This window comes from Epinephelus fuscoguttatus, linkage group LG2 (genome assembly GCF_011397635.1).
Source record: "Epinephelus fuscoguttatus linkage group LG2, E.fuscoguttatus.final_Chr_v1".
Classification (NCBI taxonomy): domain Eukaryota; kingdom Metazoa; phylum Chordata; class Actinopteri; order Perciformes; family Serranidae; genus Epinephelus; species Epinephelus fuscoguttatus.
This window is the reverse complement of record NC_064753.1, coordinates 21,855,752-22,144,109: the sequence shown is the minus strand read 5'-3', so window position 1 is coordinate 22,144,109 and position 288,358 is coordinate 21,855,752. Positions and strand designations below refer to the sequence as shown.

At 40.5% G+C, this 288,358-nt stretch overlaps 10 protein-coding genes across 14 annotated transcripts; 9 read left to right on the top strand and 1 right to left on the bottom strand.

Annotated features, from left to right (window-relative positions):
* Window positions 1–12,336: 12,336 nt before the first annotated feature.
* Window positions 12,337–28,496, top strand: LOC125903068 (calretinin-like). The gene is made up of 11 exons (XM_049599703.1): window positions 12,337–12,539; window positions 20,551–20,627; window positions 21,191–21,280; window positions 21,457–21,537; window positions 22,737–22,793; window positions 23,997–24,074; window positions 24,701–24,756; window positions 24,861–24,900; window positions 25,638–25,691; window positions 27,723–27,794; window positions 27,946–28,496. The coding sequence occupies exons 1-11, from the start codon at window positions 12,446–12,448 to the stop codon at window positions 28,069–28,071; spliced, it is 825 nt and encodes a 274-aa protein (XP_049455660.1). The 5' UTR covers window positions 12,337–12,445; the 3' UTR covers window positions 28,072–28,496.
* Window positions 28,497–38,130: 9,634 nt separating this feature from the next.
* Window positions 38,131–48,063, top strand: got2b (glutamic-oxaloacetic transaminase 2b, mitochondrial). The gene is made up of 10 exons (XM_049599779.1): window positions 38,131–38,306; window positions 42,258–42,414; window positions 42,935–43,063; window positions 43,161–43,220; window positions 43,306–43,467; window positions 43,987–44,091; window positions 44,314–44,464; window positions 45,318–45,483; window positions 45,670–45,820; window positions 46,677–48,063. Exons 1-10 carry the CDS (start codon window positions 38,146–38,148, stop codon window positions 46,797–46,799), a joined length of 1,365 nt encoding a protein of 454 aa, XP_049455736.1. The 5' UTR covers window positions 38,131–38,145; the 3' UTR covers window positions 46,800–48,063.
* Window positions 48,064–49,962: 1,899 nt separating this feature from the next.
* On the top strand, window positions 49,963–63,552 carry slc38a7 (solute carrier family 38 member 7). Its single transcript, XM_049597385.1, has 12 exons — window positions 49,963–50,066; window positions 52,271–52,713; window positions 53,224–53,277; window positions 54,362–54,506; window positions 56,092–56,236; window positions 56,329–56,427; window positions 56,599–56,656; window positions 56,775–56,889; window positions 58,104–58,251; window positions 58,759–58,958; window positions 59,053–59,104; window positions 60,500–63,552. The coding sequence occupies exons 2-12, from the start codon at window positions 52,459–52,461 to the stop codon at window positions 60,600–60,602; spliced, it is 1,374 nt and encodes a 457-aa protein (XP_049453342.1). The 5' UTR covers window positions 49,963–50,066; window positions 52,271–52,458; the 3' UTR covers window positions 60,603–63,552.
* si:ch211-122f10.4 (cathepsin A-like) lies at window positions 63,516–69,235 on the bottom strand. Its single transcript, XM_049597373.1, has 11 exons — window positions 68,936–69,235; window positions 67,553–67,664; window positions 67,326–67,463; window positions 67,094–67,252; window positions 66,456–66,547; window positions 66,098–66,182; window positions 65,851–66,003; window positions 65,621–65,766; window positions 64,719–64,881; window positions 64,543–64,632; window positions 63,516–64,434 (listed from the first exon to the last, which is right to left on the bottom strand). The coding sequence occupies exons 1-11, from the start codon at window positions 69,103–69,105 to the stop codon at window positions 64,351–64,353; spliced, it is 1,392 nt and encodes a 463-aa protein (XP_049453330.1). The 5' UTR covers window positions 69,106–69,235; the 3' UTR covers window positions 63,516–64,350.
* Window positions 69,236–71,348: 2,113 nt separating this feature from the next.
* LOC125880083 (transcription factor E2F4-like) lies at window positions 71,349–76,971 on the top strand. 2 transcript variants are annotated; one of them, XM_049562352.1, is made up of 10 exons: window positions 71,349–71,582; window positions 72,038–72,200; window positions 72,842–72,951; window positions 73,060–73,215; window positions 73,390–73,433; window positions 73,587–73,651; window positions 73,749–74,052; window positions 76,429–76,476; window positions 76,590–76,634; window positions 76,739–76,971. In XM_049562352.1, exons 2-10 carry the CDS (start codon window positions 72,042–72,044, stop codon window positions 76,852–76,854), a joined length of 1,047 nt encoding a protein of 348 aa, XP_049418309.1. In that variant the 5' UTR covers window positions 71,349–71,582; window positions 72,038–72,041; the 3' UTR covers window positions 76,855–76,971. The 2 variants fall into 2 exon arrangements, with proteins under 2 accessions (XP_049418309.1, XP_049418298.1); XM_049562341.1 differs by having other exon boundaries at window positions 71,350–71,582; window positions 72,041–72,200.
* Window positions 76,972–79,132: 2,161 nt separating this feature from the next.
* LOC125903031 (dynein regulatory complex subunit 4-like) lies at window positions 79,133–84,133 on the top strand. The gene is made up of 11 exons (XM_049599625.1): window positions 79,133–79,287; window positions 79,669–79,764; window positions 81,398–81,595; window positions 81,759–81,959; window positions 82,081–82,135; window positions 82,220–82,425; window positions 82,807–82,962; window positions 83,122–83,202; window positions 83,353–83,562; window positions 83,651–83,716; window positions 83,825–84,133. Exons 1-11 carry the CDS (start codon window positions 79,285–79,287, stop codon window positions 83,912–83,914), a joined length of 1,362 nt encoding a protein of 453 aa, XP_049455582.1. The 5' UTR covers window positions 79,133–79,284; the 3' UTR covers window positions 83,915–84,133.
* A 2,662-nt stretch (window positions 84,134–86,795) lies between these two features.
* LOC125903313 (stereocilin) lies at window positions 86,796–108,189 on the top strand. Its single transcript, XM_049600173.1, has 28 exons — window positions 86,796–87,117; window positions 87,935–87,959; window positions 88,075–88,645; window positions 88,793–89,680; window positions 89,771–89,833; window positions 89,927–90,052; window positions 90,284–90,450; window positions 90,530–90,716; window positions 91,930–92,045; window positions 93,770–93,902; window positions 94,002–94,184; window positions 94,570–94,608; window positions 94,691–94,867; window positions 96,371–96,514; window positions 99,365–99,423; window positions 99,584–99,707; window positions 99,839–99,921; window positions 100,006–100,141; window positions 100,614–100,816; window positions 102,536–102,626; window positions 102,712–102,883; window positions 102,995–103,164; window positions 103,985–104,140; window positions 104,950–105,092; window positions 105,486–105,634; window positions 105,862–105,959; window positions 107,722–107,869; window positions 108,074–108,189. Exons 1-28 carry the CDS (start codon window positions 86,796–86,798, stop codon window positions 108,151–108,153), a joined length of 4,953 nt encoding a protein of 1,650 aa, XP_049456130.1. The 3' UTR covers window positions 108,154–108,189.
* Window positions 108,190–113,890: 5,701 nt separating this feature from the next.
* On the top strand, window positions 113,891–222,845 carry furina (furin (paired basic amino acid cleaving enzyme) a). Of its 4 annotated transcripts, none has more exons than XM_049592728.1 (16): window positions 113,891–114,068; window positions 122,904–123,228; window positions 167,090–167,188; window positions 177,935–178,030; window positions 180,644–180,772; window positions 181,037–181,113; window positions 191,975–192,063; window positions 200,794–200,966; window positions 202,199–202,411; window positions 206,418–206,518; window positions 208,604–208,707; window positions 208,958–209,075; window positions 214,088–214,267; window positions 214,354–214,478; window positions 216,405–216,527; window positions 217,683–222,845. In XM_049592728.1, exons 2-16 carry the CDS (start codon window positions 123,019–123,021, stop codon window positions 218,288–218,290), a joined length of 2,445 nt encoding a protein of 814 aa, XP_049448685.1. In that variant the 5' UTR covers window positions 113,891–114,068; window positions 122,904–123,018; the 3' UTR covers window positions 218,291–222,845. The 4 variants fall into 4 exon arrangements, with proteins under 4 accessions (XP_049448685.1, XP_049448691.1, XP_049448699.1 ...); XM_049592734.1 differs by lacking the exon at window positions 113,891–114,068 and adding an exon at window positions 114,299–114,624; XM_049592742.1 differs by lacking the exon at window positions 113,891–114,068 and adding an exon at window positions 117,914–117,983.
* Window positions 222,846–228,891: 6,046 nt separating this feature from the next.
* On the top strand, window positions 228,892–254,442 carry fes (FES proto-oncogene, tyrosine kinase). Its single transcript, XM_049560818.1, has 18 exons — window positions 228,892–229,226; window positions 230,443–230,616; window positions 231,853–231,949; window positions 232,110–232,293; window positions 235,591–235,728; window positions 235,821–235,940; window positions 236,118–236,240; window positions 239,054–239,249; window positions 240,861–240,941; window positions 241,848–242,057; window positions 242,406–242,528; window positions 244,031–244,084; window positions 247,110–247,228; window positions 247,320–247,414; window positions 247,643–247,766; window positions 252,547–252,704; window positions 252,840–252,962; window positions 254,129–254,442. Exons 1-18 carry the CDS (start codon window positions 229,002–229,004, stop codon window positions 254,269–254,271), a joined length of 2,487 nt encoding a protein of 828 aa, XP_049416775.1. The 5' UTR covers window positions 228,892–229,001; the 3' UTR covers window positions 254,272–254,442.
* Window positions 254,443–279,030: 24,588 nt separating this feature from the next.
* rhcga (Rh family, C glycoprotein a) lies at window positions 279,031–285,274 on the top strand. The gene is made up of 11 exons (XM_049600950.1): window positions 279,031–279,327; window positions 280,084–280,276; window positions 281,171–281,321; window positions 281,430–281,577; window positions 281,755–281,921; window positions 282,014–282,151; window positions 283,078–283,214; window positions 283,460–283,584; window positions 283,897–283,970; window positions 284,080–284,153; window positions 284,243–285,274. The coding sequence occupies exons 1-11, from the start codon at window positions 279,099–279,101 to the stop codon at window positions 284,274–284,276; spliced, it is 1,470 nt and encodes a 489-aa protein (XP_049456907.1). The 5' UTR covers window positions 279,031–279,098; the 3' UTR covers window positions 284,277–285,274.
* Window positions 285,275–288,358: the final 3,084 nt, after the last annotated feature.

The following is a 288,358-nucleotide window of genomic DNA, read 5'->3' as shown; positions in this document are numbered from 1 at the left end:
GCTCATAGATGAGGGATGATTCATCTAAAAACAGACAGAAGAAAAATCAATCTCTGAATTAGAAAAAGAGATATATGAGCCATGTCACATCTGGCTCGACACGCACAAACAACAATATTTTTACATTATGAACAGGGATATGAACAAATATGAGGGAAAAAAGCATATTTTAATTTGTGTTAACAGCCCTGGAGAGTGACTGGTGAAGTTACTGACATGGCTGAGGAGGCTTTTAAAATTTACTGCCCAAAGCAAAGCCTTCTGAGCTGTGGTTGTGATGAAGCTGAGCTATTTTCTGCAGTATTAGAGGGAATGTGAAATGGGAAAAGACTAAGAGGACCATAGATAAGAAAAAATAAAACTGTGAAGATGTAATCCAACCAAACTATGATGGGCTCACTTGAAATCCTCTCAAATAAGATAAAAGCATTCCTGCTTATAAACTGTGACTGCTGCAGATAATGTTTGAAGTGATAAATATGTATATTCTTATATTAATCCTCGAGACCATACAGAAAGAGAATACGCAGTCTGAAAATCTGTGGGAGGGAAGAATTAATTAATCCAACTTTCATTCAGAGTTGGGGCGTTTTGGTTTTACATGAGGTTGTAGACACAGCTTAGGTGTCTGTAGGGAAAAATTAAAAACTCGTTGGGGGAGAAAAGATGGATTTGGGCTTGCAAATCTTTCATTGTGGCAGGTGTTTTCCACTCATAAACAACAACAACCAATTAACCTCTGACACCCAGCCAGAATTGAAGTGTCAATCCTTGTCGATTCTTGGAAATATTGCCGTTTAGTTCCTGTTCTAATGGCTGGTTTTATGGATTGATTATGTAAATCATGCTGGATGGTCTCTGATTTATTGCCAAAGCACAATGGTCTTTGTGGTTGTCTTCTTAAAATGCTAATCAGTTTAACTCTCCTCTCTGGTGCTCCTGCTTTTCTGACAATCGGCTGTACAGAGAGGAACCAGCAGGAAATGCAGGTCATGAAAAACAACTTCTACTGTACATGAGCTTTATGTCTGCCTTCAGATCGCAAGATGTATTTACACTAAATGTAAAGGGGATTTACAGTGTGTGCTGAGCATCTGAACATTTTCTGGGTTGAATTATCACATTACATCAACAATGTCACTACATGGCACCTCAGAACGAATCATCCAATTTGAACAGATTTCAGAAGGTTGCTTACAGTGACATTTTATAAGCATAACAGATTTAAGAACAAAGCGGAGAGTCACAAAGAACTAATGAACATTGTGGCTGCATATGTGATGCAGGAAATGTTGCTGGTCTCCATGACTGACTCTGTCTTTCAAAATGATTCTTAGGAAAATACTGGTTACAGGCAACGGAAAACCCAGTTGAAAAAAAAATACAAGCTGTCTGGCCTTAGCTGCACTTCATTCATTCATCTTCTAACCGCTTCATCATCTTGAGGGTCGTGGGTGGGCTGGAGCCTATCCCAGCTGACATCGGGCGAGAGGCAGGGTACACCCTGGACAGGTCGCCAGTCTATCGCAGGGCTGACACATAGAGACAAACAACCATTCACACTCACATTCACACCTACAGACAATTTAGAGTTATCAATTAAACTAATCTTTGGACGTGCAACATGCAAACTCCGCACAGAAGGGCTCCCACACCCGGGATCGAACCTGCAACCCTCTTGCTGTGAGGCGACAGTGCTAACCACCACACCACCATGCCGCCTTCTTTGCTGCACTTACTGGAGATTATCTGACAGTCACACAGAGCCGTACATGAGAAGGCTGTATTATGGGGAGAAAGGACATAATGTTGACCAAGTCTGTCTGGTGAAACGGTGAGGTAATCTTACAGGTAGTGTAATGAATTACTGTTGCCATGGAGTAATAAGTAAAGTTATAAGAATACTTTTGAAAAGAGTAACAAATAATGAGTAATAAATGACATTTTTGAGTAACCAGACACTGGAGATATATGATCAGTTATCAGGGACACATAATTAAAACTGTGAACATTTTTCTCTCTAATTTTTGTGATTACATACGACACAACCAGTGCTCAAACAGACAGCATCGCTCCATCATCACTAAAAAAGAAGCAAACAAAGACAAAAACTAAACAATGTACCTCATACAGCACAGGGGCAAATAGTCACACAAAGAGAAATTTCATATAGTTCTAACAATATTCCAAACTTGCTCCCTTCAAAGTTGGGTTAAAGAGGAAAAAAAATAAAAATAACATTTATTTTTCATTTTATAGGGACCAAGAACCAGTCAGAGGACCATGAGAAATCAGAAAATTTGATCAGAAATAAATACAGCACTGAATTGTCTTAGAAACCACTGGACGTGACTTCCAGGCTCATGTGCAGTTCTCTGTGCCCTGATACAGGTGGTGATATTACATGAAACTAAGCAACGGACAAGACATTGAAAATCATTTTGTACAGAAAAATTGTCTTGCATGGATATAGTACAACACATTTTGTGAGTGCTTGAGCGAGTGTGGCCAATCATATACTGGGTGGATGGTGCCACCCTGTGCTACCCCTTTAGAGACACCCCTGCTCAAGGTTCCTGTCAATGTTACAGTCAAATGTTATGAATTCTGTGTTGTTATAGGCTACTTTTCTCTCTTGTAAGTTACAAAATGTAATGATATGATAGGATACCATATTACTGATGAATAATCATCACCAAATACCGTCTAAAACACTCACATTAACATCCACTGGTATCGGTTCTTTTTATGAATAAATGCTTATTGTGACCTGTTTTGCACCTGCAGGAGCTCAGGTAAAAGACAGAAGATTTATAATGTGACTGGGTGTGCTGATAATGATGATCATCATTATCAGCAGAGCAGTGTGAGGTTTTAGTTGTCCTGACAGATTATCATACTGTGCTTTAATCCTGTGCCTTTGCAGACTTTCAAGGACTGCGTGATGAAAAGCTGCTGTTTGAAAACAAACTCAAGTCTGCTGATGCAGCTTGGAGCAAAGACTTTCAGTGCAGGTTCTGGACCCCTGATATTATTCAGAGATGACCTGAGTGACCTGATGATGAAGGCTGTGGAAACTAACTCAGCGCTGCGGGTCAAACTCAACCTCCTGCATGAGAACAAATGCAAATACTGTTTAATCAAAGCAACATGATGCAAATGTTAGCTCGTGACACAGACAAATGTCTCACACAGAGTTCACTTAAGGTTAATTTATTACTGTGATATTGTGGATTGGATATTGAAAACATACTTCAAATTGAATTATATGCCATCTCTTTGTCTTAATTACACTAATATATATACACTGCACACAAGCACACACTCTTAGGAAGATTAAACATATTAAAGGAAGCTATGGAAAAATGTACAGAGGCAACATTTCAGGTCTGAGACCTGAAATAACTCTGAGATGTCATTTTTCAGATCAACTCTCAGCTGACAGTGCGTGTGAGTCGGCATATTTCGTTGTAAAATCAGAAATGTTAATCTGGTGTGGCTAAAACCTGCCTGGCCTCCATTCAGAGCCAACAGATTGCACTTTGAGCTCATTGTGTCATATTCTGTCCAAAATAAAAACACGACGGAGCCAAAGCTTTAAATGTGCAGCTGCCAAAAACAGTGTGTGAAGCTGCTGAGAATCTGTTGGGTCACGCATGTTCTCCAACAGTTTGGCAGCTAGATTATGTCCCATATGGCCTGCATTGGTTTTTTGTTTAATTTGATTAATTTGTTTCAACACTTGTAATCACAGGGACTGATTTCTGATTTTCTCCCCTACAGGATCACAGTCAGTGGCTGATAGATAAGCTCTTTGCCAGCGTTGTTTACTACACACTGTCTCTCTCCCTTTGCTTGAAGGCACATCAATAGACCTCTGTTCACTGCTGGATTGAATTGACTCTATAAAAGGAATTGCTAGATAGAGGTGGGAGCAGAGGGCACAAATCAGGCCTCAGGGACAACTTGTTGTTGGTATTCAATATGCACACACACACACACACACACACACACACACACACACACACGCATCTGAAGATATGTTTGCTCAGTCGGTATACTGCACTTTTAAATGTGCATGTGGGAGTGCTTGTTGCACTTCAGTGCATTTGTTTATGGAGTCCTGTCAACACACCGTGATTCATCACAGCACTGAGCTCCCATAGACATTGTTTCCCTTCATGTGTGTGATCCATGTTTGTCTGCACAGATTCATTTTTCTTCTCTGAAAAACACCGATGATGTAGAGCGGTGAATGCAGGGCGGGGGAGGGGACGGCTTGAGCCTCTACTCTGTGTTTGTGTGTGGGGCCAAATATTTGTTTTATAACACCGTGAAACGCATCGTCCATATTATCTGATGCAGGCTGAGTCTGATCAAAAGTTGAATTTCGTAGTGGTTGTAAAGGGCTCTTTACTGCAGGACAGACAACTGTGCAACCCAGTGCTAGAGGGCAGTAATACAGGTTGTGAGAAGGGACATATGACATTCAAAACATCAAAATAAAACCCATGAGTGTCAGAGAATCACAATTTATTAAAGTAAGGTTAACTTAAATAACCAGTGGAGTGTGTATGTCAGCAAAGTCAGTATTGAAAGCCATGCATGGATGTGAAGGTGCAAAACAAAAGCAAGTATGCCAGGTGGATTTCTGTTGTAGGAGGGGAGAGAGCAGGTCGCCTGGAAGGCCCAGGTGAGCTTCATTAAGGTAATGACCCTCCCATATCAGCCAACTGCAGACAGTGACCTTTGTCACAGTAAGAAAAGCTCAGATGTAAATAATGATGTTAATGATGGCTGAATTCCATTTAGCTGCTTTGATTTCAGCTTCCTGGTTTTGTGTGTGCTGCCTCACTGTCACTCTCACTTAAACAGAGCCATCGCTATCAGTAACACTTGTGCTTCTGAGTCAAAATGTCTGCTGTGAAAAGGGTCTGCCCTGTTTACTTGTGATATAACTGGTGGATTCAAAGCATTTAAAGGAAAATTCTATATTTTGAGTATCATGTTACATGGAGGACTCTTTTTTGGCAAAGCACAGTAACTTCCTGGACTGTTGTCATCACCATTAGAGGCCGTTTACACGTTGCCGGCTATTTTCATAAACGGACATTTCACCGTCTCCGTTTTCAAAAAGATCTTCGTTTACACTTACCCGTGTATATATACACAAGAGCATGCCAAACCTGTAGGTGGCAGTGTAACGAGAAGCTCAAGCCTTCCATGTATCCATTGTCACCATAGCAACATAGGTCGCACTTTTGACACAGGCGCAAGTTCCGGCGCATATTGTGACGTCGGCTGCCTATAACTCCGTTTATCTCCGTTTATCTCAGTTTACATGCAAACGCGCAACCGGAGCTTTCCAAAATCTCCACTCTGGCCAGAGTTTTTAGAAAGACTCATTTTCAGAGGAGAAATCTCTATTTGCGTGTAAATGAAGGGCACAAACAAAGGAAGATGTCTCCGTTTATCAAAATCACTGTGTACGTGTAAACGGCCTCTTAGGCTGCCAGAAAAGTCTACCATAGACTGCAATACAAAACCCTAATTAAACTTAAACATACAGCTTGGTTTAGGCCGATATAACAGACAAGATATAACATTAAAGCCATTTTCCCACTGCCCAAAATATCCACCAACACGTGCTTACATCTGGCTTTTGAATTGTATTTAATGGCAGAGGTTATAATTGGCATTCACACCCAGGACAAATGACTCTGCAGTAGTCACGGACATAGTCAAGGGTACAAATGACCCCGGCCCAAAGTCAAGGGGGGCCCATGAATAGAGTTATGGTTAACCCTTTAATGGTATCAAGTACAACAATTTACTTACTAACTAAAATCACTGACAATACCATGATTAAAACACATTTCAATGTGCCATCTGATACTAACTGGGTATGACTGGAAAAGTGAGAGTTGACAGCCATATACAGTACTCTTTACACTTTTTCAGGTCTGCACACAATTTGACCGATATTTAATTAAAGTAGCCTCAACACTGAATGAATAGGCCTAATGAAAGAAAAATATTTGTTCACTTCTGATTTGATTTTATGATTTAATATCTTGCAGTAATTTCCTCAATCAATGTTTGAGTTTACTTTTCTCTAATAATTTGTTGAAGGGCATTTTTTTGGCCTTGGACACATGTGACTACTTCTGCTTTTCAAAATTGTAGGTGTGTGCACCTGCAGGAGCTCAGGCAAAAGACAGAAGATTTATAATGTGACTGGGGGGATGATCATTTCTATCAGCAGAGCAGTGTGAGATTTTAGTTGTCCTGACAGATTATCATACCGTGCTTTAATCCTGTGCCTTTGCAGACTTTCAAGGTGTTAACACTAGATAAAAATACAGATAGATACAAAATACATGTGGAAATATGATTAATTGGATTATATATCGCAGGATGTATAAAATGGTTTTAGGGGTGCTTTAAGTTGGATTTTGTTACCGTCAGACTAGCCGTTTCCGTCTGCTTCCAATCTTCATGCTAGGTTAAGCTAATTAGCTGCTAATTAGTGGCTTCAGATTTAACAGATATGGGAGCGGTATCAATCTTCTCATTCACCTCTCTGTAAGAAAGTGTATTCCCAAAGTGTCAAACTGATGTTGGGAATAACACAGCAGTGCCCTGTCATTTCTGACTGACTTTAAATTGTATTACCTGAATATGCATTCCCATAATTTTTTTCTTGTTGTAGAAACATAAAGTTGTTGCTTCACAGCCTTACTGTTGCATCATGAGGACAAATAATCACTTCTGTCTCATGTGACATGATTACCCGCAGTGGGGTTGTTTTTGCAGTTGAGAGATGTACTCTCGGGAGGTCCGGTATCTTAATGGTTCCCCAGGGAGGGGAGGGAAAACACATCGTTCTGCATGTATACAGAGAGATGCCATTCTCTCTTAAACACACAGTTTTATCATGTGAAACTATCTGCCTCATGTGTGAAATACCATGTGGAGATGCTTGTGTCACACTGCGTGGGTTCAGCTCCTATCTCAGCAAGAGGCCCCAGTGTGATGGAAGTGTTTGCCGCTATCACTGTATGTTATTTTCTACATATTTGTTGCCTGTAAATGGCATGCAGTAAATGATGACGCAGTGTTTCTCTTTGCAAGGTGTTTATCTGTTCTAGTTTTCTGCAGGGAAATAATCACAACACAATCTGCCAACTAGACTGAAAATTGACTCTGCTTTATCTGTTTCCAGCCTTTGGCAACTCCAACAGTTTCTATCTCTGACAGTCACACTATAGTTACTCAGTCCACGTTGCGCAGCCGATACAAATGGCTGATTACTGCGATGAGGCACCCTGTCACTCTAATTTACACAAACTGTACACTCCCACTCTGACTTCTGCTCAACCGTATTAACGCCGGAGCAAATGTCTCTGGCAGTCAAACCCAGAGAGCCTAATCTAATCTACATGCACACTTCCACACAAATAATCCCACACTGTGATAGTCATTCCTACCAACAGTATGCACATTTGGTATTTATTGTTCCTCTGAGCGCGTAATTATGCAGGTTTAGATGTTTGTTTTCTCAGTGGCATCGCATCAGTGAGGAAGACTCTGGTGTAATTCATATTCATCCCACATCTGAATGGCTGCATGATGAGGGATAAGTCTGTTGGAGGTTTGATAGTAAAGAAGTGAAAGTTCAGGTTTGGAGATGCCCTGCTCATCAGAGAGCACAATAACATGCCCGTCCTGAGTGGCTGTGGAGCTAATGATGACAAACGGGTGAGACAAACAGCCATATGGGTAACTGCACTGTTTTCCACTGAGGCCTGATTGCACAACCTCCTGGCCATTCAGAAGAATGATTGTCCGCTGAATTGCATATGCTTTTATGTGCTTTAATATGTCCTGGTGATGTATGTGGTGAATACCATTTGTAGGCTTGCTGTTAATGCAATACTCAGCATGCAGTTATCCTGCATGCTAGATGCCTACAGTCATCTGTGGCCGTGCAGGACTAAACCAACACAGATGGTTCCCACCTTATGAAGTTCACTTGGCCTCCCACTCACTGGGTCTGGGTCAGTGTTACTCCAGCGTAGTGGAATTAACACAGCACTGTGTTTGATGGAAAACAACATCACGGTCATGGCTTATCCCTCTGCACCACTTAGCACTGCTGCTTCAGCTCCAGCTGTCCTGTAGCTGCAACACAACTGCCAAAATAAATGTTGGCATCATATGTTTCTGCAAAACATGGATATATAACATTTGTATGTTTCATATGATACCTGCATTTGTTGCTATGAACACAGCTGGACATGTCCCATACTCTTGTTAAAATAAACACCTGCTTTTATTGTTCCAAATATAGCTGGACCAGTCTGTTCTCACTCCCAGCTCTTCAAATACTGCTGCTTTTTCAATGATTTCAGTGCAGATACCAACATACAGAGGCACCAATCCCAGTGGTATGATACGCATGGCAGCTATTTCTGATGCCTCCAGCAAGTACTGTAGTATAAACAGCAAGAAAGTCCACATAGGGAGGGAAGGGAGGGGAGGTGGATGGGTTAGACACTGGACTTTCAACTCAAGAGCCTGCCATTCATTTCCTGAGTCAATGGAAATCAATGGAATCATTTTAACAACAACAATGTACAGTGCTAGTATGTGTAGCACGCTACACTAGTGACATATGTCACATGACGTGACATAACGTGAGTGAGAACCATATTTATTTTAAGCTAAAACATTAAGTTATTTCTAAATGTGAACACACAAAAAATAAACTTAAAATTAAGTGTTTTACATATGTGGTACTTTATTTTGAAAAAGACTGAATGCATGTAACAAGCAGAAACTGTACATTTCCTGTGAAAGCAGAAATGTATTTTTAAAAGACACAACGTATGTAACAAGCGTCAAGTGAGACGCCATCAGTGAATATCCAAAACAAACCTACCCAGTACATCTTATTTTGGTGTTTGGGGTCCACTAACAAAGCAGCAGTATCTGACAAACTGAGATGAGAATTGGTTGGCTGGGCATGACCCAAACTGCAGCTTTTATGGCTGTGAACACGGTTGGAAATGTCTTGAAATCTCTTTGTGAACACCTGCTTTGTTGGTCCCAAACAGTCGTCTGCTGCTGTCTGCTGCTTGGCAGCCATTTCACTGAGGTGTAACACTGTCGACCATCCTCTCCTCCTCAGGATGAAAAGAACTCAGCTTATATAAATGTATTCTGTATGTCATGTGTATGAAGCGTACATGTCACATGTCTGCAGGTGGCAGAAACACACAGTGTCAACATCTTATTCTGGCGACTGGGCTGCTGTATCACCCAGTGTCAGGGTAATTATCAAGCTTCCTGTTTCCAGATATCTTAGCTGATTAGACCGCTGCTCAGGTTGAATGTGGGCAAAACTATGCTGGGATATACGTGAGGTCACCAGATTCATAGAAATTTTTAGAATGACAATGGTGTACTTGGTCTCATCATTACAGGTGCAACAATGCTATCAGTAGCCTATCAATACTTTAGAAGGATAAATAAATAATAGCATGTTTTCCTCTCTTCTCTATAAACTCTTGTGTTTTCTGTTCTCTCCTGACCATGTCAGGTGTGGTTAATTTGTCCGGTGGGTCATCTCTTTGGTTTGCGTGCTGTTGGTTGATCAGCTATCAGAATGAGGCAGAAAGAGATTCAACCATGACTGCATGCTGGAGGTAACTCAGGGCACGCAAACATCAGCGAGGGGCTCACCAGGCAGCTGCTGTCTGGCCACACACACACACACTGGAGACAGTGGTGAGGTAGTGAATGTTTAAGACATTAATTTTGTGAGATATAATTCTCACTTAGTGAAATGCATCAGTGTGTGGGACTTTGCATCATCAGTGTTTCTTGCTGTGCTCTTATTAATCAGCAGCTGACTTTTAAGCACTGTGGTTGAGCAGAGGTGAGCAGGAGGTTACATTTGTGCAAGGAAGGCAGCTGTATTATTTAGAAGACACTAATGTTTAATGATATGTTTTAGCCTCCACATTTTTCAAACGTCTTATCATATAAACCTCACAACGCAACAAACAATATAGAACTTAACCTTTGGCAATGGCTTGCCTTACTCTGGCTTCTCGAAAGGTTAAAATCTGTGTTGAGTTCTTTAAAAAAAAAAGTTACTTCTTTAGGATTAATGTCAGTGTCTATGAGAAAAGGAAAAGCAGGCTCATCCTCGGAGGCTTTATGACAAAACAGCTTTAGTTTTTAGAGACACTGAAAACACAAAGTCATTACAAAATGGATGCCAGACTATAGAACTACAACCTTAATATTCACACACAAAAACCCCAATTATATTAACTATTTACGCTTTGATTGTACCTTGGGATACTTAATGGAAAATGTCTAGAGAGTGTAGGTGAAATGGCTTTCATTGATTGAGGCAGGACAGATGTGGTGAAACAGCAGCAGACAGTGGAGGTTATAATCATCCATAACAAAAACCATTAACCCACAGCTTCAACCTGCAGTAACTAACTTGTCCATCTTTTTTTAATGAGAAGAAAGTAAGTGTTCATTTAGTGTAATTTGCCACAAGAACAAGCACCACTAAGTCTGCACTCTGACAATAGGTTATAATTGTATTCTTTTTTAAATTATCCCTTCCTTTTATGCGTAAACCCAAACAGGATTTGTGTCGCTTGATCCTGCATAATTCTGCATAACACCAAAGATGCTACGGTGTCATTGCATTTCAGAAAATTAAATCAAAGTGAACTGAAAAGCCTCTTAAACACCTGCTGCCTGCGACATTTTCTCATCCTGCTTTCTCTTTCCATGTTAATTATCAACATTAAGCCAGTTTAATCTAAATTTCATATAATATTTTTAATACAGCACTAACAGGATTGTATAGTTAGTCATAATCTGCAATCTATGAAATGTACAATTGGCATGCAAAGCCAACACCCCATCAGCTGCCTCCTCTAAATTCTGTGTGGATACCTGCACATATGAGAGTGCATGTTCATATCCACGTGACACTTTTCCATTTGAAAGGTGATCAGAGCTCCATTAACATCTTTGTCCCTTATCCATCATTGTCGCTCTCATATCCCTCACACCTCTCCATTATGCAGCCCATCACTTCACCTCCAACACTTTCAGCAGAGAGCGCTCGGAACTCTGCAAACAAACCCTATAAATTATCTAATTATTATTCATACAGTTTAGGCTTTACGATAGAAGTTCCTATAAATATCTTCCCCCTCCCCCTTCCATTGCTTCCACACACACACACACACACACACACACACACACACACACACACATACAGTAGTTGCACATATGCACTTATCCTATACACACACACACATACACACACTTATTATCTACGCTCTCCAACTCTCTGTGTGTTTGTTTTCTCTTGTTTCTCTCTGATCAGCAGCACACAGCTCTGCAGGGAGGAGATAAAGTGTCTTCTTCTTCTTCTTCTGCATCCGCTCCATCTGAGCCCCCTCCCCCCACCACAGCACCCATCCTTCAAACCAGCTTGTGGGGACCAAATCAGAGAGGAGAGATGCACCACAGTAGGAGGGGAAGATGAGAAAAAGATTGGAGGAGTGTATGGCTCATCCTGCAGAATGAGCATAAGGCGTGCTAGTGATTTAGTAGCCATACAACAGTCACTGCTGCTGCTGCTGCTGCTGCTGCTGCTGCTGGGATTTACGCCAAGTGTGGGTTCGATTGGCCAAGGAGACTGAGTGCCCCTCCGACCTCCACAGGCCAGGAAGAATGATGGGGGGTGTGAAAAGTTGGGAGTAAAAGCTGAGAATGGAGGGAGGGTGTAGTTTCATCTGTGACATCTGATAGGTAAAATCAAAATTCAGCAGACAGTGATGGAGGTAATGTGGCCCTCACTGAAGCATGAGATGCACACCACTGCACATTTGTATTGTTTTGCGTTCTCCTGAGGTGTAGTGGCCCTTGGGGTGCGATATTTAATCTATTCAGGCTTTACTTGATGAGAGCTTTTGTATTATTGGAAGAGACAGGGATGACATAGAGCCTACAAGATCCAATGGAGCCAGCAGGGCGCCCCGCTGTGGGATAAATTGCTTGATGTGATTCTGTCCTCATGAGAGCAGCAGGATTGGATGATGTATAATGATGCTGCTATCAAACCAGCAGCATGGACAGCAGTTAATGGTAACTCATATGCAAAGCCCAGGAGAGCCTTCCTCCTCCTCCTCCTCCTGCTGCTCCTGTAATTGGTCTCCTGCCTGCAGGCTCTCTTCACGCAGAATGCGCCCCCGTGTGGCGGGCAGGAGAAGCGCGGACGCCACGGGGGGTTTAAAAGCCTCAGCTGAGGAGGAGCTGCCCACAGTGCCGAGGAGCTCTACGTCGGGAAAAGTTTACCTCAACTACAACACTCAACCAAAAGGAGGGAGAAACTGCAGAGATGGCAACTCAAGCACAGAAGCCGCCCCAACTGCACCTGGCTGAGATCACCGCGACGCAGTTTATCGACATCTGGAAACACTTTGACGCAGACGGTCAGTGCGCGCGAGTCTCCGCCGGTCTGATGACTGTGCCCTTAATTGAATGATCAATTAGTATTTATTAGACGCTAAATACATTATTGTCAGAGGGGTGTGTTGTTAGAAATTCAGGTTTTTATTAATTGTGTCGCAATAATTTTGTTTCCAGTGAGTTAAATTCTTCTTCAGTGATATTTTGATTAATAAACCAGTGAAGCGCTTTTTGAAAACTAGAATAATATTAACTTCTATGAGAAAAAAAAAATTTGGAAATGAATACGACATAAACAGGACTTTTTTCAGTGTCAATTTTTCAAATTCACTTCATTTTAAAACATGTATAGCCTTGGTGCGTCTGCTAGAATCCGCTCCGTTATGACTGTTTAATGGCATCACTGTAACATCCTGTAACATAATTTATGTTGTGAGTTCATTTTCTGTGATTTAAATGTATCATATCTGCGGTGGTTTTAGACTCTGATGAGAGAAATAAAATCTGTCAGAGTGAAGTTACAGAGAGGAGGATGGAGGAGAGAGGGAGAGGAGGAGAGAGTTGCAAGAGCAGGAGAATAGGAGGGTGAAGGAGAGATGGGAGAGGGAAGGATGAAAGGATGCAAAGGAGGGAGGACAAGGGGGGGGTGAACAGGTGAAGAGAGGAGAGGATGAAGAGTGTTTTACTTTACGGAGTTTGTTGGGAGGAGCTTCTGAATCTGGGAGCTCACTGGGAATGAAGTGGAGGTGTTTGTGTGTGTGTGTGTGTGTGTGTGTGTGTGTGTGCGCGCGCGCGTGTGTATTAAGAGAGAGGGATAGAGTCACATTGCAATTTTTACTCAAATAAAAGTAACTATAATATAAAATGAAATCAAAATATTAAAAGTACTTATCATTCAGGTAGAAGGTGCCTGTGATTGTCATGATGGATTGCTGTTTCTGATGCAGCTATTTAATGTTGTAGATGGTTAAGATGGAGCTGAATTGGACTATTTTTCATGCTGTCATGTAGATAGATCTGCAACAATTAGAGCTAAAAACAAGTTGATTAATCAGTTGTTGATCAGCTACTTTGTTAATTGATTGATTGTTCCCCACATGTCACATTAGTCATTTTAAGTAAAAACATCCCCAAACTTCAGTTTTTCTCAAATATTTGCTGTTTTTCAGGCTTTTATGATATTAAACTAAATATCTTCTGGTTTTTATTTGTTGATCACACAACAGAAACAATTTTAACATGACTGCATTAAACATGTCATGGAAATCATGATAAAAACACTTTTTTGTCACTGTTTTCTACAGTTGCAAATGCAAAATAATGAACAGAGTAATCAATAGTGAAATTAGCCCTGATAATAATGCACCATATTTTATAAATTGATTATTTGTAAAAGCTTGATCTGCTGAGTACCTTGGGCTGTCAATTTAGTATAGTGAAGTAAAAAGAACATAAAAATTGTTGTATATTATATTATTACACACTCGTTTGGACTCAAGGTGTTTCTCAAGGTCAAGGATCCTTCTTTGACTTTGAAAACACCTTGAGTCTCAGGTCTGAATGTTTTGGTTGGTAAATTTCCCATCACCCAAACTGCAGTGAAGCATTGTCTCTGTGTCACTCTGAGCCACTCTAGCTTTGGTGATTTTCATGTTGCAAATTGAAGGATTATATTGTGAAGCCATTCACAAGAAGCTCTGACCTCTATTGTTAAACCCTTTACACACCCTGTCCGATAAACTCACACTTTGTTTTCATCAATCAGATGAGCCTGACAGCACTAGAGTATAACTTTCACAATGTGTCCTGTTTCCTATCAAGAGATTTGTACTTTGACCCTAAACATCCAAACCTTAACTGTGACCCCACTGGTTATAGATTGGAGGATCATCATATGAATTATTTTTGTGACAGTTGCAATGGTTTTGAAAGCTGCTGATAAGCAATGTCTTCCTGCATGGGCATTTTGGAAGACAAGATGAAAAATATTTTGTTTAAAGGAACAGTGTATAAGATTTAGGGGAATTTAGTGGCTTCTGGTGGTGAGGATTGCAGATTTAATGCTGAAACTTCTCCTGGTTAGAATTCCTTTAGTGTTCATTGTTCAGGAGATTTTTACCAGGAGTTGAACTATCTGGAAAGGGCCCTTCCTCTCCAAAAAAAAAAAAGAACAGGTGATTTAAACCAGTAAAAATGCTTAATAAAGCAGTTTCATCTTGCAAATCCGTTTGACATGTGGCAGACGGCCCACTTACCCAGCACCTGGTGGTGTGTGCTCACCTTTTTTCTCGATAAGATCCAGACCTTCAGGAGGTTTCTACTGGGAGCTGAATTATGTGCAGAGGTATCTTCCTCTCCAAAACAAATGCATGTGGTGATTTAAACCAGTAAAAACAAAGTTTCATGTAAAAAAATCAATGTTGCTCTGACACTCTCATTGGAGAGCGGCTGCTAAATATGGTGGCTGACGCAAAAAATTTGGAAACATGAAAACATAAAAACACGAAAAAACACGAAAATGTGAATGGGCCCATCTAGAGCCAGTGTTTGATTTGTCTCTTCTGGGCTACAGTAGAAACATGGTGGTTCAACATGGTGATAGACTCCATAGACAAAGACCCGCTCCCTATAAACGTCTAATTCTAAGGTAGCGATTATTACAATTATTATTTTCAGGTGATATTCCCTTTTTTCCAATATTTCCCTCTAAATCCTGAACACTGGATCTATAAATTGAGGACAGTTTGAATACCATTTAAGGGGCCACAGATTTTCAAAGACAATTTATCGTAAAATTTGTACTATTATAAATCAATTACAGGTGTGTCATGGTATGTAGTGAAAGAAAAAGCAGGTAGTCTGATTAATAGCCATGAACCAGAGCTTCTCCAACCTGGACAAGTGCTGTGGCTTCTTTGTAAACCATCGTCTTCAAGCAGCTCCACTGGAGAATTTCAGGGGTTAAATGTTCTGCTTAAGGGCACCACACTCTTGTTAATGAGGGTGAAGAAACCATAGCTAATTACCTCCCCAAGGAAAGCTCAAACCTTCTTCCGAAGTTTGACAACATGCCATCTTCTTATAAATAAATCAGTCATCTGGAGAAAATTGATCGAGGGCAATAGAGGCTCAAAACTTATCACAGGAAAAGTCTCAGGCTATTTAGTAGGATGTGTTGGCATTGGCTTCTGGCCTGGCTAAGATATCATCACGGCAGCAACAGGTTGTTTTCCTGACCACAGCTGCAGCACATCAGTGACTGACTGACTGTGGCTTCTGTTGGCTACAGGGAACATGAGGACAACAAACAAACAAACAAACAACTGGGGATCTCAGCCATATGAAGGATGGATGTGTGCACTGATATTCCAGCAGTCTCAAAACTCATGTGGGCTTTTCTGTCCATTTAGTGAGTAGGAATGTGTTTTGCTTGATGCTTTTAGCTGTTTTCAGTCATAATGAGTTAGGCAGCTGGATTGTTTCTGATGTGCCACTGAGCAATCTGCAGTTGAGCTGTGTTTGACAATGTTTTGGGTAGTAGAGAGCTGCATCTGCTCAGTATGCAGTGTGCAGTGGTGCGCTCCATGTGGCAGCTGAGATTTGTTTCTCAACTAAACTCTGGCAGTGAGCCCCGATGAACTGAGGACACAGTTACTTATGCGGGCTATTACAGGTCACAGGATTTGAGGACACTCAGACTTCATCATAGATTAATTGTTCCTTGCTTTCCCCACCTGACATATGCTGTATTTAATCACTACTTGTGTTTTACATTAAAATTCATTCAGATTAGAAATCTAGAACCCTTCTTGCATGTATTTTATAACACTTGATCTGCCTAAACCCTGCGCTGCAGACACAGCTGTAAAGGGCCAGTTAACATCTGATGGATGCAGAAAACTACTGAGTCACTAGTCACAAGCATGGACTGTACAAATAATGGATGTAGCTACTGTGACATCACGCACTGGTTTGTAGACTCCCGTTTTGAGCATCTAGTTGGGCATTTCAGTTGGCATCTTGGACTTTTTGGAGCCAGAGGTGACCACATTTGGACGAGACGGTGGAGCTGTGGAGGAGCAAGAGTTGAATCTGACTCAGAGGCCGTGGTGACGCCTCACAGACTGCCTGTCACTCAAGCAGCCCTGCCCTTAAATATACACAACTTTAAGCTTTAATAAAATATAAAAGGGTGAGTCATACAACAAATCACCCCATGATTTGTCATGGATGTTGAAATCAGCCAAAGAAACCCAAACTGATTTTTACACTAGGCTGTAAACATGTTTATTGCTGCTGTAAAGTTGGACATTTAAACATGGGGGTCCATGATGATTGACTCACTTCTTGAGCAAGTCTCAAGTGGCCGTTCAAAGAACTGCAGTGTTTGGCACTTCTGTGTTGGCTTCATTTTTCAGTCTTCGGATGCTGCTGCTTGGTCACAAAGTAGGGAACAATATTTCTTTGGAAGTTTGTGCGCAAATTTGTAAAAAATAATTGTTAAATATTTTTATTGGATTTAATAGTCATGTCCTCTAATTAATGTCTCTAATAAATACTGCAGACACTACCACATACAATCACTTGATCGAGACCATCAGAGAGGCACTATGGATGGCAATATTGGTAGGTCGTTCCACCATTTTGGTCCAAACTGAAATATTTCAACAGCCATTGGACTTACATGACATTTTGTACAGATATAATGATCCCCAGATGATGCATCTATTGATTTCAGTGATCCCCTGACTTTTCCTCTCGGTTCACATTTGTGGTTCTGAGTAAAATATTGCCGACTAGATGGATTGCCATGAAACTTTGGTACAAAGATTCATATCCTGTTCGGGATGTGTTTTGTTTGGTGATCCTCTAATTTTGATGCAGTGCCACCATCAGGTCAACATCTTTATTTGTCCATTTGTCTGGATTATAGCCAAATACCTGCCAACTAATGACATTCCCATCCGCCCCAGCTGTACCTTGTGTTTAGTACTTATTAGCAGATGCTAACATGCTGAACTAAAATGGTGAGCATGAAAAACATTGTACCCGCTCAACATCAGTATGTTAGCATCAGGGGTGGGTAGTGGCATGTTACAAGTAACACACATACTTTTCATGTTCCTTTTTGAAAAACTGTACATCTGCTCGTTTGCTCAAGTATATGTTCAAGCCACTAGTCTACTTTTTACTTCGCTATCAAGAGGGGGTAGGTACGCAAAGGGCACCTCTACTGCAAACCAGACAGCCCATATGGCCAAAGTTGACCACCTGCCTGGCTTAAAGCATCGTGGACTTCATTTCTTATTTTCTTAAAGATATTTTTAAACTACAGTAGTCTAGCAGGTCAAGAAATACACCCTGCTAAAGTTACAATGACAAACTACTAATTTATTGACTTCTCTTCATACCCTGTGGGATTAAGGCTGCAATGAGATTACTTTATCTCATTTTGTCCTTGTCAACATGCTGCTCCTCCCTCCATGACAGCTGCATCTTGTCCAGTAGAGACACCAACTAGCAGAGTCATTTCTAGCTTTTTGGGGGTCCCATGCAAAATCTTGTTTTGTCCCTCTATAAATCATGAATATACACCAAATCTTTATTCCATATGCATATGAGACCAAATGGTACATTTTACACATAACAAACTTATATTAGTTTGACTTTGCTGCATTGTTAACAGCAAAATCTAAATAAAGTGTTGCTGGCCCCTGTCAAAAAAAGACACTTCTCCGCTTACCAGTGCCAGGCGCTGTCAAAAGATATTTGCAATGTGGTCTGATAACTTTTTTGGGGGAAATCCTGCATTGAAGTTGCACATTCAGTTTGTGAAGTTGCAGTTAGCTAGCTAATTTAACTATATTAATTTTTCATGTGCAATGTTAATCTCTGATGTTATGATGGGGAGAGGGGTGGGAGATCATTTATTTCTCAACTGTAAAGGCTATCCTTATTTGTTTAAACAGTCGACCTGCTCATCTAAGCAAACTATTTTTATTATTTTGTTCTGGCCTGCAAAGAAAGTAACTTGTACTTTGAGGGATTGATTAAAAAGGTACTTTTTAACTTTTACTTGAGTAGGTTTTTCACAGGGTAATTTTCTCTCTTACCTGCGTCATTTTTTATCGGAGTGATTTGACTTTTACTTGAGTATAGATTTTCAGTACTCTGCTCACCACTGGTTAGCATATCGATCGAGATGACATTTTTGATTGCCAAAACAGCAAACGACGAATAAGTGCCACAGGAATGACGTAACATAATTAACGCAAGGTTTAGAAACAGAAACATGGTTCACTCAAAGTTCATACAGTCCTGTGCACCAGTCTCTTGGGGAAAGTCCTAGGGGAACGTTCAGTGTTTTGTGACCCATCCACCACCCCAACCTCTCTCCGAATGGGGACTGCTTCCTCTTTACTCAAGCATTGGTCACATGATTGCAGCCTTCCTCAATACGGGGGTTATACACAAATTACTGGCTCACGACTAGATGGGATATGTACAAATTTGATGCATTACGTTTCGTAGGAAAGGCTCAAACAGTGCATGAGAACAGCCTGTATAGAAACTGGTTGGTTGAAACCAGCAAAACTAGCAATGTAGCGGTAAAGTGATTTAATATCGCAGATCTGGATATGATCATTTTATTGGTGGAATTTCTTGCTGATGATTTCACATCTTTGGTGCACAATGTGATTGTTTGGTTAACGAGTGGCAACCCAGCCACCAGTCTGAATGCCTCCTGATATTAAGACATTATCATCAGTTTAAGTTTGAATAATATAAGCAAAGTGAAACTACACAGACCATGAATGTCACCTTTAGTGTGCTGTGCCAGCCTGCTTTGTATTACCACCCCCAATGTTTTGGGTCTCAGCAGTGATTTGTTTATACACTATCTTGAACAGCAGCTCGACCAAAGCACAGATGGTGACATGGAGCACCTATCAAATACCGTGTGCAAATGAATCTGGGCGTGGAGACGAGAGGAGGGGGGTGGGAATGATCAGAAAGGAAAAGAGATGAGAGGATAAGAGATTAAGAGATGAAGAGGGAGGGAGGGCAGGGGGAATCTCTGCATTTTATTCTGTACATCTGTGTTTTATTCCGAATTGAAGTAACAATTTTATCAATGTCTATTTTTGTACGATAAAAGGCACGAACCCTGCAATCCCTGCTGGGATTTTAGACAGATGGGACTCATTCTTATGATTAAAAAGAGAGCGCTGAATGTCCTATATGTTACCCTCTGACTTGCAGAGAAACCAGTGGGGTAAATTATTGTATTAAAATCATCCCGGTCATGTGACTGCCATAAGACTTACAAATCCAGACAAAGGGACAGAATGCCCCAATAAGCATCAATCTGACTCCACACTTCCACCCTCTTAGGCAAGAAAACTCATTATACTGCTTACACTCCAGCTACAATGGACTCTTGTGGGTTGTTTTTCTTTTCCCTGCTGAATCACATTACTGATTCTCCACACTCCAGAAAGCCCAATTTGGCACGAGATATATGAACAAGAAAAGAGAAAATTCTCTAGACACGAGCTTGTTTTTGTGTGGCGTGACTTCAGTTCATCAAAATGAGTTTTCAATTAAAAGTCTTCAGCTGTGTAGAGATGATGTCATTATCTTATATCCTGGTGTTGTCAAGCTTTAGGTTTCACTCAAGACAACTTGTCGACTTGTGCACTGAATCCAGGGCTAAACCAACCAAATACTATAAGTAATACTCACACTGATTTAAGTGCAGCTGTAAGCATGTATACGTTCTGTATATAGTCCCAGTAAGCACTTTACATTTTGCTGCTTACTTGGATCGAATCACAGACGGCTTGAGACCGGACTAGCACTTGAGGGTTGGCGACTGTTCCAAAATTTAAGGACCCCTGTTGACCTTTAATCTTTCATCCACATCCACAGTCTTTAATCAAACTTTTAAACAGTCAACAAAGCTTAAGACGACTTAAAAGCTTCATAACATCATTTGTGCCAAACTAATTTAGTTCCTCTGGTGCTCCGCAGGAAACGGCTACATCGAAGGGAAGGAGCTGGAGAACTTCTTCAAAGAGCTGGAGACTGCGAGACGAGGAGCAGGCGTGGTGAGTGCAGCGTGCACGAATACTTCAATTAAACCAGAGCAGACATGAATGAATATAAGTTTAGTTTTGCTTTATTTTCCAACCAAATTGTTCAGTCCACCTTCAATCCAGCATTTGACAACATACAATATATTAATCACTTTAACTTGAGACCATCTTGCAATTAGGGTTGCAGGTGTATACTGTGAAACTGTTTACTATGACATGACGTCAGTTATCATACGGTGCACATTTGCTTATCTATGGTATTGAAAAAAATGCAACTGAACAGAGAATCTCACCTACGACATGACACACACACACACAGACTCACAAGGTGAAAACAATACCAGCTGTTGCAACATTGTCACTGCTGGTAATTAACAATGTTACCTCATTACATTCATTGAAAACATCTGGGTGAAATTCCCTATCATATGAAACTTTGTTGCTGATTTAGTGGTAATATCAATGTAATGTCTAAGGGACAGATTTGACCTGAGTAGCATGTTTCTCTTAAATATATGTTTGAAATAAAGACCGCCTTATAAGTCATTTTGTGCTATGATCTGATGTGTTTACAGGATCCTACACATACTGCATTCAAAGAAAAAATGAAGGAGTTTATGGCCAACTTTGACAAGAACTCTGATGGGCGGATTGAGATGTCAGAGGTGAGAACTAACTGAAAACAGCTGCTTTTGGGGCCTCCTGTAGTGCTCTAATGGTTAAGACACACACAGCATCTCTGGTTTAACTCCAGTTTGTTGCATGTCCATCCTCCTTCCTTCTGTATCTTCACTGTCAGTCTAGACAATAAAATTTTGTCTCTTTGTCATCCACTCTGTAGTTGGCTCAGCTTCTGCCCACAGAGGAAAACTTCCTGCTCTGTTTCAGAGAGTTTGTGGGATCCAGCGCCGAGTTTATGGCTGTAAGTCTGCATATTTGTATCTGTCTACCTCAACATATTTATGCCTTGTGTCATGCTATGAATACTTATTATGTAACTCCATATATTGGATCAGCTCTGCCAAGCTCTCACACTCATCAAAACTGATTCAATGTAATGATGGCAAAGAATTTGGATTATACAGTGGACAGCCCTAAAGGCGATTGTTAGCCTTCTTCTCTCTCTCTGTTTCTGATGGAAAACGCTGCTCACTGACAAACTGCTTAACTTTACTGAGCTGTGAAATTTCCCTACAAACGCTTCCAGTCAGCAGCACCGTCACAGCACATCCTGTGGGACACATGTTCAACTGCCCCGCCATGCCTTTTGTTTCCCTGCTTCTTGTAGAAACAGTCCAGTAAGGGTGTACATTTTTACAGCCTTGATTATGTGGCATTGAAACCCTGACAAAAATGTTAGAAATCATACTGGAGACTGTGTTGCATTTTAGATGGTCCGAGTTATCCCTGACAGCATAAAGCTTAATTAAATCATCTTCACAGTTCTGTGAATTCACAGTTCTTACATAAATTAGCATTGTCGGTGTGACAGTTATTACCACACCAAACATGAACTCCAGTCTTAAACAGGTCTCTGATCACTCTAAATCAAAGATAGTAGGACAACCTCGAAACAGATTTTTTTTTCTACGCAGTTATTTTGATGCCTTGTCAGCAAGTACACAACATCATACCTGACCCACACTTCTTCTGCATATGCTGCAATAATTAGAGAGAAAACATCAAGGCGAGGCATCGAACATCTGGTCCACTGTGATTGAAAATAACCCACACACACACACACACACACACACACACACTTTGTGTACTCGGGCTGGGGCTGAGTAGAGTTTTCAGTGGTGTGATGTTCAGGCCACTCTGTGTGTTGAAGCTATTCTCAGACAGAACATACATTATGAATGGAGCACAGCTTTCTGCGGGGGAAAGGCAGTGAGTGCTAGAGGGGTTTAGGTATCCATCTTTTCTAAGGGCTTTGACAAAGTCTGTATTTATGCAGTGCCAGATGACACCCTTGTACCTCTGCCATGTCTCTTTATTTTTGTCTGTAAATCCGTGAATCAGATAATATATAAAGAAAGTGTATATATTTTTTCTTTAATGGTCATTGTAGCACAAATGCTTTCTGAAAGCTACTGTAACATCATCGCTCTTCTCCTGCAGGCTTGGCGGAGGTATGACACCGACCGCAGTGGATACATTGAGTCCAATGAGCTGAAGGTAAAACACAGTATGCCTAACTCTGATTAATGTAGAATTGTTTAAGGTACATACTTATGATAGCTACAGCTGTTCTGACAGCAGGACAGTCAGATGTTTAGAGTTGTAACGTCAAAACAAAACGAAAAAAAGGTAGATAAGTAGTTAATACATGTATGTGCATATTTCTTCTTTGTAATTAGTGTAAACCTTGGGTCCTCAAAAGAGGGTCCTCAGAGTGACTACAGGGAAGCCGCGAATTAATGTTTAATAATTTAGGTTTTAATTTTTTGATTTTAAAAACAAATTGAAATATGTCTGCAAATACACATTGAATTCCACATATTTTTAGCAAAGATAAACTGGCTTATTCATAAAATGAATAAATAAATGAACCAACATTTAAATTACAGTACACAACATTGATGAAAGGCTAACTTTTACCCACGAATCCACATGCAGTCATGTGAGCTAGCAAATGCTGAATCAATGTGTGGCAACCATCCATAACACAAGGTGAGCTAGTTAGTAACATTTACATACTATTGAAACATATTGGCCAATTACCTGTATTATTATGTTGAATACAAACTTGTAGTCCAAACACATATGACCACAAAAAATTTAAAAAGCACAAAAAAAAGACAGACAGGTGAAATGTGGGGTCCACAGCAGCACCATGCCTCTTCCTTTCTTCAAGTGTATTCATGTGAAACAAAATGCAGAAGGTGAGGCTAATGCACCTAGCCGTGCTACAACTGCTACTGACTTAGTAGCTTCAGGCAAGTACAAACAAGGGAAGACCCAAAAAGATTCAGAGAATTATCTTAAATGCAACTCAGTTTATACAATGTATGTAGTAGGGGGTCCCTGCTGCGTTCATCTTTGAGATAAGGGGTCCTTGGACTGAGAAAGATGACCTCTGTTGAAAACAAACCAGACCTTGGTTGACATTATGTTTAGCTTCTGTGCCATGCTAGAGGTATAATTGGTGCTAATGTCTCTACTGAGGGAGCTACTGTAATTCTGCACATGTATATCATGCTCTCTGTGAAAAACAAAACCACATAGCACCTTCAAAAAATCACTAGCACACAGCACTATGCTTGCTTTCACGTCCTGAGGCCTGTACATAGACATCAGCACCGTTCATATTCACCTGGAAACTACCATTTAGAAATGCATTATATCATCTGATCACTGGTAGTTTCTGTCTCTCTTCAGGGTTTCCTGTCAGACCTCCTCAAAAAGGCCAACAGAAACTACGATGACAAGAAGCTCAATGAGTACACACAGACAATTGTGAGTATTTTTAGGCAAAGATTGCGTTTATTTGCTGCTTCTGCAAACTCAACGTTACAACTGCAAGACTCAGGTCTTTAAAGGTCAGAAGCTTATCAGACTATTCACTGTAGAAAATCTAAAAAAAAATTCTATTCCTACATGTTTACATAAATGATAGAGTGATGGCCACACTAGTACTGACCAAAAACACCCACTTATTTTTTAGACCTAATGTCATTTAAAAAAAACCCCATTGTATTACATTTACACTATACTATGCCTGTTAACTGTGGCATCAACACAAAAGCAATTACCATGAAGCATTTCTTTCCATTTCACATCTACGCCCACATGTTCATAATGTAGCATTTGGCTGTTTCATTTCTGCATAATGTAACTGAAATAACATTGCCAAAGGCTTTCATTTTAATATACTGAACATCGATGTTTGGGTTCACCCTCCAGCTTAATGTAATGCTGAAACATCACTTTTCACTCAGCCATCTGTGGTCTAAACACGCTCACCTGCTGCCTTCTAAACACTCCTGAGTGTTTAACATGTAAATGTGTGTGCAGGAGTGTACAGAAGGTGTTTTAAGACCTCCTGTTTGCTTCCTCTGATGAATTCTCTCCTCTCTGTGCAGCTGAGGATGTTTGATCTTAATGGCGATGGTAAGCTGGGTCTCTCTGAGATGGCGAGGTGAGTGTGTCTCCTCTTTTCTGTGTTCTAGATGGTAATTTATAAACTTCTCTTAAAGGATGCCAACAAGATGAAGCCTTGTTGTGCTTGTTGTTTCAATGCAGGCTCTTGCCGGTCCAGGAAAACTTCCTGCTGAAGTTTGAGGTATGATTGGACTCACAGTGTTTTTAAATAAACAGCCATAACTGCTATAGCAGCTGAAGTCCTGTCGCTCTAACATAGTGCTGTCAGACAACACTGCAGTCAGTGCAGTTCAACCTTATTGGATTCACTACAAGAGGATTATTTGTAATCATGAATTGACATATGGGACATTATACATGTTTACTTAGGGTAAGTCTCATAAGTCTCCATAAGTCTAGGAATTAGATATTACGGTATATAACATTTATTTTAAAACATGATAGGCTCCTGTTATGTGTTTGGAAACAGTTTTTATCTTTGACTGAATCAATTAGATGATTAATAAACAATGATAATTCAAATCTAGAGCTTTTATTTTCATGTTAAGTAAAAACATGTTGTTGCACAGTTCCATTTATATTCTTAGTTTGAAGACATATTTTAGAGAATACATTTTGATGCTTCAAAGTTCAAAATTTGTAGCACAGGGACAATACGTATCTACCGTAAACAAATCTCCCACTTGTATTTTGTCATGTATGTTCCCGTACATACGTACATGGTAGGTTGCGAGAGCAGATCAACAGTTCCTTTCTGACAGAGGATTAGTCTGATCAGGATTAACTCAACTCTAGTCCCAGTTATCATAATCTGCATGGATTAATATCAGTTCTGTATCTGGTGGGGCTTTTACCGCTCTCTAGAAATACCCTGCAGTTTCTAACAATTTCCTTGCTCCCTCTCTCCATCTCACACAGGGCATCAGACTCACAGTGAAAGAATTTGACTCCCTCTTTACCTTCTATGATAAGGTGAAAACATGTTTGTCTGTGTGTTTTGTACACTGTGTTATGTCATATGCACTGTGTGTGTGTGTGTGTGTGTGTGTGTGTGTGTGTGTGTGTGTGTGTGTGTGTGTGTGTGTTTGTTGTCAGACGGTCCAATATATATTTCCATGTTTTCTTTGAGGCTGTATAGGACTGATTACACACTTCATCTTATATATGGTCTTTAAATTGATTGTATTTTTCCACTTAATGACACTTCCCCTCACAAGTCTCCTTTTATTTAATAAATGCTCTGCTGTTCGCAGTGCTAGCAGCATGGCTTCAGGGCTGACCATGTCAGTTGATCCACCACTTTAATCCAACCAACCAACCGTCCATCCATTTGATGAATTGTTATGAAACATTCATGAGACATTCATGGTGCCCAGAGGATGAATCCAAAGACTTTGGAGATCTCCTGACTTTTCCTTGGACATTTCTGATCTTTAGTGAAATGACTCAACTACTATTGGAAGGACTGCCGAAATATTTGGTCCACACATTCATGTCACCCTCAGGATTACATGAAATGACTTTGGTGATCCCCTGACTTTTTATCTAGTGCCATTAATGGGTCGAAATTGTAATCTATCCAGCAAAATCAATATAATTCCCATTAGCCTGTTAGTATGCTAACATGCTAAATCAAGATGATAGAAAAGGTAAGCCAAGGTTCAGCCTCATGGTGTGTGTCCATGGAGGTGTTTTTACATGCAAAGTGTTGCGCTACCTCCCAGTATTGGACGCTTAATGGGGGTGCCACTTAATACACAGGCTGTCTGCTCCAGGATTTCAAACAGGACCAACATGACGGCAAGTTTGGTAACTTTCTCTCATATTATTAAATTAGTTCATGGAATGTGTTTATGAAAACATTTGAGGAAAGAAATGAGCAGTGGGTGGGTAGAGTACTGAAAATCTGCACTCAAGTAAAATAAAAACACAATTACCATTTCAGAGACCTCCTTAAAGTTTCTGGTTAATAAATTACTGGAAGTACAAGTTACTTTCCAGTAATGTTTTTTTTAATGAAGTAGCAGCTTAGCCAATCAAACAAATAAAGATATACAACTGAGATATGAACAACCTCCCACTCTCTCTCCATCTCTCCCTCTTCCCCCCTCTCTTATTTATCATAACATCAAAGATTGATGTCACACATAAAAAATTAACATAGCTTATGTGATAGCCAACTACATTTCACCTGCATTATGTCACTGCAGTAGGCTGTGATAGAAGAGGAGACATCTCAGTGTTTTTCGGGAGGTACCACAGGCACCTTTTCATGTAACTGTTGTCTATTTTAGACTTTGGTATGAATGTGTGGTCCGATTTGGCCAGAGATTGACCCAGGGCTGCCTCTTGTTCTTGGTTTTGCTCTGTCATCATCGCATTGTGGTTAAAAGACAGGCAGTGCATCTCTTTCTTCCAGGCAGCTGTAAACTACAGTGGCATCTGCAGTAGGGGTTGTACTCTTGCTTCCCCCCTACACTCAATCCCTGCATTTAAAGTTGTAACAAAGGTAAAAATGGCAAATACAGTGACATAAAAAGTAGATTACTGTCTTAAAAATATACTCCAGTAAAGGACAGTTTAAAAAAGGAAGATAAAAAATTCTCCTCCCTTAAAAATATGAATGTGAGTTACTTGTATTGCATTACTTCCCACCCCTGGAAAGAAGCTATGCAGTTGGTTCATTTGTCTTCAATTCAGATTGACAACAGTTAGTTTTTCAGGAGTTTCTAGAGGCGGTGAGTTGTGCAGGACGTTCTTGATTTGCACGAAGTAGCCTAGATTCAATTTTATGCAAATGTGGAGTGGACACCCAGTCTCTCAAAACACAGCACTGCCAGGATGCACTGTGGCTGCTCACATAGACAATGAATGGGAAGTGTTGAAATGTCAAATCATGCGAACACGTACCATCAGAGACCTAGTGCGACTGTACACTCTTATTCTTCTTTTTACATGAAATACTTTTATAATTCAGACCTCTTGTGTTGTCTCTTCCACCAGGATGGTAATGGCTACATTGACGAGCAGGAGCTGGATGCCTTGCTGAAGGACCTCTGTGACAAGAACAAAATGGTAATGAATAGTTAGCCCATTGATTGATCAGTTCAGGTTACTTTTCTACTTGCCAAATATAGAGCTGAGATGAGACGGCTGCTGGAGATGCCTCTGCACTGTACTGTACGTTTATCCATAAACCACTTTGTGCCGGTGTCATTTCTGGCAGGATGTGGACCCTGTGGACTCAAAAGGACTGATGGGGTACAAGAAGAGCATCATGGCTCTGTCTGACGGAGGGAAACTGTACCGCACTGAGCTGGAGATCGTCCTCTGCCGGGACTCCACGCTGTGAGCTCCCCGCTATCCTCCCCTTCCACTGCCTCCTCCTTCCTACCTCCTGATGTAACCTGGTGCATGTGTGACCCTTAACCTCGCTACACCACTTAAAGTGAAAACAAAAGTGCTCCTGAGAGCACAAAGTATACCGCTGGCCCAGCTATTTCAGCTTTGTACCCCTCTGAGATTTTTGTCTTTTTTTGAGCTTAAAATGCAGTTCCATAGTGAGATAGCCATAGCAACAACTACAGGAATATATTGTGCTTTTATTTGACTTCCTGTTTTTAATATACATTTTTTACATCAACCCCATATCTATATGTTCCTCACCTGATGATTTAAAATGAATACTTCTGTTCTGTAGCATCTGTTCATTTATTTTATTTCTATTTAATTTAATCTTATTTAATGAGGCTTGTACTGTTCTATCAAAGATGTTACTGAGAGAATGAATAAATATAACATGACAACTCTTGTCCCAGTTATTCACTTGCATTAAATAATCACATTTTTGAGACAATGTTCAGTTACACCTCAGCTATCAGGGGGATGGTTTTAACTGCGCCATCCCCTCGATGGTGACGGGTTTGTTTGGTCTTCTCTCACAGCGAAGAAAATAATTTTCCCCCACTCGGAGAGTTGCGTGGTTCCGGTGAAGATTACAGCTTGAGTACAGATGCCCAGAGCAAGAGTGTTTTCTCCAGAGTGCTCCACCTTCACTTTCTAATCTCCTGGTAACAGAAAGTGTGATGTAGAAAAAGCTTGTCCTGCTCCATTTTTCATAGAGAGAAGCCTCCGAAGCCTCTGTGGCACTTTGAGATGAAGCAAGCAGAGTGGGACAAGCTGAGGGATCGGGGACAACAACAAGAAATGCAGCAGGATGATTGTCTCGCTATTTTTACGTTTATACAAATCTGCTGCAACATGGCACGAGAAAAGCAAAGATTTGCACTTTTAAATAATTGAAATATGTTTTTTCTTATCCAAATGTGTGTGTTTGACCCTCCTCACCAGACAAAACATATTCTCGGATATAGAATTGATTTCATTTGCCTCTATGATATCTGAATGACACCATTTTATTGTAGATTATATTTGGATTTTTAAACAATCAGTTGTTTTTAAAAGATGCTTTCCAAGTTTACTCACAAATTTTGCCATTTCTATTTCTGTCTAAACGGAGTCAACACACCCCCATCCTTCAGCATCATGGAACATTCTACCTTCCATCAATTAATAATCAGCTCTTTCATCTTTAATTAAACTCACTATCTTTAAAGCACAACCCTTCACACACCACCATCACTGCAACCCCTCCCACACACACACAGAAACAATACAGTGTTCACCTCCATCAGCAAATGTTCACTGTTATACACATGTGGGCATACAAATACACACACACACACACACACACACACACACACACACACACAGAAACACAGAAGGACACAGTGAAACTCTGTTAACTGCTGACAGCGAGGAAAAAAGAGAGTTACATCCGCTCTGATTCCTTCACACACATCAGTCCCACTCAGTGAGAGCAATGAGACAAGCAACGGAAACAGACAGATGAGAGACACTCTGTTATTTACCCTCCATACAGCTGCACACAAACACACACACACACACACACACACACACACACACACACACGCTTGTTATAAATCTAGGGAAATACATTATGCTGATTTCCCAAGTGTTCCAACTTTGTGCACCAGATATACTGGATTGTGTACCTTCATTTATACATGCAAAAGGCAAACTATACAGACATCAGAACAGTCCCTCAATCTGCTGTTAAATTCAGAGATAACAAGCAATTCTTTTCCATATGCTCAAAAGATGCCACAATGCTAGATATTCGTCGTCATCTTCATCCCCTATTCAGCACTGTGTGTTCTATAGTTAGATTACTCTTATGTAGACCTTGTTTGACGGAAGTTTTATACATTACAGTAACAGTGATCATGCTGAAGCTTTTAGTCACTGCAGTGTTTTCTTATATATGAATGTTGTTTCCGAGATGTTTGTTGCCCTAGAAAATCTGTGCAAATATTAGTGATATTTTTAGATCTCAGTCTAATTGTGTGTCTCTTATGACAGACACTGGGGACAATGTTTTCTTTTTTCCTTTTTTTAACTATAGAAACCGCAGAAATCATAATGCGGCATTCGTCTTGAACATTCAAATAAAATGCAAATCCAGTTTTTATGAGAGATTCCAGTTTCTAGTTGCATAGCACCATATAAACATATGGGGTCACAATAATATGACAGTACAACCTATAGTTAATAATTAATAATTTGTTAACCTGTGAGTAAAACAACATTTTTATGATGTTTTCTTTTCATCTTGGTGGCCCTGAGTTGTATTCCAACTTGGATGTTAAAAATTCAAACGTTGTTACAGGCGTTGTCCACGCTCACAGGTCTAAATCTGGCTGACAAGACCTCTGTTCAGATTGAGGTTAGTGGACTAATGCTGGGAATTACATTTGCCTTTGTGATTTATTTCCTGCCCTCTGAGGCACAACAAAGGTTATGGTCCAGTGAGTAAGACTTAGGGGGATTTAGTGATATCTTGTGGTGAGAATTGCAGGTTGCAACCATCTTAAACTTCTCCTGGTTAGAATTCTTTCAGTGTTCATTGTTCAGGGGGGTTAAACAGGAGCCAAATTATCTACAGAGGTCTCTTCCTCTCCAAAATGAACTGAACCAGTGATTTTGAACCAGTAAAAAAGCAATTTCACGTGTGTTTTTTACATGGCTGACGCCATAGCCGAAACCTGAATAGCCCTGTCTAGGGCCAGTGTTTGGTTTGTCCATTCTGGGCTACTGTAGGAACATGGCAGTGAAACATGGCAATCTTCACAGACGACCTGCCCCCTATGTAGATATAAACGGCTCATTCTAAGGTAATGAAAACAAACGATAGTGATTATATACCAAAAAAACAAACAAACAAAAAAAAAACAACAACATCATATTATATTCAATTTCTGCCAATATATCCTCTTAAATCCTACATACTGGACCTTTAATAAAAGAGGGACATTTCACTTTGGCTTTTTAATAAAGATATTTTGACATATCATATATATACACAGGAGTTCAGGGTCCTGGTGCTGCAGTCAAATGGTCCAAAAAATTACATTATATGTCTTTTCCTAAACACTTCTCCTTGATCTCGATGGAAAACGTCATGAGGTCAAGGAAAGATATGACGGAGAATTCGTAAGGACTTTGGAGAAGACAACTGCGGTGCTGAGAGAATTCAGCTGCACTTGCACTAATTATGCCACTGCTGATGTTATCAATGTGGGTCTGATGTGATGAAACTGCAATGTTCCAAAGATAAACTACTAAAAGCATGTCGTCATTGTCTAGGTTTTCATACATGGTTTCTATACACATTATTTTCTGTTTTCTTTTAAAACCTGATGATTTTATGATTTGTCTGATTTGCTCTGTGAAGCACTCTCTAAGTTGGAGCTTTAAAAAGTGCTCTTTAAGTAAAGATTATATTATTATTCTGCCCTGTGTGTTCTGACCATAAGGTTTTATGTATTCATAAACATGGATAACCCAGTGAAAAATATGACTTCATTACTGAGGTTAAATTAAAATTTAAAAAGGATTACGGGCTATCACTAACAAAAGTGAAACGAAACAGTTGTCACATTGAGAATTCACCTTCCTTGATTGACATGTATCTTAATAAGTATGAATGTACGGAAATAACTGTTAACTTTATGCATAATGTTGCATATCATTTGCCCCCATTTTCTCTCCAGTTGATATTTGAGGAGACAGTGATGAAGCAGGGCCTTAAAATCACTACTGACCCAAACCATATCCTTCATAAGGAGTGTGATTTAATGCCTTCAGGCAGAAGGTACAGGTTACCAAACTATAAGAACAGATCTAAATTTTCACAAGACCCACTATCAATCAAACCACTAAACAGTAGGAGATGAAGAGTGTGTGTATGAGGGTGTTGGTGTGAGGGGAGGGGTTGTACAATATGTTGGTGTAGGGCATCTGCAGTTACTATATGTAGGGCATTTATGCAATAATTTTGTAGAGGACCTTTGTGGAATCACTTCAGGTAGGTGTGCAACATGTGCCTCTAGGGCAGGGGTGTCAAACACACAAGATTATTGTGACAATGTTTTGTCAAAGGATGAACGTTTACAGACTTAATTCTTTACACAAAAAGGGAAAATATTGGAGCTGATGGTACTTACAGGTTATTGTGTGATGGTTTTGTTGGTCTGGCCCATCTGAGATCAAACTGGGCTGTATGTGGCCCATTAACTAAAATGAGTTTGACGCTCCTGCTCCAGGGCATCGTGTAATACTCTTGGGGTGTATGGATCTGGGGGTGATACTGTATGTTAACTGTAATTTGATTGTACATGTGTGTGGCTGTGTTGCCTGTGTTCTCTCAGATGTCCAAGACAAATTTCTCCTAAGGGAGACAATGAAGGCTAATCTTAATCTTAGATAAAATTGCATGACTGAACATGTGTGAGAGCTGCTGCTGAAAACAAAGTGAACAAGATGACATGAACCACAGTGACTGTTTTCGGATGCATATTAATATTCCCCTATTATTCTGAATATGACAATATTCTGAATTTGATGTGAATCATGTAAACAGTATATTCTGTTTAGATATTTTGAACTTTGACCTTTTCTGAATTTAACATTTCCGATTAAGACGTGTGGAATATGCTGCTATCATTTGGGTTTTAATAGCATTCTTTGGATATGTGTCCAGCACATTCAGAATATGCATCTCAACTCCTCCTCTTGCCTGTTTAAGGTCAGTGTTAAGAACAGAACAGGGAGGCTGTGTTCGCATGGGCAAACAAATTGGTGGACAACTTTGAAAAAATCCTGTTTTGATGCATAGACGCAAAATGTCACAAGCTGCTTAGTGGCTCCACTTTTTTTTTCATATTTTGACATGATAAACGACATGTTAGAGCATGTTAATGCACAGCTGCATGTAAATACAAGTATTAGTGGAATAATCATTTTCAGTAGCCATGTAAACAGCTTAGTGGGAAAATTGTCTTTTTGTGCAAATAAAAAAGGCAAAAACCAGAACATTTTGTGCATGTAAACGTGTCAGTGAGGGACAGCAAAGACGACACTGTTGTAAAACAGAATCCAGCATATGCCCACACTGTCAAATGTTATTACTGTAAGTGATATATGAAATAACATGTTTTGTCACACAACCTATTAACCCATAACTGTCACATGAGTGGGTGGAAAAAATAACATTTACATAATGTACTGTGTGTTTGAAAATAGGAAATCATCACATAAACAGAAGGCTGAATAAGGGGTTGTATTTTTTCACAAGGCGCAGTAACAGTAACAGTGAGAACACACTCTGGCACACATATACTGTACAATGGGTATTAAAGAAGCCTGTTCACCCCTTTGTTAAGCTGTGAGACGTCACTCAGCATTACAGTCAGTAACACTTTGCTCTTATCAGTTTTTAGTCTTTTCCTGCTGCGCTTTCATTTTAATGCTTCTCTCAGCTCTGCTCTGTTTGCTCCTCAGCCTCCTCTTGCTCTTGTTATCATGCTGTCATTGGTTTCTTCTTTCCACAGAGTAGTTTAAGGACAAATGTAGAATGAATGAGACACAATACAGCTACAACCTATAGCCGACTATTAAGGACACAAAGGTGGAAACACAGCACGTTGCTCAACATGTTACTGAGTAAACAATACAAAAAGGTACATTTCATTTCATCTCTACTTCACAAACAATTGTTTTTGAACAAAGCATGTGTGAATGTGAGCTCCCTCTGACACGATGGGTTTGTTAGAAACACCCATATCTCCTCCACACACTGGCAGTCCTACATACAAGCCAAATGTGTGTCCTGCTCTGTCACTCTGTTGGGGTGCCAGTGAGTCCGAGTCTGTCTTGTTGCAAGGAAATGTTTCATGGACTTCCAGGCTCTGATGTTATTCCAGGTCGCTGTTCCCTCCACACAAACTGAGTGACAGTCAGGTTGCTGTTCTTGTAAACTAGTATAACTCTGAAAGTAAAAACATGCCCGACATCTTCACAAAAAAGTCCAGTAGGATTTAGGGAGATATATTAGCAGAAATTGAATTTAATGTAATAAGTATGTTTTCTTTAGTGTATAATCACCTGGAAATAAGAATCATTGTGGGGTTTTTTTTTACCTTAGAATGAGCTGTTTATATTAAGATAGAGAGCAGGACCTCACCTACAAAGATACTACCATGTTTGTACAGTAGCCCAGAATGGACAAACCAAATACTGGCTCTAGATAGGGCCACTCATGTTTCCTCATTGGCCACATGGCTTCCAACCCTTGCAAAATGAGAGCATCGGAAAAACACAGATGTTTTTAACATGAAACTGCTTTATTCAGTGTGTTTACTGGTTTAAATCACAGTGTCAATTTCTTTTGGAGAGGAAGAGACCTCTGTGGATAATTCAGCTCCCAGTTGAAACCTTCTGAACAATGAACACTAAAGGAATTCAAACCAGGAAATGTTTCAGCTGGCTGCAATCTGCAATCCTCACCACTAGATGTCACTAAATACCCCTAAATCTTACATACTGGACCTTTAATGCAGTGGGAGCCCCTTAACATCAGGCGAGGCACACTTACACATTACACGAAGTGATTATGATTCGGATTATGATTAATGGCAGTGAGTGAGTGAGTGAGTGTGTGTGTGTGTGTGTGTGTGTGTGTGTGTGTGTGTGTGTGTGTGTGTTTTATGATTGTAATCTGAGTGTGTCACAAATCCTCATTCTTCATCTAATATGTTAACTAAAAAGACAGAATTACTACACAAGAAGCAACAAGAGCTGGTGAGCTATGTGGCGTAAAATGTAGAGAAAGTCTCCATCTGGTGGTAAGGTGGAGGTACCAGTGCTCCAGCAAACAGGAACAGCAAACAGGTAATGGTGATAGTTTGTGACAGTCTGACATCTTAGTCAAAACACTTCTTCAGCAGGTACAATTTAGCATTTGATTTTCCTTGTCTTGTAATGGCAACACATACTCAAATATTAACATGTGGCATACATGCAGGTGGACTGTCAACGTGGCATTAATGCAAATGAACTAGAAAAGTCTCCATGATGAACCAGGCAAAGGCTACAGACAGATGAACACACAGGGACCTGTTAAAAAGCAGCTGCTGTTCAGAGGATGATGTATTGTGATGTCTATGGTGTAACACTGCCCTCAAGTGGAGAATTATAGTAACTGCAGAATGCTGCTGCCTGGGACAGGCATCATTTCTGCAACTGAGCAGACAATAAAAAAGTAGCTATCATCACCACCATAAATGTTATGTTTTTCAGGAGCAGGTACGTCACCTGTAAAGCAGACATGCTGGTAACCTTTTGTCATATTATCATTTAAAAGATCACCATCAGATTTGAAACTTAAATGGATGCATGTCAGCTTCATTGGACTTTTTTGTTTGTCCAATTTAGAGAGATTTAGTCCGATGGTCACTTGTGACAGTTCTTGCAGCACTTGCTCATACTGTATGTTTAGCTAAAAACAAGGCCCCATCTGTCGGCTGACAATTTTACCATTAAAGGGATAGTTTGGCTGTTTTGCTGTGGGGATGTATAGGGCAGTTATCCATAGTCATTGTATTACATACAGTAGATGTCTGGCGCCATGCCCCCACTTTTGAGAAGCTGACACGGAAGCTAAGCAATACTGCTGTGGACAGGGGGAACTGAAAACATATTTAGCAACTTAAAAAAATCCCACTTAAGAAAATCTATAGCCTAACAATTTTAATATACACTATATTTGGATTATTTTTTACTGCTTTAACTTTCCACCAGACAGCCTGTTCCACAGAGAAACCTTTAACAGCTTTAATTCATCACATCTATGATCTCGTCAAAGCCACCAGACTCCATTGAAAAAAAGAGTAATTTTGGCTTGCTGAATACAGGAGCTGCTGGAATCAGTCAGTGTTATTGTGTGACTTTGGTGAATCCGAACTAACCCTTTTAAATACCAAAGTCACACAATAACATAAACAAAATAACTGTTCCTGTTAACAGTGGACCAGCAGCTCCTGTGTTCACTGATGTTAAATCACTCCAAAGAGACTGATATAATGGCTTCATTTCTCCACTATAAAATCCTGTCTGGTGGTTAGATACAGCAGTGAAAATATTCTAAACATAGCGTACTCTTAAACTGATATTGATTTTTTAGGTGGCGAAACATGTTTTGCTGCTGGCCCTGTCTACAGCAGTAAATTGCTTAGCTCCTGCCTGCCTCTCCAAACTGGGTCCATGAATTACGTCTACTGTAATATACTGACTTTAGATAAGGATCTCATACAAGGGGTTTATCCTGAACTGCCACACTGAGGTGTAGTCTTACTATCTACCACTATCTTTAAAGGGGCACTAAACCCTATATTAGATTTCACATATAAATACTGTAAAACATGTTGGAATGCAATATCTTGTTGACCAAACAGTGGTTCCTACGAATTGCTGTTTAGTACCTTCTCCAATGAATAACTGATGAAAAACACACTTGGCAGCCTGGATCCACATCTTAGAGACCATGATACCTCTATACCTCAATGGATAATTTGACTTTGGACCATTTCTGTTGTGGTGTGCTTCCTCGATCTTCTGATATTCACGGCAGGTTCTTTTTACATGTTTACTCAGAGGATAATAGTGACAAGTTTCAGGTCCTTTTACTTGAATTTAAAATGTTGCATGTGAGATTAAGTGGATAGGTCAGATGTTTGGAAGAGGGGTTGTATCCATAGTCATGGTATTACGTACAGTACATGTCAGTCAGCATGCTCCCAATTTAGAGAGCAGACAGGAGTTCAACATGGAGGCTAAGGAATCAATTGTAGTGGAGGGGTCAGCAACAAAACATATTTTAACCACTTAAAAAAGTCCTACCAAAAAAATTGTCAAATGAGTTTAAGTGTACACTGTATTTTGAATATTTTTACTGCTCTACCTTGTTGTCAGACAAGGTAGAGCAGATTTCCAAATGAAGCTGTTATATATAGCTGCTGGCAGGCTACCACTGCCTCCAACAGTTATTTTGTTTGTGTTGTTGTGTGACTTTGGTGTTACAAAGGGTGAGTTCAGATTCACCAAAGTCACAAAATAACACAAACCAACTGACTGAAGCAGTGATAGATCAGCAACTCCCATGTTTAGCAAGATAAAATTACTGTTTTGTGAATGACTTTGACAAGAGCATAGCAGGGAACTTAAAGGAAAGGTAAAATGACGAAAATATTCTCAATATCCTCCTGAGACCTGAACTTTTGTTTGGTATACTTTTTGGTATAATGTCTCCTAGCTATTTGGGATCAGTAGGACCCGATAAGTATAAAAACTAAATATTGTAAACAATAATATAGTCCTGATGTCCTCAAACGACACGATAATAAAGTCCTAATGTCTTCAAAAAAGTACTTCCTAATTAACAGTGTCTTTGCTTGTTACTGTTGCTAAAATTGGTCAAATTTGTGGCCATATCAAACTAGTTTCAAGTTTCAACCAGAACATGTGATCAGGTTTTGGACCTTGTCCACTTTTGTGTCGGGATCAGTTGCAGACTTTCTTGGAAGAGATGGCTGCCATCTTGTTTTTACATGGATTAGTGTAATGAGGTTTTACATCCCTTCAATGTAAACAGGAATAAATTATAAAAATTATTCGAGACTTTTTTGTGTTGATACGCACCCAGAACGTTGTCCTTTCTTACTTCAGGACCTTCTATGATATAATTGTACATATTTATTTATGAAATATTCTATGACATTTTTTATGTTATCCAACTAAGCCTTGCACGTTGGAAATGTCTTGGACATTTTGTTGTATTTCTACTGTAGGTTATTTTCTCCTGTGTGACTTTTATCCTGGCCTCTCCCTCCTCTGCTGCCCCCTCCACACCACACCAGTGAGGATTACTGGTCAGACTATCATCTCAGCTCTGCTCCATGTGTCTCCACTGTACTGATCGTTGGCCCCTCTGACGTCAGCACGTCGTCAAATGGTAGCGTCGTGGTCGTGCCTGCCCTTCACATCCGTCCACATCCTACAAGGCTCTGCTCCCAAGCACAGCACCACGATGGCCCTGCTCAAGTCAAACAAGGTGATCTACTGTCTGGGGAACATTTCCCCGTCCCTGGGAGTGCTGTCCACCCGCAACAGGTAAACAACAAGAATAGCCTACCCTTAAAGCTAACGACTGTAAAGACATTTACATACTATTGTCTTGATCCAAGTTAGCAGCTAGCCTTCATGTAGTTACAACTGACGTTATACTGAGCAGCAAAGCATCCGTTATTTTAATGTTAACGTTAACAGTTCTGTCAGTCATCACCGTGACGCTTCACTGCTCTGTGATTACTTTAGCCTCACCTGGTGGCTAGCTAACAGGGGTCAAATGATTCCAATAGGCCCCTGATGTTAGCTTCTGTGGCTAGAGCTAACGTTAACAGTTAGCATTAATGCTCATATGCAGGTAACCGCTACAGACTCCTGTTTTATGACTTGATAACCTCACAGGTCAGCACCTGTTGTGCTAGACTTTCTCTCCCATTAACACTGACTTGACCTCAGAGGGTAACTCGGCGCTGCTATCAGTGAAGCTTGCTAACGTTACTGATGAAAGTCACGTTGGTGTGTCAGCGGCAGTTGTTAGCTGTTAGAAGTCCAGTGTGTAGGTGAGATTAACAACGCCAGAGAGGTTTAAATAGTTTAAATTAGTTATAGTAACATGTCTTATAAATTGGCTTGTATTTTCTTTATTTTTGTTTCAAAGGAAACTTTGTAAATGATTTACACGATCGCGAAGGCTTCAGCTGTCAAATCCCTCGCACAGTTTGAGCTTAGCGACTTGTCGTAGTTGAAGAAGTCGTGCCAGCTGATTGGCTGTCCAGGTCCGCCTGTGATCGCTGATTGGCTTTCCTGTCCCGCCTTTGATCGCTGATTGGCTAATATCTAACGGTGAAGCTCATTTTGTCAGTGATGTCCTTTCAGGGTCTGCTTGGAGGGCAAAGCCGTTTAGATCTACCGCAGCGCTTTTGTATAAATAAAATAGTTCACATGCAGCCTCCATAAATATAGACATTGTCTTCAGGCGTCGTGTCCTTGTCTTTTTTCAGCCTCTTCTTCTTTCTCCGCAGGTGTAACTGTGGGTTTCGTTTTGCTAGCTGGTGCTATCATATTCCTGTCCGTGTGGGTGTATTTCAGAGTTTCCGTTTGTCACATCGTGCCAGCTCATGTTCATGCACATTGGTCTGGTTTCAGAGAATAATGAACTGACAATAGGGTTTCCCCCCACACCACTTGCAACCAGACGTTTTTGTTTTTTGTCAGACAGTAGTATCAAGAGCAGTTGGTGGTGCAGGAACACCCGTGTAAACTCAGTAATCCTGCACCACTTAGTAAAATAAGCCTTTGGTCTATTGATCACTGATAAGTTGTCAGTCACTGGGATGTTTATATAAACTCTGATGTTCAGCTGTTCAAAGGTTCCCTGTGTGGTTCTCAGAATGATAATGCTGGAACCCATGATGCCCTTTTGTTTGTGTTGAAAATAAAACTACACAAGTAGTAAAATAATGGCAGCCGCTATTGTTTCCAAAAATGCACATCATTTTGTCGCCTCATTAATGTTCTCATATGTACCCATAAACATTACATTACTGTCTTTATTAAATCTACTCACAGTTTGCTGCTTACTATATTACACTATGCAGTGAAAAGAGGACATCTTATGAATGTTAGATTCAAGAAGTATGAAGCATAGTAGAACAGCATTTACAACACAACTGCACCACAAACTACAAAATGCAACAAAAAGTAATACCTCTGAGACACAGTGTAAACATTATAAGCTTCACCAAGGCAGTTTTCATTCAGGGTGTTACTGTCCAATTGTGTTGTGTCCTGCCTGTAGTACCAGGGACTCAGGATCACCACACCCCATTGTATTTGAATTAATAGTTGCGAGGCCTGACTAAGCAGCACCTACCTTATTTAACCCCATTCAGTTCACACTCCTTTATTTTTTATGCAGTGCAGTAGTGTGATCTATTTTATCTTATTGGCAAGGCTTTGGAGATGATTGCCCTTTGCAAAGTGTTCAGGCCTAAATTTAGCTGCACAGTTTAGAGGCTTCACAAAGTAGATGAAACCTGAGACAATGTGAGCAGCAGTGCAGTAACAGTTGTAACAGGCAACAACCCTCATGTTTCAAGAAGACGTGTGACATAATATATTTAATTTCATAATCTAAAGAACAAAAGGTTCCAATACTAAGATGAGTATTAAATCGGTAAGAATCCGAGATGACACAGTAGCCAGATATCCAGTAGCAAAGCAGCCAATAATGCACTGATTTAATCAGATCTTCATCACACAAAAGGTATTTATTGATCTGCTAAAGATCACTTTGGTTGATTACCTTTTTACTTCAATCTGCATTTCATACTGTTAACTCTTGTAATGAAATCTTTGAGCTGTAGTTACTATGTACTTGTATGCATTTCTTTCATCTTATCTGCCCCCACATTGGAATTGTGCAATCCACTATCACTGATTATAGACCTTCATTCTGAGTGATTGTTGCATACTATTTGTTTATTTGACAGGGACAATGCACAGCTTCTTGGCTGTATCAGAGTAAGCTATAAACTCATTTACATCTGTACTCATTTCCCTGTGCAGGAAGCAGAAAATAACATCTCTGTTACTATAACAAGTAGAAATGTTTGCAGAGATAATCACTGCATTCATCTTTGCTTTGTTGGCATGTGTAAACGTCAGAGATATCTTAAGTAGATTTCACCTGTGATTGTATTTTCAATGCAGAATGCACATTAAGCACAGATGACTCAGCTTGTGTTTGCAACACTACCACTACGTATATGATGATATTCCTTCTATCACGTTTTGGATATTTTTGCCCGATCTGCCTGTCTTTCCACTTCCACAAATTTCATTTGATCTAGAAACTCTGTTTTAAGATTTTTTTAAAAATTTTTATGATGGATAGATGCTTTATAGAGATGGAGGGATGAAGGGCCTGTGATCCTGTTCAGGTTTTCTCGTTGGACATGACACCTACACAGGTGTGTGTGGACATTCAGCTAGACACATTTAAAAAAAACAGTCATTACAATTTAAATTGGAGTGGTCATTGTTTGTTTCAGAGCTTGATGTGTGTAGGCATACTTTCATGCATTTTATTAGGGTGTGTTGTATGTAATATGTCTGAAGTGTATCTAATACACTGACACAGCCTGCACTACTGTCATGTGCACAATGAGCTGTAGACTGTCAGTCTGAGGTCAAGAAGTCAGAGGGCATGTGCTTTTTACATTTGATAGGCAACTTGCATTTGCTGTTTTTAATGTAGGTTTACTTTCTTGTTTGCCTTTACCAAAAAAATAAAAGTCTTCAGTATGTGACCTAATGATTAATCAGTCAGGAGTATTTTGTCACACTAGACTAATATGAACAAATCAATAAAAATACAAAGACGTGAACAAGCGGTAGGCCAAATAAATTAAAGTTTTTTTAAAAGGATTGTAAATATTGCCAAAAGCATAAAGAAAGATATCAAAAATAGCCAATAAAATTAGCACGCTTGTTTGTAACATTTTCTGAAATGATACGCATGTTTATCACACTGTAGAGAACCTTGCTGGGTGGTGGGAATGGTCACTTGGTGAACAAGGGAGTTTGTGTTTGTGTTTTAGATCCGTATTAACTGTTACTCCTGTTTTTGGACTCTGGACCCTCTGAATGGATTATGTTTGTTTCATGAAACCTGTGCCCACTGAGCATGTGTCGTTCATGTGTCTCTACGTCAGTGTGGTATCCACAGGTCACATGAGGAGTTAAGCTCGGGCATTAGGCCCGCAGCATGTTACATGAACAAGGCTAATATGTCCATTACATTAGTGTGACCAGTGTCACGTAAGGCCATGGAAACTTAGGAAGCAGCTCATTTCCTGACCTTGTAAGGGTGCACTCGTGTTTTGATTTATGAGGTAAATTCAGAGCAGCAGTGCACACAGATGAACTCTTGTGTCCCTTCAGTGTTTTTCAGCACATCCACATCAATATTCATCTAATGTGGTATCTTTGCAGCTCATGGTGGGGTGGAGTGCAGATGGGTCCCCCCGATCCCATCCTGGGGGTGACTGAAGCCTTCAAGAGGGACACCAACCCCAAGAAGATGAACCTGGGAGTGGGAGCCTACAGGGATGACCAGGGCAAACCCTTTGTGCTCAGCTGTGTCCGCAAGGTATAACTGTCACCAATCCCTACAGTGAATGCACTAATGCTACGTTTTCCTCATTTTACACACATCTACAGTGATTTTATTTTCCACATGCAATACCAAGGTTACCATTCACTTAAGTTAGGAAATCTGTTATATCATTGAGTTTTAAAGTCTCATAATAATGAACTCAAAGAGAGCCACAGTACTCCTATTTAGGGACTTGCATGGTTTACATTTTCATCAGCTGCTTGAAGGGTTAAAGGTTGTTACTGGTCAGGGTTGCTTTGTCATCTGAGCTCAGCCTCTGAACCCCCTTGGGAACATCACTTCTGAACATTTTAGCATTCAGTGTATTTTGGGGCAAAACACACGTTAATCATTAGAATTTTTGCCTTGCCACAGTGAGAAGGTGTGCATGTGTTTGATTAGTGTCTCAACAAAATGTTAAGTAAATCATAGATGTTTAATGTGCAAATATCAGCCAAGAAAATCACAGTAGTTTTTGTTTAACACCTTTTGGTTTTCACACTATCCTTTCTAGGCAGAGGCTATGATTGCAGCCAAACAGCTGGATAAGGAGTACCTGCCCATTGGCGGTTTGGGGGAGTTTTCCAAGGCCTGCGCCCAGCTTGCTCTCGGTGCTGAAAATGAGGTCTTGAAGAGCGGCAGGGTAAGTTGGGGTGTAAACTACTGCAAACTAAATGAAATTAAAATTGGTTGAACAGTTTGAAGTCAAAATCACTGCAGCAGTTCTCTTCTCCCAACAGAGCATCACTGTCCAGACCATCTCTGGAACTGGATCTCTGCGCATTGGAGCCAACTTTTTGGTGAGTTCCCCTTGTAGTCGTCACTTAGCACAAACATAAATTTCAGTCACACTGGTTATCTGACCATATCTTTACTATGTCACAGTCTCGATTCCATGGAGGTCCTCGTGACGTGTACCTGCCCAAACCCTCCTGGGGAAACCACACACCCATCTTCAGAGATGCTGGCATGCAGCTCAAAGCATACAGATACTACGAGCCAGCCACCTGTGGCTTTGACTTTAAGGGAGCTCTTGATGACATTTCGGTAAGACAGTAATGATGAACTAGCTGAGGGGGCGTCGAGGGATATTTGTGATAGCATGGCCCTTAGGGAAAATATTTTTTGTTGAATAAGTCCATTTTTGCATCTTTTTTATGTACTCTTAAATCTTAAGCTCATTCAAGACACAGTCGCAGAGTAGTTTGTTTTTGTAGAATTGTGGTTGATTTTAAGTTTTAATTAGCAACAGAGGTGTTGACCATTACAATTGACGACACCCGTTCTGTGGTTTATTTTTCATTTGTGTATTATTACTTCAACTGTATTTATGTTATCACCACCAGGAAGAACTTTGTGCCTCCATTTTTGTTTATAATCAAAATATTAAGAGAGGCGACTGCTGATATTGAAAGGCTAGTAACTTCAGAGTTAATTCGATTTTGGTTAGAGTCAGTAATGTAATCAGTTGTGTGTCTGGCAGCCGGTGCTGTGGTGAGAACATTTTCAACTAAGAGAGTTTGTGCTGTAAGTTTACAAACCAAAACCTTTTTGTGTGTGTCACAGAAAATCCCAGAGCACAGTGTGATCATGTTGCACGCTTGTGCCCACAACCCCACTGGTGTCGACCCCAGACCTGAGCAGTGGAAGGAGATTTCTGATATTGTGAAGGCGAGTGTTCATCATCTCTGTAAAGCTCTGTAAAATGTTTACAATGACATTTTGATGAAATATCAGTACACACATTCATTTATCTCAAAATCAGGAAATCTTTGACAGTTCAAAAGCCACAGCTGATAAGCACTGTAACTGATCCTGCTCTTATCACTTGAAGTATTATTAACAGGTTGTCTGTGTGCGTGTCCTCTCCCCCTTTGTTTTTCACCTTTATAGAAAAAAAAGCTGCTCGTGTTCTTTGACATGGCTTATCAGGGCTTTGCAAGTGGAGACATCGATCGTGATGCCTGGGCTGTTCGCTACTTCATTGAGCAGGGCCACAACATCCTGCTGTCCCAGTCCTTCGCCAAGAACATGGGGCTCTATGGTCAGTCAGAATTCACTACAAAGTCTTCTTGAATAAATATTAATTAAAATCACATGGCAGATAACAGCACTGACATGAGATAGAACATGTTATTAAAATTTCATCATGTAAAAAATAGAAATATTACTGGTAAGTTTAACTAGTGCTGAATAGAGTCTGCTAAAATCTGGGTATATGTCATAATACAAAGAATCTGTTGAAATAAGAGGTGATTAAATTATTCATATGCTCTACTGTACATTGATTCATGGAAGCCAGGATGACCGAGGACAGGTCTGAATGTGACATAGTAACCGATAATGTGAACTGTAGCTTGAGTTTTACCACCGCCTAGTGGTGAAAGGTAGTTAGTGAAACAAATATGTATCCAGACTTTCACAGCACTGAATATGATTACATTATAATGTCAGACAAATTAGTTAATTTACACATTCTCTAAAGCAGTCATCAAGTAAATAGTCATTTAAGAGTAGGTGTTTTTGCTCAGAGTGGTTTCTTCACCAAAGCAATGTCTCAAAATGCGAACACAGTGATGCGTCATATTATTAAGATGCACTGACAGTGAGATCTCATTCAGATGAAAAATTCTGTTTTGAGAACTGAAATCTGACTAAAGCGAATAATAAAAGTTATATGTTTCACATTTTACAAAGACACGTTCTTGATATTTACATATACTATAGAGACGTATTGAGTCCTTCATCATTATATTGTTCTTTAAGTTTGAGTTAAGCCTTCATACAACTGAGACTGAAGGGGTTAAATTGTCAGTTCAGCAGATTAACACAACTTTCCTGTTTCATAGAGATGACCCAGTCAGACTAACAATCAATGTGCATGTTGGTATTCACAGGTGAGCGTGTGGGAGGCTTCACTGTGGTGTGTACCGACGCAGAAGAGGCAAAGAGGGTGGAGTCTCAGCTTAAAATCCTCATCAGACCCATTTACTCCAACCCACCAATGAACGGCGCCAGAATTGCAGCAACCATCCTCAACACACCAGATCTGCGCACACTGTGGTATGTATATATTCTGTAGTTGCATGTATGCACACATGTTGCCTGAACTGAATGTTTAGTTTGGACATTTGTAAAAACATTTCAGGTTTAAGTCTCCAAGTCTCTCTTTCATGTTCACCAAACTGTTTAAGATTGATTCCAAAATCCATTTATTGTTCTGTCCGACCCGGCTGTCATTCGTCCCAGGCTGGAGGAGGTCCATGGTATGGCTAACCGCATCATTAAGATGAGAGAAATGCTGGTGTCTGGTCTGAAAAAGGAGGGCTCCACCCACAACTGGCAGCATGTCATCGATCAGATTGGGATGTTCTGCTTCACAGGCCTCAAACCCGATCAGGTACACATACACAGTTTGCCTTTGATAGTTGACAGTAGAAAACAACAGACAAAAAATACGTATAATGAATAATGACTGTTGATCAAAGCAACAACAAACTGTGTGCAAGAATCACATTACTTTCTTTAATTAGTATTTGATAAGTGCATGGCATCAGATATTTAGGAACCAGTCAACACTTCTCTTCTCACAGGTTATTTACCGCATGCCCTGAAAACTGCAGTTATTAGGTCACTCTTAAAAGACTTTTATATGAATTACAGGCCCCTATAAAACATCATGTTTTTAAGTGAAATAATTGAAGAAACTGTTTTTGGTCCAAAAAATTGTTACGTTTTCCAGTCAGGATTTCAATGACACCACAGCACAGAGACTGCTCTTGTTAAGGTCTTTAGTGACACCCCCTTAAACACTGACAGTAAAAAAGTTTCAGTCTTGGCATTATTAGAACTCATTTGACATGATCGACCATAACATATTACTAGACAGACTGGAAAACTGGATGTTAAACTGGTTTTAATCCAATATGATAGACAGGACCTACCTTTTGAACTACCATCTGAATGTACGAAAATGATGGCGTTCCCCAAGGCTCAATTTTTGAGCCTTATCTGTTTAACCTCTACATGCTCCCACCAGCCCAGATTATGAAAAACAACAAAATATCTTACCTTAATTATGCAAAAGAACTTATGACTTAGCAGGATTTAGAAGAACATGTTCATGCTTTCATCTTCAGTGGGCTCAACGACCATAACGGCGTCTTTATGGGTCTCTTCACGAGATACGAGAGAGAACAAAGCTTAGTGGGAATGTTTGTTCTTAAATTCTGAGATGTGATTTATCTTTCCTGCAGGTTGAGCGCCTGACAAAGGAGTTTTCAGTGTACATGACCAAGGATGGCAGAATTTCCATGGCAGGCGTGACCTCTGGGAACGTTGGCTACCTGGCACACGGGATCCATGCAGTCACCAAGTAGAGTTTGTCCTGCTGGGAGAGCTACGAAATCAAAGCAGCAGTGTTCAAGAGGAGCTTTATGCATCACCTGTTTTCTGTCTCCTCCATTCCACCTGTTAGAAAAGAGTTCAGAGTTTAGTTAGACAGTTTCTTGATTGGATTTCATCATGAATTCAGCTTGGAACAGTTGCTGCTGTCAAACGGTTTAGTTTCTGGTTACCTTTTTTTTTGTTTTACATTTCACTAAACAGACTCCCCTGCCAAATTCTAAGACATGTTTTTCCGCACTACTGATGGATCATCTTTCCTTATTTATTATATGGAATCAACTGTTGGCTGTGCATTAGTGTTCTCATAAATGTGTGCTGTGGGCCCACTCACTCACAGGAACCAGCATCGGGGTAATGTTAGGCTGTGCATTAGTTTCTCAGACAAATGGAGATCATTGTTGCGATGTGAAAGCCTCTAGAAAATGTGAGTTTTTTTTGTTTTTGTTTTTTTTTTCCCCTTAATTTTTAATGACGAAGTCGTAGCACTTTATAAGTTGTAAGGCACTGTTTGAGTTTCAATATTAGGTCGGCATCCTGTTTTTATTTTTAATCAGGTAATCAGTTCACTATCATGCTAATCTGTTGCCGTTAATCTAACCTAATCAATCATCATTTCATTATTATATCTGTTTGGAGTGTGCCTAGCTATCTCCCTTGTATTCAGTACTTTTCCAGTGGAAATTTATGAATCCTTTTTTTGGTTTTAATAGTTGGTGGCTTTGTTTCAGTCTTCTTTTTAACCCCTGATATAAACAAGTACACAAGCCAAACAATTATTCTCAGCAAAGAGAAGTGGTCAATACTTTGTATTACACTATACAATACTTCTGATTCAACAGTGGAGATGTCTTTCCCCCCATATTCCATCACAGGCCCAAAGTCCATCCCCTCATTCTTTAAATTTTATTTCAGTCATGAATTCTGTATTTGTTACAAGTACAGATGTGTGGTTGACATAGATGTATGATGTACGTGATCGGGGTGAACATGAATATATATATATGCACATGCTGCTCATTCACTCAGATGGTCATTCACATCCTGGTTTGCTGTATGTGTACAGTGTATGAATCTATTCATCATCAAAATGGCATTTAGAAATGTGGGGTCTTTCCCCCAGTCTGCTCATACGTCTGAAGTCTCTGGCACTTCGCCTCCATGTTTTGCATTCTGTCATGAAATAATGGATCATTGGACATATACCTTATTGAACAAACATTAAATCATCATACATGAGTGATCTTTTCTGTTGTGTTCTTTAAATAGTTTTTTCCCTCCTGAAGTGATCAGTTAACATTAATCTTTAACAACAGTTCACCCATCTTTCCATGCTTATTGATGCTGTGTGATGGTTTCATATACATGTATTACAGTTATATCACAGTGGGTATACATGAAGATATAAAGATCATCCTAAGTAAACACTTTCTGTATAACGATTCATTTTTTAAATAGATAATTGTGTTCACCTGTTTGTCACTGACAAGAGGTGTTGGCGAGAACATGTAATGTTTACAGTGCATCTGGTCTATGGAGGCAAATAAGAGAAAAAGTATTTGGATTTTAACACCTAAATACCTAATACTGAAAATCAAACACTGCTGAATCCAGAGACTTGAAACATTTTACTTTAAACACATGTATATTGTTCTCATTTCACCTCTTTGAAAGTTCTTGATTTGCAATTTTGAGAGATGGATTTGAATGCTTTGTCTTTCAATGGTCACAAATTCAGATCAAAAAATTAAAACTTCAGAATTAAAAATAAAGTATTGATATTGCTCAATTTCAATTGATCAAATTCAGATCTAAAAATTCAAGTTTAAAATTTTCAAATAGCAACATCCAGGCTACCCAGCCTACCCTGTTGTGGGCAGCCCAGATGTTGCTATTTTAAATTATTCATCTTGAGTTTGTGGATGTGATTTGACCATTTGAAATTGTGCAACCAAATCTTTTTTTTTTTTTTTTTTTTTTGTTAATATTTGAATCTGAAGATTTGAACATTGCTTGGTTTAAAATTGGTTTAAAATCCAAATCCTCATGTCTTTTATTAGCCTCCATACTGGACCTGCTGCATGACTGGATTAACCCACTGATATTAAGGGTCCCCAGGGCAATAATGAGGTGTGGGCCCTTAAATATTGACATGGGTCCCCTTCACAAAACAGGGTTGAAAAATAACATTTAACGTATTGCATTAAATGTTAAAACCTTACAACGTCATATCCATATATTTTCAAGATAGATAGATAGATACTTTATCAATCCCAAGGGAAATTAAGGCACCCAGTAGCTTTTTACACAACACATACAAAAACACAGATACACATATGGATGGAGAAAATAGATAAAAAGAAAAATCTATAAAGAAAACATAAGAATAGAAAACAGCAGTGAAATGAAAGTCTAGTCCCAGGACTACAACAGAGAGCTGTTGCTACAGTAGATATGCTTATGATGGTGCTGCAAATTTGATGTTGACAGAGCAGGTATTGCAGTGTAAGGTGATTAAAATGTAAGAGCAGTAATGAATACTTTGCTATAGATGATATGAATAAATATGAAGATAAATATATGTACAAATAACAGTGCAGATACAGATTTATTTTAGAATGTGCTTAAAAGATAAAAAATTAAAGACTGTATTAAATAAGGAATGTTGGAAAATATAAAGTATAAAAAGCACAGAAGGTGAAATATGTAATGGTAGCAGAAGATGGATAGTTAATTAAACATAAATACAAATAAGGTGTAAATATCTCAATGCAAATTGTGCAAAGTTAACATAACCAATAGTCAGTGACGGCCCAGCAAAAAATATTACCAAATATAATTTTGTTTATGTCATCATCTGACACATTTCTTTTAATGAATAAGTCATTTTTTTCAATCATGTTTTTGTAAATTTCAGATATTATTCTGTTGTTAAAATGGCATTACATTTGTTTAGAATTCGAAATTCAAAGTTCAGGACTTGAGACTCGAGTGCAAAGACTTGAGACTAACCTGTGTGACTACTTTAACAATGACTCTGTCACACCTGTCCTATTTGCCCCTGCTAAATTGAGGCGGAGTCGTATGAACACAGGAAACTACAATACCCACAATTCCAAACATCAAGAGGAAGACCCAGAATTCCAGTCACGTGACGAAGTGTCACATGCTCCTCTGCACTCTATGGGCTGCCAAAACACAGACGGGCTCAGTCATATCCTGGAGGCTGATAACCACTGAAGGTACTGTTCCTCTCTGTCGGCATTTTATCTTCCTCACAGCGTTAAACAGCGACGAAATACAGCGTCTTTAAACGATGTGTAGAAATTTAATTGTCCGGTTCGTTTGGTAAAAAAATTAGCTTGTTTGTATTGTGTATTCAGCTATGTGTAACGTTTGCTAGCTAGCTATTGTGTGACAGAGTAACAAAGGGGTTGACTGCGTTCACAAATGTTATTGTTGCGTTTATGAAAAGAAAAGGAATAATCTAATCACATTAAAAGGTGTGGTGTTTAACCTGTAACGTTATCTGGTGCCGGTGTGGCAGCTGAGGGTGTGTTTGTGTGAGGTAACGTTCAGCTAGCAGTGAATTAAACTGAGGTCAGCTGGACAGTGTCAGCACCCTGGTCCCAGTAAGGTTGGTTTGACTTCTACTTCTGTGGTCTCTGTAGACATTGTTTAAGCTTATTGGTTATTTAATGAGAGTTTCACATGACATGCTTTAAGTATCTGCCAAATTATCTTTATTGTTTGAGTTATATGTCTGTTTCCCATCTCATTGTTGGTGTTAACATTACATGATCTTGTTATAGCATATGCCACTAAATACAGTGACTTAAGAGAAGTGTCACTGTCTTTGAAACTAACTAACTAAATAAGTAGATAAAATCTAATTACCTCTATCTAGTTTGGCTTTTATACGAGGCTCAAGCCTCTTGTGTTTTATTCCTAAGACCACATGCATATCAGTATTAATGGCAGCCAGCATTAAAGGGACATTGTCTGGTCTTTACAGGTCCCTTATGCGCTGTAATCAGATTATTAAATTGAAGTGAGAGTCTGACTTTAAAGTGTCTATTATGTCTTTCTTTGTGTGAAGATATGCATTCCTCAAACTGTTAAATTGGTTATCAGGTCACCCACTATGATCCTGACTACGCTCTTCCTTGTTTGTTATCAGTAGATAAGATGGAAACTATTTAGGAAATGGCTCATCAAAACTTTGCATTGTTGGCCCCCCGGGAACCTTTTGACATACTCAAAAAGGCCATGTGGGTCAATAGTAATGTAGGCTTCATGTCAACCAAGAGTTTGAAGGGATAGTTCAGATCTTTTAAAGTGTGTTTATAAGGGGTACTTATCCATAGACCCTATATTACATTACATACAGCATATGTCAGCCGGGATGCCCCCAGTTTGGAGAAGCAGGCTGGAGTCCAACATGGAAGCTACGCCATCTGCTATTGTGGAGGGTCCAGCAGTAACGTGTATTTCAGCCAAAAATGTGCCACCTAAAATAGTTTAAGTTTACACTATATATTGAATATTGTCAGTGCTTAACCTGGCTGTCAGACAGTGATTTCCAACTGGAAAATGATATGGTTATATTGCTTTCTTCAAAGCTAGAGTCCATTTTGTTTGTGTTATTGTGTGACTTTGGTGATTTAAAGGGTTTGTTCAGATTCACCAAAGTCACACAATAACACAAACTAACTAACTGATCGAAGCAGCGGTAGACCAACAGCTAACATTACCATGTACAGTGAGCTGAGCAGAGTCTGGTGGCTTTGACGAGAGCAAAGATGGGGACTGAAGGTGTTAACCTCTTCCCCAGTGGAATGGGTTGTCTGATGAAAAGGTAAAGTGGTGAAAATACTGTCCGTATAGCGTACACTTAAATTCGTATTGATGTTTTTAGATGGGACTTTTTTTTAAATTTCTTTTGTTGCTGCCCACCATCCACAGCAGTACATCGCTTAGTTTCTGTGTCAGATTCCAGCTTACTTCTCAAAACTGGAAGCGTTCCGACTGACATCTACTGTATGTGATTCACTGATGGTTAGTACCGCATACAACCCCACTTCAAAAGATCCAATCTATCTCTTTAACAGCCATCTGTTGCACAATGGAGACAAAAATGTCTAACCTACCTCGACTTTTGACATTATATTTAGGTTAATTGTTAAGTAAGAATTACAGTTCAGTCACCAGTGATAAGAAAAAGAATTTGCTTGGGAACTACAGTTTCTTCCATGAATACAGAGAATAGGTACTGTGCTGAGAAGGACTCCTGTGCTTGACATTTGTTCATGATAGCCGGATCCAAACACTGAGAGCTACTTAACATTCATTTACTCTGTATGGTGATATGATATCAGCACTGTGCATGCCCAAGTTTTATTTACCAATGCAAGTGTTTCTAAATGCAAGCAATATTTCATTACAGATAACTGAATGGCTCCACCATCAAACTGACACGGGTGATAACTTTGAGAAACATCAGCTGCCTCCTGACTGGGACTTAAGAGACTGGACATTTCTGATCAGCATAGATCAGACTGGGATCCAGAGAGGTGGAGACTAATTTTCTGGGGAGCGTGCGGCTTGGCAGGCCGAGCTACAGCCTGTTGACTAATGGCAATTAACACTGATGTCGAGGACTGGGGCGCAGTTGGGAGTAATGACTCCGGGGAAAGGGCGTGGCTCTTGCAGAGCCCCAGCGTGGATTCTGTCCGGCATCTTGAGACAGACACAGATAGGAGCGGGGGGGTGTCGTCTTGGGCAGCGGTCTTCATTGTAGTGAACGCAGCACTGGGAGCTGGTCTGCTCAATTTCCCTGCAGCCTTCAGTATGGCAGGAGGAGTGACTGCAGGAGTTATGCTTCAAATGGTGAGGAGATCCCAGTGAGGCAATAAATACTGTATGTCCCTTTTACAGGCCCTTGACCCACTGTATGGAGCATGTCCGCAAACATTTGGTGTAATATGAGGAATTGGGCAGCAACCCACAATTCTGTTGATTAATGAGTGTGCAAAATGTCAGCAACAAATGTTTATCACACGTTAGAGGCCAAAGGAATGTCTTAAAATTATTCACTATGACTACCACCATATACCTGCATTAAACATAACAGGGAGAAGTGTTTGACATTAAGAGAAGCTGAAAGGAAAAAATGTGTTTCACTTCATTATTGACTAAAACTACTGTGGGATTATCTGTATTAAAGTTTCAGACAGAACCTGGCTTCAACATGTCTGCACACTACTTGACACAGAATTCTAAAGCTGACTACTGCTGACAGTATGAGTGTATTTCTGCATTCTTGTGACCAACATAAAAATGCCTATAGATGATATTGTCGGGAACTCTAACGTGATGCTTCCTGTTTCTTTGTTTCAGTTTATGCTGATCTTCATAATCAGTGGACTGGTGATCCTGGGCTACTGCTCCCAGGTACGTGTCACTACAGGACTGTCAGATTCTGCCCTCCTCAAAGTCTTTATTCCCATCACTCACAGCTCCACTTGTTTCTCTTTCATTTTTTCCAACATGTTCTCCAGCCCTCTAAATCTGACTACATTTCTTTCACACCAGTATTTTTTTTCTTCAGCAGCCTTGTGTAATAACTTTGTTCTGTGGTCATATTTTTGAGCAAATGAAGTGCATTGCACAACAGTCCAAGACTTTCGTTTCCGGATGGCTCAGATTTGTGCTAACATTTTAAAACACAGTGACAGAAGAGTCCACGTTTGAGTTATTTCAGTCGTTCTGACTGAGAAACGTGCAGAATATTGCTTTAATGTATGAAAAATCAGCCACATTCTGCTGCAGGGTGAATTTTGTGTTAAAGCATGAGGTACCACGAGAGTCTGTGTAGCTGACTGACTACACTCAATGGCCTTGAAGTAAAACCACCCCTTACTCAATAATCATGCCTTAAACTGAGGATGAATACAGTTAGCAGTGAGGCTTCTGCTGCAGGTTTACTTGGTGAGTTCAGAACACCTGTTTAGACGCTGCTGAATTGATTCTGAATAGCTTGAAAAATGGCAGTAATGGATCAGTGTGTTCAGCTGGTGTACAAAAAAGTCAGTTGTCCCTGCTGGAAAATGTGAAATTGACTTAGTACAAATATACATGTAACATTTATCCTTTGTCTGATACCTTATATGGACTTTTGCTTTAATCTCCATTCATGCTGTGTTAAAACTGCATTAAAAGCAGAGCTTGCCAAATTTAAAACCATGTGTTATAGCAGCAGCAGATTATTTTTTTTTACACTTGTCAGCAAAGAAAAGCAGAATGAACCTACTGTGGGCAGATGATTGACACAGTGTCAGAATTCGTCATGATGCTGGTGGTGTTTTAACATTGTGGCAGAATGTTTTATTGACTCAGCATTAGGGCTGAATGATACGTGGAAACGATGATGGTGTTTAACACACTGCACAGTGACTAAATAACTAGACCACTGTTCCAACACATTCCCTGCTGAATCCATATGTCTAGCCATTAATGATCTGTCTGGTTTCTTCAGGTCAGTAATGAAAGCACCTATCAGGAGGTTGTGCGGGCCACCTGTGGGAAAGTGACAGGAGTCCTATGTGAAGTGGCCATTGCTGTGTACACCTTTGGCACTTGTATTGCGTTCTTTATTGTCATTGGAGACCAGCTGGATCGCTGTAAGTATATTCACACTGATAAAGTGACTCACCCACCAAGCTGCTCTGTTTCTGTCCCATTTTATGAGATTGGTTAGACAATATTTAATCTTAGTTTTTATTTTTCTTAAAATGATCAGTGTGTATCACTCCCCCTATCTTACCATAAATTTGGAAAGAAAACTCAGTTTTTCTCTTATGGCTCCATGTTGGATGAAGAGTCCAAAGCTGAGAAAATTCTTTGATGAAGTAAACAGAGGCCGTCTTTAATAACAGCAAAACTATAGCAAAACATCAGTTTAGAAACTCTCACACAACTTGTGCAGTATAATCCATTTCTCATTTATCCAGTCGTATGCTCAGTACTTCCCAAACGCATGCATTTTTGCTAAACCTTACTGTTTAAAACACGAGTGGCGTGCCTGGACATGTGTATGTTTGAGGTCTGCACGGGGCAGAGTTCAAACACAGCACTTGCTCAGGTGCTTGTTAGTTTTGCTGCTGTCAAACCTGGACCCCTATCACTTTAATTTATCAAGAATTTTCTCTATTTTTGGATTCTTCATTCACTGTGGAGCCATGCAAGGAAAAAAAGTCTTCTTCACGATTTCAAGACGACATGTAGTGAGAAATTGATATAAGGTTCCTGCAGATCCTTAAAAAGTCCCAAAGGGCACCAAATTCATTAATGTAAAAAGAATTAATTAATTGATATTAAAATGTCCTATATCAATCCATCAAAGTCTTAAAATGCTCAGACATGGGAAGTACAATTTTATGAATCCTTTTTATCTGACATTGCTTTGTGAAATCTCAGTGATTGGCTGCATGTATTTTTTTAATCAGTTTGTTTTTTTATGGAATGCCTCTTGCATTAACGTCATACAGATCGGTATAGTTGAACCAACAACCCTCAAATTTTGTTTTTGGGCTGGATGCTCAGAGCATATGGGCCACTGTCTGTTAGCTACCTGGCACCATACCGCAGACGACATGGAGAAGTGCACCTTCAATGAAAATTGGCTATTTTACTGGCCTTAACCTGTAGCAACCCTGAATATACAAATGATCACTTTGTAGTCAAAGCATTCCTTTAGGTACATGTAATCGTCATAGTCATTGATCAGTCACCCCAGTTACAAGGACTTTGTCATTTTTGTCCCACATTAAGCTGTGACCTGTGTGTTGGAACAAAGGAAGACGTCTACTCGTATGTTGATGACCTTTATTTGTGCCATCACTGAAGGGCAAAGAGCACCAAGGATGACACCACTCAGCCTTTTCGTTCAGTAGATGTGATCCTCATGTGACTCACTCTTACATTTCCTTATGCTGAGATGCTGACAGTGTAGAAATCCTACTCCAGCCTGTCTCTGAAAGTAGTCTACGACCTTCCACCTCCTTTGGTCCTGATAATTAAGGAATTGAGTAGTTGTGACTTTAATTATCTACACTGCTAAATCTTTTCCATGTGTCCACTAGTTTGGAGATCATTTCCACTGTGGCACTTTCCACTTTAACCCAGCGTACTTTATACTGCCTCCTTCTGTCTGTCTGTCTGTCTGTCCTCGTAAACGTCTTATGTAATTCCTGTTTTTTGTTACAGTGATGGATGCAGTGAATGTTGACACAGCTGATCCAGTCAGTGGCAATTGGTACACTGACCGCAAGTTTACCATCTGTGTTACTGCATTCCTGATTATTCTTCCTCTCTCCATCCCCAAAGAGATTGGCTTTCAGAAGTATGCGAGGTACAAAACTTTCACTCAGCTTATTTTCTCACTGAAGATTAAAAACACTTTTCTTTGCACAATGATCAGGTCTGAGTTGTTTTTCATTGTAGCGCACTGAGTGTGATGGGAACCTGGTATGTGACCATCGTGGTCATCATAAAGTACATCTGGCCAAGTAAAAATATGACTCCGGGCCACATTCCTGATGGGTGAGCTCTGCACACACTTCATTATGCTACTCTTACCCTATGCAGCCAACAGCTCTTTCAGAACGTTTCAGTAATTATTTTAGCACTGTCCACCCACTCATTCATGCAGAAGCATCTGCATCCTCGTCGTCATGCTTTGCTTGAGTTGCTAAATTGTTGTGTTTGTTACAGTTCTGCTTCCTGGACTGCAGTTTTCAATGCAATGCCCACCATTTGCTTTGGTTTCCAGGTATCTCTTCATTTGGTATCATTTGAGATCATAAAACTATATGCCTTTCTTGCAAACAGAAATTGATATAAATGCATTATTTTTGTCTCATCTTCTTTCTCCTGACGTCTCTCTGCAGTGCCACGTCAGCTGTGTGCCGGTGTTCAACAGCATGCGCAGAAAAGAGATTAAACCTTGGGGAATTGTGGTCACTTTTAGCATGATCATCTGCCTCTTCGTCTACACAGGGACAGGTATTGTCAAGCTGTGCACTTATTACTCATTAACCAGACCCAAGAGGAGTGTGCAGATTTTGTTGCAGTTTTCAGCTGTGATAGCCGTGGCCGGAGGCATTATGTTTTCGGGTTGTCCATCCATCTATTTCATTCTTGTGAACGTGATATCGTAAGAACACCTAGAGGGAATTTCTTCAAATTTTGAGAAACTCAAACTCACCGTGACCTCACATAACATGTTTTTGGCCGTAACTTGAGAATGTATGCACTAATTCTTCATACGAATGTTGAACAGGATATAATGATGAAGAGGCGACATTTTATTATTCAAAAGGTCAAAGGTCAGCTTCACTGTGACATCATCATGTTCTGCAAAAACACTTTTCTGGCCATTGTTCAATGCCATATCTCAGGAACAGAAGGGGAGACATTTGGTCAGATACTGAATTGGTTACACTAATCTTGGGTGTCCACCTTGAAAGTCTGCTGATTGTATAGATCTTCTGTGCTGCCAAGGGGACAGTGGGTGTGAAGCATCCATGTTTTCACAGACATTGATCCAAACTGTAAGTGCAGCTTTACTTGGATCACAGAGGCATAAAACTGTGAGGTGTTAATTCCTCATTGTAAATCTGAATTCTCCAGGTGTAAATTCTGTGTGGGCCCCTATTACTTTGAAAACAGTCATTGTAAACCGTCTATATTAGTGAAATATCTGTTTCAAAATCCCCACGTTATAACAGGCTCGAGATCATGTACTGTAGCCATTTAGATTGTTGTCTCGTCCCGTGGATCAGATATGAAGTTGTTCCTGATCTTTAACATGTCACCGGTCGGACTGTTTCAGAGTATTTACACGTCAGCTTAGATTATGCTGACAGCACAAGACACCTACTGTGGCACTGTTATGAGTCAGATGGCTCGACTTGCTGTCAATACTTTAAAGTATTTCACTGCTGGAAAGATGGTGTTTTCATAAAACTGGGCTGTCTATGTAGTAGAAAGGCGAAAATACTTTTGAAATCGGTGCTACGTGACCAGAGGAAAGAGGAAAAGGCTGAGGCATTTGCTTTTGCTCTTGTAGCTGGGAGATAAACAGGGAAAGCAGGGTGCTGGCAAGATGGAAGGAAATTTACCACAGATCATTTACACACACTACCCACATTGTTATGATACAAAGCTGTTTGAAAATTGGCAAACTATCCCTTTAAATGCTTGTTGTGATTCATCAGGTGTCTGTGGCTTCCTGACATTTGGCTCCAATGTCAGTCAGGATGTGTTGATGTCGTACCCTCCGGATGATATTGCTGTGGCCATCGCGAGAGCTTTTATTGTCATCTGTGTCATCACCTCCTACCCCATCTTACACTTCTGTGGCAGGTAAGATCCAGTGAAAATATGCATGCTTTATTTCCACGCTTCTGGTCTCACTGTTCTTAGGATTTTTTTCATTGCACACACCTAAAAGACTGTTGTGTAATCAATATTTCCACTTCTACTGAAGGTATGTGTAGCTACAGCCTCACGTTACCTTATGCCTACCATACATTAGAGGACATTGCAAAGGCTCTGAAAATACTTTAAAAAGACTAAAGTCTGACACCCTCTCATATCTAAATTTAGTCACAGACTAAAAGATTTTTCAAATATGTGAGATCTTGCATTGTCACTATTTGCAAGACTACAACTAGATGCCTTTTGAGGTTATTTCAGCATACACTGAGATAAACAGATTTAATAAAGAGCACTGGTATTGGATCAGCCCTGTAAGTACTACAACATGGGATCAGTGCATCCCCAGTGTGTGTAACAAAAACAGCTGTACTGATTTTACAGTTGACGTGGCATTTCCTCACTGCACTCTGGTGTAATCATGTGACCTTCCAGGGCAGTCATAGAAGGACTTTGGCTGCGTTTTCAAGGCGAGCAAGTGGAGGTGTGTGTGCGCCGTGAGCAGAGGAGGAGAATCCTGCAGACACTGGTGTGGTTTACTGTCACCCTTGTCCTCGCCCTCTTCATCCCAGATATTGGTCGGGTGATCTCGCTGATCGGAGGACTGGCAGCCTGCTTTATCTTTGTCTTCCCAGGTAACACTTCCCTCACAGTTTGCAAGGTTTCAGATTTCTGCATATGTCTAATGTCGCACTGAACTGTCTGTCCAATGTCTCTTTAACTTGACAGGTTTGTGTTTGATGCAAGCCAAGCTGTCAGAGACAGATAGCCGAACTGCAAGGTGAGATGCTGCTTACTCCCAGTGTGGGGGAGGAGTTAACTACATGTAGTTCAGTTACTAGTTAAACCACGATTAGCAGTAGTTGGGTGGCAGTTTAACTTCATTGAAGTCTGAGTAGCTTTTTCAATTCTTTTCTACTGTGAGTCGTGTAGTTTGTTTAGTTAAGTTAATTACAAACTACATATTTATAGTATTCTCATGAAGTTTTTTGCCATACAGTATGATACAATGCTACAGCTTTTTGGTCACAGTTGTCATTTCATGACAATCAGCTGCCACGTAACTAAAGTTGATTGAATACTATGCATTCCCCTAAAGGTTTAGCATTTTGCCTGATTCCACTCCAACTATTCCTCCCTATCCTCTCCATAAAACACATCCTTGGGCAGCTGAGGGGAGGATTGACCTGTCCTGGTCCCTAAATCAAACACACCGACACTTTGCTCACTTCTTTGTCAGTTCAGTTGCACCTTTATGTAACAATATGAGATTTCATTACATCGTGATTATTTCCCATGATGTAGTTGAACTACTTTTCCAATCTAGTCTGACTTTAGCAAGCTAAAAAAATTTGGGAGTAGTTACAATGTAGATTAACCACCTTTCATTGGCAAGTAGCTGATATTTTGGTAAACTTTGGTTTTCATGTAGCTTCCCCGATGCTGCTTATTTCTGGATGTCTTTCAGTTTCTTCTAAACTGATTAGATTGTAGTGCACAGCAGAGCAACAAGGCCATTAGCTGTAACCCCACAAGAGGCCTTAGAGTGTGAAGTTTGCGCTCTTTTTAACTGGAGTGGTCCTTGAGTGCTGCATTGTGGCTGCCCCTTTGCTACTATACAGTAAGGAGGGGTCAAACACAGAGGATAACTTCTTCACAGGGATTAATGGAGATGCATTATCACACTTCGGCCATTTGGGTGCTGAAAAACCATCAAAACAAGCTACCACAATATCACCAGCTTATGGAGTTGTCATGGTTCATGTTTATCCAAACAACTGACTGTAAGACATTCAGCAGACAAATTAACGTAGCTCTCGTAGAGCTGCAATGATAAATCGATTGATTAGAAAATGAATCTGCAACTATTTTGATATTAAATCAATTGTTTGAAGCATTTCTTGGGCAAAATGCCTAATGTTCTCTGGCTCCAGTTTTATAACAGCGTAAACTGTATATTGTTGAGTTTTGGTTAGTTGTTGGAATAATCAGCAGATTAATTAATAATGAAAATGTTAGTTACTGCCCTAAAAGAAACGTAAACACTTGAATCTGCACAGTTGGGTGTTGTTTTTTGTAATTTTGGCTCTATTACTGAAAATATGTTTCATGCAGATTAAAGTAAACTTATGTCCTTGATGAGAAAGTTTCTTTAACGTCGGTCTCTCTGTTACAGCTGGCATGGATTGGTGATCTTCGGTGTTGTCATGGTTACGATTGGAGCTTTCATCTTTGGTCTCACCACGTCCAACTCCATCTATAAAGACATTGTCAGCTAAAAGGAACAGATTTATCAGTGGTGTTTAAGACAGGGGGGGGGGGGGCGTAGTCCTGTGCTGCTATACTGAACTATGATGGAATGATGGAGAAGCATCTCATGACACTCATTTTACAAAATCAACTCCGGCATGTCACACCCCTGCCCCATACTGAGTTAAAGCTCCACAGCTCTGTACTCAGTCAGGTAGTAGTCAGAGCCACCCCGCAATGCCAAATGACTTCAGACACTTTGCCTTTTATTTAATGTACAGTTTAATTTGCACGTTTTTACGATGGTTTTAACTTGCAGTGAAAACCGTTTGACGGTTCAGGGGCACCGAGGGGCCTCCCCCGTCTCTGGACCCGGTATGGGTGACACATTCCTGTCCTGTTTACAAGAGCCAAAGGACTTTGTATAAAAAGGTCTACGATCAAATTGATTTTAATAATGAAATTGTACCAATTTGTGTATTTTAACTTGCATGTCAAAGTAAATGATTCTTATTGAAAAAGACATACAGTGGTTTCCAGGTCTCATCCAGGTCCAGACTATGTTGCCACTGCTGATAGTTTGACCACAAATTAATAATTCAGTCTCAAATGGAATATTCAAGTGAGTGATACAATTGCACGCAAAATCATTAATGAGTGTTGGACAGTTCAAATCTTACTGATTTGTTAACTTTCAGTCAGTACCTCCTAAACTAGCTGGACAAAGTGAGCTGTTCAACTGTTTGGGCAATCAACGCTAGCTGTATTTATGGTTGCAATGATATCAGTATTTTAATGGTACAATAACTGTCTCAGAAAATATCAATCTCATGGAATCACTGTATATGGTATTATCATTATAATCAGTTATGACCCCTTAAAGGAATAAAATCACAGGGGGTTGTTTTGGTTGAAAAACACTTATAACACTTTATTATAGTTAAAATTCAAACCTTTTTTAATGGAAGTCTGAAAAATGTCTGACAGGCAGTTGAGGAGGAAAGGAGATGTTCACCACAGTTTAGATACTCTGTGTGACAGCCATCAGTTTTCATATCATGGTATACGGTAAACCAGTTAACCGCTGCAACCCTAATCGGACTTATGAGGGGTTTTTTTAATATATTTTCTAAAGTTAACAGTATGATGATAATTTTTAATTGGCTTTGGGGTGAAATTATATTTTTTGTGCTGTTGCTGTACAAAGTTACATTCATTTAAGTCTGAAGGCCGTTAAAAAGGTTAGTCAGTTAAATGTGCAGAACAGTTAATGGGTTAAAAGGCAGCATTGTGCCTCCCCAAACACTGCACAGACCTGCAGAGTGTCCAAGCAGAGCAGCACCTCCACAGTGAGGATATGAAAACTCAAACTCCTCCAAGAGTGCTGGTTCCTCACAGAGTGTGTTTCAAAATGATACTGTCTTTATGAATGTATGAAAAGAACGGACATAACAAACTACACAGAATTCAGTTTGCACATAATTTCCTGAAAACAGCTGGACTTGTTAATGAGGCTACAGACAGCTTCACTGTCAGTGAGGACAAGCCAACCAGTCAAACTGTGTGAAGTTTTATTTACTTGAATCACAACACTGCAGACTTTGTTTTGTATGAGAGGTTAGACATAATTTCTCTTTTACAACCTAAAACTAAAGTGTGAGCTTTTGTTTTATATGCCCCAATGTTCAAGACCTGCTCTATTCAACACTAATTTAAGATGTTTATAATACATGACAGTTAAGTTGCATTAAAGGTATACTATGCAGGATTGTCTGTCACTGCTTGTGAACATGCTCGCCTGTGAAAGTGAAAGTGAAAGTAAAAGCCAACCCCAGATTCACGCTCGTTTGGCATTCATCTCCCTATGTTTTGCTTTTTGCCTGCTGCTTCCAGTCTGGCACCTGGTTGCTACCATTTTATAAAGTCCCAACCTCACCTGAGCGCTGTGGGGTAACAAGCCCATAAACACCCTGAACACAGAAAAGTAAAATACAGGCAGAGGGCAGACACTCTGCAGAAAAATACATGCCACACACTTCTAATGGTTCACAAGTGATGAGCGAGAGGGATTGTTTCTATACACTGTTTTTCAGAAAATCCTGCATAGTGTATCTTTAAATAATTTCATTACACGTAATTATTTTTTCATCCGGGCTTCAGACGCAGCTGATGTACATTTAAAATAAGGAATGTGTTCAGAGGTTACAATGAAGTGGTAATCAAGACCTATCCGAGTGGATTTAATTCCTGGTTTTACATTTATTTAATTAAACTGTATCACAGCTAATAATCTTGGGTATTTAAGCATGCTTTGATAATTCAAGTGACTCCTGACAGCTTTTTAATTTTTTTATGAAACCAAGCAATATACAGGTGTTTTATTTGTGGACATGAAGGACAGTAAAGGTAAAAGGGATTTTTTTTTTTTTTTTTTTTTACTCTGCTCATGGAAGATCAATTACATTGTGTTAGTCATACTGTTGGACTGGATATATTTACAGTATACTTTAAGGAAGGGAAAGAAACCACAGTCATAACAGGAATGCTGTCTGTGGCCATTACGAAACTGGTTATTTTGTTAATGTCTTGAAAACATTGTTGCAATACAAATTGTTTTTTTGGTGTTTGTGTTGAAGCATTTGTGTCAAATGTTTATTTTTTTTCTTATCTTTTTGGTGCTACAGACAAGAGTTAATGTGGTCATGAGTGAATGTCAGGTGCATTTATGGTTTCTGTCACTGATTTACTGTGTTTTCAGGCTGAGGATGTACAAGGCATTTGTTAATCAGAAATCGTGTGTCCCTGTTGTCTCGTACAGAAAGCTGACTTGCACACATGAAGTTCATGGCAAGTTTTATTGAAAGTAACAGAGCACTCTGTGATGCTCCAATAACTTAACTACAATCAAGGAATGTGAATAAATCTGACAATCCATGTGTCACTGGCTGTTTAAAACATTTAATAAAGAGACAAACGCAAGCGAAGTTGCAGTTTTGATCGAGACAGTTTGAGCATCAATTAAGATTAGAACAATCACCATGTATTACACACATACAATGAAAATACCAAGACTCAGCTTTACATCAGTGCCACAGGAAAAAGCTTCCATTGATCATATTAAGTGCAGTCTTAAGTATCTGGAGAAGGACAGCGTCTGTTGGCTTTTTATTTTGCACATTAAATATGAAATGAAACTGAGGTCAAAGTTTCAACTTTATGAAGGGGTTTCACTTCTTCTTGGGGTGAACAGTGAAGGATTTGTGCCTTGTTTTATACACATGTAGTTCCCCAGTTTCAGGACAATGCAGTAGCACAAACAAGACGACAAGGCCACCAAAACTTTAAGGCTAAACAGAAAGTCATTAACAGGCCACATCACTCAGAACCTCAATCTAACTGAGCAGGGGCTTTTTACTTAGTGAAAACCAGACTTAAGGCACATGTTGCACATTTAAGAGTCCAATTACTTATGGTCCTTTAAAATGAAGATACTGTATAAAAAGGGTTCCTACATATAAGCCCAATATAGATGCCAACATCCTCAAACGTTGTACTTCAATTGTTCAATTTCAAATCTGATCTAAAGCCAACAACAAATAGTATGTCTCTCTCCAAACACTCAGATTTCACTGAAGGTCATTCATTAACAAAACAGAGGATAAGAATAAGTTCCCTCACAGTCCTTTTACCTCCAAACTCATCTTCCCTGAGAAAAAAATGTATCATCTAACAAGTGATGAGTGCAGGTATATCCCATACAGCAGTCTCCATCATGGCTCAGTATGAGCCATTTGTTAGGAAAGACTGGAACATGTGGAAAGCTGGACCCGGAGCCCACTGAGGAACCATGTGACCTGCACCCTGAAACACAGAGGACAGTGGTATTTCACTGCAATGCAATCATATCTCACACGTGAAAAGGGGCAACCAAGATTCTAATTAGACTCTAAACATCAAGCTGGTGGTTACCTTGACTGTCAGGAAAGTGATGTTTCCAAACTGTTGGTAGAAACCAGCAATCTGGTCATCATAAAGCCAGGTCTTGTACCTAGTGGTTGCCTGAGAAAAACAAGAGGTGCGTCTGGTTGTAGTTTGAGGGGAGGAAAAATGTGTGTTTTTATTATTCCCAAAATGAAAGTTCTTACCTTTATGCCGAGGTCTTCCACAAACCACTGGTCTCCCAGGAAGTTGCAGGCCATGTCAGTGTCTCCATTGTAGACGAGTGCCCTCAGGCCCAGAGAGAGCAGCTTTAGATACACTTCCTTCACTGTTGGGTACAGGTTGGTGTACTGCTCCCCAACGACATCACTACAATGTAATTAAAAAAAAACAAACAAACAAAAAAAAACAAAACAAGAATTTATTATAATCATTACCAACATGCCCCTGACGTCCTACCTAACCCACACAGAAAAGAGGGAAAAGGCTTCAGATATGAATTACCATCACTCTAATTTCAAAATTTCAAGGTCCAGTGTGTAAGATTTAGGGGCATTAGTGGTGTCAAGCAGTGTGGATTGCAGATTGCAAACAGCTCCAACTTCTCCCGGTTAGATTTCCCCCAGCGTTGATTGTTGATCGGGAGCTGAGTTATCTGCTGAGGTCTCCTCCTCTCCAAAACAAAAACAGACCAGCTGATTGCAACCAGCTACGGTGGCTAAAACATGAAGGTCCAGTGCAGTGTGTAGGGCCACCGAATGGCTCCTCTGCGGCAAGAGCGTCAGAAGAACACGAAGCTGCTTTACTTCATGTCTCTACTGGTTTAAATCAACTTGTATGTCTGTTTTAACAAAAGAGGAGACCCCTGCAGATAATTTGGCTCCTGCTTAAAAGCCTTCTGAACAATGAACACTGAGGGAATTCTAATTTAGGAGAAGTTTCCGTTTGGGTTAAAATGTGCAATCTTCACTTCTACACACTACTAGATTTCCCAAAATCTTAATGGGGACCAAGACTTTCAATAAGGAGCTAGTGATACACTGGAATCACAGCTCCCTTCTGATAAAATTCACGGTGGCATCACATTCATTATTTAGCTGTTACACACCTGCAGATGTCCCAGGGTGGCAGTGTATCTGGAATGTGTAAAGCTTTCCTCACGTCACCTCTGTTCAGCCAGTTCGTCTGAGCTGTACTGTTGATGCAGGGAGGCACTTCACCCAGAGACACAGAGGAAGGTGTTCCATCTGAAACCTTTATTTAAGATTTTTATCATTAAAGCTACGACACATTAAGAAGAATTTGAAGCACAGGCACATGGGCAAACAAAACACTCACCTCGTGGATGTGAGAGTGTTTTCTGTACTTCCTAAACAGGTGAGTCATGGTCCTCTCGTAGCTTCTGTAGGACCTTCTGCCACCCTCACAATCCAAGTAAAGAGCATATTCATTGAGTCCGCTGTTATACACAATGCCAAAGGCCACCATCACCTGAAGGGAGACAAGGACAAAGTCAAATCTAAACGCGTCATCCAGTAGTACCAAACATGCCCAGCTGAATATTGAAGAAACAGTGCACACATACCAGAGTTGTGCACATGTCTGAACTGGAGTTGTAGAAGTTGCAGGTTCCCTTGTCACAGCAATTTATGTTCAGGTCACGCCACAAACTGCACATAAAACATCGTGTTAAGTGACAACCACTGCATCAGCTGCATTTGAGTGATTTATAACCTCTGTTTGTAGCTAGGCACCGTCCCTATATTACCTGTTACACTGAATTCTCCGGCAGAATTAAAAACGTTTGTGTGTCATTTCATACTGAAGGTTATATGTGTATCATTGCTGACTGAACCAGGGTAACACTAACATCTGATGACACTGCTTTTTGACCATATTCCCTCAAAGTAAACAAACTTCCTCTACAGCAAAGTGGCACTTACTCTTCTCCAAAGAGTCCGTGGTAGTAACCAAAGTAGATCAAAGACTGGTCATTGAGAGCGAAGCTGCTGAGGCCATTTCCCACTGCAAAGCCCTGAAAAGAAACACATGTTCAAGATAAATACTACAAGTTAAAATTTCATTTCTGTTTAACTGCAAATGTCTTTTCTGTGTTTCACAAAATAGCATCTCTTCCTTTATGAAACTGCATTCTGCTGGTGGTGGTGCTGTTACTGAGCAGCTGATGGTGCTGATGAGCTAAACGTCTGAGGCTGAAGGGAAGTTTGCATCAGTGGTGTAACAAGTAGTCAGATCTATTACTTAAGAGTTGCAACAACAGTGTAGAAATACTGTTACAAGTAAAAGGTAAACAAACATTCAAGTACAAAAAGCATTAAAATACTTGATGCACCAAAAGTGTGTTCATAATACAGAAAAAAACCTAATCTAAATAATCTGGAATCTATCTGGTTAAATGATCAGATAAATGTAGTGGAGTAAAAAAGTACAATATTTTCCTCTGAAACATAGAAAGTACAAAGTTTCAGAAAATTTAAATATTCTAATAAAGTACCTAAAAATTGTATGTACTTAAATATACTTGGTTGCCTTCCCCCACTGGGTGCATGAAACATCTCACCTTGAAGTTGATTTTGGCAGTTCCAGTAGCCACGCGCAGGCTGAGTGTTGGTGCATAAATTCCACCGTAACTTTCGCCAAAGATGAAGAACTCATTCTGAGTGAAGTTTGGGAACTTGGTGAAGAAACTCTGCAGGGCTTTGTAATTATCATCAGCGACCTAAGAGAAGAACACATGAAACGGAAAGCCCTTCTTCACATTTCACAGTGAGCCTGTCAGTCACTGAACTCACCTGGTCATCATCGGTGGCGTACTTCTGGTCATCAGAGTAGGAATATCCCACTCCTGCAGGAGATTCCAGGTACAGCACATTGGCGATCTTGTTCCAGCTGAAATTGTTCTCATACAGTGTGGCCCCATTATCATTTACCTGAAAAGGTGAAAAAGGAAAAATGCCTATTCATGGTCACATGTTACTCAGTGAACAGGTGTAGTTGTGCACAAACTTAGCTTGCTCACATGAAATGGTCCATTCTCTGACAGGAAACCATCCAGTGAACTGCAGCCTGGGCCTCCATTCAGCCAGAGCACCAGAGGGTCTTTGACCGGGTCCCTCTGAGAAGTCACAAACCTGCAGGAGATCAGGACCAGGGTTAAATGACACTGACAGGTCATACACCTGGTGGGGTCTAAATGTCTAAGACCACTAGCTAAGAAAACTTAAATCAATTTCAGAATATTGTCTTTATGAACTGTCTCTGCTTTCGTTTTCTCACTCTTCTTCAGAGTCCATGAAAGTCACTACTCTTGGTCTTCTAGTAGTTGTTGCAAAGCTTTGAGGTGTGTATCCTGCTGCAGTATAAATCCTTCCCCACACAGATGCAAACCAAAGGTGTCTCTGATTGATGCAGTGGTACTCCTCCTCAGTCAGGGTGTAGTCAGTTCTGTGCTTGTGTCCAACTCTAGAGTAGGCAAAACACCCCCAGACTTAAATATTCTCGCCACCATGTTTTAGCGTTGGTTTGATACACTGCGGTATCATTCTCTCTCTTGTGTCCTTACATACACCCCTCTGTTACTGCCATACATTTCAAACTTGGATTCAGCAGTAAATAGGAGTTTCTGGCCCACCCCAAATGTTTGGCCTTGTTTCCCCTCCTGAGAAGTGGTCCAGAATCTGCTACTCATCCTGCGAGACAACCAGATGTCCTTTTTTTTTGGACAGTACTGTCGCAGTTAGGTGTCTCAAGGTTTCTTTTGGTGTTCCTGATTGTACTTTGGATACAATTAAACCCTGTAAGCAAAACATTTTAGAGCTCTGTGTACTGCCCCCTTAGACATCTTTAGTCTTACCATTATTTGACACTGTAAATGCCAGTCTCTGCTTTGGATATCAAGTTGACTTCTGATGCCTTGTTTCCAATATCACAATGCTATTTGGTGAGGAATGACCTGCTGAAAACTTGAGGCACAGCCATATTTTTAACAGTTGAATACTGGCTGCATTGAATTATTTAACAAGCCTCAGATGAGTGGCTCTAACCTACCTGGGTACCATTTGAACACATGCTCCAAAGGAGGGGTTACAATTCAAGGAAATCTGACCTTTTATGAAGTTATGAAGTTTATCAATGCAAAAAAAAAATGCTTAAATGTCACTGCTGATCTAGAAATGTTGCAGGACCATTTTACATGTGTGTTACATGTGCTTGTAAGTGTTTCCGAACCCTAAAACTTTATGATTATTTCAAAGTTGCCGTGAAAATAGATTTTCAATGTGGTCTCAGACTTCTGGACCACACTGTGCCTCCACACCTGACAAAGTTAGGCTGAATTTGGGTGGAGCATTTAGGTGAGGCTTGTTGAGAAGCTGCAGAAAGCCAGTCGTTGACTGTTTCTTACCAATAATGTAGAAACTCCCCGGGCCGTGCCTGGAGGTATCCCGACCACTGTCGATAGTTGGGTTTGAACGCCATGCCTGGCAGGTGAGTGACCTCATCAGGAGCGTACTGAGCCCGCGAGCCGAGCTGAAACACAGCCAGCAAACACAGCAGCAAGCCCCCAGCCGACATCACTGAACCGCACTGACTTCTTATGACAGAGATAACTTCACGCGACACGACACAACAGAGACAAGTTACACCAACTTCGTCAACGGCTGTTCCGCATGAAGACAGACCCGCACGTCATATGACTACTGCCCCGGGCCACGTGACCAGCGCGTGACTCTACACGGAAGTCCTCAACCACAAAACACAAGCAGGTGTGAATTGTAATCAGTTTATCACATTTTTAAAAAAGAAAATGAAAACATTTTTATATGACAAAGATATTACACTAAAGCAACACAGAATAAAAAGCAAAGACAGTGACAAAGACATTTTATATTATTTGTTTTTATTACAAGGGCAGTGTTTCTCCATTTACATTATATTTTCCCTTGAGAATAATTACTTTTTCCATCAAAGATATAACCCATTTGTTTAAAGGTTATTCATGTAATACAGATGGCATCACTTTCCAAAACTGTTGAACCCCTAAAATCTGAAACATGGATTGATATATATATATATATATATATATATATATATATATATATATATATATACATATATACATATATAAAGGTTCAGGTTACCTGGAAGAACTCAGAAAAAAATCTTTAGAACAAACCTCAGGGAGCAAAACAGAAACTGAAAGAGAAAGATAGAAATACATTGGGTGAGTGCCACTCCCATCCCTCAGAGAAATTTCATACATGGTGTTTATTAATTTCCCAGTGTAATGTACATTTTAGATATTTTGTGAGTATTTAGTCTTTAGGAAGTTAAAAAATACATTCTCTACAAATTAAACATGTACCAGGCCTTGGCCGGTTGGCCCTATCACCTGGGGATTGCCATTGCAGAAATTCTGACTTGTTGCCGGTGTTTCTAATAACATTAACCATGGCTCTGTCATGTTCAATCAGCCCAGTAAGCTTTTACTTACTGGGTAAGTAAAAGCTTTTAACTACTGTGACATGTCAACATGTCTTTTGTAAAAAATAGAAAAAAAAAAGAAAAAAGGGGCCAATTTTCCAAGTAGGTGAGAGACTTTGTGAAAACCAGTGTTGTTATCAAGAAATACCTTAACCTGTTTATGTTTAGTTTAAGTTTATTTATAGAGTATACAGGGCATTACAGACAAAGGCAATTCAATGTTCGCACTTAACAGAAAATACAGGAAAAAAATACTGTAACACAAATGAAAAGAAATTTTGAAATAATTAATAATCATTAATTTCAGGGGTTTTTTTTTTAAAAAAAAAAAAAAACAAATCAGCCTGAAAAAATGTTTGTTCTTCAGAATAAAATCTATTGAGGAGTTTAGGAGGAGGCTCCTTGATTAACAACTGCACAATGCAGATAACTCCCTCATGGCAAGACCACCAGCCACGGGCTCCAAAACAGCCCTGCTTCACATGGTTTTGTTCATTTCATGAAAGGAACAGTGAGTAAAATTTAGGGGGATTTAGTGGCATCTAGCAGTGAAGATTGCAGATTGCAACCAGCCAAAACTTCTCCCGGTTATTATCCACAGAGGTCTCTCCCACTCCAAAAAACAGACACAGGGATTTAAACTGGTAAAAACACCGAATAAAGCACTTTCATGTTACAAATCATGTATTTCAGATGCAATTTGGCATGTCACTGCGGGCGGCTACACCAACACATGGTAATGTGTGGTCACCTTTTTTCTCAGATAACATAAGATCCAGATGTTCAGGAGGTTTTCACAGGAAGCCAAATTATCCACAATGTTTTTTTCCTCTCCAAAACAACCCGGTGATTTAAACCGCTAGAAACATGGAATAAAGCAGTTTTAAAGGGGGCTGCAAAAATGAAAATGGCCAGATTTAGAGCCGGTGTTTGATTTGTTGGTTCTGGGCTACTGTGCAACTTGGCAAACAAGTACCTGCTCCCAATGAAGACATAAATAGCTCATTCTATGGGACTAAAAACACAAAGAGTATACACTAAAGAAACATACTTATTTTATTATATTTCATTTCTGCCAATGTATCCCCCTAAAGCTCACACACTGAACCATAAATTGCATGTTTATTGAACAATGTTATTGAACTAGTTTTAAAGTTCAATGTAGATGGAATACATGTTTTTTTTTTTTTAATCAAGAAAGAAAGGAAAAACATTCCGATAATATCTCTTTAAAAGTGCCCTTTAAACTTTTGGTATCACTTTAACAAGAAAGGGTTTTATTGTGGTCGTGCCAAATTGGACTTTTATTTTGAAGGCAGGCACACACAGCTACCGGAAAAAATACGCGCCCCTTACTCCACTACAGTGGGGGTGGGCTATGAGCGAAGTTGGGGCGCTGCTATAAACATTCGGCTCTAGATTTAGAATAAACTGTGGATAAATGTTTCTGCTCGCCAAAACTTATATCTCGAGTTAAAATATCGTTGGTTGTCGTCGTCTGAACTGCAAACGTTAGCTTAGTATCGTCGGTAGCGACTGTTTGTACCGTTGTTCCCGAAAACACCAAGGTAAAAACACTTTATCTCGTCTTCTCTCTTCTCTCCCTCTCGTTTTCTTAAGTTATGTGGACAGCATGTTTGTTTGTATTAGCGTCCCGTCGAAAATCTAAAAGTTATTAACAAGTGAAAGGAAAAATAACTAACTACACACGGATGAGAATATACACGTTTTAGTGTTTCCGGAAGAAACCTTTCAAAATAATTTTGCGCTATAGAGAAACGAACAGTGGTATACGAAGAGACGCAAACTACATGACAAAGTTTGAATTCCCCAAAGTGTGCCTTTCACAATATCTAATTAACTCCACATTAACCTACAAACGAGGGCTCATAGGGAAACCCTGACAAGATTTTATTTCGAAGTAAAGGTGTTTCCGGTTGTGTGGAGCGGGCTCTGTGCAGCTGATTCAAATGGCACAGCTCAGGGACGCTCCCGAGTTCATTTGTTTTCCTCTCACGTCCAGCAGAATGGATCCTGAAGGTAGCCCACACAGTGCAGATGAAGAGACTGCCACCCCAGACCAGATCCCCAAATACCAGAGGAGTATGAGGAGCCTTCATATGCTCGCCACGAAGTTTCTGGTCTTGTTACAAGAAGCTGATGGCGGTGTGCTGGACCTCAAAGACGTGAGTGACCTGACACCAGTATAACAAACATTGATCCCATCACTGGAGATGTTTCATCATATTGGAATATTTAATAAGATGACACTTTAATATTTCTTTTAAACTGTTGAATGTAATATAGCTGTTCTGGTCCAGGAGTGCACACACATACCCAATGAATGTATTTACTAGGAATCATAAAACAGAAAATATATACACATACAGTCAAACCTACAGAATACCTTCCAAATAATGGTTAAATGTAACTTAAAATTTTTATGTTTTGCCAATGCCCACAGTGCACACTGAGGAATAATATTACCCATGTTACCCAATTTAACAAGCACCAACCAGGGGGAGTTTCAAAATTACCACAGAGACCTGAAAGAGATAAAAATGAACAGCAGAGGGACATAAAATAATGATTTTTCTGAAGCAGCTGAAAAGTGAAAGTAATAAGCTGACAATTGACAAATACCACAAACAACCCCACTTAGAAAACTTGAGCTATCCCTTTAGTATTGTCTGGAAGTGATGTCTGAGTGTTCTGGTACAGTTGGCTGAGACACCCAGATCATAGACTCTGTGGACATTTATGAAACAAAACCCCATAGGATGAGGATGAGGAGGCTCAATGGGCTTCTTTTTTTGTGTTTTTTCAGGCTGTCAAGCTCCTGGCTGTCGCACAGAAAAGGCGAATCTATGACATCACAAATGTGCTGGAGGGCGTTGGTCTCATTGTGAAAATCTCCAAGAGCGTTGTGAAGTGGAAGTAAGTTTCCAACCCTGCTTTGTGTGTACACATTTCAATATGCATGTGTGTCAGGAGTGTGGTACAAAATATGTTTTACAATATAATGCATATCTTTTTCTAAATAAGGGGTGCGGTGCCAGGAGAAACTGCACACATGTTAACCAACAGAGTGATGGAGTTGAGGGCTGAGCTGAAAGACTTGGAGCAGAAGGAGTGTATGTTGGACCAGCAGAGATTCTGGGTAGAACAGAGCATCAGGAACACAAGGGAGGACTGTAGTGAATATCCTTTTTACAAAGCCACAGCAAAGTGCGCAGAAATATACTGTATGTGCTTGTTGGAAATGTTTCACTCTTCCTGCTTTAACAGTGAAATGTAAACTGAAAATGAGATGTCAGACATTATTTTAAGCAGATTAAATGTGGTATTTCAAGTTGAACCTTAACTCACATTAACTCTGACCTATGTGAATCATGATGACATCTGCAACTGCTTCAGTGGTAAGTTACAGTTATTCTGCACTTTCTGTTACAGCATAGTTGGTTCAATATAAAAGCAAAAAGAACCACAAGCATTTATTTTTACTTTTAATATATAAAGAACAGACTACATTATTGTCATCTGAAAGAATTTTCACTCTCTTCTCCCTCCAGGCCATACTCTCTTGGCAGTACGAGCACCGCCTGGCACACAGCTAGATGTTCCCATTCCCAAAGCTGTAAGTTCTGCATCACTGGAACCCACTGCCGTTTTTCTTTTCTGCTTTCATTAATTCAGATGGGATGATTTTGTGTGTGAATACATCTTTCTTTCAGGTTCAGGACAGCCCAGCAAAGTACCAGATCCATCTAAAAAGTATTAATGGACCGATTGATGTCGTACTTCTTAACAAACTCTCTGTCAGCTCTGTTCCTGTCGTACTGCCTGTCCCACCGCCTGAAGAACTTTTACGGAACGCCAAACCAGTCATACCCACTTTAGATGAGACGGGAAGCAGTATCGCACCTTGTCAGGTTTCAGCTGATCCCGGACATGGCACCAAATCTACAATGTCGGCCATGGAGGACATGCAGCACCTTCAGTCATCGTCATTAAAAAACAGACCAGATTCATCTAAATGTGAGTGTTTTAGTTTGAACGCTTTCTGAAGTGTGTTTTTGTTGAAATAGAATCCTAAATTCAGTTTTAGCTTGATACTCAACCCCTTGACAGATTGATTTTAAAAATGGGAAATTAATATGAAGTTTAAAATAATTTGTTTAAGACATTTATCAGGTGTACTACTTGACCAAGGTTATTGTAGTTGACTAAAACTAAACTAAAATTAGGTGTAAAGAAACATTTAAGTTAACTGACGTAAAAATAGCTAGACTTAAGTAAAAAATGAAAACCTGCTGAAACAATACTGTGTACTTACGAAACTGAACTAAAATAATATACAGGAAATCTTGTAGGTTTTAGACTTTGGCTGGTACATTTACACAGGGTATTAACATGCGTCCATGGTGATCGGATCACAAGTGGACAGCTCAAAGTACAGGTGTAAATGTACCAAATGAGTCGTCAGTGTGTTTTGAGATCCTGTCGCTCAGAGCACATTCAGAGGTGGTCTGGGCAGCATGTGGCCAAATTCTGTGTGTGTACACTAATGTGTCCTTAGCCACAGTGAAGGACTGCCTACTCAGCTCACGTCTTTGCTTATCTGACACCCAACTGGAAAAGAAAACTTTCATTAATGCAGTTGCACCGATGAAGAGTTGAAGCACTGTCTCTGGTGCCACTCCTCTTGCGGTGAATGGTCAGTTCACTGTCTGCCTGGTTAATGTGAGTTCACAAAGCAGCAGCTGTTAACTGGTCTTAACAAACTCACACCAACATTGAATCTGCTCAACTTTGTCGTTAAACCCGTTAATAACAGTTAAGCCCAGTTCAGACCAAAGATTTGCAACATGACGAGTTGAAACATGCAACTACTTGCAATGCGCCATTCTGTAATGTTCTAAAAACCTGCCGGTTCACACCAATGCAACTAGAAAACTAGACGGAGTATCATCTCTATGCAACAACTCTCTGTACCTCTGTTTTGATTTCCAGTTTTTCAGGATTATTTTGTGGCTGAATATAATTTGTAGCTAAAACCAGTCGCTGGCGATTTGACCAGCGGCGTTGCAGTTGACACCATTGGTCAGTTTGAGTCGAGCTCAGACAACCAGTTTACACCGCTGCAACTTTTCTCTGAAATGTTCTAAACCAGTTTCGTCTCATCCTGAATCTTTGGTCTGAACTTGGCTTTAGGCAACATTGGTCATGTGATATTAAAAGTTAGCCCTGTCACTGCGTGCGTGCGTGCGTACGTGTGGCCAAGGGGTAGTCTTAACAACTGTCCCCAGCATGGAGCACATGCTCCCACAGCAGTTGTCTCCTGGTAGTGCTTATCTCATGTTAAACTGACAGAGAGCAAGGCAGGGAGGGGCTGCAAATCAATACGCCACAAGCAGCTCTATAATTTAATATGATTTAATTTATTCATTTTAAATAATAAAGGCTTTAAATGTGTGTGCATAACATGACTAACCTCCCATTGGTTAAAACAACACATTTGATCTTTGCAAATAGAAATGATTCACATGTTTATTTGCAAACAGAGCAGAGAAGTGAGATCACAAGTGGTCATACATGTGGAGACACACTCCAGAGCCAGTTTGCACAGACTGATTTAGAATGGTCCACTTCTGCTTGGCTCATACAAGATGCATAATAATAGAGAATTGGAAATGAAGTCATTATATTCTGGGTGGTAGCATCCATACTTTAGGACACGCTTCTTCAACAGAAACAAAAAACAAGAACAGAAAGTGACAAAGCAGCGTTCTGAGTAACTTATTAATAACTTGCAGAGATGTGCAATAATCTAATTTCAACCTTCTCTTCCCCTCTCTGTCTCTCTGTGTCCCTCACACAGCAAGCAGCTTTATTGTCAGTGCTGCTGCGCTCAGGCTTACCATTATTTGGCTTTTGACCAGGAAAATATGTCAAAGTCTGCCATATTTAAATCTCTCTAGTCATGTCCCACAATGCTTTGTGTTGCTCACTACCACTCTTGTCAAGATCCTGTTCTCTAAACAAGGCAGAAACAGGGTCTTTGTTAATGTGGTCAAATTTGTAAACGCAAGCATCAGGAGGCACCGTTGCATACGTTTGAGACGTGGATGTCTGTGTTACTTTGAGTCAGTTGACTACTGGTAAACTGGCTTTTTAATATCTCTTTTACTTCTTATCTGAGCTCTGTGGAAGAGATAACACAAAAGTCAGGCTCTTCCTTCACTGACTGATAACAGTTTATCGTTAATATACCGCAGTGGTTTCTGCGGTGTCTTTCCTTGTCTTCAGTTTCTTTCTTGCATGCTTACACAATAATATGTTCATGCCTCCTGCATGTTTCTCTCAGTGCTGCAGGCTTTTACATTGACATTTAAAAATCTATTTTCCCCCCAGCACAAGCTTTATCAAAACAACTGCAGGAGCTAATACGCCCAACCAAAGGTAGAGCCTGTGTTGTTTTTGTGTCTCTGAATTATTTATGTTCATTAAATTCTTGTCAGTTTATTTGAATGTATACAAATGTATGATTAATTATGTGTTACCTCATGTTGTAGAAATGATAAGTGCAGATCGAATCAGAGAGCTTATTGCCTCTGAAGGTAAGTGAACTTTATTTTATGACTTCATATTAATTATGTTTATATCTGTCATAAATTATTTGTAGTATGTTTGTATTAATCACGCCTTCACCTTTACTCTACAGTTTTTTCTCCGCTCGTCCGTCTGTCTCCACCCCCATCGGAACATGAATATGCCTACAATCTGGACGACAGTGAAGGCCTCTGTGACCTCTTTGATGTCCCAATGGTCAATGTTTGACCGTGACCTCCTGCATTAAGGACTTCAAAAGTAAATATTTTACTCCAGAAATGTACATAGTTGTCTGTTTTTAAATAGGTATTTGATTGCAACAGATAATAAACAAATGATTTTGAATACCACGTCCATCTCATTCATATACTGGGGAGCAAATATTCTTAAAACAACCTGTAATGGGGAAAACTTGTCCTAACAATGCTAACAAGGCAAACAATGTGTTGCTACTGCCAAGAACATTTCTCATCCACGGCTATCACGGGAGTCTGGATCATCTCCAAGGTCTTCATCTTTACCCCTGGACACCCTGAGCCTCCTTGCATAAAGCATGCCAAGTGGGAAGGACTGATGCTTCTCAAACCATGACAGTGGACAAATCATACATTCATTTATGTCTTAATACATTTTCACCACTGCCTTGCAATATAATAAAAAAGATGCATCATGATTCATTTCAACATTTCAGACAATCCATCCGGTATGTGCTGAGATATTTCAGTCAGGACCATCTTTGGAGCCAGCTAAAAAAAACAACCTCTTGTACATGTGTATTCTAGATGGTGTGAGGTACCCAAATACAGAACAATAAGGTGAAATGAAATTCATACATCACATAGTACATGTGAATTTTGCAGTGTAAGTTAATTGCTGCAGATGAAAATCAATGAAATGTGAAAAGGTTTTACAATCCTCCAGGAATAATGAAGTAAAACTTTATGTGTCATCTATGTATTTTGGGAAACCTCTACATTAAGTCATTGTATTTCTGTTTGGGTATTTAATTCATGTCTGAAATATATTGTTTCTCTGTACACAAGTCTTTGAACCTACAGTCTATGCCCATCAAAGCGCCTTTTCCTGATGTCATCTGTCTTTGTAGCTCCTAACAAAACAAGCCATTTATAATAGTGTAGCACAGATGATGATTTATTCATTTTATCAGAAGCAATAATCTATACCCTATAAATCAGGGTATCACAGCCATAGATATTTAGGTGACACAACATTACTAATAGCCCAGGGTGCTGGCACTGTACACATACAACCAGTGGGTGTTTGTCTCGTACAAAAACAAAAGTTACATTGATTTAAAAATTAAATTTAACGTCATTTTAGTGAATTGGTTGCTCAAAGCTGGTTAAATGTACATGTGGAATAGGAGGAATCAGAAGCATTGATCAGCAAAATGTACTTAAAACATAATGGAAAAGTACTTGTTCTGCAAAGAATATTATAAATGGTTTATAATACACCATAATAGTTGTCTGCAGCCATAAGACCATTTAAAAATGTTTATTATTGGACAGTATTAGCCGGCAACTCAAAGGTTTTCTATGAAGAAATACATTATTACAACTGTGTCTCATTCTTATCTTTTTATACACCAGCTTCCACTTACAGGTGCCGACCACAGTCTGTTGTGCCCCCAGGAAGAGTTGTAGTTGTTGACAGAAATTAGTGAACATTTACGACTGCTTACAACTACATTTTAATATGTTATAAACCTTAAAGGGGAACAACACCATTTTCAAAATTCATATGTGTTACTCCTATGGTCCAAGACAGTCCAAAAATATAAGTAAACATTAACAACTCTCTCCCAAATCCACAAACTAGAGTGCTAAAACTCAGCTTTGTTTTGTCACAGGGTATTAAGTGTGGAGCTGCTCTGTAGACAATCAATTGGTAAAGATGTTCTAGATGACACTGAGAGCACCCAGGGGAGTGTTCTGAGTAGATGGGTACATTTTCTGTTTCAGAACTGTGAACATTACAATAGAATAAAGCTCATCTGGGTATAGAAAAGAAAGCAAAATTTTGATGGGTTTATAAAATCAGGCTCCCAGTTATTTTCTCTGGTGAAGCTCCAGACTTTATACCCAATGACATCACATGTTTAAGACTTATTTCTCTGGTTTTTGGTTTTCATGTTAACAAATATTGATTGAACTTTTCTAAGCTATGGAAATAACATACCGGGATTCTTAATTTGGGTGGTGTTCCCCTTTAAAGTGTGACCTGAAAACCAATATACCTGACAAATAAATATAGTGTCGTAAAATGTATAATAATACATACACAGTAATATTGCTGTATTCTACGGCTCTGAGACTACTCTGCCTTACTCTGCCTCTGATTGGCTTAGCCTGATATTCCCAGCGTAAATCTAACCAATCAAGCCTCTGAAGGCATGAGTACTAGCCAATCAGAGAGAGATAAGGGCGGGTCAAGTCTTTGCCATCCCAGGTAAAAAAAAAAAAATCGTTCACATTGTAAAGACCGCGTGCTTGTGTCACTATGACAACGCTTGTTTGAGACTGTTGACTTGAGACAGAGTTCAACACTGAGTGTGCTAACTGCTGTGCTAACGCTAGCTCCTCAAAACGGTTGAAACATTGCCTGTCTTTCCGTGTTGCCTGCACAGTGAATACGATGGTGAGCAAAGCTTTATTTGAATCAGACCATTACATCCATGAGCCGACTACAATAAATAGCTAACGTTAGTTGTTAGCTAGCTATTAGCTTAACGTTAGCTAATAGCTTAGGTAGTTATTTAGAAGCTAACAGTTGGTTGGTGTACGAATTTGGTGTTTTAAGTTTGACAACTCGTCTCCTCAGTTTGTGCGTCTCGTGTTTTATCATTATCGTCTCCAGTTTGGGATCAATAAAGTACTATCTATCTATCTATCTATTACATTTATGAGAGGTACAGACAAATAATAGCTGCTTCCTCACAATAATGACGTTAAAGAAAAATGCTAGGTTGCTAGAATGAAGTAGTTTTAACTTGTTTCTACTATGTTGACTTTTGTACAGCCACCCAAAAAGAAAGACTCAAGTAAAAAGCCTGCAAAGGCAAGGACACCAGTACTGATAGATGGCCGCACCAAGGAGGAGATGTCCAAGGAGCAGGTCAGAGCTGAAGTGTGGTGTGTCTTTGGAAGTGTGGAGTGATGCTTGGGTGTTTCATGTCAGACTCAGGAGGAAAGAAAAGTTTCCTGCTCAATGATCTGTACATTAATGGGCTTCAGTAAACACCAGGTAACTGGAAAATCCCAAAGGAAAAGTTTAAACAGAAGTGGTTAAAATCAATGCAGCAGAGGCAGAGATATCCTAACTTTAACTTCCTAATATGTGTAAACAGTAGTAATAATAATAATAAGTCTAATAATGGTGGTAATAATAATAATAATAATAATAATAATAACAATGCATCTAAGTTAAAAGGCCAGTGTGAAGGATTTATGGGGATATATTTGCAGAAATGGAATTAATATAAAAATATGAAAAGTTTTCTAGTGTATAGTCCTCTGCAGATAAGAATTGTTGTGTTCTCCTTAACTTAGAAGGAACTGTTTATATCTACATAGGGAGTGGGTCTTTGTTTATGGAGATAACCATGTTGCACCATCACGTTTCTACAGTAGCCCAGAACAGTCGAACCAAACACCACCTCCAGATAGGGCCATTTGTAATGTTAAACTTCTTTATTCCATGTTTCTAGCGGTTTAAATCGTTTTGGAGAGGAAGAAACCATTGTGAATAATTCAGCCTCAGGTGAAAACCTCCTGAACGTTGGGATCTTATGTTATCTGAGAAAAAAGGTGACCACACATTAGCGTGTGCTGGTGTAGCCACCCGCAGTGACATGCCAAATTGCGTTGGAAATACATGATTTTTAACATGAAACTGCCTTATTCAGAGTTTTTACTGGTTTAAATCACTGGGTTTGATTGTTTTGGAAAGGAAAAGACCTCTGCAGATGATTTGGCTCACTGTAAAGTCCTCCTGAATGTCTGGATCAGAAAAAGGTAATCACATATTAAGGAGTTAGCACACAATAGCATGTTGTGGGCGAGCTGCCCGTCTCTCAGACATTGAAGATACTCTGGTTTGTGCTGGAACTGCTTTATTCAGTGTTATTGTGGTTCTAATCACCTTGTCCATTTGTTCTGGAGAGGATGTGACCACTTTGGATAATTCAGCTCCTGATAAAAACCTTCTGAGCATGGAACACTGAAGGAATTCTGGTCGGTAGAAGTTTTTAGCTGGTTGCAATCTGCATTTCACTGCTAGATGCCACCAAATCCCCTTAAATTTTGCACACTTCACTTATAAAAGGCACCTTTCAAAACACCCAAGATTACTCTAAATACAACCACATGCCAACAAGTTAAAAAAACGGCAACACACTGGATACTGCCTGACTGTCTAATCTTTCCCTCTCTACCTGCTAAAATGCCTGTCAAGCCCAACCTCCCCAGTTTTTAATGAAGCCCTTTTCTTATAAATTGGTGTTCTTTAAACCCATGCTCAAATAGCCCTGAAGACATAATCAGGGCTATTTTCTCAGACTTTCCTCCAGAGCCACAGAAGACATTATGATTTCACAGGCTGAGTGGTGCCCCCTGTGAACATTAAATAGGACTTTGACATGGACAATGATTAGAGTGCCCCGTTAGGATAAATGAGGCAGTAAGGTTTATTGTCGTCGACATTGTCTGGCTCAGATATGCCCACACAAAAATTCAATTTTGTATTTCAGATGGAAGAGCACATTGTGCGTCTTCGAGAGGAGCTGGACAGAGAGAGGGAGGAGAGAAACTACTTTCAGCTGGAGAGGGACAAGATCCACACCTTTTGGGAGATTACAGACAGAGAACTAGAGAATTTTAAAGCTGAACTGAAAAAAGTTGAAAAGGACATAGAAGAGGATGAGGAGCGCCACCAAGTAGAAATCAAGGTAACTTTACATATATACATATATATATGTATATGTATATATACAGATGTTTGTTTGTTTTTCACGGATACTAGCAGTAATTTGTCATTTGTTAAGCAGAGATTATCCATGGACAGATATGGCAGAATGAACGTTATATTGTACATTGTCTTTTCCTCACTAGGTGTATAAGCAGAAGATGAAGCACCTCCTATGTGAACACCACAACATGATCTCTGAGTTGAAAGCAGATGGTTTAGTCTCCACTCAGGTGGTACAGAAAGAACAAGAACAATTAGAAACTGAGCTTCATAAGGACATGAGGGCCATTGTGGTCAACACGGAGAAGCTCGACATTGAAGACCTCATCAAGGAGCATGAACTGGTTTGTAGTATTTTAATTCTACACTTAAAGATCTGTGTATTTAATGTTTTGCTTTGCTATGATAATTTCCAACAAGTAAATGTCAATGCTACAAACATCAGTTTGGTTGTTATCTCTACAGAAACATAATGAAGAAATTATTAAAAGAAGGAACAGCTTTGAGAAGCAGCTTGCAGGTAAAAAAAAATCTGAGTTGAATTTAACACCCAGTAATGTCAGAAACTAAATCGGGCCCATGATTTGTGTCACTATTTGAGTAGAAACTAAGGCCAAGTATCAGAAGAAGATGGAGTTGGTGCAGCAAGAGCTGGACATTCAGAGGAAAAATGGGATCAAGGAGTTTGAGCTACGTTGGAACAGCCACAACAACAATCTTATAGAAGAGCACAACAAAGCTCTCAGTGATCTCAGGGAACAATCTGTTAATCACATGCAACAGCATTTGGATAAGAACGATTCAAACAGGGTAAAAGTACACACATTCAACATTCTTCTTAGGTTGACACCAAAAAAATTTCAGATATTTTTAGGCCTGCAACTCGTAATTCATTTCATCATTGAAGAGCCTGTTAATTATTTTTTCATGTAATTTATACAGTGTTTAGTCTAAAATGTGGGGAAAATGGTAATGTTTTTGAATTGCATGTTTTGATTTATAATCAATTTGTTATTCTATTCAAAATAATATGATGTATAGAAAAGTCTTTGATAATTTTTGTAATTTCCATCAATGCCCCAAAATTGTTGACAGTTATTTTTCTGTCATTTTATTAATTGTTGCAACAGTAGTTCTGATCCGGATATGTGTTTTTTTATCTCATGGCATGTTTTCATTGTCTTTTCTTAGAAACAAATTGAAGAGATAAAGAAAATAACAGAGGAGAAAGAAAACAAGCGGGCTCGTGCTTTGCAGGATAATGAAAGTCTCGAAGAGCATCTCAGGAAAGTCCAGAAGGAAAGCGCTGATATTGAGAAAAGATTGAGATTCTACAGACCTGAAAAGGTATTTTTTTTTAACTGAGTTTACTGTTGCAACTTTGTGCACTTATATTTGTTGCTACCTCTGCCTTGATTGGTGCCTTGCATAGTGTGTGTCTTCGTAACTGACATGTAGCATACTGTATATCAGCACAAGGTCATTTTGTGACACTGTTCTTGACAGTATGACAAAGAAAGCGCCAAACAAAAGAAGGTTGATGTTTTGAAACGGGATTGTGAGGACCTGGAGCAGAAATTCAGAAAGGTAAAAGCTTGCACTGTGTCACGTTGCTCAAATGTTAGCTTGATTTCATGTACACCTTGGATGTGAGCCAGATGCGTCGTGTACTTGTCGGCATTTATGTCAATGGTTTAGCATTTGCCTTTCATATGTGTGCGTGTACATGTCACACAGGTTCAGCAGGAGAGGGACGAGCTGTACGAGACGTTCACAGAGAATATTCAAAAGGTGCAGCATAAAGCAGGTGTGAAGAGCACACAGCTGGAAGGGAAGGTGAAAGGCCTGACAGACCTTCTGGAGAAGAGGCAGGCTCAACTCTCCTCGGTGCTTTCTGCCTCCAACATGGAGCAGACTGCCTTTGATGGGGTCACTCACAAAATTGAGGTGAATTCTCTTTAAAGTAGTGTGTATTTTACACATGTTGCCGTGCTGTTTGTACAAGGTCATAAGAGAAACTTGTTTTTGCTTGTAGGAAAAACTTGACTCCAGTAATAACACCATCAGGAACCTGCAGTATAAAAAAGCTCTAATTTCGCAGGTTGGTAATTTTTTTTATTTCCTGAAAATACTGTCATGTATTTATCTAACTAATTATGATGTTCATTAATTGTTTGTCATAATATTCATACTTGTGTGTATGTGGCAGGCCCAGAAGGATTTGCTGCTGTTCTATGAAGCAAAGCAAAGGGCTCTTGGTGTCCCCGTGGAGGAACTATGTGTAAAGAAAGCGCTTTGAGAACAGTCTCGCTGGGAAAAGGACTTGGATCTTGGGATTTTTACCCAAAACAAAGGTTCCCCTCAGATTTAATGGATAAACCAATTCAGTTGCTGAGAAACTGTGTTATTTAAACATGGATGCTACTATTTATAAAACATGCCTAATGTGAATTATTGTATTGGAGAGTGATGTGTGTTGTGCTTTTTTCTATTAAAAAATTTAAAAATAAAGGTTTTGTGCAAGTAAAATAAAGTCTTAAGCTCTGATTTCATTAAATTATGGCAAAGACCAACTGATAATTTGAGGTATTAAACATTTTATATTTCCATTGAGAGATAGTGGTGAAAAGTTGGACTCAAACCAACTATTAAAATCTCAACAGCTAGTTTCACCAGCTGATTTCTGCCATACCCGAGTTTCCAGCAGAGAGAGGAGGAACGTATGGTGTGGATCCAGTTTCTCATTGAATATTCCTGTGGTGAATCGAGCCCTGCTGCACTGAGTGATCGCTGTTCCCTGCGGTATCAATAATACAGGAGGAAGTTATTGTCCCTGTGCAGGCCACAGTATCATACAGCTCGAGCAAGTGGAGGGAGGGGGTGGTCCTTTCACTCAGTCCTCTTGGGTTTCAGGGCCTGCAGACAGTGGTCTGACTCAGGGGAGCCGGCTGCCGTGCCCTTGCACAGGGCTCAATTGTAAGTCTGCCTGGCCGAGGGATAAATGTGTCTAAACACTGACAGCCTGCACAGTCTCTGCTGGGCCGGCCCCGTCAGTAAGACTACACCCCCAACAAACCCAGAGTCACAAGATGAGTCCCAGCTGAGAGACGGCTCAATGGGGAATCAGTCAGTGGGAGACATGGGACAGTTAGAGAGAATGGGATAGATAACCTGGGTGTGATTAACATGATCCAGATTTTCACCTTGTTTGAGCACCTAGCTGAGTGTTGTGACCTTCCTGTATGATGGCCCAAAATACTGGGAACACATAAAGGAATATATTGTACACCCAAATACAGGAGGTGACCTTAAAGACTGAGAGACAACTTATTTTAAGGGATTATGTACACCCAAACTTAATCACGCTGCTCTCTCCTCATATCCTGCACACTGTCATAGAAAACAGCTGACCAACATGCTGTAGCACAGCAAGATATCTCATGAAATATGAAGCCAGGTATCAAACCTAAACCCCAGAGACAGAAAAGCAAGTGCCTCAAACAGCTAGAAGCAAAGAGAGAGATAGAGGACGCAGGTGGGAGGGGTGCAGGAGGAGTAAGTGAAAGGTAGAGAAAGGCAGAGTGATGGTGAAACAGAGAGTGCCACCCAGAAAGAGGTCAGCTCTGAGTGTGCTGACACCGCTGACTAAGAGATGCTAGTAAAAGCCTGAAAAGGATACCTAAAGCAATGAATGGACTGTAACTGCTGGTGAGTTCTAGATTTCTTTTTATCCATTGTTTCACTTTTGTGAGTGACCACTGACCTTTCATATGCTTTTAATAGGAACAGACGTATTCTCTGCTACACACGTAAAACTGTGATCTCTTTAAGAACTGTGTATTTAACTTCATAACTTTGGTCACTCTTTTCAGCATTGCATACGGACCTACCTTTGTAGTCTCTTAGTTTTTTATAGGTTAACTACATTACTGATGCTTGTTTTAGCAACCGAGCAGTGAGAGTGATAAGGTGATGCGGTGGCCAGCCATTAAGGTTTAATATCCCCTCTCCATTGAGATACTTTACTCCTTGAGTCTGACCCATCGCTGAAATAAGAAAGGAACACAGCATCTGTTTAAACACAGGATTTTGTGGAATCAATAGGAGCCTGACAGCCTGAAGAGAAAGATGTGACACCACCGTGTCACTGTGCATGCTGCCATGAGATGAAGATGGCAGAGAAAGGGCCAGGGATGGCCACTCTTATATTCACTAGCATCATAGTTTGTGCTGTTTTAATGGGACAAGGATCCCCTGAGAAGACAGGTGAGTGCACCACCAGAATATGCCCCTAAATTAAATATTTTATTACTACATGTGTTCATAACATAATTCCAGCTCAAGCTGTCTCTGATGGGACTCTTCCAGGAGGCAGTAAAGAGGACCAGAGAGATGCCATTCTTAGGGAGATCATTTCTAAGTGGAGTGCAGGAAGTAGTTGGAATCCTCAGAAAGCTTCTCCAGAAACAAACAAGGACCAGTCTATGCACCCTTGGGTGAGGAATATCATGGGGAGCCTAAAAACACTAGGTCTGCTCCCCAGCAAGAACCTGCCGTCATTGAACAAGCCAATTGACAGGCACCGTCTCTCTGGCTTCCTCTACAACATCTCTATGTACCTCCAAGAGATGGGTGCGGAGCTGGAGGAGGCACCGGCAGAGCCAGATGAGGAGCAGCTCTGGGAGAAGGTGCTACATTACTTTCTCCAGTCTGAAGGGAGTGCTGCAATGAACCAGTGGAATGGCCGGGTGCCACCCCGACCCAGCGTCAGAGTGCAGGACTGGTTTTTGTCCCTGAGGGGCAGCCCTCACTGGGACTGGCTTCTGGGGCTGCTGCAGAGTCTGATCAGTCTATCAGAGCGTCAGCCCCATAGGCCCCTCTTAACTTTCTTATCTCAGAACTGGAGGACAGTGAGTGCTGTGTTTGAAGCTGCACTTCAGGCTTTGCTCAGTGGGACCTATGGTCAGGCCAGTGCAGGCCTGCAGGGCTTCATCTGTGCTCTAAAGGGTCGTAGTGACTGCGCCTTCAGTGTAAGTTGGCTTCAGCAGCTGCTGCGTTTCCTAGAAACACGCAACTGGAAGCCTGTGGTCAGTTTACACCCAGCAGGGGAAGGTGCTGAACACAGTAGGAGCTCGAATGCATTTGGACGTCTAAAGCCATTCAGCTTGCCTCCTGAGGCCATGAGGCAGGATGGGTTGTCTAGGAATGCGTCTCTGGAGGATGCGATGGCCGCAGAGGATGATCCAGACTCCATGCAGAGTTTCCTTCTGCAGGCGTTATCGCGTTCAGGTGGAGGAGAGCGAGGTGGTCACATGGCACAGAAAAATCTAGCTCTGGTGCAGAGTTTGGACGGGCTGAGGAGGGGTCTCCTGCACAGAGTGGGTAGTTCTGTCTACGGTAACCTGAGGAAGAAAGTGTCACGAGTTACCATGGCGCTGCTTGATGATGTCAGCAGCCTGGTGGATGTGCCACAGCCCAACACTCGGAGCCGGTGCTCAGTTGGTGAGTATGTAGAGCAGATCGACTGGGGCTGTTTGCACAATCATAATAGATATGTATATTAAATATGTATAGATATTGAATGAATGTATGTAACATGGAAAATATGATCACTTTTATTTGTATTTATTTATTTACTTTTTATTTTTTGTGAAATGCTTTGGCAGAACATATCTTTGTTCATGCCAATAAAGCTATTTGAATTGATAAGAACTACATTAGACAATAAGCTGAGTTACAAACTTGGCTCATCCCACGGAAAAACAGGTGTCATTCAGTGTTGCACGCAGTCATACACACAATCTGATTATTGAGAAAGAGGATCCTCCAGCTTTAGTTCACCTGTCAGATGCTGCTTTATGTAGATATACTCTCACATTCAGATGCCTTGCTTCAGAGGATAAACCTGTGAATAGCAAGCATACTACAAGTGTGTATATATAATAGGTAAAGAAGTAAATCATGCATTCTTCAGCTTGTATTTAGTGATATTCACAGAGTAAAACCCTTTTTAAAAGCCTGAGCTGCATCAATTTGGCCCTGGTTTCACCTGTAGGATACAGCAGAGACAGTGACAGTGACTGACACTGCTTTAAAATCTTTATAATCATCCTGGCTGGTGAAAGCATCTCTTGTTAGCCCAGCTAATCTCTTTATCCTCTCACTGATGTCGGTAACATTATATCTTGGGCATTGTTAGCTCAGCTGCACCGTTGCATCAGACATGGTTGTGAACTGCAGGGGCTCCCAGTTGCTTTTTTCCACCACTTGTTCATTTTGATTTCCTGGTAATATTTGCTTTTCTTTTGTCTTTCTGAAGGTGACCTGAGACAACTGATCTTATGGTGAGATATGTTAGGAATATGGCTCAATATGTCAATGCAGTCTGCATATTTGATAGTACATTAGCAGCAAAAGCAGACTGACATTTCTACCTTTGTTCTGTCCCCGTATATGTAGGGGGATAAGACATAATGTGACATGGAACACTCAGGCTTTGGGTGTTAGCTCCCAGGGTCTCCCAAGTTCGCTACCATTCCTGTCCTGCCCCTCCACCGAAGCAGATGAACTAAGATCAAGACTAAAATCAGGCCACTCATCTCCAAAAACAGGCCCCTCTACACAAACAATCTCCAAACAAAAACGCCTTCATGACCAACGCTCCCAGCTCAACCAGCCACAATCAGGGAGAATGAGCGAGAGCAACAACCAGCAGAGAGAGATGGAGTTCTCCAGCTCTATAGAAATCCTGGAGGCTGTGTGTAATGAAACCATCCCAGGCTTGACAGGCGTCTCCAACTTCACCGTGTTTCTCTACTGTAAACTGTTTGAGGGGGAAAACGGGTCAGTTAATCCTGCAGAGGCCCAGCTGGGGCTTGACCTGCATGCCACGTGCTCTGATGCAGCTTGGTACCTGTCTGCTGCTGAGGATGACTTCCTTTGGGTTCATGTCTGCAGTGAGTACTTTGCACATGAATTCAACAACACCGTGTGTGCCAACTCCTCTTTCTGGCTGCAGAGAGCACATCAGGTAATGGGTCGATTTCTGTTGAGTATTTTGAGAACTTTTTGCTTAGTATTTGTGGCATGGCAAGGCATATTAAGGACCTGCACGGATACCATCATATTTAAGTTTCTTCTACTTCATTTTAATTTATTCTGCCTTTATCATTTGCAGGCTGCAGGGGCAAAGGACTACCATTTTTTTAACCTGACGAATATAGATGACCTGTGTGTGCAGCTGACAGGTGAGACAGTAGAAAGTCCGGTACTTGATGAGAACTGTCTAGCCCAGTTAGGCAGCAGATTGCTCAGTGCCCAGGCTTTCCGACACTGCTTCCTTCCCAACAACTCCGCCCTGATCTCAGCTCTGTGCGGCAGAGAGTCCCCTGACTCACACCAGTCTTTGCCAGAGGGCAGCTGGGCCGCAGCGTACTGCTCAAAAATACACAACTTCTCCCATGTTGAAACCACTGAGGAGACTTGCCAGTATACTACGTGGGCTGTGCATCATTTCACCAACTTTTCTCTCCTGGAGCTCTGCGGGCAGACACATGGATTGAGGGAGTACATTTGTCTAAATGCCACTCTCTACAATCGGCTGTTAAGGTCAATACCCCAGCTTGCTGATATCTGTGATGACCTGCAGGCAGAACTGGAGAGCAGGAAGTGCCTCCTGCAGAGGTTTTTTGACATGCTCCCAGCGCCGTATGAGTTTGACACTTCGCAGCTGTGTGTGGATCCGGCTCCACTGCTGGTGGAAGCTCTACACAAGCTGAGTGTGTGTGAGGTGGAGGGAGGGGAGCGTGAAGGGTTTTTAGTGATGCTGGGATACGTGTTGCGAGTCCTGGACTTCATGGTGGGCCTCTCTTCGGGTCTGGAAGAGGGGGAGAGAGAGGCGAGACAAGGTTTGGGTCAAGCCATCCTCCTCTCCAGTCTCCTTGACAACACCTCCTGGGCCAAACTGCAGCCAGAGGCCTCCATGAGCGTCCTTCACACTGTCGGAGTCTTCCTCCGCAGGGAGCAAAACACCACTCTCAAAGAGGACCTTCTTAGCTGCTTCAGCGTAAGATAGCTGACTGACACACTTGCACGCAAACACATTCACCCACACACAGAGCAGAGAGTGAGTGACTTGTTTTTGCTTTCACATCAGCCTGTCCTGTGGGACCTCATTCAACGGGATGACAACTCATCTGCTCTGAGGTTTCTGCTGCAGGTACAGGCCTGTGCAGCTGCATTCACAGTTTAACTTTCATGAGAGATCAGCTCACTGAGCTTTATATTTAGGTGATGCACTTTATCTCACCAGGAGTACCTCCAGATGCCAAGAGACAGCATCCGCACTCTGGTGATGTCTGCTGAAAAAGATGCTGTTAAGAGATTTCTCTCCCATATGCATCAAAGTTGGGACCAGCTACAAGTTGAAACTGACCAGGTGTGTTCTCCAACTCCTAACAACACACTGAGTATATCATTATTGACAGTTTTTATTAAGCTAATTGTGCAGTTAAAATCCCTCATCCATCTGTTGACTACAGTTCTACTCTGTTGCGCTCTGTTGTGCTGTATCTATTTTTTTAATCCGTATCACAACCCATGCATAGTTAAAGAGGGCCAAATTGAATGCACATCAATTTCTATGCTGCTTTTTTGTTTTCTTTGTCAGGCATCTCAAAAAGAGTTGCAGGCCATGGAAACAATGACCGCTGCTTTCATCCATAAGTTCCCCCGAGTGACCCCAGAGCTGTTCGTAGACCTGTCTCAGTTCATTCCCTTCATGTCTGTCTCTGACATTATGAGCTTCCCAGCCTCCCTGATAGTCAACGACAGTGTGTGAGTCACTGACACAAGAGACAGTTCTGATATAGTATCTTAATGTCCTGATGGTAACAGCTTCTGTTTTGCTCTTTAGGTTGACAGCCATTCGTGACCACAGCTCAGGGATGAAGTCACTGCAGAAAAAGGCCTTTGTAAAAAGACTCCTGCAGTCGAGTGTGGTGGGTGATGTCCCTACGTGGCCACCATACTTTCTCAGTTCCATCCTTCCACTTCTGCCTTACCTCCCAGTCAGTCATTTTCAGCAGCTGACATCACAGCAGGTTAGAGACCCTTTCACTAATTAAAAAAAATCTCTACAAAACTGTTGTATCTCTTTCACAGATGACCTTGTGTGGTCGTCACTGCCACCAATGTGTGACTGTGACATGTAGTGTGAAAGTGCTTTGAGTGTCAAAAGACTAGAAAGGTGCTATATCAGTGTAAGTACATTTACTATAATGCTATCTGACACCAAATATAAGTTCTGTAAAATATTTTGGCTGCATTTTGATGACTGTATAGTTTTTTGCCCTGAGAAATTTCCCCATTTTTGCCCCCCTTAAAAAAACTGCTTGGGCAGGAAGCCATTTTTAGGGTCCAATATCTTAAGTAAAATAACCCCTAGAGCCATGAAACTTGATGTGGGACACAGACAAAACAGTGTGTCATAGATCCAAATCATTTAAAGCAACACGTAGATGTTATATTTATCATAACTGGCCCTTGAAAATGGGGGAAAAGGGTATTAAGGCCCCAGGCAGCAACCTAAAGTATGCACATATGGACATTTAAATACTTCCAGCTAAAATACAGTATTTTATTGATGTTATACCAAAGTTCAGGGGCTGTAACATAAACAGAATGTGATATATGGCAAGTATGACAAGTAAAAGTTGCCTTTTTGAGATACCAAAGTGGCAATGTGGACATATTCCTAGGAACCATGAAAATTTGTGTGAAAAACGGATTTATATGTGGTTATTTTGTCTGTGAAGTTACAAGTCCCTTTCATGTTGTCGTCATGTTTCGATTAATCAAAATACAAGGCTTACTATGCCCAAATGACTGAAAACATTCCCAGGGGCAAAAAGCTATACAATTCTCAAAATTACATTTTTACAGAACTTATTTGTCTCAGATAGCATACACATAAGGTTTGAACAAAACCTAAAACGTAAACACAAACCTCTATCTGATTTGACACGTGATCCAGAGCCATACATTGGAGCTCTTACACAATGTATGTAGAGAAAAAAAGAGAGAACCTAAATAAATCAGAAACACTTCAACACAGGTCACAAAGACCACAGCATATATATATTTTAAAAAAATGAATTGTATGCTATGCTCTTCATCGTCATCAGGTCTCAGCACAGCTACACCCTTATGAGAGATTTTGGAGAATTGCTCTTGACCATCATCAGACACCAGATGATCACCTCACCTCGTTAAATCTTCAGCCTTCTTCAACATTTTATCTGTTGTCTCCTTTAGCTGACTCCTCTAGCAGAGTTGCTAGGCAACGGCAGCCTGGATGGTGTAAGGGGGCGCCATGTGCTCCGGACCCTCTTCAGCAAGAGGAAGAATCTGACTAGTGATAACATACTGAGGTGGGACCCACATACTTGATCTTTATGTGTGTTTTTCTATCTTTATAATCACTTACTCCATTATGTTTCCACGGAGATGGTTCATTTACAGAGCATCAGTCCTGTGCTCGGTGTTGCTCTGTGTTTGGCCATGGTACTGCATTAAAAGTTTGATCATCTGAGGACATACTTGACGTACTGGATGTGTTGCTGTTGACAAGACTCCAGAGATTATTTCTTGGCATCAATGAGCATGACTAATTGTACTGATAAGTTCAGTTATAGTTTGTTTAGGTATTGATGTGTGGTGCTGTATCAGGTATGGAAAAGCACATCAGTTCTCTCTCCTCATTTCCTGTCTGTCTCTATTATGTTGCTATAGGGGAGAGCAGGGTGAGCTGAGCCTGTTTTTACTTGAGGTATCTTTAAAGTGTAGGTATGACAGTAACGTCTCCAATTAAAATATGTACATAATATTTCAGGACATGGTGCATCTCTTGGAATAATCACTTTGAATCTGAAATAAATGATTTTCAAAATACGACTTTCCAAAAAAGAGCTCTCTTGGCTCAACTTGCCCCTGATGAGGGGTAAGTTGATCCTAGGGAGAGGATAAGTTGAGCCACATGGGCATAAATCTTATACCTTGTTCTTTTTACTTCGCCCAGTTGTGCCAAACACATGTATTGCTTTAAAGTCATCTTGTCGACATTGTCACCTGAAATATGGACTTCCCATTCAGTACTCTCTGACTGCTATGTCCAAATCCACAAGAGGAGTCTAAGCCCTGTCTGTCTTCTTTTTAAAGAAACATGGCACAATGCTTTTTGATCTAAAATTCAAAATGTCACATGTTTTTTTGTGATCAAATGTAAGAATGCAATGTAGAATTATGGTAAACCAATACTTAAGTAATAGTCATAGGTAGGCCACTGTCGTCAAATACCACCGGACACACAGAGGCAAACCTTTTTCTGCAGTACGAGACACATCAGGTGCATCAGTTTTTGAGGCAACAGGCAACAACCCAAGTCATCTAATACCACCGGATTGTTAGTGGACGTCGGCGTCAGATACGGATGCAGAGAGGAACATGTACATATACATGTCATGAGCAGAGACCTCAATCTCCTGTGAAAACAGCAAAGACACAGTGCATGTGACAAGCATCAATTGACCTGCCGTCCGTGAATGTCCAAAACAGACACAGACGGGTTTCTAGCGTGTCATATTTTGATCTGTACATCAGCTGTCAAAGCAGCAGTATTTGACGAGTTGGGATGTATCATGTTGACGTTTTAAACCACCTCCGCCATCTAAACAAACTTGTATCATCTAGCAGTTTAGAGCTCACATCAGGCTGACAGTACAACCTTATATTGTAACACCCTAAAGCAATAACACACGTGAGATTTTTCCAACATGTCTGTAAATGTTCAAACACAAGAATCATTATTCCTTGAACATAAAAAAAAATCACTTTGAATGATAAAAACAGCTTTTTGAACTTTGAACATGTTCTCACCACTCATTCCATGGGTCCCTCTCCATCACAGGGTGAGTAAAATGGATGAGTCTTAAATAATTTGTGGTCACATGACCAGTTTTTTCTATGATTGCCTAGAGACAAGGGGTGGCTCAACTTCCCCACAGGCTCAAATCACCCTGCTCTCCCCTACAATAAAGGCAAAAATGCCGAAAAATAAATTTTTAAAACACGAGTGGCAGCTAATATCCTTTTGCAGGTTAGGAGTCCTCACATGTTACCTGGATCCAGTGGACCTGGGTTCATTTCTTCAGGACTCAGCTGTGTCCTCGGCTCTCTGGCAACAGCTGGCTCAGTGCATGTCCAAGGGGTTCATTAGTGCCAGCGGCAGGGTAAGCAGCATTTGTTCTCTAGTCCACTACAGAAAATCTGCTTTAAACCACTGACATCCTCAATGTCTGACTAACTGTCTTTAACGGTTTCATGGACAGCTGTCCTCCTGGTTGATACCAGCCGTTGAGAGCCTGAATGTCAGCAACATCACTCCCACACAGATGTCTGCCCTCAGCGGTCTTCTGCCTCAGCTAGGAGCTTCCTTCTTGCTGTCGTTCTCCTCACAACAACTCCTGGAAATCCTCTCACAGCCAGGATTACACAGATACTCCCCTGCACAGGTCAGCAGGAAATTGTTCTTCTTTCCACATGTGACTTCTTGTCATTCTTATCTTGGGCAAAGTTAATACATGTTCTCCACAATTTTGCAGTATTAGATATTATGTAGTTAACTGTAAAAGTTAAGTTTGATTAAAAGAAACGTCATTAGTTTTTTCCTCCAAGATGCTGCATTGAACCATGAAGCATCACCCCTTTTTACTAAAAAGAAAAGCTAACCTTGACACTGTGTGGATTTTTGTAATAACTGTACATAAAATAAATTAGCTACAAAATTTCTAGAGAAATCAAGAGGATACACTTTGATGAAATATGTGACCTTTACCCAAAAAACATATATTATATATATAACATATATTTTTAGTAATTTTTCAATACTTTCCTCAGGCTTTTCAAATGTTATCCAAGATTTCAGAGGACGCCACTGTAAGTAGACATTTTCAAAAATAGCTTTTGCTGAATTTACGCCAACTGCACTTTCATCACTGTGCTTCTTTCTCCCTGCCAGCTCACCATGGAAAAACTGTGCAGACTGAAGCCGTTACTTGCCGGTCTCTCCCCTGCTGTGCTCTCAGACCTCCAGTGGCCTGAGATTGGTGAAGCTGCCCACTGCCAGTGCTGGAGGACATTGCTAACTGAGCTTAAGCCCGGCCATAGAGCCATGCTATACAATGCAGTGCAGGAGGTGATGGTGCTATTATCTGTTTTCAGTACAACACTTATCACTTCTCTCATCTTTTCATTCCTCCTTATAACTAGCTGTGGCTCGCATTGTTCTCGCATAATGTGTTGATTGACGCAGTGGCGGTGGACAGGTTCATTTTTTACTCTTACAGATAAAACCTCTGGGAAAATATCACATTTGGTAAAACCAAAAAACTGAGTTACTTTAGTGCTGCTAATCCAGGCACTATGAGTTTCTATTATAGCAAGTGCTCATTTCACATGCAGAAACCTGCTTTGTGTTGCCTTTACAGGGAAATTTTGCCACCTTTTATGCTAATATCTAAACAGTGTTGATGGTAAAATACTCAGTGTGTGCTATATTGACTGAGAAAGCCAAGTTCTCTTGCCAGGATGCATTGCGTCCAAGCTTCTGACTCCCATAGCTTCTAGCCTGCTAACCCATAGATTTTACTTTGTTGGCAAAATCATAGTGTAGCTGAGGTTATTAAGTTGGGCATATACTTCTGCAAACATGGAGGCTGCATAGTCTAAACTAGCATGAGCCAAGACGTTAATTATTTTTCACATTGTCCATGTCAGTGCATGACTGCTTCAGTCCTTCATGATAAAAGCCTAATTTAAATTACAGTATTTTGCTAAGAGGTAATAAAAATAGACTATAATATTGTTAGGTGATAAAAATACTCACTTAACTGTTATCTGTCCTCTTGGCCCTGCTGGTTGTTTTTTCCAGTGCATCTTCAGGATCCTGAAGAAGTTCTCCAGCACACCTTTGTCCAAGTGAGGAGTAAAACTTTAATGCATAGTAAAGCTCACACAGGCTCTCACACTCAGCGGCTCATGCTGGTTGGCGACAGCATCCAACAAAAACTCCCCCGCTGAAATTTATTGCAGCAGGATGATTCAGTTTCTGTTGGCATCTGAAGGCATTTTGAGAAAAGGCACCACCAGTCGGTGTTTGTTCTCAGCAGCTCAGGTTCGGGAGGGTCCCCATCATCCATATCCTCTTGTAGCCGTAGCCTCGGTTTCTCTCCGCTGCATTTTTTCAACCGTGTACTCTGGCTCAAATGAATAGGGTTGAATATTGAAGTCAGCCAAACACTGTAAAATGTATCCTCATCAGTAACATCGTCACAATTAACTTATCTTTTTGGATGCCATTTTTGCTGTTGAATACAGCTAGTTTGCAATACAAGCGAAGAAAACAAGTATGTTTATGAATGGAATCTAGAGCACGGCCCCAGCTACCCAGAGTGAAAACCCGCCTGTAGTTTTTCCTGCATCCAACTATGTCACTGACATGTAAAATGACCGCTCTGGATGCAGACAAAATGACAGATTTTGCAGCTGTGAACTCAGCACACTGAGAAATTTATGACTTAAATTGACTTTATTTACTATCACCACTGACTAGACATCCACATAAAAGGTGGCAAATTTACCCTTTAAGAGCTTCAAGGTTTAGATTTACTATGTTTTTGTTGTTGCTGTGTGTCAGCAGGCTCTACACTTGCAGAACATCACTCAGCAGGTAAACTGTCTATTACCATTCATCCCCTTGAGGAAGCTGACGGAAACCTTAGATGGGGAAACAATCCTGAGAAATATCAGCCTGTACAGAGACATACGCTGGTCGCCACAGCAGGTGCACATTTTATTTTAACCTACCTTTGTGTGCTGTTTAACAATGCATTGATATGACAACAATAGGTTTGCAGTTCTCTGACTAAAGAAGAAAATGTTACCAGCTTCGGTCTTTGGTCCCATTAATCTGCAACTCATTGGATATGCTTCACATGAGCCTTTCAGGATATTAATACTCCACACGCATCAGCTGCCATCAAGCTAATTAGTTTGGATGTAGTACAATGGTGTGGAGGAGTGTAGCATAAATTAATAATGGCTACCTTAAAGGGATTTTGTCACAGCCAAGAGTGTATTTCACCTCCTGCTCTCAGCCTAACAAGACCTGAGTCAAATCAACAAAGATTGCCCTTTTCAGTTGGTAGCTGCACTGAAACCTTTTGTGGCACAGAATACCAAACCTAAAATATTGTACTTAAATCACCCTAAAGTTGTTTCAATACCCCGTGTTAGTTGTGTGATTTAAACATTCAACTCAGTCCAACTCCCAACTTATCAAATACCAACACTTGGTCAGTCAACCTCAGCATCAGACACCAGCGCACCAAGGCACTTTTAGAAACAGTATGAGACACAACGGGTGAGAGCATTTTTTGACACTTAGGGCAACAAAGGTAGTATAAAGAGTAACAAAGTCCTCATCGGGCAGGTGGGAGAGGAGGTGGATGAATCAAACAAACTCTGGACCTTCACTAGGAAGACCGCTGTTTGTGTCCCGTGTAAGACAAAAAGTCAGTGGAGTCGGGGCGTCGGTGGCTTAGTGGTAGAGCAGGCGCCCTACGTACAAGGCTGTTGCCGCAGCAGCCTGGGTTCGACTCCAGCCTGTGGCCCTTTGCTGCATGTCACTCCCTCTCTCTCTCCCCCTTTCACACTTGTCTGTCCTATCAAATAAAGGCTAAAAATGCCCAAAAAAGTATCTTAAAAAAAAAAAAAAAGTCAGTGGAGTCACGGGCGGATTATGAAACAATGGGCCCTTAGACACTGATATGCAAAGGGCCCTACCACATCTCCTACACTGGAGCAAGACACACAGGTGGTTGTAGTGGTTTTACATCCTTTTATAGTCATATTTTGTGCAGTTCTTTTGCATCTTTTTGTGTCTCTTTGGGGTGATTTTGAGTCTTCTTCTGGTTGGCACATGTTAATTTGAGTGACATTTTGCAAGGCCCATTCAGTAATCCATCCATGAATGGAGTTATGTACAACATAGTGTGCTAGTATGTGTAGCATGCTATGCTGCTGACGTTACATTACGTTAGTAACAAACGTACTCATTGTAAACCATACCATGGTGTATATTTCTAAATCTTACCATGTACTTTTGTTGCCTAAACCTAAGAAAGTAAACCTAAAAGGTTTTTTTTCCTACCTTCTAAGTTGTTTTTTTTGATAGACTACATGCATTTAAGGAGCAGGAACTGTACATTTCTAGTGAAAATGGAAGTTTATTTTTGACAAGACACGATGCATGTAACGAGCGTCCAAAACTGACGCTGGAGTGTACCTAGGGCGTCATAGTTTGATGCCGAGGGCAGCTGACTAAAAGATGATATTTGACGAGTTGTGAGTGAAAATGTGTTGAAATATTAATAAAATCCTTATATAGTCAGTTTGAGAAATATTTTGTGAGATTGGAGTGTCATGTGTGATGTATAATTTTAAGCAACATGCCTGTGCTGTTCCTCAAATCAATCATGCAGACAGTTATCACTTTAAGTGAATTTGGGTTTGACCTAAAACAGATGCCACTGTACACATATACAATATAATATGTGGTACAGTCATGTCAGTGTTGTACCACCGATGTTGCATTCCAGATCCAGTCTGGGGATTTTTCAGTGTGTAAGGAAGGTGAACTGCTTTTTGAGAAAACTTAAAGTTTTAATGTTCATTACACACTTAAGTATAACACAGTTGGATTAAACAAACTATGTAAGAGTATGCAAGTCGGTCTGATGCTCAACTCCTGTTTTATCTACCTATACAATTCTGAGATGTTTTGTGTACAGTACTTCATTCTTGGTCTGAGAGTGGCACAAAAGGGAAGCTTCGAAATGGAAAGAGTTGATCCTCTGGGAAACTGTAATGTTTTGGCCAAATGCTGGCATTAAAGGAGGAGTGAAGGGATCATCCAAAATATGAGTGGACAACAGGATCCATCATCTGTGATATCTAGGATCCCAAATATAAGGAGTATCAACTTTCACAGAAATTTGACCGTAACGTGATTTTTCACCCATCTTTTAAGCATCACCCATGTTTGAGCCACAGTAGTGATGTTCTGGTTTCTTAACACAGATGGTATCAAATATTTTGAACAGTTGTATCCCAAATCATAAACTATCTTCAAAGTGACAAGTGCAAACATGACAACTGTACATGTTTGTTTAGACATATAAGAATTCTGTGGTTACAACAGCTTGAATACTAAAATCTGTTACTAAAAAATAAAAATGTACAATTACAGAAATGTATTTGAAAATCCAGCACCACCCAATCAAAAGAAAAGAACAAGAAGGCCTTCACCACTGGGTCTCATGAATCCATGTTCAGTGCCAATGATATTAATGGTGCCACAAGTATCAAAACATCCTCTGAAACTTCTCTCACACAGCGTAGCCAAATTTTTTTCGTAGTATGTTCACTATATTTTAATACTCACATACTTTTGTCAAAATATACCAAAGTATGAGTGTGAGAAAACAAACTTGTCAAAAGAGGCTTAGATATGTAAAAATAAATAAATAAATAAATAAATAAATATACTGGAAAGTAGTAACCTTTGATTAAAATGTCATTTGTTTTAAAGTATGCAGTCAAAATGCTGAGACTTTTTTTTTTGTCTCTACAGGCTCAGCTTTTGTTCAAAATGATCCACAAATTTAAAAACATTACCAGCAACACGGTAAGGTAAGTTGGATTTATTGCTCCAGAGCATTCAGATCTATAATTTCAATCATTAAGTAATTTTACCTGCAAACTGAACTAAAGACTCAGAACCTGCAGTCATTTCCAGGTGAAATACTCACTCAATAAACAATTTAAATAACGACCCCTCTCTTGCTTGTAGGGATCTGGGTCATATTGCTGGTGGAATGAGTTGTGACTTCCTGAGGCTTTGGAGCAACGATACAGATTTTGCAGAGCTGCTCCAGTTTGTTAGTGAGCTGCCTGGAGGCATGAGACCTGCTCTGGTGAGGAACACATGCTCAAACCTTCCTGATACCCTTAACCCTTCTGATATGCAGCCATGATTCATTTGTTTGTTGTTGTGATTCTGTAGCAAATTCTAACAAGTTCAGATGTGTTTTGGCTGTGTTACCAGCGAAAATGTATCGTAGACGAACTGAGGAAACAACCGGAATTCGACCTCAGTGCTTTGAGCTCTGGGTTTGCTGCAACTTTACCGTAAGTATCTTGTTATTAAAGGTCATTATTTCTCTGTTTATCCAAAGATAACTACATTTATACCTCTGCTCTGGTCTTTTCCAGTGTGACAATGATAGAGGGCTTCTCTAATGCCTCCTTCAGAGCCATTCTGAGCCACATTCAGGCACACTTTGCTGAGTTCCTCAGACTGCCACATTACAAGCAGACAAATTTGGCAGAGAAAGCCGTAACTGAGCTGGTAAAATACCAACATGACCAATACAAATGCTGTGTTTATTGCATATCAGGAGTTGACACATTGCTGTATGTATTATGTAGAAAAGTGTGACTAGAAACCAACTGCTGTGTGTAATTAAGAAACATCTTTCAGTGAAAATAGAAATCATAAATTAACCTCAGGGTGATTAAGATGATAAAAACCCTGAGCATCAGAGCACACTGGAACTTAGATTTGCTATTTCTGGTTAAATTAAATCAGGGCCTGCATCAGTGATGGTGACTCATGTATTTGATTTGTATTATCACATTAATGGGGCAGAAAGAGCAAACTCTATTTGTTGGTTCAGGCTTCTCAAGTGAGCACACAAGAAAAACAGATAAAGATAGGGATTCAGAACATAACCTGCTCAGCTGCTTTTCACTCCAGTGAATCCATATTAATGTGAAATCCCTATAATCCAGGCCCACTGACTGTCTGTGGTGCTCTGCAGGGCTCCTCTCAGAGTGATGGGGAGATTGATGGCACCACTCTAGATGTCCTGGGGCCTTTACTGCCTTTCTTGGACCGGGACAGTTTGGCTCTGGTGGACAGAGGAGCTCTGGCTCTGCGGCTGGAGGAGATGAGAAGTTTCTGCCTTCCTAAAGAGGCTCTGAGAGATATTAGTGCCCTGCTCACTCAGAAAGACCTATTTGGGTAAAAAGAAACACATTTACTGTAGAAAACATGACATATCCTGGATATGACACCTGGATCAATACTATGTTGAGAGCTTAATTTAAATAGTTATTTAAAAAAGGAATTTATTGGCTGCACACATATAACCAAAAACAGTTGGGAATTTGCAAAGCATTTAAAATGTTATATATATATATATATATATATATATATATATATGTATATGTATATATTTGTAAAAAAAAATACATAAAGCAGGACATTTTAATAACAACTATATGACATGTATCTTTCAAAAATATTTTGACAAGTACTTTAATTCAATAAAACAGGAAACTTCACGCTATAGTTATGACACCTAAAAAAAGGATGTAAAGACTTTGATTTCTTAATAATGCCAATAACTATATTTCTCAGCTACACACATACAACCAAAAAGACCAGACAAAAGTAATGATTCCGTATCAAAAAATTAAATGCTTCTTCCTGTGTTTAATCATCAGCCAGTCTATAATGGATTAACAGAGTGCTGCAGGGATTATATTTGTGTAGGGTTAGGGTTAGACTGGATTTTTCCACATGATTTTGAATAACTGTAGAAAGTGGGAAACAAAAGTTTATGATACTTATGATTTGTTCAGCAACAGAATCTCCACAAATGAACATTGCTTTTATCATTTTTGAAGCGTGAATGCAATCCCCAGAGCTAAAAAGCTAATGTTAGGCTATAAACAAACTACACCACAGTCGCATGACTTAATGTCCCCACCACATCGAGGCTGTAAAGCTGTGCTCGGCATGATGACGTTCTGTATTCTCATTTAGCCACTTGTTAGCAACCGCCTTTTTTGAGATACATAACAGCCTCTAAATTCATGTGTGGTATTTACCGACGTATTTTATGTGGTTGAACAAAATGGAAAAAATCACTTCAGCTTGTGTCAGCGACAGACCTTATTTCAGGCATCTTAAACTGTTCACTAATCCACTGACTTTGAGACAAGGGAATTGTAGGTGCTAAAGTCATTTCCATTATTAGGGCTCATTCCTGTGTAGCACTGTGTGCCTGACAACAAAGGTTGATTTGGGCATGGCGCTTGAATGCCTGGAAATGTTCTAAACTCTAAACTCATGTCTCTAACAACACTAAGCGTCTACAGGTAGCGACTCTGTGAGGCTGAACAGTGGAGCTTTGAGCTAAATGCTAACACGAGTATGTTAACATGCTCACAATGACAGTGCTAACTTGCTAATGTTTGCCATGTTCACTGTCTCAGTTTGGTGTGTAAGCATGCTAACATTTACTAACTAGCAGTCAACTCAAAGTCTGGCTGAGGCTGCTGGGAATGTGTTTAGTTTTGTAGGCATTTGGTCAAAAACCAGATGGACAAATTTATATTTCAATCCAATGATGGTGCTAGATGAAAATTTAAAAGATACCAACTTTATTAAAGTTCATCCTGAAGGGAACATGAAGATCTGTGTCAGATTTTATGGCAATCCACCCCACAGATGTTGAGATATTTCAGTCTGGACCAAAGTGATGGACAACTCGATACTGCTTCTCGTATAAGTAAATGATTTATAAGTTGTTTTAAAAAGACAGCCTCAACACCTGTTAGTGCAGAGTGGTAGAATAGGCTGTGGTCTGAATTCATAAAATGCCTGAAAGCAAAACATGCAAGCAGTAAGACATAAAGCAGCAATGATGGTAAGATGTGTGTGCTTGTTTGCCAGGGAGCCATCTAAATGGCAGGTTGGGGATGTGGAACATTTGGGCAGGCTGGTGTTTTCTCTGTCAACAAAGCAGATAAACTCCATCCCACTGGTAAGCACCCAGATGCATTTACCTAAGGAAATATTTGATTTCATTGCACTTGACAAGCCTAATAATACGTGTTTCCCCTGTGCAGACAGTGTTGAATAAAGACACAGTGGAGCAGGTCCTGGTGGGTCAAAGTCACTGGGAAGACAGCATGGTGGGTGGAGTCTGTGTTACTCAGTGTATGGACCAGCATCGCCAGAGACAGCAGACTCAGAGTCTCATTCGAGGGATTGTCAAAGCACGGAGCAGGCGAGCAAAAGGTTCAGTAAATGCTTCCTATAACTCACAGAGCCATGGTGATACTGTGTCTAACGCTGCGTTAGTTTATATTCATATCAGTGTGCTGAATTCACTGGCATCTCTCCGAGCAGTGCCAGTTCCAAGCTGTGCAGACATCAGAGGGACGTTCCCTTCAGCTTGGACCTCCACTCAGCTCAGCCGTATGTCACCAGAGGATCTGAAACAGTGTTTAGAAGTTTTTGCTCAGGACGCTTCAATGAGCTCAGAGCAGCGCCGGGCACTGTGGGTGAAACTAAGACAGGTCAGTAAAACTGTGAAAAGCCACGGGAAGTTTAGAGTTTGTCTCAGATCATTATCTCACTCAGAGTCTGGCTTGTAGTGCAGCAGTACTGTCCAACTCCCAGTTAGGATCTTGTTCCCATCAGGCATATCTAAACATCAGAGCACAGTTCTTGGTAAAAATGCATCATCCCCAAAAATGTAAGAAAAAGAATTGATTTGTGGTGCCTGAGAATTACTCTTTTTTTTTGTGGCAGACAGCAGCGGAGTATGGTAGTTAGTTCATGCTATTATGACAGGCCCTTGAGCCTGATTCTAAACTAGCAACTGTATATTGTATCGTCTTGTATCATCGTATTGTATCAACATACATATCACCCAGCAATCATAATTGCAAATTTGTATATGACAAAAATACCAAAATAAATTAAAAAAATGATGCATTTCACTGAATATTTTTATAGTTTATTTAAAGTTTTTATAGTTTATGTAGAATAAACATAATTTTGTTAAAGATTGCAACTAACTTTTACGGAGATGGGTTCACCTTTCTGAGGGCATATATAGCAGATGTCACCATTTTTATTTTAATATGAGCTCTTCTTTGAACACATGCATATATCTGAGGTGGCAATCTGAATCACTTGTAAGGGCCAGTTCTCTGTCTAACACATTGTTGACAGCGTGCTCTCTCTACAAGCCCCCCTATATTTATATATAGTCTATTTACGCCCCTGGCAGGCAGTCACATCCTTGCTGATACTCTCTAACCCTGACAGAGAAGGACAGCTGAGTAAAACGTATAGTGTTTTAACATCAACATAATTCTTCATTCAATCCAGTCCTTCAGTCCGGTGAGAGAGCTGAGAGCAGATCAGTTGCTGGCTCTGGGCCCAGTGGTGACTGAGATGGGAGAACGAGAGCTGCACGACGCCACTCTCACTGATCTGGGTGTGTTGGCACATCTGGGGACACTGACAGACTGGAGCCCTAAAAAGGTTTTGAATTTTTCATTTTGATGTAAGACTTAAAGTAAATGAAAGGATCTCCTCCTGAAGACTTTAAACATACCCATTAGTGTGTATTTAAAGGAATACTTCACCACAAGATGATGATTTGTATATCAGTTACTCACCCTGCCTTACCTTGAAGTTGTGAAGAAAACCTTGTTTTTCTGGCATACCTCCACAGCGAACGAAAAATCCCAAAACAGAGAAAACACTTGATGAATCAAAGTAAAAGAGGTCCAAGTCAAAGTCCGATGAAAATCTCATTTATCCAGTCGTATACTCAGTACTTCCCAACCACATGCATTTTCTCTAAAACCTTGCTATTTAAAAGACTTCTGCATCAACAGTCTTACCCATGGACAAGTAGCATGCCGGGTAAGCGCCTGCGTTTGAAGTCTGCTCAATGGAGTGTATGAGCAGAGTTTAAAGGCATGCGCTTTCCCAGGTGCATTACTCATATGCAGAAGTGTTTTTGACATTAAGGTTTTAGTGAAAATGCATGTGTTTGCAAAGTACTGAGCATACGACATGTATTATACTGCACAAGTTTTGTGAGTGTTTGTAAACAGATGTTTGGGTTCAGTTTTGCTGTTGTTAAACACGGTCCCCAATGACTTTAATTCATCAAGAGTTTTCTCCATTTTTGGATTCTTCCTTCACCGTGGAGGCCTGAGAGAAAAAACAAGTTTTCTTCACAAATTCACCATAACACAGGGCGAGTAATTAATATACATCTGATCATCTCATGGATGGAGTATTCCTTTAATGTCTCAATTATTTATTTATTTTTTTCCCAGATGAGAGCAGTAATTTTAGGAGTGATGCGGAAACGCAAACTGAAAGTGGAGCAGTTATCAGCTGTTGATCTGGCAACCTTTGGCCATCTGATGTGTGGTCTGTATCCCTCAGAGATGAAAAAACTGGACCCCTACAACCTCAGGTCAGTCAAAAAACCTAACGTATAAACTTCCTCCATCGCCATCAAAATAATTTTGACATATATAGAATATAGGTAAATGACATCAAAACAAAGACAAGCATCCACAAAGATGGGCATATACAGTCCAAATGGTTTGACGAATATTGCTAATTTGTATACAAGGTAGTACTTACATTATATGCTGACATAACAGTACTTAGCAGCAGTGGAAACAGAGCCTTAACAGAATTACTTGCTTTAGGTTTCAGAGAGTAAATACTTTCACATCCACCTGCTAACAGATGCTAACTAACAGGAGGCTGGTGCACATTTCCTAGCAGCACAACCCTCATAAAACATACTGCATACTCCTGGGGGAGGATAAGGTCCTAAATCTTTTTCCTCACACTGCAGTATGGCTGTCCTGTTCCTGCGGGAGACATCCCTTCCATGCACGGAGCAGCAGATAGAGGCGTTGACAGGCCTTTTGTCCAGACCTGAGGCCTTTGGTCAAGTCAGTGCTTGGGGACCAGAAGTTTTCACTGAAATTGGGACACTGGCAGGTACAGTAGAACATAACATCCCCGGGAGTATAAACTTTTTGTGATCACTTTTTTCCAAAGAGTGAGTAGGGTGGGAGGAGGAAACGGCAGGTCTTGGATGGATAGGTACAATTAAAAACACCCTGAGGGCATAAAACCTTTATACTTCCTGCCTTATACTTACTACCTTTATACTGATATAGGGAACATTAATTATCTGACTCAACAGTGTTTGTGTCTCTGTCCAGTGGGCCTGGAGGACATGGTGCTGTCAGCTCTGGTACAGGAACAAGTGGAGGGAATCACCCCTGAAGCCATCGCACTGATGTCACCAAAAAAGATGGCAGTGAGTTTCACCCATATCTTTAGGGCTAACCTAAAGAACAATGTTTAGCCTCAGAGGTACATCCGTAGAAAAATAATCTCATTGTATTTCCTAGGGGTACAACTATGGACCGTTTCAGTGCTATTCTGTTGCTAGGGCAACAGCTTCTGTCCCTGTTTACTTCCTGTCAGCTACCAAGGAAAGAATAAAAGAAGGAACAGTGACAGTGTTGGAGAAGTCAGACTTTAGTGTCAGTTCTATTGGAGTCAATGGGACAGGCACTGCAAATCACACTTAAACCGTCATATCTTTGTTGTTTCATCTTTAACTGAAAAATCCTTTAACCAGATGTCGTCATGACTGTTACGTCTTTTCTGTTTTCTTTGTCAGCCCCTGCATTAACAAACACTCCAACAGGAAATACAAAGAAACCCATTTAGAGTCTCTAAGAAGCACCAATGACAAATGTGGCAAATTTGTTTGAATTTGAGTTATATTACTTTCACTTCTACAACAATTATAGTCTCATTAGATGTAAAAGAAAGTCATCATTAGGCCTTCTTCATGAACAGCAATCTGACATGATACAGTAGAAAAGGCACAGGTGTAACAAATAATGACATTAATGTCAGTTGAATTCCAATTAGCTGCCTCAGTTTCAGGGTTCTGGTACTGTGCATGCTGGCTGACTGTCACACTGTCATGACTCACTGGGACACTTGAACAGAACAGAGCCATTGTAGATGTTATAATTAAAACCTGGGCTTTGTTTTTAGCATGACATGTCAAATTTTTTTGCTGTGAAAAAAGATGTAGCAATTGTGAACAGATGTTTTATTTCATTTTTTTTATCGTAAAATGAGCTGCTTTCATCAACTTTGTGGTTTTCTGAAAATGATAGTTTTCTTTTTCAAACAGGAAATTCGTAGATGAGGCAACCAAATTTCATATATTTTTCCTCACAATAAGTGCTATATATGTATATACAAATGTGTGTGTGTATATATATATATATATATATACATATATACTTTTTAGATACTTTTTTTTGTCAGACATGTTTTAGAAATTTTTGTTAATTTTTTAGGACATTTAAGAAAATAAATTGTCTTTGTCATGAAATGGCACACACAGTTATATTTCTCCTTTACCTGTAGTGCTATTTATCAATCTAGATTGTTATGGTGTGAGTTGCAGAGTGTTGGCAATATGGAGATGTCTGCCTTCCCTCAAATGTAATGGAGGCAGCAGCACCAAAAATATTTGAAAACCTAAACAGTGACACCTCTTTCCAGAAATTATGACCGATTACTCAAGATAATCCACAGACTATGTTGTGAGCAGTTTGATGTAGGAACTATTTTCTTTCTATCAAACCACACCTGCCAGTAATATCACCGCGCAGAAGGAAGCGTGTATCTACTGCTAGTTCACTTAGCACCACTGAGCTAGCTAACAGTACAGCTCGGCTACGGAGGACGCAATTAATATTTACAGCTCACACTGTAACAGGCACAAGCATCTCGTCCATGAATAGATGCATGTGTCCTTCCTCAGAGTGATACAGTTTATATAAATACGTATATACTGTCTGAATGGCTATATGTCATACCAATGTAAAGAAACCATAGTATGGTATATTTTATGGTACATCTGTTCAATAATCATAAGAAAAATAAATATATATGTCAGGGCGACAAAATACATGCAGAGTGCGTCCTCTCATATGACAAGGTGTGCTGTAGCAGTTAGTCAGTATTTATGTTGGGTGTGTGACTGACAGGTGGTGTTCAGTGCAGTTCAGATGTCGTGGCTGAGCGCGGAGCAGGCGTGGGCGGTCACCGAGGAGCAGTGGGCAGAGCTGGACTCCGAGCAGAGGCACGCTGTCGGACTTGCTCGCTATGAAGGAGACGTCCTACTGGAGCAGAGAGGTGTGTCTTGATAAAAAATGATGGTGATAAAATGTCCTTTTAACAGCCTCCTTAATAATGAGGCCATTACAGCTATTTTATCCCAGGAAGACTTTGTGAGTGCATATACTTTTATTATGGTAATACTTGTTTTCACTAACCAATATGATTTTTATGTTGTGTTTTTACGGAGATGATAAATGCACTGTTTCTCTGCTCCCACAGGGAGAAACTCGGCTCCAGCGGCAGACAGCTTCACCGTACGCTCACTGGCTTTGTGCGTCTTGTTGTGGCAACTCATGTAACATGCTGGAGCGAATGTATTTGTCCCTTGACCTCCCTTGGTATCATCATATTTGTACTTCAAATAAATATTTTGAACTGTTCTGTTTCCTTTGTGCATTGGTCCTTTAATTCAAAATTGCTCTTGATTTGCACTCTGCCGCATGTTTCACTTTTATGTGAGATATCAGCTAGACAAAATGTAGATAAGTGTATTTATATATAACGTTTTGTTGGAAAAATCAAAGGACACAGTGTGATGATTAATGTTTATTTAACAGAGAAAAGGGCTTTTCAGACTTCACAGGATGTGTGATTAAGCAAACACACTTGAGATTATATTTTATTTAATTAAATAGAATTAAAATAGCTTGAATTATTTCCCTTAAACATCAGACACTGGTGTTTATAAAAGACCTTTGAAATCCTTTCCCCGTTTATTTATAACGTCTGTTGACACACTAACCTGCCTACCATCAGGCCCTGTGGCCTCTGTGGGACCTTCTTCCATCTATGAGGACCTAGTTTACTAATTTCATTCCAGAAATGCTGAAGCTTTGATTTATGAATCTTTTCAAAGTACAATACCTGCACTTTCTACTAACATCATTTACACCACCTGACTGTTTGATCAAATCAAAGACTCTTTAAACTTTTATAGATTATATGTGTTATATTCAAGTGAATAATACTGAGATAATGTGTGTTTTTTACTTGTTGGCATAAAAGATGCAACAGTAAGTGGTCAGACTCACTTATTAGTGAGAAAGCTGCAGAGAGGAAAAAAGCCAAATACCAGCAACTTGTCCAAGACTGCCGGGATAAGGGGTGGACACCATGGCTGATGACGGTGGAAGTTGGATGTCGAGGATTCCCAGCTCAATCTGTGTGGAATCTAGTGACCAAGGTTGGACTGAGAAGCCACTTGAGGAAAGCAGCCGTTTGTAGGCTGGGAGAAGCGTCAGAGAGAGCCTCCTGTTGGCTCTGGCACAAGAGAGAGGACACAAGCTGGAAACCGGGAGGAGAGGGGCAGTGACCTGGCCAATCACTGCTGACCCGCCAACTGGAGGGTGTTGTGGTTAAGGGTCGAAACACCCAGAGAAGGTTGGGGACCACCTGATGACCTTTCCTCCAGGCCAAGGCTTCACCCATTAGAAATGGGTGTATGTTAGCATCGTAGATGTATTATACAACTGAACAATTGACTGGCCTGCTGTATCTGTAAATCTGAGGATCCACTAATCCCTCCAAATACTGCTGCATGCAGGTATTTTTCATTTCTCAAGCATGGCACTGCATCCCAGATGAGAGTAAATTGCAAAAACTATAGTCATCCTGTGTGATGGTAATACTGAAGTGGTAAACTACAGAGTGAAACTTTTAAGCTCCCAGGATTTTTGATGTTCGGAGCAATACAGCAAATTATCGCTGACCTGGCTGTTCAGTAGAAGCACAAGTCAAGTTACAACGTCAAGGCAGCGAGGAAACTGTTTGTTATATTCAAGTGTATTTATATGTTTTAATAATTCAGAAAACTACTTGAACAGTTAAAGAGAATTTAAATGCACCCACTTACAGGATGCTGACAAACTTTGGTCTAAACCCCTTTTCTATCATTGAGTAAACTGACAACCACTGGCTGAGTGATATATTTGATGGATATTTCACATTATATTCAATCCATAACAATAACAGCACATAACAACCGATAAACTGTACAATTCATCTCAATAATGAACACAATAACTGCAAGAAATTTGCATAAAATGAGCCATTAAATCAGTTTGGAGCAAATTACGTCCTGTTAATATTTCATCAGAGGGGTTTTCCTGATATTTTTAGGATTTTCTTACCTCTTTGGTTGTTTTAACTGTTTTCACTCTTTCAGACACCGGACGTGGCTGTTCAGCAGAGACTGAAGGCTCTGTATATAACTTGTGTTCAGGTCTCAACTGCGGCCTTATCATGTGAGATGTTTGTAAGTTAAAATTTCTTAAACTTTAAAAGCAAATACGCAACAGTGGTGCAGTGGTTGGCATTGTCGCCAAGGGCTGTGCGTACATCCAAAGACCGTATTAGGTACCAGGTGCAGGACAAACAGGTGAAATCAATCTCTGGGTACTCCGGCTTCCTCCAACTGTCCAAAAACATGCAGGTTAACTGGTGACTCTAAATTGGCTGTAGGTGTGAATGTGAGTGTGAATGGTTGTTAGTCTCTATGTGTCAGCCCTGTGATAAGTTGGCGACCTGTCCAGGGTGTACCCTGCCTCTCACCTAGTGTCAGCTGGGATAGGCTCCAGGCCCCCCGTGACCCCTAACAGGATAAGCGGTGATGGAAAATGAATGAATGAATGAGTTCAATGAGTCATTGAACTATAGTTATCTTTACTGTTGATCAATATTTACTGTTGTTGTCCATCTAACAAGCATTCAAATAATGTTTCCAAGAAGTTGAATTTTTTGCAATACAGTTTCTCATCATAGACACCAGGATAAGCGGTTACGGGAAATAAATGAATGAATAAATTTATTTTAGTTTTCTTCACAGGAATAAATGAAATGCTGGGACACATATGTCTATTGTATGTTTTTGAAAAGTTCTCTTCAAGAAGGCCTTGCAACCCCCTATGAGGCTCTGGCAACCCTAGGTGGGGGTGGGGACCCCCAGGTTGGGAACCAGGGGTTTATATTATACTGTAGCTCAAGGTTTCTAAATGAGATCTAGAGACTACAGGTGGATTCAGCTTAATATAGGAGGATGTAGAAGGAAAGAGGCCAGAATTTCAACCAGGCAAAGCAAGCTGCTGCCCCGAGGCATCACACCCCAAGGGGCTCCAAGAGCCTCAGGCCAACTGCATGTCAATTGTTTTTTTCTTTTGTTTATTTAATTCATTGCACATTTGTTAAAGAATCTAACCCTCTAAAGTACAATATCAACAAAGGCAGGAGTGTAGTGTATTTTGTGGCCGTGTGAATATGTAGTTCATTCATTCATCTTCTAACCGCTTCATCCTCTTGAGGGTCGCGGGGGGGCTGGAGCCTATCCCAGCTGACATCAGGCAAGAGGCAGGGTACACCCTGGACAGGTCGCCAGACTATCTCAGGGCTGACACATAGAGACAGACAACCATTCACGCTCACATTCACACCTATGGACAATTTAGAGTTATCAATTAACCTAGTCCCCAATCTGCATGTCTTTGGACTGTGGGAGGAAGCCGGAGTGCCCGGAGAGAACCCACGCTGACACGGGGAGAACATGCAAACTCCGCACAGAAGGGTTCCCACGCCCAGGATCGAACCAGCAACCCTCTTGCTGTGAGGCGAGAGTGCTAACCACCACACCACCGTGCTGCCCCAATATGTAGTGTTGATCATAATTGTATCATTTTAGTAGGTATTGTGCTCACATGGTGCATATTTCTTCATTTATTTTGTTTTTATTTTTACTGTTTACTTTTCTAACTTTATGCCCTTACATTGTTTGGGCCAGTAGAGAGATCATAGAGAAGGGGAGTTAGCTTCAGTCAAATTATCACAAACTCTCTGACACACAGGAAACCTGGGACCAGATAGTGTTATTCCAGTGTAGGAGTAGGCCACTGGATGGGTCAGGGTAAATAAATGATGAAGCTGCCGTTTATAGTCTGCATTGTGCTCGGTGATAACTTGGAGGTGACAGGGCACACACACACACTGCACAGTGGGCGGCATGAATGTCTGGAGGTTAGTAGGTGTCCAGCAGCTAATTTTGCCTGGGGGCCTCCAAACAGGCTATTCTGACCTTAGGAAAGATGTTCATTTATTGTGTGTGTGTGTAGCAGCAACAACAACAATGCTCTCAGTGATGATGGCACTTCTTGGCATTACACCAGGCATGGTTTAAATGGCAGAACACCCCAGGTGAAAACTTTGTTTTTTCCTGCACTGATCAATTTTTGAGATTTGGGGCTATTTTGCTTCCATGACGTGTTTCTCTCAGGCTAGTGGGGAGAAAAGGTCAAAAATACACATTTGGGTGTTTATTTTAGGTCTGATTTCTGTTCTGGAAATGCATGCAAAAAGCACAGACTCAATAAGATAATGCATCATTTGCATATTTAAACATGAAATTTCAGAAAACTTGTAATATAGAAATAATTTTCTCAATGCAAGTAATCAACTGGGGAAGTTTCATGGTGATATTAGTTTAAATTTTTACCCTAGTGTCTTATTTTTTGTCTAAAAATGCATAGAATTTTACATTTGACATCTCACAATGAGTTGCTCTCATACTCTGAGACTCTCAACTTCAGTAGCACTTCCATAGTATCTATAACTTTCCAGTTTAATGCCTATCTATATTCTGAAGGTTTTGCACAAAGGGGTTCATTCATTTGTCATTCCTAGTCTGATTTATGAAACATTTTATTCCTGAAAACATGGCGAAAATGGATTTTTTATGGCTGTTGACAGTAGTTTCTGATTTATGGAGTAATAAAAAGAGATATCCAAAACCCCGTCTGTAAGAACATTTGACTCTGATATGACAAAAATGTGAAACAAGAATTTTGATCCAGGCTTTATCCAATATACAGATTCTTGTTCTAGAAATATACAAAAATCAGCATACATTTAATTAGATGAATATGTATACTGAGATAGATGCATTCGGAAAAAACGATAACTTGAAAGAATTTGCACATTTGTTTTATGTGTACTGGTAGTAGTTAGTTAGTTAGTAGTGGTTTATTTTGAACATGTAAGTAGCAAATAAACAAAATAATCATACAGTGATTGACAGACATACTAAAGGAAGCATTAAAACTGAAAACAACATATAATGATTTGATTTACATGTCCTAAAAGGAGTGGGAGGAAGTACAACCTTATTTATTTCCACCCCTTCTCCATAAATTAACAATACTCAATTATGTAGCTCCCCATCAGTATAAAGCTGTACAATAATTAATTCTCCTAGACCTATTGTAATATATTAAAATAATTACCAATTATATTTGTCTTACAACGAGATATAAATAATTACAAAAATAAAAATTCATATATATACCTAAGTCAAAAAGTAATCTCATCTTTATATCCTTATCCAAACATGACATATATGTTATGCTTTGTCAAACCATGTATGTACACACAAACTATGAGTATACATGTTATCCTATGGATATATTTAATATTTTAGTATATGTATTATAGTGTATTCTTACACTGTGTATTCTACAGATATTTTATAGATATATATCTTATCCTATATAGAGTATGCTATGGTTTTCTTTATACATTTTCTATTGATCGATATTTGTCTCTCTAGTGCGGTATGCGTATTACTGTGTGTTTACTGCTTTTAATTTTAGTCTGCTGCTGCAACAAAATAATTTTTCCAATTCGGGATCAATAAAGTACATCTATCTATCTATCTATCTATCTATCTATCTATCTATCTATCTATCTATCTATCTATCTAGATAATGCCTTACTTGCATATTCAAACATACAATAAAAAACTTTTAATATAAAAACTTTTTTTTGTTAGTAATAAACGGGGGGAGTTTCATGGTTGTACATATGGTTTTAAGTGTTACTCTGTTCACTCTGAGGTGTCTCCATCCATCTCAGTGAATAGCTTGTGTGGCAGCTGTCAGCCTCACTATGAGGATCAGGGTGCAATTCCGCTGTGGACCAGCAGGTGGGGGTGTCGCAGCGCTGCTGGCTGCTAAGTAGGTGTTGCTCTAACGTCTCTACTTCGTCCACGGCCGTGACGTATTTCCTGGGGCTTGTACGGACCACTCAGCGGTACACCAGAGGGGTATCATGACTATTTATAACCAGCAATTCTCTCTTATCAATTTTTCAGTCGCTTCACCGATCCGTCGTCGGTTCTAACACCGCGGTGAGAGCCAACAACCCGCCGGGTCGAGCAGGATGTAAAAGGAAGCTGGTAAGTTGAGCGGATTGTAAGTTTCCTGTGGGCTCGCGCTGGTATTTTTTACTTGTTTGGGCTGCGTGCTCGGCGAGTTTGCCTCTGGTACCACCGGGACCCTGACACCGGACAGCGCAGGACGGCATGTTGTCTTATTGATCCCGGTTGCTGTCAGTTTGTGTGTGTGTCGGCTCGCGAAGGGGGGGATCTCTCTCTCACACACACACACACATATACACTCACGCCGAGGTGACGTCGACTGCGCTGCGTCCGGTTTTCTGTGGTTGTTCCTGCGAAGAAAAAAAAACGTGTTGTTCTTGTTCCACACTGCTCGGTCGGTAGTAAAATGTGAGGTCGGATGTTCGTCAGGGGTGGATGAGAGAGGAGAGGAAAAGGGGAGGCACCTGTGAGAAGGAGCAGGTCAGCCTACCGCGGTGTCAAGTTTACGTTAATCACGGCGCGGTACAGTTTCAGACATATTTGTCAAGCGGAGGAGTCATCATCCGATCAGCTCCAGCCGCCGCTCTGAGCCAAATTATGACTACGTGTTGTTGTCACGGACTTCACGCGTGAGGTGAGTCAACCGACTGCAAGCCTACCGCGTTACTCTTATCAGCTGATGCATTTAAACCTCTTAACTTGAGCTCAGAGACATTACAGTGTTTGGCGTTACAGGCCAGGGCGAAAGAAGTTTTCCTCCTTCCTCAACTGTTAATGCAGTTAATCTGCTCCCCAACAACAGTCTCCTTTTAAAGCTCACTATGTGCTCTCTAGAGCTCTAACGAAACTTTTACTTTACTTTTAGCGTTATGCTCTGACATATCAGCCATAATGGAAGCTACAGACTCCGTCGGGACTGAACTTTGACATTAGGACTAATCAATGCAAAACACAGCTGATGTTGTTGGGTAAGACGGGGCTGCCGTGTTGTGGTGTTGTGTACTGTGATCTGATGAAACATAACCTGCACTGATATAAATACTAACGTTATTTTCACATGTGTAACTAATCTTCAGCTTTATTTAGTGTCACTACTGTAGAAATAAGTGTTCTTCTTTATGTAAGCTGACCTCCATGTGCTGTTTGTGCAACACTGTCCACTGAGGCAATACTGAGCTGCCCATCAGTATGGATCAGCTCTAAAACAAGGTTGTGCAGCCCTTTGCATGCAGTTGCATGTGCCAAATGACACTAAGGCACCTCAAACACACAATGCACATTGTTCTGACATGCCAGGCAGCTGCTTCTACAGTGTGTTGAGATGTTGCAGTGGTGTCTTGAAGTTGCTTGTCTTACTTTACATGCATCTCAGTGAAATGCATTCTTGGGAAAACTCTGGAGTTAACTGTATGTGTTTGTATTATGCATTACTGCTGGCCATTTCTGCAGGAGGTCTAGAAAAGTAGATAGACAATGTAAATAAATGTACCAGAAACAAAGAACAGGCAACAGAGGCTTCTTTCTTTTTCTTTTGGTTCGCAAGTACATTAATTAGGCTTGCTGAACTCAACCCATTAAACCTCAAATGGGTTTTACAATGCAAACTCCCATCATAAGAATAAGACTTACTCACAGAATGATCGCAAACCACCTTCAGTACTTTGTGAACAGCTACACTGTGTGATGATGGCATGTTCGGACATGGTTTACACTGAAACTAAGCAGCAGGTATACATTTTCATTAAATAAAAAGAAATGGTGAAATGTTACACCATCGGAGACAGAGGTAGAAATCTGCTCCTGTTATTAAAGCCTTCAGGAGGGGAAATAATGTGGCGAAGGAGGTGTTAGTTGAAACACAAAGGTGTTTTGCTGCTTCTCAACAACATCCAGAATAATGGCAAGATCTGGTTTTATACAGTCCTTATTCTCCAGAGGTGTCCATTTTCACCATTGTGCTCCTGTGTATGATCTCATCAGTGCCACTTTTTGGTCAATATTTCAAATTACAACACATTGAATCTGATTCAGTAGCAGTTTCTATGAAAGTGCTTAAATGGAAATGTTAAAATATCAAGACTCCTGCTCTCTGTGTGTCATCCAGAGGCTTCATTTAATGTCCACAAAGAGCCTTATGCAGATAACATTGTTTGTGTTCCTGTTTGCACAAAGCTTGTATATTACATGTCAACACTCTTTAAGAAAACATTAAAGTATAAATCTTTATTTGTTCCCTCAAGTTCAACATCTAAAATACTCACAGCAGTGTAGAGGACAGAATCCAAAGCTAAAGTCACTCACTCTCACTGTTCCAAATATCGTCCAGGCTACTTTCTAATTTCAGTCTGTGCACTGAGCAAACATGTCGATTGTGTGAGAATACCAGGCGACATGGTTAAGATTCAAAACGTTCTCTTTAAAGGTCCAGTGTGTAGGTTTTAGGAGCATTTATTGGCAGAAATTTTATATAATATTAAAATCTATGTTTTTATTAGTGCATAATCACCTGAAACTAAAAATTGATGTGTTTTCGTTACCTTAGAAAGAGCCGTTGATAGCTACATACAGAGTGGGTCCTCACCCACAGGTCTGCTATGTTAGTCTACAGTAGCCCTGAAAGGACAAACCAAACACTGGGCCCTTTGTGTTTTTGTGTTAGCCACTGTAGTGCCAGTACACGCTTGGCACAGGAGAAGTTTTAATTATGCAACCTCTCCGCTAGATGCTGCTAAACCCTACACACTAGACCTTTAAGACCCTGATGTATACCTGTAGAAAAAGTGCTCTTGTTGTGATACAAATTTATAAGATGTTATTTATTTAAACACAGATTCAGATGCAATCTTAAGCACAATTTTGAGGGCAAACAAGGCAAACATGAAAAACCGAATCTGGAAACAAGAAGACCAAACTATCAAAAGCATTCTTTGTGATCTCAGTGTTGTATTGCTGCTGGTAATTACACCAAAGACTCTACTTTGTAAGATAGAACCTTTGTGAAGTGTTAGCCCAAATACACTCCTGTGATTTCCTCTAAAAAAGGTTTTTGTAATTAAAGGTAGTGATAATGGAATACTGCCACGTAGTGTAACACTGAACCAGAGGAATTAAGGCGTTTGCAGATCGGAGTAGTCTGCTGCCTGTGTAACACGTACTCACTATGTACAGGTGATGATGTTGGTGCTGTAGTGGAAAACCCAGTTTTATACTGGCGATCTGCCATGAGCATTCCCTTTGCTTAACACGATTTAGAAACTGAGGTTCACAAATATTTTGCACGATTCAGCTGCAAATGCAGTGTGATTCTGAGTCTTGTTAATGACATATTGAATTAACCAAATATTGTCATTATTATTGCTGTCAATTCATCAGTTTGCCACTCACACACAGCTCATTTCCAAATTCTCTGTGGGCTATCTGAGCCTTCCTACGCTGAGATACTGTTTTCATGTGTGTCACAATGAGGGAAGCGGCAGTAATTACAAGATATTTGAGTGTGAGAAGAGGGTCATATGGGTTAAACGCATTTGAGTTCATTTTTATCTCATTAAAATGTAAATAATAAACTGATGAGGTGTAAACTGTTTCCTTTTTAAAGCGTTCTGATGAGTTCGGTAATGAGGCTGGTATTATCCTTTTGGGTTTAATGATACTTGGCTAATTATAATTTGGTGTAGTGTTATTTTTTTCTGTTATAACCTCTGTTATCACAGTCTAGCATATGGTATCATTTACTGTGGTACCACTAAAGACCACTCACAGCGTGACGGTCAGCTTCTCCTTTGTCCCTCGCGAACAGTAAAGTAGCTGGGCATTGTTGCGTCAGGCATGTGGTTTACCCGCTGACGTTACAGAAACTGAGTGGTTGAGCGCCCAGATGAGGTCACAGGTGTCTGTGCTTAAATGTCAGCATGTGTCTGGAAATCAAACAGAGGTCTGAAAACATTGACACTCTGTGTACCTGTTGCATCAAAGGACAAAGGACAAAGTTGAGTGAGTCATGCCACCAGAATTATCTCCCGCTTTCCTTATTTTTCTTGTTAGCTTATTTTAATCATATGCTATATTTTGAAATGTTGATTAATTTAAATCCAATAAATACCTAAGCAAATGTTGGCTTTAATAACCAGGAAGTACTTTTTGTTTGTCTTCAATTTCAGTAGGAACCGAGCAGATGATACAAAATGTCAACATGTAATTAATCTTGGGTGTGGATCCTTGCTACTTAGGCTAATTTAGGCTGATTTGTGTGTGTTTATGTGTTTAAATAGGCTTAACTGAGCAGGAAGGAAGAATTAAATAGGTGGTGGCGGAGGGATTTGGGTGCTACTGAAGGTTGGCACATTAAAAACAGTTCTACTTTGAGAGACACTTACGGCGCCCAATTTGTTCTGCGTGGTGTGATACACATGGTGCTTGTTTTATATATAGTAGTCTCTGTTTTGCACTTAGCTGTTATCCAGATATTTATGAAATGGAACATCTCCTGTTGAAATGCCTGGCACGGATTAGCAGCTTGTTGTACTGACTCAACAGCCAGACTGGCCTGTAAACTATCTTGCTGTCTTAACCCTGTAGACATTTACTTGTTACTGGCTGTTAAAGTAAGCTGGCCGTCAAGTGTTTCAGCAGTTTAAAATCATGTCTTTTTCACTTTACAGCTCCTAATATATCTCTCAGCTCCACACATGTGTCAGCTCCCTGCAGAGGGATTTAAATATTGATCTGAATTGCCACTGAACCAACAGGGCTTCTTTTATAATACAAATCTGAGGGTTTTCTCAGATAAACATGTATAGATGAGAGAAATATAATACCGGCACAATAAATGTAATTAAAACAAGTGAGAGAGGATTTATAGGAGCTGTATTTGTTTTGATATCGATGCAAAAGAAGACGTGTTATCATCTAGGGAGCTCCTAAAAAACTCCCGAGGAACCAGCCAGATGGGAAAATCAGCCACCAAAGGGATTTTTACAGCAGCAAGAGTAATTCTTCCGTTAAAGCCATTTATACCAAATTAATGAATCATCTGTGACTGAACTGTTGCTTTTTCAGTACACTTGAATTAATGAACATTTTTATCAAAGCAGTGTCAAAAATGCTGGTTTTTAACCACATTAGTTGTTAATTAATTGTAAATGTACAAAGAAGAGTAACCCCTCTCCAACAAATAAAGCATCTATCTGAAGTTGTACATGTAGTTTAAATACTTGTAAATTGTCACTGCGCAGTCATGGTGGCCCAAAGAGTTTATGATAATTATATTATTACAATATTTAAAGAAATTCTGGAAAAAAAAATACCATCAGTCAGATTAATTTTGTTTATTATGTATTTGTCTCTTCTGGCAAATTAATTTTATTTAAAATACGAGCGTAGGGAGGTGGAGAGAGAAAGTATGTAACCAGAACTATACAAAAGAATACATAATATAAAGAGCAATTACATTTAATGGTTAGTGAAAAGACAACCAGATGGTGTTGGGAAACATAGACAAAGCAAGAACAGAAAGGAACCAAAATGATTGAAGATGCACTGATTATTTACATGATATTTACATTATGCGTATTATTAATTAGACATTAATGTTTTCTTTTTAAATATCACGGTTATCGTCAATACTGGTATATTATGCCTTCCCTGCTGTTAGGGATACACCGATTTACTGGGTGCACATCGATATCAGCCAATATTTGCCTTGTTGACTGCCTTTGGCCTATTGGCAACCAAGATGACTTACACCACTGACAATGGCAGATGTTTTTCAGTTGTGCCAAAGCAGGATTTGAGACAAATGGTGTCCCGTCATCCCAGAGACAACAGAAAACACGTTTGAGATGAACAGGGCTCTTCTCCGGGATGCTGTTGAGATGAAGAGACGCAGTAAACTCACTATTGACCCATCAGGGGATGCATCTGTTATTTCTCCGATATATTGCGAACAGCAAATCCATGTTGAAATCGGCAGAAGGAGAGCTTGTTAACGTTAGCTGTTAGCAGCTGGTAGCTGCTGCTGTTGAACTACTAATCGCTGAGGTACATTATGATGTGTTTTAAGCTCTGTTTAGTAGAAATGATTATATGGCAAGGTAAATTATAGTGTTGTCGTGATGTGTTCAGATGTAATCTTGTCGGAGAAATTTGCAACATAAAGTAGATATCAGAGAGGGAGTTATGATGTAAATGTAATAAAAAGCCCTTTGAAGCAGTAATAAAAAGTGTTTTTCATGTGAAAGAAGGTTGAATTAAATGTTTTATAAATGTGTATAATTGAATTTGTGCTCATTCAGAGATAGTGTAATGAAGTGAATAGCTTTAAAACAGGTCAGCTGTCTTTTCAAAATGTAGATTTCTATGTTTCTCTGGCTCTAAAGAGGTAATAAGTAACAGCAAATATAAAATTAACAAACAAACAAAACAAATTGTCAATTGTTATTTTAAACAATGGTATCGGCCCAGAATTTCACAATATGTGCATCCCTACCTACCATAAATGTGTAATGAAATCAAACAAATCTGCTTATATATGTTATACAGGAACATTTAACAAAGTATAATATGATTTCGAAGTGGCCTTATGGTAACTGTATATAGCTGAGAGAAAAACAGAAGCGCATATGAAAAGGTTCATGAATGTATTGGGGTCCAAGTGAATAAATTTGGTCCAATTATAAAATGCATGCAAAATTAATAATCAAGTTATAATGATGAATGTCCCAGCTACCTCTAAACACATCATTCTGGCTTCACAACAAACTGTTCAGGGCAAATTTAAGGCACTTGTTAGTTCATATGAAGTGTGGTATAATGGCACAGTGAGTTAGATTTATGTATTCTGTTTATCAGATGGCCAACACAGGAGAGGGATTGATTTATAGGAGGCTTTAACACTTGCAAATAGACAACACACCCTGAACCACAGTGGATTTGAATGAGGAGAACAAATGTGGCTGCATACAGTAGGAAACACAGAATAGGAGCTCTGTATTCAGTGCGGCCCAGTCAGCTCAGGGGTTACAATAGAGTTAGCACTTTGGATAATGATCTCAACAGACTGAAGGAGCAGCTGACCCTTCTGGCTTGAAACAACAGCTTAGAGGCAAAACTGTATCTGCAACATTACACCATGAGCTCTGGCTACTGTAGCTATACTGTCATATGATATATAGCTTTGTCTTATTCAAGATTGTTTTTTTTTTTTTTTTTTTTAAAGATGTTTTTGTTTTTTTAATGTCTTAGTGATAACATATGAGTCAGCACACTACAATGAAATACCCACACTCGGATCAGTGTGTTGTGGGCTGTAGTCAAGCATTTTTCTCTGACACTTAAAATGTGTATGTTCTCTCCTTGGCCGCAGCCACTGTCGGCTGCCTCAGGTATTTAAACTCCACCCTCGAGTGGCTACTTCACCTCATAGTGAGACCAACTGTGCTGTGATCCCTCAGCATCCAGGGCGTAGCCTGGCTTTTCCAACCACACTCCTCCACCTCTGCTGGCATCCCAGCACACCTAAGCATTTTCCTTTCGTAAGCTTCATCTACCGTATCCTCCCACGGGAGTGTAAATGCCCAAATTTGCTGCTGTGAGCCTGACCACAACATCAGGCCTGGCCTTGGCGTCCCGCTCACTACTTCCTGTGGGATTATCAAATGCCTGTACTTAGCTGGGCTGCAGGACGTCTGGCCCAAACTGCTGTTGGGGTGGCTGCTCTTCCTTGTGAACAAACAGATTCATATATTATTTAATGTGTTTAGTCTTTGTTCGACCTATCTGCATTCAGTTACAGCACATTTTAGAATTTGAAAACTTTCACATCAGGTTTTTTCCTCTGTTCCTGTTTCTGATCCTTATTCCTTGAGCCCTAAAGGAACTATAAAAGAAGAACAAAACCAGGGCTCCATAGTAACCTTTGCCACGTTGCCATTGGCAACCATGTTGAAAAATTGGTCTTTGATTGACACTGATGGCAGCCACTTTTGAACATGAAGAATAGACCTAATAGGTGATAAATAGGTGGGGGCTGCAAGAGCTGGGGCACCCGTTGACAGACTGATAAACACCGCCATTTACAAGATTCATGCTGCCAAACAGAAGGTCCTTCTAAAACTTTTTAAGACTACATATTATCCTCTGATACATCCTGTAACTTCTTGAGTGATCCTGATTTTTCAGACATGCAGGAGGTAAATGATGTTAGCAAACCGGGACACTGTGTTTGTGAAGTTAACTTAGTAAACAACATGATGTTTGTTTCTGGGATGCTTGTTGTCAGCTGTCAGATTGCAGAACAACTGGCTGAGCTATTGTTAACCTGACGGCGCTGTCATCTCCTACAGAGACAGCATCACACCAACTCAGATAAACAAACAGTTTTTAAGTTGGTTTTTTTTAAAGTTGGGCTGAAATTAAATGTACTGCAAAGTGCAGTGTGATATTTCTTGTACTTTAACAAACTGTTCTGTTTAATTTGATATGTCTCGTAGTGTTGTCAAAAAAACACAGCTGGAGTGCCCCTATAGCTCCGTTTAAAAAAAAAAAAAAAAAAATTAAGAGTTGATCTCAAAGTCTCTGGCTGAATCTCTCAATGTAGTTTGCCTTTATAACATTCTTTTTGGTCACCCTTCCATTTAAAGCTGATGTATAACTTCATATCCTCGTAATTACTCAAAATATAAGGTGACTAAAAATGGTAGCTATATTTTTTTGTTTCAGCAGCCAACAAATGATGCATGGTTGCCAGCCTGGAAACCACTTTTGAAAGTTAGTGTTGAGCCCTGAAAACCTCAAATTTAGACCAAGTGTTTTTCTTTAGCCAGTTGTGAATAGTCTCTAGGTTATACAGTCTTCACAAGGCTTTCTGAACTTTGCAGATGTGTAAACTTGCATTGTTTTCTTCTTTCATGTCAGGTGAGCTGTGACTGCCCCCCTTCTTTGTCTCTCCATACACCTGCATGTACCGTGGGCAGCCCCGGCCTGAAGGAGAGGCGCTGTGCTCAGAGACCGTGCTGCACTAGGAGAACCCATGGCTTCTGGCCCTCCAGGTCCCTCTGTAGGCCGCAGGCTCAGGCTGCTGGAGTTGCTACTCGGGCCTCTGTTGGTCCTGCTGGTTTCTGGGCTGGAACCGGCACTGGGTGAGAAGGTCTACACCAACACATGGGCTGTCCACATACCTGGAGGTCCCGAGGAAGCTGATCAAATTGCCTATAAACATGGGTTCATTAACCACGGACATGTGAGTAATAAGCTGCATTTTTACCTGCATTTTGCAGTGGTGTAATGTTTAGATATAATGAGAAAGTCAAATAACTGAAGCATTTCTGACCGCGGGTAATACAGGGGCCATATGTGAAAAGAAAACCCACCACATTTCAACTTGGCAAATATAGGATGAATCAGCCTCCTGAAAGGTTGCACAGAAGCAAGTTAGCTTGCTGCTGTTACACACAGTGGGCCCTCGCCGTTTGTCTTATATCTGACTTGTTCATTTAGGTGTTATTATATCCCATCAATGTCCAGATGTGAGTTATTTATGATTATTCATTTTAATTTTTAAGTACATTTTATTGGGTATTTGTGTTGGCTTAGCTGTCAGAGAGCATAGTACAGTAGGAGTATGTCCTCGCTTTTTCCCACTGTGTATTGTTGCTTTCCATTTTTACATCCAAAGACAAAACACTAGACTCTTGAAAAAGTATTAATAATTCCAGATCTTATTTCTCTGATTAATCAGTTTCAGTGTATGCCAGCATTTAACCTACTGTGTGACTGCAGTGTGTGATGTGACCACCTGGTACTTAACATCGTGTCACAGTCATAAAAAGGATCTTTTACTTTTACATTCAGTTGTGTATATATTGTTTTGTGGCAGTGGTGTTTGCACTGATCAAACATACAACAATGGATTTTTTTTCCCATCCTTGTTGTATGGTTATAAACCAGCTATTACAATAGTCTAAAGCTCTGAGAAAAAATGCAGATCTAAGAGCTAATATCATTTTTACATTTCTGATTTTTCACTTCCATACTGCCAACTTTAATTGTGTAAAATAAATAAAAATGATACTAAAAATAATACTCAGTTTGAATCGTAGTTGAACCCTCACCAGAATGTTGGGGGCACCACAAACCTCACCATAGTGAAACATCTCCCTAAGCAACAAATTTCACACCATCGTCTCCGTCGCCTTTGTGATTGTCGTGTCTTTGTGTGTCACCGTCACTAGCATGGTGATCCTGATTCGACCTAACAGACTCGCTACTTTCTTAGTTATGTCATCCAGATCAGATTCAGAATGTTGATCAAAACATGAATTAACAGAGTCTGAGTCCATCAGCAACTCCAAGGCTAACATAACTGTATATCTGTTTGTGGGCACAGGGATTGTTTTCTAGGTAGCTGGTGTGCGATTCACTTTCTGCAGCATCTTTGGCACCAGTGTTACTTTTGCGTGAACTCTGTCCTTGTCTTTATGGTTGACGGCGGAACTTCCTGTTGGCTTGTTTTTGAATTCGGAACTGCTATACTATTTGACAAGAGCTGTAACAGCGCCCCCTGTCTGATAACAGTGCAGAAAGGATTGCTGGAACATGTCGTTAATGATGGGAAAGTGTTCTGTCATAAATGATGGAAAATCTTGCCAGTGACGGGGGTAGTGTTCAGCCATTGAGTATGAGTAATGGGAAAAAAACTGAACAGTATGTATTGTAAGATTAGAACTTGAGGAACTGTGCCCCCACTTCTTGTGTGAGTAAGAATTCTGACATGAATGGACGGAAACATTAGTGGACGTCTGTCAAAAAAACTATTTCCTTGCACATTTATGCTGAAATTTGCATATAAAAGCCGAAAAGAAACAGATGAAAATGCCAGCTTTGTGTGAAGCGGTGGATAGAGAGACATGGCCAACGGGGACTGTAATGTAAACACGGCAGAGAGAGCGGTTGAGGCAAGTCAACTTTGGATGAGTGAGGTGAACTGTAGTTGAGCCGTGGGTGTGCGCTAAAACTGGGACGACCTGGACTTAAAAAAAATCACCTTCTCCCTCAAGGCACAGCACCTTATTTCTCTGTTTAGAAATTGTACAGTTCAGGCATATTTCAACTAATCTTAAACAAACTGACAGCGACTGGATCAAAACGATTGAAATTCCAGAGCACCACACACTGTGTGATTTCATCTCCTGACTGACAAGACTTGGACTGATCTTACATAAGTTTCAATCAGTTGCTGCTTCCATCTTGAAAAAGATTTCAATTATTAAAATCTTATAAAGCCCATAGCTTTTCAGGCACATGAGGTGCGGGAGAGATGTACAGATAAATATTTCCTGTGTGTTTCAGTATTGCGTTCCTCTTTTTCTCACTGCCTTTTTGACCTCAATGCAAATTCCTTATCAAGTTATCATGTAACATCATCACTTCCTCTCTTAAAAGTCGGTGAAGCTGTGGTAAAGGATTGTTGTGGGTAAGTGTGCGACAGTAACTTACATTGATTGGAAGAGATTTTTTGGGTTTTTGCTTTTTATAATAACATTTTTGGCAATGCATATCTGTTGTGTTGCTGAATATACTTACTTTTTACTTACTGGGAAGAAAAGCAAAACTGTAACTCTACTGCTGATTTTTCCTTCAACCACAAACTCTTGAGAGTAACTTCTAAAAGGGAAACCACCCAAATTCAGAATTTCAGTATGTTATTTCCATGGCGTGGGAAAGTTTAACCAATATTTGTGAACATGAGTTACTCTCTCTCAAAACCAGAAACCTGAGAAGAAAGTCTCAAACTTGTGATGTGTAAAGTCTGAAGCTGCTCCATTGACAGTAAATGGGATCCTGATTTTGTGGACCCACAGAATGTTTTTCTTTTTTATACCCAAATGAGCTTTATTTTATTTTAGTGTTCTCAGCTCTGAAACAGAAAATGTAGCCATATACTCAGAACATTCCCCTGGGCGCTCTCAGTGTCATCTATAACATCTTTCCCAATTCTTTGTCAGTGGAGCAGCTCCAGACTTTACACCCTGTGACATCACACATTTGAGTTTTGGCACTCTACCTTTTGTATATGGAAGAGAGTGGTTCATGTTTACTACTATTTTTGGACTGTCTTAGACCATAAGAATAACATATGAATGAATGAATTCTGAAAATGTGCGTAGCTCCTCTTTAAAGTCTTTAAACCTAAGCACCTATTTTGTATTTTCTGATGATTCATGATCAGTGACTCCAAACATCATTTTATTTTCAGCAAGTGACATCTGTTCCTCCCTGCTTGTTTGTAGAGGAAATGCATTGAAGTCATAAAGCTGTAATTTGCAGATTGCACAGTGTACCTTTTAGACTTTCAGACATAATCACAGTAGGTGTGACACTGCACTGCATGAGGTTTATGTACAAAGTGTAAAGTAAGAAAGTGGGTCCTTAAAGACAGCAACAAGTAGCTCACCACGCACATGTTTGATTTCCATAGCCTCAGCACTTTTCCAGGGAACTGTGTTCCTCTTTGCACCATATGGTCTTATTGGTCATGACCAGGAATGTTATTTGTGCTGTGATTCACAGCATGCAGACTAATGAGTAATCCTACACACTTAAATCCTTAAACTATGTATTGCCCACAGACAGCGAGGACTCCAGACAAAGCAATTACACCCATGTACTTACAAAACTGCGCTCCTGAAACGAGGAGTTGTGCATTTTGGCTGCGCTCAGCAACTTGCTTTAAAACCCATTTTATGATATTTTGAGGCAAGGAAAATGGACTGTTGTGTTTGACCCGAGCTAGCTTGATGAGTAAGTCTTGACACAGCGTTTAAGATGGAAAAATGGCAGAGCAGGGGGCCTGTCTCACGAAGCAGGCTTAATAGAGTTAGCTGGATAAATGCTGAGTAAAGCCTTGAGCTCTCTCAAATGTGAAACATGGAATGAAGTAAAAACAGATGTTCCAGGTTTTTACTCAATTCTTCTTATTAAACCTGCTTCACAAGCTGGATTCTTGGGCTGGTGTACATACTTGTGCTGGTTAAAATAACCCCCGTTACGACCCACCACATCGCCAAGGAGCCTGACCTGACCCGGCATGTGTCCTGTAGAAATAACCACAGAAACCATCCTGTGCTTCTAAGGCATCCAATCACTACCTATCTGTTAATGTGCATGTGTTAGGCTGCTGGTGCCAAATGAAAAAGTCAGTTTGAAGTATCAAACAGAAATTCATGAGACAGATACCTATTCGTTGTTACAGTGAAGAACCACTTTGTGCATGTGCAAGTTATGCCTCAGCTTAACGAGGCTCCGGAAGTGTTGAAATCAAAAGTAGAATGATAAATGAAAGAAGCACATCAGTTTAGATACCTTATAACATTGTTATAACCGTTAGTTGATTAATTGATAAGTTGCTTGACAGATGACTAATTTGCAACAACTTCCCTAATCGATTCATCAATTTGAGTCTTTTCTCTGGTTCCAGCTTTTCAAATGTGAATGTTGTGTGGTTTCTATATTCCTCTACAATTATGAAACAAACATGTTTTGATTTTGGACTGTTGTTGGAACAAAAAAAGACATTTAGAAGGAAAACTGATAAGCATTTTCCACCATTTCCCGACATTGTATTAGAGATCAGTATCGATTTTACCAGTTAATTGGCATTGGTAGGGTGTTTTACAAACTATTGTTTTCAGTGGGACTTGGCTCAGATAGTGCTCAGTGGCTCAGAGCCTCCACTAGTCATGCAGGGACATACATCATTGACCAGAGCTGAGGAGGGGATGGTTGTGTTGAGTGGAGCAAAAAGGAGCTGATCAGTGAGTGCAGCTCCAGAGAAAGCAAGTTCCCTCTGCTGTGCAAGTGAGTCTAAGAGCTTTGTTCTTCATTTTAGGGCTGCACAGTTAATTGAAATATTATGGAAATCTCAGTATGTCTGTATTTTATATATTTTTTGTGTGAATATTAAATGTAAAATAGACATTTGCCACTAAAATTGTGACTCATAATGCAATTGCAGTATGTAAAAATAGTGCAATATGATTATTTATTTATTTATTGCATATCATGCAGCCCCACTCCATTTTAAGCTGTATTTACATGAATTTCATGGCTAGACTGCAACAGTGGTACCAAGTAAGAGCATGAGTTTAAGTTAATGAGTCTGTGACTAGCCCTTTTTACACAGAGATCACTTTATAAGGCTGTTACAAAGTCCCTTATTTATCCCTTCTTTGCATTTTTGCACAGACCCAAACGTCAGTGGCATCATCCAGCGCGATTCCAGAATCTCACTGCGTTCCCATTTTGCAGACGTTTACAGCCACTGTGCTTCTTCTTTGAGTTAGCTGCTACCCGCGACCAGCTGCTTTTTAAATTTGTCCCCTCACTTCGTGATTGTACCATATACACAGAATGACGAGGCGGCACAACAGTGCAACATTGCTGCCTTGAACAGGCTGTGAAAAAGAGGCTACTGAATGAATGCCACCACTTCCTTTTTCAAAGTAAAAGCCCTAATTTCAAAGTTAAAGCCCTTTAGGATTTCATACACAGTTGAGCCATGTACTAGGTTTTGACCTAGTCTCATTTTTTTATGTTTCATGCAGAAAGAATTTTGATTTTTTTGAAAATACAGAATTACTCCACTCTAAAGCACCTTGTTTCAAATTACATTTAATTTTTTCAGCCCTGTCAAGTATCGGTCACAATATACTTAAAAATAGCTGAAATACAGGTTTTGCATGGAGGCTCCATACATGAAGTTGCGGTAATATTATTGTGTACCTGAGAATCTCAGGTTGAATTGGGGGAAAATAATAGCTCAAAAAATAGAAATTACTCCCACCTAGATTTTTTGTGGTAAGTTTGATGTTCAGTTGCAGTTTTATTTACTTGGGTATTAATTGTTTTGAGTCAGATGTTTAGTTCAACAGTTCTCCAGTTTCTAATATAGTCAAAGATTGTTTATTTCCAACACTTGCAAATTTTTTTCTGTAGGGGGCTGGGTAGTGTGATATCGACTGATTAATTGGCTGTCAGCTCCTGTTTGATACTGTACTCTACTCCACTGTCAGTTGATCTCTACATTGTATAGACCAAACAATTGATTGTTTGATAAAATAATGGACTAGTGTTGTCACGATACCAAAATCTTTGTTTCGGTACTGATACCAATATGAATTTCAATACTTTTCAATACTCTTTGGTACTTTCCCTAAGGAAAAGTCCATTTGGAAACAAACCTTTAGAACAATAAATAGTAGAGGTGTAACGATACCAAAAAAATCATGGTTCAGTAAGTACCTCGGTACGGACGTCATGGTTTGGTAGCTCAAATGTTCCACCAAGTTTGTGTTGTCTCATGTTGTCTCTCTTTGCGAGGCAGACTTTCTCTTGTCTTTTTTCACATGCGCCAGCTGCGAATGTTGATACAGGTGTTGTCATACACACCACTTGCGCAATATGTGCTCCAATAGGAACAAGGAAGGTGTTTGTGTGCATAAATGAATTAAATAAATTAATAAATTGAATCAATTTAAAAAGTACTGGTATTTTCCAAATGCAGTATAGTACCGTTTGGAATACTCTAGTACCGCAGTACTATTTTAGTACCGGTATACCATGCAACACTATAATGGACAGACTACCCATCAATGAAATGAATGAAAGTTGTCATTTGCTCCCTTACAAAATTGACTGCTTTAGACAGTGGCTTCAGGAGACTGTCTGTTGGACATTGAGCATGGGAACCAGCCACATGACATCGACATGATAAATGCTCAGAACAAATGACATGGAACAGTCACATCTGTTAAGCCCTCGGCATGTTATTAATGCATTCTCTTTGCTCATTAACTTTGAAAGGTGGGGTATAACCACGAGTGATGAGTGAAATAAAGACGCTCCTACATTCTGCGCCGCTCTGACTGCATTCCAGTACGTCACTGCTCATTGATTAAAATGAAGCCATTACTTTAGAATTGGGAACAAACAAATCTGTTAAGCTTTTTATTTTGCCTTCAGCTGAGGGAGGAATGAGGGCTGCGTTGTGAGCTATGTGTGGCCAGGCATGGTGAGTCTGAGCTCTGTGTCTGACTCTGCGAGTGTGTGCAGGTGTTGGAATTAGGCAGCAGAGCTCAAGGGGAGGATCAAAGACTGCAGCTGGGCAGGTTTTACAGCTCTGATGATGGTTATTTTTATTTCGCCTTCACTCGTCATCCCACTCACACTATGGCACCCCTATACCCTAAACATGTCAGTTTGTTGCTCCATGTTGTCATGAAGGTGTGGATACATTTTGTGAACACAATAATTAACTCTTAAAATGTACTCATCATGTGCTGCACATGTTAGATACATCATACTTTTTTCCCTTGATTTTCTTACTGATGATGAGATAATACAGATTTTCTTTAATGTAACATAACTTCTTCAGTGCTTTGAATTATGGATGCAGGGTATATGCACATCATCTTTATCTGCAGATAAAGGCTTTTAAATGAAATATCAGCGTTGGTCTGAAGTTAAGATTTCTGCCAGTATGACAGGCTGGTAAGATGACCCTTTAATTATCCAACTTATTAGTCAAAATAGGTCTAATGTGCCCTCGTTGTGGCTGTTGTCAGACAGAGAGAGCATCATCCAAGCCTGATAAAGTAGGATTCATTTCACTGTTTTTTTGTTGAAATAAGTTGCATAAAAAAAAAATCTGCCATGTTTTACATTTAACCTGAGCTAAAGCAGTTTTCTTATTTTTGCCCAGTAAATGTGTACCTTTTGGAAAGCACTGTATTTTATGCCGGCATCTGCCTGTGGGCCATCACAAAAAGAGCAGGCATAATAATATGCTAATTCCACTACAGGAGACACTTGATGTTCCCTTCAACTAGGTGAAAAAATATAGGTGCATATATCAGCATCTGTAATCAGCCAAAACAAGTTGGACAATGTCAGCATAACCGATATCAGCAAAAATCCAATTTTGTGCATCCCTACTTAATACTGCTGAATTCATTTTACTGCTGTGTGATGTGTCTTTATCTGCTTGAATTATAAATTTGGCCTACAGCTAATGATTAATTTTTACTTTTGATCAGTCGTTTGGTTTATAAAATGTCAGAAAATTATGATAAATGCCTGTCAGTCAACCACAACAATCCGAAACCCGAAGATAACAATTAATCTATAATTTTAAGACAATGAAAAGCAGTAAATCCTCACATTTTTACTTGGAAATAAACCCCCAAAAAGTTGACAGTAGTTTACGATTAATGTTAATATCAACTGACTGATCGTTGCAGCTCAAACTTTTCACAAATCCATGAATTAATTTGTTTAAAGAGTACTGGATTAACTAATTTTCTCCCTTGATAATCACATTAAAGGAGCAGTGTGTAGGATTTTGCCGCAGCTACCATTGAGGTAGTACACTGCAACAAACTAAAAACCCCTCTGCTCATCCCTACCTACAGTGGCCGTCAGGTAAGGTAAAGGTGTAAAAGGCCCTCTCTAGAGCCAGTGCTTGGTTTGTCCATTCTGGGCCACTGTAGAAACATGATGGTGTAACATGGTGAGCTCTGTGGATCCTTTGTGGATATGAAGTGCTCATTCTAACCCAACATGTCTTGATTTCAGGTGATTATAACCTAATGAAAATGTGAATATCATATTTAATTTCTGCCAATAGAGCCCCCTAAATCCTACTCACTGCTCCTTTAAGTATAATTACCTCCGCCAAGGAGGTTATGTTTTCGCCGGCGTGGTTCTGTTTGTCTGTTTGTTTGTCTGCAAAATAACTCAAAAATTCAGGAAAGGTGGATAATAGGACAAGGAACAGATGATAAAATTTTGGTGGTGATCGGTTGAAGCAAAGTGGATAAAATAATAAATAAAGTCTATCGTCTGACAGCCTCAGCAGCAATTCCAATTTCTAAAGACGGTGAAAATAGCGCCACCTGGTGGCCGGAAAACATGTCTGGTTCTACTTGCTAAATATTATTGTAATTCTAAAGTTGAAATTAATGTTTTGTGTTGGAAAAAAAGAAAGTGAAAAAGACAAAAAAACATTATATTCTGTGTTGGTACAAAATAAAAACGAAATAGATACACCACAGTGTCTCCATGGTGAACGCATATATAACCTGATAATGATAGTGATGCAAATAACATAATTGTGATGCAGTCTGCAACATCTGATGCAGAGGGAGAGGGAATATCACCTACTTGGCGGAGGGCTGCACTCTCTGAGTGCTTTTCTAGTTATATAAGGTTATTTTGGTAGCAGATGTGGAGCTCATCCATAAATACATAAAGATAACTTGTCAAGTGCGACCCATTATTGCCAACCCAGATCCGAAGGCTTTGCCACATCAAGCCAACAGTTGTCCAGCGGTTGCTGTAGGGCTGTCTGGGGCTGCCTGTTGTCTTTAGTTATCACAGTGTGGCTCTAGTTGGCGCTCAGGATGTTTTCCTACATGCAATTAGAAAACTAGTTATGTTCAACCATTAAGTGTGGTTTCTCCTCGTTTTACTGCTGCTGCCACTAGTAGCAGAAGTAGTGCCTGTTAAGTGTTTTTACGGTTTAATCTCACTCACTGTGGCTTGTAAATGATTGGCTGGATTAGTTTCTTTGTCATTTTTCCATAATGTTTTCAAGATGAGGAACACAGACAACTGGACAGTCATCTGGCCGTCTTGGCAGATGCTGGTTCCTTGTGGTTGGTTTGATGTGTCGGGGCCAAAAGTCAGTGCTTCTTTCTTTTTCTGTCACTACTAATCAATCAAGACCAGCTAGCCAATGTGACAGTGGAGCTGGTCGTTTCTCAGTGAGGAAACTTTAAGGCAACGTTGTCTGACAGCAGCAAATCTTGTAAAACCCTTGATGCACTCAGTGCACCGCACTGTCTCAGCTGAGGTACACTTCCTCTTTGCAGTATCTTTTACTTAGCTTTCATATGGCTTTAAGATTCCTTCCTTTCTTTCCCTTCACAATAGATGAGGCCAGCAAGGGGTATTAATATAAATGTACCTGAAATGAACCAGGCTATCAGTTTTTTTAAGTAAAAGGTTGCCGTGACCAAGTGGTGTGCAAATGGATTACACCTCTCACTTTGACTTCACTTATACATTATAGGGCCATTTTAGAACAAGGGGAATAATTAAAACTAAGTTAAAGTAATAAAATTAAGAAACGGCTGACTCACACTGTGGTAAATGGGCATTAACTGCCAGCTTGCATCTCCGGATGGTTATTTTACATTTTAAAGACCTTTTCTTGCCCACATCATCAGGCTTGCACTGCAGTTTTTCAGGGGGAACTCACATTTTTGTGCTACTCGTGGTTCAATTGCACCTCCATTATGCCAGTATTTAAATAAAAAGTGAAATGGGATTGGAGGGACTGCTATTGGTAGTAAGAAGTGATTTGATAAGGAGGACTGACACAAGTTAAGTAAATCTTAAGAATCATTACAGCGCAATCTAAAATGGATCAAACAGGATCAAAGGTTTAATTTGAAAATATATCAATTGTGTTCACTGCTGCAACAAAAGCGGCCCATTTTTATTTGATCTATTTAGCCTGACTGCTGGTTAAACTGCTAGATAGCTTTCTTTTTTTATTTTTTAGGTCAGTCATGTGTTCTCTTACATTGTGTCTCTGTCTGTGGCCTCAGGCTTTCACCATCTCGTCCATCTTGTATGCAGCTCATGAAAGTTCTCTTACAGACGATGAGGCACAGTGTCTCAATATTTAACTCGCTCTTTGCAGTGTTGCATGACTGCTTTCTGGGCCTACCTTGTGTTGAGCAATTGACAACCTTTACATCAATCTCGTTCTTAAAGAAACCCTGTTACATCACTGTCATTGTCAAGAAGTGAGGCTGCAGAGTCATGATTACTTTTAACTTCATTGGTTAAAGGAATACGCCTGCAAAATGACCAGTTGTAGATCAATTACTCCTTGAATTTGTGAAGGAAATGTAGTTTTTCCAGAACACCTCTCCAGTGACCAAAGAATCCAAAAAATTCATTCATGAACAGCAAAACTCATGCAGTATAAGCAAGTCTTATTTATCCAGTTGTATGCTGAGTACATCCCAAACACATGCGTTTTCTTGAGAACAGTGCAACCACCAGTGCGCTCAGGGCATGCTACTCGTAGGCGGAAGGGTTCGTTTTGTGACCTTTTAGTGAAAATGCGTGTGTTGGGGAGCACTGAGCATCCCGCTTGATAAATGTGAATTGGATTATCCTGCACTAGCTGTGTGAGAGCTTTTAAACAGATGTTTTGATATAGTTTTGCTGTAATCGCGGTCCCTATTTAGATGTATTTATAAAGAATGTTCACTTTTTTTGGATTCTCCATTCACTGTGGAGGCGGGAGAGAAAAACAAAATTTTCTTCATGACACGCAGTGAGTAACTGACATACGAATGATCATTTTGCAGGTGAAGTATTTCTTAAACAAGATAAAGGTAAGTCTACCTACACAGAGCTTGTGTCCCAAGGATGTGTTATATAAGAAGTGTCAGTGTCGGCACCATTTCCGAGGAAGTCTTTTTGTTCCTGCTCCCTCCTCCTGGAGTATGAAAGACAGTATTGATACTCATTCATGAAAATACAAAAATGTTGCAAGATAAACCGCACGCTATGTTTAGAGGATGCAAAATGAATGTCTGATTTTCCTCACAACCTGTCTTTGATTTTTTCACAAGAAGCAGAGGTGGAAGAAAAAAAAGGTGATTAAATAAACAAGTCATCTAGTCCCGCCTCACTTCAAAGTAATGTGTCGCTCTTCTTAGAAGCGTGCCACTTCCCTTCTTGTGAGCAGTGGTTTCTGCTTAGTGGATAAAACCATCTGTGTTCATATTTGGAGGCCAAGTGCCTTCATAGCTCGTTCTGCTGGTCCACCCCAGGGCTTTGCATGTGAGGGAGGATTGTGTTTGGCATACTGTGCCCTCACTGTACTCCGTGGCACCATCTTGACCTATTTCTGCTATCTAATGGGCAGATTTCTTTTTCTCCTGTCTGAAGTGGTTAGACCCCTTTTTTGTGAAGATTATTAATATTCTGTTCAGCAGAAGATTAAAGAAGGCACAAAAGAGATTGATATTATCTGAAGTTGTGATGAAGTACATGAAATGACACTTTCCTATCTGTAGCTCATGACACAGCACTGCACTTAGCTGCTGTAAGAACGTTACTTTAATCTAGTCCACAACAAAAAGAAAAGTAGTTAAAAAGATACGGAGGAGGGATGAACTTTTAATCTTCTTCTTTAACATTTGGTTGGGTTTCCCTCATACTTTCTTTTACAGGCTAATTTAAATGAAAACTTCTTCCGCATAGGGCCTTGCTAAATCGGATATTACTGTATCTTTTACCACATACCTTAATGTTGACATATTTTGCACCAGCTTTTGGTGCTTTCAGTTCATATTTATCCGCGAGAAACATATGAGAGGTAATTCTCTCCGAAATGTTAATCAAGTAGAAAGATTCACCCTTCATTTCCTGTGGTTAACACACTCAGTACACCACGGCACCGCCGCTCAAAGTTCATAAAACACATTTTAGTCGAACATTACTGAATTATCCAAAATCCAGGACAATAATGCATGGTAGTATCATTTGCCTTGCCCTACTTTTTCACTTTTAAGTAGCTGATCTGCTCACACAAAGGAAGCAAAAAATGTCCAGATGTATGTTCAGATCAATGTCTAACTTAGCTTAAACTAACTATACTAAGATGAGGCACAGTGACAGCAATTCATTACATTTGCATGCAGACTAATACTCCACTATTATTCCAAATATGATTCTTAATTTGAAATGGGTCATGTAAACAGCATATTCCATGTAGATATTCAGAATTAGGCCTTTTTCTGAATATAGCATTTTTTGATTAAGACATGTGGGACAGGCTGGTATTATTTGTGTCTTAATAGCAGTATTTTGGGCACACATACAGCCCTTAAGGAATATGCGTTTCAATTTAGGTTGGGATTATAAGTGGAATATTCATTTTCTTCAGCCATGTAGGAATATTGTCTTTTGCAGAAAGGGGTAAAAACCAGAATACTTTGTGCTTGTAAATGTAGTGATTGTCTCTTATGTAGTAAACAAAATCACACCAGACATCATTTTTCACTTCTTTATGTCACACTTTGCTCAATATTTGCTGTAACATAATTACAGAATTCATACCCCATGGACATGAGTAATATCTATATTTATGTATTAATGTTGTCAGCACTGAACAGTCCAAATTGTATTTGCACGTTTAAATAACATGGTTCTTATGTAGTTTGCAGAACAGGGTGGAGGCACGTTTTGTTGACTTACAACAATTCATCCTTGTCGATTCAGGAAAGTGGTTGATGGCTTGTTTGAAAGTGTTGACGCAGGAAGCAATCACTTTAATCTATGTTCTCTCTACTTTGTTATGAAGTTGTTGCCCATTATCTCACCTGCAAAAATTGGTAATTGCTGGAGGTCTCACCCCGTCTCTCCCTCTGTCAGTCAGCATACTTTGGAGATATAATTGTGTAAACTGGAACACCTCAATTTAGAGGCTGTGCTAAACTGTTGGTCCTGCTCCGCCTGATAAGGGCTAAATTATTTCTCACCCATCTCTCAGCTCAAACTTCCACCGCAAAGTACAACTAGAGTGAATTGGAAAACACCAGAAATGAGAGGCTGAAGGTATGTAGTCCATAATTGGACTCTGGAGAAGTGAAGCAATTAACTGCGGGGAAATAGGGGGGTTGAAGAAATTTGCTGGAAAATCTTCTGACAGGATATGATTGGCCCAAAGATGATGGGAGAAGAAGCTGCCTGCTGAGTGCTGAAATGAGCTGCTCTGCATGATTTGTGCAATCCCACGCAGGTGTTTCCTCTTTCTTGTGCTGCATTGCCACCAAGTCATCTGCCAGGAGCGAGACTCCCCAACACCTTCATAAAGCCTTTTCAGGAGATCTTTGCTTCTCCACCGAACTTAAACTCCCAAACGGGATTCTAGCACGTGTTTCATCTGACTTTGTAGCAAAGTCTGAAATGAACTTTAGAAAATGTCACAAAATCTGTGACTTATTTGTGTTATTGCAGCAGCTGCATTGACATGATGAATAAGAAAATGCAACAGAAATGCAGCCGTGTCAGTGAACACGCCCACATGAAAAATGGAAATCGCCTTTGAGAAATTAATTAATATTGAGAGGGTTATTACTCACTTATGTCAGCTAATATTTGCATTTACTGTATGCTCTGAAGGTGATAAAAAAAAATACTTTTTTATATTGATATTCTAATGTAAACAATGATGTAATAATGTAAACACAAAAGGAGCCATAAACTGGGGAAGCACAGCCCATTTAATATATCTGGGAGATGTGGTGGACAGATAATTTAAAGTCAGCCTGTGGAGCAAACATCACTAAATCATAATGAATAAGACTAATGCCTTTTCATCGCTCTATGACAAACACTTCCTCTATTGACAAAAGAACACCCATAGCGAGCCTAAGAACATTTTTGCAATATTAATACATTTATGCAGATTCTGCCCCCTGCCCATATATGATTTATAGCTTATATCACACTGACTTGGACAGAAGCCAGCTATAGAAACGGCATCACTGTTTCTATTCATCCATGATCTGTTACTATACCCTGAGGGCCTTTCCAGGGTCCTTGAGTCAAACACGTGGCTCAGACACACCAGCCATATAGATTGCCACCTTTAAATATTTTATTATGCTTAAGCATGTTTTGTAAGCTGGTTTACTTGTGCAATATCTTCATTAATCTTTAACGCACCCCTCTGTGCACTGTGGCTCTGGCCTACTTTAGCCAATGAGAGCTGATGGCTCTAACGGAGTGTGCAGCCCTATAGAGCCGGCGTAGCATGTCCCTTTGGAGATGGTGCCGCTTTGAAGTGCAGGAACGATAACGCTGCAAACATAGTTCACAGTCAGAGTAGTTGGATGTGGGCCCTCGTTTTGGTGCGGACCCATTAAGAGGCTGGGCTTTTCATCCAGAGGGAGATCGTTTCTCATCTCGGTACGGTTGATCAGCAGCAGAGTGGTGCATCTCTAAAGCGTCTTTGGTCCGGCTGCCTTTGGTCCTTGTGTTGCTGTCAATGAGAGAGCCTCCCTCTATTCGACGCGCTGGCCTCTCTCTCACTAAGCAGACCCAGATCTAACTTCATCTCAGTGAAAGCTGCTCTTCTTTGGAAGTTAATGAACTGCAGAGATTGACTTATCCTGTTTGCTCTGCCAGAGACTTCTGTGTGGAGAGGAAGGACTTTGGTGCCCATATACCCAAAATTAAATTCTGAGCCATTTCCACCGCAAAACAATGTTACTGATACAGTCTATGTAAAACTGTTATTTTTAATCATTTAATATGTTAAGTAACTGAATTGTGAAACTACCCTTTACAGAAACATCCACATTCATTTATCTTTACAGTATTTATGGATCATGTCAACAAAACTGTTGTTTAATCAGTCAGCAGGCACACATGTTGTGTTCTCTTACCCTGAAGTTTCATAATGCAGCTTCTAGAGGAAATCTTTGTAAATGGTTTAGGTAGAGAAAAAGATGACATTGCATTTCAGAAATTCAATAATTACTCAAGGTGAACCTGATTTTCTCGTACATTATATAACACACTGCAGTATTTACAAAGCAGATGTTGCTGTAGAGACATCTACAGGAGACTTGGGCCATGATTGTGATACATGACCAACCTCTTTGTTTCTGAAGCAGTTCATAGATTAGCCACAGTTTCCAGAGAGCAGATCTACAATAGGACAATGGATCTGGTCCTGAACAACATGTATGCCACACTACAAGATGAGTGCATGAATATATATCAGCAGTGGCAAGCTTCTTAATAACAACAGCTAAAAACGACATCAAGACAGAGAAATAAGTACCGAGCAGTGAACATCAGTCTGTCTGTCGTTATTCATCAGTCGTAGCTTCATGGAGTCATGGAACAAAATAGAATCACACCCACGCACTTCTCACTGCTGCAAAACAAGTTGGGCAACCAGAGAATTGTCTTTGGCTTATTTGATCCACCTTTAACCGAGTTATTGTGCATAGAGGGTGTTACGACAATGTGGGGATAAAGCTAATAGACTGATCTTAATTATGTCCAAGTGCGAAGCTTTTTTAAAGTTAATTTGTGTCCCTGAACCCTCCAGATGTTACGATAAAGCGGATGTCTGGCCACTCCTTAAGGTTTTTTATTAAGCAACATTTTCAGGCAGCAGACATTTATAGTCTGCAGTTACTGAATGTGTAGACATGTCTGTGGAACAAACTATTTTTCACTCCCAAAAGTTAGGAAAACAATCTGTGATGCAAATAGCCTGTAACGACTCTTAGTAAAAGAGATTTGTTCTCTCACCTCTGGTTGTCAGCACTTTAATTACAGCTCAACCACTGATAGCATTCTGTTACCCTGTATGTGTTTATCTTTTTAGATTAGCTTATTAATCAAAAGAGCACTGCATCAGGTCAAACCGGTAATTGTTATCTTGTTAAAAACCTGCCCCACAGTGATAGCACTAAAGGCCGACATCCTGAGAAGACAAAGGCAGTGCATGAATCAGTGTTTCTGGAGACGTAGCCTGGGGATGACATAAATGTCTGGCTTCACTCGTTCCCCTTGAAAAAACATCACTCTGAAGACAAAGATGGAAAAGAAATAACAAACTGGTCAGCAGGAGGCCATCCCCAGCCTAGAGCAAAGCAGTGAACACCCATATTGCCAGGGGTCCTGGGAACTGCAGCAGCAAAGGCCCAGCAGCACTCAGTCATTACTCTGCTCTCCCACAGAGGAGCGATGGGGGCTGGGATGGAGCAGAACCACACACAGGTCACAGGGGCTATAACAAGAGCCAGATGTGCTGAAGGGACGTAAAAAAAAAATAAAAAAATACATGGACGCGCACCTCTCTCTGGCTTTTAAATATGAGCACATTCACATGTGCGCACACCCACACAAACACACAGAGAAGGTTGAGGTATTTGAAGAATGTCAGCACTGAAATGGAAAGAACTACTTTCTGTTACGTTCATATGAGATAATAATAGTGGTTGGAATAATAGCAGTAGGCTGCAATCGTTGATCATCACTCTTTTCTGCCATTTCTCTAACAAAAAATAACAGGAAATCAAAAGCCTTCACGTAAACACTTCAACCAAACAAACAGCCTCTTGTGGCTAAACTGTCTACTTGTTAAATGCATTATGGATTATGCCTGTTGTGAAGCTTACGTGCTCACACCTGCAGGGGAGGTGTGCTCTGCTGAGCAAGATGTCCCGATTGGTGGCAAACAAGTAGAGCTGAACTGACAGAAAAATAATCGATTAATTGCGTCAGTTGTTTTATATAAGCAAAAATAGTGAAAAAAATGCTGTTGCAGCCTCTCAGATTTGAGGGTTTGCTGTTTTTCTTTTTTCACTGTGAACATAATGTCTTCGGGTTTTTAACTAACAAAGCACATTTATAGATCCCACTTTGACTCTGGGAAGTTTTTCACTACGTTTCTTTACATTTTATAGACTCAATGTTTAGCTGACTTAACTATGAAGTGAATAAGGAAAATAATAACTAGTTGACTAATTCATGAAGTAATTAAAGTAGCATGCAAAGCAGGGCCAATCATTTCAAATGGGCACTGTAGGTGCATGTGTTCCATGTGCTAACATTAGTTCAGTAAAGTTTATATGTAAGCGACAAGTACAGAGAAACATTGACGGCTGCAGTAGCAGTGTCCCATGTACTGTACACGTGTTAAAAGCCAAAGCTAATTTTCAGTATCAGTCTCCTGATGGCCATTGATCGTCCAAGTGATCATTGAAAGTCTAAAATCAATGCAAGCTATTGTTAGGCTTATGTGAAGTTGAGGGTTATGAGTTGGACCCATATTTATGAAGATATGAAATAATAACACGAAGATAGTAAACTATTTATTTCCTCCCACATTGTCAGCGTCACGCCTTCCCTTTTATCTTTCACATTATACTGTAAGCCCTTTACATGTACACTGCATTACTGCTTACCAGAAGCGAACTTGACTGGTGATGACTGGTTCAATATATTAGAACAATTTTGCCTAAGATTTCTCTCTGGTCTTTTCTGTAAGTTTATATTCCAAGCAATACCTTATTATCACAATGAAAAGTACCGAAACAAATATATAGCCTATGTGACAAAATGGCAGTTTATTGTTTTCGCTGGTAAAAATGTGAAAAAAAAATTTCGGACACTGCCTATGCAGTGATGACTGAACGTCGTCATTTATTCGATGAATCTGTTTCCAGTGTACTTCGTCATGTTCACCTTATATTGATACACCAACTTTTCCACCTCCCCAAAGTGTGAAAACTTTTTATTGCAATGTTTTGAGTTTTAAAATTATAATAAAATAAAAAAAGGGGTAAGGGAACACACCTCATGTTACTTTTTATTTTGATAGAGATTTTTAGGGCATGATCTCTCTCTAAGGCAGTTTATTTTTCCTGGGTTTTGCTTGCCAAATCTGTGTTTATACTTCTTAATAATATTTTTTAATTGTCACCGTGAGGTTATTGCAGCAACTATTAAGTTCATCATATTTTAATAGGTTATGTCTTTCCAGTTAATTTGCTGAAACTCTGATTGAAATTGTGCCCAGTTGTGTTTTGGAGTGCATTTTATTGTCACTGAATTTCTGGCATGGGTTGAGAATTTTTTTTGGGGTTAATTTATGAGCAAATAAAGTCAAGTTATGATCAGATAGACCTGTGATTAAATTAGATGTTTTAATTACGCTACATGGATTTCAGCCACAGCATGCCTTTGTTCCATAGTTTAAGCTCCTACTTTCTTTGCAAGTACTTGTTTGTTACCTAAAACTAAAAACAACTACCCCCTTCATTTCCCTCAGGATTAATAAAGTATCTGTCAGTCTTTCTAAAGATTATGCATTATATGTCACAATAAATTAAGATAATGATTTAATCAGAACTATCAGATTCAAGATTTCTTAACAAGAGGTATTAAATATATAATTATAATATAGTATATATGAGTATAAGCTAGCTGAGTCTAGTGTGCCAACTATATCTTCACATTAAGCGCTATTAAAAGCAATGTCTGCATGTTCTGGTGGTCTATGCATATTAATGAACTGCAACGCTCCTGGTTTAGTTCTGTACAGGGAGCTTTGTAGCATGTCCAACTCTCTCCTCTGTTTCCTATCATTTTGCTTTACTTAACTACTGAAAAAGGCAAAATGCCAAATAGAAAGCCAGGAAAAGCACATAAAAATACCTGTTAAATTATCTGTATTGGACTAAATACCAAATAAAGAGTTTACGATTTCTAATGTCCTCAGTTAAGATACCATAGAGTACCCTAAAGAAACTAAAACCAAAATAAGTTTAAACTTATGAGGAAGAGGTCGTGAATTTGGTCCCAGGACTAATGTTATAACTCTGGCTGAGGAAATGAACACATCACCTAATGGAAAGGAAGCCAATTCACAGGGTCGTTAAACAATGCTCTTACCCATCTGCTCCAGTGGCCACGAGATAAGACTGTGGTTATGCTGGGCAGCTTCCAGGTGTGAATGTGTCATTGTTGCTCGAAACCAGGATGTTTGCCAAAGACATTTAAACAGGATTTATATAGGTTGGTCCTTCACGGTCTCTCATTAAATTTAATACGAAGCACCTCAGCTCTAACACATATTCCTCAGTTCAGTGGCTGAACAGAGAAAGTTAAAGTTGTTGGCAGTCGGAGCGAGCCGCATTGTTCAGCACTGTGTTAGAGGTAACTGATCTGTCTGTGGAAACAGTTGGTTTTGGCTTGTATCTCATGTCACGGAGCACGTAACGAGGACAGGATGCTCCTGTCTTTAACCGGACCTGCGCGACCCAGCCTCTTTCCTCATGTTGTCCACACACTCGCGGACACGCATACACAAGCTGACCCGAGGGGCGGAGCGGTCGTTTGTGGTGCAGTTTAAAGAGGGGTAAAGGCTTAGATCTGATAAGCCTTTTTACAATGAAAACAATGAGGTGAACGTTCTTAAAGCCTGTAACTAGTCTAATGGAGAATGCAGTGTGGGAGGAATGCAGCATTTGGGTGGAGCTTTTTTCCCTCTTTGTAACAGGAGTCCTGCTAAGTTGTAACAGATCTGCAGTTTTTGAGCTGTTTGGTTGTGCTGCAGTGTAGCAGAGATGCTGGATTTAGATTTCAGATCAGGTGTCCTTATCACTTATAGAGGTAGTTTAGCTACACATGACTGGCGGGGTTGGAAAAACAGGTTTCTATGCAAGAGGATTCTGCTTCTGCGTTGCTGGAGGATCTAACTTTAAATAGTTTATGATAATTATACTGTTTCCCTGTTGTGATGTACGTGATGTCGTCCACAGTGTACAGACACAAGCACAGTACGTTTTGTGTGCCTGCAAGTACACTTTCTTCTTTGCGGCAATACTAAATTAGAATCTGAGGAACGTCTTGTTTCTCTCATCAGTTGTGTCTTTCTCTTTTTTAGCCTGGGTGACCTCGAGATGTCGATACAGTTGCTTTTATTCACATGCCTTGAAAGAAATCTTGTCAAAATATTGTTTGGCACAAAGTGTCTGATAAGAATATCAAGCAAACAAACAAACACTTCTCTCTCTTCCTCTCTCACTCTCTCTCTTGCACCTTTTAAATTCATTTTTCGGAGCTTTTCAGCTCTTCCAATCACGCACCAGGCTGTTTCCTCCTCGCAGCGCTGCACTCTGAGTAGGTGCTTATTTGTTTTTGAATGTTTCCAGTAATGTTTTGGTAACCTGCCAACTTGGCAGAAATGATTCCTAAATGCGCTAGAGGTATTTTTCCTTTGTCATTCCTTTGAAAAAGAAGTGTTTGTTCTTCCAGGATGTTACATCATCTGTTTTATTGATGTGAAAGTCAGGTCTCTCTGTGTTCTTCAGTTTCCACGGAAGTCCTTAAAGTTGGGTAGATTGAGCTCGACAGAAGAGTGACACTCCAAAAAAACAGACAATTCTTTCTAGGTCATCTTTCCATGTTGCAAAGGAAGAGGAATTTACCAAGTCTGTGTACAGTATCAGTTGTTGGTGTGTGTGCGTTCGAGTGTTCATGAATATTTTATTGCTGATGTAAGCTATGCATCAATGAGTTACAGTTTTCCCCCCACCTCATCAGATGTTTGTGAAATTGAATCCCTGGTGCCTGCTATTGAAGACAGAGCTCATCTTCTTTATTGTGTGTGATGATTTTGCTGACTGAAGCCATACTGATTGAATTGGATGCCGTATGCAGTCGGTTTTTAACTGAGGGGGTTCTTGTCACAAGCTTGTTGGATTGGGAATGATGCAATATACAAACCTGTTTTTTTGTTTTTGTTTTTTTTGCTGCTCGGAGCAACGCTGCACAAGATCATTTGTCACCTAGGTTTAAACCAATATTAAAATAAGGATGTTTTTTATGATACTGATTTATATATGCATTAATGGCAAATGTACTGAATCCAAACTAAAACTGCTTGTTGTGTCAGGCCAGCAGACCAAAAACCAAAGGCATTCAGGACATAGTGATGTGAAATGGGAAGCGCATGTCAGCATATTGCCTATAAAAGTCCAGTGTGCAGGATAAAGGGGGGTAAATTGGCATAAATGGAATACAATATAATAAATATGTCTTATTTGATGTATAATCACCTGAAAATTAGAATTCTAGTGTTCTTCTCCTCTCAGAATGAGCTGTTTATAGCTACATAGGGAGCAGGTCCTTGTCTACAGAGATTACCATATTGCACTGCTGTATTTCTACAAGAGCCCAGATTTAATGAACCAAACACTGGCTCTAAATAAGGCCATTCGCGTTTCGTGTTGGCCACTGTAGGTAGCAGCTCCTTCGTGACAAACAGTGTCTGAAAAACACCCATTATTCAGTATAAAACTGCTTTATTTTATGTTTGTGCCTGTTTAAATCACCTAGTCCTTTTGTTGTAGGAAGAGACCTCTGCAGATAATTCGGCTCCTGGTAAAAATCTCCTGAACAATAAAACCTGAAGATATTCTAGTTGGGAGACATTTCAATCTGCCATCTTCACCGCTAGATGCCACTAAATCCCTCTAAATCACACACACCAGACCTTTAAATAAATGACTAGCACTATAAATCGATAAGCAATAGGTCTCTTAATGCCTGTACATCTCCTCCATTTGTTTTATTGATCATGGAAGGTGTTCTTACTGAGCACACATGCATGTTTACAACAGAGTGCCCTTTTCCATTACATTCATATACATTCATCTGAATATTCATACCCATTGTTAGAAAATGCGGCTTTATTGCCCTGCATTTAAATTGCAACAGAGTCCATAAATCATGATGCAAATATAAATGTTATTATGCACATGGAGTGCACTAGAGCCGATGTTGAAATTGGCTCAGGAGGGAACTGGGCTCTCACAAACCTGAAATGTCCAGATTGCTGCCATATTTACCACAATATACAGGAAACCAACTGCGCAGGAAACACTGAAGAGGCTGTTTTTGTGAGGAGTGTCCATCTGTTTGGATGTGTTTCTCTGGAGGCTGCTTCAGCTCGGGGAATGTTACCAATGTTTTGGACAGGACACTGTGGTGGCTATAGTTGGTGAGCCTCAGTGACTTGCTCTCATTCCCAGGGCACAAGTCCAGATGTACTCTGCTGTGGCACAGCGGAGATACTTCAGCTCCCAGGTTTCCCTGAGAGTCTGGTGCTGCCATTCCTTGACTTTCCAATACACAAAGTAAAACTAGGAGAACTGCAATTATGGTGCGCTGGAAAGAAGCCGAGTCCTGTGCGGTGTTAAGCTCCGAGGGAGCTTTCCCAACAAGTGGGTTCATGTGTTTAGTCCACAGAAAACAGTCAACCTCCCACTGCTTTCCAGACCTATAATACTAGCTGTTCATGAAAGAATCTCTCTCTCCCCTCTCTACACACACAACACAGCCTGGAACCTTTTATTATCCTTATTTTGGTACCAGGTCAGCTTGTTCATCTATTTTGGGACTGTTCCTCATTTTTTTTCCATCTTACAGTAACTCTCAGAGACTGGTATTACTTGTTACTCTAGGTTCCAGGAAACATGCGTTGCTTTATGCAGAGTCACAATGACACACTGAGAGAGAAATGATGGGCAACCACAAACCAACGTGTGTCTTACAGTGCCTTTGTTTGATCCACTTTAGTAATTTTACAGTATGAAATATATTTATACCAAAATGGATTAATGTAGAAATAATTAGAATTCATTATTAATATCTATCTAATGTGCAAGCTGAAAAAGTCTGACTACTATAGCTTAAAATCAGATGGATCCATCCAGGCCATCCCATGAATAACACATTGAAGATTTTTTGAGAGTCTTCATAGGACCGAATATCGTCAGACTCTAGGAAATGGTTGCGGCCAGCCTTCCTGTCATTGTCCCAGCTACCATGCAGCAGCAGCAGCAGCAGTGTGGTTTGGGCAGCCAGAATGCTGAATCCAGCAGTTGTGGCAGTCAGCTGGACACAGTCTGTGTGTTCAGAGCTTCAGATTGGACTCTTCAACAGAAAGGAATGTTCCCATCTGTGGACCAGTGCGACCTGAAATGCCACCACAGAGCACACACACGAACTTAACGGGAAACAGGGTGCACAAAGAGGACAAAGAACAGGACACAAGATTGTGTCAACATCAAGAAGATTCAAGTGAACGATGTGCCAGTGTATTGGGTAAACAGCTGGGTTGAATAAACCTGTTTGGTTTTTTTTGGTATTCACAGTCATGCGTTTTGAGCCAACATGGAAAGGCGTAGTATTTTTACCCTCCCTTTTTTATTGTAGATACATCCCTGCATGTGTCATTATGAACAGTGGTGGCGTGTAACCAAGTGTATTTACTCCAGTACTGTATTGAAGTACAAACACACATTATATTCATCTGGCAGCTGTAGTTAATTACTTTATATTTTACTTTACAAATTAAGATTTATAGATATGTTTGGAATTTTTTGATGCCACCACAACTCTGAATTTACAACAGTTATAATGGTGTAAATTGTCATACCCTAACAGGTGCATTAAAACTAACACAAGAGTGAGAAAGCTGTTACTTCATCACAGTTTGTACACGCCCACGCAGACTTGAGAAGAGATCTAATCGGGAGACATAAATGAAAACAGCTGTGTGGGTGGACCATGGGTGTGGAGGGGGTTTAACGGGAGTCCTGCTATAAATGCCTACTGCGTGGGTTTTGATTCAGAGTTCACTGTCAGATTTCATCCGTTGTCATCACGGCATGGCTAGACGCATGTACTGTTGGTGATCAGCCTTTTGTGTTTTAATTACATTCCACACAGTAACTGAGTTTACATTTGGCTATTTACTTTGTGATGTAGAACGTGTGGATAACTGTATCGCCTTGTCTCATTACCAGGTCCACAGGAAATCTGTGCCCGCAGAATTCCAAACAACCATTCACGCTCACATTCACACTGTTTACATTTGTTTATTTAAATGTGTGCAGCAAAATATAGAATGATCTGAAGTGGTGTATTTTTATATGATGTCATGATGGTATTGCACAGTGGAAGCAGCGGAGTTTCGGGACTTTGATTTGAGGTTTATCTGTACATCTCTGTATTGCGTTGATGCTGTGACAATCTAAACTCCCTGTGGGAAAAATAAAGTATCCACAGGATGAAATGATGGCGCTGTAAGGTCACTGCCAGTACCCAGTCATTGTGTTATGCTCGGCTCTGTTGTTTTCACTCTCGCCTGCTGCGAGTGAGATTGAGGAGGAGGTAGGGATGTGGAATGGCTCGATGTCTGTGCTCAGACGACTTGTAGCACATCCCGTTTCATTGAGGACCCATTCAGCAAGACAGTTGTGTCTGCTATCCTTTACCAGTGTCCCATTTAGATCTGTGCCAAACACACTAGAGACTTCTCTCATTATGTTGTTGTGAGTTGTTTTGTCCTTTCAAGGTGTGTTTGACATGATATCTAACAGCCAGACTGTTGTCACTGAAGAAAAGACCATGAGCACAGAGGATGGATTAAGTTACAAGAAGTTTACTGCACTTCCCAGTCGAGAGTGTGGACATTTCGGAGACAACAACATCCAAACAGTGCTGTATATCCAAAGTGCAGGGGCTGATGAAACCACTGGGAAAATGAACATCTGTGCATTTTAATTGATCGAATCAGGTCAAGCACAGAGCCGCTCCCAAACTGTAAAAAGTCATTATCTGTGCTCACTTTTATGAGAACTTCAGTCTCTCTAAAACAGCTGGCTCCAAAGATTGTTGGACTGAAATATACCCCAACAAGACATTCACTCAAAATAGCTCAGCTCAGAGGTACAAAGTTTGCACGCATCTTGCGAGGGCCTGTGGTCTGACATTGAAGTTAGTCAATTGAGCGAGATGCATACTGCGGTCATAATCGCTTTTGGTAATTCATCTTGCACGCACAGCTCTCTCTGCACTCATGATATGTTACATAAACTGTATTAATATAGGGCTTGAATATAATGCTTTTGTGCTAGGTTCACATATAATATGCAAGGCAACAAACTGCTTAATGTCTCTTCACCTTCCACTGTCTGGAGCGTGTGTCTGATTGATATTATTTTTATGCTGGACCCAGCGCAGCTTTATTTGACAGGGAGCTGAAATAAAGGCAGCCATGTCATATGAGTTTAATGTTCCTTGACAAGGCAGTGACTGCTTTTCATTCTCATAATGTAGAAGAGGGCAGAGTTGTTTTGCTCCGCGCTGCTGTCTACTATGAATAATTCTGTGTCGTAACTGCATTCAACATATCTTCCCCCGATTGCTGAATTATTTGGTTGGAGGAGCTCATTTGTTCATACTGCCTAGGGAATGGAAATTATGAATAATTTTGTTGGTCGACATTCACCCACATAAATGAACACATCAATTTCAGATAAGGAGGAACAAAGCGTTACGGCGTGTACGGCAGCAGCTGGACCCAGTTTGCGTGCGACTTCTGTGTTGATTTGCTTTCATAAGATTAGAGAATGATAGGGGAAATAAACCATGATGACCCATTGAAAGCCCAATCCAATTTCTCTGAAATGGACTCAGTGCTTTCAGCTAATTTCGGTTCCACTTAATTGCTGTTGACAGTATTTTCACTCAGCTTCATTGTAAGTAAAAGAGTACCATACTGATTAACGTTAGCTCATTATTCTCAGGGCATTACCTGCATTACCACGCAGCCTTGATTCAAGCTGCAAGGACAAACTGCACCTTATGTTTCATTAACTCATCTGTTTCACTGCTGCACCCATTTTGCAGATAGCAACTTGAAGGTGCCCCGTGGAGGTTTTTTGTAAACAAAGTTTGCCAAGTTTTTTTTCTGTTTCACATTGTGTTTCTCACAACAGTGCATTGCGTGTGTACCCTTGAGGTCTAACAAATGTGACGAGTGATTTTTTTTTTCCCCCAATTAAGTGTCCTATATCGTTTACATCTGTGTTTACATGTAGACAGTCTTCTTCTTACCTGCCTTTGCATGCACGTTGCCATGTTTGTTGGTTCATTACAGCACCTATCGATAAGCTAAATAGTATTAAATGATTGGCAGGACTCTATATTGTGTTACCCACGTGCATGTGCATCCTCAACACTTTCTCATTCTCAACTCGTCAAATATGGCAGCTTGGTCAGGGTCCCTATGCTTTAAACTATGACGCTCTAGATACCCCTCTAGTGTCAATTTCCACTTGATACATGCATAGTGCCTTAAATAAACTTTAGTGTTCACAGGAAACATGTCACCAAAACTGTTTTAGGTTTAGGCAACAAAACTGCTTAGTTAGGTTGATACACAAATTTCACGTGACAAATGTGTTGCAAATGTATGGTGACACATCTGTCAAGTGACATTAACTACGTAAGGTAGTTTAGAAAAACCCAAAAAACAACTCAACCTTTCACACAGGACAGGAACAGCAGCCTCCTGGTTGAAAGTCTTGTGTTTGTTTGACCCTTCCCTTCCACCACTCCTCTGTCCTTCCCACCCTACTTGGACTTTCTCGCTCTGTATAGTACTTTATTGCCGTGAATGGGTTTATAATTGGAGTTAGTTGACAGCCTGATATGTCTCATACAGACGCTAGAGAGAGACTTCTGCATTAGAATTAGATGCCGACAGCCACTGACCAGGCTTCTGTATTTGATGCTGTGGGAATGAGAACAGGCAAGCATTCCCATGTACGTGTGTGAGAGTAAAGAAAACCGGGACCCACACGTACATTTACATTTTGTATGCAGCTGTGATTATTATCCGTCCTTTAAATGTCAGGGCGTCAAAGAGAGATTCTATAAATTCCAGGCAACCATTACATGCCACATCAGACCTGGGTATGACATGCTTTGCCTGCGATAACAACTTTAAAGATGACTGAGATATTCAGGGAAATGATCCTTTACTTACAGGATGTCCTTTGGTTTCTTTCAACAGATACATATCGAAAGTGCTTTCAGAAATGGTCTGTGGCTGTTTCATGGTGCTGTTCACAGTTGTGATGCAGTTCATTTATGGGAAACTTTGATGTGTGCGCAGAGCTTAAAAAGTGTAATCTCTACCAGGTAGCTGGGAAATGGGTGTGCCCGTAATGTGCGTTTATGCACTGCTGATGATCCGGCTCATTGGGCTGATGACATTGTGTAGACTACCCTCCCCTCAACAAAGGGCAAGGACAGGTTTTAGGAAGTATTGTTGAAAAATATATAAATTTCATAACCTTTTTTTGTGTGTTGGCGTATTTCAGTACTTTTCTGTGTGAGCAGTCAACAGGATCAATTTTTGGCGACATCAATTTCTCGCTTATTTCTGCACATTTATCTGTGAAATTGATGTTGGAACAGATTTGTGCAGGAGGAGGAGAAAAGGTCTGTGTGTGTCTGTGTGTGTAGTGGCCTAAAAGGCACCAGGTACTCATTATTGGATCAAATTCACCATTAAGTCTGGGGAAGAAGCAGCAAAAGGATTTTGTCCAAATTAAGAGCTTTGCGATAACATTATAGAAGCAGAAAGCTCCAGCTTGTAGTCTGTCCTCAAGCAAGACAATAGCAGCACAGATAAGTGGTGACTGATGAGGCAGCCGGTCATTCAGCCAGGATGACGTGCTTTACAATTTTTCCATAATAACCAAGTTGAGGTGCGCTATGCATACCATACCAGATCAGCTATGTCTGGTTGGTGTCATGTTTTGAAAAGGCTTGTGGCGCTGTAAAAGAATACAGGACAGAGAATAATTTGTTTTTCCTTCCTGAAGATAATCTCCTGCACGAATCACCCATTTTATTTTTGCTAGTTTAAAAAAACAGCCCGTAAAATCCTTGTCTTTTTTGTGTGAACCAAATACTTTATCACAATCTCTTACCCTCCTGGCCCTCCTACAACATACCGCATTGTCAAAACTGAACCTTAACTGATCTCCGTGGAAACAGCGGTAACAAACAGTCTTGGAGGGCTTCCCCTCTTCCATCTGTGCGGTGGATCTTGTTTTGTGATCCGTCTTTCTTTCACCCCACTTCACCTTCAGTGCGAGAGGAGGAGTACAATGAGTTGGAGGCTTTTTGTAGAGTGAGGGGGATCACAGACTGTAATGTGTGCAGCCTCGGGCGTTGGCAACAGTAGGATGAGGCTGTGGCTCAATTTCATGTGAGCGGTGTGCAGCAGGGACATGTTGGAGTAACCAAACCAGCAATGATAAGAAAAATACAGTATTTCTACAGCATAAAGTTGACATATGCACACTATCTTTGTCAGTTTGATCTATCTCTTTCCTTTTACCCAACAAAAATGCCAAATACTCTAAAATCTCAACTACAACAAAAATGGAAGAACTTTTTTTTTTTTCATTAAAAGGAAATGGCCTTCACCTACCAATATGAGACCACTATGTCCTCTTCACAATTTTCTCAAAGTCACTCTTAAAATGCTGCTGCTGTGGACCTTTGAGAGACCTTCATGACAGTCCATTAAATCGAAGTGCAGAAGGGTTGGCTACCTGTGGTGGGTGCGGAGACAAAAGTGCCCAGTCCTCGGTGGAGGGAGAAGACAGTGATGGAAATGTTTTAGATGGAGAGTTGTTAGGAAATTAAGAGAGTGCAGCTTCTTTAATGGCCCCTGTGGCCCTTCATTGAGGTCGGAAGAGCCTGTTTGGTATTTCTGTCCAGTAGCAGTGCCCTGTCAGTGCTCTATAGGAGCAAAGAGGGGAGATAAAATTAGACACCAGAGTTAAATCTTATTAGCTCCTGTCCCACTGGCAATCACCTTTTGCACCGTCTTCATTGTGTGTGTGTGTGTGTGTGTGTGTGTGTGTGTGTGTGTGTGTGTGTGTGTGTGTGTGTGTGTGTGTGTGTCTGTGTGTGTGTGTGTGTGTGTGTGTGTGTGTGTGCGTGCGTGCTAGAGTAAGAGAGAGAGGAAAGGTGGGGATAAACGCAACAGGTTATTAATGAGATGTTATATTTGAAAAGAAGCCTCTCACAGTTACAGTACATGTGCCCTCGCACTCTTTGCATTAACAGCCCAAGTGCTCTTACCTCAGCTTAAACGCACTGTTAACTTTATAGAAAAAGCTCCAGATTCGACTGTCAAACTCATCGTCAAGGACTTTACCTCTGTGTATATCTCCTAAACTGAAACCTCTTAAGTGATCAATTTTTAAAGCGAAACATAGAAATCAGGTGATGCGACTGAAAAATTTCAGCCTAATCATCTAATTCAGTGCTGTAATCTGCGGCTCTGCTTGCACTTCGAGATTCACCGATGTATTAATATCACTGCTCATGCTTATTCATCAGTGCACATTAATTCTGTCCAGCCCAGGATTTTATGCAGCGTGCTTTCATGTCTACTTATATAATGGCGTTTATTCCAGCGCTCCTGGCAGGGGGCCCTGGGGGCTGAGAAGCAGTTAAAATGCCAATGAATTCATGGTAAATCTTTTCTGTCTTTCCCATCACTGTCGCTCTGTACTTACCAAAAGCAAAAACAACTTTGAGGCAAATCCATCCCGTGGATATATTGTGTGCCATATATAAGTGATGTTCTTTGATGTTCCTTTGATTCGTGTCACATTCTTTGATTCCCTTTGATTTTTTTTGTTTTCATTTGAGCATTATCATCTTCCACTAGTCAAAGTGATTTTCTACAGTTGCTACATGCATACTCACAAACAACAGTTTAAGGGAGGAAATTAAACATGTTTACATGCATTGCATTTAACAGTATGTTGATTTAATTGTTTAAAGTTTACTCTTTGCAAATGGTCGCGCTCTGAAACCTCAAAGAAATAATTTGATATTTTGGGTAGTTTTAAGTTTTTATAAGTTAAACAAACACTTTATTAGATATGAACAGATCCAGTCTTTAGGCTAAGCTAACTGCTAACATGCAGACAAGGTGTAAATGTGTTTCCCAAAATGTTGATCAACCTGTTAAAAGAATCATTGGGTTGTTATTGTATTGGGCACATAGCTTGGCACCAGCAGGATGTTGGTTGTGTAAACTGGGATTTCTTTAAACCCCCAGTTTGTTAAAGGTGTGGACTGGGAATTTTTTGAAAGCAGAATCATGCCAAAAGTGGGTAATAATTAAATCAGCACACTGTGAAAACAAAAACAAACCAGGAGTGCAAAATGCCTCCCCGCTATCCCCACTTTAAAAGAGTAGATTTTTGCCTTTTAAACTAGGTGTTGGTCATTTTTACTGTACTGTTTAATACAGATTCAAAGCCCAGATTAGATTTAGTATTCCCTTATGGCGTCAAAAGCAATCATACAGTTTCCACTCTCAGTGATAGAACTGCCTCCCTCGTGATAAAAACCTGCTTCCTCCCTGTCCCTCTCCAATTTCCTCCATCTTAGTTTAGCTGTCTCTCCTTTACACACACAGACACACACACACAGACACAGACACACAGACACACACACACACACACACACACACGCATACACACACAAACTGGGGTAACTAGCAATGGATGCAGTTGAATTCCTCCACTAATGAGGATGAGCTCATCAAGGCATCTGCATGAGAGTCGACGACGTGTTTGGAGAGATTATCTCTTCACCGTTCATATGACTCTAATAGGGCGACCTTTGATTTCCAGCAGACTGGTCATGAAAAATTGTTTGTTTCCAGCTCCTGCAGATTTATCAGACAAGTGCGATTAGAGATTCTGTGACACTGATTACACAGCAGACCACTGGACCATTTACTTCTCATTTTATATTTATGGTAACACTTTATATAAGGTACACATACTCACCATTATCTATTTTGCTCATTAGCTTGCACATCAGAAGCATATTGGTTCTTTATTTTTCATTATAAAGCACCTTTTAATGTCTTATTCCGCATGACCATATCCTACAACTACAAGACTATTTAACTTAGCGTTTTCCCTCAATAACCTCATAATTACTGCTTGTTAGTAAAAAGTAAGGAAGCTGTTAAACATGAATTACGATCTTAATATTCTTTGCTTATTATGGGTCTTATAAGGTGGTAGTGCAACAAAAATTGTCATTTCCCTTAACAACGCTTAAAGGGATAGTTCGACATTTTGGCAAATTCGCCTATTGCCGTAATCCCTATTGTCATATGAGTAGGTACATTACCTTTAATTGTCAGTTTGTGCTGTTCTGAGATCGGTGGGGCAGAGCTGCCCGCTGAAATGGAGGTGAACGGTACAGGTGCCTCTCTCCCTCAAAACTAATCAAATACACCATCAAATGACTCCAAAACACTCTTGTGGACAACTTGTAGCTTACACATTCACCACGCTATAATAATGTAATATTACGAGACAGAGTTGTTTTGTAGCCAAATGCAGAGCTGGAACTACATTCCAGACATACAGTACTTGCTGGGCGGAGTGATTTCAAACAGCGTATGTTTAGTGCAGTTACTCCCGTCATCAAAACAACAAGTTTGTTGAGAAGAAGCCAGAATATACAGACGAAGAGAGAGCAAGAAGAGAGGCTGAGGCTGCCGAGCAACCAGGGGCTGAGGGGAGACCCAGAGCTGGTGGTGTAAATGTGGGGCTTACTGGCCACTTTATTAGGTACACCTGTGCAATATAAATGTAGAGTACGCCTCAAAATAATCACCGGAACACGGGGAGAACATGCTAACTCCACACTCATAAATCACCACAACTCCTGAGGGAACAACATCATAAAATGTTCCCTAGCAGTCTGTTTATTCCCAACAATGAGAAGTAATGCGAGTCACTTCACTATATGCTCTGGGCAAGCACTTATCCATAACATAACCACAACAACATATTTAGCTGAGCAAAATACATAACGATCACTTACCAAGTCTGCTCGTTGTGTGATGCCGACAGATGGTATGACAGTATCTTTGAAGAAAAGCATTTGAGCCATTCCTGAGCTTCTGCGCTCCATCCTTTCAGCGTAGTCCTCCGGTAAAAAATGGCAGGAGCACATAAACATTTTTCGGACCATTTCCACAGGCGTGTTGAGGTCGATGTCAGCACAAATAGCCATTGTTTCATCCTGTCCATATTACTGGTTGGAACTACGTGAAACTTCACTTTGCTCCATGTCTTCGGCTTGTTACTGCAACCTTTTACAATGCATGTGTAAACCATGATTTACAAAAACACTTGTATACTTTCCTCAAACTTTCTGGTGCGTCCAGCTGACGATACCGCAAATGGCTACAAGCAATAACTACGGCACTGTCTCAGCTGCGCACTGTGTCACTCCGCCCAGTGGTTTACTCAAGAAAGTAGTTCCGAGTATTTGCTTCATGTGTCGTAATGTTACTTAATTAATTAAACTTAAACTTAAACTTAATTATACATTATTATTTCATAGTGTGGGGAATGCACAAGCCATGTGTTGTCCACTAGAGCGTTTTGGAGTCATTTGATGGTATATTTGATTAGTTTTGAGGGAGAGAGGGACCTGTACCGTTTTCCTCCATTTCAGCTGGCAGCTCTGTCCCACCGATCTCAGAACAGCATGCACTGACAATTAAAGGTAATGTACCTACTCGTGTTACTATAGGGATTACGGCAATAGGCGAATTTGCCAAAATGTTGAACTATCCCTTTAATGAATATGGTCTATTCTTATGTAACAAAACAAAAACCTTGAAGTGTTCGTAGTGTCCAAAAAACTCTAATTTAGGTATTTCTAACTGAGAATACATGTATGTTCACCATTCGAAAGTGAGGTCGTGCTGATAAATAATTCACTGGTAGTTTAACACATACCAGGCCACACAGCTTCGCTATTCTAAAGTTGCATCCTCTTCAAGCATAGTAAATCCACTATAGCACACAGCTGCTGTAATTAGCAGATCCCTGTTCTTTAAGCTACAGTTGGTAACTTTTATGGGAATAACTTTTTGTCACACACATTCACATTCATTGAGATTTCAGATCTGACCAGACTAGCACAACTGTCACACACCATGAGTAAACAAGCACAACGTCTAGTCAAAAAGCAACACAAAAAAATAGTTAGCTAAAATGATTTTAGTCAGAATTTGTGTAGCAATCACATTGACTAAGCGTGCTATTTTCTTGATCCTTTATAATTGACTTAAATTCCACCATAGTAATCTTCTATAAATTATTCTAAGAAGAAAGGCAGCATATTTAAAAGCTTTTTTTTTTGCCTAGGTCTGTTTAAACCTTTCGGACCAACATCAGTAAAATACTGTGAGAGTGCAGGCCAAATGCCTCTAATGGTTTCACTATCTCTGTGTCAAGAGCACAACAGACTCCTCATCTGAGTCTGGGTCTGACTGAGGCTCATACATGTATGGCTGAATCTCTCCTATATTCCCTATTACGCCAATTTTAGCCATCCTAGTGCACACTGCTCTTTCACTGGTCAACCAGTTGCAAGTTTTTTCCCTAGAATGGTGAAGGTATGACTGTCCCTATGTTACCTTACTCTGCTTCTGAATAGCTTACCCTGATATTCTTAACCTAACCAGTCTTGCTTCACATTACTAAACCTAACCAATCCAACCACCAAAGGCAATGAGTATGAGGGATGGAAGGAAAGGTCAGGCCTTAGCCATCCTGGGAAAACAGTTTGGCCAATTGGCACTGGTCTAGCCCCAGTAGCGCTGTGCCAACACAGGAGAAAGCAGAAAGCAAAACCCAGCTCAAGCAGCAATGGAATGGCAGGTCGAAGGTCAGCTCCAGAATTTCTTAATGATGGATAAAGGGTAGGTCTGCTTTCAGCCCCTTTCAGATTTTTTTCCCCCAAACTGTTTATGTCGGAAAGTCAGGTTAAACAAAGTATTAATCATATTTCAGTATTTTTGCATACTGTAAAACGAGTCCGGAGGGCGACTTAAAGGTTAAAAGGTTTCAATACATCAAATCCCTTTAGAGGACCACGAGTTAGATCATCTGTCGTTCTCTGAACGGGTTATGCCTGAAGACTTTTGCAATTGAAGGACATTGCATTAGATTATTGCAGTGGGTTTTCCATGTGTGCAGAGGCAATGCAGCAGCCTGGGAGGTGATTACAGAAAAATAAATTACTGAGTTTTAAATATTAATGAAAATAAAATGCTGCTTGGACAGTAATGAACAATGTTACTGCTACCACCACTGCCTTAAGAAATAAATAAATTAATACACACACAGAAAGGCAAGCTGTAGCAGAAACATGGATGTACACTGTTTTTGACTGGATGAGGAAGGAAAACATCAAGTGCTGTTGGTGACTCACATTTTGCACTCGACTTTTTTTTGTTTGTAGTGAAGGCTGTTGCCTATTGTACATCAAAACCTTCAGCTGACTTTCCAGATTCAGGAGGCACTTGAAGAAAAGCTCAAGTTGTGTGCAGACTTGCTGTCCTCTTTTTCAGGGCAACGTGATGTCTATCAAGACCAGCAGACAAATTCTTTGAAAGCCACATCATTTATAGTTAAAGCCTAACTACGCTCTTACAGGGTCGACCGTTTTATTGGACCACCAAATTGCATAAGATAGCTGAGGAATTGACCCTTTCTTGAGGAATGAGGGGTGGGGAGATACTTAACCGGCAAGCATATAAATGCTTAACAACACTCATATATTATAAAGGCACAGCTTGACTATGTAGAGTGCTTGTACACTGTCTGTGGTGCTGAACACCATGGCAACAGTAAACAATTTGTTATAGTGGACATGGACATTTTGGATAGTGAGGTCATGTCATGTGAATAGCATGACACAAACTGTTACTGTCATTAATGGCTTACTGCTACATTATTGTTTCCAATGAATGTTAATTAATTTTCATCAATTTTGTTTTTGGGGGGCAAATCCATTTTTGGTGCCACTGCACCAACAGCATTCTCATGGCTGTAAACTGATATGATGTCAACCATAGTGAATGAAGCCACTGAGTCAATGTAACTACTTTCTTGTAACAGCTCTGTCTGAAGTCATGTAAATGATATTTCAATTTATGTCAGGCTATGGCTCATAGAAAGTCCATGAGTGCAAAGCTAAATCACACCATGATCAAAACTATGAAGACTTTTTAAAAATCTCGTGTTGAAATAAAGTTCGTGAAAATGATTACCTGTTCTGCAAATGTGACCCAAGCACAGGAACATCCTACTCAAGCTTTAACAAATGAGACTTTTACCGCTTAGACACATATTGAGGCGAGCAAAATGATTTTTCTAACAAAATGTTGGAAGAGTTCCTCCTGGTCACAGTTGGCTCTTGTCTAAAGGAGCACATCTCTGCTTCTAAGAGGTTATTTAAAAAAAAAAAAAAAACATGTCAGACCGAGGTCAGACCGACTCTGTCAGAAACCCTTTCACTCCACCACCTGCTGATTGTAGCTGTGCTCAGGATAGACCGATTCTTCGGGATGACATCTGACTCCACCCTGAGGCCAAAGTTCATATCTCACAGAGTCAGTCAGTTCTGGTCCAGCGGGGGAGTGAGAGTGTTCGATCACAGGCTGAAGGGTCGTGACTATTCTTTCCTTTACCACATCAATATGTGTTTCACTTTTCTCAAAGATGGATTTTGAGAAAAAAAACCCATTGGAGACTAAAAAAACTAAAGGGAAAATATCCATAACCATGATTGAATACCCATGACCATGTTGTCTTTTTCTAACAGTGGAAAACAACTGAGCACAGAGAGATTGCCTGTCTGCTTCTTGCATGTATTGACATTTCTATAATTGTTATTCCATACTGAATCTGTGCAGCCATGGCTGTAGTGTTGTAAGGCCTACGTAACTGCGTATGTCTGCTGTCTTTTGCTTGTCTGACTTTACCCTCGCAGCACCATAAAGACCTTGCAGTGAAGAGTTAGTCATCTGAGGACCACTCTCATCGACCCATGAGCTAACAGCCCTGCAGCTGTTCTGCCATGACACTGTAACTTTTTATATGCTCATCCACTACATAAAGTAGAGGTGTGCTGCAGTGGATGAGTCGTTGAATTAATGCAGAGACCCAAGGAGGATGGAGCATACCGTAGGCTTATCAGTAATTATAGGCAAACAAATAATCTACTTTTTGGCCCATTCCCATTTCATGTTTCTTAGCCCTGTCCCCTATCCTATTGTTTTATTATTGGTGGTGGTGGTGGTGGGGGGGTGTCAATGCCTCCACCCGCTCGACACTAACGTACATGTCGCGGAGCGGTGAACAAACCAAACAACACAATGTCAGGAGAAATTGAAAAGATATGCCGTCTATGTAAAGTCAACTTGCTAATTAAGGAGCCATTACATGTTAAAGAGCTTTATAAAGCTTCTTCTTCTTCTTCTTCTTCGATACCAGCGCCGTCTTCTCTTCTTGTCTTCTGTCCTTGCCACGGCGACGCGTAATGACCGTGACCCTGCGCGTGGTCATACTTTGTGGTAAAACTGTTGAGATATAAGCTTTTGAAAAAACGTAGTTAGAAAAACTACACAGGAGGCGGTCGCTTATGTGACGTCATAGCCTTCGCTCGCTTCCAGCAGCTTGGAGTGACTGCAACCTGGCACAGAACACACAGACATCTTCAATCATAAATCAATTAATCATAAAACAGTGGAATTTCAGCGGGGAGGCAAAGCTGCAGGAAGTGAGCGAAAGCTATGACGTCACATACGCAACCTCCTCCTGTGTACTCTTGAGTCTTTCTAATTAAAAAGCTTATATCTCAACAGTTTTACCACAAAGTATGACTTTCTTGACCTTAAAATTTATGTTTTAAATTCATTAACAGTATATTTAGATTTCATGTCGCAACTCAAACGGGAACAAAAAATAATAATGCTCTCCCCATTCACTGCCATTCATATTTTTTACAATCTAAGGTCCCATGAGCTCTTCCGGAAGGGGCGTGACTTCGGCACTCTATGGACAAGATCGCCCAACTCTACACTGCTATGCACAAATCAGCAGTAACAATGAAATATTAGCTAACTAGCTAGTAAGCTACCAAGACATCAGCATACTAGCAGTTTCTTTCACTATGTTCGTTATAAAGAAAAGGACCATAATACATTGCAATGGCATCAAACTAAGATAATACAATGGTTCTATTAATTTTTAAATCTTTATTACCAAAGACAATTGTTTTGGCTTGTACAGCCATCTTACCAATGATTTCTCATAACATAACCTCTAAAAACTAGCCCTTACACTTAGCCCTGTCCCCTTATCCCAAGAAGAGTTGGGACACCCTACCCCTAGATCTGAACAAGTAAAACAGAGAGGTAGTGGCTAAGTGGTAGGAACAAGGAGTGTATTGGCACAGGGTCTTACATTGTAAGCTCATTTTGAGGTTTGCCATAAATATAAGCAATGTTTGTCTCAGTCTTGGTGCAACATTGACATTTACTGTGTACCTACAAGTTAATAAGTAGTAAAACATCACGAGCATTGCCAGTATTGCATCACATTACCGTATAATGTCTGTCAACAGTGATGCTCTGCCAGTGCTGCCAACAAGTAAACATCATGTTTCCCTGGAATTATACAGGCAGAGTTAACAGGAAGCATGAGCATGAGTCTTCCCATAACCTGAACCTGTAAGAACCTGTAAGGTTGAGGTTCTGTCCTGTTTTTCCTCTTTGTTTAACAAACCAGAATGTGTTGGATACACACCATTGAAAAGTTGACACTGTATGGTGAGACTGACAAACTTGTATGTTTGTGCAGTGTTAGGTAGGTGAATGCAGTTTGAAAAAGTTGAGGGTTGGGTTTTTTTACATTTAAATGTGGTGACTTTTAAAAGAGCTCTACAGCACAGTGGGAGGCCAACAGATGAAGCAAAAGAGAGAATATGACACTGGTATGAATAAAATATAGCCATTTAGCATTAGCAAACCGCTCTCTACTGGAAATGTTACATGATTTCAAAAATTCTACCTGAATGTTTTTGGGAAAGTATCAATGCATTCCTCAGAACTTTGCACACAATCTACAGTTTACATGGACAAATGATCAACAAGGCAGCAAAACATATGTTTGACATTCTGAATCAGAACATCGCTTGTATGTGGAAACAAAGAGCACACCAAATACATGTCAATGAAGTTTTTAAACTGTGGAGTTTCCCATGTTGCAAACTAGCTGTTGCATTTCTTTTCCCCGAGAAAACCTTGAACTCTGGTATAGATTGTAATTGGTATCACTTCCAGAGAAGTGCCAAAATGGAAATTCAGGAACCGTTGCACAAAGCCAAGTGTTTTCAGGACAGTGGTGACTAAAAATTTCAAATTGGTCAACACAATGAGTGAAAATTGAGTTTAGAAAAGATTGTTGAGTCCCTATTCATGAAAAAGTAAAGAAACAGAAGCCTTTCTCTAACATTTTTTTTCTGCATTGCGAGACAAGAACAAGGTCAGGTGCAAGGAGAAGAGTGATAAGTGGCACTTAAGGGTTTTGCTGAAAGAGAAAGGCCCTCAGGCTTTGCTACTGTACAGTCTTGACCTAAGGGGGAAGGTTATTTCATTTGGGAGCCATGATGGTGCAGGAACTGGGAGTGAGTGACTGGTAGCAAGCTGAGCACATGGCATAATGCAATGTGATATAAGCAGAATAACTCATTTTCTGTGCAGATCAACAAGGCTGAAGAAGAGTTCAGACTAAAGGACATTTAACAATGTCAACCAAAGGACAAAATTTATGTATCTGTTATGGATAAGACCAAGAAATCACTTTGCAAGAAAATATAAGTGATGTATTGAAAGTTTTAGACTGTCTGTCTGTTTTATTGTCTGGTGATAGAGACATGATGATCGCATGATACTCAGTGACCTCCCAGAGGAAGAAATGGCACTGAAGCCCTCAGTCAGCTGCAAAACACTGAACAAGGTTCTCCACTGTATGTTATAGGGTCTTAAACTGAGGCCCTCTGGCTGAATTATGAATGAATGGCTGAATTATCACGAAGTCGACTCTCTGCCCCAGCCGTCCTCCACACTCAAATGCGCCATATTTCACCATCCTATTTAATCCACTTGTTTTTGTCAACACCATTTAATGGACTAATCTAACTTCCTCAGAACAATCGAGGTAAACCGTGGACTGTGCCAAAAATCATAATCTGTGTTTACTGTATAAACACAGGCGAGGAATGTGGCCGGCGGCTTGTTGAGAATGGACGGTGTGTTTATAAATAAGGTAGCTTGCATTTGCCTTATACGGCTTCATAAATGTAATAGTTTATTCCTACATGATTAAGATGTTTTTGTACAACATTCTGCACACTCCACCGACACCTGTGTACACCTCTGCAGTGTTAAGGCGACCAAAATTGTTGATTTTGCTCAGCTTCTAATCAAGTACGCACAACATAGATGCTAAATAAAACTCAGGGATAATCAGTAAGGAGAGACAGAGAGACTGCTGTGGGATGAAAAAAGAAGAGAGGGAAAACAATGAGAAGAAACCATGTAATGACTAAGTGTAGTTTGGCAGAAAGGCAGACCAGCTGTGCAAGCCCATTTTTCAGGTGTGTGGGCAGCTCGGTCTGCTCTGCCCTCCTTAAAAGAAACTGCCGGTTATGTCCAGCTGCCGCTGTGGCAGTCTGTGCCCCTGTCCTATCCATTCTCCGCACTGAGTAATTAGACTCCAGCCTCATTATATAAACAAGTTGCTGAACTATTTTAGGAGGCTATATCGCCTGTGCCTGCGTAAGTCTCATTTTCTCAATTTATCTCAACCTGCTGGTGCACCCAAAAATCTGGTAATGCCCTACATCCCAGTGCCCCTAAATCAAATGCAGTTAAGCATCAAAACTGAAAGGAAATGTGTGGTGATTGATGTGAAATGTGTTGTGATTGATGTGTCCGTAGTTAAACGGCATTAATGGTCTCCTCAAGTGGAATTTCCAAAATCGGCAGGCTTTGTTCTTGACAGTCACGGCTCCATATGGAAAACAGTTTCATATCACTGTATTGCAGCCCTGAAACCTCTCTCCCACTTTGTCTCCAGACATTGTTTGGCTCTTTGTAAAACATAATTGTGTCAACAGTCACTGGAGATGAGACACCAGACCTTTTGATAAGTGCTTTCCCACAAGGTAAATTTGGCAGGCAAACAAACCAGCAGACAGTAATTTTCCACTGTCTGTTACCACGCATTTTAATGAGGTTGATGGATTAATGCCTCACTTCAGTAATAGGCCACTCAGAGAGCACCGGTTAAGCCTGTTCTGCTCTATCAGTGCCCAGCTTATCGCATCAGTAATGGTCACTCACAAGTCCTGATCCGTTTGTTTCCACATCCTTTTTTCCATCTGAATGTCTTTGTCGTAAATGGCCCTTTTTTTTCCAGTGGAAAGCAGTTAAGCCTCGCTGAAACATTGTAGTCCTGAGATTAAATGCTCCAAAACATAAGCTCTTAAGTGTTGTTGCTGATTGCCAGATGATGATTGAGCTGCAAGGGGTAGACATTTAGCAGTACTGGAATGGGCTTCATGTTGCTGGATGAGGTTAACTGATGTGTGTGTGTGTTTGCATATGTTTGAAACAGTTGAGCTGTTTTGAATGTGAGGTGACCTCTGTCCCTGTATGTGTACATCCATGCATTTGTGCATAGGTACAAGGGTTTTTTTGGTCTGTCTTGGAACAGATCTCTGTCCACTTGGTCGAGATTTGTGCTTATATTGAGGTTGTTTTAGTTGTTGCAAGTGTCCATTCTGTTGTAGAAGTGTGGACTTAAAGTTTTAGGAAGTAATCATGTCAGACAAGCGACGAGTACTGTGTATAGTTGTACATCAGTATGTCCTGTGTAAAACATTTCAGACATTATTTTCTAATGCACCCAAATTTCCCGTCAGATCGTGATTTGCTACATTACCCAACATTACTTTGAAAGCCTCCAGATGTTTGTGAGCTTGCCGCACTTTTCAGATTGCAGTACGTAAAAGCAAAGACTGCAATTAACACGAAAACTAAATGTGGCCCTTTTTTTAATGAAAACGCAGCATGTGTTGTGGCTTCACCACAATCTGTTGATACTGCTGCCGGTGGACATATCGGGGTCGGTGTCTTCTCCAGTGAATTGCATAATGCAATTTCAAACAGAATGATGAGTTTCAAATGAAGTTGTTTCGCTTTGATTTAATTTTCTGACACCGAAACCCTGATTTTTTTTTTCTCTCTTCTTTTAATTCTCTCAAAGTGCTTTGTTGCAGCTTAGGAAAACTGACATTATGTTGTCTGTCAGATATCACGTCTAAAAAAATAAAATCCCTCCCATCACCAGAATTGGCACAGTGATACATCATCTTGGAACACACTGGCCAACCGGATGAATCGACCATCAATGCTTTTGTTTCAAGTATATCTTTTCACCGGCGTTAGTGTTATTTAGAGTTGCTTAATGAACCCCGTCACTCTCCACCCATGTCTTTGATCAGTGTCCCACCTCCCAGGCTCTTATCTGGGCTAACACAATGGTCCCACTACCTACTCTTATTCTTCTCTTCTTCAGAGAAGCTCCAGTCAGCTTAGCTAATGCCTCTGAATGTCAGCGTTTATCCCCTTTTTGTATCCTGCATTTTCTTTTTGGTCTTGTTCTTTAATGGTTTTAACTCACTCAGTCACTCTCACATACATGCACACGTGCACGCACGCACACGCACGCACACACACACACACACACACACACACACACGCAGACGGTTGTGGTGGTGGTTCCACTTCTGATATCACTGTAAAGTGTGTCTTCCCTCTTGGTTATTGCCTCCCTATTGTCCACCGGCTTTGTGTGCAGGGGCTTTTTGTGTCAGCCCGGCTGGAATCGGCCTGTTTACTGTGATTAAATGGGAGCAGAGGAGGTTGGGGAGACTGAACCGTGACTCTTTTTAGAGTGAAGGAATGCGGTACACATTGTAGTACCTCAGCTCTACAACAACCTTTGCCGGGACACAAAGTATCCCAGTCTGTTGAAAACAAATATGGATAATTTGTTCTCTTTTCTTTCACCACACCCTCATATATGTTCATGTTGCCTATAATTCATGCACAGCTCTGCACACAAAAATCCGTTCATGACTCAGTCTAGCTGCATTTTCCCATTTTCTCTTTAGTGAAAATGTTAACAATTCAGAGCATATGGAGCCGTTAACGCCACCTGAGTACCTCATAGAAGTTTGATTGGTCAGCTGCTAAACACAGTATTTAAAAGTAAAAAATGTTTCTTTGAACTCTGTTTCCCTTTATCTAGATTGGGGTTCGATTCAGTTCAATTTTATTTATGTAGCACAACCGCTGCAATTTGCCCCGGAGGGCTTAACAACCTTTAACAGGGAAAAAAATGGAAGAAAGCTCAGAAAGAGCAACTGAGGACAAATCCATCTTTCAGGACGGACAGACGTGAAATAGATGTTGTGTGTACAAGGTTGCAACTTACATTTTTTCCACACTCAGTTAATCTGTTTTTTCAATTGAATAATCAATCTATAAACACCCCTAAAGAATTTAAATTTGAGATCAACTGTTGGTCTTTTACTTGATAAATAATTAGAATTATTAATGGTTTATTAGATTGTTTTCTCTGTCAATCAATGAATTGGGTAGTTGTTTCAGCACTCGTGTAGAGTCACACCACCTATTTCAAATCCCCAGCTGTGATGTGGAGCACTTTTCTTTGCTCACACAATATATTCTTTAAAGTAAAGTGTGTCACTGCTCACTGCTCTATTAATGACCTTGATTACACAGTGGTAATAACTGGACTGAGCACAGAGGATTATGGGTCCTGTATTGGGTTTCCCACAGGGGAATGTGTAAGTCAGCGTGGTGGTATCAGGCGTTAGAGAGGGTTATTGAGAGGGAAAATGAAATAGGTTCTCTAATTCTGAACATACCTTTTACTGACTAATGCAGCCCATTAGCTTCACTTGGCACCGCAAAATGCAGAGAAATGAAGAGAAAATGATTTGTGGCGGCGAGGATGGGGAGAGATTTGTTAACCCCCTACCACCTGAGTAGACGTTTGCTATAGAGAGAAAAGGGCAATCTAAATGTCAAGGTTTTTACACAGGGCTTACTGTAACATGAGTCCAATATAATGATACCTCTAAAATCTTTAATGCTGCTGCTTTTGGTTATTTGATGCGGTAGGATGCTGTAGTTAACAGTGCTGTAGACTTAACAGGGAAAAAAATCATAAATAATGGATTTACTGTATGCATCTGTTCATTTATTCATTACATGTTTCGATCCAGGCTTGTAAATCGGCCCAATTTTTCTGCGTAACTAGTGTGAAGGTTTACATACTTGTTTCTGGGTCTCCATTTTTATTGCATCATGAGCCAAGTATCCAAACTGAGTACAGCTATCTAACTTGTTTAATTCATGGCTTTGTGCATTATTGTCCCCTGTCCTCAACCACTATGCCATTTTGACATAGTGGTTTAGCGGTAGAGAGCTAGCGTGACCACAGTAATTTCATACTTCATTTAGGCTATTGTCAGATGTGGGGGTATTATCAGATTACAAAGTCAAACACCCTCATGTGGTAACTTCTCATATCTCTTTGTCTTTTCAGGTATTTGGCGATTATTATCACTTCCGGCATCGTACAGTGGTGAAGAGATCGCTGTCGGACCACAGGGGGACACAAGTCCGTCTTCAAAAAGATCCCAGGGTAAGGAGTTTGGACTGTGTGATAGACAGACTTTGTGTTCGTGGATGTGGATGAGGTTTATTGATGTTTGCTGCAGGGAGAAAGTGGAGGTGCAGTTGCTGTATTTGTAGTGTCAGCCATGAGTGGTGGTTGTGGTGTAGCTATGGAGAACACGGTCAGAGCATTTTTCCTGCCACTTGGGAGGTAAATGTTTCTGAATCAGGTATTTGGAGTGCTTGTTTATATTCAGCATTTGACCCAGTAAACACTTATCCTCTCTCTAGGCTCTGAATGGGTTTGACATGAGCTTGGAAATACTACTTTACATATAGTGTTTTTTTCATTTGTCATCTTACAATCACGAGCTGTTGTGTGGTGTCAATATAATCATGTCAGATGTCTCCAGTATATCTTACAGTAAGGAGCTTGAGCTCTTGGTTAAAACTTGAAACTGAGGCAGTGATTGTTTAGCCACATTTTAGCTTTTTAACTAAGTGTTTGGGGCATAATGAACATTGCAGTGGATATTGTGATATAGAAGAAGTGAATTATGCTGATTTAACGTCCAACATTATTTCCACAATAAAAATGCAAGGTCACTTGAGTGTGGCAAAATGCAAAACTTGCAGTATATCATCCAAGCAGATAATGTAGTACCTTCTCTCGATGGGGCTTTGAAAAAAAGGTTTTTCTGCATGAAGGACTTATAACTTCTCATTATTTAAAAACCCTAAATGTACTCTCGTGAGTCTTTATGTGATCCTCAAACCAAACACCTTAACATCCTCTTCCTAACTCATGTTATTACTGTTAAATACTATAGCCATGTATTCACCTGTTACTATTATACAGTAGAATATCAAGCTTGATCTTCTATATTGGATCATTATAAGGGATTCATTCATCATTTAAAGTCTCTAAAAGCTGTTGCATCTAAGCTGAAACTAATTTGATAGGTGATTTGGGTTTAATTATTCAGTCAGTCCACTTAATGATCAGTTACAGTCACTGTGTTAGTAGAAACAAAGAAGAAAATAAGCCAACAGCCACGGGGCAAAGAACCAAACCCTTAGTCTTCATTTGTCACCTTCTTATTTAATGGCTGTCTGAAACGAACCAGGGCGTTCACTCTGCCGGTTTTCCTTTCACCTGAGTGCTCAGAGGTGTGTCGGTGCTCCACACTCCTCTGTAAAATCCTTCCTTCTCCTTGACCTATCTAAATTGAAAGTTCATATGTGTATTTTCCCTGCTGTTTTGCAAGAGAGTTTGAGGTTAGTTTGAAAATGAGTCTGTGTCCTACCCCGTAGGGAAGGACAAAGGGAAGAGTGTGAAATTAACACTCATAGCTGTGGGAATACAAGGGAGTGTGCGCCGGAGAAAAAAAGATGTATGAGCACTTTATGAAGAACCTTCTATCAGCCTTTCAAAGCACTTTTCTGAAACTGATTGAATACAGCAATATAAAAACCTGAACAACAAATGTGATACTTTTAAAGGCCAAATGACGTTTTGTTTTTGAGTTTACTTAACTATTAAATTTGCTAAAAAGCTCAAGGCATTAAAGTAAATGTCTGGAGTGCCGAGCAAAAATATTTAAAGTTGAGATGAATTAGGTAAGAGTCAGAAATATAAAAATGCAGCAGGTAAAGGGTTTTTGTAGTTAAGGAAAAAATCTTTTGAGAACTACAGGGGTGGATCTGGCCTATTACATAAGAAAACCGTTTAAAATTGACATTGTAGTTTCCTAGAGCCCAAAATGATGTCATGAAGTGTCTTGTTTTTTCCAACAAACAGTACGATCACCTCAAAATATTTAATTAACTAGAAGGCGAAGACAAGAAAAAGCAGCAAAGCTTCACATTTAACAAATTAAACAGAAAATGTTTGCGTCTTTTACTTAAAAGTGACTTAAATTACCAAATTTCTTGGGTAAAGAATTGCATTTATAGTACTTTTATCCAAAATGCTCTCCTCAGTTTGCCTCTCGTTCACCCATATAGCAGTGACATTGCTTCTGTAACAGAGCTTTACTTCACTAGTTTTCTATAGTATTTTGTGTGATGTCCCTTTCTTCTATAGTATCTCTGTGGACAGGGGAGTGTCAGTCTATTTTTGTTATGACAGGAGGGTTTGTTTTCAGACAGCTTCTCTGCATCCTCAGTAAACTCAGCTTACACGTAAGTTTCAGTTGACAGCAGCACTTCAGAGCAACTGCGTAGCTGTTAAATGTCGCTGAAACAAAGACAAAACAGTCACTTAAAAAAAACAAAAAAAAAAAACAGAGCAGCCTTTTCTTGCATCGCTGGCTGACACCCGCTGTCAATGTGAAAATTATTAATTGGAACTGCCGGCTGCTTTTTATTTGTTTGTGCTCCTCCGTGGTTCACTGGCTGACAACGCCGTGCATCGGGAGAACGTCAAAGTGTTTTAACAGAGTGCAGCAGGGCGCTCGTGACAGCTGGCGTACCCAGAGCACAATGGGTTACAATGAACAATGAATCTGAAATGGCTCGGGCTTTATATAGCCAATTGTGATCAATTGACTCCAATGATGATCCTACAGGCTGGCTCAGGCTCTTCGACTCGAGTCGTCATCAGGTTCTTTGTTTTCCCCGCTGGTCTGACTTCATTCTTGTGTTATTTTTTTCCTCCTTCTTTTTATGGTAGAGTCTACAAGAAACTTGAATTGTGAGAAAATGTTTCACGTTGTACCTCATTTCTCTGCCTTCTCCTAAGACTGTCTCTTCTTTCTGTCTCCGTAATCTCAGGATGCATTTTGAGCATATTTAATATAGGGAGGAATGTGTCCCCCACTAATCTATATTATAATTGCTGTCTTGGCCCAGCTCATTTCAGTAAGGAGAGAATTTCAAGCACAATTATAGCAATTTAGATAAATCTCCATGTAAATATATTAAGTGCAAATGCAGAAGCATCATATACATCAATACTAATCTACTGCCTTTAAAAAAAGCAAATGACTTGCCATGCTGTCATGCTGTGCAGCTACATAGCACAGGTGCACACTGGGAATAGCACAACTTCTGCTGGGTTTGTTTGTGTCCATGTTAGAAATCGTCCACCGCCCTCTTTGGGATTTCCTTGAACAGTGCGGCTCCATTTCCTGTTGTTGAATTCCTTTTTTCCCACAGCACCTCAGAGAAAGTGGAGCGGTACAGCTCCAGGTCCTCCTGTCTGTGCAGGAGGGGCCAGGTCAGCTTGTCAGTATACCCACAGGAATTTACAAGATTTTGTTTTATCTATTTGTTTGTTTATTGAATCAAGGGAGCTTTGTAAATGCTGCAATAGCTTGCAATTTTTTACCAAATCCCTGCGGTTTGTATGTATAGATACCCTCGGATCTAAACTTTGATTCATTTTTGCAACTGTGCTGCAATTAATAGTCTGATCAAAGCATAGCCAGCAATTTGATTCACATTTGCATTAGTATCAGCTGCATTTTCTTTCTAGAAAAGAAAAACATTGCAAACATATTTCTTATGGGAGGAATTTTGAATTCTAGAGAGACCATCCTTTTTAACCGGTTGAGATGAGGCCTGAACAAAAGGCTCAGTAAACTTCCTTTGAAGAGTGTCTAATTACTGACAAAAGCAGCTGGACTTCTGCCAGATCTCATAGACTGGCTAACAGAGCCCTGTTAATAGGGTCTATTGAAGATTTAAAGCTCGGGTCTATCTGCTACCTCCATGCCTTCTACTGTTTTCTGTTTTATACTGTTGTTGCTTTGTTATTGTTGTGGGCAGCTTTTGCTTTGGTGTTTTTGTTTGGTTAGATGAAAAGAAGAGAAGGAATAAGACAGACATAGCAGAGCAATGAGTGGTTCACTGCTTTTATTTTCAGTATCATAATTACAGCAAGAATAGTAGCAGTTGTAACAAAAATATAAAAAAAAAAGCTCGAGCATAAATGTAAATGACAGAGCCGCTGATCTGTGCTGTAATTGGGATTGTGTTCCTTTATTTTAATGATGCTTCATTCGAGGTTTCCATTTGGCCTCAGAGGGAGGATGCTATGTTTGTATAATGAAACAGGACAAAGAGGTGGGTGGGACAAAATGAGCAGGGTGGGGAATATGTTTGTTGGACAGATAAGATTCTCCACCTGAACACCAACTCAGCAGTCTGCGAGCATTTGGTTTTGCATTGAATCGGTCTGGACGCATGAGATAGACACCGTTTTCCATTTTCAAAGCCTGTTTATAATGAAAAATGCTGTTTGTCAACTTCTGGGCTCTGTGTTCTGTCACAGACTATTAAAGAATTTTCGAAACACCATTCACATGAAAACTGCAAAATAGAAAAATGGAAATGTTTTATTCTAACTCTCTTGCCAAAAGTAGGAGATCTATTCAATATGAATTATGAGGTTGGAGCTGAGAAATATGACTTGTATTGTTTGTTGTCCCTTTTTTCTCTGAATATGGAGGAGGAGGAGGAAAACATTTTGTTGGAAACAAGGACTTTGACCTAAAGTATAGTTTAATATTCACATTTATTTTTTTTTTAATAATTTTACAGAATAGTTATACAGTATATTTTGATAATGATTGGGAAGTAATGTAAGGCTGCTATCAGGTAGATAGATCTCTAGAAAACTTACGACTGATTAAGAGCTTAATGATTAATTTCAACTATCTGCGCATTGAAATTAAGTATGTCTTCCCACAAATGGGACAGAAAGTACTAAAATGAAGGTAATTACTGTACAGTTGTGTTTCAGCTTTCAGGAAGTTTTTTCCCCCCAGAGTTTACTGATTCAGCATCTTCATGATGTTTTGTGAACACACCCAAGCCACTAATGTGTGCATCATTTCCTTATGGCTAGAAATCAGGTCTTTGTTGTGTTTTCCCAAGAACTGTGTTTGACATTAAAGGGGACCTATCATTTGTAGTTTTACACTTGTATTTTAGGTTTCTACTAGAACATGTTTAAATGCTTTGTTTCCATGCAGTAATGCTTTGTGTATGGAGTAAATCCCTAGTGGTCACTGCAAAGAAATGCATCTCTTTATGGATGGATAAAAACGCCACCACAGAGATTGGCAGAAAAGTTAATTTTATGTGTTTTTTGCTGTCCAATCTTGTGGAATGTGTGTGTGGAGCTGTACAAAGACAAAAACAGGGCCACTAATGCTTGGTGACAAATAAAAAAGGAGGTTGGCCTGTCTGGTGTGCAGCCAGTTTAGTGAAATATTTAATTGAAAGATGTACGATCCACTATGTATGCGCTTCATATCAGTTTCAGCGCTTACCTGCTACCAATGTTAGCTAGCTAAACATGCCGTCAAACTTTTCAAGTAGAAAAAATGTATAATAGAGGTGTGTTACATACATTGGTCTGTTAGCTAATTTGTTTTTAAGCTAAATTTTTTTCACCATATTTGAGAGAAAAAAAAAACGTAACGAGGAATTTCTCAAGCACACAGAGGTTCTCATAGGCATTAATGGACTTCTAGTTGACTCACATACATACACAGAGCTATGTGGAAACAAGGTGTTAATGTTCAAAAAACACTCTAGTTTCCTCATTATTTAATCTTGCAGAGAAAATTGCTATTCCAACATTGGTAACAACTGTCTATTCTGCAGAGTAACCCAAACAAAGGAAGAGACCCTAAAAGAAAGTCTGACCATAAATGAAATAAAACCATCAATATCCGTGAAGCTTTTCAGAGATTATATAGAAATTATATATTCAGTAGTTTAGCCATCTGCTAAATCAAGCCAATGCGCATGGCTGCAGCTTTAGGTTCACGTTTATGTAGCTAACGTTAGCAAGAGCCTCGAATCACTGTGTGTCCTTCGCGTCATTCGCCTAAACTATAGGCCACCTCGCTGGGAGGAGTGCAGGCAGCAGCTCTGGAGACGGACCCCTAGTCAGCAGCCGCAGTACCCCCAGCTACAGGGAAGTGGACAGCCCTAACTTCCTACCAGATCAGAAAACTTTCTGTTGCTGCCGTTACACAAGTTAGACCAGGTTCTGCCACTGGCTATCAACCCACTGTAACACCCAGGTGCAGGGGAGTTTGCACTGGCTGAATTAGAGCCGCTCCAGCTGCTGACTGAAGGTCAGTCTCTGAAGCTGCGGATCACTCTTCCCCTGGCCAAGCAGGCAAGGTAGTGGTGATTAAGGTGGGGGAACCATGGTATGGTTGGTTTGCTAATTCTTATATCAACTGAGAGAAAGAGCAAGACAAGGAGGAACTAGGCAAATGTGCTGCGCACAACTCTCATATTAAATGAGATTTAATAAGTCAATATGGGAAACAGTGGATTACTGTATGAACCATGTGCGTATGCTGGTGGTCGTCTGGTTGGAGGGGCTTAGGACATAGAAGGGAGATTTTACAGATTTCTGCCTGCCCCAGCTTCAAGACAACTGGATGCACAAATTAGCACCAATTAACTGGTGTCACTGAGGAGCGAAAAGGAGCAGAAACTGTTGCTACTGTACTGAAGCTAAACTGCATGCTTGCTGAAAGTATATGAGTTAAGGTTGAGCAGTCTTGTTATTTCCTTGTTTTTATTGGTGTGTTAAAGTCGGACCCTGTGGTTTGACCATAATGGGCATGTGAAAAGATTTACCTTTTGTGGAACAAAAATATCTTAACTACTGGTTGCTGAACTGCAATTTATATTTATATAAAAATTGACAGTGTGAAACCTTTTGGCTGCTGTAATCAAATATGAACAGTTTTTTATGGTCATAAAAACAAAACCCTTAAGGAAGGAATCAAGTGTTTTGGATTGAATTTAAAGCATATACAGTCATCAGTTAATGCACTCCCAGTTTTACACATTGGTGTGGTCTTTCTACAGGAGTTGTTGTACCAGTCTGTCTTGTTAGACCTAGTAGCATTACTGTAACATTCCCTACACATCTCAAGTGTGAATACAAGCTGTCACTTTGTCTGGAACAGCATGCACAAGATTACAAAGGGACTTTCATACAATGGTTTTGTGTAGCCTATACTATGCAAAACATTACCAAGGAATTAAAAGCTACACCGTGCTCTGCAGTGATACTGAGATGATTTAAGGAGTGGATTTGATGTATTGCAAGCTACACTCAGTGCAGTAAACAGTTTGTTGCCATGTTCGTTAAACATAACTTCCTGTGTTGCCCCAGAAAACAAATATTGCGCAAGTACTGCGTCCTTTTCCTGAGGAACCCTGTCATGTTTGAACAGAATCAGCATGGGTGTTTCCCACAACAGAGAGCTACCATACGTATGTGAGAAATACAAGTTTCGTAAAGGATTTAATGTGTGATTAAACAGCAGATAAGGAAATGGAGGAGGGGAAGCCACACATTGCCTTATGACGCAAGACAAAATAGCTTGTGTCTATCTGACAGAAAATCACATGGATTAGTGTAATGATGATGAATATTTTCCCCTGCATACAACTGAGTCATTGTCACTAACAGTGTAGAGACCCTTTTAAGTCAGTACTGCCATTTTCTTTGAAACATGGAGCCAATATTAAATCCTGACTGAGAGAACCGTGTTAACGACTGCCTTTTTATCTCAAACTAATTAGATGTAGTAAAAATGTCATGTTGGAATAGGCTTGTGAAACTCGAGGGATCTGAATCTGTTCTTCTAAAAGTTTGATAGTGATAAGATACATATTTATCGATTCACTTAATAGAAGATTGAGTAGCTGATAAGATGGAATTCATATTAGATTTGATTTAGTGCTACAAGAGGCAGTATTGGATTTTCTGTTGTTGTCCTCATCTTTGCGTAGGACCTGCCACAGGGCGCAACACCTAGTAACTAGTTTAGAAACAGAAATGTCAATTTTGACATTATAGTAAGTGGCAAATATAGACCATGTGGGCACAAAAACGTTAACAGCTTCTGACCAGTTGTAAATATTTCTGCGACATTATGTACCACCGTGATTTATCTTTTCATTGTGTTTCTGCAAGGGAATTTACCAGAATACAGTGCAGAGGAGGTCTGCATTTATATTTTGGACGTGCTGCATAAGATTTTGTCTTCCAAAAGCAAAAGTCGTCAGGCTGAAACCATCAGTACAAAGAAAAAGTTAGGAGTGTGTGGAAGTTTTGATTGGACTTAATTTGTTGGAACCCACAAAAGACAGTCTGCAAACTACAGCTGACAAACACAGATGGAAATGTCAGCAAGTGTGGGAAATGGATAAACAAAACAAAGAAGTCGACTATTTTTACGCTACTGAGAATCCATACTGCATATGTTCAGATTATACAGCAACAGTACGTCTACAAAAAAGGAACCTTGCTCTATTATTTAAGTTTTGATTGCGCTTTAATAGTTGTAACGCACAGAAGACAATCCACAATATACACAAACATGTATTTTGGTATCATGTTGAAAGTTTCACCACAACAAATTGATGTAGTGGATCCATTTATATATATAAAATGGGTTTCGCACATTGTGGATTACTTCCTGTCAGTTTCTGGGCCATGTGACATTTGTGACTTCCCGCAGATATGTTTGCAGATTTTTGTTCAATCATACCACAGCAGATCTGCAGAAAAAAAATCTGCGTATGAAAGGTGCAGTTACTAATTACACCAGCAGATGGTGACATTTCACATGCGCTTACAGAACCACAGTCTGTACTGGAAGAAGGCTAAAACTGGAGTTGACCCAACATCCGCATCCGAACAACAGGAGACAACAAAGAGAATGACAGCAGCCTGGCTTCAACCAGGTTCTGTAACCAGGAGAATCTTTATTTAAACCAATGGTTGTGATTCACAATTGAGTTTATGATCACCATGTCAGAAGAATGAAGCAGTAGCTTTGATACGATGAAAATCAAATATCATGATATTTTTGACCAGATACCTCGATATTGATATATCAACAATATTGTAGGGTTTGCCTTCACAAAATATTCACACAGTGAGATTTTTGATAAATAATCATCAGTAATGTGGATATAATGTCCAGGTAAAGGCAAATAGTAGAACACCAGTCTGGTATGTGTATGTAGTTGAAAACTGAATCATGATTGTTGGGTTGAATAACGCTGCTCCACTTTGTCTTTTACCTCCTAGTTGTGGTGTTGTCTCCTTTGGTTCAGATGGGGATGTTAGGTCAACTAGTAATTTAGCCTTCTTCCAGTACAGACTCTGTAAGCTCATATAAAGTAATGTCTCCACCTGCTGGTATAATTAGTAACTGCACGTCACATTTTTTTTTTTCCCCCACAGATTGGCCGCATTACAAATTGGACAAAAATCTGCAAAACTTATCAGAGGGAAGTCACAAATGTCGTATGGCCCACAAACTTACAGGAAGCGATCCACAAATTTGCCAAACTGGTGCACATGTTCAAATGGATCCATAAATCTGTAAATATGACTTTACATGTATTTTGTGGCAAAACTATTAACATTTATAAAACCTATATCATCTTAACATGAAATTTAAAAAATGTATTTGCATAGTAAGTTGTGCATATTTGCAAATTCATCCATATGTTTGTATTAGTGAGACAGTACAAATAAAAAAACATGTTTGTGCATAGTGGAATATTGTTAATTTATATTCTGAACATATATAGTAAGGATTCTCAATGGTGTGAAAATAGTCGGCCACTTTTTATCTCACATTTCCCACGTTTGGCGACATATCCGTCGATGTTTTCCAGCAGTGGTTCTTTAACTTAATGTGTCAGTGCCCATGATTGTATCTCTCCCTAAGTGAACATTTTCATCGTGAAAAAGCTGTCACCGAGGTTTGTGTGCAAACTGCCACAGCTGCACCTCACGGTGCTGACCTCATCATCCCAGTAAGAGTCAGATGAATCCTGGTGGAAACGTCTCCTCCACTTAGACTGATTGAGCTTCTCAGCCGTTAAGGGAGCGAACACAAACAGGAACTGGCACACAAACCTTTCTGCTCCTTGAAGTGAAATTATTCCATTATGGCGTTATATTATGGTAGTGTTGAATTGGCACCGCTTCAGTGTAACAGCTAATGTGACCTTCATTACTTCTTTCCTTTTTTTACTCTTGTGTCTCTGGTGATCTGCAGAGGCGGAGAGACAGAGAGAGAGGTGCACTGTGATTTGGTTGTCCTTCACATCAGGTGCTCTGTCCTTGCGGCAGGCAGTTCTCTGTCTTCCGTCTCTGACATTATTCTTTCTGTTCTCTCTCATCTACCCGAGCGTTTTTGCTGTACAGGGAGCACAACTCTGCAGAGCGAGTGAGATGCAGGCTTATTTTCACTGTATGCATTCTGCTGCTGTCAACACTTTCTGCCAGAGCTCGCACGTTATGAAAGCCTGCTGCAGACTTTTGTGTCGGTAGACTTGTACTGAATTTGTACCTCTGTGTGTGTATATTGTTAGCATGTATACATGTTTAGATGTACCCATAAGCATAATAGATCCTGATGCATCCAATTTTACACTAATCCAGAAGTTTTAATGAGTCCCGGGCTGCTCTGGAGTTCATCAGCAAGTCTCATTAGTGAGGAGTCTGCGATACCCCTGTGCCTCTAATCTCACTCTGTCTGCTGTCATCCCGCTGAGAATGTGGATCTCTATTAATTCATTTGACATGGCGACCCTCATGTCCTGCACATAATTAATTCTTGTTCTGTTTCTTTTTTTCCCCTTTTTTAATATGACAGTGAGTGGAACCTTTGTGGCTGGAGTTTTTTTGTCCACTGAGCCTCACCTTTTTGTTAGTATTGCTGATTTCTAAATGTGTATTTCTGTTTGTGCACTTCCTGTTCAGGTGACTTGGGCTGAGCAACAAGTGTCAAAACGGAGGAAAAAGAGGGATGTCTACGAAGATCCGTTAGATCCCAAGTTCAGAGACCAGTGGTACCTGGTGAGTATGAGCATTCCTGAGCAGAAACAACATTGAATAAAAGGCTGTGCTGTCTGTTTTGTGTGCATCTGTTGAACATAATTCAGAGCCACACACTGGTTGAGCTTTTTATCCACCCTAAAGTCAATACACGTAATTAAATTTAGGGCTGTGATGTTTCCCCCGAGTCAAAAGACAAGCTTGTATGAATCCAATATGCCGCCTTTGTGCGAAATGCTGTTATGTGTCTTGTTTGCAGAACACGAAGCACAAGACTGAGCAACTTCACCTAAAGATTTTAGCTTGAACGATAGCATACATGCACACACATGCACTTTTGAATCCTGAATTGCATGCTTTTTCAAACCGGTGGTTTACTTTTGTCTGTATAGCAACAAAGACAGAAAGCAGAGGAGTAGACAGAGGCGATTCACCTTGAGTCGCTCTTGTTCTCAGTTGATTGATTTTCACGTTTGACTTGAAGAATGTCACTGATACGTCGGCCTGTTAAAAGCAGCAGTAACAACCCCGAGATTTTCTGTTCGGCTCCACTCTTCCTTCAATTACTGTGAGGGTGCTTCAGGTGGAAGGAAATTCATGGTGATGCAAAACAGACTTGCATCACCAGTTGTTCAAAATGTTTTTGCTTTAACAGAGGCACACTGACTTCCCCTGTGTGTTGGAGTAGTTAGTGGCAACTTGAAAGGCAAATGAGTAGATAAGAGCCTGCTGCCTGATTGTATTAATGTGACGAGATGTAACTGATTCTGCCATATGTTCACAGCAGTTATTCGTATTTAAATGATATCACAACCTGTCAGCACTACATAAGGATGTGGAAAAGTTTTGTGCAAAATTAAATAGCATTTTTAGTGTCTCTTTGGGCTACTGCCAATGAGTATTATCACTGTTGATTATCCAACATTTATTTTTTCAATTTATCCTGTTGTCTGTAAAATGTGAGAAAAATGACCACAATTTTCCAGATTCTGTAATCAAAACAGTTATTGATCAGTGTCCTCGTAATCAACCCTAGCATCTTTGTTGGCACATTTAAAAAAATGACAAACGTTCTATGATAGGAAACTGTTATTATTACTGCTAAACCTGCTATGCTGGTATTTATGAACATGATGCACTCTTTTTAAAGAGGTGCTGATCCTGTGTGAGTGGAAAGCACAAAACTAAAGATTGATTTCTATTTATAAGTCTGTGGGCGTCCCATGAGGAAGTAAAGCTCATTAAACACCAAAAGACATGAAAACTGGAGCAACACCTTTGCTATTCTCGGATCCATTCCATTATTGGGATCAGCCGAGCTGTGAACAGAACATAATTGTCACCATTTCATAAAGACCATTTGAACATATTAGCAGTTAACAAACCAAACAATCTCTATTTGCATGTGAGGTTGGTGTTAATTGAGATGAAGCTGTTGACTGTGGACAAGTCATGTACTGTGTGAATATCGACACACTTCTGTGATACAGGAAAATATACCCTCAGTGTATTTTAGATAATAAGGGATCGTTTAAAAGTGCAAAGATGTAGCAGAGGTTTTTGGGTTGCAGGAATGTGCTGTCGCTCTCGCCCGGCAGGAAATAATTCTGTGCCTCATTAAAACTGAACCTGGCTGGCCAGAGAAGAGTGTGGGTGGGTTTGTTGGCAGGATGTCCTTGGCGGACAGATGCTAATGGTCAGCATCTGCTGTTAAAATGAATATTTAATATTTTTCTGATATTTATCTAAATGATGAGATGCGATAAATCATGGGCAAGCCTTGAGGCAGAAATCTTAAGCTGTACATACTGTATGCTCGCAGGCTCGAGATGTCAGTGTGGAGAGCCAGTGCTGAGATTAAGGAAGATTAACTTGATGAGCAATATTCAAAACGAAACCTTGCACATGCCTCTCACAGATTCATTATGCATCCGGTGTGTCAGCCACAAAAGGCCTTTTTCAGTTTGAATCAGCATTGCAGATCACAACTTTCAGCTTTAATTGATTTTCTCCTTGATGGTTTAAATGTCAATGACGGTACAAGGCTGAACAATCCCTATCCTCCTGATAGACCGCATTTACAAGGGTCTGATATCTAAGGGGAAACTGTGGTAGCGGCTACATCAGACACATAATATTTAACAGGAGGTACACTTAAAAAGAGGAGCTTTGAACTTGATGAAAGCCAGACATGGCTTTTGACCAAAGGTCAAGTTGAATGTCAGAAGCACATCAAAAAGCATACAGGATGATTACTATGTGCCATGATCCAGTTCATAGGTGCTTTGCTTGGTATTAATAATAAATGCAATAATTGCAAGCATGGCATTGATGCTTTTTCGAATAGAGATACTCTTTGTAACCTTGCAATACAGACTTCACCTCATTGAGAAACTTTATCTATTCACTAAGGAAGAATGACTGAAATTCAATAAGCCGCACCTTTTCCCTGGATGCTTCAGTCAAGAGCTCAGTCTTCATCAAAATGTCTTAAATGATTGCCTTTTTTTTTTTTTTTTTTTTTTTTTTTTAAGTAAGCTCTCCAGATTCAGTTAAAAGCACATTCTTGTCAGCGCTCAGGTGTCTCTCAGATAATTAGATTCCATCTAAGTTATTTGCTTTCTCTATCCTCAGTACAACAGCAACCACCGTGACTTGAATGCCAAATCTGCGTGGCAGTTGGGCTACACAGGTAAAGGAGTGGTGGTGTCCATCCTGGATGATGGAATAGAGAGGAACCATCCTGACTTGATGCAGAACTACGTGAGTATAACTCCTAAATGAGCTGAAAGGTGTTTTCCATGGAGAGGCTGTTACTGCAGCAGCAAACAGAGTGAAGATAAGAACAGAATAAATAGAGTAGATTTTGAATTAAAGATAGTGCTCCCTTTTGGTGAAACTGAGCGGCTGATGGGTTTTAAGAATCGTTTCTGTGAAGATTTAAGGTTTTAAATTTTGCAGAATTTTGAATACTTGAGTGTGGCAAACCCTAACAGACTCTAACAGCTTATCTGTGTCTTTATTTAGGACCCAGATGCCAGCTATGATGTGAATGATGGCGACCCAGATCCTCAGCCTCGATACACGCAACTTAATGACAACAGGTAGGAATCTACGCAGATGATTTAATTTCCACTCTTCTCTCTGTCGGTTGGTCTGCCCTTGAACCACCTACCTGTGTTTTCTCAATGCCGACTGTGAGGGGGACATGTCAGGATGAAATTGCACTTGTTCATTAATTTGTCTCCCTCACTGTCTGATAGCTGACAGCTGACGTGTAAATAGCCCTATGACAGGGGCACTTTATATGGCAACAAAACTACCTAAAGGCCACAGCCTATGGGGTTTGTCCAAGACATTTTGATTTTCCGCCATTTAACGGCTTTACTGTCCAAAAATGGGCAATTACTAATATGAGTCCTGTCCCCAGCTTGGAGTGTGTGGATTTGCTATGGCCTCTTAAATTACACAGGCGCCACCAGGGCATTTCTATAGCCTGGGTAAGTGGAGTAAATCTACACTAGGATTAAGGTAGTGTGTGAGGAAAACGGCTCTATTGCAGTGGCCTCTGCAGATGGCATTAGGAGTTGTTTACCACCACAGTGATGTCTTGCAGAGAATTGATTGAATTAAGTTCATCAGCATTAATGAAACAGAGCAAATCTCCTGGCTCCGGAGAGCCCTTGCTCGTCTTCCTTCATTCCCACCGCCTGCCACACGTCTGACTTTAATTTCTGATTCGCTGTAATCTGCTGTTTGTGGGCCACTGGCCTGAGAGGCTTTTTTATCCCGAGGCTCACCATGATTACTGGTGATCGGCAGGGAAGATTATAGTTAGCCAGGGATGGAAATCAGACGTCCCCAACTGAGACGGGGCTAGGAGTGCGCACCATGAATATGGAGGCCATGGGGATACAGTCAGAGCTGTTGAACGGCCTGGACATACTATGCCAATGCTGGATGAACTCCTGCAAAGCTTTGTGGAATATATAAGAGGTGCAGGCTGATTGTAGAGGGTGTGTAATTGTTTTCATACTAAAAATAGAGTAAACCTCTTAAGGGCAGAACCACATACACACACGCACAGAATTATCAGTAAAAGTTTTTAAACAAGGAAACAGTGCAAACAATATGCAGTTCCTTTCTAATTCAGCCTAATGTTTTTTAGATTCTGTGCCAGAGCCTCAAACTGTTTTTCACCACTACCATCAACAAAACCTTAAATGGTGGAATTTCTTGTGGAAGAATGTGGGAGAACATCCCTCCAGCTCCACAGATCCACAATCTATGCCAAGGCACGCTTAAGCTCTTCTGGTGGCTCATAGTGGCCCAGAGCCCAGCTAAGACATTTAGTATTGATGTTTCCCTCATTTTGGCTGCACCTCTTTCCAACCCTCGCTCACCTCGGCCCTTATCTCTTGCCACCCAGCTCTCCGTGTCTTCCTTGTGGCGGGACCAATTGAGAGGGAGCATATTTGTGTGTGTATGCGTGTCTCTTACTTTACAGTGGGTCGGTGCAGATGCATGTGTAAACAACCTGTGGGCGGGCATGAAAATGCGTAAGGTTGTGTAAGACTGTGAGTGTCTGTTCCCTGCAGAAAGCCTAACTCTGTTCAGCTCCATAAGGCCGTCTTTCTTTCCCAGCATACGGGAAGCAGTAAGGATGGCTCAGCAGCAATGTGACCATTCACCCTCATGTTTACCCAAGACAGCATGTGATCTAGATGTTTCTCTTTCCAGGGTTTCCTTCGACTCCTATCAGGATGGTTTCCAAATGTGCATTTTCTGGATTGAACCTGGCTAAACTGGCATAGAGTCTTTTTTAGAAATACTCAGTTTATTGCTTCCCAATTTAGATTAAGGTTGGTTCTCATCACAAACTATGGAAGTCAGATTCACACTGTTTGACATGTGCAGTGAGCACGCAGAATTTTTCTCGATCGTGCTTGTGCACAGGAAAAACAATGTAAACTTTGACTTAACAAAACTAGGGCTTCAGCCATAGACTGTATAAAATCATGGACGTAGCTGCCATGACATCACCCATTGGTTTGCAGACTCCTGTTTTGAATCCTCCAGTTTGGCATTTTAGCCATCGCCAGTTGTTTTGGTTTTTTTGGAGCCAGAAGGCGATATTTGGAAAAGCGGTTGGGAGTTGTGGTGGATATGACTCACAAACCGTGGGGATGTCTTGCAGACAGCCTGTCACTCAAGTAACCACACCCTTAAATATGAGTAACTTTGCCTTAATAAAACGTAAATGGGTGAGTTATATAAAAATTCCCCCCCTGTGAAGTTGTTATGAATGTTGAAATTAACTATAAAAACCCACACTGTTTTTGTACCAGGCTGTAAACAAGTTTATTTCTGTTGTATAAGTTGGGCAGGGAGGTCTATGTGGATTAGAGCTTAGATTCTCTGCCCGAGCCCGAGCCCGGCCCAAGCCGGGTCGGGCCGGGAGCCCCCCTCCCTCTGACGGGCCCAGGCCAGGCCGGTCAGATATGACTTTTTTTTTTGTTGTTTTTGTTTGTTTTAAAGCTATGATTTGATAATGTTATAGGCTATGTATTGTAGCGACCCTGCAGTAAATGTTCTGTTATAATGTCAATGTTCTGTGAGTTAATGGCATGTTTGGGATTGAATGAGGTGCGGGGTGCGAGTGTGACGGGGATGAGGAGGGCTGTGTGAGTGCGCATGCTGGTGTGTGTATGAGCGAGCTGGAGGAGAGAGCAGGAGTGCACAGATGGAGTTACAGCTAAGTTGTTGTTTGTTGGTTGTTTTGGCGTGGTTACGGCCAACAGTAACCTGTACTGTTCAGTAATAAACGGTGGTTTAATTGCCGAATAACTGCGTCATCCTTTCTACACGTCCAAAGTTGCAACATTGTGCGCGCACAGCCCTTCACCACCTGGATCCTAAAATAAACACCTATTTTATTGCATAATCATGCTTCCGTGTTGCGCCATTCATTAAGATCCTATATTTCTGTCATTCAAATAACAAGAATTGTGGTTTAATACTCTTAATTATAACAGCCAACTTATTGAAAAATGTCGGGTTTAAATCGGGCTCGGGCCCATAATTACAGTTAATTGGACGGGCTGGGCCTGTCCTGGACATAACATGCACGGGCTCGGGCCGGGTCGGGCTGGATTTTTTGGGCCCAGTCTAAGCTCTAATGTGGATTGAATGGCTTCTTGAGCCACCCTCAAGTGGCCATTCGAGGAACTGCAGGCACAGCAGTCAGTGTTGGCTTTTTTATTTATTTTTCAGTCTCAAAGGTTTCCACTTGGCTGCAATTAATGATTGCTGATTAATATGTCAATTATGTTCTCATTGAATCAATTAGTTGTTTAGTGTATGAAGTGTCAGAAAATGGTGAAAAAATGTCAATCAGTGTTTCCCAAAGACCAAGATGACATCCTAAAATAAATTGTTTTGTCCACAACTCAAATATACTTGGTTTACTGTTATAGAGGAGTAAAGAAAACAGAAAATATACAAATTTCAGAAGATGGAATCAGAGAATTTTGACTTCTTTTACTTAAAAATTACTCAAATTAAGTAACCGATTTTCAAATTAATTGGCGATTCATTTAGTAGTTGATAACTAAAGGATTAATTGTCGCAGCTCCATACAAAACAAGTATATTCAGAAATATTTTATGCATAGCGATGGGTGGAGGGACCTATTTAACAGTATTGCAAACAGCAGGCTGATTAATTTTCACCAGGCCCTACATTAATCTCTCTCCAGACATTTTCTTCATATTCCTCTCTTAACCATGCTCTATAAACATCAGCAGACCTTTTATCCTGAAGGCCCCCTCATTAGTAACCTGGCAGAACCATTAACAGTCTTAAGAATGAGCAGAGCAAAACAGTTGTTCAGATTTACCTTTGAGGTTCAGTGCAGCCCAGAGACTAATGAACAGCAAGCGCCACTATCCGTGGCCTCGAGAGCCTCAATGATTTTTTTTCAAGTAATTAAGCTAATGCGAGAGAGAAGGACCAAGTGAATGAGAGATGTTGTGAGCTAGACTCTCGGCGAGAAGTGGGGCTCGGAAGATATAAAAAAAGATCAATGCGATGTTGGACAAGCACATACAGTATGTCACAATATGTCATTGCAGTTTCAAATCTAAAATGCATAAATGGTTATTCTGAGATTGAGCTGTCAGTGGAGTTTATGCACAACTTGGATGTTTTACTGAAATCCTTTTGATAGAAATGTTAATGAAATGTTTGAGTGGGTTTAAAATGTTGTTGCCAAGAGCCATAATAATTTTGCAATCTCTTTGTTTTTCTTGTTTTTCTTTTTTTGGCTGCTTGTCCTTTCAGCCATCTTGTAGTAAAATAACTAATCTGTATGTATCACAAACTGCAGGATCCAAATTTAGAGCTTGTCAAGTGTCACCTATCACACGTGGCACCTTAGAGGATTGCTTTTAATGCAGCACAAGAAAACCTGCAGCATCAGTGGCAGATCTTTAAGCCAAAAAGCTGCTTTTGTGCCTTTTTTTTTCATAATGCACAATTGACCATGCAGCTTTGGGTAAATACTTTTCCCACCTTTGGACTACATCCACAGAGCCAGTTTGGACACATCTGTATGACAATAGCATGTCTCTTTAGCAAGCCCCCAGAGAGAGGCGGTTTAGGTTTTGCACAGTGATAATGGTTCTGCCAGCTGTGGGTGTGAATACTGATCATGTTGTTGGCCTCAGGCCCGCAGCACACTGTAGTTGCTGTAACCTGAGTTAGTCTCTGTGCCTAGAATCTGCCACAGGGCCTGTTCTCGCTGTAATCGGAACAAGACTTTACTGAAATTGCTCTTTGTTCACCTTAATCTCCTATTATCACCATTACGTATGACGACAATGTATCAGATGCAATAGGTGTTTTGAAGTTTTTAAAGACTCTCCTGTTTCTTTTATTCAAGAAGTGAGAGACTTTTTTGTTTTGGTTTTGTTGAGAAGAATGCATGAAGGCATTAAGGTTTTTTAAATGAAAAGCATGTGCTGTTTACACTGTAACTGTTGCTGTAAGTGGACTGAGATGACAACTGATGCTGGAAGCAGGACAGGTATACACCACTTAGTCTTTAAATGGACAGTTTGCATTATGTTGGTAATTTGACAGGCACCCACACTAATTGACTATTGCTTCAGTTGATTCAGTTTTGTTTTGGTCTGCTGGAAGCACATCTAAATAAGATTAATGGGGTATTCACTGTACCTCTGTGTTGTGTCTTCTAATCAGAAAAACAACATGACAGTGTTTGTAAAAAACTGAAAGCTTGTTTCTGTAGTGATATTTTATTTAAGTGAAAAATAAAGATGAATTTGCAATAGGGCTGACCTGAATGCTTCAATCGTTGCCATTCTAATCAACGACCAAATTCGTATTCAAAGTGTTTTGTGCTTTTCACCAGTAAACTGGTGGAGGAAACTGAAAGGAAATAGTAAGTGTCAGACATGGATGAGACCAGTGTTGTCAGCTCAGGCATTGATCCCCACTTCAAGCAGTTAAATTGGCTGTCTGATGAGGAGAAGGAACAGGTGAGATAAAGCATGGACGGTTATCCACAGCTGGCAGCTGTAGTTATGCGCTTGCTTTGCATCTAGTGCCAACCTGCAGTGTTCCAAGTTATTAATATCTTACCAAAACATCACGTGTGGTAGTCCACCTTCTCTTCCCTCTCTTTGTCACGCTCTCTCACACACGTAGGAGCACTCAATCCTACCGAAGTTGGGTCAGGGTTGGGTTGTTGATTAGTGTATATAAATATGATGGATAACTGTTACCACCACAACCCACACCCCACCCCTGGGCTTCCCTAGCATCCTGCAAATCCGCACAGCCCTAATGTGCAGTTTCATTTGTATGTACTATATAACTTTCCCTAACAAGTGTATCTGAAAGGATCGTACTAGCCAATTTACATCAAACAAAAAGCAAAATGTGTTGAGGTGTTAAGAAAAAAACAAAACTACTTGCCAAGTTTTATGTCCAGCAAGTTTGCTTTGTTTTAAGATCATCACATGATCATTACATAGGATAAAAATCAAGTAAAACCCCTACTATGATATCTAACTCCTTGACTTAATCATTAGTCACATAGTTGTGGAATGATAACGGGTATTAGAGTGAGCATCTTGGCAATTAAATGGAGTTGATTTTCTGAGTGCAGCTGAGAGTTGACTCCTGTGTTTTCCAGTGACTGAAGTTTGAGAGTCCTCCAGTGTGTCAGGGAATCTATCAGGTAGATATTACAGCAGTGATCATTAATCTGTGCGACTTGTTAACAATGCTGCGCTTGTAGTGACAGACGGCTCTTTGTCCCTGCAGACACTGTCTGCGAGTGGAGCACTTCACGTGATGAGCTCCGGCGCTGCTGCTTCGTTAGCCTCCTCTGTAAATCCGGGCCTGGAGGTTGAACCCAGGTTTTTGTTTCATGTGATGTCAGTCTTGTTAGGACAGCAGATGAGTAAAAATGTGTGCGTACAGACAAATTAAGGACTTTCAGTCGTGCCTTGTGCTCATTGTCAGAAGACTGGTAGCTCCCTCGGGCATCTTATCATGGCTGATCATCCTGTTGACAGATGAACTCACAGAGTCAAGATTTCTAATTAGCTGTGCTGTAATTTTGCATTTAGGGATTTGGGCTGTAAACTATTAAAATCTTTACCTTGGGTGCCATTTGTAATATTCTAAATTAACAGTAACTAGTTTAATGAAGCATTATAATAGGTTATAGCTGTGTGTAGGCATGCATGTAATGATAGTGTGATGAACATTGTCTTGTTTTATTTTACAAACAGACATTGAAAACTCTTAAAAAGCCCTATAGCTATCACTGCATTGCATACAGTATATCAGGGTATTAGTGGGCACAGATAATAAATATTCTTACACTTTCTGTCCTTATTGAAGAGAGCAATGCAGCCGTACACCCTCTGAACTTTAGTTTCTCTTTCACCAGACTAAGACTAATGTTATCTTAACTCATGCGAAACACACTTTTTTTTAAACTCCTATAGAAACAAAATAAACTGAACCTCAAACAAGACCAACCAACCAGGATGGTTTTGGTGAGATCTGTTAGTCCGTTGTTCCAGCAACCACCACCCCTGCTTTGGTCAAAATAATATCCTTCCGGGGCGTCGGTGGCTTAGTGGTAGAGCAGGCACCCCATGTACAAGGCTGTTGCCGCAGTGGCCCGGGTTCGACTCCCGCCTGTGGCCCTTTGCTGTATGTCACTCCCTCTCTCTCTCCCCCCTTCCCTCTTGTCTGTCCTGTCGAATAAAGGTTAAAAATGCCCAAAAAATATCTTTAAAAAAAAAAAAAATCCTTCCATAGCTCACGTTCAACAGGTCAGATAGTAATGTTCAGGTGGATGGTGATGACGAGAGGGAGGACATGGACCGCACACAGAATGTGGAGGGCATAGAGGGAGGACAGCTCCGCCTCTTAATGTAGCTGCGGTGCCAAATGAAAGACAGGGAGGGAGTGGTAACAGCCGGATAGGTAACTGTAGTGGAGAGAGGTGAAGGAGGCAATGTGTCTTTTCATTGTGTCACGTATTGCGAATTTTTGCACCAAATAGAACAATAAAACCCATCAGAATCGGTGTGCAAGGTTTCTGTGCATAACGATTTTTTGGATGACAAATTTAAAAGTGTGTGAAGGCCTTTAGATGTGAAAATATGCTGTTTTTCCCTGTGGTCTCTCTCTGCTGTTGCCGGCAGGCTGTTTACAGTCCTGTAACTTTATCCCCACCCCCTATCAGTCACAGCTGCTTGTTCTAGAGACCAGACACTGACCTCTGGTGGCATGTGATGTGCACTACATACAATGAGTTTACCCATATCATTCTCAGAACCCATCGACTGTATTCTGCATCTGACTTCCGGCAGACGGTGACACAGCCTCTGGGGGCAGACCCCCAATTTTTTGGCATTCCGGTTTGATTTGGGCAGGGGAGGCGAACTTCCGTTTCCGTTTATGTGTAAGTAAATATGCTGAACCATTGAGATGGATTCAGAGTTTGCAGTGACGCCAATTATGTTCCGCCTCGTTAGTTTACCGCACGGAGCGTTTAACCTGTTAACAACTGCAGCCGGCCCAAACATGATTGGTCAATATCACGCAGACTACAAACAGCCTAAAACCGGAAACCAGGGCTCTTGCACTCTTCTTCCGGAGGCAAGGTCTCCGGGGTTTGCCTACAGACTCTACATTCACTGAATGTAGAGTCTGTATATAGAGACTAACCCATATAGTACAAAAGTACAATCTATTGAATTCTGATAGTTTTAAACATTTTACAGCAGCTTGCCTCATCTTCTAAGTCTCTCTTGGCTTACCCCTCCCATACTGAGTCGTTCGTAATGCAGAAGGATAGTGGTGGTAGGGAAACAAGGGCAACTACTAGAGGTAGTTGAACAATGTTGAACAATACAGATGTTAGGGTTAGGTCAGTCAGAGCCACCCACTGCTGGAATAGTGTTCCTGCTGTATTAATAGAGAGCACTAGTTATCTAAACTTAAAACATGCAAACATACAAACTTGCAATCATCAGTAGGCACAATACAGTGCCTCATCTCTGGCACTGCTTTTACATACTCTCATTGTTTTTACATATAAATGCTACTTTTGTAATTGTGTCTAGACGTGAGTGTGTAATTGTACTGTGTTGTAGTGTAGTGCCTGCTGAAGCATTGTATTATTGAAAATGAAGCCACAAAATCTGCCCAGGGACTACAAATGAAAATGAGCTCATTAGCTAACTGTGGCACAGTTAGATTTAGGTGGAAATGTTGATTATTGGGTACTGTCCCTGGTAGATAGATAAATGAATAGATGATGGAGCAGGAGGTTCAAGGTTTTATTTTGTGTAGATCATTGTCATGTATGTGTTTTCAAACTATTTTGTATTCCTGCTAATTGGCTACCAATTTTGGTTTGGCAGAACAAGACTGGGTTATCATAGGTAGAGATGAAAGATTAGCACATTAATCAGTCAGGTGATAGACAGAAAATTAATTTGCAACTATTCTGGTAAACGTTTAAATCTGTTTTTAAGAAAAAGGTGCCCAAAATAGTGTTGCTGTCTTTTTTTAAATGGTAATATGTGTGTGCCTCATGGTTTTCTTTGATGTTATTTGGAATATGTTTTGGTTTGCCTTTACACCAGAGACTCCTGTAAGTGATGTTGAATAAATAGCAGGGAGTAGGCTGCTTTCACAAGAGAATTTCACAAAAATGTTTGACCCACTGAGGCACTCTTCTTCACACTGACTGACCCAAACAGTGTGTGGGAGCAGTATAAGGACATCATCTTGTATCCATTTCATCACTCCAAGGAAGAATCACTCCCAAAAAACCTGGTTATTCAAGCAGCTCTTGCATCACATGCAATCAGATTCAGAAACCAAGAGCTGTACCTCGGTAACAGCATTTGTATGCTGTGAATCAGTCTACCATATAAGTGACTGTAATGAATGTGTCAAAGAAAGATTTGTTAAAAGGCTCCGTTGAACACAGGAGGTATAAGCCTGTGCATGCCTGGCATCTCATCTCAGACACCTGAGCTGCTCCTTATCATCGGCTGCATCACAAACACGGATGCTGGAGGACATACGACTCCCTAAGTCAACAGGCCAGCACTTCTAGGAATGCCGAGATAAGGTTCTCAGGAAATTTGTCCAGATGACATTTGTGCATGTGTGTGGGGGCTGGAGGGGAGGACTGCATCTCACTGACGTCCAGTGACATGAGAGATGTGGTGCCAGTGTTGACTGTGGCCTTGACATTACCCTCCACCGTCTCAGCTCATCACTCGGTCTGAAGAGATCTTGAGAGGCCAGTAGATGAATTACAAAATTCTGACCTCCTGTCATTACACCCGTGGCTTTAATGAAAGCAGACGTCTTAACGGTTATTAAAAGCAGTTAGTCAAATAAATATGGGTTATGGCTTCTGTGACCTCCGATCTCTCTATTGTGAACGGTTTAAACTGCACTTCAATTTAGCAGATTAATGAGTTCTTTAAAATTCATTAATAACTGATAATGACCGTTTTGGCAGGCTACCTTCAGGCTGAATGGTGATATCCTAACAGCAGATAAACCCTGTCATATCAGGGGAGGATGTCTGCTGCTGATGTGGTGTTTTGATTCTGGGTTTGTTTGGCTGGATACCCAGAGTGCCTAATGGAAGCCTGCTGGTGTAGATAGTTCCTTCAGTAGTGAATGCCCACTGTTTCTGTTGTTTCCTGATGTGGCACAGTGTTGACCTGGCTCCAGCATTCCTGTCTGGGAATGGCTGCACTCCAGTGGGGATTGCGCCATGGTTTGAAAGACATTAGGAGTGCGTATCCATCTGGCAGACCAGGGGAATGCACCTGACTGGAATGTGATGATCAGCCCGTCTGTACTGGCTACTTGGATTGCTACACTGCAGTGCCTGGAGCAGGATCTTACTACAGAGGCTTAGGCCTAATCAAAGACCCATTGTGAAAATGGCAAATCTAATTCACAATTTCCTCCCATGTGTGAAGGTTGTATGTCGTCTTATTTCTCTTTTACCTTGACTGGGTTCAGGCCCTGTAGGCATTTCAAGGTTACTAATACTAGAAGGCCACAGATAATGTACGTAGGTCTCCACTCATTAGCTTAAAGTTTCCTTTTGGACGAATGGGAATTAAGATTTGTTTAAAGGAGTGAAGGCCAAGAACCATGAGTTTGTTTTGCCTCAGTCTACACATTGACCTTGGTGCAGGAGGGAGCATATTCTCTCACAAGCAACCGTTGTTAGACTATGTACACTACCTAGGTGTGTGTGTGTGTGTGTGTGTGTGTAAAGAGTAGAATGCTGTGTCATTAGGTGAATGACACTTCCAAGGATAAGATGTTATCTTTGAACATGCCTCTCACTTTCTCATTCTTCCTCCTCTCCAGGCATGGAACACGATGTGCAGGAGAAGTGGCAGCAGTAGCCAACAATGGGATCTGTGGAGTCGGTGTGGCCTACAATGCCAGGATTGGAGGTACGGTCAGATAAAAACAGATGGATGATTGATTTGATCTCACAGGGCCAAACCGGAGTTTCATCTCAGATTTCTTTTTTTGACTGCCAGAATAGTTGAAATACTTGTTACGCTGCGCCAGTGTTATTTTCAGTTCATTTCCCAGGCGCAGCAGGCTGCTGAATCTTTTTGAGCATCACCACAGTTGTGACGTGGGTTGCCATTTCACTGTAACTGTATTGGTTTTGCATGGTGACAGGATTGGAAAAGCACAGTGGGTATGCAGTTTCTGATGGGATTCAGTGCTACAGCTTTTGGATTAATGTCAAGTTTACTGCTCTCGGCTTGTATACAAGCTAAATGTAACTGATGTAACACTCTTCTGGTGTTCCATCCCCTAAATATCTGTTGTAAATTGGTGCATGCAAAACATTATATACACGCTAAAATATACAGTACAAAATCTACCAGATACACTGCTAACTCAATGTATTGAGAGACACTTTGAAAAGTAAAAATACTAAAGACTAAAGTGTGACACCCTCTCATATCTAAAGACAATGAGAGCTTTTAGTCACACACTACAAGATTTTACAAAGACACCGGATCTTGTGGGGTCACTAAGTGCAGGAATACATCACATGGCGACAGAATTCTTGTCAATTCAGCATCAATATAATCTGTAAAGGTAAACAATAAAGGACTCACTACCAGCTTCTTTTGGTTAGCTGCATCATTTCAGTGGGAGAAGACTGCGTGAATTAGATGCAAACTGTTTCAAAAATTAAGATTTTTCACTAAAATAAGTGCCAGTTGGTGGATCAGATACACGTCGAAATATACACAGACTCGTGTTCACTGCACAACTCCACCAGTTTCTCTTCCTTTTCCACAGTACAAGAGAACTGAGACTTGTTCATGTTCTTGTGCCTCCCTAGAATCCCTGCCATGTTTTATGTCTACCTGGTTTGCTGCTTCTTGTTTGGTGCTGGAGAGAGCGCACATATTGGTTGTCGACAATGTTCACGTCATTGACTTCACTAATTGCATGGGCCAAAACTAAATCCTTACAGTTATAATAAATGTGTTTGATTATTTTGGAACGTCAATACAAGACCAAATGACGGGAAATCACCGGAGTGCACACCAAGGTAAAATTCTCATGATGTTTTCCCGACATTGTAAATTTGTCTGCTACAGTGAAGTCGTTTGAAAAGTTGTGTGGTGTGAAGATGGCAAAATGGAGCGAGTGGAAGAGATAGATGTGACCCTCAGAGTTTGACTGTGGTATTATAAACTTGAGAATGCTGTCTTAATAGTTTGTTGAAGGCATAATGGCCAGTATAAGGTTTAGTTTGACACCGTGTCAGATGGGCTGACACAATACTTGTTTGGCAGGGTCTCATTGATGCCGAGTTGTGATCTCAGCCCCTTCTTCTCTTGAGGGACACATGCTTGATACATGATTGTGTTACTCTGGCCAATAAAGTTTCATCACCCAGTGTCTCTCACCCCTATTATGAGAATGCACAGGGCCTGTCTGTAGGCGTGTAACGCTGCATCTATCTGGATTGATACATCAATTCAATGACCAACGAACCAATATCAGTGACACAAAGTGAAAACATTGATCGATACCATCATCTTAAAGATACACCTTTATCTTCAATTCCCATGCCACGTCTGTGTCACCATTTCCGTCCAAGCACACCTCCTGTCTAAACATTCAGACAGTGCTAGCAGCCTAGTGCCATGCAGATACTGGTAAACAGCCAAGAAAAAGACGATGGGGATATTTACTGATATCATCTCATATTGATTGCATGCCCCTGAATTAATCTAATTGTAAGTGTACTGTGACAGACTTTATGATATCACTAAATATTGTATTGTTGGCCAAAAAAAAAATCAGTTTAATATTGGACTGTGATGAAACGTGTGATTCACACCAGTTTCACCTTTCCCTATTTAATTTAAGATGGCAACTCCAATGAAATGAAGACCAAACAAATTTTTGTGTCAGGTTCTCTCTTTCTCAATTATTCTGAAAATTGAACATCGTTTGTCGTATCTCTGGTAAAAGCTTCTCAAATATAAGGATTTACTGCTTTTCTGAAGACATCACGTGGGGCTCCGGAAAATTGAAATGGACTTTTTTTTATTATTATTACTCAGACTGGATTCTCTCAATGACTGATTAATCAGTTAACTGAGAAATAATGGCAGATTCATTGATACTTAAGCTTGTTACAATGCAAATGGGGAGATTGAGAGAGAAAGAGGGATAGAGAAAGGGATCATGGCTGAGCTAAAAGATGATTTTTTTTTTCAAAGAGCCTGCACACTCTCTTACTCACTCACTCACTCACTGTGTACTTTAAACAAGCTGCCTTGTTTTTAGTGAGCATACAGCTCTGGTGTCAAGGTGTGAATACGCTCAGCACATGGGAAATGGATTAAGAACCAAACTGACATCAAAGAACCAGCGGCGATGAAGACCAACTGTTGCGTGGCCTCACATCACCTGTGTCTCAGCCAAAAAGCTGCTCTTGAACACATGCAGAGACCACAGCCAACGGCCAGCTAGCATGAATGTTCTGTGCCTGGGTGAGAGGAAATAACTCCATACCAGCAGGCGGTGGTAGTCTGAAGATGTCATTTAAAAAAAGGAAACCGGAAGGCCATCATGATGGGCCCAAGATGCTAGTTAGCCAGTGAACACTGTACCAACACAACCTGATGTAGAAGACACAAAGGACATTTACCATGTACTAGAGAACAATAACGCAAATAATTATGAACTGTTTCTACTGAAGAGGTCAGTGGCTAAAAACATAATTAAGCAATATCATACGAGAGGGAGTGATGTTGTACTGTGATATCGTCACGGCTGTGATTCGGTCATAGGCACGAGGCCGCAGGCCGAGTGTGATATTGCTTTTATACAATAGTTCAACAGTTAGATAAGCAAGGCTGATTAAGAAATGTTGAAAAATGAGGACAAAATAAATAATTTAAGCATTTTATTTGTCTTCCGCCAACAAAAATAGTTCCCTCAGGACTCCGCTGTCACCGTTGCTATGTAACGCAGACATGGTGCGCCAGGCACTTACTCTTTATACACATTTATCATTATTAATTGTGCAGCCGGTGAAATAAGTCTCTGGTGACTGCATGGTGGACTGTCGCTTCACAGACACAGCCGACTCTGCCTTCTGATCTGACAGTATGTTGCTTTTCTCCAAGTCATTGAGCTCCGCTGATGAAACACTGACAAACCTGGATGTGTGCTCAGATGGATTCAGCTTCTCCTCTCCCTCATCTTCCTCTGATGACCATTCATAGTTCAATTCAAAACTTATTTTAGGAAATAAATCCATATTTTTGGCTGTTTGACAGTGGATGAATTAATTAGCCTACAACGCAACTGCTGACCTAACTGACACTAACCGTCAGTTTTGATTTGATTGTTGATTGCAATCAGCTGTGAGGCGGAGTGATACATACACAGTGAAATAACTGTGATGTTGTACTCCAATATCATCACGGTTTTACTGTCTCTCGACCAATCAGATTGCAGGGCCGGAACTAACTGTTGCATAATTTAGTTTATCTGAACTGCCAATCAAAGTGATTTAATTCACTTCATTTCATTCTGCCGTCTCTAACACAGATTCAAAATGCTGAATCAGCCAGAAAAAAAGATGACAAGGGCCAGCTCTTGTCTGCAACTCAATAAGGGCCAGTGGTGCAGGACACACTGCAAAAACTGTGGCGCCGTGTGATCGGTGACCCAATGCTGACCAACCGTAGCTGTTGGCTCAGTGTGTCAGGGCCCTTTCGCGATGGCATTTGGCCTTGTAGGGGTCAGACTTTGACTGCAGTGCCACAACGTATGGCGCTAATATTAGAAAACATAGTTAACGATGAAACTAACAGTAAAGTTTAAGATTATTTCTTTGTGTCAGAGACACACAAACACAGTAGAATCTGCTCATTTATGAGAAGACACAAAATATGTGAGTGGCAAAATATTGTGAAATATTTATTTGTTTGTTCTAAAAAGGATTTTGCACCCTGATGGGTTGTTTTGCTTCCGCCTGCGGGGAGGAACAGTTTTTGTAGTGTTTGTTCCCATTCTTCAAAAGAAGCTTTTTGATATTAAAAAAAACAACAAAGTTGATTTGTCTATTTTTCCACTGTGAACAGCTTATTTTATTATTTAATGATGTTTTATTTTAGCTTTTTCTCCCAGTGTGATTCTAAATTTGAAGCCACGTGTAATCTCAGGATTAAAGTTAGTTGCTGTTTTAGTGACTTCACTAGTATGCCTGCATGTGTTTGATATTTGTGTTTTGTTTGTTTTATGTTCCTGTGTGAGGATGTGTCGTAATGTCTGACACCAGGACGTAGCACAGCGATGTGTCGTCTTTATTACGTGTAGGAGCTCCTTTATCCCAGTGCATGCTCTCATCTCATTACTCATTACTCTCATCTTTTCTCAATAGCCTACTGCCTACTTCTGGCTCTCATAAAGTTTGAACCTTGTCAGAATAGTGCCATAACTCTTTATGATCATTCCAGATGGCAAGTGGGAATATACCACATGGCATTCAGCTTTTCTGTCATAACAAGTGGGCTGTGTGTGTAGGTGGAGCAGGAGGCGGCACGGTGTTGTGAAAACCCTCACATGTGCTTTTATCCACACTCAAGGCTCTTCTCCATCAGAAGAGTCACAAACTACAAAAAATCCTTGAGCGTGTTTGCTCTTCCAAGTTTAGCTAAAGCAAGACAATTTTGTGGTTGAAAATTGTGTTTAAACTTCCTGAGTTGCTCCTGGTACTGTTAGCTCTACAAAATATGTTTCAAGATAAACTTTGGAATTAGAGTCCAAAATTTTGTTATGCCTCTCCATCAGCGCCAGCCATGCCTTGAGGCATTATGTTTTCAAGTTGTCTGTCCATACGTTCCATTCTCGCAGACTTGCTATCTCAAGGACGCCTTGAGGGGATTTTTCAAATTTAGCACTGATTAGATTTTGGTGGTCAAAGGGACCTGGCAAAACATGTTTTTGGCCATTACTTAAGAATTCATATGTTAATTATAACAAAATTTAACACAAAAGTCTAACAGGATAAAATGATAAAGTCATTATCTTTTATATCCAAAAGGTCAAAGGGCAACTTTACTGTAACATCATTCTGTTTTCTGGCCACTATGCAAAGTCATAACTCAGGAACAGAAAGGGAGACATTTGGTCGGATACTGAATTGGTGACACTAATCTTGGGTGTTCACCTTGAAACTATGCTGACTGTGCAGATCTTCTGTGCTGCTGGACTGAGGATGTGAAGTGTCTACATTTTGCCAAAAAACACTCTTAATACCTTTCATCAATTTCCTTCAGAGTCCTTACTACATAAATTAGATGAGTCTGGAAAGACACAGATGTAAACTGCAACTTGGCGGGTTGGCAGAGGGGTACAACCGCAAGGTGGTAATTCTAGTTGCCTGTGAGGTGAGATTACTGTCAGATATCAAAACAGTGAAACTAAGATTAGAAAGTAGTAAGTATCAAAGCTCTGAAGACACTAATTTGTAGTGTAATTGAGAACATTAGGAACATTGTAAGGGTGGAACAACCATTCATTTTAGTCTTATTTTCAGATGCTGGGATCCTGTTTTTCAATTTTTAAACCATCATCTACACTTTCAAAACTTCCTTTCATCCTTTCAAACCTTAGGGTGCTTTCACACCTGCCCTGTTTGGTTTGGTTCATTCAAACCCAAGTTTGTTTGCAACCTAAGTGCGGTACATTTGGGCAGGTGTGAACACAGCAATCCCACTAGGGTATGCAACAAAACAACGAGACTAAGACCTTCTTGAAGAGGTGAGCTCTGTCCGGATACAAAGAACTCTGGTGCGGTTCATTTGTGCAGAGAATGTATTCCAACCTCAGTCGGAACCAACTGCAGTCACATTACACATTGTTTGGGTGAAACAAGCATGAGCATGTTACAGTCCTGGAGGATTATTAATGTGCACCTCCTCCTGTGCTGCGTTAATATGTGTATTCAGCACATCCAGTGCATCAAAACATTGTTTTCTAGTTGGAGCAGTGTCTCATTTTTAAAACTGTATGATTTGCCTTAAGTGAGTAAGCAATATAGTACATGATGACCAGTGGTAAAATCAACCTGCGTAGTTGTCCTTCCATTGTGACGTTAGAAAGTGTTGCATTTATCTTGCAAGTAAACAGGAACCAACTTACGGCAATTATGCAGCTTTTGACAAAATAAGTCCCTGGTTCGGACCAAAGCAACCAAACTCCAGATCTGAAAGCACTCTTGGTTCAGTGTCTTGATATGTGACAGTAATCTAACCTCATGATTACCACTGTGAGGTTCAAGTATGAAATTTTCCTCTAACATGATTTGCAGTTACATGCCAAACATTAACTGAATATTAAACTGATGCACACACAGCACAGCAACACACCAGAGTCCATATTGTGCAAGTCCTACAATAGATCTGAACAGCTGGAAACCCAACAGACAAACTGCATTCTCCAGAACATCAGAATCAAAAGGCAAGAACCCACATTGTCATGTTAAATCCAAAGCAGCAGGGCTTATTCAGACCAACATATTCATTTGGGAGCAGTGCAAAAAGCTTCTGTGCTCAACATCACTTGCCCACTTGACTCCATGCCACCTGCTGTACTGTAGCTCATTATTCAGCCAGGAGACACTTGTGTGAAATATCTCCACAGTAATTTCAAACACATATTAGCTGGCTCAGATCTTTCAGTATGTGGGGTAACAGTGGTCCTTCAGGTCAACCAAAGAAAAACAGTTCGAACAGAAATACAATAATTTAGGCACTACTGCAATGGTCTATTCAGAGCTGATATCCTTGAGGGTCACCGGCCCAAACTGTCTGAATCTTGTCAAAAATGTGTTTTTTTCTTTTGTGTTACATAAAACATCTCACTGCTGCTGTTTTGTTTCAGTCAACTCACTGATGAAATTTAAAGAAATAGTCCAAATATGGGAAATATGCTTATTGGCTTTGTGTGGAGAGTAAGACGAGAGGATCGATACCACTCTGTCTGTTAAGTATTAGTCTGCAGCTTCATATCAAATCTCATCTAGTGTTTTGTTTTTGATTTGTTATTGCTGGAAGGATGCACTAAATCTCTTTTTGGGGGAACTCTGCTAATGTCTTATATAGAGGCAAAATCTGCCACACAGCATATTATATTTTAAACTTCATTAAGAAACGCAAAAATGTGCTTGATCTTTAATCTGATGTGAGAATTAATCATCAACCTGCACTGTGCATATACATGAAAAAAAACACCTTGATGCATTTTGAACCTTGGTCTCTGGTTTTTGGGATAAACAGATATTCTGGATGGGGACTGAAGATTCTTGAGCCTCCTCAGCGAATCACATGGCCCTCCACAGAAGTGCATGCTGCCATGGAAACACTAGCAGCCCAGTGCCTGTTTGATGCTTTTGGAAGACTTCAAAGAGCCAGTGCTTGGTTACTTTAACCCATATAGAGCAGCATGGAGTAACCTGACTCGCAACGCATCAAAGGGGGAAATTAGTTTGTTTTTTAGGCGTCTTTGATTTCTCACCGGTCGCTCTGTAGAGGAACGTTAAGACATGCAACCCACTGTGGGTATGCCTTTCCTGCCCTGGTGTGTGTGTGTGTGTGTGTGTGTGTGTGTGTGTGTGTGTGTGTGTGTGTGTGTGTGTGTGTGTGTGTGTTTATCTTTTATCTTTGATATAGCACTTCATCAATAAATACCTTATAAATAATCCTTAGTTGAGCCCTGCTGCTGGACATTGCCCAGTTGTTCACTTCTCCTAAAATAAGAGCACGCCTGGTTCAATTTACACTCGGACAGTTGCACCAATTTCATCCACACAAGTAAAGGAAGATGACTAATGTTGACTTTCATCTTTTTACCTGAATGTTCAGTCTCTGAAGTCTGCTGCACACTTCAGGAGGCAGTTCCCCCACAATGCAATTGATCTCGTTCCATTTCTGTTTTTTTTTTTCAAACCAGCTCAAGCGCCAAAGCAAATCAATAGAGATGGCGTTGGTTGGGGGGGCATCACAGTGAATGCACAAATAATAAACACCAGCAGCATGTGCTACACCGCTGCACGAGCTGTTCAAATGCATACAAACATTGTACAGCATTGCAAACAAGCATGTAAATATATGCAAACAACGCTACAGCAGCGCTGCACGTGTCAATCCCGGCTGAACGTGAGCACACTGTCAGTTACAACTACAGAGCTAACGATCTAAAGCACTGAGCTGCAGACTAAAGGAACAGGAGCCTGTAAGGTTGTCATCACCTGCAGCACTTTTTGTGTAATTTGGTGTCGTCCTTTTTTGTGTTACAAAAAAGAGAGTACTCCACTGATTTAGCATTGCGCTTTTAGAAGATTGTTGCATTCATAATGGACAGTTTAAAAAAAAAAGGATCAAAATTGATGCAGCCAATTCAGAAGTATCTTTTTTATTCCACAATTTTTTCTTTCTCGTTAAAAACAGTTATACCTACTTTACCAAAAGCACAACTTGACCAAATAGTGTTGCGCTAGTTGCTTCTAGTCTTAACTTCACTTCTGGTTCTGTCTTTATTAGCCATGCAATTTTATGCTAACTTTCATTTATCATGAAGAAATAGTATGTTCTTAGAAAACCTTTCTGTGTGTTTGGATGCAGGTGTGCGTATGCTGGATGGAGAGGTGACTGACATGGTGGAGGCCCAGTCTCTCAGTCTGAATCCCCAGCACATCGACATCTACAGTGCCAGCTGGGGCCCAGAGGATGATGGCAAAACTGTCGATGGACCTGCCAAACTCGCCAAAGAAGCCTTTCTGCGCGGAGTAACTGAGGTGTGTGTGTGTGTGTGTGAGTGTGAGTGAATGTTTGTGTGAGAGAGAAATTATTTACTGCCTGTGTGTGGCTTCCTTTCAGCAGTCAGTAATTGAACTGTTCAAGCATGAGAGGACACAAGCAAGAAGAACAAAGCAATTTTTGACCCTGACAATTATGAATGGAAGGGAATGTCCTCTAAAAGCCACCAGGGAGGAAAATCTTGGAAAATGAATAGAAGCAGCACAGACAGAAACCAAGTATGAAAAGTTTTTCTTTGAATATTCATTGTTAGTTGAAGGGCGCTTTTTAAACTGCCAGCTCATCTTTTATCTCTCAGCTCTCTCTCAGTCAGTCGGCATGCGGTCTCTTCAAGTTTCAATTGTTTTAAGAAAAAAAAAAATCAAGTTTTTTTATTATTTTTTTTTATTCTAGTCAAACAGTTACTGGAGCTTTAAATTACTTGACAAGTATTTCTAATCAAAGGCTTCTAAACACTAGAGATTTTAAGGCGGGGGTCATTATGAAAACTAGTCTGTCAGCTTTTAACAACCTGGCAATCTGAATAGTAACCAAAAGGCACAATGCTGTCACGTAACCACTCCTGTTGTCGATTGCAGCGCTTGTGTTAATGCTGTGTCAGACATGTAAAACGAACAAGTCAACAGATTAATAAGCATACAGATCACACCCCAGGCTCTCACATCTGCACTCCATGAATAAACACGTCCTTCCAGCTAACACTGAATCTTGTTATAGAGCAGTTGGATTCAAGGCATGTGCCATAAAGCTGATTGGAACCGCTGACACTGACTACTAAGATAATTGCCACAGTGACAGTGCTGTCAGATGGTGGTGTGGGTGGTGCGTAGCTGGGTTTGATCAATGCAGAGAGAGATGGTTCCACTCAATACAATAAAGCAGCTCTTAGATGAAAATTATTGCACTTCAAAGGCTGAGAGGTTGGATGATTTATCACAATGAGCTGTTGTCATATAGTGCCTTTTTTTTTTATTTACTGAGTGACCACCCCGGCCCCTGTGATGTACGCTGAGTTTTAATGGGCCCTTTTTGAAATGAGCCCTGAAATGAATTTGCGCTCCTATAATTGGGATTCCTATTAAAGATTGAATGAGATTTTGTTCTTTTCTGGTTAGTGGAGGTCCAAGGCATGAATGAGTGAATGAATCAAAGGATCTGTGGTCGGGTTTTTTTTTCTTCATTTGTCTGAATGGTACTGTATGTCCCCTAGGGCCGTGGTGGTTTGGGCTCCATTTTTGTGTGGGCTTCTGGGAACGGAGGGAGAGAGAAGGACAGCTGTAACTGTGACGGCTACACCAATAGCATCTACACCCTGTCCATCAGCAGCTCCACCCAGACCGGCCACGTCCCGTGGTACAGCGAGGCTTGCTCCTCCACCCTCGCCACCACCTACAGCTCGGGGAATCTTAACGAGAAACAGATAGTGAGTGTTTTGCTTTTCTCTTATTCACGTTCTCCTTATTCTCTTCTGCTTCCATGTCTGCGGTAAGAACAAAGGGAGGATATTTATTTCCAAGGTGAAGTTTACTTGATCAGCACCTTCTTCATACATTTAAATTACAAACACTTATCCAGGTTGTATCCTTGAGGTCTAACAAATGTATTAAACCCATTTCCTCCCTCCAAAAACATTTACAAAACCTGCATTTTAAAACCTGCAGTAACTACGTTTACATGCACAAAATATTCCAGTTTTTGCCCTCATTCCAAAAAAGACAATATAACTACTAAGCCGGTTACATGGCTGCTGAAAATGAATGAAAATGAATATTCCACCAAAAGTACAAGTAACATAAAGCCATGAACATTTCGATTAATGTGCTCTAACAAGTCATTTATTACATCAAAATAAGGAAAAGTGGAACAGCTAGAGATGCGTGTCATTTTGCTTCTTTGCATCAAATAGGATTTTTTTTTTTAGTTTCCTACCAGTGTGGACTTGTTGGACTGTGCGAACACAGCCTCCCTCTCTCTCATCACTTTGTTGAAAAGGTCGGTGTTGCGATATTTGTGCATATCCAAACACCTGTTGTGTCCACGTCTTTTGTAGTGTTTAAAAATAGATGTATGTCTTCTGCAAACCAGAAATATGGGCTTTTCTTTTGGTTATACATTTCTACACCAGCCACCACCAGTGAGTTGGTTTATGTACAAAGTACAGAGCTCTCTGTAAACAGATGAGAGGCATGTATGGCAAACTGCGCTAAAAACCCCAATTGAGACACATATTCTGAACGCACTGTATACATCAGAAAATGCTCAAATTCTGAATATCTCTCGGGAATATGCTGTTTACATGACCCATATCAAACTCAGAATATTGTCATATTTGAAATATTGTATAATGTTAGTGTGTGTAACCGTAGCCATTGTTTGCAACCATATTGACTTGCTTTCATTTTTCATCTTCCCTGCCGTTGCTGGCACGTTGCTGTATTTCAGCTCGTTACACCCGTCTGTGGATGACTGGAATGGTGTGAAACCATTGATGACACTGTATCTTGTCACCAAAGTGCATGTGTATGTGCATTCACGTGCACGAGACAAACACGGACACCCACTGATATAAAACACAGCTTCAGCACTACTAGTGTTCAAGAACTCTGCAAGGTATCTTATCAAAGGATAAAAGTAAAATATAAGCTGGTTTCAGCTGTAGATGTATATAGAGATGGAAGACGTGACAGCTCTGTATAAGTGAAGCCAAAATCTTGATCGCCCCCTGATGGCTGGCTGCAGTACAGGTCATGCCCTCCCATGTTAGTAGGTGGGACATAGGCCAAACTTAAAACTCAAAGTATGCGTCAAACAAATTTTTCCCAATGATGGTGTCTGTCATTTTGTGTCATTCTTATCACTCTGGTGTGTGTTCAAGTGTTCATTTTTCTGATAAGTTATTTGATGCTATTAAAAGGGGGGTTGATATGATAATTAACAGCTGTGTGCACCAACCGGTGTGCTCACAATCAGTGGCACTGCTTGCGATTAGTCGGACGAGGGTATGGGTGGGAACTTGATACTGTGGAGATCTCTACTGTGCAGACCTTAGCTCCAAATGACCTCACTAATGCAAGATGGCAGAAGCCATATCCAGGATATTTTGGCTTCATTTTAGTGCAGCAGGAGGAAGTGGAGACATGTCATCCGTCTTCATATAGAGTCTTTGGTTTCTTCCTCCCATATTGGAGGATTCTGACATGATTTGCAGCTTTTCTCTGCTTTTTTATAATGTGTATGTGTCATTTTTTATGTGTCAGTGTTTGTTAACCCTTTAAGAAGTCTGATAAATACATGTCAATTTTGTACATACACATCTGCAACAATTATATTAATTATTGATAAATCTCGAATGATTTCCTTGACACTGGTTATTTTGGTTTTTAAATAGACAAAAAATCAGGTTTGACTCCTTAAATGTCTCAACTTGTCTGACTGATAGTCCAAAACCCGAAAAAGCAGCTTGCTATCACAGAAGACTAAGAAACCCAGAAAATATTCATATTTGAGAAGCTGAAACCACAGATTTTTTTTATTTTCTAAGTGACTAATTGAGTCATTGTTCAGTCCCATACATTCTGCAGCGTCATTCTGAACTTGCTGTCTGAACCACAGCATGACTTCCTTGCTTTTTCCTCCGTTTCTTCCTCTTCTCCATTCATTCAGTCTTGGGCCATTAAAATTATTATGAATAGTAAACGGCTAAAACTCCATCTGGCAATCTGTTGCTGCTTAATATTCTTGTCACAAACACACGCACATGCACACACACACACACACACACACACACACACACACACACACACACACAGTCTTTCTTTTCCTAGCATACAGTCTAGCAGCCAGGCCAACTGGACGGACAGCTTATGACATCTCCGTGACATGTGGCTGGTCCCTTAATGCCTCAGTGCTGCACTCATTTAATTGTGCTGTCACTCATGAACCCAGGAATGAAGAGATGGAGTAGAAAAGAGAGGGTGGGACCCCTAGGGTTATGTAGGAGTGAATATCTTAATGTCTGTTGAGGTTTTTTTTCACTTATATTATCATTCTCTTTCACTTTAAAGTAAGAGGGATATGGGAAGCTTCTGAATGCATAATCGCAGCATTAAAGTCAGTTCTGCCAGTGCATTTATTATTCTGTTTAGTCCGTTAAAAGATTAGTTTCTAGAGGCTCTGCACTGGTCAGCACATAGAGCAGATTTTTGATTCTAACGGCTTTTGTGTGAGTCTTATTCAGTTACATAGATTGACCTCCACTTTATACCTTTATAGTGACTGGGGGCTTTTTGCAAAGCAATGTTTTGTAACCTTTATCCATCCCGAGATACACTATTCTGAGTATAAACATGCTGGTTCTGCACTGCTTTGCTTTGTATTCATGTAGCTGCAGAATTTCACTTCTGGGAGCTGCCCAGTACAACCACAGCCCTCTGCTGTGGGTCACCGTGTAGATTTCTGCTAGAGCAGTTGATCTAAAAAAGAGTCTTGCTCAAAGACACCTCACTGGTAGTTGTTGAGAGAGGCTGAGCACAAGTTATTCAATTTTCCCACTTTGATTTTCCAGCTTGTCCTCAGAGCCATGCTGTAGACTTTCTTGCTCTTCAGCTCCTGCTTCTCCAGCTGTTAGGCGATTTCTGCCTCCAGCAAATACATATGAGATAGTAACAGAGGGAGTAATGGAGAATCAAGTTTTTTGCCCACTTGAAGGAACAGTGTGTAAGATTTGGGTGGATTTAGTGGCATCTAGCAGTGAGGATTGCAGATTGCAACCAGCTGAAACTTCTCCTGGTTAGATTTCCTTTAGTGGTCATTGTTCAGGATGTTTTTCCCAGGAGCCGAATTATCCGCAGGGGTCTCTCTCTGAGGTGATTAAAACGGACCAGGTGATTAAAACTGGGAAAAACACTGAATAAAGCAGTTTCACTTAAAAAATGTGTGTTTTTCTGACACTGCACGTTGCAGAGGAGGTTCTAATTAAGGTGGCCAACATGAAATGCAAGTGGTCCAATCTAGAGCCAGGGTGTGCTTTGTTTGGGCTACTGTAGAAACATGGCAGTGCAACATGGCAGTCTCCATTGACGAGGACCTGCTCCCTATGTAGATATAAACCGTTCATTCTAAGGCAACAAAAACACTGTTCTTATTTTCAGGTCATTAAAAACTCTAGAAAACATACTTATTATATTAATTTTCTGTCAATGTATCCCCCTAAATCCTGCACACTGGACCTTTAAAGGAGGCAAATTCCAAGTTATCAGGATTTCTTTTAATGTGAATGCACAAAAGCAGTTCTGGGGTAAGTTTAGGATTTGTGATACTGTGAAAGGATGGCCCAGAGTTTTAAAACTGAATTGGAAGAACAACTTTCGTGTGAATGTTTCTCAAGAATATTTTCCAACTTCAGCTTTTGCCCTGTTCATCCTCTGCAGGTGACTACAGACCTCAAATCAAAGTGCACAGACTCCCACACAGGCACCTCTGCGTCCGCCCCGCTGGCTGCTGGGATCATCGCTCTTGCCCTTGAGGCCAAGTAAGTGCTTATCACCACTTTTCTGAGTCTTACGCAGCGTTGCAATTCTCCTCAGCTTTACAGCCTCATCCGAACCTTCCCCATCTGCATATTTCCCAGACTTTTGTTGATTAAAATCAGTTTTTCAGTTTTCTGCTATGGAGAAGAAAAGTGTTAAAAATATAATTTGCACAGAACAAACTCATGATTAGACTGTGCTGTAATTATTCTAGCGGAAGATTAGTCATTTTCAGTACCTGCATGTACACTAAAATATTCAGAAAGCCAAAGTAGTTTGAATTAATGCCCCACTCTTATCAGTTTCTAGCACGTGGTTAGACGTTTCCTTACTGCAAAATGGTTATTTAGCGGCAACAGGTAAAATAATTCCTACCCTTGTTTTTCCTCAGACTTTTAGAAGGCCCATTATAGATTTAACGCTCTTGTATTTGAACAGGCTTTAATTGCTGGCACTGCGTGCTGATGCATCAATTGTGCTTGATTGTCCCATTTTATGAATTACTTTTTAACCCTTCTGCCTGACAGACTCTTACAGTGCATTTACACAAACAGCTCTAATCACTCTTATCCAGTCATGCAGCACTAATGAAGGAACAAACATGAACGTCAGAAAAGTCCTGAAAATGAGTAATTAGTCTTGGTGCAAAAGAGAGTGAAGTGATAGCAAAGGATTCCAGTTAGGACAGATTTGATGAGAAAGCCATTGAGCGAAGTTACTAAATCATATTCCCCATTTGACCAAATCCACAATATGAAAAGTTAAAGGGACTGCGTTCTATGAGGAACTTATTGATAGTCAGTGTATCACATATAGGAGATGTCTTTTCAGCAGCCCCCATTTTGGACTAGCAGCAGGAGTACAAACACCAAAGCTGAGCATTACATTGCTGTGGACAAGGGCAGCAGCAAAATGTGTTTTAGCCACCTAAAAAGATCTGTAACAGTTTTAGTGTACACAAAGCGCTTTGGTGTTGCATTTTTGATGTATGAAGGGCGCTATATAAATAAAGTTTGATTGATTGATTGATTGACTGTATTGAGAGTATTTTTACTGCTTTACTTTTCCATCAAGCAGCCCTTTCCGATGGGGGAGCCATTAACGGCTGCAGTTCCTCATTTATGCTCTCGACAAAGCCAACCAAACTCCATTGAGAAAAACAGTAATTTTGACTTGCTGAACACAGAAGCTGCTGTTAGTTTGTATTATTGTGTGACTTCGGTGAATTCAAACTAACCCTTCAAACACCAAAGGCACAAAATAACACAAACAAAATAACTGATCGAGGCAGCAGTTGACTAGCGGCTCCTGTGTTCAGCACTGTTAAATCATTGTTTTTATTAACGAAGTCTGGCTACCAAGAGACCGATGTAACAGTTACCTGTTGCAAATCACTGTCTGACGGTACAGTGAAGCAGTGAAAATATTCTAAAGATAATGTAAACTCAAACTGATATTGATAGTGTTAGGTAGGAATTTTTTACAGGTGGCTAAAACACGTTTTATTGCTGCCTGTCATGTTGCTTAGCTTCTTTGTCGGGCTCAAACCTGCCTCTCTAAACAGGGGGCGTGCCGACTGATATGTACTATAGGTAAAACATTTACTATGGATAAGTACCTCATACAGCCCCACCTTAAAAGATCTGAACTGTCCCCTTAAACACATCTGTGACCTCCTCTAACCCTTTTTGTCCATTCAAACCTGTGTGGCTACAGGCAGAATAATCACTTCACACTTTTTCAGAGTGTTCTCTTAATAATACATTTTGCCAAAGGGCAGAAATTGAGTTCAAAAACACGTTGACTGATGATTTGCTTTAATTCAGGAGAGTACGTGACTGGTACTTCTTTGTATTTAATCAGCTGTCCACCTGCAGGTTAAGACTGTAGGATGTATTGTCAGCGGTGTCTGTTTGATCTGTTTGAGTGCCTCAACTTGACTTAAAGCCAGAGTCTTACTCTGTGTGTGTGTGTGTGTGTGTGTGTGTCTCTCTCTCTCTCTCTCTCTCTCTCTCTCTTTCTCTTTCTCTTTTTCTTTATGTGACTGTGTGTGTCTGTGTGTGTGCTTGCACATGCACACATACCAGTAAAAACCTGACCTGGAGGGACATGCAACATCTGGTTGTACGAACTTCTCACCCTGCCCACCTGCTCACCAACGACTGGAGAACCAATGGGGTTGGGCGGAAAGGTACTGCAACTCCTTCCAACTTCTCCTCTGCCCTCTGCAGTTTGCAAATGCCTTTGAGGCTCATTAACATGTTATGCTTCGAATAAACCAAATTGTAACGAGAGATGTAAGGCCCTGGAATTGGACGTGTGAAAGCTTTAAACAGGACACACACTGTAGCTTGTCTGTAAAGTTGGAGATGGGAGAGGATACTGCTCTCAGCAGGCCAACATTCATGTCTGTTTCCTCTTTTCTCTCCTGGTCTCTGCAGTTAGCCATTCATATGGATATGGTCTGCTTGATGCCAGTGCAATTGTAGGGCTGGCACAAACATGGACCAACGTGAGGCCGCAGCGGAAATGTGTGATCGCCATGCTCTGTGAGCCAAGGTTAGTACACCACACATGCACACACAGCCCACTGAATTTATCTCAACACCCTGATTATAAGTGTCTACACTTATTACAGCTGTCACTTAAAAACGTACTTCAGACTAATTAGAAGTAGCAAGTAATTTGTTTGAATTAATTTGAATGCAGTCCACACAGCCTAATCCTAAACTACATTTTAGAATTGATGTTGTTCTGTTCAGTCGAAAGTGGGTGCCTCCATTGCGACAAGCTAACATTATTGTAAGGCAGCGGCATTGTACGAACTCAGCAAACAGCCTTATCCATGGTGTATGTGTCAACTCCAAAACCTTTACTCACTTTACCTCTCAGATGGTTTTGTGTCATGATTATTTGTTCCGCACAGCTAGCTAGTTGTCTTCGGTTTGAGCTAGCAAAGAGAGGACCAGTGGCCTAGTTTACTGGACAACAGTCTAAACTTCAAGCACCATATTGACACTCTGACTTCTAGATTGAGAATAATACTTTGCTTTCTGTGCAGACATAAGAACTGTTTCCCCTTTCTACATAGAAAAAGAAAGGTAGAAGCTGTATTTTTATCTGTTTTGGATTATGGGAATGTTATATATGGAAAAGCTGCCACCTCTACATTAACATCACTGGATGCTGTCTACCACTCAGCCCTAAGGTTCATTTTTAGGAGCGTCCCTTGCTATAATACAAGTCTGTGCCACTGTGGTCAAATATTTAATTTTTCACACTTTGAAACAGTAGTTTGGATTTTTAATTAAAAAGCATCACCCCAACATACAGCATATGATTCTTTATTTATAGGGCACTGCACTGATTTAACATACACTTGCCTCATGGAGGACAGTTTAGCTTTTTTAAACAGCTGTCTGAAGTCATCTGTGGCTCTGGAGGAAGCTTTCTAAAACTGTCTTAATCCGTCTCATGTGTCTCCCAACTTTATGGAAGTGCATAACTTAATCACTGTATACCCCTTTTACCAGAAAAGTTCCTCCCTGACATAAAATACTAGCTTGACAGTAGTAACCTGGCTTAGATAGCTGCAGCACATAGAACACAGAGGTAAATAACCATCTTACAGAAACGCATGATGCAACTGATGAAATATAAAGTGATGAATGTGATCTGAAAGATAAATAAAGCCGATAGAATAATGGTACTCAGTGTGCTATAACAAGGAATAGAGGAACAGATGCACCATAAATACACTGTTATGTACATTGTTTTGACATAAACTCAGCGTGTGATTTAAGCACCATGATGTTTGAGCCACAGTGAGCCATAAAAGAAACTGACATTAAACTGGTCCATATCAGAACGCAGGTGAGGAAGAAGGAATAACTGAGCCGTCATGCTTTGCTGCAGTGACACGTTATGTCTTCATCTGCAGCTCGGCTCTGCGCGCCCGGTGAAATGCTCCGTGTCGTTGTGTGTGTGTGTGTGTGTGTGTGTGTGTGTGTTATGTGAGTGTTTGCGACAGGCACTCAGCTCGGCTCGAGGGGGAGCATTTAAAAGAGAAATAATAATTTGTCAATTCATGTGTTGCTTTTGCTGTTAAGACACTAAATTTCTCCTCAGCCATTTTACTCCTTCTCTTCCTGGTGTCACAGTCTAAACAGCCTGACATCTCCTCTTCATTATGCGCTCCCTGTCACTTCCCTCGCTGGGTTTGAGGTTTCTCTCTCTTTTACTGCAGCTATGAGATGCTCAGAGCAGATGGTTTGAGCGTCTGGGAGCAGCAGTCAAGGCAGGTTATTCAATTTACATTTTAGGTGTTTAGCTGACTCACTTATCCAGAGTGACTTGAAATAAGTCGGCAGGTAGGGGTTCAGTGTCTTTCTCACTGTCAATTATATACAGTGATTACATCTAACGGAATCATGACAGTGTCATCAAAAGGGACACATTTCCTGGGACAACTACAATACTGTGTCATTAGGAGCATAATGACAGCAGTTAGATGATGAATGAATAACTCTGGAGTTTTAAGTTTGGTGTTGTTCTGTGTATAGAGAGATTTGTCCATGGATTTCAGAGTTGCAGATCGTTGAGTTGAATTGTATTGTTTGGCCTAACCTTGTGTTTACATTTGGAAAATGGATTTTGCCTTTAAGCCTGAAGTCTGTACAGGAAAGCTTCTGTAAGTGTGTCTCTAACCAAATAAATGAGCATACAGGTTTTGTTTCTAATAGTCATCAGAGATATTTCGTGTGTATATCAGCATTGAATGTGATAGGCACCCAGATTTGCATGCACACTGTGGAATGCCAGACTTTTGAAAGAGGAACAAACTTAAAGGCGCTGTATGTAAGAATGTGGCCAAAACGGTTACTGCACTCAAATTCAAAATACTGCCGTGAGACGTGTCCGCCCCCCCTCCCCTACAGATTTGAGGTTGCTAGACAGCGGCACGCTGGAGACTGATTTGTTTGCCCATGGGCGGCTGCTGTGGCAAGGCCGCGTCACCGCGTACTTGATCTTCAGTTTTCCAGCAGACCGTTCGAGCAAGTCCGGCTTCTCTGCTGCTAACGCTGCTGCCGGGATACAGCTGAGGAGGAGCCGGCTGCTAATGCTACGTACCGGGACACTGCTAATGCTACTGCCGGGATACAGCTGAAGAGGAGCTGCTAATGCTACGTACCGGGACACTGCTAATGCTGCTGCCGGGATACAGCTGAGGAGGAGCCGGCTGCTAATGCTACGTACCGGGACACTGCTAATGCTGCTGCCGGGATACAGCTGAGGACGAGCCGGCTGCTAATGCTACGTACCGGGACACTGCTAATGCTGCTGCCGGGATACAGCTGAGGAGGAGCCGGCTGCTAATGCTACGTACCGGGACACTGCTAATGCTACTGCCGGGATACAGCTGAGGAGGAGCCGGCTGCTAATGCTATGTACTGGGACACTGCTAATGCTGCTTGCCGTGCTGCTGTAGCTCAGTCATATGATGCTGAGACTCTACTGACTGCATGACTGGTTAGGGTTAGGGTTATCATCAACATCATACAGATCTGTTTAACATTGTAGTCTGAACATCCACAAGGTCCTCATCTGACAGTATCTCAACCTTCAGTCACCGGGGAGCCTCCTCACATAGCTGCATGCAGACAGTAAAAGACTCTGAGGCCTTTCAAAAACTTCCACAACACACAAACAGGCTCACAAATGAAAAACTCCAGCTGTCACAACATTGTCACAGCTGGTAAATATTAGGTCTTTAAAGTAATTAAATGGTCTTAAATTTATATTTGTGAAGCCTTAATTGCCATAGGTATTTTATCTAATTTTATTTATCCATCTTTAAATTGTTTTTTGTCAAAATGAGTCAAGCTCTTCTGCATGAAAGTCCACATGTGTGATTGTACAAATCTTTAAATCTACCACTGACCCTAATACTTTTTACTTTATACTTCCATATGGCTGTTGGCAAAATGTAAATCATTCCAATAACCAGATTGCTACATAAAACCTCCCTCAGTACGGGACTAAATATATACTACTTACTTTCATACTTACTGGCAAAGCTTGAATAAGAAAAAGATGATTTGTACAAAAATCAGTCTTTAATTTGGCATTAAGTTATCTTTAAAAGCATTAAATCTAAATGTCTTATATCTGTAGACACCCTGAAACCAGGACTATTACATTTTGTAATACTGCAAACTGGAGTTTGGCACGAGTTAGAAGCTCTGACAAAGCTTTTTAAAAAGATTTATGATTTAGAAACACTCTGAAGCGTGCTAACCACCAAATGGATAACAACTGGTTTGGCTGCCTCCCTGAATATTTGTTGGTGGTTCTGCAAAGCTTTTTAAACACAGGATTTAAATACATATTTGTGTCTCCAAAGGATTATTGCTGTAAACAGATTTAATTTAAAAATAGTTTAATAAAGGATTTCCAATATGTGGTAAGTATGTAATTGGTAGATGTCTCATAATGCAATGGACCAGATCTGCTGTGAGCTGCTAATGCCAGCGGGGAAACACATTTAAGCAGAAGGCAACTAAAAAATAGAATTATACCATTTGTGTTGTGCTTCAGTGATGCTGAACAGAGAAATCTTATGTTAATTTTCAGACATATTTTAATTTTCAGCAATAGTGTTTACAGTCCTCACTGCTGTGATTTTCACCTGTAGCTGCTACTGAAATGTAGCTTTCTTTCCGTCTGTCTTTTTCTCATTTACTTGTTGATTTTCCACAGGTTTGTAGCATACCCCTCCCTCTGTTTTGCCTCTGTGTGCTTGTAAAAGCAAATGCCGTACCTACAACAACACCACACATTTTGCTTCTCCGTGACCTTAAATCACAGACGCCTGTGTCGCAGTGGTTAAATGGCAATGATAAATCAACTTCAGCAGCCATTTGTATAAATTTCCATTTCCTTCCTCATGTTTTCTGACTCTACCTCCAAACACCACAAAATACATGCTGCAGTAGCCCCAACATGCAATTGTTGAAGTGCTTCTAGTTTGCATCCCAGTAATAATGTGGACAGTCACTATATGGCTCGTTGGCAGCTAGAAAAGTGGTGTAAATTATCCTTTTAGACTGTTCCCATGTGATGCTGCTACAAAGGTCATTTATGTAGTTCTTTAATACATCATAAAAAATGTATCAGACTGAACTTGGAGAGACTTTGTCTTAAAGCAGCGTGACAGTTTAGTGATCACCTTGTGTCACTTAAAAACGTAATCGTCTCCCTCCTCCTCTGAGTTGCTGTGGGTGCGTGTAATCTCCTAAGCAAGAGAGTAAAAAAGAGGCGCTTTTTCCACAGAGGACACTGGGGCTACAGGTTGTGAGACGCTAATCCTGTTCAAGGCCACAAACTCTTCACCCTTCACAGGCTTCCACACTGGCCGGGAGCCAAATGTCACACTCACACAGTTATCTGGAGAGTAGCTTATCCCAAGCTCAGAACGACCCAGTAATGATTTTGGCGACACACAGCCCATAAGTAAGGTCTACCTTTGTCCTCATGTGTCTTCTTCCTACATTCTTTCTTATGTTCGACAGCAACATCGGCAGCCATTTGTCAATAAACAAGAGCGTTGACGCCTGCTTTGGGACAGACAGTCACGTGACCTCATTAGAGCACGTCCAGGCCCGGCTCACCCTGTCCTACAACCGCAGGGGAAACCTGGCGATCCACCTCATTAGTCCTGCCGGCACACGCTCCACTCTGCTCCACCCCAGGTACAAACACACAAGTATGCAGACAATACAGCACAAGTTGGTAAACACAAACTGTTAATACTCCTTGCTTGTGTTTTTTCCTGCAGGCCTCATGACTATTCATCAGAGGGGTTTAATGACTGGGCTTTCATGACCACCCACTCCTGGGATGAGAACCCCACCGGGGCGTGGACGCTGGAGATTGAGAATGTAGCCGGTGCCAGCGACTATGGTAAAACATTTTTGTTGTGAATAAATCCAAGAAATGAACATTCCAAAAAATGGTGCTTTCCAAATTTTTTCTCTATTTTGGCCATATTTAAAATAGGGTTGCAACTAATGATCATTTTCCCTATTGATTCAATTTTTTGACACTGTTATTTCATCAAAATTTAAAATAAACAGCAAAAGATGCCCATCACAAATCTTGAGAGACATCCTCATCCTCACAGACCCAAAAATATTCTATTTAAAATTATATTGAAAAAGGAAAAGCAGTAAATCCCCACAATTGAGAGGCTGGAACTGCTTGATAAATGACTTGAATGATTAAAAAAAACTGTCACTTTTTTTTTTTGGTCAATTGAGCAAAAGATTGAACGTTTTATTAATCATGAGTAAAAAAAGCACAACAAAAAACAAAGAACCCCAAAAACAAATAAAAGAAGTAGAAAGTACTGGGCTTGGGTGTAGTGCACAGTTTGCACCACCAGAGGTCAGTCTCTACTGGTGGAGCAAGCACATGGGCTAAGACAGATGGCGCATGCAAGTGGTGAGGATAACGTCTCGGGACTACTACAAAAGAAAAATGCTTCGTCCTCGTTTGGGAATATTGCCACATACAGCTTTATCTTGAGATAATTCTTTCCAACTACAGAAGCAGTGTATTTGCCACATCATTTTATTCAACACTTCATCCTCATTCAGCCCACTCATGTGTTGGCATTCGCTGCAGTAGCAAGTCTCATTGGGCCCTTCAGCGAGCAGGGCACTTATTTTCTCTCTATTCCATATTCAATGGGACATAAGTATTTAAACCCAGCAAGACCTGTCTCAGGAGGCTAATTGCATACTAGAAAATGTCATACATGCTACAATGACTTCTATCACCAGCAGCTCAGCTTTTAATACTTTTTTTTTTTTATGTACATATCATATACCTTATGCCATGGTGAAATGACAGGAAGGTATGAAAGAAAAGATAACGCCCAGGCCTAGTAAGAACATAATTGGCTATAAAAAAGACATAAAACAGAATACTCAATTCTGATTCTTATATGCACAGTTAATGACATTATTATGTTGAAATCTTGGGGAAAAAACCTTCATGGTATGTAATGTAATGTTACAATATTAACAGTAATTTTAAGTGACTTTATATCTATCTTGACAACACAGATACAAACAGGAAACAAGGGCATTTAAATTTGAACACAGGGTGTTGTGGTCATGTGCTATGTGTCTTAACCAATAGGCCACCAGAATGTCCTCACATTAATGTTATTCAACACATGCATTAATCTGTTGAGTCTAGCACAAGGGTTAAGGATTCAGTGCCAGGAGATTAGAGATCAAGTGTGGCTCCTGTCTCCAAAGTGTCTGCGCTTTTGTTCTCTTTATAGGCGCTGTGAAGCTGACTCTGTGCAGCTCTGCAGCAATCAGTTTTCTTATAGCAGGGAGCGTGATAAAGCAGTGGAGTGAATACTGCACTCTCTCTGTTTGCACTTGGATCATCCACCAACGACCGTCTGCATCTGGACTTATCAGGTCCACCCACAGCACGGTACTCAGAAGCCAAGGAAACCCCAGAAAACAGATCTTGATAAACGCCTCACACCTCCCTCCTCAGCAAGAAGTGATTTACTAAAGTGGAACCTCTCACAAGTCCCCACACTTGAATGCTTCTTTTAGAGATGTGCACTTTATAACACTCATATTAGGCACGGAGTGAAATCATGCTGTCTTTAAATTGCGGCTCATTTCAACGAGTCATTTTCTGTCACTTTATGCAGAAAATCCAAGAGTCTACTTTACAGTGAGAGGAGGATACATTTACCAATTCCACCCCAGGGAGTGCCAGAGCCTCACTGTTTCTGACAGGCCCACTTTGTCTCCCGCTTAATTTCAGTCTTTCTATCTCCTTCATCTCTCCACTCAGGCACTCTGACCCAGTTCGTCCTGGTGCTGTACGGCACCGGCTCAGCAACTTCCAGCTCCTCTGACAAGGCTCAGCCTGGCAATGACAACTGCAAGACCTTGGACCTGAGGCAGATATGCATTGGTAAGACTGGTATCTCTTGTCCCCAGTTTGTTCGGCGCAGGAAGTTACTGCCACAACAGCCGAGGGGAGATTGTGTAATTACTGAGTCATGTTGAGATGTGACGTGAAGTAGCGGGCGAGGTGAACAGGATGAAATATCCCATGTGTGCTCAGCTGCCTCCGTTTGCATTGCATGTCTCCACGTCAGCTGAGGGCAGACTCATCTGAAAGTCACACAATTACCTTATTCAAACTCTTCCTGCGAATGTCACGCTGTTACAGAGCCTCAGTGTCAGTGTCAATTTGAAATGAAGATCTAACTTCTGATGAGATCAAATGAAATTTTACTGCAGGTCCCTTTTTAATAACCTCATTTAAATTTAATGACGTCCATACTGCCTTCTCATACCTAATCCAAATACTGCTATAGGCAAGGTCTCGAGATACCACTGACTGAGCACCCAACACAGTGTGAAGTCCACCTACATGTTCTCTGAAACAGTGACATTCTGACCCCTACAGGCTGTCAGAGGTACTTACACACTGACAGATGAGATCATACACAGTCATTAGAGGGGGAACTGAATTTAATTATCATATATTTGATCATCGTATCATATGATTATCATGTACCATGTGTTAATTGATGCTGTCTGACTCAGGGCTCACAACTCTAGTCTTCTCTGTTTCCGTACAAGTTGACAAGACCCTGCAGTAAATTAGATTCCCCTCCTTCTGTTGGCTCACACTCCTCTTTTCAGTGCTGTTACCCCCAGCACCCACAGTCTGTTAATTGCCATTATAGGCAATGGCCTGCATCTGGACCTGCTGCATATGGAAACAGTTCTGTTGACTTAAACATGCTGCACTCAGCATATAAATTGCAAATCTTTTTTTCGTCATCAGTTTTCTTAGTAAGCGAAAGCAGCTCTAAAAGTGAAAATGGTGACGTGAAAGCAAAATGCCTCGAAACTTTGTCCCACATTTTCCAAGATACCAAGCGACCTCACTGGTGCATGAACACAGAAATGTTTGACACAAGGTGCTTTAGTGTGTTGACGTGTGTCCTCTGAGCCTCGACTGTCTGGGCGGGAATCTTGGTTCTGTTTTTGAGTGATCTGACTCATATGAAAAGGTACACGCTTTGTGCTACAGTTTTGTTTCTCTGTGTTACAGAGTGCGACACTGGCTACTACCTCTTTCAGCAGGGCTGTGTGAAAGAATGTCCTTCAGGCTTCTCAGTGGGCTCCCAGCCTGTCAACTACACAGTGGGAAACTCTATACCACCAGCTTCCGTCCCGGCCTGCCTGCCCTGCCCACCGCCCTGCCTGACCTGCAGCAGCCTCAGCCCTCAGGCCTGTCTGAGCTGCCCCCCTCACAGCTCCCTGGACCCCATCTCTAGCACGTGCCTGCACCTGAACCAGTACATGCGCGAGTCCCCTGGCAGCTTCATGGTGGGCCCGGGGAACCAGGGAATGCAGCTCCAGCTCAGCTCCCGGCTGCCCATCACCATCGCCGTACTCAGCTGCATAGCCATCATTGCCACCTTCGCTGGCATCTTCCTGCTGCTGCAGCTGCGCTCAGGCGCACTCATCAAGCTGCCCTCTCTGGAGGCTGGCGGCGGCCTCGGGGGCAGTTTCAGCCTAGGGGGAAATAGGGTGGTGTCGTACCGCGGCATCCCGACAGTGTGGGGGGATGATGGGGTAAATACAGACTCTGATAACGAAGAGTTTGACGTCCAAAATGAGAGGACTGCCTTTATCAAAACACAAAGTGCTCTTTAATGCCTCCCCCACATCCCTCCCTCTCTCCTGCTTTTAAAGTCTTCTCACCCTCATTTGTCTGATAAATCAGGGCTGTGGTAACTGCCCTCTCACAGTCTTTTCTGGTTTTATCTCTCATCCCTTTTTTCCTGTCTCTGTCTTACCGGGTTCTCATCTGAGTCCTGCTTCGGGATCTGCTGTGGGAGTCCTGATGGGAAGCCGCTGTCTCTCAGAGCTCAGGATGGCCCGAGCTTTGCTCTGTTCACACTTGGGCGCTTTTCTATTAAACTGGCTCTCTCCCTCCTTCTGCCCTCAATCACTAACAGTGTTTGTCTGTGCGGAGTCCATTTTCCTCTTCAGCTCCAGCTCCTCTTTGTTACAGTAAACAAATTATTATTATTTCTTTTCTTTCTTTTCCTCTTTCTTTCCATCAGTCTCAGTGCAGTAGCCAGATGAGATTGTTGAATGTGAGGAGTAGAGTGTGTGTGTGTGTCTGTGTGAATGTGAGCGTGTTAATCTGATGAATAGTGTACTGCCCTTTATAGAGAAGCTAAAGCCGCTCCTGTCACATTTAATACTTAAACTTAAAAGTGATAACAAAAAAATTGTATTACAAAGCATGAAATCGGATTTGGAAACATTGATTCTCTCTGAAGTGTCGTTTAGTGACATCAACATCCAAAATGTTCACAAAAGCACCATTTATCTGTCGTGAATCACAGCGTAATTTAAAAACGCACAAATCAGAAGCATAATAGTTGTCAAGGAAATGTCCAGACTCTAATGGTTTGTAATGACGTGTCACCAGTCAGACAAACAAAACAGACTGTCTGAGTCGTCTTTCTTTATGATGAGACAGCGTTTTGTATTTACTTAAAACAAAATCCATCTTTCACACAGTCTTTATTTTATCTGTTCGGTTATTATTCTAGGTGTGAGGGGGGCTTTAGTTCTCCTATTGTACACACAGTCTGGATCTCTCTCAGCTCTGGCAGAACAAAATGTGAGTCACACAACCAGCAAAGCTTCCTCCAGCCTTTTGGGATTCAAGATGGACTCAATTTATCCCGGTTTTGGAGACTATAAATTCTCCTGCGCTCATAACCTCCCCAACCATCACATGGAAGGATATCAAAAAAGTAATATGAATTAAAAGAAAGAAAGAAAAAAACACACACAGGCTACTCGATCAACCCTGAGGCACAATCCCTTCCAGGGATATTTAATTTCTATGTTTGATGTGTGCACATCCCGGGGCTGAGAGAGAAGCAGCTGAAGTGCTGATGGGACCCAGAACAATATGTGACTGTAGAGCACAAGAGCTTCTCTAAAGCAGCTGGCAGGTGTTGAGTTACCTGTGATTGATTCATTGACAGAGCAGACGCAGTTAACAATACAGCAAGGCTTTCCCTTTTGTCTGAGCACATTAGCACTACAAATGTACATTAGACACACCTCATATCATAATGACTAAAACTTTGTGTGTGTGTGTGTGTGTGTGTGTGTGCTTGTGTGTGTGTATGTGTGTGTGTGTGTGTGTGAGTAATTTTACTGCTTATGAGGTCGAGGAATGTTTATCGGCCCTCTGAAGTGAAGGTTTCCTTTCCTATTTCGCCTCTCTGCTCTCTTCAAATCTTGAATGCTGTTTAGAAGTCCCGCGTAGAGACTCCACATCTCATCAGTGTCTCTGCACTCACCCTCCAGTCTTTGTCTAATCTGAATTTCAGATTATCTCTTCAGCGTACTTGCCAATTAATTATATTCTGAATGATACTGCAGCAACTATTTATTCTGAGAGATTTTAATCATACCTTTAGGGAAGATTGTTTTAAAGTGATTCCTTTTCTCTCGGGCTGGCTATCATCGAAAAATGTGCATCTCATGATTTAACCCAGTGTAGCCATTTTGAATCCATTGATCTCCTTTTTCTACTATGCTGAAATTATGATTGTGTTGTTGTTGTTTTTTTTTTTTCATTTCCAGTACAAAACGGTGGAGCTTGCTGAGAGAGGGTTGTCATGGTGATGACATGCATACAAAACTGCAGCTGCTCATCCTTTTTATTAATCTACCTCTCATATCATTCAGCAAGGTTTCAAACGCCGTCAGACGAGCTGTTAAATGATTATAGAGGTCAAATTATATGTAGGTCAGATATGAAAATGCTTGTCGAAAAAAGATTTAGGAGAATAGGCATTTGAGTCAAATTTATGTTTTAGAAGAGAAACAAGCAATTGTGATTCAGAAACTGTAAAGCTGCTGTGTAAATTCTAGTCCGCTGAAACTCCTATATCTCCTAAAATTTATTGCCTTTAGGATCAGCATTCATGGGCAGTCACACCTGGGCTTTAAAACCTGTTATTGAAAATAGAATGGGTAGAAGGATTGTCCATAGATCTTGTTGGCCAGCGTTTAAGTGCTAAATCAACTTGAAATTGTTAGGGGTGTTGATTTGCCTCATGTCTCATTCTACTGTTTCTACCCAGGCGGCTCCATCTAGAGTGAAGACCTATTTGTTCCTAAGTTCATGTCACTGACAATCAAATCATCTCCTTGTTTTAGGGCGAGAAGGTGCACAAGCACACAAAACTAATCAAATTAAATTTAACCAGTTGTGTTTGGAATAGCTTTCTCAGAAGGTACTATTCATAAATATTTAGAGCTGCATGTGATTTAAATTGCAAATTGTCCAGGAAGAAAAAAAAAACATTAGTGAATAAAGAGTTTTAAACCAGAACCTTCCAAACATCCTGTTCAAAAGGATGGAGAGAGATTGGTATGTACGCTCGCAGACACAGCAGCGAGCCAGGAAGCCTAATTCATCTCAGATGGCAAGTGCAGGTGTAGCACATTTGGCTTATCGCTGCAGTTTCAGCCAGGAAGCACTAAACTGGATTGGAAACCAACCCGAGAACGTGGATTTAGAGAAGGTGCCCTGGAAAGGAACAAAGCTAATGTGGCTGCAGAATAACGAGCGTGTGCTGCATCGCTTTGTGTGATGCGCATTAGTGCCTACTGCCATTTAAGGCTTCAATTAGCCCCAGTTTAAGGCGGGTGCTAATTTAAAAATGTAATAACTACAGCCTCAGACTTCAGCTGCAAAATCTTATTGACTTCCCCAGCTTAGTGCAAAGTGTGCAAACAACAGATAATGGGCAAATGCAGCACCCAAATTTTCTTCCCTATACTATTTCCTGAACTCTGGATGCTGAGCGTTTCCTTCTAAAGAAGAACCAATTTGTTGCAATCACTATTGATGCTCAGACTCATCAACATTATCCATCGAGCATCTTCCCTTACAAAAGACAAATACTGCTTCCAGAAAGAATAAAGTTTCTCCTCAAGTGCAACGCTTTGTGGGTGTACAGACAAGTTTCCGTGGCCCCTCGAGTGCACACACACAAAATGATTTATTCATCTTAGCTTGATGTTGTATTCACTACAGCTTGAAAACTCAGAAAACTTTAAACTGATGAACTCAGAGCTTTGTGCATTCAAGTGTTCAACTTTTAAGAAAATCATGAATGCGGGCAGCATTAAGTAGCTCGTGCTTCCAAAGCACAGGGAGCTGCTGAAATACCATTAGCAGCCAGCTCACTTCCTTCACTGCGAGAATGTGATGGAAACTACACACTAAAAAAGAAGAGGTTCTCTAATTGTGCCAGAAAGCAGCTCATCATCATAAGGCTGCCACTTCACCGGCACTAAAGTGTGAAGCCTTTTAATGTAGAAAGTAACAGGAATGTTACAAAAAAAAAAAAGAAATCTGGCTGCTTGTCGCAAATTGTCTCCTCTGGCTATAAAGAAGAGACTCGCTCATGGGAATGACGGAGGCTTTTTTCTTTATACAGCTGATTTATTTCACATGGAGCTTGATGTTGCTTCAGTCCTGCCTTAGGATGTAGTCTGAAGTGATCAATATGAAGTCGGATGGAGTTAATAGGAGCAATATCTTTGGCATAACCAAAGACAATCATTTTAATGCTGTCTGTTTAGTGTAACGATGTGTTGCTTTCAGGTTGTCACAGTCCATCGACCCCCTTCACATGTGTTCAAAGTGTTTTGTTGACGTCATTCTGTCATCTCTGCTTTTTTTTTTGTTTGTTTTGTTAATTTTGGAAGATCTGCGGTGACACCCTGTATGTTCAGCAGCTGTGGAGGGAGGAGGTAGAATGTATCCCATCTCCATTAACTTAAGGGCTGAATCAGATCTGCGTGCGTCCGTGTGTGCACATGCTTGTTTAAGTATAAATGAAACACTTTGTGATGGGGGAGCGGGGGCCGGTTAGTGGAGCAGCCTCAGACGTCTCTGTTGACCTCCTCCCACCTCTTCGTGAGGTTCCTGGCCTGTGGCTGCACACAGTACCTTACAGATTTGTGACCTATGAATAATGTACAAGAATGACTATCTTACATGGGACATAACTCTAAAATAAGGCCTATTTTTGTACTATATGAATGGTGCAGTGTAATTTTCTTGTAATTTAAAGATTTTTTTGCTCTTGTTTTTCTCCTTTTTATTTAATTGATGTCAATTATAGATTCTACTAAAAATAAAGATCTATGCAAATTTGAATGTGTTTTTATTAACTTAAATGTCCTTCAAGTGAACATGAGTTGATGTAGGTTGGTGTATGAAAACAGCAGAGTGGTACTCAGCTGCCTTCATTAAAGAAAAAGACCATTAATTTATCAGTCATGCCGTGTTACCTTGAATTTGTGTAGAAAACTTTCTTATTCTTGCATGCCTTCACAGAAAACAGCAAACATATTGGCTTATTGATTGGGTACCACATTTAACAACAGCAAAACTATATCTAAACTCTCTCAGAACAGTATAACCCAAGTGTCACTTATCCAGTCGTACACTCTGTACTTCCCAAACATTTTAGCTAAAAACCTCAGTATAGGAGTCTGGCTTTGACTAGACAAAAGATGAGTTTCACTATCAGTTCAGTTTGGAATACTAAACAGGTTTTTCTTCATGAAAATGCATGTTCATAGGAGGTACTCAGCATACGACTGGATAAATGACACTTAGATTATACGGCATGAGTTGTGTGAGAGTTTTGATATAGTTTTGCTGTTGTTAAACATGGTCCCCAATCCAAAAATATGTTTGCTGTTTCCTGTGGAAGTATGCAATAATACAGAATTTTCTACACAAATTCAAGGTAACATGGCTGACTAATTTATTTACAAATGGTAATTTTGTAGGTGGAATATTTCTTATATTGTTGGTGAAGGTTCTCAGTCATGCAGGTCATGGTAATCATCATGGCTTCATCAGTTCAGACCTGAAGAAGCCTCTTAGATAAGGTGAAACATCCTCAAGAAACTCAAGCAAGTCCCATTGCCTACGATATAGCACTTAGTATTTCTTTGAGTGAAAGGACAAGAACAATGATATAAAAATACTCTGTAACAAGCAAATCCCATTCAGAAAGTATTTTTTTTAGCAAAACAAACATCAAGAATGAAAAGAAAAGGTGCTCATTCTGCAGAACATTGGCCCCTGAGATTCATATAACACACCACATATTACATTATTGGAGTGTTAATACTGATGCATCACTGTGGAAACAGCATGATATTGTTGTAGCTGTTTAGGTGGAGCTAATTTTAACTACTTCTTAAGTAGTTAGTACATTGTCCAGTGGCTCCTAAGGTAGTGGGTGTGACATGGTTAATAAAAGAGAAAAGAAGAAAGAGTTATGCTACACAAATTACTATTATTATAATTAGTAATAGTAATAGTAGTATCAGTAGAAGCATTAAATTACTTTTCTTTCATCTGAACATTTTTGTAAAATACTGAGATTATTTGACTCAATTTTCTAGATATATTCTTCTGAGAGGTTTAGATGAAAAATGACTCCTGTGATGGAAACATGACATGAGGCTCCGAGCAGAAACTGCTGTTTTTAGCAATGCCAGTGGTACTGCACCAGAGATAGCAATGTCTGTCTGACTGTCAGTCTGTCCAAACAGAAATATCTTGATAACTGTTTGATGGATTGGCATGAAATTTTGTCCCCAGATAATAAATCCTGCTGACGTTGGTGATCCCCTGACAGAGATGGGAAGTAGCTGAGTACATTTACTCAAGTACAAGTCTCTTACAATGTTAGGGCACATGTACTTTACTCCACTACATTTATTTGACACTTGAAGTCCCAGATTAAGATTTTGCATTTCTACAAAAACATATGATGCAGTTGTTCAGTGCACAAAGTCAACTCATCAAATAATTTTAGTCCTCAAGTCCTATAGTCTTATTTTAGTCTATAATAATACATAATTTATTTGTTAATTATAGTTTGTATTATTAATCAGAATCTCCAAAGCAACTAGTAGCTAAAGTTATAGAATAAAAGTAAAGTAAAAGTACAACATCTCCCTCTGAAATGTGGTAAAACACAGCAGCAGAAAATGGAATGTACAAGTACCTCAAAATTGTAACTACAGGAACAGTTCAACCCAAAATCAAAAATACTTATTTTCCCCTATTACCTGTAGTGCTATTTATCAATCTAGGCTGTTTTGGTGTGAGTTGTTAAGTGTTGGAGATATTGGTCACAGACATGTCCTGCTTCTCTCAATTATAATGAAACTAAATGGCATTCGGCTTGTGGTGCTCGCCCAAAAAAAAAAAAAAAAACATTTAAAAACCCAACAGCAATGTCTCTTTCCAGAATCAAGATCCAGTTACTCAACATGATCCACAGACCTTGTTGTGGGCAGTTTTATGAAGGAACTGTTGTTTTTTTTTCCTACCGAGCTGCACACAGCAGGAGGAAGTGTGCATCTACTGCTAGCACTACTGAGCTAGCTAATGTTACGGCTCAGCCGATGAGGACGCCATTAATGTTTACATCTCATGTTGTTACAAGCCTCTTGTTAGAGAGTAGATGCACACTTCCTTGTGTGTGGTGATTTGGTTGCCGCATGTAGTTTGATAGAAAGAAGATAGTTCCTACATGAAACTGCCCACAAGGTCTGTGGATTATGATGAGTAACCAGGTTATGGTTACTGGAGAGAGACATTGCCGTTGAGCTTATTAAAACTTTTGAGATTTATAAGTCCTAAATGGAGGGCAGGCTGGCTCTAATTATTTGTTTCTGCAATCCTGACTGTCCATTGTAGTCTGCTGCTGTCCTTTTTGGTGGCAGATCCAAACCAAACAGTGATGGACGTGCAGAGAACAGACTAGATGATTGCAGTGTACAGCAGAACTGGATGAGCAGCTCCTGAGTCAGTCTGAACTTTCAGAGCAAGTGCAGGTGTACATCCTCTGCTGGGCCTTTTTTTTCTGATGGTGTTGATGTTGGAAATCCAGGTCCTGAGAGATGGAGGATCACAGAAACATAAAGGATTCCACAGCAGACACATTGTTGTTCAGTATGGTGATGGGTGGCAGTGTCAGGGGGCTCCCTCTGAAGTCCACAACTCTCAGCGTGTTCGGCTCCAGATTGTTCTGACAGCACCAGAGAGCCAGCTGTTCCATCTCCCGCCTGTATGCAGACTCATCACCATCCTGGATGAGGCAGATGACTGTTGTTGTGTCGTCTACAAATTTCAGGAGTTTAACAGACGAGTTTCCTGTGGTGCAGCTGCACATGTAGAAGGAGAAGAGCAGCGGGGAGAGCACACATCCCTGGGGGGCGCCAGTGCTTATGGTCCAAGTGCTGGATGAGATGCTCCCCAGCCTCACCTGCTGCCTCTGGTCTGTCAGGAAATTTGTGATTCACAGGCAGGTGGGGACTGTTTGGAGCGGAGGATGTTGGTTTTGAGATGTGGTAAAGTGAAGAGAACTGAAGTTCCCTCTGCGGCCGTTTCCACAAACATTCTGAGAATTCTCTCCTAACTTAGGCTAAAAATGTCTAGCAGGGAGTCCTAACTTACAGGTGATTTAGAAAAATTCTCAGAGTAACTATGTGCCAGGAAGGAACAGAAACTTTTACCTTAGTGGGCCGGTGTGGCTGATCATGTTGCTAGGTAACAGATGTGATTGGTTGTCCTTTGGTGAGCTGTAAGGTTTGGACACCCGGTGGAAATGACATGAACTACATCAAAATATGAGACTGAAAGTGTTGTTTGTGTGATCACTAAGAGAAAGGTTGCGACAGACTCAAGTCATCACTGCTGCCCTGTTGCATTTTTCCAGCTGCCAAATATCTTAGTGTTTTTATTTCTAGTGTTACATCGTTATTGCATTGGGTGGAAGATGTGAGCGCATCTCTATTGAGATCGACCACAGGCATTATCCCTGCACAATCTAATCTGTAGCCTTTCATTTACTCACTGTCATCCAGAGTTTGGGGAATATCTCTGCTACCTCTCTGTCTTTCTACCAATTTCTCCTCTGCTTAGGAAACTATTAAGCCACTTAAAAGTCCTCCTCCCTGCTCATAACAGTTTTTAAACTCAGGAGCTGAGGCTTTGTGAATAACTCTTATCTCTACCAGGACCCAGTCTTAACGTTCAGGGGAAATTCTTAGAAGATTTTACCCACACCTTTAACTGCAACCTAGACACATCATCAGTGTTGTGACCTAGAGTCACCAGGTGTTTCGGGTCCTTCAACATCATACATCCTCACCCAGGCGACCCAGCCAGGGTTGATCAGACCCCAGCCTGTGTCTAGGTAGCTAGTGTGGTCCAGGTATCACCCCTTTAGATCCACAGCCATCTTGATGCCCTCAGTGATGTTCCTGATGGCTCTCTTGCTATGCAGTTCTCTGATCCACAGCAACTTGGTCTGTAGAGCGACTGGCCAGCAAATCCTTGGCAGCTTACCTAGATGGGGTAGCATCAGGTCTTCCACCCATTCCTTCGGCATTCGCCTACAAGCTCCTCATACTGGGCCTTCTTTTCTGTTATAACTAGAATTTTGTCACAAGGAGCAACTTGATGTATGAGGACACGTTTTGAATATGGCCCCTGAAATGTGACAGAGCAGAAGAATGAAGTAGCAGAAAATGGAAATACTCAAGTATAGTCACCTCAAAATTGCATTTAAGTGCAGTACCTGAGTAAAGACACTTAGTTTCTTCCCACCCCTCAAGCTGCAGTAATGGAAAATAGTTTCTTCAACATGAATGCTACCACTGACGAATTATGATTCGTCAGTGGTAGCACGGTAGTATGATACTCCGTTATTTATAGCTACAGTGTTGATTGTATGATAACATGAAACTCTTTTGTAGATACTGCACTGTACCAAAAAAAAAAACAACAACCCACGTTTCCTCTGTGGTCTGAGCTGCACTGCATTGTTTAGTGTATTATTTTTGTCCATTCTCCCCAGTCTGTATAATGAGTGCACTGGATGATGTATGGCTGGTGTAATTAAGCCAATGAGTTTACAGCAGAGAGGTTGCATCCAACACCAACCAAGTCATAAATACAAGTAATGAAGTGAGACTGGGTTCACACTGTGGTAAAAAAGAAAATGAAAGCTTTTTTTTTGTTTGTTTTAATTTTTTTTATTTCATGCAACAAACACCATCAGCAGTTTTTACAGTCTGTTCTGGTCTAAAAGCAATAAGCAGTATACTTTAGAAAAAACAAAACAACAACAACAACAACTAGAGAAGGTTTCATCACACTGGCCATAGCTCAACATTAAATAGCATTGGGTAGTATTTTTAAATTATTATTATTTCCCCATTTTATGCACAGTAGCAAAAACCTGCACCTGCCTGCATCAGACATTCAGGTCACTGCAGGGAAATGTTGTCACCACACTGCTCCAGTAACCTGCTCAGCTGTTCATATGATCATGTGTAACATCAAGACATTAAAATCACCTCCACTGAAAAATAAGAAAAAGAAAATATTCAGTGGTGGACATAATGTTGAGATCATTTTCTGTAATAAAGTACCAATAAAATAAATAAATACAAATACTCATTACAAGTAAAAGTCCTGCATTCAAAAATGTACTCATTTCCAGCGAGATGTACTTAGAGCATCAAAAGAAAAAGAAAAAACTGGCTCCTGTGAGTTGTATAATGTGGTAGTGTTTTTACTGAATTGTTTTTACTGTTGCACTGATGGAAAAGCATGATTTTACTGCTGTATTTGGCTGAGGCTGGGTAGTTTAATCCATGTACATAAAACTCAGAAAGTAACTACTTACTCCAGCTGTAAAATAAAAGTAGTGATGTAAAATGCATGATGATAATGCAGTGAAGTATAATGTTAGTAAAAAGGAACAGAAAATAAAAGTAAAAGTACTTTAAAATTGTACATTAATCCAGGAGCTGAGACAACTGTCCTCAGTTGCATCCTAATATCTGATGTTTGTGATGTGTGATGTGAACATTAGTGGCCATAATGTGACATGTAGATATTTGAGCTCAGTCTTCAGCTTCCACCTGCCTGTGAGTTGTTTCTGCATTTCAACTGGATATTCTATAGCCTGTATTTGCAACAGTGAAAGGTTTTATGACACATACATTGTTCCTAAATTGAAAGAAAAATCATAATTTCAAGCACAACCACATTCAAACAGACATGAGGAAGTGCTGCCTCGCATGAACCATTGTACATTTTTTTTGCTCTCACAGGGAAGTGAAAGCTATCTTTGGCCACAGACAAAATAACTACTCTTGTTTCTGAGCAGCTGCTTCAGATCGCCGCTCTGTCCCACTCATGAGAACATAAAGCTGCTGTAGGACGCTGATAGTGAATCCTCAGCAGGGAGGAGAGTTTAAATATTCAGAGATGGGCTTTGGAGAGGACCTGCGGTGTCCTCAGGCACATACGGCTGTCATGCGGCTGCTGGACTCGGAGCTTCATCTGATGGAGGTCATGAAGAAATGGATGGGTCAGCGGGCTAAGAGTGAGCGGGAGTTTTCAGTGCAGCTGCACCACATGGCTGCCATGGCAGAGAAGCTGGAACGGCCTCAGCCCGGTACAGGACTGGACTACATCAGCCAGCTCAACCAGGTGAGGTGTTGTAGATCACTCTATAGCTGAATAATCAACTGATCATTAATGATCATCAGTCAGTCAAGTGGAAGAAATCCACTTCATACTTAAATACATGTAACTTCAGTTTAACTTAAACAAGCTGGTGAGCATCAGTGCTTTCCACATAAAGAATTTATTTGAGTGACCCACTGAAACAGGTTTGTCTCCATCCAAAAAAACTTTCTGTTTGATTATTTGTGCAACAAAAACCACAGACTGAAAAATCTGGCAGAATAAAGCACTGATATGAGGTCATACTGGGTAAAATGACTTCCCTTATCAGACTTTAGCTGTTTTGCTGTGATGTGTTTCATTTTCCGAGCTTTTAAAACCCTCCATAAAACACCTATATATTCTACACAACATGGGCTATGGAGTCATTGTGTATATCTGGGTACCAGGGTACTGATAACCCTGACCTAAACCTTGTGTTTCCTGGTTGTCATAGTTTAAAATGATCTAAATTAAAATGTTTATATATGTTCTCAAAGTCCGATAATACAGCACTAAAGAGCACGAACAGTAAATCTCCACTAGAGCTGCACTGTTCTCTTATTCTGACACTTTAATAAGGAAATAAATGCTTGAAAGGATTCAGATTTCATCATCACATCTGCCATACATCAAACTCACAACCACTGAGTTTGTCATGCTGCTGTTGAACTTGTAGATGAAATGCCAAAGTTGTTTGACTTTGCTAAGAATCTATCCTCAGTTTGGTTGCATTTGCCCAATGCTATCTTGAAGTATTTCAGACAATCTAAAATAAGCCACGCAAGAAGCACTATAACTTTGCAACTTAAACAGAAAATGGGGCAAAATGCAGAAGTCACCAGATGTCTAGTAAAGATGGCAAAGATCTGATAAAATTAATTAGAAGAATGGTGACGGACAATTTTGTGCAAAGCAGATGTGGACAATATTAATAGGCGCAGGTTGGACCAACAAAATCCTGGTGACGTATTTTATCTCTGCACCTCACAGTTCAGGAGTTAAGAGCAAAAAATGTGAAGTATGTTTATTTTTTTAATGGCCCCAGCTCTGACTTTCATCAGATTTTACTGAAATCTAAAGCAATATGTTGGTAGTTATTGAATCAAAAGACAGATCCAAACAGAGGTTACAACATGGGGATGACTGTTGTCTTGTGTGAATAACTTTTTCCCCCTGACTTTTGTCTCCTGTCCGTTAGTCGTGGGGAGTGCTGGTCTCTCAGACGGACTTCCTCAGTCAGGTGATGAAGAAGCGCTCTGAGGATCTGCTGGATGGTCCCATCAGCAAACTGACACTGCTCATCAGAGACAAACAGCAGCTCCGCAAAACCTATGCGGAGCAGTGGAACCTGCTTAGGCAGGAGCTCAGCAAGGTGTGAGACTACAAACACACAGACACTCAAATACACCACTATTTATAGATTGTCATGCCAAAGCACAGGTATATCACCCTTACACAGTCAGACCTCCGACTGTGATCAAACAGCTCACTGCTGAAAGTGAGCTGTTGATTTAGTAGTTATTGAACTTTGATTATTGTTGCTCTTTTGTCCTTATGGTTGAACATTTTTACCCTCTTTTGTTTTTGTAAACTGGCACACACAGACAACACACATACACACAAAGTATATATTCATGAGGGCAGTTTGTAAGTGAAGCCACAGTGCTTAAAGTTTCATTTCACTTTTGTACGTTTCCTTTTTTTGCATTTTAAGCAATAATATACTTGAAAACTACTAGCGATATCTCAGCTGTTGTAAAGCAGTACTTCATTTATTTTGAAACCACCGTGGGGCTTTTGAAATAGCACGGTAAGTAGCAGTATATCACGTTCAAGAGTCCAATGTTATGTCAGAGCCAGTGTCATAATTTCCACTACCTGCTCCTTTTTCTGGACCCTGTGGTTGTTTACAAGAAGTCACAGTCATGGTGATACAGTATTTACATATGTTGAACGCTTCTTATCAGAAAAAAGGCAGATGTCGTTGCTTTGGAGTCTATGTGTTGATTTTTGCGCGAGTCTATCATCTTGACATGCAGTTGAGTGTTGCAGTGGAGGCATTATAAATAGACAGCAGTCAAATGAAATGAGGTTCAATAGACTGGAAAGAGTGTGTGCAAATGCATTTTGATGCAATTTCAAACCGTTGGCTGCTCCAACTGTTTTTATTACCCAATTACATCAGGGAAATGATGTGTTCATTTTCACTGATCCATACTGGGTTGCAGCTTGGCCGTCTCCAGCAGACAGTTTGTTTATTTTAATTTTCTTACTTTATTATGCAGATGACGGCTTTGGTTTTGTGCAAGTCGTTGTGCAGTAGAATAGATTTTATGACTGAGCAACAATGTCAGAGATGCTATCAGGCGGAGGTCTGAAGTATCAGCACCAGCAGTATAACAAAGGTCGAATCATTTCCTCTTATGTCTTTTCTCATGTTTCGTGTTCCTCTGCAGTTAAACACGAGAAGGCCACTGTCCACTTCCTGTGTGATGTAGTTCTCACACTCAGTTTGGCAGCTTTAAACCACACAAACAGCTCCCCTGAATGACGCCCACCCTTCCACCAAATGTTTTCCATCTGTTTGTGTGTCTGTGTGCTGCTTCAGGTAACCCAGACAGAGCTGGAGAGGCTGAAGAGCAGCTACAGACAGGCGGTGAAAGATGCAGCTCAGGCCAAGAGGAAGTACCAGGAGGCCAGTAAAGGTGGGAATTTTTGGCAACACTTACTTCTCTGAACAGAATCGGTTTTACTCTGAAGGCATGGACTGGCCTTTCTTTGTTTCTGTTTTACTCTGCAAAACTGATATGTATATTTACACCATGACATGTTGTGTCATCCCCCTTCTTTCATGTATGTGTGCAGATAAAGAGCGAGACAAGGCTAAGGAGCGTTATATAAAGGCTTCAGTGAAACTCTACGAGCTGCATAATGAGTACGTGCTGTCTGTGCAAGCTGCTCAAGTTTACCATCAGCACCACTACAGTCAGATCCAGCCTGCCCTGCTCAGTGCACTGCAGACTCTGCAGCAGGAGATGGTGCTCATACTGTAAGATGAAATCTACTACAGTGTGTGTGTGTGTGTGTGTGTGTGTGTGTGCGTGCGTGCGTGCGTGCGTGCGTGCGTGTGTGAAAATGATGTTGCTTTTCAGTGGTCCTGTTTTACTGTTTTTCTGTTTGCATCCACTCAGCTGATTTCTATTCACACACACACACACACACACACACACACACACACACACACACACACACACACAATACATATAAGAGGAATGCTGACCTCAAAAGCACATTTTAATTGGCTGTACCACAGTGTATCCATGTTTCCCCTACACAGTGCTGCAGGATTGAGACTTACTGTAACAAAGAAATGTGTTAGCATTTTTGCACTTGCAGCTTCCTCATCTTACAGTCAATGTTTTTTTTTCAATGGATTCTTGGTTAGATGCCTGAAATAAGTTCTGTGGTTAGACTTAAGATATTTTCACATTTTATTCTATGACATAAAATACATTAAAATACATCAGTAAATACCCTTCTGGGGAATTTTAAAGATTTAACATGTCTTAAAAAAGACAGTTGCTAACAAGTGTCTTACATTAGACAACAGAATGTCAACATGCGGAACACTGCTTTACAGCCTCTCTGTGATGGTGATGATAAAATCAAGTGACCGCAGTGAAGTTTGTTCATAGCCTAACGTTAGCCTTTTACTTCTGGTGACTGCATTTATGCCTCCTTTGTGAAGACTATTTTACTGAACAAAACATGTATGTTTCATGATATTTTGTTTGCCACAGAGCTTACCTTCTGCAGTAATCCAATTTTTTTTTCCAATAGAATCAGCTTCCAGGTCGGCTTGCAAAAAAAAACATCATCCCTGCAGCAGTGTTTTAAAGGTCCAGTGTGTGATATTTAGGGGAATTTAGTGACATCTAGCAGTGAGGATTGCACATTGCAACCAGCTGAAACCTCTCCTGGTTTAAATTCCTTCGCTGTTCATTGTTTTACCAGGAGCTTAATTATCTGCAGAGGTCTCCTCCTCTTGAAAACAAACAAGCCAGGTCATTAAACTAGTTAAAAAAAAAACAAAAAAAAAAAACAAAAAAAAACCACTACATAAAACTGTTTCACGTTACAAATCAATATTTCTCCGACACTGTTTTGCATGTCACAGATGGGCCGCCAGCCCAATGCCCTCTAATGTGTGCACACCTTTATTATCTGATAATTTAAGAGCTAGATGTCCTGGAGGTTCTTATCCAGCACCGAAATATTTACAGAGGTCTCCTCCTCTCCAAGACTTACAGATGCAGTGATATAAACCAGAGGGGCTGCTAACTACGGTGGTTGACACAAAAATACAAATGGCCTAACCTAGAGCCACTGTTTTGTTTGTCCACTCTCAGCTACTGTAGAAACATGGCAGTGCAACATGGCAATCTCCATAAAGGAGGACCTGCTCCCTATGTAGATATAAATAGCTCATTCGAATGAAATCATGATGATTCTTATATTCGGTGATTAAACAATAAAAGAAAACTAACCTGTAATATTTCATTTCTGCCAGTGTATCCCCCTAAGTCCCACCCACTGGACCTTTAAATGAACAGGGAACATTAAGTTGGTTTCAGTTTTTCATCAGTGTCAATATTTGGTCATGCAGTTGAGAGAAGTGACTGTTTTGACATTTCTTCCTAGTTTATGCATTCAGAAAATGTAGCTATAAAAAAAGAAAGCCCCAAACTTTATAATAAAGATGACAAAGGAAAAGCATCATCTGAATGTGTTAGTTTCATGCATTAAATGTTTGACAGTGAGCTGTCAGATCTCAGATGTCACAGCTTGTTTGCTCAAAACAATAAAAAAATCTGAATTGGAACATGTTGAAATATTTACTGCAATGGACTGCCTATCTCAGGAAATGTCTCTCAAACTACATTTTCATAGTTCTGATATGAATCGACCTGCAACTAACTTACCTGCATTGTTAAAGCAAACCCATAGAATGTCCCTGATAAATGTGAGGTAACAACTTGCACTGAGTTTGTCTGAGTAGATTTCATCTCATGTCTTAAGTAAAGAGTAACTAATTTTCACAGCTATGACACACTAACACTTATTAGGTAAAGAATACCTTAATGTTTTCAACACATTGCAACAGTGTTTCTCAAATGGTGAACTGTGATGCCAATCAAGTTGTGCTGTGGGATTTTGTGATAACCACACATTAGCCTATTCGTGCAATATTCAACTGGACTTACACAAAAAGATAGGAGCACCCATTTCCAAGTAAAGAGGCAAACTCTAGATGAAAAATGTAATTTAATTTAATTTAATCTAATGAAAAACCCTCACAGGGAACCTATTTGTCATTATTTGCGTGTGGGAATTCTAAATGTGTGACACATCAAAAGCCCTGATTGGCAGCCAGTGTGAGGGATGATAACAACTACAAGGAGAAAGCTGTGTGTGGGACAATGAAATGCTTTATTGTATGGAGCAGATCACAACAAAGCACCAGCGAAGACGACCTACCCCCAAAAGAAAAGATAAAAAAACAGCTGTCAGTAGACAGTAGCACGGAACCTACCTGTCTTGTCTTGTATTGTCTTATCTTATGTCATGATGAGAGTGATAGCACACGTTATAGAAGCTATTGTGCACAGATATAAATACAGGTGTACCTTGAGATTTTGGGCACAGAAAAGTTTGAAAACCCCAGCTTTACACAACTGATAACTGAAAATGAGTCTTATTAACTCTTGGCCCCAGCCGCCAGTGAATTCAAACCCAGATCCCTTCAGCCGAGCGTCAGTGCTAACCACTATACCACCTTGCCACACAGAGGCTTTACTGATCATGTCATTCTTTCAGTTGACTAATTGACCACACCTAGCTCAAATAAGTAATTTGTGTCCTCTGAGAAACAGCGACCCAAGAGAGATACTGTATGCATTGAATGCAGCTCAACACTCTCTGGTCCCATGAATGAAACTGACTTTGGCGTTGCTGACACATGTGCATATTGCAGTACAAGGATTACACAATATCTTGGAGTGTATTTTATAAGATTTTGTTATGTTGCAGTTATTAACACAGAGAGAGTAGGTATAATTTATGCATTATCTCTTATCTGACTCGCTGACTTATATACTTAATTGAAATGTAAATGATATGCATGTGTTTTATTTACCAGCCCCCACAATCCTTATACAGTGAGGAAATTCTTATGTTGTGCTTTGGAAACATGTTCTGTACTGTATCTGTGGTTAGACTCAGGCTAAAACTCATAAAATTGGTCCTTCAAATTGCTAACTTTGTTTTCATGCGACCTCTAACCCAGAAAGGAGATCCTGCAGGAGTATTTCGACATCTCCACTCTCCTCCATCATGAAGTGGTGCGGATCCACAGAGAGATATCCTCTGCTCTGACGGCCATCGATCCTCACAGAGAATATGAAAGCTTCATCCAACAAAACAGGTAGACGGAGGGAAAACTTCCTCTCAAATCAATCAGTGCAATCATGAAAGCTAACCCTGCAGAGCAATGACACTGTGTGTTTGTACTTGCAGGTCTGTAGGGGAGACTCCTGCGTGTGCAGAGTTTGATTGCAGCCTTCTGGAGGACAACGTACAGCTAGATCCCAGAGGGATTGAACTGAACGACCTCACGCTTGAGACAGTGCAGCACAAGTGAGAACAAACGACACAATCATCAAGATGACTAAAGTCTAATTTCCTTTTTTAGTGTCCCAACTACTTCCTCCTCCTCACCCTCCTGGTCCTTTTTTTTTTACTTCCTATTTCCTCTGAGTGTTTTGCATCAATTACTTCCTCCTTTCATGATATTTCTCCATCTCCTTCTCCCAGACTGACTGCAATAGAGGAGGAGCTGTTAAATCTGGCTCGGACTCTGGGCTCCCAGCAGACCTCTGTGGAACAGCTGGAGTTGGAGCTGGATGCAGAGCGGGAAGGTGTCAAGAAGGGCCAGAGGTGAGCGGACCACAGACACAAGGAGAATCAGTGATGCTGTGATGTTTTATTTAGAGGTCACAGAGGAGGTTTCACAGCAAAAACACACAACCTTTGAGGTAGCAGTCCTTCCCAATGGGAGAGTTCAATGTGCTCTTGGCTGGCCAGCAGCTAATAACCAGTGTGGTCTCATGGGACTCTAAGTGCCTTATGAATTATAATACAGAGCTATGATCAGAGCTATGGCACTCTATCCCCTCATTTATCTTGGTTGATGAGGCTGTCTGAGAGTGTTAGAGGTTCACCGTCTTTTGGGAGTGATCGAGTCGAGCTCCTGGAGGACAACTGGAAACAATGTGTTTGTTTGCAAAATGTTGATACCTTAAAATGAGCAGCTGGGGAGCACATATGGTGGTGGTGTTAGTGAGGCAAGTTGAGGTTATGCTGCCCTTTGGTTTGTATTTTGAGAAAACATTTTGTAAACCAGCAGTGACATGCTGTATGAGGTCAAACCCAGTGTGACCTCTCGTAGCTGAGAACCTGCTAGCTTGAGGAAGTTGAAGACTGAGTGTACTTGCCTCTGTGGTTCTACTCACATCACTCTGAGATCATACAGACATGGGCCTGGGCTCAGATATGCAAAGGGTCCTACACCTCTCTGACATAACTGGTTTTCCATTTCCTTTTTTTGTCAGTTGTTTGGGGGGCGTCGGTGGCTTAGTGGTAGAGCAGGCACCCCATGTACAAGGCTGTTGCCGCAGCGGCCCGGGTTCGAATCCAGCCTGTGGCCCTTTTGCTGCATGTCATCCCCTCTCGCTCTCTCCCCCCTTCACGCTTACCTGTCCTGTCCATTAAAGGCAAAATGGCCCAAAAAAATATCCTTAAAAAAAAAAAAAAAAAGAGTTGTTTGGATCTTCAAGATTATTTTGTGTGTTATGGAGGTACTAAGGTACTACTTGAGGTACTTTGTTGTTTTGTGTCTCTTTGTGGTTCCTTTGCATCACTTTGTGGTTATGTGAGTCTCTTCCTGGCCAGCATGTGTTAATTTGAGTGACATTTTGCAAGTTAAGGCCATGGGGCCCCCTTGATACTTTGGGCCCCTGGGCCTGTGCCCAGTTGGCCCGGTCAGTAATCCATCCATGCATATATGTATATATTCACTTTGCTATCATGTACTGCAGTGGTTCCCAACTGGTTCGGCCACAGGGTCCAGATTACTCCTCAATCATTAGTTCAAGGTCCATGTTTGGCCATGTCATCGAGCTAGTTTGCTGTTTCTGCCAAGTAGCTGTCTGTTAGTCACTCACTCTACAGCAGGAAATGGCACTTCAACATAACAACTCTGTGCTGGAAATTCACTGTACTTAGAAATGGAGTGTGTGTTTTACAAACTTGACATGCTTGCGAGTCACTTGTGGCCCATTCAGAATGGACCCATGACCCACTTTTGGACTATGACCGACCAGTTGGGAGCCGCTGATATACTGTTTATGTACAAGGACAACCAGTGAATCCTTACATCTGAGAGGCGTTGGCAGGTTTGATTGTAAAATGACTGCAATAAGTAATAATTATAATAGCTGCCGATTAGTTTCCTGTCAATCAATTAATCATTTCAGCTCCAATCAAATGACCCAAAATCAGGGGTGTAAGCCCTCCAACAATGTGTTGGTCAGAGAACAGGCCCTTGCCAATGATTCAAATTGTGACCTTGAAAAATACACCTGTGTTCAAAGAAGAACTCACATTAAGTTAAAAATGCTGTCATTTGCTATATGTACGATTGAAAAGGAAGACCCATCACCGTCAGGTATTTCTGATTTACTTATTTATTTGATTATTGTAAAATGGTCAGTAGCAATCTATAAAAAAATACGTGTATTATACATAAACTATAAAAACTACAAATAAGCTATTACAAATATTCAATTGAAAGAAGATGTTTTTAATTCCGTGGTGGGTCATGTGCAGATATGCAATGATGGTTGCTGGTTAGAATGTATGTTGATGTTTTTCTGTGTCAAGTCTCTGTTGGATCAAGTGATGATACAATACATGGAAGCTAGTTAAGGCACAAAATCTGTCAAGACTGACAAGCTGAGCGCATCTTTTAAGCCAAGTGATTGTGTGTGTGTGTGTGTGTGTGTGTGTGTGTGTGTGTGTGTGTGTGTGTGTGTGTGTGCTTCATAACTAGTGACCAGCATGCACTGGGGCCCATCATAACTGCCTTACCCTGCTGCCCCAAATCACAGAGCACCTGGCTCAAAATAGTATTCTTGCAGTACAGGTATACTTGTTGGTTTCTGGGTCTCAGGGCAAATAATGGAGCTGCCGAGTACTATAGTGTGTGCACTGTGCTTAAGGGTAACTTGGAGGTGACGGGGTACAGGCACAATTCACAGAGGGAGGTTGGGGTGTTCAATAGGGGTCCATCAGCAAATTCATGCCCTGGTTAATCAGGTTAATCCAGCCATGCACTGGCCATTTAAGTTCTGTTAAAAAAGCAGCAAGGATCCATGCAATCAAACCCCTGCTCGTTTTTTAGAAGCCTCGTTTCACTTCACTAGCAGAACTCTTGGGTCATTTAAAGTTCACTGGTCTTACATGCTTAAAATCCAGGATGGACTCAGCTGTCACTAGAAAAGCCTCCTTATTGACTGTGTTAGTCAATAGGAGGCATCTGAAAACCTATTTGCTCAGACCTCTTATCGATGTCTGTGTGTTCTTGTACTGCCTGTTTGTCTCACCTGTTGTGCAACCATCGATGTTGCTCTCACTGAAAATGTCCCACACAAATATAATTCACCTGGCCTGCTGCTCCCTGCCTCGTCCAGGGTCTACCAGTTCAGCAAGAGACATGCGATGGAGGAGTGCCGGCAGCAGGTTGCTTTGTCCCAGGGTGTGAGAGCGAAGCTGGAGGTTCAGAGGCTTCTTCTGAAGGAGAAACTGGACCAGCTGGGCTCCAAAGAACCTCCCTCTGCTCTGAAGTTGGACCCTGATGCCGTCTCGGTTTCGTCCAACTCAAACAATGTATGTTTCTCTCTGCTACAGTCTCTCCTACCTTTTTCTTTTTCTTTTTTTTTTTAAGCTCCGAGAGGATGAGGAGGTTGAAGCTTGCTGACTTTGGTGATCCTCTAACTTCCTGTACCACCACTAGCAGGTTGAAGATTTTTTTTTTCTAGTGACATGTCTCAATAGCTATTGGATGAATTACTGAGATATTTAACACAGATATTCACACTCCTCAAAGGATTACTGACTTTTCACAGAGCGCCACCGTCAGGTTGAAAATTTTCCAGTATTTTGGTTTATGACCAAATACCTACAAAACAGATGACAATCCCCATTAACTTCATCTGGAGTTTTTATTTAGTGCTAAATAGCAAAAGTTACTATGCTAACAGGTCAGCATTATAGCTGCTAAACTCCAGCATGTTAGCCTTGTTATTATGAATATGTTACCATGTTAATATCAGCATTAAGCTCAAAGCTGTGCTAAAATAGCCTATGGCCTCACATAGCTGCTAGTGTGGCTGAAGACTTTTATTCTACCCATCCATCCATTTTCATCCGCTTAACCCGGGGTGGGTTGGGGGGTCAGCAGGCCAAGCAAAGCACCCCAGACGTCCCTCCCCCCAGCAATGCTTTCCAGCTCCTCCTGGGGAACCCCAAGGCGTTCCCAGGCCAGTTGAGATATGTAATCCCTCCAGTGTGTTCTGGGTCTGCCTCTGGGCCTCCTACCAGTGGGACATGCCCTTAACACCTCTAACGGGAGGCGCCCAGGGGGCATCCTAATCAGATGCCCGAACCATCTCAAGTGACCGCTTTCGACGCAAAGGAGCAGCAGCTCTACTCCAAACTCCCTCCAATAGTCACCCTATCTCTAAGGCTCTTTATCCTGTTTGATTTTGTCAAGCTGAGTTCAAAGTCACCAAATTTGGGACTGGGAAATGACTCACATCCAACTCAAATGACTTCAGCCCATGCTTTTGTTTTGAACTGCAGCTATTCCTGTAGCAAATATAGACTGTTTAAAATAATAGAAGTAGCTAACAGGACGTCACTCAATGGTTCGTGGACTCCCGATTTGAAGCCTTGCCATCTTGGCCTTTTGGTGTCAGAGATGACCATATTTGTAGGAGAGGGTGGAGCTGTGGATGAGCAAGGGGTTGATCTAGCTCATAGACTGTAGTGATGCCTCACAGACAGCTTGTCACTCAACAGGCCCAGCCCTCAATTATGTGTGCTTTTAAGCCTTAATAAAATATCAGAGGGTGGGATATATAACGTTACCCCCATACAGTTGTCATGAACAGGGAAAATTTGTTATAGAGACCAAAGCTGTTTTTTGTACCAGGCTGTAAACACGTTTATTTCTGCTGTAAAGTTTTAACATGAGGGTCTGTGGAGATTTACTCAGTGTTGGAGCCAGCCTCAAGTGGCCATTCAATGAACTGCATTTTTTGACACTTCTGCATTGGCTTAACTTTCCAGCCTTGGAGGTTGCTGCTTGTAGCAAATCAATGAATAATGACTTAACCCATAGACCTGCATGTTTTCCCTTTTATTGGTAGTAATTATAATTTTTTTTTTAATTTATATGGACCAACATGATTTGCTCTCGACCTTTTCTTTTTTCAGGATCACAGCCCAAATCCTTCCAAACTCCTCATGGACGGGATCAAAAACAATCTGAGTGGCCTGTTTAAACCCAAATGGGAGGTAAGTTAAACACTGAATTACAATCCAGGCACAATAATTACACACAGAATAAAGATAGACAGATTACAAGTGGTTATACTAAATTGTTTGGCGTCAGATTAAACATAGCAGAACAATATCTGTCTCACAGTATGTTGCAGAAGGACATTTTAAAAGGAAGGACACTTGTTCCAGTTGAGAGACACTTCCCCTCCTCGCTCTTCCACCTCCCTGCCCTTAACTTTAACTGCAGCGTCTGTTTTTGTACACTCATAGCTCTTATCACACAACAAACAATTCATCATGTTTTGGAGACAGTGTAGCCACTGCACGGCTGAGCCAACTCAGGCCCATGATCTTTCTTTGGGGTCTCGGGCTCCTGAAGGCACCGCCGAACTTAATTAGGTCAGCTTTGACAGTCAAGTTACTACTTTGGAAATTCTGCCTGACCTCAAACTAAGTTTACCTCTCAGGCAGCCAGTTTACCTTTCACGGTTTTATCACTGCTCGCAGATGATAGCACAGATGGAGCCATGAACCAGCTGTGCTGCACACAAACCCTCAACAGGAAAAGGCTTTGTGCAGCCGGTTTGTAGTTTTTAATTTGTCAGAAAGATAAAAATCACCGTGTGCATGCTGTAAAAGATCAATTTGAGCAAATATTTCAGTGTCTCTAATGTGCTGGACTTCAAGCTCAAATTATTCTTTAAATGTGAACTACTTCTTGCTCTCCAGCTCCCCGCTCTGTGGTTCCCTGGAGGCATGGAAGGTGGTGCGGTTAGACTTTAAAGTATTACAGACTTTTCTTTGAAGTATCTCCATATATTCTCTGCAGAATCACCCTAAAATCCATCCTCCATCACTTCTCATTGTTTCATTATTCATGTCAGCTTTAAAGAGTCTGCTTTTCTCTCTTCCTGCCTTCAGTTGCTTCCGGCTCTCACCCCAGTGCTGGACGTGGATCGTCCTCTGGGACAGCAGGGCTGGTACCACGGAGCAATTCCCAGACCGGAGGTCCAGCAGCTGCTGAAGAATGACGGAGACTTCTTGGTGAGGAAGAGTCAAGAGAAACACGGTTATGTGCTCTCTGTGCAGTGGGAAGGATCCTGCAAGCATTTCCTTATTCAGAGCATGGATGTAAGTAAAGAACAAAACACTTTTTTAGAGAGTTGAGGGGCATTTTATGTTATATGTAGATCCTTTTTGTTTCTGTGTGTGGTTTAAATCATGTGTTTTGAATATGTATGCAAGTTTTAAATGATCAAGATACTGCTAAAAAAAATTAGATGTACAGTACTGCTCCCCTCCCAGCTCTATTTTTTCAATTAAACACAAGAAAAACTTACACAACTACAACTCATTTAAACAATCTAACAATTTAAAAGGCTATTTTCATGTATAGGTTTTTCATTGTGTCTTTTTCCTCTGTCAGTATGTTTGCACAGCAGTTAACTTCTGTAAATGTTTTTCCATCTGTGTCAGTAGAATCTGTACCGTCTGGATGGCGAAAGCTTCAGCAGTATCCCGCAGCTGATCCATCATCTGCTGTCCTCACGACAACACGTCACCAAGAGGTCTGACATAGTGCTGAAGAAACCTGTACTGAAGGTACTGCTGGAACACACAGTCTGCTGCAACCTGAAATGACCACGACCTCTAAACATCACATTACTAGGTGTTGGCACTGAATGGTTGCAGTTTCCTTTAGGCACCAAAACTACTTGGTTAGGTTTAGAAAGAGATAGTGGTTTACCTTAAAGGTCCAGTGTGTAAGATATGGGGCAGGGCTATTCATGTGCTTGTGTAAAGCGCAATTGTAAACCATAATAGCTGTGACTGAGAGACCATGGACTGGGCAAACTGAAATAGCGCTTTCTACATGCTGAACACATGTATTAATAAAGCACTGGCTTTTACTGGCGAAGGTTTTACTGCAGTTACCTGTAGTGACAAGCGTACTTATTGTCAACTAGAGTAATTATACTCGCGTCATCTGCCCCGCGGCCTCTGCTGTTGTCTGACTTCTGTCTGTTGTGTGTGTGTGTGTGTGTGTGTGTGTGTGTGTGTGTGTATGCAGAATGCAGGAGAGAGGCTGCAGCACAATGTTACATGACACCAAAATTTAAAAAGTAATGATGAAAGAGCCAATACTGTATGGCAGAGCTTATTGATACTACAGTCTTGATTAATTTTGCCCTGGGCTGTTTAATACTGGGTCTCGGTACCAATCCCTAGCCGGGCCAGTCAGAGGTTGCTTCTGGGCTGGATGTGGCCCATGGGCCGCCAGTTGAATAGCCCTGATTTAAAGGGATTTAGTGTCATATAGCAGTGAGAACTGCAGATTGCAACCAGCTGAAACATCTTCCAGTTAGAATTCCATCAGTGTTCATTGTTCAGGAGGTTTTTACCACGAGCTGAATTATGAAACAAACAAACAGACCAGATAATTTAAACCAGTAAAAACACTGAACAAAGCAGTTTCACGTTATGAATCAGGGTTTCTCCAATGCTGCAGATGGGCTTCTAAGTACGATGGCCGACACAAAAAATGCAAAAATGTAAATGGGCTTATCTAGAGCAAGTGTTTGATTTGTCCATTCTGGGCTATTGTAACATGGAGATGCAAGTTTCTGTATGTGACAGTCATATTCACTAATATAATGAGTTAGCACCATTAGCTGCTAGCTGCTAGCTCAGCCACCTCCATGTCGACAACAGTGTACAGACTATCCTGCCCCAGACTCTGAGTCATAGATATGCTTTGAATGTTGCATACAGCTCCTTTAAATAAACAGGTGCTAAAACGAAGCATCTCACAGAGAGCTCAAATACAGGTGCTCCAGCACTGACAGTATGAGAAAAATAAAGTATGTAAACACGTTCCAAAAGAGACCCCAAGTATGAACCCAAAAATGGCAACAAATGGCAGATGAGCACAAAAGGTCCCCTTTAACTGAAGTGCTTCCATTGTTGTCTCAGATGAGCACACATGCAAATGTGATGATCTTGCCTTCAAATTTTATTCCTCTTTCTTGTCTCTCCTCTTTTGCTGGTCTCACAGTTAATAGAACCACTATGCGTCTCTTATTGTTCATTTTTAACCCCATTAGGACAAGTGGGTCCTGGAACATGATGATATTATCTTGGGACCCCTCATTGGACGGGTGAGTAAACTGAATATCTGTTGACAGAAATTTAGAAGAGAAGTGAGAGAAGCAAAACCAATTTTTAAAATCATTTCTTTTTTTTATCATGCCCATTACAGTAAAAAGTGAGCCATAGTGTGTCCATGTGTTTGTCTCGTTCTGAGTCTCAGATATCTCAAAATGTTGAGAACATATTTATGTAAAACTCAGAGTGAAGTTTGGTTGAAGTGCAAGAAAGACCTGGTTAGTGAGTCACAATTCTTTTTTTTGGCCTGTCAGATGACATACTGAACAAAAATATAAACGCAACATTTTTGTTTTTGCTCCCATTTTTCATGAGCTGAGCTCAAAGATCTAAAACATTTTCTATACACACAAAAGACCATTTCCCTCAAATATTGTTCACAAATCTGTCTAAATCTGTGTTAGTGAGCACTTCTCCTTTGCCGAGATAATCCATCCCACCTCACAGATGTGGCATATCAAGATGCTGATTAGACAGCATGATTATTGCACAGGTGTGCCTTAGGCTTGCCACAATAAAAGGCCACTCTAAAATGTTCAGTTTTATCACACAGCACAATGCCACAGATGTCGCAACTTTTGAGGGAGCGTGCAATTGGCATGCTGACTGCAGGAATGTCCACCAGAGCTGTTGCCCGTGAATTGAATGTTCATTTCTCTACCATAAACCGTCTCCAAAGGCGTTTCAGACAATTTGGCAGTACATCCAACTGGCCTCAGGCCCAGGACCTCCACATCCAGCATGTTCACCTCCAAGATTGTCTGAGACCAGCCACCCGGACAGCTGCTGCAACAATCGGTTTGCATAACCAAAGAATTTTTGCACAAACTGTCGGAAACCATCTTGAGTGGGCAAATGCTCACATTCGATGGCATCTGGCACGTTGGAGTGGTGTTCTCTTCACGGATGAATCCCGGTTTTCACTGTTCAGGGCAGATGGCAGACAGCTTGTGTGGCATCGTGGGTGAGCGGTTTGCTGATGTCAACGTTGTGGATCGCGTGGCCCATGGTGGCGGTGGGGTTATGGTATGGGCAGGCGTATGCTATGGACAACAAACACAGGTGCATTTTATTGATGGCATTTTGAATGCACAGAGATACCATGACGAGATCCTGAGGCCCATTGTTGTGCCATTCATCCACGACCATCACCTCATGTTGCAGCATGATAATGCACGGCCCCATATTGCAAGGATCTGTACACAGTTCCTGGAAGCTGAAAACATCCCAGTTCTTGCATGGCCAGCATACTCACCGGACATGTCACCCATTAAGCATGTTTGGGATGCTCTGGATCAGCGTATACGACAGCGTGTTCCAGTTCCTGCCAATATCCAGCAACTTCGCACAGCCATTGAAGAGGAGTGGACCAACATTCCACAGGCCACAATCAACAACCTGATCAACTCTATGCGAAGGAGATGTGTTGCACTGCATGAGGCAAATGGTAGTCACACCAGATACTGACTGGTTTTCTGACCCCCCCCCCCAGACCCTCCCAATAAAGCAAAACTGCACATTTCAGAGTGGCCTTTTATTGTGGCCAGCCTAAGGCACACCTGTGCAATAATCATGCTGTCTAATCAGCATCTTGATATGCCACACCTGTGAGGTGGGATGGATTATCTTGGCAAAGGAGAAGTGCTCACTAACACAGATTTAGACAGATTTGTGAACAATATTTGAGGGAAATGGTCTTTTGGCAAAAACAAAAGTGTTGCGTTTATATTTTTGTTCAGTGTAGCTAGCCAGTCCACAAGAGTGCTCTGGAGACCTTGTTGCCACTTTGAAGGATAGATTCACATTTGTCTGACTTGGATGAACACAAGTACATGTAAGAATTTTATTGTTCATTGTGATGTTTCTCCTCTCTGGCTGCAAAGAGATTCTGTCTCTAAGAGATTTCTTAAAGCTAATATGAGGCTTCATCAGTGTAAATTTGTCCAAAGTTCCAGTACTTCTAGAACAAACTTCCCACTTTGCATTACTTTTCCTCTGCTGTGGCCCAGCAAGCAAACACTGTCCTTGGAAATACAAGCGACAGTAGTTGTGGAAGATATCCACTTGGTCTGTGAAACCCAGACTGCTGAAGTCTCACATTAGCTGCAGAAACTATGAAAGTAATTTTTCCACCAGAGCAGGACTGTAGATGTAGTCCCCCATCACACACATTGAAATCACTTTAAGAAAGTTTGTCTTCATAACCAGTATTCACAGGAGGAACAGTTACGGCAATGAATAGCCCTGTCTTTTAACCTGTCCCTCAGATTTAACTTACCTGCCAATTTAACATAGTTTCCATAGTTTGAAACAAACAATATTATATCAATGTCATCATATGAAACTAGGTATTGTCTTAGATTTGGGATATAATATACAATAATATATAATATAATTGTCTTTCCCTGATTTTAAAGGTTGCATTACAGTAAAATGATGAACTTTCTGAACTTACTCGACTGTCCCAGCTGTTCTGTTTTTTTTTTTTTACTTTACCCACCCCGTCATTATATCCACATTACTAATGATTGTTGATATGATAATATCAGATCATTGTGTAAATATTTTGTGTAAGCACCCATGGTCAATACTACAATATTGTCGAAAGATTGATATTGAGGTATTTGGTCAAATATATTATGATATTTGATTTTCTCCATATTGACCAACCCTTGTTTAAAATTGTGCACGTGGTTACAGTTCATCAAGGAAAATCACTCATATCGCACCTTATTGTCAGCTAACTGTTATCTAGTTTATATTTAGTTTATATCTGCTATACATTGCTTTTTCAACTTTGTTTTTTCAGTCATTGTATACTGCATGCTCTGTATCTGCACTCCTCTAACTTTGTACTGCAACTGCTGCACAAGTTTCCCTCATAAATAAAGTTATATCTTATTTATCTTATCTTATCTTATCTCATCTTAGTAGATACATCAAGTCCCCTGTTGAGTTAGAAAATACACTTAAAAAAACCTGACAGTAACACATTATGTTGGTGTTCGCACTACACAGGGCAACTTTGGAGAAGTGTACAGCGGCCGTTTACGCTCTGATAGCACTCCTGTAGCAGTGAAGTCCTGTAAAGAGAACCTGGCCCCAGAGCACAAGAGTAAGTTCCTGATGGAAGCCAGGTCAGTATGTACACAAACACACACACAGACACAGACACATGCATATATACACGTACACACACACACACACTTCCTCTCCTGTACTGTCCAGGATCCTGAAGCAGTACGACCATCCTAACATTGTGAAGCTGATAGGAGTGTGCACTCAGAAGCAGCCGATCTACATCATCATGGAGCTTGTTCAAGGTAAACATGATCCTAGACTTTACTTTACCTTACTTTACTTTACCTTACCTTACCTTTACAACCCTCGGTGTGTTTACCCAAGAGGTTCAAGATTTATGCTACCATTATTGCTTTCCTTTGGTCCTACATCATCATTCTCTCCCTCTCTCTCTTACTCTATATATATATACATATATATATGTGTGTGTGTGTGTGTGTGTGTGTGTGTGTGTGTGTGTGTTTCATAAGGTGGTGATTTTCTCACCTTCTTACGGCATGAGAGTCACAATCTGAGTCCAAAGATGTTGGTCAAAATGACAGAAAATGTAGCAGCGGGTATGGAGTTCCTGGAGAGCAAGAAATGTATCCACAGGTTGGTGAAACAGTTAATTTATATTTGCACAGTGTGATAAGATTTAATACATTTTATACAAAGGTAATATTTGTATAGGTCTTATCCTTACATCAGGAGCAGGTAAGATTGTGACTTTGTCTAATTTGTCAGAGGCTCTTGTGTCAAGGAGTCAAACATTTATAGTGAATGGTAATGCAGTTAGATTCAGTGCCTGTCGATGAGAGAGCTCTCAAAGAGTCAGAGCAGCAACAAGGGTCCCTACTTCACAAAATGAATCCATGTGAATGCTCCACGTAGTCTTCAATTTTGTTGATTTTATAAACTGTTGTCTGATGGTAAGCCCTCTTAACACTGCTGCCCTCTGAAGGACGTACAGCCGCGGAGACCAAAAAATGGAGGAAGCTATTGTAGCTTATTGCCCCATTTAGTTTTATTTAACCTCCGCTGTCAGAATAAAAGAGCAGTGGTCTGCAGATAGTTATGAGACAGGAAGTGATGGTGCAGATACATATTTTGAGTAAAATGTGTAAATTTATTGTCCCGTTCATGTAGGGTTATCAAATTTTCAAACCCCCAAACCAAGACTCTTAAGTGGACCTTGCATTCACATGCATTCATTTATGTGGATGGGTGTTTCATCAGGATGGAGGACTGCTATTTTGACACTTAGCACACTGAGCGCATATTTCAACACCATAGCCCAGTGTTTTCTCAAATGTTGTGCTGTGATGCCAATCCAGGTGTGATGTGGAATTTTGTAATAACCACACATTATTACTGCAATATTCAACTGGACCTATACAAAAAGTTATGACTGAATTTATAATTGACTGTATCAGTACGTTGTGTGCACCCATATCCTGATAAAGAGGCAAACTCTTTTTGTTGGCATTTGTGTGTGGGAATTCTAAGTGTGTGACACATCAAAAGCCCTGATTGGCAGCCAATGTGAGGGATGATAACAATTAACAGGAGAAAGCTTTGAGTGGGACAATTGATTGCTTTATTGTACGGAGCAGATTACAACAAAGCACCAGTGAGGACGACCTACTGCCTAGAGAAGACAGTATCACGAAATCTAGTGTTATTTTTTTCTTGTTTTTATTGTCTTATGTCATGATAAGAGTGATAAGACATTATAGAAGCTGTTGTGCAAAGATATAAATACACGTGTGCCTTGAGATTTTGGCTTGCCCTCTGATTGCCTTGGGCACAAAAAGTTGGATAACTACTGCCATAGCCAGTGCCTCAGCAGTAGAAACATTAGGTTTGGTCTCCCATTTTTGTACCAGGCTGTAAACATGTTTATGGGAGTCCATGAGGATTGCCTCACTGCTGGAGCCAGCCTCAAGTGGCCATTAGAGGAACTACAGTTTTTGGCACTTAGCCTTGGCTTCACTTTTCAGCCCTGGAGGGTGCCACTTGATTCAGACGAGTAGTGCATTACTGTTTTTGAGTCAGGTAATGACTAGTAAGACAAAGTATGACAAACATCTAAACTGAATGTTGAAAAGAAGAACTGGGACAATTTTGTGTTTCACAGATATTTGTTGGGACTCAGGGACAGGTTTATATGGAGGGCTTTCAGCCTAAAAGGGATTTCTTGATTAAGGTTAGGAAAACAATCATGCTTTAGGTTCAGATGAAAAGATTTCTGCCAGAAAGGGGTTTCTGCAGAACTTTAGCAAGGTTATTCACTTGGAGAGATTTACTTTCCCTCTTCAGTGATTTTGTATTGAATGAAATGATGTTTAATGGTGAACAAAACGACAGTGGTATAAAAACAGAACAGCAGCCTTGAACACACGGAGAGAGATTTTGACTGACTATAGCAACTTCAGTGCTCTGCCTGAGCTGATGCTCCATATTGAAAACGTATTTTCAGATACAGATACACAACCTAAGACATAATAACAAAGATATAAATAATAAAACAAACATAACACAAGAAAGCATCGTTAGAGCAGAGGACAGTGTAGGCTGCTTTATGTCTAGGTTTCTCAAGACTGAGTGATTTATCTAAAGTCACCATGAATTTAACACACAGAAAACATGTGATGCTCAGCAGAGCATGTGTGTGAGACAAATGAGGGGTCCAGTGAAATTAATTAGTTGAATATTAAAACATGTTCATTTTGCATAAAGTGAGAGTTTCCATGAGACCAATTGTGGAACAAGCCACAGGCAGATGGATCTGAAAACCTTTATGGTGCACAGGCGTAATAAAGTACATAATTTACCTTCCTAACATTTACATCACTTAACTGTAAACCAAACTGCACTTTCCTCGCAGCAGCACTTCCCCATATGTTGATGCAGCTCTCAACAGTCGATTAAAAGTGAAGGATAAAGTTTTCTTAAATAACTGATAGCTGTTGTGTCCTTGAACAGGAAGCTTAAATGCACTGCTGGCTGACCTACAATTTTTTTTACTTGAATTAGAAAGACAGCAGAACCATTAATTTAACAGCGCATTACAGTGCATTCATTTGGCAGACGCATTCATCCACAGCAACTTACAATAAGTGCATTCAAAATCAAAGAACCTAAATGTCCTTAAAGAAGCTGGAGATTTTCCAAATAAACATCTAAAAGTGTGCTAAAGTGCTGTTTGGTAAATCGTTGTTGTTTTTCATAAGAAATTAGACATAAGTAAATGCCAACATGTTGTGGAAGATGACTGATGTCCTGCTGTCCAGTTGGAGTTTAGTCCACAGGAAAGGGCCTTGACTGTACTGGTAATATCAGGATTTGCGTAACTGATGAACTGCAACTACAGCTAAACAGTGTGTAAGGTTAAGGAATCATGCAGTGAATTATCTGCAGAGCTTTCTTCGTCTCCAAAACATATAGACTAGATGAGTAAAACTGGTAAAAACACTGAAAAAAGCAGTTTCACATTAGAAGTCAGTGTTTTTCAGACACTGTTTAGTATGTCACAGACAGGCCGTAGCCCAGCACCTGCTAATGCTCACTTATTTTCTCTGATAACTTAATGTGTGCTCTCCGCATTTCTGATCCCGATGGTCTCTTCCTCTCCAAAACAAACAGACCAGGTGATTTAAACCGGTAAAATAAATAAATAAAAAAATCTTTGTTTTCCCAACTCTTTCCTTGCAAGGGGCTGCTAACTATGATGGCCAATGGGCTACTGTAGAAACATGGTGGTGCAACGTGGCAGACAAGGTAGACAAGGACCAGCTCCTTGTGTAGATATAAATGGCTCATTCTAGGTTAATGAAAACATAACAATTATTATTTTCAGGTGATTATACACTAAAGAAAACATACTTATTATACCCATCCTAAATCCTACATATCTGACCTTTAAACATGTACCTTCTTTTCTCTGATAGCTTGGAATAGGAATAGCTACCAGGAAGTGAATTATCTGCAAAAGTCTCCCCCTCTTTAAAACAAATGGACCAGGTGATTTAAACCAGTAAAAACACTGGATGAAGCCATTTAACATTAGAAAAAAATCAATGTGCAGAAGGGCTGCTAACTACAGAGGCTGATACAAAATCTGAATAGAGCCAGTGTTTGGTTTATCCATTCTGAGCCTCTGTAGAAACATGGTGTTACAGCATGGCAATCTCTGTAGACCAGACCCGCTCCCTGTGTAGACATAAACGGCTCATTCTCGGGTAACAGAAGCATAACAATTCTTATTTTCAGGTGATTATACACTAAAGAAAACAACAATTTATACTATATTCCATTTCTGCCAATATATACCCCTAAATCCTACATATTTGACATATCTGTATCAAGATTATCTGTTCATTAATTGCTGATTTCTCTTTAAAATAAACCTTTATTTGTTATTGCAGCTCAAATGCATAAAACTGTGCTTTACATAAAGTTGTAGTAAAAACACATTTTAATACTTAAGCAAATGAAGTTTGCAAACAAACACTTTAAAATACAAAAAAACAGAGTAGAGAGGTAAAAACTGTTTTTCTGGATATTTTAATGGACACAGGTCCACAAAAGGCTGCCTGTCTGGTATCGAAGGAGAGACAGTCAACCTAATATGGAGGTAAACTAAACTATTTAGAGCCTCGTACAGGCTTGTACACTGGTAATACGATTTTAGAATCAGCTGTAAAAGAGACAGGGAGGAAATGCAAGGATGCTGAAACGGCTGATATTTTCTTTTTGAACATTTTGTACTAAGCCAAGAGGAGAACTGACTCGAACCCTCTAAAGACTGTGGATCTCAAAGTGAGCAGGAACTGATTATAAAGATTAAACATTGGGTTTTATACATAATCTACAAATATAAATAAATCTTGCTTTCCAGGCATTTATTAAAAGAAGAGTGAGGAAAAGCTGAGATCAAAAGTGTGTTGTGAACATGTTTGAAATGATGCAACCTAATATAGAACTGTAGGGTTTAAGGGGATCAGTTGTTGAGTGGGAGTGATTGTGGTGCTTTGGGTAAGGGATCAGTGGAGGCTGACGGTGCTCCGGAGAAGACATGAGGTTGTGACACCCAGCTCATTACAGGAGCACTGTGTGATTTGCCCAGTGGGGACAGATCAGAGCAGGCAGCTGGTAGCTGCTCAGCCTGTAACGCTGCATGTCAAACTGTCTCACATGTAACACCAGAGACATGACAAGAATGCCTGTTCTCTTACTCCTTTTAGTCCCCGCTTCTCTTGCTGCATCTCTTTTTTTTTTTTTTAAATATAGCACATGATGCTTTTGTGTCTCTTTTGTATCCATTGCTCATCAGCCCGTGCATTAATCCCTCTTACATCTTCCTCTCCCTGTCTTTTTGTCTTTTTCTAAGGGACCTGGCAGCGAGGAACTGTCTTGTTGCAGAGCACAATGTGGTGAAGATCAGTGACTTTGGGATGTCCCGTCAGCAAGATGACGGTGTCTACTCTGCAGAGGGTGGCCTCAGACAGATTCCTGTCAAATGGACGGCTCCTGAGGCCCTGAACTATGGTACACCGCAACTGTTTCTGCCCTGCAGTCACAACCACAGACACTCCTCTTGTTTCTCTCTGCCAGTAGTCAATTAAAAACTGACAGACCTGTGCCTGTGCCTTTGCTAATGCTGCCCCCTGCTGGTATGTTTAGGCCGTTATACCATGGAGAGTGATGTCTGGAGCTTTGGTGTCTTGCTGTGGGAGACCTTCTCCATGGGGATGACGCCCTACACGAGCATGACCAACCAACAAACACGCGACGAGGTGGAGAAAGGTAAAGACTCATCTGGCAAGATAAGCCAACAGTCAGTGGGCCTCATTCACACACAGTCTGGGGTTCATCCATAGTTTTTCACCTGAATTTGTTCATACTCTGCAAATTTAGATCAGCCTCAGACTATGTGTAGTGTTAGGGGGTTAGGGTTTAACCTAATAATGAGGGCCAGGCATATTAAATTCACTTTTTTAAAAAGGCTTCAACAGACAACAACAATATTTAAAAGATTATGATCTCTAACTCCAAGCAGGTGTTAAGATGACATATTTAGCCTGGCTGGAAGTCATTGCAGCCCGTGCCTCCAGGGCAGAGTTCCCCTTCAGAGACGAGCAGAACATGTATCAAGAGAGAGATGAATGGCTTATTGTCTGCGTACCACTGCCAAGACATTCACTAATACAGCTCTGAAAAACAATTAAGAGACCATTCCAGTTTTTTCCTTAATTAGCATCTCATTACATAAGGTAGCCATTCCATTACATTTCAGCACAAGCACGCCTCATTCCACTTGATGAGGTAGCTACTGATTAGGTGATCACCTGAATCAAACCTTATTTAACGAGGTAAAATATAAAAACCACAGCTGTGGTCATCACTATCCTCTTGGAATAGGATCAGCTGGATAGTAAAAACAGTGCTCATGGTAACTCAAATAATAACTACTGACCATGACAAAAGAGTTGAAAAGAAAAGTTTTGAAAAGAGTGGTTCATTTCTGGCTTTGCTGGCAGAGGGATACAGTGAGCATCAGGTTGCTTGCATCCTTAGAATTTCAAAGATTGCGGTTCATAAGAACAAGGTCAAGCAGCAGACATTGGGGGCAACAAAGCTACAGACTGGCAGAGGGCGAAAACGACTCTCCACTGACTGAGATGACCGCCAACTCATTCGAATGTCACTCAACAACCATAGGATGACATCAAGTGACCTACCAAAAGAATGGCAGACATCAGCTGGGGTGAAGTGCACGATGAGGACAGTTCAAAACAGGCTCCTAGAGGCAGGACTAAAGTCTGGCAAAGTGAGAGAAAAGCTGTCTTTATGTTAGCCTTGTGATAGTCTGGTGACCTGTCCAGGGTGTACCCTACCTCTCATCCAATGTCAGCTGGGTTAGACTCCAGCTGATCTCAGTACCTGTTTTGATGGTCTGTGATGTGTTTCAGGATACCGTATGCCTGCTCCACACGGCTGCCCCGTGGAAATCTCCAGGATTATGAACAGCTGCTGGCAGTACGAGCCCAGAAATAGACCGTCCTTTAAGAAACTGCGGGCTGACCTTAGTGCCATATACAACAAAATTACATAATACAAGCCTGTTGACTGGGGTTTTTATTATTTGTCTGTTTGTTTTGTAATTTCTGTCCTTCAGAAAATATGTTAGTCATTATGAACACTGGAACATATCTCTAAAGTGAGAACAAACTATCATTTGACCCTTTTATGTTGTGGAAATAAACCTGGAGTTTTGTAAATATCACTGGGCCAGCTGATGGCAGCATTCCTGTTTCTTTCTATCTTGCCTTGTGTGTTTGTCATTCCTCCTCCTTCTGAGAACAGATGGTTGTCTTAGATACCTCCGTCTTCTTTCTGACAGCACAGATGTGTAATACTATACCCACAACAAAGAGTTCTATACATGAATATCATAACTGGTTCCACTCAGAGAAACAACAGAGAATGTTCCCACACCCTTCCAAGGCTGCCAACTACAACACTTGGACAATAAGGTGTCAATTACTGGCATGGTTATAGTTTTATTTATTTTATTTTTTTACATAGCACATGTCATTACACAAAACTTTAAGTGCTCTACATTGAGTCCTGGAGTACTCAAATTTTTGTGTACATGACAGTACGCTGGCAGCTCCGTTTTGAATGCTGCCCAACTGATTTTTGAATTTTGGATTGGATCCTGCTAATGGAGCGTAACAATAGTCTAAGCTGTTGAAGATGAACACACTAACCTGTGTCTCTAGTCTGAGATATGATTGCTCTAGGTTTTTACATATTTTTAAGTGACAGAGAGCTGTTCTTCTTATATTGGTAACGTGATTTTCAAAATTGAAACCGTGTCCAACGTAATACCAAGGTTTCAGACTTGCTCACTGTATGTCAGAGACATTGATTTCCACTGTGAATACATTTTCTGCCTCTGACTTTTTTCAACCAACTATGGGTATCTCACTCTTCTCTGTACTGAATTGTAAAAAGTTGGACATCCAGCAATTAATATCAGCGATACAGTTTATTACTTTAGGAGGATGATCTCAGCACAGCCTTATCAGCTGTTTGTGTTGTGTGTTTGGTTTTCAGGATCCAACTGGGATCTTCCTTCCACCAGGAAGCATTTAGGTGTAACATCACTACCTTTGATTATACATAACTATCTAAAATAAAATGGCAGGCATATTTGAGCTGTATTTTTTACTCTTTTTGCACAGGATGTTAAAGGAACAGTATTAGGGGAATTAAGTTACATCAAGCCATGAGCACTGTAGATGGCAACCAGCTGAAACTTCTTCTGGTTGGGATCCTTCAGCGTTCAGGAGAATTTTAGCAGGAGCCAAATTATCCACAGAGGTCTCTTCCTCTTCAAGACAAACAGACCAGGTGATTAAAACTGGTAAAAACACTGATTAAAGCAGTTTAATCTTACAAATCAATGTTTCTCCTTTGCTGTTTGACAGGCTGCTAGCCCCACACCTGATGATGCTCCCTTTTTTTTCTGATAGCTTGAGATCCAGATGTTCAGAAAGTTTTTACCAGGGTCCAAATTATCCATTATCTCTTCTTCTCCGAAACAACCAGACCATTTAAACAAGTAAGAACACTGAATAAAGCAGTATAACGTTTAAAAAAAATCAATGTTTTTCCAAAACTCTTGAGATGGAGTGAAGTGAAAATGCAAATAGAGCCAGGGTTTGGTTTGTCTGTTCTGGGCTACTGTAGGAACATGGTGGTGCAACATGCTGGAGTCCATAAATGAGGAATCGCTCCCTTTGTAGATGTAAACGGCTCATTTTAAGCCAACAAAAACACAATGATTCTTATTTTCAGGTGTGAGCGCACTTAAGAAATCATATTCATTATATTATATTCCATTTCTGCCAATATACCCCGGCTTAAGAGCTGCATATTTATCTCAGAGAAGCTTAACAGGAGGGCATTGAACTTGCAGTAAATTCTTCAGTTGGCCAGAAACACATCTCTTAATTAATAGTAATGTTGCTCCATGTCTGCTGAATGTGCAAATATGCAACTGGTTGCTAAAACGTTTGCCATGTTCATATATAAGTACAGTTTCTTGTTTCTGCTGCTACCATGTGGCCACAAATATCAGCTAATGCAGGTTTAAAAAGTGCAGTGTAGTGTTGAAGGCAGTATGTGTCGTTAGTCACATCTTAAAGGGACGCCCAAAATCAAAAGTACATATTTTCCCTCTTACCTGTAGTGCTATTTATCAGTCTAGATTGTTTTGCTGTGAGTTGCAGCGTTTCAGAGATATTGGCTATAGAGATGTCTGTCTTCTCTCAGACATAACGGAACTAGGTGGCACTCTGCTTGTGGTGCTCGAAGCACCAAAAAAAAATTAATTTGATCAACTCAACAGCAATGTCTCTTCCCTGAAATCGTGACCTGGTTACTCAAGATAATCTATATACCTTGTTGTGAGCCAGTTCACGTAGGAACTATTTTCTCTCCGCTGAACTACACCCGCCAACTGTATCATGGCACAGAAGGAGGCGTGTATCTACTCATGGATGAGAGATTTTCATGAGATGATGAGAAATGTTCATGGCGTTAAAGGCGTCCTCCTTGGCTGAGCTGTAACATTTGCTAGCTCTGTGATGCTAGGTGAGCTAGCAGTAGATTTTTTGTGATGTCCCTCCTTACACATAAATTTATATAGCATCTCTAATATTTTTTGTTTTGCCTACAATTATTATGGACAATTAACAATTAACAATTATCATGTTAACACATTTCATATCACGTTGACAGATGTGTACACTTTTTTTTCCTTTTTTTTTTTTTTTTACGAGACATCAGAGGCTCTGAACTCTGGTGAGATATTCCTTCCAAACAATAAAAATGTGGAGAAACGAAGCAGTGGGAGTGCTGCAATCTGGGTCAGGAGAGATGCCAAAATGTAAAAAAGTAAATGTTGTTAAAAAAGTATTGTTAAAAAAATCAGGTGCTCTTCAAGACATATGAAAATGTTCAATAAAGGAGCTGGCTGAAGCCAAAAAGGCAGTCTGAGGCACTCTGACTGAAATGTACTAAAAATCCTTTAATTAACAGGAATAACCAACGCGTTTCCACTTACATAGTCTTCTTCAGGATTTTTATTACATTTCAGTCAGAGTGCCTCAGACTGCCTTTTTGGCTTCAGCCAGCTCCTTTATTGAACATAAATGTATGACTCAGGGACAAATTCGTGTGACTCAAATTCTCTGGAAGGGAGGCTGCTTTCCAATGGTGGAATAGTTGCTTTATGAAGTCATGTGTCATCGCTGATTTTCAACTTCGGTTGACGAAACAAACAATTAGGTTCCAGATAAACGGTCTCAAGGTGGACTGTAAGCTTAATCATCACATACAAGTTATTTTGGTGGAGTTACTTTGTGTTGAAGACTGGTGAATTTGTAATTGGATGCAAAACTTTCTCTGTGTGCAATTTAAATAATAGTTCTCACATTCTGATATATTATTAAAGTAGATGAGCCTGCAGCATCCGGCAGTGGAGGGCATGTATATTTCAACAGTCGTCAACCAAACAAAGGTCTCCTTTATATAATAATAGCGTCTGACATTTATCTCTGTATGTAAATCATCTGAAAATGGTGATGATGTTTCTATATGACCCTACACCTATAATCATTTAGGGCTTTTATGTCTCTCATATTTTACTATTAATACACTCGCAACGTCAACAATGAATCCCGTTCTGCTTCTGCGTCCCAAGGCAGCATCGCGGATAAGGAGCTGGCCTCCGCTTTGTTTCTCCCTCATCCCTGTGATCGGCACTTTTGGCCAAGGTGCGTTAATTTGCACATGTCATAGTGACTTAATGGCACACCAATCTCTTGTGTTTCATATGCCCACAAATCTTTATCCTTGTCTCATATTTACTATACTTTAATCATCTGCCTGCATGACCGGGTTTGGGCTGATTGTTGTTCTATATCATCACGCTATTTTTAATATAAGCCAGGGATTTTAATACAAAGTGGTAACCACTGTGTGTGAATGCATAAATGGGTCAGTTGTGCGCAGCACTGGATATTAAATGACCTGAAATGACCTGGAGCCTCTGTGCTTTGATTACCAGCAGTCAAACAACATGACCCTCATTCATTTATAATACCTATTAGTTCTTCTGAGGTCACTTTGGTGAAAGTAACACAAAAGTAGTTTAATAAGTAACATATTACTCTACACAGAGAGTAATATTATAAAGTAAATTATTAGGTAATAGGTGAAGGTAATTAGTTCTATGTAATATATTACCTTCTGAGAGTAACTTGCCCAACACTGCTGGTTGAATGTAATTGGCTAATCCTAGTGGTGTGACATCGTAAACCTGCTGCTTGACTATGTTGGCATTCATTTCAAAGAAGTTTGTTTAATGGAACAAGATTGACAGCTAATTAGACTGATGAAACATGAGTCAAAAGCTGTAGACATGTAAAGCAGAGCCTGACAAGTTTATCCACATTAAGCTCATCCATTCTGGACTGTCTCAGACACACAGTCATTTTAACCAATACAACATGAAGGGATAGCAGAGACAAGAGCTGCACTCTGAATAACACCATTTTTTCTTTTTACTTGTATGCAGCTGGCCTTACAAAGAACGCACTGCTGCATGCACCATGCACACAATTACCTTAACAGCTATGAAATGAGTTAAGTCAGCTGTCATCAAGGCAGGAACAGGCATTCACCTCCTCAGCATCAGTCATCCAAACCCAGGGAGTGTGCGGGCAGTGGAGGGAAAATCTGGGGTCCGTTTCACAAAGCAGGTTCAACAAACTCTGAGTCTAATCCTGAACTCTGAGTTGATCTACTCTGAGATAGGAAACTATAAGTTTCCGGTTCCAGAACAGCTGATTTGAATCAGTTTAATCAACTCAGAGTAGTTTCACCTGGAGTTAAGCGCGTGCACCACAACTATAAAAAGCCAGCATCAATGGAGCCGAGTCACGACGAGTCACCATGGCAACAGGGAAGAGGAGGGCTGCCTTTTTCACCCCATTAGAATTAGAAATCTTAATGCGCTCATACAGCGAGTTTGAACACGTTTTCAAAAAGAAGTGCAACATCGCTGCAGCTGCAAAAGAGAGGGAGACGGCGTGGGACAACATTGCTGCTCTGGTCAACGTAAAGTTTAAATGTAGTCCTTTGCAATCACAATAATATTACAGGGGAAAACTGCTTGAAATGGTAGCCTATTAATTTATTTCATTTAGGTGCAATCCCACGGGGGAGAAGCGCACTTGGCAGCAGTTTAGGATGAAATATAAAAACACTGTTCAAACAGGTAAGACCTCCGCATAATCTCATGGGGGTACCTCATTTTGATCATGTTTTACATTGTAAAGTAAATATTAAGTGGCTGTTTGACTTCGCAGTTGTTTTATCCCCAACATAATGCTGTTTTCACACACATAAATGTGTTCTCATCTATATCATGTTCTGTTAAATAATTAAGCCCATTTAAACTAACACAGACTTCTACTGAGCCAACAGAAAGAAGGCAGATGCCCGTAAAATGAGCACACTTTTCTTACCGCCCTGCACACAGTTGCCTTTCTCAAGTGCTCAGCATCTCCGACATTGTACAAAAAAACTTCCATTTGCAAAGAAACGCAGCGCAACACACAATATCTGCTGGGATGTGAGAGCATGACTACGATTGGTAATGTTGCAAATGTAAGGACGAATTAGGTTGTGTATGTATGTGTATGATGGACTGTGACGGTACAGCTCAAAAAGATAATTGTGTGGAAATGGTAAAACATCTATGCGCGGTCTGATAGCCATCTCCCGACGAATAGGCCTATTTAATTCTCTGCGCAGTAATGCTGCACCTTCATCCATTGGATCGTTATCAAAAGGACATGCCATGTTAGTGAAAAAAGTCGCCACCTACTGTGCCTAATGGACATCTAATATACTGACTCTGATTTTTTAAAATGACAGACGGCGGAACTAGGCTACGCCAAAACTCGCCTGCTGACTGAATGAATGAGGAAATCAAATGGAGCGTGTGGCTCTAAAAGAGAGCGGAGACAGAGAGAAACTCGAGGTTCATTGAGAAAAACCTGGTCCCGACCAGGTTAGGTTCATAGAGTCTGTTACTATGGTAACTGACCTAGAGCTTAAGTTACCTCTCTCTTAGTCTCGCCACCAGACAATCAGAGATCTCCGCCTTCTGATAGTCTGGGGACACTCCTTTCTAAAGTGTGTTTAGCACACCGGCGAAACAAACACACAGAGAGCTTGAAAATGGATGCCGAGAGATTTAACTCCATTTTATCAAACGTGTGCTCATCTGTGAAGAAAATATTTTTTCCAGCGGATGTCTTAGTTACAACATTATTGAGCTAACTGGAGTAGTTTCATGTCGTATCCGACAACGGGAGACTTTTAACAGATGACGTCCTGATGTTAGCTTTGCTGCTAGTGTTAGCTGTCCCTGTCAGCTGCAGCCACTGATGCTTTCTAGACATCGTGATTTCCTAAAACTGAATAAATACCACACATAGCAACACAAAACTGCTTTGCTAGCTCAATCATGTTGTAACTAAGATATCTGCTGGAAAAGATATTTTTTTCATGGACCATTTAATGAGTTATTACCTATTACAGACACCGCTAACGGCTAACAGGGCTAACAGCTAACAGTTAGCCCAGCTAAACGTGCACACAGAAATAGTAATGTTTGTTCAATCATTGTGTTTATAGACTTTACAAACATCGGATTAGTCCAAACGGTGATACAGTGATGTGAAAAATGTGATATATAGGCTATATATATGTAGCTAAAAGCTCTGCTGGTTTTCTACCCAGAAGTATTTGTAAACAACAAGGCGATTCCCTCTAACGTTATAGTCCAGCCAGACGGATGAGTCATGGCCTTGTAAAAGATTATGTTTGTTTCTTTTAGTTGGCGAGAATGTGTCGTCAACATCCACTGAACTTTGACGGCGTTTTTGCGAGCGCAGCTGAGCCATTTTGTACCGCTGTTTCTAGTGGGACTAAGTTTACAAGCACAAGAGTTCAGCGAGCCACCGAAGGACCACCCTGCAGATTTACTATTGGTTCTGCAACGTAGGGAGTTTTTTTTAAATTGAAATTGTATCCGCCCATCTAAACACAAAATCAGGGAGAAAGTCATCAGTCTTTAGTTAAGCAAAGCGTCTAAAGACTGACTTGTGAGTCTACCTCTCTCTCTGAAACAGGCTAGAGTTACCCCTCTTTCTCTGGTTTGAGTTACCTCCCTTTTTGAAATGGAAAACTCAAACTCCCTCATTTCAGGGTTAACAGACTGAGTTTTCACTAAACCTGCTTTGTGAAACGGACCCCTGGTCTATGACGTCAAAACAACCAGTCAGCCCTTTAAACCACATACAGGACCCCACTGCAAACAAATAAAATGAAAAAAAGACCAGCTCAAATAAATACTCCAAATAAAATATCGACTCACTACAAGAATGAGGTGCAGTGTCTTTGCAGCCTAGAGGTTTACATGTTATTGTTGTTTTCGGGTTTGTGTAATTTTGATTTTTGCATCTTTTCTGTATTTGCAGGATGTTTGCTGTTAATGTGTAAATGTTTTTGCCACTTTTTTTTTCTTATTTGCAACACACTTCCATTGTTGTATTTGTTTTGGAATTGATAATTGAAACGTTTTAAACCGTCGCATTTGCCCTCGTCGGCCACCTTGCAGTAGAGCCCATTATACAGCACATGTATTTTTTTTTTTTTAATATATTTTATTGATTTTAGTTTTCAAAACGCAAAAGGAAACAGAAAAACAAAACAAAAGAACAGAAAGAAAAACAAACATACAAACAAACAAACAAACAAGTCTGACAGCAACTGAATCACAAATCATAGCAAAATGGCAGCATCGACAATATACATCACAGGACAAGCATAGCACAAAAGAAAAATTTACTCCATTCCTGTGTTAGGTCACAAGTTTTCAAGTAAAAGGGGGTTGATGAGAAGATACATTCTTAAAATAAAATTACAAAATCAATTGGAATTCATTCTGAAAGTTAATCCACCCCTCTGTAGTAAGTCTGAAATTTCATATGGCAGATGCTCTAAAATTGGTTGCCAGATTTTTTTTTAAAAAAGTATTGTTCCCCCCTAAGGTAGCAGAGAGGCTTTCCTTCAGTAAGACCTTATAAATGTGTCTGTACCACTGTGTTACTGTTGGAGGTTTGTCTTTAATCCATTGGAACAAAATACATCATCTAGCTAGTAACAGGAGTTTTGTTATAAGAGTGTACTGAGAGGGGTTAGGATCGAGACCTTCTAGAGAGAATCCCAACAGAAACAATGCGGGTTCCCTTTTAATGTCCATGCCCAAGATTGTACAAAGCTCTTTTTTAATATTTTTCCAAAAACGTGCAATAAAAGGGCATTTCCATATTAAGTGAAAATAAGTTCCCAACTCTTTCTTACATTTTTTACACATGGGGGATATATTGGAGTTGCATTTATTGAGAAACTGGGGTGTACGTTGTAGCCTGTGAAATATTCGGTATTGGTTCTCATTTAACCGATTACATAAGAATATTTTACTTGACAACGAAAATATCTTAGACCACTCTTCCTGGCTAGATTGGATTCCTAGGTCCTTCTCCCATGTACTAATAATTTTGTCAATGTTATATTTGTCCAAGGACTGTGCTTCTGATATAAAATGGAAATAAACTTTTCTGTAATATTTGGAATGAGAAGAAGGTCATCAAGAGTGCTCCTAACGTGCTTATCATCAGGAAACTTGCAGGCAGAGAATATAAAATGTCTGATCTGTAAATATGCAAAAAAAAAATGTGAAGGATATTCCATATTTAATCCGAAGTTGCTGAAAAGACATAATTGTTTCTGCTTCAAACAGGTCTCCGATTGTCGATTGTTTTAATACCCTTTGTAAACCACTCTTCAAAAACCCCTTTCCCCTGTCCAGGTAAAAAGAAATTATTGTTAATTATTGGTTGAAGGGATGATGAAAAGTTTTGATGACCAGTCATTTTAGAAATATCATACTGTCCTGTCCTCTTCATACGTCTTGCATAAATTCACAGGCAGATAAACTCCATCCCCAATTACCACGCAGACAGTGATGTATCAAGTTGACCATCTTTAATGAAGTAACTGGCAGTAGGGTAAAACTGACAAAGAAAAGGGATATAATTAACAAAGTGTCCAAATTCCTACTACAATATATGTAAGAGAAGCATTAAGTACCTTAACCTAAAAAAAAAATACAGTGCATTAAACAATACAACTAATTTCCAATTATACCATAAGTTGACAACTGGAAGCATAATGTTGCTAGATACAATATATCTTATGTACATTTCCTTACTGAGAGCTAGTCAGAACATGTGGCTGACATGAATACACTATCAACATTTTTTATCTTTATATAAACCTTACAAACATCTCAAATCTATAAAAATATACAAATAAATGAATAAATGATAAACCCAAGGTTTATCATTTATTAATCAAGCACATGTCAAGCACATGTATTTTACCATGACACAATGTATATTTTGCAGGAATTGCTGCTCACCTGGTTGACAGGTAGCATTTATGACTTGTGACAACTTGAAAACAGTTTGGTTTTCTGATTAGTCTAGGCGGAGTCAGAGGTGCACGAAGGATTAACCCCTTTCGGTTGATGCAAAAAGGTGTTGTTTAGTCATTTGACCAAAATGTCACCCTCTCTTATTTTATTTTATTTTTTTACAGCCTTGTCAGGAGAAAATGAAACCATCAACGTGTAAGCACTAACCCTGACCTTGAGTCTCAGGCTTTTGTTTAGACAAGGCAAGCGACATTGTTAAGTGACAGTTGCAAGTCTCATTATGATGGCTGCGTGGGTGTGTGATGCCATGGAGAGGTTAAATTGAATGATATACATCTTTGTGCACACACTGTTGCTACTGTCTGGCTGGTCTGAACATCCTTGGCTCAGTGTCAGAGTGTGAAGAGATACTGTAATTGTTCTTGCAATGATGTGCGGTTTCTGTCACTTAAGCCGTATTTGATGTGGACTGGCATCATTAGCGTGGATAATCCTTTTCATATTTCAGTGATAAGACGTTTCGCTGCACCAATTTGAGATTAATCCCACAGAGAATGAAAACACAACATTTTCACTGCAGAGCTGCTGAGCTTTGAATCAAAGTGGCTCAAACTCTGTACTGAAGTTGACTTCATGAAAGTTTTTAAAAGTGTTTTGTGCAAGTTGAATGTATCAGCTTCAGCCATCACGAGACTGACAGAACAAATTGAATCTTATTCACACACACTCAGTAAGGCCTTGATGTTCCTTTTAAGGCTTGTCTAAGATGGGAAATATCCACAGTGAGGAGGGTGTGCCGCCTGTCACTTGACGTTCATCTGTCATGTGTGAATCATATTCTTTAGCTCCTCACACATAGTACATAACCATTTTATAATTGGAACCACCTTACCGGTCGAGCATGTTCAGTGGCTTTCAGCCGTCATCTGAGTGTCTCATGATGTTGAGCCCCATGATTAGTAGATAACAAAACCTAAATCTAAGATGTTGCGCAAGTAGTACATGTAGATTTCCAAAGAATGACGTCTTGGCTTGACTCTTTAATGAGTGCCCTTGTCCAAAATGCACAACAAAATGTCCACATTGCATTCACGACCACTTAGTATAGCTGTTAACTCTGACACAAAAATAAAATCGGGGGGCCTTTATATTTACAACCAAACTCTTCTTATCAAAAGACAGTAGAGGTGCAGTTACTAGAAAGCATCATAGTAAGTTATTCCCAAGTATAACCAGTGTCATTTAAATTAAATTTCATGCATTTTAAATTATCCATACACATTTTAAGTGCAAGGAACAGACCTATTAACTTACTGCAAAACTGTAAATATAATCTGTACCTACGTCAACCTGTAAATTCGTTAAATATTCCTTCCAAATACTTTCCATATCATTGAACCATGTAAATTGAATTATTACATGCTAGTCAAACATCAACAGACTGTTTTTAACTTAACGTGTATTGCATCGTGAAGGACCTCAGTTGACAAACAACCCCTTTTTATGTCAGAAGTTAAGTGAGGTATGCAAGGTATTCTTTGCTCCAGCAATTCCGGAGCACGTTTGCACCGGACGTGTTTCCATCTGTGGTGAGTGAACTGGTCGTCCTTGTTGAATACTCCTGGTTGTAACTCTGGTTTTGAACTTCAGAAACACCAGAGGCTTGTTCCACGAAGCCAGTTCAGTTTACCTAGAATATCTTGTCGTTATTTGGCTTGACTAACCCGTCACATTGGCCATCTGGATAACTGGTACTACAACGCTGGTTATTAACTAGTTCAGTCCACTCTGGGTTTTCCTATCCTGCCATGAGCTTGTCATCATCAGAACCATTAATGAAATAGGCTACTACATATCATATGAGATGAAATGACACTGAGAGTGCCTGCGACTGTGAGACAGTATAAGGTCAGTGGTGTGGGATATGAATAATACTCTGTAATCTTATAATGAAAAATGCAGAAACATTGAAAATACTATCCAAAAATTCCCCATTGGCCAAGAATTCAATTACGTGTAGGTATCATTAGGCTATAGGGAACTGGAGGGTCACCAGTTCAAATCCCCGTCCTGACAAAATCTGGAGTGTGGACATGTAGCAGGAGCGGTGCCAGTTCGCCTCCTGGGCACTGCTGAAGTACCCTTGAGAAATGCACCGAAACCCCAACTGCTCAGGGCATCTGTCCATGGGCAGCCCCCTCGCTCTGACATCTCTCCATTTATTGCATGTACAGGTCCTGTTTGTGCATGTGTGTGTATTTTGGGCCTGTGTGTATATGACAACACAATGAAAAAATTGAATTTGTATATCTTCTACCATTCTTTGATCGATTTCTTCAATTCACTGTCCGCTGACCGGATGTTGGTTCCATTATCTGAGTACATGTCTATGACTTGTCCTTCTCTGGCAAAAAATAAAATATGATCTTTTATGATTTTTTTTAATGCATGTTTTCATGTTATTTGTTATTGTTGTCATGTGTTTTGATACCCATTTATGCTCATTTGTGCAAAGCAAATTCCCCTTGGGGCAATAAAGGTTAATTAATTCATTCATAATTGCACTGAGTCAGGAAAACTTAGTCAAATGTCAATAAAATGCATTTAGGTTCCTACAGTAGATGCACCTAAAAAAATTAAATTTAGCTATTCTAGTTTGACAATTTTACCAATTAATGGGTCAGTAGGAAAATACATTCTGGATACTTACTGCAATTTTAATTTTATCTACATTTGTCTTTTAAATCTCAGATCTTGCTGAGTGTGTGTTGATAGCATGTAATGTTAGTAGGGTTTATGAAGCTGCTTGGTGGCGTTTGCAGACTGTGATGTAATTTTTCCTGCCACGTATCGTACAGAAAGTGTCAGAGTCTCTGTTTGTGTCAGTTCATTCAATGCACTGTTCACAAATATGCAAATAATATTAACTGATGTTAAAATGTGCCAATATTCTTCTGATATTAACTCAGTGAGTCTGTTTACTGGAAATCTGATGAATGTAAATTCATGAATTTGATACAGAATAAGTTACTCTAATAGTAAGCATCAGTGTAGCATTTCAAAGTAAAGAAACAAAACCTGAGCCAGGTTTTCAGCTGACACTGGGGTCAGTGGTAAAAAACAAACAAACAATAAATACAAATACAAAACAAAGTGTGATGAAATATTAATCCTCAGACCTCCACCTCACCTCCAAATGTGTCCTGTTTTTCTTAAACATTGTTTTGAAACAAATCTGCTTGTGTAAAGAAATCATTTAATCAGAAATTGCAAAACAGCGTCATGTCTCAAAAAAGATGTAATGGTTGAGCAGCTTGGAAAGAGTCAGCAACGTGCAAGAGTTATCAGTCTCATCTACTGTGCATCTATTTCACACACACATGTAAAACAAACAAACACAATGACTGTGATCTGAGCCCCAACAGGGACCACTCTATATTGGAAAGAGAGAAATTTAAAAGGGCGGGGGGTTAAACTGTGTTCATAGACTGACTTACTTACTTACTTATTTCAGCCTTCTTTTTGCGTCTTTGTTTCCCAATCTCACGTGCCATCAGTTCACTTGTATTTTTGTTCACGTGCAGTGACATCATAGAGGTGAAATACAGTTGAATGTTATGGAGTCTAGAGTGAGCCACCGTAATAAGTCTATACTTATTCCAGTGTTGTTGTTTTTTTTGTAGTGTGTCAAATTAACACAATCAACATAATCATAAATTGATTAATAAATGTTAACCTTACATTTCCTATTAAAAAACTTTTTAAAACTGCCAGTTAATAATTCTACTTTTCTTAAAATGGTGAATTAATGATTGACATTCAAAATAAAATTGCAAAATCATGCTGAAAAATTATTTCAAATGTTATTTACATTAGTGAGCTCCTGACAGCCTGTGGCAGTACTTGGCAGCGTTGGATGCACCGATACATAACGTCCCATAGGTGCTCAGTTGGATTTTGGTCATAGAAACAAGAGGGCCGGTCAACGGCATCAACGTCTTCATCATCCAGGAACTGCCTACACACTCTAACAACATGAGGCCGGGCATTGTCCTGCACCAGGAGGAACCCAGCGCCCACTGCACCAGTGTAAGGTCGGACAGTTGCTCTGAGGATTTCATCCTGGTACCTAAAAGCAGTCAGGGTACCGTTGGCTATAACATGGAGTTCTGTATGAACCTCCAAGGATATGCCTCCCCAGACTATCACTGACACACCACCAAACTACTGATGCTGGATGATGTAACAGGTAGCATGACGTTCACCACAGCATCTCCAGATCCTGTCATATGTGCTCAGTGTCAACCTGCTCTCAACTGTGAAGAGAACAGGGCACCAATGGTGGACCTGGCAGTTCTGGTGTTTTCTGGTGAATGCCAATGGAGCTGCACAATACTGGGCTGTGAGCACAGGTCCCACTAGAGGACGTCGGGCCCTCATGCCACCCTCATGGAGTCTGTTCCTGACAGTTTGGTCAGAAACATGCACACCAGTAGCCTGCTGGAGGTCATTCTGTAGGGCTCTGGCAGTGCTCCTCCTGTTCCGCTCGCACAAAAGAGCAGATACCGATCCTGGTGCTGGGTTGATGCCCTTCTACAGTCCTGTCAAGCTCTCCTTGAGTAACAGCCGGTCTCCTGATATCTCCTTCATGCTCTTCAGACTGTGCTTCTTACGACTTCATGTATGGATGTGCCATCCTGGAGGAGCGGGACTACCTGTGCAACCTGATTGGGCTGCAGGTACTGCCTATGTTCTGCTAGTGACAAGGACACTAGCAGGACATAAAACTAGAGAAGAATCAGTCAGGAAGGATAAGGAGAGAGCAACTGTCTGTGGCCACCACATGTGAAATCATTCCCTTTTGGAGGTTGTCTCGCTCTTACCCCTCTATTGCACCTGTTGTTACTTTCATTTGCATCAAAGCAGGTAAAACTGATTCACAATCACTTGTGCTTCCTAAATGGACAGACTGATATCCCTGATGTTTAACTGAGTTGGTGTTATAGTGTAACGATTAAGTGTACAATTTTTTTGAGCAGTGTATTTATTTTAGTAATGCACAAAAAACTGTAATGTAATTACAAATTCCTAAAGCATAATACAAATAAAAGTTGCTCTTGGAAACACCTAGGAATAAATGAGGAAAATGGGTATTTGCACAAGTAATGTGCTCAGAGTCACCTGTGGGGATGACTGAGGCACACGAGACAATTCGCATGTGAATGAAATCGGAGTCACATGATGGCCCATGTGAGAGACAAAGTTGTTATGTGTAAAACTTGTGTCTCCTCTTCCAATCACAACACTGTGGACAGGGGTTATCAGATGTGTCACAGGGTGCAGGAGTTCTCTGTCACCAAGACGCAGCCGACTGCCTGACGCTCCTCTATCTGTGTAGGCATCAAGCTGTGTGGGTTGCTATGTTCTAGGAAATTCTTATCTGGTTAGTCACACTTCTCAGACTCCTCCAGATGGATAATCAAAGTGCCAAAACTAATCCTACCTAACTACCTTAACTACCTTATTACCTTGAAATAATGATGCAAGACACCCACCGCTCTTTCTATGTGCTGGAAACGTCAAAAAGTCCAAACTGGTAGAAAAGATTTCCGCACACTCACATCTATACAGTGTTTTACTTCATTGTTGAGTTTCCTGTCTATTAGACCTTCATCAGATGAAGGTCTAATAGACTGACAGCTCAACAATAAATTGAAACACTGCACAAATGTAAGTGTGCCGAAATCTTTTCTACCATTACCTTGAAACAATACAAGGTATCATAGGAAAACAATTATGTAATGAGTTGTGATGCAAAGATAGATTTCACCTTGTGATCGATCTGTCACAGACTGCACAATAGAACAGTGATCGAGTTGTAAATGAGATGAATATGAGATCAAAAAATCATTCCAACAAAAACAGGCTATCATTCATTTGAGAAGGAACCAATCATTTGATGCCTTTTCACTTTTTCAAGCTTTGATACTGATAGAGGTGCTCAAAGGCTCAATTGTCCTGTGGTTTTCGTCCAAGTGATGCCACGTGGCAGGCCTGATGGGATGCCATAGTTACATTGTTTACCATCTAAGCAATGCTAAAGCAAAAAAAACTGTAAGAAACTGGAAAAAATAAGCTTTGTTGTCTGAATAGCTACAGTGCACTGATCTGTGTCTCACTTACCTGTAGATTGACAGGAGCTCATAATCTCTTCAGCTGCATCATTCCATGGCCCTGTGCACCCACAGCAGAGCATGACACACCATGTGACAAAGAGAACATCGCTGAAATGCCTTCATCAGATAAGATCTGAAACCTCCATGGTGTCCCTTTGTCACATGTCTATCCGCTTCAGGGCTGAGATGTTTTAAGCATATCACACTATACTGTGCACTGTATCGTTTCTGCATAGATTAAGTTGAATGATCAACTTTTCAACTGCCTTAACTCTTTTAAAACATTTTTAAATGTAGACCTATTTCTTTTTGAAAAGATAAAACGGCATGATCCCTCTGGGCTTTACTCTCTGCAGCATTGATTTATTGCTGTTTGTCAGATATTCCCCAAAGGCCGAATGTCTTCCTCTGGGTGGATCTCCATGTGGAATTGCCTCGTGATCGAACAACATTCTTCCTCCCCTCAATTCCACCCTGCTGCCTGAGCTCAGCATCTTAAGGCACAGACACACAAAACCGACATCAAAGAACTAGTGGCGGCATAGACTGACAATTACCTCACCTCACTTCACCTACATCTTGGCACAAAAGTTTGAACTGAATATACCACAAAGATGACAGCTGCAAACTGGCACATACGTTGTGCACCTGTGTGACAGAAGGTAACTCCAGAGCAGCAGGTGGTGGTAGTTTAAATGGGGATCAATGGATCCCCATGTTTCCCGGGTTCTATGTTTCCTGGGTTCTATGTTCCCCACTTAACCCTGCAAAAAAGGTTCTATGTTTCCCGCTTACACAAAAAAGGTTCTATGTTTCCCGCTTGGTTGAGTGGGAAACATAGAACCTTTTTTGCAGGATTAAGTGGGGAACATAGAACCCGGGAAACATAGATATGCTCCTGTTAAGTGGCAACAGACAGCATTTTTTCCTAAATATATCACTATGAAAATAATGTGGGTTGCACAGAGTAGTGGCCACAGTAAAATCAGACTATCAGCGTTTACATAGGTTACTTAGTGGCTGTGCAATAAGATTCTGCCACCGGTGCCGAAATTTCGCATCATGTATTGCTAAATTGGTCAGTCAGCCAATCAGGGACTGGAGCTGGTTCTTATGAGGATGTAATGGTTTTGGGTCCGTGTAGCTCTTAGGAGTTAGGACAGGCAGAAACTCACTTCCACACGAGTGTGGGATTTCACAAATGCTCGACGTTTATTTTTATGTCAACTTAAAAACACTCCAACCTTACCAAGCCCGGTTGTACGGCTACTACGATTTCATACATGAACAGAATAGTCGCCACACTTACTTACAACCATCACTGTTGACACAGTATACACCATGTTAAAGGCACATTTCATATATTCGACTGTTACAAGGAGTTGGGCATGAGATTGTTGAGTCATGAGCACAATGGCAGACGGACAAAGTTTGGAAACAAGTGAAAAACGGCCTAGCAAAAGAAAACAAGCTCCTCTGTCTCAGGAGGCAAAGAAGAGCAAAAAGGAGAGAGATAAAAGAAGAGGAAAAATGAGAGTAAATCTCAATCAGGGGTTCAAGAGATGGAGGGAGCTCTGTGACCAAAGAGGCTTCAAAACCCATGTCCAGCTAGCTTTCTTTCTGATGGATCAGTAAGTAACGCGACTAAATGTTAGCTCAACGAGCGAGGACTGTACTGTACTGGCTGCTAGTTAACTCCTAGCTGGCCAGCATCGCAAATCGCTGCAACCAGGGACCGGGTAGCAAGTGTTGGTCGGCCACGTTGCCATTCTACGGCAGCCCTCGGACAGTAATACCCCCCCCCACCACCACCACACCCGACGACTGGGAGAAGTCGAGTAAAATCCTCTCCTCCGCTCTCGTTTGTCTGGTGAACGCCTCTCCTCTGTCAAAACACTGCCAGCAATTTAATAATATTGATGCCAGTTGTAACATTTGAATGTCTTAGTAGTAAGCCATGTTCTAAGCAAGATAATGTATAGTGAGCCGGTGACTGTGCGTCTGGGTTCCATTCCCCTGTCGGGAGTTATTTTTCAACAGTCACTGGCTCACTATAGATGATCCCTTACGTGTTTACTGTTGTTTGTAGTGATACTGTACATATTGGTATCATTTACTGTGAGCTGTTTGAACTGGTACTGTGCATTCTGGTATAATTATTTGCATTACTATTTGTTTTTTCTTCAGATAAATCTGATAATTGTTGCTCAGTCTCTTTACTCATTTATTTAGTATAGTGTCCACACACCTTCTCATTCTACATATACATAGAGGTATAGTACTGGTTGCTTTACAGCCTACGTTTTATTGATTATCTCTGATCCCCATGGTCAATTTGGTCATTGCGACAGTGCGAGCAACACCGCTGATGCTAGGTGGCACCAAGCTAAAAAAAAAACGAATCCTATCTGTTGCCTCTTTAAAAACACAACCCGATGTTAAAAGAACAAAACATAATTATCGTGCACTAGCGAACAATAACACAAACAATTACAAATTGTTTCTGCTGAAGAGCTCTACGGCTAAACAAATTAGTTTCTGTCTCAAACCCTCTTGACTTTAGCCATTTGTTTACTTTCCTCATTTTAGTTTTTCATCAGAGAAAGTCAAAACTGAAACCTAATCACATCTGAACTTTAACTAGTAGTCTTTCTAGTTAGTCTTGATCTAAGACAAATAATAATTATGATAAGGAATTTACTCTGGCACATGTCATAGATGAAACTGGCAAGGCCATCTGTGGGAGTCCTTCATTGGAAATGAACCAAATACATGAGAGTTAATAGAATGAGGGCTGTGTTCAGTCTCCATTTTGGTCAGGCGAAGATGAAAGTTTGTGGAGGCAGATTAGCTCTGTGTGAAGATCTGGTCAGATCCATTGTCTCGTTCGATGATGAGAGAAAACAGCATTTGAAGGCAGATTATCACCCTGACTGTGCTGACTTATGTGCATATTATCAAGAGGCCACAGGAAGAGTGTCTCTGTCATGATTGATGTTGTTGCGTTAGTGTCCTCCAATTGTGTTTTGTCACTTGGCTGGGCCTTGGTCCATGTCATCATCCTGTGGGGCTGTTTATTTCTTGTGCAGACTGAGGCCCAGGTGGGACATCTTTCAGACTTCACAGCAGTGTTGGTGGAGGTGACTGGAGGCCGTTTGTTCTCTTTACAACAACATGACGTCATCACAACGTATCTGCATACAATTGTTCACATAATATATTAATAAAATGCACATACATTGGTTCACATGATATCTCACAAATTAACGCCCCACAAATGACATTGTCACATTATGTACTTAACATAAAGTTATGTAGGTTAGGTTTCAGCAAGTTAAGTTATGAAAGTTAGGTTTAGGAAAAGGCACATGGTGACTGTACTTTAAAATAACTCAAGTTCACTTGGTTTCACATGGGCAGTGGCAGGTGGAGCACTGGAAATCTATACTCAGGCAGAAGTACAATTATTCCCCTAAAAAATGACTCAAGTAAAAGTGAATACTTAATAAAGTACTCAAAGTTCATGTTACTTCTGTGCAATATATGCAGTAGAGGTGCTCCTCACTTTGCTCTCCACCCTACGTTCAGTCCCTGCCAGGATTTCCCCAACAGAAGTTGTTGGGCCAGGTGTCAAGAGGGCTATCTTTTGACAGGGCTGGCAGCACAATGCGGGCCAACACCAGACTTAGTTTTGATGTTATCAATACACCTCAGTTAAATTAAAAGTTGTGTTTTTTACGAGTAAAAAGCAGCATTTGGTCTCATATGCATATGGAATGTAATGAGATGTGGTGTGTATTCATGAGTGACAGAAATACAGGAACAAAAGTTTTTCATAGGGCCCAAAAAAAGCCAGAAACAGCCCTGCCATGTGATGTGTCTGCTGGACAAGATGCAGCCATCATGGGGAAAGACACAGCATGTTGACAAGCACCTAATGAGATGGAGAGATTTCATACCCTTAAGTCCCACAGGGGCTAAAGAGGAACCAGTAAATTAGTAAGTGGTTACGTTAGTATCATGATTTGTTGCGGAGTTTTGACTCCTTAAAGTAACGTTAATGTATTGTCAGCTCACTCATTGTAAATGCAAACATTAACATTAGCATCACCCTTACTTCATTGATTTGGGTTGAATCCTTTGTTGCAGCTGCAGCTGTCGTGAGGTCAGAGGCTGCCTCTGTGCTGCGTGTGTGTTTGTGCAGTCAGTTTTTTTTTTTTATCGCTGTTCATTGTAACGTTTACAGGGTGTTTTCCTTCACTCTCTAGGCTACAGTAGTTTAAAAAGCATATCAAGGCCCCAAGGCGTTCCCAGGCCAGACAAGATATGTAATCCCTCCAGCATGTTCTGGGTCTACCCCGGGGGCCTAGTACCAGTGGGACATGCCTGGGACACCTCCAGCGGGAGGTGCCCAGGAGGCATCCTAGTCAGATGCCCGAAACACTTCAACTGACCCCTTTCAACGCAAAGGAGCAGCGGCTCTACTCTGAGCTCCCTCCGGATGTCAGAGCTCCTCAGCCCAGCCACCCCACGGAGGAAACTCATTTCCGCCGCTTGTATCTGCAATCTCGTTCTTTTGGTCAGTACCAAAAGTTTATGACCATAGGTGAGGGTTGGGACGTAGATTGACCAGTAAATTAAAAGGTTCACTTTCCGGCTCAGCTCCCTCTTCACCACGACAGACCGGTGCATCGCCCGCATCACTGCAGAAGCCGCACTGACCCGCTGATCCATCTCACACTCCATTCTACTCTCACTCATGAACAAGACCCCGAGATACTTGAACTTCCTCATTTGAGGCAGTAACTCTCCCCCAACCCAGAAAGGGCAATCCACCGGTTTCCGATAGAGAACCATGGCCTCAGACTTAGAGGTGCTGACTGTCATCCCAACTGCTTCACACTCGGCTGCAAAATGCCCCAGGTCGTAAGCCTTCTCCAAGTCCACAATGCACACGTAGACTGGATGGGCAAACTCCCACGACCCCTCCAGCAGCCTTACAAGGGTAAAGAGGTGGTCCATTGTTCCACGGCCAGGACGGAATCCGCATTGCTCCTCCTGAATCTGAGGTTTGACAATCGGTCGGAGCCTCCTTTCCAGCACCCTGGATTAAACTTTACCTGGGAGGCTGAGCAGTGTTCCTCCGAGAATCACCACCTTAACATGGTGGAGGGGTTTGAGTGTCCCTGTGAACCTGGGAGCTGTGTTGTCCGGGGCTAATAGCCCCTGGTAGGGACTCCAAAGGCAAAGTGGTCCTGGGGGAGGGACCAGACTAAGAGCGATTTGAAGACCTTGATGAAACAGACTTTTCGGGAGCTGAGTACCTCGCCCAGTATGGGGATACCGGGGCCCCCTCCTGGAGCCAGACCCGGGGGGAGAGCTCGCCAGTGAGCGTCTGGTGGCCGGGCCTTAGGCCATGGGGCCCGGTCGGGCTCAGCCTGAAGAGACTACATGGAGCCGTCACCCTGTGGTCCCACCACCCGCAGGGTCAGAAATCGGGGGCAGGTGCATTGGGTGCTGGACAGCAGACAGGGGCGGGGCCCCTGGTGTGCTGATCCCTGGCTTTGGGAATGTGGAATGTCACCTCTCTGCCGGGGAAGAAGCCGGAGCTGGTGCAGGAGGTGGAGCGGTACCGACTATACAGTGGTGGAAAAAAGTTTAAAATTTTACACAATCTCAAATATTATCATGAAATATTTGTGGAAAAATCTTTTTTGTGTTTCAAAAGGTGTGGCTGCATTAGACAGATACAAACAAATACAAATTATATTTTTTTTGTTTATTGTTTACAAGAAAAACTAACAAAACTAAATTCTTGACAGTTTCAATATGTCAGTTCTCAACATTGTCGGTATCAAAGTCAACAAATAACAGAGAATGTGTTCAAAACTGAACAAAAAATAAATATACCATCACATCATCAAATTAATATTTAGTAGTCCCGCCATTGGTACGTAGTAGAGCTCTAATCCTGGCTGGCATGTTCCCTACGAGCCTTTCACACTGTTGAGGGGTAATCTTGTCCCATTCTTCTTGAATTACTGCTTTTAATTCTTCTAAATTCTTTGGTTTATGCTTTGAAACAGACCTTTTGATAATCCACCACAGATTTTCAATAGGGCTCATGTCCAGGGATTGAGCTGGCCACTCTAAGACCTGGATACTGTGCTCCTGCAGCCAAGTTCTACTGGTCTTAGGTCTTCAAGTGCAATTTCTTTTAGTACAGTCACAGCCAAAATACTAAATAAATCCTAAAAAAGCCATTAAAAACTTAAAATTGATCGGTTCCATAAAAATACATAAGAAATTTTGAGTATTGGGTCATTTTGGTACCAGTGATGAAGGTCGTTCTTTTTATTAAAAGACACAATTTTTGTTGCCAAGCTTTGTGTCTACATAAAGCCAGCACATTTGAAAGTTCTGCGCTGAACCACCTGGAGCAGCAACAGAGCTACGTCCGGATGCTCTTTGTGGATTATAGTTCAGCCTTTAACACAATAATCCCAGACATCCTCATCACAAAACTGGACACTCTCGGCCTCCCCCCTCTCACATGTGCCTGGATAAAGGACTTCCTCACCAACCGGCCCCAGACTGTGAGACTTGGCCCCCACCTCTCCTCCACCCGCACGCTGAGCACCAGCTCCCCACAGGGCTGTGTGCTGAGCCCCCTCCTGTACTGCCTATACACCCATGACTGCAGTTCGACCCACAACAGCAACCTCATCGTCAAGTTTGCTGACGACACCACAGTGGTCGGACTCAGCTCGAAGGGAGACGAGGTAGCCTACAGAGAGGAGGTCCTGAAGCTGGCAGCCTGGTGTTCAGAGAATAACCTCGCTCTGAACACCAAGAAATCCAAGGAGATCATTGACTTCAGGAAGCACAGCACCGACCTAGCCCCCCTTCACATCAATGGCGAGTGTGTGGAGAGGGTCCACACCTTCCGGTTTCTCGGTGTCCTCATCTCTGGCAACATCTCATGGACAGGCAACATCACAGCGGTCATCAAGAAGGCTCAGCAGCGGCTGCACTTCCTGAGGGTCCTCAAGAAGCACAACCTGGACTCCAACCTGCTGCTGACCTTCTACCGCTCATCCATCGAGAGCCTGCTGACATACTGTATCACAGTATGGTACGGCAGCTGCACTGCTGCAGACAGGGAGAGGCTCCAGAGAGTAGTAAAGGCAGCACAGAAGATCATCGGCTGCCCTCTCCCCTCCCTGATGGACACTTACACCTCCCGCTGCCTCAGCAGAGCCAAGAGCATCACCAAAGACAGCTCCCACCCTGGCTTTGAACTGTTTGACCTGTTGCCCTCAGGGAAGCGCTACAGGTGTATCAGGACAAAAACTAACAGACTCAAAAACAGTTTCTTTCCTAAAGCCATAACCACCCTGAACTCTCACATGCACTGACCTTATAGTCTACCCCCCCCCCCCCCACACACACACACACACACACAGTGGTGATTTATGAGTATGCATTATGTGTGATTATAAGTGTAGTCATAAAGCATTTAAATGCATTATAATTCACTATAAATGCCCTCATAAAGCATTAGAGATGTGGTCTGCAGAGAAAATGTTACTGAAATGTTTGGAAAAAAAACAGGTCAACTTTTGTCATCAAAGAAATGTGTACACATTTTTTTTTTTTTTTTAACTTTTTTTTTAAAAGCATTTACCATTCTAGATCACTTGTTTTGTGCTATACAGGACTCTCAACATAATACAATGCAAACATCCTAAAAATAACAAGGCCACGAGTCAGTCTGTCATGATGACAAAAATGCTTTTCACCCCACCCTGTGAGCATGGTTTATGGGCTATTAAACTTAATGTATTACTGACAAATAACAATCCAGTAAAATAATGCAGCCGGTCTATTGTATCTATCAAGAATCTTAAATCTCTTTTATATTTTTCTTTGCAGACCCGCTCTTGTCGGCTTTTCAAACCTACTACACCAAGTGATACATATTTCATGTGATATTGGGACAATAAGTGCAAGTACAATAAACATCACATTGAAATATTCCCCATTAAGGCAGACCTGCAGTGAATACTGTAAATCATAGTTGAACTGTTGAGCACAAGCCGTCACACTATCAGAGAGGCGGATCTCATCAGTGTTGCATTCTGTGTTATGTAATCATTTGAAGAGATGACTGTGTTGAACAGGGCAAGCAGATATCATCTGGAATGTTCTTTGTGTCACAGAGATGCATATGATGAATCCTTCCACTGGAATCTCTTAGGTAAGCATCAGGTTTGGATAAAACAATGAGAACACGAAGTACACTTGAATTGTAGGAGGAGGACACAAATAACCTGTGGGCATGTGATGCAACCAGTGGACTTGACTTGAAAAGTTGTTTGTTTCCGCTTAAAAGGTTATAATAAAGCATTAAAAAATATTGTCAGAGAAAGACTATTGGCAATTTTCTGATTCCTGTAATCAGTTGTGTCTTCTACAGAAGTACACACATAAATTCAGTTTACAACTCTGGTGATGATAATGTAGCCTAAGCCTGACTGACAGGTGTACTCACCCAGGAGCAGTTTAATGCTCTCACAGAGCGGATGGCTGACACTATAAAAAACATTTCCAATACAGGACCAAGTGAATAGTAAAGCCATAGTAAGTCATTATCTCAGCTGTAGCTGCAGGCGTTGGATTCTGTGGCTAAATATCTTTACCACCACGGCCTGATATTTACCATGTTTATGATTGTGCTGACCACATGGAAAATGTGAGAATTTGGAATAATGGCCAGAAGTGACCACATAACAAAATGATGCCATATTAAGTTATTCTGTAAGTGCGTCATTTCTATCACACATTAATGCAGTGGTAACTTTATTTCCTGGAGATAGGCTATCTGTTGAAGGAGGAGTGTTGCCAGGTTGCAGGAGGAGAGGTGAGCAGGTAAGGAGGGGTTACTTGGTGACAGCTGAGGTGTGTCCAACCCCCCTTGATGTGTGTGTGCATGGGAGCACACCCCCTCCAAAGGTCTCTCTATATAAATATACCTGCTGAAAAGCAGCTGGAAGTCACAGCGGAACAGAGAGCCTGGCTTAGGAGTGATCAGAGCATCATCAGCAGAAAGTTATCAACATGGGGAACTGTTGTGAGTGTATGAGGAATTTCTTCTTAGGGCACAAGAACACCAATGTCCGAGTTAGCCTGCCGGCTGTCTGCTTTGTCTGGCAGATTGCTATGATTATATTGTTTGGAGTTTTCATCCGGTATGATGAGGAATCAGACGTACGGAGATGGTTAGAGCACAAACATAGTCACAACATCACCAGCGATATTGAAAATGACTTCTACTTCAGATATCCCAGTAAGTACAAGAAATTCTCCTTGCAGTAAAAGTTACATTTTTAAATGCATGTGTTGTTTGATTATCCTGTGATAGTGTAGTATGCTGTGAGTAAAATATAAATGTACAAATGAAACTTAAGGATTAATAAAGTATATAAAATTAAAATAAAAAAAAAACATATTTCAAACAGCTGCAATTATTAAGAACCAGATTGTAGCCATTTTATTCTAATTTTACTCTCATGTTTCTGTCTTTGGTTTACATTCACGGCTAAAAATACTGCACTGAAATGTCAGAGGTCATAAAAACAACATGAATTATGATGTAAGGAGGCTGTTTTTCCAACTTGAATCTAGACTGAGATTGTGGCAAACTTATGAAACTATTTCAAAAGCTGAACGTTTTATGAAAAGTCCTCTCCTTACCTTGAGTGTAACATTAAAATTTTAGCACTGCACAATGCTACATATCACTTTTTGGAAGCTTACTTGTGACACTGGCAGCAAATGTGTTCCCAGTATGTTGTAACCTTTCACTTTAATTCAATCTCAACATGCAAAACACAAATTGCAAATCTATAAATAATTAAAAAACAACAACAACCTTTGATTCAGCCTTTAAATTACAAGTTAATTAATGTTAAGTAGAAAATGAAATTGCAAGAGTGACAAGTCTTTGTCAAAGCTAGATATGCTTTTGTTCTAAATGTTGTACTTAACATTCTACTCATTGCATGCCATTACACAAATGTGCTCATCATTTCCCTCTTGGCAGGTTTCCAGGATGTCCACGTGATGATCTTTGTTGGATTTGGATTCCTCATGACCTTCCTGAAACGCTACAGCTTCAGTGCTGTGGGCTTCAACTTCCTGATCGCCTCCTTTGGTCTGCAGTGGGCTCTTCTCATGCAAGGCTGGTTCCATTCCCTTGACCACTCCACCGGGAAAATCACTATCGGAGTAGAGAGGTGAGTCTCCATTGCAAGCAAATAAGCAGCTTCTTGTGCATCATCAATCATTCAGTAAACTGGAGAGGCGCAGGTGGTAACGCACAGGTGTGTTATGTAACTCAAACAGAAAAACACATTCTTTAACCAGTCAAGGTAATCTGTCTTTGAAAATGGACATGACAGTCTCATGTTTTTTTCATGTACTTTGGTCTTGTCATGCTTCGTGGAGTCCTTGAGACACAGCAGTCATTCTTGTCATAACAAACTGAAGGTAACTGCTCCTAATGTATACAACCATAAAATGACAGATTTAAGCTCTAGACATTCAAGTTTATCCACTGAAAGCATGGTTAAATGACAGCTGATTAGCTTGTTTGGAGGATCTTCATTCACTCTTAGGTTCTGTTTTTTTCAATTTGGGGGTCCAACATCGTTATAGAAGTGCAATGCTAAATCTGTGGCAGCTCATTATACAGTCACCCAGACAACAAACAGTACTCCTGTGCTGGAATAACACTACCTCGCCCCAAGGTTTCTGTGTATACACAACTTTAAATATGAATACACATCATGTGTTATTATAAATAGTTTGGTTGTGAGACAAGGCTCCTCAACATGACTGGGCTACGTCATTAGGTATTAATGCAGGACCCACATTATTTGATACTGTACTTTAGTGGTGCTAAATCCCAAACAAATTTGCCATTCAAATCATATCACCAGAATCGTCTGACGTGCACTGAACTTTGGACTTTTGTGGCCTGTGGGGTTCTGGGACCCTGGGGTAGCCGCCCACTTTGCCCAGCTGACAGTCCAGCCTTGCTTTGACTCCTCACAGTAATTTGGTGAATCAATCATTGCTAGTTTGGTCGTCAGTCATTCTGACCCAGTCCTTTTCCTTGTCCCCAACAGTCTGATCAATGCAGATTTCTGTTGTGCTGGCTCCCTGATTGCCTATGGTGCCCTCCTGGGGAAAGTAAGCCCTGTCCAGCTGTTGGTTGTCACCTTATTTGGGGTCACGCTGTTTGCTGTGGAGGAATTCATCATCCTCAGCCTCCTTCATGTGAGTCTCACCAAACATGGTCATCCAACAGGAAACTTAATTATTGCCCAAGGAGTGAGAAATCTCCTTCAAACATTGCAATGTCTTTTGTGCTGCTTATTCCCACAGTGCAGAGATGCTGGTGGCTCCATGGTCATTCACTGCTTCGGAGGGTACTATGGATTGGGCATCTCCTGGGTCCTCTACAGACCAAACCTACACCAAAGCAAACGCCTCAATGGGTCTGTCTACCACTCTGATGTCTTTGCCATGATTGGTGAGCAATTTGTTTTTTGCACTTCAACACTTTTACACCTCACCTCTCAGTGTTCTCATTAGGACCCAGTTCATCTGGCACAGTTTATATTTTACATTAGTCATTGTCAGACCTGTTTGACTGATTGTAAATGTGTCAGTCTAACTTTGTTTTGATTGACTGCCTCTCACGTCACAGGTACACTGTTCCTGTGGATGTTCTGGCCCAGTTTCAACTCAGCCATCACTGACCATGGTGACGGACAGCACAGAACAGCCATCAACACTTACCTCGCCCTCGCTTCCTGTGTTCTCACCACTGTGGCCATCTCCAGCATGTCTGACAAGAGAGGAAACCTCGACATGGTAATTCTTTGTCACTGAAATACAATAATTAGTCACACGACATGCATGGATATCTCAATTTCCCATGACTAACATGCTGTTTTACCTGACAGGTGCATATCCAGAACGCCACTCTGGCTGGTGGTGTTGCCATGGGAACAGCAGCAGAGTTCATGATCACTCCTTATGGTGCTCTAATCGTGGGATTCTGCTGTGGCATCATCTCCACCTTTGGCTACCTGTTTGTCACAGTGAGTCTTCGGTCGTTCACAACCTAACTTTTAACCTGAGAGAACTCTTAAAGCATGTGCTGTGGCTCTCATCACTGCAGATGGAAAGTTACTGAAAAAAAAGGGGGAAAACTCATAAAGAAAGTATGAAGGAAGCAGCATTAAAAGGAGAAGCACAATGATTCCAGTTATCGATTGTATTACAGGAAAATAACAGAATAATAAAAAGTGATGATTCATTTAAGTGACAGTTATCAATGGCATCAGTCCATTGAACTCATGCAAGATGATGACAGGCACCACAAAAGTTACTCAAGGTGCTGATGACTTTATGCCAGTCATTGTTTAGTCATAGATACGTCTTGGTTTTACAGTAAACTGGAACATGTGACTTAAAATACAGTTCAAAAGGTTGAATTTGTGAATTTCCCTTTGTAAAAACCTGAGGAGGATTTTATATTCCATAATTACATATAAATTACATGTAGTGAACTCTTTTTAAAAGCTGATTCTGGGAGATTTTAGAGTATTAACCTTATATCTGGCTGTTTTAAACATGAACTAAAATAAAGGAATTTCTACACAACAATTTGTTCCTAGTAGTGCTGAGCAGAGTAATCGAATGTAATGAGTATCTGGTACAAAAAGTGTACTTTTTACAAGTATGAGTATCATCCGAGTAAAATGTGCCAATATTTGTACATTAGTCAGGACCATGGCTCTGTTCTGGGGCCTCTCTGCCTTTCCTCAAGCCTACTGAGAAAGTCTAAGTTGGAGAACACACACTTCTCCACCCTTCCACACACCTATGTGGAATGCCTAAGGTGGGGAGTACACACTTCTCTGCCCTTCCACATGCATACGAGGAAAGCCTAAGGCGGGGAGAGCAGCAGCAAAGATCAGTAAGATCAGTAATTAATGTATGACTGTATTTTTTTCATTCTCAGCCCTTCTTAGAGAAATATCTCAAGCTCCAGGATACATGTGGTGTCCACAACCTGCACGCTCTGCCAGGGATGCTCGGTGGCTTTGTAGGTGCCATTGTTGCTGCAGCTGCCACTGAGGAGGTCTATGGCAGAGAGGGGTGAGTGACTCACACACACACACACACACACACACACACACACACACACACACACACACACACACACACACAGACATGCACAAACATAATACTTTCAGACCTGTTTGTTGACTCCAACACAGTTAATGAAAGCACTCACCAACATGGAACACCCACCCGTCAGATATCAGGCGTGGTCTTTGTCTAATCCTGCAGACTGAACACTTGGTTGCTTGGATTAAAACTTTTTTTGTTTGTTTGTCTAGGCTGATCTCGGTATTTGACTTTGAAGGCAGTTTTGCAAACAGAACCGTAGGGACCCAGGGAGGCTTCCAGGCTGCTGGCACATGTGTGGCTATTGCATTTGGACTTGTTGGTGGAGCACTTGTTGGTGAGTTTGTAAAATGCCGTTTCAGGGCTATCTGTTTTAGTGATTGCGATGAGGGAATCCAGAGGCATAATGTTAATTTCTCGAGCACTCAAAAAGTATTTTACATTTAGCTTTTAAAACAACTCCACACGTAGTGTTTAAAGAAAACTTCTCCAAGCAAAATATGCTAACAAAAAACTGATAAAATGAGAAATGACGTCCCTTAAAATATTATCTGCCAGTGTCAGTGTTTCTGTGTGTTACAGTCAGGGAACATTAATTTTTTTAAAAAAAATGGTATTAAAGCTGAAGTCTTGCTTAATGTCATTTTAGGGATCATTCTGAGGTTCCCTATCTGGGGCGACCCTGCTGATGACAACTGCTTCGATGATGAAGCTTACTGGGAGGTAAGAATGCTTTTCTACCACTAGATGGTGTTCTCGCCCTTTGTTTTCGCTGAGGGGAAAGATGGACTGTAAAACTGGCTCATGATCTGATCCCATGTGTCTGTTTCAGGTTCCTGAGGATGAGGAGAGCATCCCTCCTGTTCTTGAGTACAACAACCACATGATACACAAGCACCAAGACATGTAAGCTCACTAACAAAGAGACATCATCATTTACTCCTTGCTCTAAAGAGTTGTCATTAAATGTGATTTTCTTATTTCTGTTTCGACAGATCTGAGTCAAACTTCTCTGTGGAGCAAAGTTAGAAGGAACACTTCAAACTTAATACAGCTGTGAAATGACACTAATTCATCAAGGAGTCACCCTAAAAAATGTGCAATTCTCCAAGAAATGAAGAATATTTTTGACACACAGGTCCTCTGCCACTCTTGCCTCGCATCATTTACACTTGAGACATTTGTCAGTGATTGGAAGCTTAAGGTTATGATAATTGTGACAAAATATCTTATTTTTTATTATTGTGCTTAAAAACTGTTATTCTTTAAGGGAAAACTTTATATAATTTGCACATGTTGCAGATGATTGTAAAATATCAGGTACTGAATCCAAGCAGCATGATGTAAAGTCAAAGACACTTTGTGTTGTGTAAGAAGATTGCTACGCACGGAAGAACTGAGGAATATTTTCCCAAATTTGGAAATGCATCACTGTAAATCAGTTGTTGTACATCATTTATCTTAAACCTCTAAACTTTTGGCTTTAAATTGTTAAATATTGCCATAATGTTTGCCTTTTGTATTTCATCTCATCTCTTTTTTAGTTGTGTGTGGGGGAAAAAGAAGGTGTTAAGTGAATAATCAGAGGTATTTGTGAATCCAGATTAGATAGTTTTTTAGTTGTATATCTTACTTACTTATTTCTTTTAATGAATGTATTGGACTTTATAACCTGTGTGTATATATAATTTTATGACTCACTGTTTTTTGTTGCACTTACTTGGTCTTGAGGTGGAAGTTATGAGTAACTACTGTATCTATGATACAATTTCTACAGTTTTGCGATTTGGTTGCTGTAGTGTTGAGTGTTACCTCCAACACACTTTGTGTGATTGTATGTGACAATCTGCCTGTTCTATTGTTGGCGTATTTTTATATGTACACATTAAAAAATCATATGTAACTGGAATTTAATTAAAAAAAAGTTATGTTATTGTCTTTACAAACTAATTTCTCGCATTTTTACACACACCTATGATAAAAATGCAAAAATGTCTAAATAAATAAATAAATTATTACAATGCTGACACTGAGCTCATGTACCTTGATTAACTAGAATAAATGACTATCATGATGTGAAAATTTTCCTCTGTGCTTACAAGAGGCTTAGATACATGAACAAATGTGCATAAAAAGCATTAAAGGAATACTTCGCCTCCCAAACCATTTGTATAACAATTAAGAAAACATTTTTCTCGCATGCCTCTGGTACACAAAGAATCCAAAAACTGAACCTAGAGCCTTTAAAATAGCAGCAAATCCCCTCTCTGCTTCGTAAAGAGATGATGTCCTGAGCAAAGAATGAAGTCACATCACCTCTGTGTGTGTTGTTAATCTGAGCTTCTCTGTGGTTTGTTGTGGTAAGCCGGTTCTGGTCACATGTGCATGTTAGTGCATGTGTATATCTCAGTAGTTCGCTGCATTTTTGCACTATGCATATATCTGATATCAGGACTGCATTGTTGTGGAAGCAGTTCCCCTGTGGTTAACTGTTAGCTCTGTCAGCACTGGTGTTGTAGTTTAACGCTGTTTATGGAGATTCATACTAACAGTCAACTCATTTTTCACCAGTTAATGCTTTTAATGTGCACCTGTAGCTGTAGGAAATGTTCAGTTTACATTAGCAGTAACTTAAAGGGGAACACCCCCTAAATTAAGAATCAAATATGTTATTTCCATGGCCTAGGAAAGCGCAATCAACAATTGTGAACATAAGTTACTCTCTGTCAAAGCCAGAAACCAGAGAAGTAAGTCTCAAACTTGTGATGTCATCGAGTATAAAGTCTGGAACTGCTCTATGGACAACAGAAATAGTATTTATGAATTTTGAAAATGGGATTGTTCCCCTGTGATGCAGCGTTTCTGCGTGAATGTCACCCTCAACACCTACTTTAAAATACTGCAGACAAATGTTATGTTGCAATACTTCCATCAGTGGGCCATTGTTTTACTGCATGCAGTGATAGATAGTGATTTAATAGCCGTAATCTTTGCAATTATTACTTTAATACTCTCAGTTTTCTTTGAGGTCTACTTTGGTAATGGACTGTGATTCTACTGTGCTGATGGTAGCACACAAGAAGCTTTATTCATCATGAGATGTCAAATTAACATCACCTGACCCTGTTAAAAGTATTTTCCTCTTCATTACAATTCCTCTAACACTCCACAAGGTGGCGGTATGAGGCAAAAAAATTTGAGTCAATATTGTATCACTTCTCTCATGTTAAACTCAACAAAAGCTTTTTAAAGTTTAGGATTTTTGTCCAAAAATAAGCTGCAATTTTTTGGTACCTTTAGTATGTTGTAAGGACTGTTACCATATTATGATACAATATTGTGAAAAGATCAGATAAATATTGATTGACACAATCATTGTATCAGCATAATGGACAATGCACATTTGTCTATCCACTGAGCTCCAACTGGACTGAACTTGCAACTCAGCTTCCCAGAGTCACACTGTAAACTTGTAGTTGATACTGCAGCACTGTTAGAGTTCTAAGAATACACAAATGTTACCTATTTTGGCAAAACTCACAGTAACTGAACAGATACTGTGGGTAAAATGAGAAACACTATAGTAAAAAATGTTTAGACTGGAGATGTAATGATGCAATCAGTGCACTAATGAAAAAAAGGTAACAAAGCAAATAATTGTTATTGTAGCACAATAAAATGTTCAGCTGACTGAACTACAGTTTTACACTGTTGCAAAAACACAGTTCCTGAAACTATGGCCCTGTATGTCGAAACTTCACATGCAAAAAACAAAAACATCCACACAAAATACAAAACATCTTACATCTCTGGCAAAAGCAAGTGCTACATTCAAAACTATAAACTCTTCTAAAAATCATTCTTTTGCCTCCAAACTTTGCACACAAACACTTATTTAATAATGGATCTCTCCACTGCCAACTGCACACAGCTGTGCTAAATCTAAAACCCAATTGTAAGCAATTGTAAAAAAAAAAAAAAAAAAAAAACTGTAACTGCAAAATAAATGTTTTTTGAAGGCCTTCCTCTCTGCTCTCCATGCTACTCCATTTTCCCCACAACACAGTATTAGTCACCTGAGGCCTCTGGTATGCTCTGACACATGAAATTTTTCCACCTGATGTTGAACAGGTGAGATGTGAGTCGGACCATTTGGTAATAAGGGTGTGTCTCTTTAAAGGTCAGTGATTTTCAGGTGAACACTGTGCTAATTAAATGATGCAGTTTGTGCTCAGAGTTTGGCAAAAATGTGATATATAATTTCTTTTGGAATGAAAACAATAAAATTGCGCTCAGAGTTTAGCAGTCTGGAGTCTTGTTCTTGATACATGAGCTTCAAGTTTTCAAAACTGTGTGCATAGTTTCAGTTTTTGTGTGTATGCAATGGAGAAAAAATATATGAGTATGATTTTGTGAGTTTTGCCAAAATAGGTAACATTTGTCTTAATGAAACTCTGACGAAGCCAACGCTTTTCATGCTCAGGCTGTAAGATTTCTTTTCAACCCTGCAATTCAATTCATTCCTTCCATGCATGTTCACTCACTATCCCTAGGTGTCATTGTCTTGGGCTGTCAATTGAGTCATCAACTGTTTTCAGCTGATTCATAATCAACCAGTAGTACAGCGACACACCTTCTCTGTCAGCCCATCATGCTACTGCGCCTCATTTTGAGTATGGTTCTTTCTCTGCCATAGTTCTTTCCTGCTGCAGTCATGCAGTGTTTATGCATTCATCAGCCTCATCTGCCTGAGCAGCCATCAGCCTCAGAGTCAGCAGCCACCAGTTTTAAAGAAATTCAGCTATAGTTTCGGGAAAGATGTTGAAATGATTAAGAAAAACTGTAATTTTAGAATTAAAATAAAGCTAGATTAGGAACACCAGTCCTGACTGCCTCTCAGCTGATGCTCCTTTACAGTAATAAGTGGAGAAATAACCTCACCTCTGTAAGACTAGTCCACAGCTTTATTTTCATTTGACTGAGCGCATAAGTGTGTAGAGTCTGAGGGTTAAACCCATCAGCCAGTGGATGTCCGGCTTCCTCAGGCCATTGGGGGTTTGCTTGTTGCCTTCAGGGCTCTGGTCACATTGTGATGGTAATGAGGCCTGGAC

Bases quoted from the DNA above. Each gene is read 5' to 3' on its own strand.
- LOC125903068 (XM_049599703.1), top strand. From the start codon at position 12,446: ATGGCAACTCAAGCACAGAAGCCGCCCCAACTGCACCTGGCTGAGATC. The intron at 21,281-21,456 runs GTGAGAACTAAC...TCCACTCTGTAG, and splicing joins GGCGGATTGAGATGTCAGAG to TTGGCTCAGCTTCTGCCCAC. The intron at 21,538-22,736 runs GTAAGTCTGCAT...CTTCTCCTGCAG, and splicing joins CCAGCGCCGAGTTTATGGCT to GCTTGGCGGAGGTATGACAC.
- got2b (XM_049599779.1), top strand. From the start codon at position 38,146: ATGGTAGCGTCGTGGTCGTGCCTGCCCTTCACATCCGTCCACATCCTA. The intron at 43,064-43,160 runs GTAAGTTGGGGT...TTCTCCCAACAG, and splicing joins AGGTCTTGAAGAGCGGCAGG to AGCATCACTGTCCAGACCAT. The intron at 45,484-45,669 runs GTATGTATATAT...CATTCGTCCCAG, and splicing joins CCAGATCTGCGCACACTGTG to GCTGGAGGAGGTCCATGGTA.
- slc38a7 (XM_049597385.1), top strand. From the start codon at position 52,459: ATGGCAATTAACACTGATGTCGAGGACTGGGGCGCAGTTGGGAGTAAT. The intron at 56,237-56,328 runs GTACAAAACTTT...TTTTCATTGTAG, and splicing joins GGCTTTCAGAAGTATGCGAG to CGCACTGAGTGTGATGGGAA. The intron at 58,252-58,758 runs GTAAGATCCAGT...GTGACCTTCCAG, and splicing joins ATCTTACACTTCTGTGGCAG to GGCAGTCATAGAAGGACTTT.
- si:ch211-122f10.4 (XM_049597373.1), bottom strand. From the start codon at position 69,105: ATGTCGGCTGGGGGCTTGCTGCTGTGTTTGCTGGCTGTGTTTCAGCTC. The intron at 65,767-65,850 runs GTGAGTGTTTTG...TCTTAAATAAAG, and splicing joins AACACTCTCACATCCACGAG to GTTTCAGATGGAACACCTTC. The intron at 64,633-64,718 runs GTAAGAACTTTC...TGTTTTTCTCAG, and splicing joins TGGAAGACCTCGGCATAAAG to GCAACCACTAGGTACAAGAC.
- LOC125880083 (XM_049562352.1), top strand. From the start codon at position 72,042: ATGGATCCTGAAGGTAGCCCACACAGTGCAGATGAAGAGACTGCCACC. The intron at 73,216-73,389 runs ATATCCTTTTTA...ACTCACATTAAC, and splicing joins ACAAGGGAGGACTGTAGTGA to TCTGACCTATGTGAATCATG. The intron at 74,053-76,428 runs GTGAGTGTTTTA...TTTTCCCCCCAG, and splicing joins CAGACCAGATTCATCTAAAT to CACAAGCTTTATCAAAACAA.
- LOC125903031 (XM_049599625.1), top strand. The intron at 81,596-81,758 runs GTAACTTTACAT...TTTCCTCACTAG, and splicing joins GCCACCAAGTAGAAATCAAG to GTGTATAAGCAGAAGATGAA. The intron at 83,563-83,650 runs GTGAATTCTCTT...TTTTGCTTGTAG, and splicing joins GGGTCACTCACAAAATTGAG to GAAAAACTTGACTCCAGTAA.
- LOC125903313 (XM_049600173.1), top strand. From the start codon at position 86,796: ATGAGGCAGGATGGGTTGTCTAGGAATGCGTCTCTGGAGGATGCGATG. The intron at 89,834-89,926 runs GTACAGGCCTGT...TTATCTCACCAG, and splicing joins CTCTGAGGTTTCTGCTGCAG to GAGTACCTCCAGATGCCAAG. The intron at 93,903-94,001 runs GTAAGCAGCATT...TTTCATGGACAG, and splicing joins TCATTAGTGCCAGCGGCAGG to CTGTCCTCCTGGTTGATACC.
- furina (XM_049592728.1), top strand. From the start codon at position 123,019: ATGGCTTCTGGCCCTCCAGGTCCCTCTGTAGGCCGCAGGCTCAGGCTG. The intron at 192,064-200,793 runs GTACGGTCAGAT...GTTTGGATGCAG, and splicing joins CTACAATGCCAGGATTGGAG to GTGTGCGTATGCTGGATGGA. The intron at 209,076-214,087 runs GTTAGTACACCA...TATGTTCGACAG, and splicing joins GCCATGCTCTGTGAGCCAAG to CAACATCGGCAGCCATTTGT.
- fes (XM_049560818.1), top strand. From the start codon at position 229,002: ATGGGCTTTGGAGAGGACCTGCGGTGTCCTCAGGCACATACGGCTGTC. The intron at 247,229-247,319 runs GTCAGTATGTAC...TGTACTGTCCAG, and splicing joins AAGTTCCTGATGGAAGCCAG to GATCCTGAAGCAGTACGACC. The intron at 252,963-254,128 runs GTAAAGACTCAT...GATGTGTTTCAG, and splicing joins ACGCGACGAGGTGGAGAAAG to GATACCGTATGCCTGCTCCA.
- rhcga (XM_049600950.1), top strand. From the start codon at position 279,099: ATGGGGAACTGTTGTGAGTGTATGAGGAATTTCTTCTTAGGGCACAAG. The intron at 279,328-280,083 runs GTAAGTACAAGA...CCCTCTTGGCAG, and splicing joins CTTCTACTTCAGATATCCCA to GTTTCCAGGATGTCCACGTG. The intron at 281,322-281,429 runs GTGAGTCTCACC...TTATTCCCACAG, and splicing joins TCATCCTCAGCCTCCTTCAT to TGCAGAGATGCTGGTGGCTC.